This window comes from Lepisosteus oculatus, chromosome 10, assembly GCF_040954835.1.
Source record: "Lepisosteus oculatus isolate fLepOcu1 chromosome 10, fLepOcu1.hap2, whole genome shotgun sequence".
NCBI lineage: Eukaryota > Metazoa > Chordata > Actinopteri > Semionotiformes > Lepisosteidae > Lepisosteus > Lepisosteus oculatus.
The window spans coordinates 7488809-7745628 of record NC_090705.1 but is presented as its reverse complement, the minus strand read 5'-3'; the positions used below and the strand labels follow the sequence as shown (position 1 = coordinate 7745628).

The 256820-nt window shown below is 41.4% G+C and overlaps 10 protein-coding genes and 2 long non-coding RNA genes across 28 annotated transcripts; 7 read left to right on the top strand and 5 right to left on the bottom strand.

Moving 5' to 3' along the window:
- Positions 1–48012: 48012 nt before the first annotated feature.
- Positions 48013–54908, bottom strand: trib1 (tribbles pseudokinase 1). The gene is made up of 3 exons (XM_006635988.3): positions 53943–54908; positions 52679–52971; positions 48013–50054 (listed from the first exon to the last, which is right to left on the bottom strand). Exons 1-3 carry the CDS (start codon positions 54252–54254, stop codon positions 49586–49588), a joined length of 1074 nt encoding a protein of 357 aa, XP_006636051.3. The 5' UTR covers positions 54255–54908; the 3' UTR covers positions 48013–49585.
- On the top strand, positions 54018–58128 carry LOC107078702 (uncharacterized). The gene is made up of 2 exons (XR_001479668.2): positions 54018–54107; positions 56871–58128. It is a non-coding gene; the product is annotated as an uncharacterized lncRNA (long non-coding RNA).
- On the bottom strand, positions 58002–87238 carry nsmce2 (NSE2 (MMS21) homolog, SMC5-SMC6 complex SUMO ligase). Of its 3 annotated transcripts, none has more exons than XM_015358070.2 (7): positions 87098–87147; positions 85393–85527; positions 84252–84358; positions 80248–80404; positions 63987–64063; positions 63422–63528; positions 58002–59639 (listed from the first exon to the last, which is right to left on the bottom strand). In XM_015358070.2, the coding sequence occupies exons 2-7, from the start codon at positions 85505–85507 to the stop codon at positions 59522–59524; spliced, it is 681 nt and encodes a 226-aa protein (XP_015213556.2). In that variant the 5' UTR covers positions 85508–85527; positions 87098–87147; the 3' UTR covers positions 58002–59521. The 3 variants fall into 3 exon arrangements, with proteins under 3 accessions (XP_015213556.2, XP_015213555.2, XP_015213554.2); XM_015358069.2 differs by having other exon boundaries at positions 87040–87106; XM_015358068.2 differs by lacking the exon at positions 87098–87147 and adding an exon at positions 87167–87238 and having other exon boundaries at positions 58003–59639.
- On the top strand, positions 78732–85223 carry LOC107078703 (uncharacterized). The gene is made up of 3 exons (XR_011190615.1): positions 78732–78778; positions 80963–81127; positions 84686–85223. It is a non-coding gene; the product is annotated as an uncharacterized lncRNA (long non-coding RNA).
- A 1998-nt stretch (positions 87239–89236) lies between the features above and the next one.
- washc5 (WASH complex subunit 5) lies at positions 89237–110254 on the bottom strand. Of its 3 annotated transcripts, none has more exons than XM_006635989.3 (29): positions 110159–110254; positions 108722–109024; positions 107863–108008; positions 107408–107492; positions 107125–107225; positions 106576–106768; positions 105614–105766; positions 104480–104593; positions 103745–103916; positions 102761–102888; positions 102203–102332; positions 100977–101089; positions 100305–100471; positions 100015–100090; positions 99369–99479; positions 97893–98033; positions 97511–97591; positions 96666–96767; positions 95708–95887; positions 94942–95066; positions 94002–94164; positions 93303–93405; positions 93129–93208; positions 92494–92597; positions 92063–92192; positions 91310–91406; positions 90870–91023; positions 89801–89888; positions 89237–89579 (listed from the first exon to the last, which is right to left on the bottom strand). In XM_006635989.3, the coding sequence occupies exons 2-29, from the start codon at positions 108905–108907 to the stop codon at positions 89523–89525; spliced, it is 3480 nt and encodes a 1159-aa protein (XP_006636052.1). In that variant the 5' UTR covers positions 108908–109024; positions 110159–110254; the 3' UTR covers positions 89237–89522. The 3 variants fall into 3 exon arrangements, with proteins under 3 accessions (XP_006636052.1, XP_015213685.1, XP_069050920.1); XM_015358199.2 differs by having other exon boundaries at positions 110093–110181; XM_069194819.1 differs by lacking the exon at positions 110159–110254 and adding an exon at positions 109600–109620.
- A 6595-nt stretch (positions 110255–116849) lies between these two features.
- On the bottom strand, positions 116850–136412 carry esrp1 (epithelial splicing regulatory protein 1). Of its 2 annotated transcripts, none has more exons than XM_006635990.3 (16): positions 136052–136412; positions 135564–135692; positions 134412–134522; positions 133067–133181; positions 131941–132039; positions 131766–131820; positions 131461–131571; positions 131217–131349; positions 130839–130881; positions 129496–129797; positions 126715–126936; positions 125380–125578; positions 123130–123304; positions 120898–121048; positions 117645–117767; positions 116850–116938 (listed from the first exon to the last, which is right to left on the bottom strand). In XM_006635990.3, the coding sequence occupies exons 1-15, from the start codon at positions 136181–136183 to the stop codon at positions 117684–117686; spliced, it is 2061 nt and encodes a 686-aa protein (XP_006636053.1). In that variant the 5' UTR covers positions 136184–136412; the 3' UTR covers positions 116850–116938; positions 117645–117683. The 2 variants fall into 2 exon arrangements, with proteins under 2 accessions (XP_006636053.1, XP_006636054.1); XM_006635991.3 differs by having other exon boundaries at positions 125392–125578.
- A 2877-nt stretch (positions 136413–139289) lies between these two features.
- On the top strand, positions 139290–184248 carry virma (vir like m6A methyltransferase associated). 4 transcript variants are annotated; one of them, XM_069194809.1, is made up of 24 exons: positions 139290–139367; positions 147165–147277; positions 150798–150884; positions 154628–154676; positions 158462–158630; positions 158945–159064; positions 159567–159809; positions 160685–161825; positions 162601–163092; positions 163677–163831; positions 164111–164193; positions 165013–165106; positions 165558–166102; positions 166617–166852; positions 169362–169617; positions 172284–172501; positions 174239–174371; positions 175173–175328; positions 176959–177119; positions 177777–177873; positions 179849–180015; positions 180919–181250; positions 181665–181811; positions 183882–184248. In XM_069194809.1, the coding sequence occupies exons 1-24, from the start codon at positions 139305–139307 to the stop codon at positions 184043–184045; spliced, it is 5421 nt and encodes a 1806-aa protein (XP_069050910.1). In that variant the 5' UTR covers positions 139290–139304; the 3' UTR covers positions 184046–184248. The 4 variants fall into 4 exon arrangements, with proteins under 4 accessions (XP_069050910.1, XP_069050908.1, XP_069050909.1 ...); XM_069194807.1 differs by having other exon boundaries at positions 183852–184248; XM_069194808.1 differs by having other exon boundaries at positions 181650–181811.
- A 1268-nt stretch (positions 184249–185516) lies between these two features.
- Positions 185517–197583, bottom strand: rnf41l (ring finger protein 41, like). Of its 8 annotated transcripts, none has more exons than XM_069194811.1 (10): positions 197493–197583; positions 193462–193583; positions 192831–192875; positions 191918–192135; positions 191394–191533; positions 190242–190268; positions 189445–189607; positions 187902–188022; positions 187015–187268; positions 185517–186666 (listed from the first exon to the last, which is right to left on the bottom strand). In XM_069194811.1, exons 4-9 carry the CDS (start codon positions 192121–192123, stop codon positions 187020–187022), a joined length of 906 nt encoding a protein of 301 aa, XP_069050912.1. In that variant the 5' UTR covers positions 192124–192135; positions 192831–192875; positions 193462–193583; positions 197493–197583; the 3' UTR covers positions 185517–186666; positions 187015–187019. The 8 variants fall into 8 exon arrangements, with proteins under 8 accessions (XP_069050912.1, XP_069050914.1, XP_069050913.1 ...); XM_069194813.1 differs by having other exon boundaries at positions 197459–197557; XM_069194812.1 differs by having other exon boundaries at positions 197447–197493.
- Positions 197584–197708: 125 nt separating this feature from the next.
- rad54b (RAD54 homolog B) lies at positions 197709–236886 on the top strand. Of its 2 annotated transcripts, none has more exons than XM_015358220.2 (15): positions 197709–197791; positions 198993–199157; positions 200187–200358; positions 221187–221420; positions 222618–222905; positions 223698–223860; positions 224930–225155; positions 225797–226004; positions 226882–227021; positions 228221–228511; positions 229401–229582; positions 230194–230455; positions 232234–232300; positions 234015–234215; positions 235766–236886. In XM_015358220.2, the coding sequence occupies exons 2-15, from the start codon at positions 199011–199013 to the stop codon at positions 236005–236007; spliced, it is 2823 nt and encodes a 940-aa protein (XP_015213706.2). In that variant the 5' UTR covers positions 197709–197791; positions 198993–199010; the 3' UTR covers positions 236008–236886. The 2 variants fall into 2 exon arrangements, with proteins under 2 accessions (XP_015213706.2, XP_006636185.3); XM_006636122.3 differs by lacking the exon at positions 197709–197791 and adding an exon at positions 197814–198169.
- LOC138241386 (fibrinogen silencer-binding protein-like) lies at positions 202985–205891 on the top strand. The gene is made up of 2 exons (XM_069194810.1): positions 202985–203458; positions 204746–205891. The coding sequence occupies exons 1-2, from the start codon at positions 203082–203084 to the stop codon at positions 205287–205289; spliced, it is 921 nt and encodes a 306-aa protein (XP_069050911.1). The 5' UTR covers positions 202985–203081; the 3' UTR covers positions 205290–205891.
- On the top strand, positions 209511–216941 carry LOC102697565 (fibrinogen silencer-binding protein). The gene is made up of 2 exons (XM_006636121.3): positions 209511–210848; positions 215967–216941. Exons 1-2 carry the CDS (start codon positions 210448–210450, stop codon positions 216490–216492), a joined length of 927 nt encoding a protein of 308 aa, XP_006636184.1. The 5' UTR covers positions 209511–210447; the 3' UTR covers positions 216493–216941.
- Positions 236887–248816: 11930 nt separating the features above from the next.
- On the top strand, positions 248817–252565 carry gem (GTP binding protein overexpressed in skeletal muscle). Its single transcript, XM_006635993.3, has 5 exons — positions 248817–248953; positions 249451–249785; positions 250035–250111; positions 250417–250621; positions 251269–252565. The coding sequence occupies exons 2-5, from the start codon at positions 249455–249457 to the stop codon at positions 251544–251546; spliced, it is 891 nt and encodes a 296-aa protein (XP_006636056.1). The 5' UTR covers positions 248817–248953; positions 249451–249454; the 3' UTR covers positions 251547–252565.
- The last annotated feature ends 4255 nt before the right edge of the window (positions 252566–256820 follow it).

Genomic DNA, 256820 nt, shown 5'->3' with positions numbered 1-256820 from the left:
AAGAAACTGATAAAATGATGAGATGTTTTGAGTATTGTAAAGATCAACGTTCATGGATTCGATCGTTCGTGAGCAGTGCTGACCAGGCTAGGGCTGGGCTGCGATGCGAGAAAGTTGTCATATGAGGAACACGGAATATGTTTATTACATGCTGAAAATGGAAGAAAGGAAACGCAATGTTTCGGCCGTGGAGCCTTCTTCAGGTGTGAAGGAACACGTTTGAGGACTGTGTTAGTGTGGCACGCCTCACAAAGTGTATCCGGCAAGTTGGAGAGCTCTGGCATGCTTAATGGCTGGTCTTGGCCGAGGGGTACCAGTAGACAACTGATAGTATTCATGGAACAATGACTTGCATCGTGTCAAGGCAGTGTTTCCTTTTACAAGGCAGTAGGGTATCATGGTCCTCCTGAGCAAATCTAGCTCTTACTGCTTATGTGTAGCTGTGGCTGAGAAAATTGAACACTGTGCATGTGTTTAATACTTTCAATTTTATTTTTTTCGTTAGAATTTTTCCTAAAGCAAATCTTAAAACATCACTCACGACTTCCTATTCTGCTGGTAGTTAAGCTTATTTTCAAATTACTGCTTATGAAAAGAGTTCTCATGGGAACATTTGATTTTGGAGATATGTACATCATGTAAGTGCTCCCTGTCGCTCTGGGCATCAAGGGTAGAATTGGGAGCCAGTCAGGAGATAGCCCTGTGCAGAATTTCAGTGTCATGTTTCACCCATTTTCCTAGTGTCTTAATTAAAAAGAAAATAATAACTAATAACACCAGATGTATTAGTTATTTTATATATAATAGTTTTTATGTGTTCTTGTTTATTTGTCATTGTTATACTTTAGTGTTTAAAACTCAAGTCTTGTCCTTCTGATTCATTTTCTTTTATTTTTTGGTGAACATCTGGCTCACTCATGTTGTATAATTATTTTTTCAATTCTGGAGTGACATCTTTTATGCTTTTCTGTTTAAAACTTTAATTTTCTTGCCTAATATTCCTTTTATACAGGTATCTCTTGCTGTAGTGCTCTCTAGAGTTTATCGTTACTCGCAATTGACGTCTTTGATCACATTTCCTTTTCCAAAATGCAGCACCCTTGCCCCGGTCACACATGCAGGTTCGTACATTTATGAATTAAATATAATTAATTAGAAATTCAATAAATGAAATTTGTACAGCGTTCTTCATCACAAAAGATCCCACAGCACTTTGCACTTGAAAGGAGAGACCCACTTCACCCAGCACTGAAGTGTCAAGCCCACCTGTGTGGCGTGTGGCGTGTGGCCGCTGCCTGCACCAGCAGCCCCTCCACACTTCAGACGGAGACGCGAAAAATTGTTCCAGCCGTTGAATTAACCATTTGTGAGGCCGGATTGTGAAAGCGAGGTATTCACTTGATCGGCACATCTCCTCTCAGGATGGCAGTTGCTATAGCACAGTGCTACCAGTCAACATATGGGGGTGCTAGTGTATGGAAATTCTGGTTCTGATGGAAGGGCGCCACCTACTGGTCCACCATCACCACCCAATAGCAGCCACCTGCTCTTCCTTGCAGGTCTCCCAACCCCAGGTCCTGAAAAGTTTCCAGAAACCCTAACCTGAGAAAATATTTATAGGTCATGGTATCACTTACATTTTTTTCCCATCCTGGAAGTACTATCCATGCAAATAAAACCACAAATGAGCTCTATGCATCTGTAGCAAAGGATAGGTAAGACAGAAAGTCTCTCTCTGTCATTTATACCATTTCACATTTCACAATCTGCAGTTCTTCAACACTTTTTATAGTGTTAAGTTAATTATTCGGTTAAGGTAATTAGTTAAATTAGGTAGTTAATTGCCTAGGTGAAGGGCAAATGTGGCGGCCTGCGAGGACCAGTCACGTGCCACTGTAAGTGTCCAGGGCAGGGGTATCAAACTCAATTCCCACAACGCTTGCCATCTTTAAGATTTCTCTTTCAGCTCTCAAGTTGGTCTTGTCATTTCATTATCTGTATAGTTGTAATGCTATGAACCAGATTTTTAGGTGTTTTATCAATAACTGTACCTTTAACACAGTGAAAGTTAAGAGTAATCAAGAGTAACAGAATTTGAGGAAAATCCTGTAATTAATCTAACACAACAATGTCAGTTGGCTAACTGACCACTCAGTTTGGAACAAAACCTTTTTTATCAGTCCGGTTTTTAAACCATAACGCATCTTGTTTCTTTCTACATTGTAACTGGTACTGAGGACAAAGTTTTTTTTTAAATATATTTAAGGAAATACTAGTGTTCAGGGTAAATCAGCCGAGATTTTGGTTTAAACTTTGGTTAAACAAAAATGTATACTACTGAAAACCCTACAGCAAGAACAGTAACAAATGAGAGTGCATCTGGCCCATTTGGTAGTTTCAGTAGCTAATTGATCCAAGGATTTTATCCAGCCAATTCGGCTTCGGCAACATGACACACTGGAACTGGCAGCTGCTGAGTGTTTGCTTTTATCTTGTTCTTATCTATAGAGAAAGTGACAGTCGTGTGTCTGGCTGTTGAGAGGGAATTTGGGTGGATATGTTTTGGAAGTAGTACACAGGGCATTCACATATCCAGCTCTTCTGTGAGGTCTTCAGGCTTTCAGAAGCATTACTGTGTGCTTCAGAGTGAAAAAGCAAGAAGGAAGTGCCTTCTGCTGGTAATTTTCATAATTTTTGTGTACAATTAAAATTTCCTGTTGAATGTGGCGAGCATATATCGTCAGTGCTGACTCCAAAGGCCATACGGGATCCTGTGCTGTAAGTTTTGTTTCTAACATTGTAGTGGCAGTTAGATCAGGCCTCCCTGAAGTAGGGTAGTTATCAAATGAGGCTTGTCTCCTGTATTTCAGAAATGTAAGGAACAGAACACACTTGGGGAATGAATTTAAACTATTGTGGTTAATGTGTGCTTGTTCCATCCATCCATTTTCTAAAGCCACTTCATCCAATTCAGAGTCGCAGGAGAGCCGAAGCCTATCCTGGAAAACAACGGGCACAAGGCAGGATTCTCCCTGGATGGGACGCCAGTCAATAGCCAGGCACACACAGATACAAACACACACTCATACCGGCCAATTAACGTACCAGCATGTCTCTGGATCACTGGAGGAAACCCACACAAACACACGAAGAACATACAAACTCAAGCAGAACAAGGGCTCCAGTGCTGTGAGGCAGCAATGCTAACAACTCCGCCATCGTGCCACCTGATGAGTGCTTATTGTCCTGCAATAATTCTGCTTTATAATTGGACTCATGGTGGTGAAATGTTCCTGTCTGCATCTCAACGTCACTGTCTATGTTGTTGCTCTTTCACGTCTGCCTACAGCTGTGTCTACAGCAATTACAGCTGCATTTATGGCACACAGTCCAAAATAAAGTTTGCGTTGCCTTTTTAGTAAGAGGGAGTCTCTCATTGGTCAATGTCCTGTCTGCAATGCGCACCGAAACTAATTTCGAGTGTGCCTGCGTTTCAAAAGCTAGACCACTGCTGTCTTGCGATGAGCCTGTTTTCCTAAGAATGCAAACGCACAAATTCTGTTTTTAATGAGCTTAGAAAATGACTCATCCAGCCCCACTTCACAGAGGGCTCTTGTGTTGTGTGGGACCCAGTTAAAGAGTCTCTTGCAGCTCAGACATCAGGTGGCCACCCAGATGGCAGGAGGGAAGTGCTGGCTGGCAGCTGTCCAAGTGGATCCTCTGTGTAGAAGCTCTAGCTCATAAAATTCAGGTTGTTTAATTGGCCTCATAATGAAGAGCAAGAAAAAAGTAAACAATAATATTGCATCAATGCATTTCACGACTGATTTAAAAGGGCCAGCTGCAAAAAGAAATAACTGCTGGGGAAAAGACCACGTTTCAAATTAGACTCCAGAGACTACACAGAGGTTTTCTAAGTATTATTAGAACTACATGTTGCCTGCAATTAAAAAAAAATGATTAAACAATTTAGTCTTAATTTTTTCTGACGAACAATTAAGTCTCATCACAGTTTATAAAAAATTAAGTCTCATGACAGCTCGCAGATTAACTAACCAGCCAAGAGTCACTGCAAAAAATCTGTAGATAAACAGACCAGTCTTCAAGTGAAAGGACTGCATTTAATATTTAGAGATGTTCATCAGCAGAAGCCTATACAGAAGCACACCTATTTAGTTCAGTGAGAAAAGTGGTTTATTTTTTATTGACTTTTTTCTCTTTTTCATATTTTTAAACAGAGGCTTGAAATGCTCCCCACAGTCATAAACATCTTAAGCACACAGTGCTAATTTAAAATGGAAAACAAGAGATGTCTTTACCCAAAGGGTTGTTGGAGTGTATAACAGTGAAGCCAATATACTGGCTTCTGTCAAGAAATGGCTGGACAAGGTCTTTGGATTACTACCAAATGGAATGAATGGACTGAATGGACTAGTCTTGCATGAAGCCTTTCCTATGTTCCTCTGTTCTTAATTTCTGCAATTACTTTGTGAATTTTCCAGGATATGCAGGTCCTGTCCATATGAGCTCCAAAATAACTTACATAAGAAAAAATGTCTGGTATAAAGATTAATACTTATGGTATAAACATTTATAAATTTGTTTGATTACAAATTTATATAATTGATAACATTTCATGAATGTGTAAAAATGAGCCACCAGATAAAAAGCTGGGATAACTCATTCACCTCCTTAGCCTTCACAGAGAAAAAATATGCCCCCAAACCCTTATTTCTTGGTTATTTTTGTCCTGTTTAGAGAAATAGCAGATGGTAGTCTATTGTCACTCCAGCAGTTCCTAATTTCCCATTCTCGTTTTTTATATTGCTTTATAAAGCTGTGACATTTTGCTTCATCTTCTAGTTGTAGGGTTGTGTTCGGCAGTACAGGGTTAAAAGTGCAGCATACCGTTCATAGCTTAAACGTCAGGAGCTGTTATCTGTATCAGACAATTCAGAACAATGTTTCCCCCGTCCTTCTGTCTCACTGAATGTTTGTTGTGTTATACAGACAATGGATTGGCTTGAATTCCAGAGAAAGTGCAAACATTGTTTGAACTGCTGTAACCACTTGGCCTTGGGAACATTTCTCATTCCAAAGGCAATTCCAGCATGAGGAGGACAGTGCTGGAAGCAAAATAGCTCCAAATCCACTCAACATACAGGAGGCGAAGACTCATCCAGCTGGACCAGTCTTTAAAGCAGAGGCCCTCTATCTGATTTATTCTTCTGTTTTTTTAAAAAACTCTGGATTAGCAGGCAACATGACAAGCAAGTAAAATTAAGAGGTGAAATACATTAAAGGGCAAATTTGATCTGAGTGCTGTTCAGGTTTCGGTCACTTTGTAAGTGGAGATCCGATTGGAGTCCTTACTGTAGCTTTTGCTGGTAAAATATGTCATTTACAAGATACTATGATGTGTTTGCATGGCCATTACTGCATGTTTGCAAAAAAGAGAGAATGTGAAACATTCATTCACAGCAAGAGATTATACAGATAAAACACATCAACTGTCCTGGCAACTGGACCGGGTACCTACAGTCGTATTGAACGGAAATGTCCTTTTTGTTAGATCATTGTTATTTCATTTCGTTCATTTGTGAGCCCAACCACAATTTAAAAACATTATTCAAATTTGCTTCAAATGAAATGCTGATGCTTGGTTCTTGATCAGTGATAATGAAATTATAGAAAAAACAAAGGGAATATAGGACTTTTGTTTGATATGACTGTAGATAGCTGGTCCAGTTGCCAGGGCAGTTGATGTGTTTTATTTGTATAATCTCTGGCTAAATTTTATTAAATAATTCCCAGCGCATATGTTTTTATCCAAAAGGATCTCAAGGTGCTTTACATATAGGAGGGAAGGACTCACTGTGTGTAGCATTGACGCTGACTGCCATTATACTTCATCTGCCCACTATGCAGTGCAGAGGCCAGAGGAGGGAGAAACACCTTATGATCTTCTGAAAGCTGACGAGACCAGGCTAGAAGGTGGTCACGCCTCTGTGTCAAAGCCACCAAACCACCTGATAGCAAGGGCAGGGGGGTCATAGGACACAAAAACACAGTGCAAAAAGGGTGTTTGATCACTGAGGTGCTCCTGTGCAGAAGAAAATGAAAATATCAGAGAAAAATGTGTAAAATCCAGTATTTCACGGAAATTCCTGGTAGCTAAAAGTTGCAAAAAAGCTTACAAACACCAGGGTGGGTTACAATCATACAGACAAGGTTACTACTCTCAGACAAGACTGCTGCTCCGTGAGTGTCAGGGTAAATAGGCTGAGCTTGTTGATAGACAGGCAAGCCTCCATTTAAACCAGAGGTGAGTCAGCGTCTGTAATCTGACGCACAATGGTGGAACAAACAGATCAGGACAAGACTGGATCCACAACATGTAGGCCAGATCCAAAACAACCAGTGCATACTGCATTAATCTTTATTTACAATAAGAAACCCCACACAGAAGTGGGAAGAAAGTGACATTGTTATAGGATAAGGACAACAGGCAAACAAGAGAAGAGGTTTATGATAAACCTCAAGAGAGGTCATGTGATGAGGTAGTGCACTAGTCTTTCATCACACTGCTGTCTGATAAAGAACTGGGTTTGGGAAGGTAAATGCTCAGGAACAAATAAAATACACAGTCACTTTTGGCACCTGAAAACCTACAAAGGCAGCTTCAAACAGCATCACTCCCTGACGTGGTCAAGGACAGATTACAGTTGATGGTCCTTGAGTTATTCCTCCTGAGTGAACCTCTATCCACATGAAGGAGCTTGTCTCTGTCGTTTTGATCTTCTCCAGCCAATTCCAACTTGTAAAATGAACCTGCCATCCTTCCTTTGATAAAATGGCCCTTGATATCGTTGATGTAAACAAGGACACCTGTGAAAGAAGCCAGCTGTCATACTGATGTCTGTGGGGAGAAGCAGTAGTTGAACTACTGACAAATTCTGCTTTTCGACACTAAGAAGCCACTGACACGCTTTCTCAGTTAGGGGCAAACAGTTAAAGACAGGAGTTATGTCAGGCAGCTGTCAACCCAGAAACGTGCCACAGTTTTAAATGTGAGTATAATACAGAGGGAAGCAGAGCAGACCAATTTTGGTTTGTTTCTGACCTACAGTACCACAGGAGCACACATGACATGAATGCAAGACTAATTACTGACTGCAAATTTCTCTTCTTCAGACAGGGAAAAAGGCAGACCAATAAGCTTTCCCTTTCTGATTTCTAATAAATCAGGAGCTCTTTACTGAGCATTTTGTTTTTTAATTGAGGGTATAGATTTATGTGGTTGTTCTGACATATTTGAAGGGAACGTTTTTCCAAGTGGCTAATGAGGTAGACACCTCTTTCTAGTGTGCAGGAGGGTTCCTGTAATTTGTTCATTTCTGACTCAGTCTACGAGTACCACTTACTGCCAGGAGTCACCAGTGGCATTTATAGGATTTAATGAGACAGTAACATTTGGTGGATTCTTGTGCTATTTTGATAGTGCAGTTGAATGTGACTCATTGATTGTGGACATTATCAGTGTGTTTGTATTGTACTGTATATGTTGTCCCTCACATTTTCGAATTTTAGGATTGGGATCCAGTGATGGATTATGTTTGTATGCTCAGATAAATTGCCCCAGCTTGTCTAATTTGAAGATAAAATCTGAAAATTCTGATGAGCTTTTTTACTGTAACATTGAAACAGCTCTAGTTAAGAGCTTTGGGAGGACAAAATCCGGGATATCTCTCCTCTCAAAATATCTAAATTAAGCACTGGAGGGACTGCATGCAAAGCAGTTTTGTTCCATAACTGGCGATTGAGGAGTAGGCCTTCACTCCACCGCCTGAAAATATGTCAAAATATGTCTATCAGCAAAACCGTCTCAGTTCAATACCCTCGCAACAAAAACAAAAACAGGCGTCACCTTGCTACAATCAAATAGTTATGCGACAAAATGTGCTTCTTGAACTAAATACCATCTATTTCATTATTAAATCAAAGGTAGAGTCGGTTATGTTATTAAACATACAAGTGGGTTTCGAGGTGAGAAAAATTGAAAACCACTGTGTTTGGTGATTACCATCACATTAAAAGCACGATCAAAGTTACAAAACAATCTCGGCCCTACGCCAGTGGAAAAAGACACGTGATCGCGCACTTTCGGGGGGAAAACTCCCCAACCGCTTGTGTTTTTCGGGATGAGAGAGAAAGCCAATATTGTCTTGGAGCTGGAAACGTGAAGTGAGGACAAGATGAGGTCGCCGCCGCCATGTTCAATAAGTGAAGCAGCGGTGAAGTTCATTCACGCAGACACGAGAAACCAGACGCATCATCCAAAGCCGCTGATCGTTGCTCTCTGTGCAACAGGAGCCAACCTGCATGATGGTGGCTTCGACACATGACAGCAACAGGCTGCGACAGGGCGTCTGCGGGTTTTGTGAGGCTTTAACAGCGGAAACCCTAAGGTATCACAAGACGGGATGTTTACGCAATTTAAAACCCCGCAACACTAGGAACCCCCGACTGCTAGTCCGGGAGAATTCAATCTCTTATCCTGTTGGCTTGAATCTAGTTTTGTAGCTCCCTCGGAGGTTTTATGTACAGTTTTTACTTATTATTCAGGTCCTAACACCAGTAATTACCTGATGCTTTACAGAAGTCCGGGAGAGAAGGATTCAGATTATCTGTTTTTTTTTTCCCTTCAGGAACGCCATGACAATATACTGTGGAATATGAAATATTTCCCTCTAAGGCACAACAGAAGCCGCACTGATAGTTTAAACCAAGGCAGGGAATTAGCGATCTCTGACGCATTAATTGTGTTCTCATCTTTGGTATTAATAAATAAAGGCCCGTTTATTTAAAATGGACCCACAGCAATTTTCACTTTAGGAAAGTTAAAGCCGGCAGGAATATCTAGTTTAAGGACTATAGGGAGTTATGGTTCTGAAACAACGTTCAGTTCTTTCACATGAAATAATTTTTTTGTGTCTTTCCTTCAACACTTTTGGCTTTCAGTTTTAATGTTCTGCACTTCTCGTAAGATCAGTACAGATCACTTTCTATATTTTGCACTGAGAATGACAGTCCTTTCGTGAAGCAGTATTCTCTGACAGATGAAAATTGAACACGTCAGAGGCATTTATTTTTTATATAAAGGCCTTGTGTTAAAATGTCGCCATCACTAGATTCACCATTCGTTTTAATGCCATAAAGTTATTAAGCTTCTTAATTCATTTGTACTCTGTCCTTGTTTTGCTGTTGCTTGCTGTAATTGTTTTCCTATTGCTACTGCATTATTTGAAAACATCAATACGTGTTAAACGAAAATGCGAATTAATTTAATGTTAAATAACCTGGAGATAATTAAGGAACTCAATTACTGAAGAAAACAAAGACCAATTAAACTCCCGTAATATAGATGTATAATAAAAAAGTATGACAGTCACGTGTTCTTTCAGCAGCAACAGATACAGTAAATGAGAATTAAGATTAATAGATTAACAGTATCCTCCAAAGTTGATTATGCATTAAAATCGAGGTATACATTCAGTATTGTGTGAGAAAAAAAAAACTAAAGCTTTGGATAATGTTCAATGTTGTATGCATTAATAGAACATCTGTGAAAAACAAATATATTTCCAGATACTGAAATGTGCTCTTAACCCAGTAATTACTATTTTGTAATCCCACCTTTGGCTTTGATAACCTCAAGGTGGTGCTTCCTGGAACCTTTTGGTTGTTTCTTACACTATTCTGTGTACAATTCTCTACTGGGCAGAGCAGCAGCTCTGTGGCTAAGGATCTGCGCCTGTGGCTGGAAGGTTGCTGGTTCAAATCCTGCGGCTGGCAGAGGAATCCTACTCCGTTGTGCCCCTGAGCAAGGCCCTCAACCCCAGCTGCTCCAGGAGCGCTGTACAATGGCTGACCCTGCGCTCTGACCCCCAGCTTCTCTCCCTGTCTGTGTGTCTCATGGAGAGCAAGCTGTGGTATGCGAAAAGATGAATTCCTAATGCAAGAAATTGTATAGGGCTAATGAAGTGATCTTATTCATCACAGGATACTTGTCCACTCTTTTTTTAATAAGAAGCTCTGCAGCAACTCAAGTTTCAATTGGCAGTCTTGGAGATGTATCTTAATGCTCTCTAGTTGTGATCTTTTTCGGATCACACTACAGTGTTCTCCTGGAGCAGACCACCCCAACCGTGCTCCTGAAGGGATCTTCGCAGTGTGTCATGTTTGTGATGAGTGATTGGCGATGTCCAAAGAAAATTGAATTGCAACATTTGTTATTTTGCTTTGTTTAGGAATCATTTCCAACACAAAATGTCCCCCTACAAGGTCCAGAGATCCCCCTTGTTGAGCACGATTTGGTTCCTTGATCAATAACATTCAACAAGTGTTCTCAATCTTTAGAAACCGGGAATTTACCAATATACAGTATACCTAAATACTGTCATTTACTCTACAGTAACACTAATACTGTACCACTAAATCAAATTTTATTTATCAAATGCACAACAATATAGCGTGCAGCAGTAGTTGCTGGCAATGAAATGTCTTTTCTGCGAGCTCACAAAAATCGCAAGAATCACAAAAACACAAAAATCACAAAATTGAGGTTATGAAAATAAGGTTACATAATAATAGATGTAATAGAAACGGAATAAAACTCAATATGAGTAGAGCTGTTATGTGTCCATGGTGTATATGCAATATATACATGTAGTGCAGTTATGCTGAATACAGTGAAAACTGTGTGTCCATGTAGCCATTACAGGTGATTTGCTAAAGGAGCTACAGGTTGGCTATTTAGCAGTCTTATTGCCTGGAGGTAGAAGCTGTTCCGTAGTCTGTTGGACTTGGACCAAATGCTTTGGTACCGTTTACCGGACGGTAGGAGGGAAAACAGTTTGTGACTGGGATGACTGGGGTCCTTGAGAATGGACTTCAGACATCTAGCTGAGTAGATCTCCTGGATGCTTGGTAGCTCACAGCTGGTGAGAAGCTGCGCTGACTTCACCACCCTCTGCAATACTTTGCGATCCCGGGCGGAGCAGTTCCCATACCAGGCAGTGATGCAGCCAGTCAGGATGCTCTCAATAGTGCACCTGTAGAAGTTGGCCTGGATATGTGATGGCATGCCAAACCTCTTTAGCCTACGGAGAAAGAATAGGCGCTGCCGTGCTGTTTTGACCACGATGTTGGTGTGGTGGGTCCAGGTTAAGTCCTCTGAGATGTTAACTCCCAGGAGCTTAAAACTGCTGACCCTCTCCACTGCAGTCCCACTGATGTAGATAGGTGTGTGATCTCCTCCCTGGTGTTTTCTATAGTCCACAATCATCTCCTTAATCTTACTGATGTTCAGAGAGAGGTTGTTCTCCTGGCACCATGCTGCCAGGGTTTCAACCTCCTCCCTGTACGCAGACTCTTCACCATCTGTGATCAGGCCGATGACTGCTGTATCGTCTGCACACTTAATGATGGAGTTTGAGTTATGCCTGGCGACACAATCATGAGGAAATAAAACATGCTATTTCTGAGATTTTTTTAGGAGTTTAATATTTGTATTGTTATTCTTTGTGAAGTCCATTTTTAACTATGCATGAGGTTAATGACAGATGCACCAGAGTAACAAATATCCTGAAAAACTGTGTAAGCCTGCTGTTCCTCAGATCTAAGCAGGGTACCAGGACCAGAGGATGTAAACTCTGAAGCAGTACAGACCCATTTCTGGTCTTCAGAACATTCTTTAAAATAAATGCTGTACTTTTCTACATTTCTCCAAGCATGTGTATAAAGATGTAACTAATCACAGAATGCAGCCAGTGTTGCAGAAGACATCTGTTTATCTGTACAGTTCATGTTACGAAAACTGGATTTAATATAGTTTGTTATCCTATATTTAACCAGATTGCTATGAACAATTAGGTCATCACAATGATGACCTAAGCACCTTTGTTTAAAAGAAAACGAAGCAGTAAATGAAAGAAAATCAATTAAGTTTCAATAACATGAAAAAGCAATGTAGTAGTATTTACAAGTGTAAGGGAAAATATTTTTTAAAAATGTCCTCAGCTAGGACATTTCAACATACTCTGCAATATGCCTTGTTGATCTTGTATCTGAAGAGGTATTGGTTGTGTTTGATTAGAGAGAAGACCCTTGGTGAACCTGTAGATCACATCAAGGGAGGATGTCTGCTTCAGCTACATGGCTGGATATCTTGTTCCATACTCGCATCACCCTTTGGGGAGAGACGTGCCTTCTGTGCTCTGTTCTAAATGCACTCTCATGTAGTTGAAGTGCATGTAAACTATATTATTGGTGTTTTAAATATTGAAGACTCCAAATCTTCTAGCAAATACTGCAGCTGCCTGTCTTGAATAATAAAAGATTATCATGCACAATAAGATTGTATCTAATGCAGCAGATTTTCATTTTACCAAACATTCGAGGGTGATCTGTGAGGTGGCCTGTTGACTGCCCCTGTGAGGCTGCCTGCAGGTATTCAGGTAATGACTATACTGCTGGGACGACCACAGTTCCATTTGTTCTCATTAAATCACATAGCGTGTCGCTTTTTTTTTCTGTCTGTGCAGTTTAAATTTTAATTTAGATTAGAAAATGAAACAGAGCTACGAAAAGATTAATTCAGATCAGAAATTAAAACATCAAGTTCAGTTAAAAATACAAAAGAATAGTAAACTAACATTTTCGTTCCTCATATCTGGCTTGGCTTGATTTTATTACAGCTGAGTGTCTAAACCTACTTATTTGAACTGTGATTTTCTCTACATGTACAGTACTGTATGTGGTAGTATTGGTAATGATCTTAAGAGTATGATTTTGGTTCCTTTTCTCTTAATATTTATATATGCTTAAAATATTTTTTTACATGTAACCTTTTATATTACATTCCCTGTGAGATTTGCTATTATTAAAATTATCACACGATACTAAAAACAATAAGAACAAATTAGCACTTTGGGGGGGGAGGCATCGTGTGTGTGTGTATTCAAGAATGTGGGGAATCAATTTGACCTCTAGGGCTTCCTGGTCTTCTGATAGTTACAAACCTATGTCTACACACAATACAGATACAAAAACACACGTTGTTGTTGTCACACAAATCCAAGAAATTAGTTAGGAGTATTAGTTGTGAAATGCTATTCTACAAATTGAGTCACCCGTTGAAAGAAAGATAGGTGAAATATGTTAATGGTGCTGTCATTTCTCATACTCTACACTTCTCCAAAACCAACCCTAACCAAATTGTTTGAATCGTTTTGTGTTGACTGACAGTTTTTAAGCACCGAGTTTAATTTTAACTCGATTCAAGGAGAAAGGCCGTATTAATGTTGTGTTAAGCAGTGTTTTGAAGGCTGTCTGGTTTATGTTTAATCTCTGTACAATCACAGTGCCTTCTTATCTCGCAGGAAGAAATGCAAACAGACAGACATTGATTGAATGAATTGGAGGATGCAGAATGGGAGTGTTCACAGCAGAGCAGGGGTAAAACATCAAACGCTGTTGTTTGCTTAAATTGGACAAATTTAGCAACAACTCTTGCTTTGCTTTTTCAGTTCAATTGGGAGTCCCTTTTATGTTGCAAAAAACAAAGTTTTTGTTCTGTCTGTAACAAACAGGGACTCCCAATAACTTTCTCCAGCAAGGATGAATAGCGTTCTGGCTTATAAAAGTATATTTTGTTCATTCAATCGCCCCCTGCTGAAAATCCCATTATCTGTTCTAAATATTTATTACGGAGGCAGGTGTGCTGAGATGGCAGCTGAATACCTGCTGAGTCAATCAAAGGTATGGCAATTTCTGTCAGGAAGAAAAGCTGGTTGCAGAGATGCTGGGCACAGATTAAAACAGAAGCTAAGAAAAAGCCAATTTACTCCACATGTAGTCACTGCGTATTTTTAACAGGCTCAACGAGATATTTAAAGCAATAATTGAAAGTGGAATATCACCTGAGTTGTTGTATTTATTCCAGTATGAATTTGTTCTGCTAAGATTTTCTCTGAATGGTTCCATGACCTATTAAACCCAATTTCTTCCCGTTTTGAACACATTTCAATATATTATTTCCTGTAGGTTATTACCTGATTGTCTAATTTTTTCAGCATCTTTGAACAAATTTTCCCTCTCTTCTCTCTTAATTTGACTCTTGTCTGGTTGACTAATCTCCCTCACCAGGACAACTCTCATGTGATTAGGAACTTTAGAAAACAGAGCAGGTGTCATATACTTTTATCTTCAGTCTACATTAGGGGTCTCAAACTCAAGACCTGGAGAGCCTAATGTGGCCTGTTTTATTGTTCCTCGTACATTCTGAGTTTCACAGTTGGCCTAATTATTTAATTAGCTGCATAACTGTAATACGTCTAACCTGGCTCTTAGGTGATTTATACAGTAGGTAACTGTGCCATTAATGAAGTGTATGTCTTGTGTGATCAAGTGTAAAAGCCCCTGTGAAAAATCCTGTCTTGGATAATTCTTTCCGCTTCCCCTTAACAGACAGTCGGGAGTGCATCTCAGATGTTAAAAGAAATGTGTATTTATTCTACATGGGAGTGAAGCACACAGAGGTGCTCAATGTATTTTTTCCAAAAAGTAATTAAACTAGAACAGTCCAGTCTGTTTTCTGTCATGCTTTCCTTTGCTGATCAGATTGGCAGCAACCCAAGATCACAATCATCTTCCTCTTCCCTGTTTGCCAAAGATCACTTATTTTAACACAATTGGTTCCTAGTGTTGTAGCACAGCGTTCCTATAGAACACAGTATAGAATTACAGAGTGGCCCTTGTGTCCAGTGTTCTTCTGCCCCAAACAGTTCTGTATGTCCACCTTATAAAATACTGCAGCTACAGCAGAAAAAGTATTTTCAAAGTGCACAGAGACCCTCTCAACTATATCTCATTTGAAAAATAATTTGGTTAATTGTCTATTTGACCTCTCAGCGTAAAGGACAAACCAGCAGGCACAGGGTCTTCCAGAAACTAAGTTTGAGACCCCGAAGTAGGCTCTACCCAACAGTTACTCTTTTTGTCTTCGACAACCACATTGCCATCTTCTTAATCAATTCAGCTGTGTTGCAACAAGTCTCTTGTGCCAAGGCTGAGTTCAAAACCACTAAAGCAGATAAGTACCTCTTGAACATGCCTTTAAACAAATGAACCAATCCTTGAGTCATGTTTTGTAACGTGATATAAACTGCTTTTTCCCAATCCCGGTCCTTGATTACCACTGTGTCTTCAAGTTTTCATTCCAGCTGAGCTTTTCATAAATTAAGTTTGTTTTAACCTTTTAAATGAACCGACTGATTGATTTTGGAACATTTTTGAACATTGAAAAGAGCTTCTTTTCAATGTTAAAGACCAACTGTGGGCAACCTTTTCACTTAATGGTCAGCCTGGAGAGTTTGTGGAGAGTTTTAAATATCTGGGAACACGCATTGATCAGAGGTTGAGTTGCATTGCGAATAGCTGTGCAATTTTTAAGAAAGCAAATCAGAGGTGGTTTTTAATTTTTTTTTTTTACTTTTAACATTAGTCAAAATGATCCAGAGATGGCTTATAAAAGCCTTGTTGGGAGTATCTCGGCACTTAATATGACAGTCTGGAATGGACATCTGGGGGTGGAAGGTCAAATCAAACTGTCCAGGATTGCAAGATTGGCAGGCAAAACATTTGCACAAAGCTGGAAAACAGTGGTCTGTACTGACTTACAATGGGCGTCTCATACTCAATTCCTGGAAATCCTGGTGTCTTCTCTTTTTGTTCCACCAACGTTCTCGGTGACATCCGTCCATTTCCTAACTGCTTTATCTAACACAGGATTGCGGGGGGAACCAGAGCCTATTATGGCTGGAAACGGGCACGAGGCAGGATAAACGCTGGACAGGACGCCAGTCCATCGCAGGCCACATGCACACCAGGGGCCAGTTTTCCCAGAAGCCAGTTCTCCTACCAGTACTGTTATGTCTTTAGACCATAGAAGGAAACGGATGCTTCCAGGAGAATGCCACAGGAATATGAGAAGAACATACAAGCTCCACACAGATAGCACTTCAGGAACTAAACCGGGGATCCCAGTGCTGGGAGGCAGCAATGCTAGCCACTGCAAAACCGTGACATTCGGTATCAGTTACATATTTGGTCTAATTATTTAGTTAGCTGCATAGTTGTGATACTTCTAGCCTAGCTCTAGGGTGATTTATAGGTATCAGTACCATTAATGAAGTGAATATATTTTGTAATAAAATCTTAAGAAAAATCCTACATATGTGTAATTTAGAAAGTAATTTGTTTAATTGACTACTCAGGCTCAAGGTCCTTCAGGAAGGGAGTTTGAGACCCATGATTTATAAGCATAAGGATTATGTAATCCAACAAAACAATAATCTGCTTCAGTTGTGGTGAGCTCAGCTCTATCATAAGAGACTTGCTGCAACACAGCACAGTGTAAATTTCTGATACTGACCAGAAAGAGTTGACTTTTTTTTAAAGACAAAAAGTACCAGGAAAAAACAGCCACAGGCATAAAAGAGCAGTTATTGAGCTATTTGCTCATGCTTTTCTGCCTCTTCCTGTGAATTGATATTTTAGACTATCAGGCTCCTGAAAATAACTCTCTCAGTAATGATACACATATAACTGCTCCCAGATTTTTGTTCAAATGACACGTGAAATGTAGGGAGGTAAACTCTCTTGTCAAAACTAGTCATCTGACAGACAAATTTAGGAAGGTAATTGTTTGAGCCCAAGTTGATAAGAGATCTTTGTTTTGTGGGGAAGAATATACAAGATAAGTAAAAACATTATGCTTTTGTATGAGCCACTAGGACACATTTCTCATTCAACTGAGACTAACAGACATGTTGGATGGTGTCATGCTAGAAGTAAAATGAGCTCTTTAGAGAGACTGTCTAGTGTACATACAAAGAAAGCTAAGCTGTCTGTCAGTATCTGTATATCAATCATTGAAGCAAACTACACTATGGACAGCCCTGGCCTTTTGAAATGACTGACAGTGCAGTGCTGTCCTTGAAATAGTTTTTTTTAAAGAGTACTTTCTAAATTGGTGCACAGTAACACAGTGGTTAGCATTGTTGCCTTGCAGTGCTGGGGCCCTGGGTGCAGTTCTGCACCTGGAGTGTTATCTGTGTGGAGTTTGTGTGTGTTCTCCCTGTATTTGTGTGGTTTCCTCTGGGTGCCCCAGTTTCCTTCTCCCTGCGCTGGAAACTAACACAGACATGCACACACGTACAGTAGGGAGTGAGTCCCATCCAGAGAGTATCCTGCCTTGCTCCTGATAGATGAATGGATGGACTTTCTAAAATTATACAAATTCACTTTAACCCCTGTTAAACAGTTTGCAATTAATTTTATATTGATTAAAATTAGTTATGCAAAACCAAATAGGAATCAAAACATCTCTGATGTACTGGTCCTGTCTTCAACACAGATGATGCATTAGCCCAACTTTTCACTCCTTGAGCATCTAGGCAGGGTGTAGCCAGAGCCCTGATTTGAACTGCTGTTCTGAGTGAAACCACTGGGTGACTGAGCATCAAAGTCTGTCTGGTAGCTCATTACAACTGCATACTAATAAGCGCTCTGGCTGCAGCAACCCCATTTCAAGTCAGGTCATGCCAGGGCATATTATGTAAAAGCACTGATCTTTTAGAAAACATTCAGTTTGAAGACGTTGTGAAAAAGTTATAGCTGTCTCAATCTAGACATAGATTGAAAGTAATAAAAATGGAAAACTGAATGTTAGACTGTATACTTAAAGTGTAAAAATCCATCTGTCTTCTAAACACTTCTTACAGTTCAGAGTCATGGGGGAGCTGGAGCCCATCCCAGTGAGAAACAGGCCCATGGCGGGCTATACTGTGGACAGGAAACCAGTCCATCACAGGGCAGACAAACAAACACAGACGTGTGTGCACTCACACCAGGGCTATTGTTTCTAGAAGCCAGTTCACCTACCCATCTGTTTTTGGACTGTGGGAGAAAACCAGCACATCTGCAGGAAACCCACACAGAGAGCAGCCCACGTCTGGAATTGAACCCAGAGCCCCAGCACTGCAAGGTAGCAAAATTAACCACTCTTCCATCATCCTGCCCAAGTGTCCACTCCTTAGATCAAATTATGTTAAAATTTGAGTGATGCACTACTCAGACATAATTCAAAACACTATGAGCAATTTTGGTCTCCACAATACAAAAACAAATTGGTGCTTTGGAATTTGTCCAGAGAAGAGTGATTCGATGCACTCCCAGGTTCAAAGGAATATGGACTAAAACAAGTTAGTTTTTTGTCTTGTACAGAGAAGATTATGAGTGGACTTGAGTCAAGCTTTCAAAAACCCTTTAAGAGTTTTTCAGAACCAACAGTGGAACCCACAGACCAGAGCACTAGTGGAAGCTGTGTCAAAGTGCATGTAAAAATGTGAACAGGAGGCATTTGTTTACACAAAGGGTTGTGGAAGTCTGGAACAAGCTTCCCAGCCATGTTTTAAAAGCTGATACCCTGGCGTCTTATAAGAAGTGACTATTGGCTATCTGTGATGAGATCATGACACCCAAAGAGGGCTGAATGACTTTCTCTCATCTTCCGTTCTCAGTCCGCTTTGCCACAATACTGGTCTCCTGATGAAAAACAAAATTGTTAATGGCCTAAGCATTTGAACAGTAAACAGCAAGTTTTACACAGAACGTCACTTTTCATAGAAATGTGTGTCCTATGTCAACTGACACAAGGTGAATGGAGATTTGTGTAAACTCAAGTCTGGGGGGTCCCATTCTTTGTGTAGGGGTCTGCAGCAGGGGTGCAACAGCATGCTTGGTACTTCCAGAAACACTTGGGGGGATACTGATACTTTTGTATTCTATATATAAATGTATCCATATGACAGTTAGGGTATCTTATGGTGCCCCGAAAAGATATCTTTCGTTAGATGGAAGTATATCAGCCTGTAACAGTACATTTAAGGGTGGCTCTGTGGCTGTTTTGTTGGCAGTCATGAAAATAACTCAGAAAACTATTAAAGTTTTTAACAAGCTATTATGTCAGTATGAGCAAGCCTAATCTTTACATGATCTCATGTCTACACCACTCTGATACTGCTGGAATGAGGTTGTAATTTTCTTGACTGCTCATCAAGAGCACACTCAACCGAAACCGAGCGCACTTGGCTGCCTCTTGCAATGAGCAACTCCCAAGATGATTTTCTTTCATTAACTGTGAGTTTAGTCTACAGAGAGACTGGCACCACCGAACGACGTGAAATCTGAAATGTTTCATTATTCCCCAGATCCATGACTGACCATCATCCTCGGCCATACATACACTGCTTATAAAAGCTCTCTGCCTTTCCACTTTCAGCAAACTCAGAAATATATTAGCACATGATGCAACTGGGCATTTTTTTACCTTCGGTAGTTTTGCTCTTGTTCCCTCATTAAGTTCAACTCTTACTTCTTCCTCTATTACAAACTAGTCTCCTTCACATTTCTGAATCTCTTACCCCCAATCAGTGTGCCTGATTACCCCCAAATAAACCTTAAACTCAGACACAAAGCAGAGAACTGAACCACAAGATTCTGATCTGAATTCATTCGAAACTGGGACACTCTCAGACTGGTGGCATAAAATTGCTAGAATGTAAAAACAACAGCAGACCATGCAGCCAAAATAAATACCTTGTGCTTATGATAACAATACAGACTTAAGAAGTGTTAAATTAAGGTTAAATTTTAATCTCTTTCCTTCAGGCCAGCTCAGCACAGTATCATTTAAAAATAAACACAGCACTGTATTTTAAAGCATTTTTTCCTCTTTTGACATGGCCAAGTCAAAGAAATGACTGCAGTTTTTTTTCATACTTTTTTCCCCACTTGTGCTTTTGGTTCAGTATCTCCTTGCTCCAGATATGATCTGTTTTTCTTCTACGTGTCTCTGTATGCAAAATATAAACTGTGATTTAATGACATTCTTTTTCTTCTTCCTATAAACATGTTCTGAATCGGCAAAATGGCGCTGAACCGCCACACTGAAATGAAAGAAATGTGGAATCATACTGGAGTGGTCCTCGAAACAGCAGTGTCTTCTTGTCAAAGGCAATAACAGTACTGCTAACGCTAGACTGTTAGACTCTAATTAGAGTGTTGATATTAATTTAGTTGCAGATGCTTTTATGCAGTGACTACAGTGCCTATTTTTGCATATACTGTATATTCTGGGGCTCAGTTATACATGTGGGCTTCTTGAAGCTGGGGGAGAGGACCACACTCATGGGTATAGCAGCAGTGCCCCATTATGTGATGTAAACTCCAAAACCCCTGACTGGGAGTCCAGAGTCACTACTCCATATCATACTACTGGCTGGGGCCAACAAAGAATCTCACTGGCAAGCCCTATAATGCTGCCACTCAGAATCCCAGGTGCCAAGTGGCATAGGTCAGATCGTGCTGAATGAGGTACACTGGGGAAACATTTCAACTATGATCTCTTGTCAATATATGGGCACATCTGGTGTTTTCCAATCCTGACTGTATCAAGAGAGAGCGGGCTCAGTTCACACATACTATACTATAACTTTTTTCTAGGTACAGGAGCTACCCATACTCTCTTCTCCTTTGGTAGGCCTCATGGTTGCCGTAGTTACACAGCTCTTTCTGGGTTACATGACCTTTTCCTTGACAAGATGGCGGACAGCATTGGCTTAAACCTAATGGAAGTCTTTTTAACAATGCAAAGAAAATGGGGGTGGAATCGCGACACAGGAGGAACAAGAAAGAGAAGGGTAGAGATTCTCACAACACTGCAGTCTCTGCAGAGGTTGATTTTTCTGTTCTTGACATTTTAGCTCCAACATAAAAAATACTGTTACCGGGAGTGCCGGGTCATGAACAATGGAGTCGTCTTCTAGAATGATAGCTGGCCTACATGAAGATGGAGGTGAGCTTGGGTGAAATTTACTGCAGGGGTTACCTCAAGAACAGCATGGCAAGGTGGCCTCTGGGGTTATTTACTTTCATTTTTAGAAAAATAGGTGGTGTGTGCCTTTGGTTTCCCATGTTAGGACAAGATGTTGGAGACAAAATCATCAGGACTCCAAAAAATGGGGTAAAATAGTTTCAATTTCTATTTTAAATTATTCTTTTTTAAAGTCTTAGTTTTAAGCCTAGGAAAAAAAAAGGTCTGCACCATGCAGGAGTGAAAACTATGGGAGACAACATAGGTCTGGCTTCAAGTGCTGGGAGTGAACTGCATCACCTCAACTGAGAGCACAAATGGAACTGCTAACTGGCTGACAAATCAGTTAGTTAACTTCCCGAGACAAGTGGCCTTCAAAAGTGAACAACAAAGACATTTTTGAAATTCAATTTCCTTTGATGTATACCCAAGCTGCAGATTTTTCTTAAAACGCACAGGAATACATAAATAGCTGGGCATTTTTGTTTTGAAAAAGATACACTAGGAATTATAGCCATTTATTTAGGACAGTTTATAATCAACCTTATTACTCTGGCTTTTGAAGTTGTTTGGCTTCTGCTTTCTATACATGCTTTCCTTTCATGCTTTAGCATTATTTCCAAGTAACAAGAGGCAACAGCTTTGAGCAGAACTCTAAAGTCCAAATAAAAAAATGGATCTGTTTTACAAACATTTGATATAAAAAAACTGGTCTAGTAACAGTCATACCATAGTAACAGTCATTCTCTCATCCCAAATGAATTATGTAAAATGGCTCCCCTTAATATAAAAACCAGAGGTGAACAGCAGGAAACAAACAGATTAGAATATGGATGGTTCCAGACAACCAAGCAAAAAGCAAGCAGTTACACAAGGAGGTAAAAAAAATTGCAGTACAGTTCATTACAATCCATGCTAGGAGAATAAAAGTTAAGTAAGCTTACATAATCATTTACTCTAGCACAGACATCACTGTGCTGCAAGCCACAAAGAACTAGTTATGCAATAAAAAGATGTGCAACAAGTCTAGCAGCTCATCAGGACAGTGATTATCTCAGGATCCATGGTGTGAGCTGAACCGATAATGTCTACCATCCTCTGAACAGAGAACGATCAAATGCTAGTGAATTGCCTGCTATACTTTACAATGCAGGGGTCCACAATGAATTTGGCTCAGGCAGGAATCGAACCACAGAGCTACCCAGAAATCTCCACGAAAGAGACTTAAACCCAACATCTCCTGCCCCAGAGAAAGAGCACTATACCGACTACCAGAAAAGCAGAAACAATACAAATCATCAGTTCATTTAATCACATTCACGAGCCAGGGTAGTGTGTGTTGGCTGGAATGCAGCTAGGTAACTTTGAGCCGCCCATGTGGATTAAAACAAACAATACATATTTATAGCAATCCAAAAAAAATAATTAAAAAAGGAGGACAATAAGCGTGTTACTGTCAAAAGGATGTTTTTCTACCCACAATGCCACTGTAGCTGCTGTTCACCTCTCTCCTTGAAATTCGACAATGTCTTACTTTCAACCTCTGTGTTGGCACCTTCACTAGGTAATTCGCTCATTAAGTAAATTACTTGGAATATTTAAATATTTAAGATCTTAACAGTAGGCAGTTGTACTCTGTGCACTTTGTGCCTGTTGTGTCAGGCTCATTGCAACCCTCTAAAGATAAGGCAGTTACTGAAAATAGATCAATGCTTTGGCTTTTGAATTGGAATGATATGATATTTGGAGTTTGTAATGAAAATTCGGAAGGGATGACAACAACCAAGCTCCATCGTACTCAGCTGTCAGTAATTAGCTATCGGTCCCGTCATCCTTCCTCCACCAAACGCTATAAATACCAACGTGATTTCCTACTCTCCCTCGCATAGTCTTTTGCATCCCACCTCCACCTCTGCAGCTGCCCCTTGGTTACCCTGCGTGGGGGTCCTGGCCTCCTCGTCCTCTGGCCAGGAGGTCGGCCCTCAGCCAAGCGGGTTAAGCCAAATATCCACTCCATAACAGTTCATCACGCTCTGATCTTTGGTGTTGTCGTTCCTAGTGAAGGTAAGTATATAAAAGTATTGGTATATGTGTACACATGTCAAACTGAGGTTTATGAAGATCGTGCTTTGTGTATGAATTACAGGAATGAATATTCATGACATCTTGTATTTGCAAAGATCTTGCAAAGTTAACAGCCACAGACAGCTGTTTTGCCCATATTGGGCCTCAACAGCGTGACATAGCTCACTTTGAGCAGTGAACCACATCTATATGGATTTTACAACATGCACCTTTCACGTTGTCCTGCCATGCAGTCGCAATGAATTATGGAAATGATTATGAATTAACTTATGTCATTTCCCAACATGAGGGGGCAGAATGTTTCCTACTGTACCTCTGTCAGCATAGCGAAACGGCAAGAGCTGATAAATATTAATTTACTATCTATCCGCACAATATTAATAGGTAGGAGTTGTGTTTAAAAACTGCGAGGCCATTTGTAAACAGCCTAGAGGTTTTCTTTTCTTGTAATTTCTTATGACATGCCCTGCCCTTCTACAAATTACTACTTTATCTCCACAAGCAACAGATAGTAGTAAGGGTATGAATTCAATCTGTGAGCAAATGGCTTTTTAAATTAAAGACCTAGTTTCAAACGACTCTTTCTTTCATCTTAAAAAAACTGCGGGAAAAAATCTTCGACACGTCTTTGAACACATCCTAGTGTTCCTCTCTTCTGAAGTAAGTTTTGGAAGTTTGTGGATGTGTATGTTGCCGTGGTTACGTCTTTTATCCTCTACTGGGAAGCTACAGTTTATCTGAGCTAAAGGAAGGAATGGTACAGACACATGAGCATGACGTCTTGTGTATCTTGTGTAGTGTGTATCTTCTGCCCAGAGTTTCACAGTGATTCTTTCTGTGTCAGACATACAGTATATGCTCAGTTGGCTGACATAAAAAAACAAAACTTTATGCCCTTTCATTCTGGTGCAGTTTACAAGTAGCAGTTATCTATGATCTAGAAGGAATGATAACACACTACACATTCTGATAAGAACTTGACTCTAATGTTTACAATAAAGAAAATGAGTTTTCCTGGCCAAAATAAGCTGCTTTTGATGTGCAATGTGCCAAAGTGAGCTTTCAAGATTTCCACCCCTTATATTAAACATTTTCACTTGACACTTTGTAAATACTGTATACAACAGTGTGAATACCAGCACAGTATCTGAACAAATACTGCATACAACAATGTGAATACCAGGACATTATCTCTGTACTACACAGTAGCCGAATAACTAAAAAGACACTCTAACATTCCTTAGACTTTGGTGGTGTGGGCATCTAGTGACGGATTTATTATGAAATCTAATTGGTCTTCCCAAACATCAGAATGGAGAAACAAAAGCACATTGCTTTATACAGTATCTTATTTCTGCAGATTAAATAGTATTGCCAGGTGGCTCTGGTGTGAAGTTAGCACGGCTGCCTTGAAACTCTTAGTTTCCCGGGCCTCTGGATAGCCATGGCTCATGAATGGAATAAATGCCCTTCCGATAGTGGACAGATGAAAATAATATTAATTCATAAAAATAAAACTCTTTCAGGATCTGATTAACAAAGAAAACCATCATCTATAAGCAACAGTCTTTACAAAACCTCAAAGGCAACCAACGACTACACTTCAAACGTCTTAAAAAGCCTGTTGCATGCAGACAGACCATCCTCCTATCGACCATGAGATGAACAGAATTCTTCTGAAGCATTAAGCATATTAAGCCAGCAGTTCCTGGTGCTCTTTCATTACATTCTCAGTGCGCTTTAGGGTTGCCAAGTTACAGGAGCCATTTGTGTTGAGCTAAAGGTCATGGCACACAGTGCTTTGTCAAACCTTTTGAACCTATAGTATACCAGTTTTGTAAATGTTTCTGATTGTGAATGTCTGTCAAACAGAACTTCTGGAATATATGCACACTTTCAAAATGCTGTTTTGTAGTTGTGAGTCCTTCTGATTTTTTTTTTCTTCCATAACTGGATCTGTAACATAAAAAAGTTAATTAAATGGGTGAGCAAGTTACCAGCTGCGGGAATTCTAAGCGTTGAGCAACACAGAGACATGTTATGGTATGTCAACTAATCACTTTCAGACTAAAACCACTGATATCATTTTAAATTTTAGAATTTATGTGTGTGTTTAGCAAATATCAATAAGCAAATATAGAACCCAGTTACGAAAAATCAAATAAAAGTGAAATAAAATTGGAGGGAAAGTAAGCTAAACCTAACCATAAAAGTGCCCTTTTCCCTTCAGAACATTCACAGACTAAATCACAGTCTCAGAAAATCATCGAGAGAATAGAGATGGAGAGATTGGAGATGGGCAGTTTTGGGAAGACAGAATTTCATCCATGAACTGTCAAATCCTGTCCATTTGCATCTTCTGTAATATGTCTTTCTGAAACGTTGTGGTTAAATCATAAAGTCTGTTCTAGGAGAGCATGTTGGAGAAAATGAGGTGGAGCCGAAGTGTTCAACTTCAGCACACCCAAGATTAAAGGATAAATGAAAACTGCTTTAATTAACAATTACAGTAATTTGATTAACTACATTAGTTATAGTTGGATATAAGTAAATGCTTGCATACTTTTCAACTGCTGTAATTTGCCATTTTGACTGAATTTCTAATCCTTTTTCTTCTATAGCTTTAGCAGCCTACTTGAAAGTTTACTTCAGTTGACTTTCATGTTTGTATTCCTAAAATAATCTGCAACTTCTGTTTAGTCTTTCTGTGCACATGATATGTGTCATTTTTATGGTTCAGTGCAGTATCTGTTACATTAGTCAGGGTCGAAAGGTGGCCCATGATGTACATGAATCATACTTTTTTTTCTGGCTGAACTTCTTGTTCTACTTTGAAAGCACAGAGAGCTGATTTTTTTCATTTATATTTGGTCTGAAATGCAGTCCTGTTTCCTGTAAAGTAACAAAAGAAGACAGAGTGCCTTCTGATCCATCCAAAATCTCTTCCTTATCAGTACCCTGGGCCTCTTCCAGGATATCCTTCAAGTTTCTGATTCCTGCAGTTTGCTTCAGTTTACATTTCTGCCTGCCAATAAATCTTTGATCGCTCTGAAAGAGCTGCTTTCATCCTCACCTCATCATGAGAGCTTCACTCAGCCCACGTTATCAAGATTATCAAGCCATCTTGTTTACCAAGCAGCACAATCGTTGCAGAAGAGATTTTTTCCAGACCCTTTGTCAAAAACTCAGTTTGGTTTGCCTATATTTTGAATGTGGAAGCTGACTCTGAATAATAAAGTCTGCTTATATACTTCTGCAGCACTACCTGGGAAACTTGTATACGTCAATCACTAAAACTCATTTCAAACCTCGTGGCCAGCCAGAGGGATTCATTTACAGGGTAAAAGAGTAAGTTGAGTTAATAAGCCATATCTTGAATTCTGCAATATGTGATGCAATTGCTAGGAATTTCCAGTTACAAAAGAGCTCAGGAAATGTTCATTCGTTTGGTACTGTTGGCTCTCAAAGGTTTCTTCCACACGCTTTTACATTCAACACATTTCTTTCTTTCAGGATATCCACTAAAAGTAGATCATTTAAAATAAAGCTGCAATGTGTAATCACTCGAATTTGAAACGAGATAATAAATGGAAATACAAACCCAGTGACGGTATGTCTTTACTCTCAGAGTGGAGTGTACAAAACACTAGCCATCTAGATGTTAATTCCGGGATACATACTGTATGTTTGTCACTCACTGAACTTTGTGCAAATTATATATACACCAACACTCTAAAAAGGCCCAGACATTTTACTTTTTGTAGCTATATGTATGAAGTTAATAAAATATACAAATCAAGCATTTGCATGTTTCTCCCTGTTTTCCAGGTTTTTGTTGTGATGGAATCAAACCACTGTATCACACAATAAAATGCAAAGGCCAACTGGATGTTTCAACACATTTGCATAGCACTGTAAAGGGGCTGTTAATGTACATGTAAAGGCACAGACAGCAAAACATTCCATTCTAGGTTGAATTATCTAATCTGTCCCTTTTCAGAACCTCTTAGTTCTCTCAGGAACATTTGTATTCACTCTTGATGACTCTCCCTGTCCTGTTGTTTTTCTGTTTTGTTTGGATTATTAATCTGTTATCTAATCATCCCTGTAAAAATGCACTTGACTAGACTCATCAATACTGAATCATTGTGTCGGTTGTTGACAGACTTCAGTTCACAATTCTCACAATACCTGCTATCAGCTTTGCAAACATGCAGCTCTGAATTACTTCCTGTCGACATTTCCTGGCAATCATTCTTGCAATGTCTTTTTCGGATTAAATATACCACATCAAACAGAAAGTCTAAGATGGAACAAGATGCAATTACTCATCCTGCGGGAAATAAAGTAAAAATAAAACAATAGGAAAATGCAGGTCAATAGACAGAAATATAAAAAGTTTCATTTCCTGAAACATGCAAATGCGTTGACTCAAACCTTGAAGTGTTTTCAGAACACTTTATTTTAAATTATTATAACAGTAAACTGTCAAAACTTACCAGAGGAATGTTATGGACACAGCATAAATATATAGTTATTTTATATACATTCCATTTCTTTTTATGAGTGAACATGTCATTGTAAGTCAGTTGTATAAGAGAAACCTTTTACATTTCTTGTTTGTCATATGAATTGAAAATCCAAGTCATGTATTGGCTTTATACCTATCCAGTGACAGCATCTTTAATAAGAGATGCTAGACTGATTTAATCCCCGAGTTTGAGTTCCTTCAATTCATGACTTTACAATTCTGGATGTTTGTTCTACTCCACCTCAGCCCCTGAACCACTGATAATCCTCTCTCCATACACTTGGAGCTGTCTTAGTGATTGCTGTTTGCCTTCAGAGGCTAATTAAGCAACTGCATGGGTGCCATTCATGTCTAAAAGCAAAAGAACCACAGCTTCTGTGAGCTTTACAGCACTGCTGAGACTGAAAACCAGATTCAGATGCAAGAATGCTTTCTTTTATGAGGCCTGTTGTACGCAGAAAAAAGTAACCTAACAAAAGTGTAAATGATTATCTTGCATCTTGGATGTTATTATAAAGATGAAGGAGTAAGAAGCTGTCAACAGTTTGTACAAAGAGTTCCGAAAATGCAGAATTACCTTTTCATTTTTGTAATGATCGAAAGGGCTGTCACAGATTCAGTGGCATTGAGAAATGTGAGTTTCTTCTAATACCTAAAAAGCATGGCTGTGCAAATTGACCAACTGAGTTAGTTTTAGCACCTCCGACTCTTAGAATGAATATTATCTGAAATATAGATGACTGGAGCCCATGTGTTAGACACCTTTCATCAAAATCTTTAAGTATTATTACCAAGAAACAATTTCAAGCATGCAGATTTTACAAGACCTTTTTTTTACAAAAAGATAGCATTCCAAACTGCTGGGTCAAGTGCAAGTGAAATGAGGCTAGCGTATCCACAAACACATTAGCACGTTTGGTATTTTCTGGCATGTTAATGACTTGGGAAGAGGAAGAGGGGAGGGCCCCTTTGTGTTTCACATGGCAGGAATCCAAGATGGCTTTTCGTTGTCGGGCAGACGCCCTGTACTCTGGGAATATATTTTCCTGGGAAATTTCCTTGGAGATAGTGTAGATTTGTCTTTTTCTGGGCTTGTTGTGGTTGGACATGACTAAAAAGGCAAACAAAAATCATTATCGCAATCGTTACCACAGCTTGTTGCATTCACACACAAGTCCTTCTCATTTCCTGTGTGCCTTGCGTACAGTAATGAGTGGAAGCCAGGGTCTCGTTTAATCAGTGCTCTGTGATGAGTAAGTGTGTGTGAGGTAAATTAAAACGCAGAGCCCGGCATTCCAGCATGTAGGCCTCTCTAAATGAATCCCATGATGTTCAGTAAAATTGCAGTTGTCACTTTTTCATTAAAAAGCACTAAACTGAATAAGGGAATAAGGAGATTTCTCCAAACTGAAATTCACAGTTTCACAGCTGAGGAGCCTCCTCAGCAGTGTGAAGATGGATTTTCTTCCTCTTGACTTTTAGCCAGGCCCCCTCTCCATCTTTTATTTTTTATTTTTTGAAAAAAAAAATAGACTTTTGATGATGACTTTTCAGAGTTTGCTCTGTGTTTTCCATTTCCGAAGCTCAGCCTCAATGGGGTTTTCTTATTTAGGTGTATGGTTCCCATAGGCCGAGCAGAAGAAAAAAACAAATGCTTGGAGTCCTCTCGCAAAAATGCAGGACAGTTTTACAGCTAAAACCAGTGGAAGACAAGAAGTGGGAAGGAAAGAGTGGGTTAACAATGGAAAGCCCCTATGCTGATCAATGATTTAGGTTGGAGCAGTCCAGGAGGAACCTGGAGGTCCTGGAGGAACACCGTGTCTGTTGGTTCTCATTCCAGATAAACTCTACATCTCCAGTGCTAATTGTTGACTTCAATAATCTGCTTGCTAATTTAGACTTTTATTTAACTTGCTTCTTTGGTCAGTCTGGAGTGTCTAACGTGCTCTTATTTCGTGGATACTGTTTCCTATATCTTCAGCACACAGACAATTCTCCTCTCCTCAGCATTGCTGGCTGTTATTTCAGACTGAACAGCTCTTACTAGTGATTCATTGCTGAAGAACAGACATGGGAGAGAATGCTACAGAATCAGACGCTCCCAATGAGATTCAGCTGGTTATGATTTCTTTCAGCACACCTGAACGAGGGCAGTTTTGAAACGCAGAAATTGATCCAGGGCTGATATCAAGTACAAATCCCATTTGACCTTTTAAGAGCTGGAAGCAAATTTAAAGATACGCCACAAATAGAAAACTGAAATCAATGAGCCTGTAATTAAGACCTCAACTGGAGCAAAAACCAGACAACATTGTGTTCCTCCAGGACCGGAGCTGGGAATCACTGGATTAGATCAGGACCTGTTCACAATATCTGTTTTAAAACTTAACATTATGATGGATGAATGGTCTGACACCCAACAGTGAGCTGAGGCAACATGAAATTACAGCCAAAGAGCTCAGTCAAGCACGTCCATTAAAGATGTTATTTTTGTATTACTTATTTTAGGTAAAGCTTTCTATCCATTGGAATGATATGTTCTGATGGGTTTTAAACGGATGATAGATGATCCATTTTGATTTGATATTGAACCAGTCAGAAAAATACAGTTATTTTCTTTTTTAATGAAAGTATCCAACAGCATTATTGACCACAAATGGCTTATTATTAGAAAGCAGAAATTATGGTATTGTTCAGGGCAGAACCTCAACAGTAAACATATCATAAAATTGTTCTGGGCTTCAAAGACAAACATCGATTTTACACTTATGTCAAACATTTCATTATAAATCTGGAAAAAGAGATTGCCTATATGCCTCACACACTAAATCCTGGAAACAGACCACAAAGTTGTACTTATGATGTAGTATATGGAGCCACAACAGCAGTAATTCTGACAGGTCAGTATATGTACTGTAATTCTGACCTGAATATCCTCATAACAACCCATTTCATGTCCCTTAACTCAGCATTCCAGCATTCCAGCTTTAATCAACTCGTTTTATAACTTTGTCTTTGTGGGGAGAGAAAAGATGACTGACGAGACTAAACTCACATTAAACTCACTCCTCTGCTGACCTGAACTTTGTCAGCAGTGCGTGAAAACCCCATACAGTGAGGTTTTGTAGTTTTTTTTTTTAATTCCTTTGTTTTACCAGATAATTAAACTCAATTCAACGACCCAGGTCAATTGAGTATAATTCATTGCTAACAATGACGATCTGGAGACCCAGGGAGACAGCAGGAATACAGTAGCGTATTGGAGCAGTGTGGATTGCAGTAGCTCACTCAAACGCGCGACAGTGGCATCTCACCGAGGACAGACGTCCATTCTCGTCCAGAGCCCCAGCAAACTCCTCTAGGCTGCGGCCGTGAGGGCGCAGGAAGGGAAGGCTGCAGTGGGGCCTCAGGTTTCCTATACATGGGAAGAGTTCACATGCAAGCTTTCAACTGTCCCAAACTGAAGAGCAACGTCCAAAGAACTTACATTTGTAATCTTATGACAAAATGGGTTAAAATTTTGTTATCCAAAAAAGCAGCTATTTAACACATTGTGGTGTTTATCTCTCATTTTGGTACGTTATGTAACAGGGGTATAAAGAATAGCCTTGGAATTAGAAGTTTTTTTAACACCACTGTGCACATGTGTTTTAAGCCGACACCCATAAGGCTTGTGGGCTTTTATCATTGTAGGGGTTACAATCTTGTGTTGATCCTTGTCTTTTTTTTAACCTTATAAATGGAAAACCTATTTTTGTGTCAGAATGATGCACAAAGCATTTTTGTCTGCCATACTTGGATATTTTATGTTAAGATGAAAAAAAAACTACAACGAAACAATTGTATTATCGAGCTGCGTTCAAAATACCAAACCCAGGACAAAAATAAGGAAAAAAAAATATATAAAGACAGCAGGAGAGGTGCTGTTAGTGATACAGTCAACACTGAGTGTGTACTCCCTTGTCTGTAAGGGTGTAATCATCTGTAGCCTTTTCTCCTTTTAGCCCAGTATGGAGGAAAGGTCAGGGTTTTGCAGTTGTAACTCGAAGGTTGTGGGTTCAAGGGCTGGATAGAAGTTCTGCTGTTACAGTATATCCTGGAGTAAGGTAGTGGACCTGACTAGATCTAGTAAAATGCCTGGTGTTATTGATATGTATAAATGGAGTTTATCACAAAGGTGTTAGGAGAGAAAGAGCAACCAAGTTAATTTAGCCTCAGCTTTCCTATATTGTAATCATTCCCGATGTTACTTGCTCAATTAAAAAAAAATATTGTAACGCTTACGGCCGACAGGCACTGTGTAAGAGCCGGCTTACCAGAGTGGTGACGTCGCTGCCCTTCCCTGTGATAGCAGGACTACAGCTACTGGGCTGTGGAGGGAGATCTCTCTTTAGCTCACCGGGCTGGGTCCCTGTTGAGTGACGCGAGAGTCCCGGGTTCGAGCCCCCGATGGTGCGGGGCCGACCTGATGCGGCAAGGGCGCCCGCCTGAGCCCGCGTTGCGTTACAATATAAATAGTACACGTAAACCTAATTTCATTTGCATTGTTCTCCTATATCCCCCCACCCCCATCTCCACCTGTGTAACTGTCCCTTCATCACTCCTCACTCTGCATGGGTGTTCTAGCCTTCTTGACCAACCACCTCAGTCAAATTTATGACTACTGAACACTCATTAGCCATTCTTTGGGTGGTTGGCACGACGATGCAGTGCTTTGCTTAGCATTGCTGCCTCAAAGTGCTGGGGCCCTGTGTTCAGTTTCTGGCGTGCTATCTATGTGGAGTTTGTACAATATGTTCTCACCGTGATCTCGTGTGTTTCTTCCAGGTACTCCATTTTTGTCCCACCGTCCAAAGACATACTGTACTGTAGATAAAATGGCTTCTGGGAAAACAGATCCTTGTGGGTGTGTGCGTGTCTGTCTGCTCTACGATGGACTGACGTTCTGTCCAGGGCATACCCTACCTCGCGCCTGTTGCTTGCTGAGATAGGCTCTGGCCCTGAATTGAATGATTTCTAAGTGGTTAGAAAATAGATGGATGGATGAATTTAATTCTGGGGTGTTGTTATTCCTCATGATATGTATGCTGCTTTGTATAAACCAGATTGGTTAATAATCGAACTGGAGGTCTTGAAGTGAAAACCTGGCTTTGAAAACACACACAGGAAAGAGACCTGAAAAAGAAGAAGCCACTTCATTTTGTCTTGTGGTATTTATCCATATCCTCCAACATGCATAACCCCTTTTCATGACAGTCACGGTATTATGCTCAAGATGAACAGTCACATTCAAAGGTTCAAAGCTGTTGTTTGAAAATCCCAGGTTTTAGAGCAGAGCCTCACTCTTTCAAACCTCTGAATCCCCAGATATCTCCCACAGGTAAAACCTCACTGCATCAATAGCCTCATACAGCTCAGGACTGTGAAACTCACAGGAGGAGGGCAGAGATGTGCACCACAGAAACCAGCTGCACGTCTAATGTGTAAGAACACAGAGGCAACTAAGGCAGCCTTAAATTAGATCTGGATTTACATCGATTTTATCTGTACAAACAAATTCATCACATAAAGGGAGAAAAGATATACAGTAGCATGTAGAAAAGATACATGCTATACAGATATGAAAGCTTATATTTTCTCCTAAAATGACAGAAAGAAAGAAAAATGAGTCATTATTATATACATCATATGTGGTTATTTTAACACTATTATGGTGCATTGTACAACTGAAATGTTGTTTTTGGTGTGTGTTTTTCTGTGTACGAGATGTTACACAATGTAACAACCATTTTACATTTCTTTTTCTGTTATTACTTTAGAGGCTAATAAATGTTTTTTTCTTTATCAATACAGTGTATGCTATACCTTCAGAAAGCTTTAAATATGAGTAAAGTTGTGTTAGTGCAGTCTTGGTACTAATCTAACTGGAAATAAAACAGCAATAATTTTAAATTGGCTTTGAGCTTCAATTTAGTGTAATAAACCATAATCCTTAATGTGATACACAATTCTTCTACAGACAAGACTGTACCGACAGTGACATTGAAAGACTTTATGTGACAAGATTTTAATTTGAATCAGGACCCACAGAGATTATAGGAAGGTCTTGTTTAATTCAACACATAGCTAATAATCAGTGCTACATCTTCAGGAATATATCATATGTTCTGTGCAAGCTGAAAGCTGATGAAAGGTGTAAGTCATTACAATGCTGCAGTTTGTTAGTGGGAGAGATTCTCTATAAATTCCAACAGTGTTTTAACAAGCTGATTTAAACTCATTACTTTACTGTCACAAGAACACAAAACACAAATTTTGCTCACCATTTAAAATACCCATTCGAATGGCATATTATAATCTAGCATTAATCTGAATCTACTTGCTATAGCAAGTTAAAAGGATTTGTATGCTCTGTTATGACATATTGGCTGTTCATACTGTAATCCTTTTCTCAATGAGATATACAAACTAAATACACGTGATATACTTTTGTTCTAAGATGCTAAAAATATTATGCTACTAAGTAATATTTATCACAAGTTCTTAAAAATAATTTCATATCCAAGAATTACCATTATGATAATGGGTCATTATTTTTTGTGTGTGCATATTTGTTTCATAAAATATATATTAGTATGATTTGGATCCTGGTTAAGTGGGGCACATAAAAAGTTGAAGATCTTCAATCTTCTTTATATTATTTATTTTTCCCATTGTATTACACTATTTGCAGAAAACTCTAATGAACTACAGCTGACTCGATCTGGTTCTGATATCCTCGTACACAACTGTTCTTGTGTTTTGGGCAACAAGCATTACAAAGCATGGAGATTAGCTGCAGCTAGTCATTTGCATCTTTGTGTGTGCAAAGAGAGTTTACAGAGACTTAATTTTAAATACACATTAAAGCCTGTGTGTTGTGTGAAAGATTATGAATTCAAGCCACAGGGTCCCCACTTGCAAGGAAGCCTGCAGAGACAGGCATAAGGGAATACCACAGCTTGGACGATGAAACGGACTTGATTCATAGAGAATAATTCAACTCCAGTCATTTGGTACTTTCCCAATTAATTTGACTAGTTTTTTTCCATTCCATCCTCATTAGTGATTTTAACATTTAATGATGTCTTGATGGTAGTAAACAAGACAGCAGCATAATTGCACCTTCCTTAAAAAGCATTTAAAAAAAGTCTCTCCAAACCACAACAATTCATCATATTGATTTTATCTGTGATGTTGTCACATCATGTTGCACAATGCTGTTGGTGACTTCAGGTGTTATAAATACTCTCACTAGTAGAAATATTTTATGTAAAGTTTCATTTGCATTACTCACTTTTTTTAATTAGTGATTAGTTATGTATAAATACTTCCTAAAAAACAACATTCTTGTTTCCAAATCCATCTGTCCAATGTCTCTTTCAAGCACTGCATCAGATATGGTTATTTTCTCAGTCATCATATGGATCTGTAATGTTTCAGACTGGTGGATTTGTTTTTTTGTGAACATCTAGTAATTTAGATGGGAGATTTGCTCATGCTGAAAGTGTGATCTACTGACAGCAAAGCAAGACCTAGAGGTGTTAGATAGGTGTGCTGCAGTATGGCAAGAGACATTCACACATCTAGTTTTGAAAAAAGGGCATCCCAGTGATCAGAAAATAATATATCGTACTGCATCTTTGAAGATAACAACTACACTAGAGATTTCACACTATTGCACATGCCTAAAGAAGTGTATTAAGTGCATAATTTCTTGGATTGACATATTGATGTCAATTAATATGAAAATGATGGAATGAGTAGCCACAATCCATGAGGTAACTGAAAAGTTACAGCATGCCTCAATGAGACAAACCAAGCCATAGAGGTCCTGGATGGTCAGATCTGGTCATGCGCAGACTACCAGCTCTTAGTAGACACAATACTACTAACCTACACAGCTGAAATCACATTCTAACCTGGACAGTTGAGTTCACGTGATATCCTGCACAGCTGAATTCACACGCTAACCTGGATAGATGAATTAAGGCTCTGACCTGGACAGCTGAATTGACATACTAACCTGGATAGATGAATTAAGGCTCTAAACCGGATAGATGCATTGACGTGCTAACCTGAACATCTGAATTAACCTGATATCCTGGACAGATGAATTCACATGCAATCCTGTGTAGCTGAATTAACCACTGACACTACTTTGCATTTAAACCCGTGCAGTACATAAGATAATGTCCTTCCTTTTCTCTGATAAAATTCTCTTAGGCCTCAGATTTACATACCCAAGCACTTTAATCAGAAGCCGTGTGGGATGAACAGTAGCCAATACTGTTGCCGAGACAACTGATCCCCGGATTACAGAAGTGTAATTAAAGCAATGTACTAGGAATCTACAGTAATTAGCTAATACCTTTGACTAGTGCTGATTCTAATGTGTCCTTTTGTAAAGGCCCTGCTTTGAGTCATTACAATATTCAGTATATCACTACAAGTCAGTTAGTCTAGTAACAGACCTGGTGATTTACGTTTTTTAACATTTAAACATTTGTTTCTTTTAAGCAATGTTGTGATTCAAGAATGGGACTCACTTTAAAACCTTGTAAACACGATTCCAGAAATACTTGAAAATCTGCTCAATACGTACTATAGTCCACCTCAAAATCCTTTTGTGCTTGAAAAGTTTGCGATCCACATGAAAACAAATAAGTAACAACATCCCATGAATGGCAAAGAAAATCATTTTTAAAATTGGCCTCCATGCCCTGGTCGGGCTTCAGATCCGCCTTTTCCTCTGCAGGTTCCACCTGCTTTTCTGGCTACAGCTGAAGAGAGGTATAACTGCAAAATCTCTTCCAAGCAAACATCCATCCATTCATTATCATCTTACCGCTTCTTTTATTTCATTGTCGCTGGGCACCTGAAGCCTATCTCAGCAAGCAATGTGTTCACAAAAGGTGTAAGGCAGGGTACACATTGGACAGGACGCCGGTCCATCTCAGGGCACACACAGACACACACACACAGTCATGCTCACACTCAAACAAGGACCTATTTTTCCAGAAGCCACTTCAACATGTCTAAGGACTGTGGGAGGAAATCAGAACACCCAGACAAAATCCATGAAAACACAGGGAGAACATACAAACTCCACACAAACAGCACCCCGGGTCCTGAATTGTACCCAGGGTCCCAGCCCTGCGAGGCTGCAATGCTGACCCCTGTGCCACCTGACCACTGTGCCACCCCTCATCATTGACTAGTTTACTTTTTTTTTAATGATGAATATTTTTTTTAAATGACAAATTTGCCAACAAAATGCCCTTGTTTAGAAATAAGGATCTGTCTTAAGAATTAACGTCTGGCAGTGGTATTGGGTGAATGTGGTTAAAATACCAAACTTTATTGCCAGGTACCAGCTGGGCTGGACAGCTAGAGGCTTGTTGTCTCTCAGAAAACAGCAATCTGAACACCTGATCAGGCACCTGGAGTACTTGTTGTGTACATCCATCTGGAATCTGTCACTGTAGAACTACATTTCCTACCAAAGACTAGGTCCTGATATGGTGAAGCTCAAGAATCTGCACATCTATAATAAAGCAATAGAACACTATCAATTAATTATCTGCATGACTCAAAATGCTTTTTATATACATTTATCTAAATTTTATATACATTACTAAACCTAGCATCCAATACACACGCAGATTTACATAATCTCCACAAAAACAATATAGAACAAATACTTTCAGAGTCTCAGCCAGGCTTATTTTGATTCCAAAGCAATACTAGTGTTTTGTCTCAGTCCTTCCATCACATCAGGCCACAGAAAGCCAAATTCATCTTTTGTCTCAGGACTGCCTGAGCAAATTTACTTACTGTCATAATATTGAAATGATTCTGTCAGCCGCAGAATGATAATCTCCTTCATATTTGTCAGCTTGACGTTCTTTAAAACACTGCACGTTTTCTATCCCCTGTGGAAAAGTACTCTCTGCTGCTCTGATGTCTTGTATTTTGTTTAAATACTGTGTGTGGGTCACCATACTCCAGGATGCAATAATCTCAGCTTGTTTTTCTCAGTTCATTGCTGCAGAATTGCTCTGAATGACTGCTTAGTGCAAAATCATGTTACATATATACAGTACTTTCAGCAACTACAAACTCCAAAGTAAAATGTAGAGTGGCATCCACAACACAGGTTGATGATTGTCGCTCATTTATCAGTCCAATTTCAGTCCCACTCTGTTCAGCCGGTTAAAGGGTCAAGTGGATGCTGCCTGCTGGAAAAATAAAGCAGAAAAAATGTAATTCCGCTTTAAATTATACATTCATATTCAGAAGATAACATGTAGTGGAAGTCATTCTAGAGGACTAGAGAGTGTCAGGAATCAGCATGTTCCCACAAGGCTATATTTATCAGGAACCTTTCCACAAAACCCGAAACATTCAGATAATATTAGTTGCATGGAAGGTGCCAGCCACAGTGACCTCTTCTTTGCAGACAAGGTGAGATGAGTCATGGATTTCAGACACCTGCCACATCTGGTCAGGAGTCTCTAGACAGCAAAACAGCCAGAAAGGCTGTTGACATAGAGGCATTTCGGTTATTGAGGGGATTTTTTCTCTTTCTGTTTTTTATCGTAGCGACTGTCTCACAGATAACTCATCCCCACCTTTCGAAACCCTCTGAGGTTACAATAATGCAATATACATATACCATTGAGGGCATCAAGCCGACGCATCTCAGCTGCATAAATGAATTGTGAGCTAAAACATTAAAACTTTCGAAAGTACCAATGCTTTCTTTTTTGTCCATTTTGCTTTCTGATTAACAAAATCTCCACATGTTCCTTTTCTCTATGATATCAGATGTAAAAGGAAAATTGCTATGTGATAACACCCAAAGAAGGCTCCACAGCCAAAACGTTGTGTTTCTTTTCTTCTCTTTTCAGCAGGGAATAAACCTTTACTTGTTCCTTTCCAGCCTACACATGCTGATGCTGCTCCCTACTTGAACTACTTTAATGTGATAACTTCCCTTTTCTTTATTTGTTTGAAAGGAAGTTGCTATGTTTCATAGGACATAGGACAGCAGTTAAAGGTTATAATAACAGCACTATGTTAATTCAGAATTTGCAGAATGCACTACAATCCAATTACTCAGTACTCTCATGAAGAAATCATGTTTCATTTAATTGACAACTAGAATACAGTCCAACCTTTCTCTTTGATGTATATGACTCCGGTGAAAAGCAAATTATTCAGATAATTGCCTTTATTTTAATTTATAGGGAACAAGCAGATTGCCTTCTATATGTCTGGACTTACAATGCTTCATTTTTGCCAGCATTTATTAATGCAGGCCTGTGACATTTTTCTGAGATCCTGCAAATGTTGGATAATGGTGATGACAATGGAGTTAGGAACATTATTTGCTTCAATCTGTCCTGTTCTGCTGAGATTTTGGCATTTTTCAGAGGAACATAAGAACAATTACAATTAAGAGGCTACCATTCGGCTCATTGACCGTAGCTCATCTTTTTAAGTAGTTAATTGACCCAGCCCTTTCTTAACAGAAGTCAGGGAGAAGTTGTAAAAGCATTCAAACTAACAGGCAAACTCTCAGCTGAGCAGTTTTATAGTTTGCATGCAATCCGTGTATGAGTGCTATTTAGCTGTAAAATATTTTACTTCATTTTACATGTGCTGCCTGCAAACTGATTCAATAAAAGTACTTTGTTCAAAACCCATTTTGTACTGTGGGAACATTAGAGGGTGTAACAGTCATACAGAAACAAAATGGATGAGCCTTATGAATACTTAAATGATGTTTCAGAGAATTCGTTTTTCCGTCTTTATAAAGTTATTGAGTCTTGCTGGATATGACTTCTTTTTTATAACAAAATACATGCCTCTGATTCAGCAAATTTATGACACCATTATCACTCTTTCCCTCTGTAACTGACTCCTACTGCTACAGTATTTAAAATATGATTCACAGTTTTTTAAGTATCTCTTTACAGTGGTTTATCTAGTACACATACTTTAAGTTTATTTAGAGCTAGTCATTACCCACGCCAGCAGATTGATGCAGCTCTTACATGAATCCTGCAAATGTGTACCATCTAAAGTAAAGTTAGGAAAGATCATTACTACATCTTAAAACCTCCAAGAATGTCACAGTGCATAATCGCATTTAAACACACAAAACAAAATAGGAATAGCCAATATTTTACTGTCCGGTTTCAAATTAGTTGTGTGCGTTTGCATTGCTAAACTGGCTACTATGTTTATTCCAAGAGGAATTAAAACACTACAAGAATTCAAACTCTCCTGTTGCACTGTAGAGTGACAAATGGGGGATCAACACAAATCGCACAATACCACAGATGTCCAGTTTTTGCCCTGCAAAAAGGGCATCACCCAGGTGACAGTTCTCCACCCAGTTCATTCGATGTACGGCATGGGTCAGAGTGAAATATGCTTTTCCTGGCTCTAGGGAGTGACCATATGTGCCACACTGCAGACTATTTCGAAGGGACCCTGATGCAGGCACAACATATTAACAGCAAAATGTATAAAATGCACCTGAAAGGGCATATACTGGAAGATTCCATTTAGGCTGTGCCCATCAGACCTATCACATGATATAGAGTCGTATTATCTTCACTTCATTGTTTCACTGATTAGGAATTGCTGTACACCAGCAGCCCTCTCTTTAGCCCTGAAAGGAGTGCCTCTCTTTGTCTGTTTGTCTGGACTGCGGCACTTCGGTGAATTGTTGTGAAGTACTTCCTTATTGATCAGATAACAACTTTTCAAACTTTTTATTAATGGGTCCCGGACTGTGAAAAAATTGCAGTTCAAGTTTTTTTGTCTTAGCTTTTTTTCAATCCCCCCCTTCACAAACCCAGAGATTTTCCACAACCCTGGCAAAGCATTGTGAACTCCCAACAAGACAAAAAGAAAAAACTGAAAAACGAAATAAACAGCCATCTGGAATCCTATTAAACAAACTAACATAAGAATATTAAGAGATTAGCTTTACCTAGTTCCATCTCAACACTTGCTTTGTTTGTCCCCATGTCTTACGAACAAAGAATCTTTACAGAGAAACAGCTAGGGCTCAACACGGGACCAGCCTGTACAAACACTGCCTTTGAAACTCTCTGAATTTGTTTCAGAATTTCTGAATCTCCCTCTGAGGTCACGTTCTGATTTCATTTGCTGACGAGAAGAACTGTTTAGCAACATTATTTTGCCTTTTTCTGGGGGGGGGACTCTCAGAGCTTCATAGCACAAAGCAGAAATTTGACCTTGAAGAAGCCAGTCCCTTCTTTCTTGTGTCGAGCTGTGGTAGAAACAGTTTTCTGAGGGTTCCTGAGAGGGGGGACTTTGAAGATCCTGTGCAGGGCCTGAATAACAGTGTTTCCAAGCAGCTGACAAAACCAAAAAGGGACAGAACAAGACAGGCACTCAGCCTCCTTGCATGGTGATCTCTCCTGGCCATCAAGATCAAAATATGCAGTAGTGTCTCCAGTTTATCTCTTGCATTCCATTACTGTGTACATCACAAGTGAGCTGTTCTTTCTCTGAGGAAGGGAGGCGGTAATGCTTTGTACAAAGATAAACCTGCCTGTCCTCCTGTTTTGACCTTACTATGAAGAATATGCACTGCAATACGTTGAAATTGCCTGGCCACAGTATTTAACCCTTGAACGATGTCAGATTTTGGTCAGCTACACACGATGCAAACAGTTTAAGTGACTTACAATCAAAAATTGAAAGCTCACATTAAATACTTTTATGTGTGAAAGATGTATCAGCAAAATCAAAAACTAAAATATGTTAACTGCGTGATGATTCACCCTCCAGAGTCTTGGCAGAAGAAACTTTGTCAGTAATTACAACTGCGGGTTGATCTGCGTAAGTCTCTACCAACTTAACGTATTGGGATGGTGCAATTTGTAGTCATTGTTCATAGCAAAGTTGAACAACGTTTTTCAAGACCTGTACAGAAAAGAAGAGGTGCGACTTTAGTTTAACAATATATTTAACGAAGAAATCCTTTTATCAGCGCGATCACGCTGTCCACAGACTAACTCGATTTTTAGCAGATTTCACCTGACACCATGGTAACTGGTGCAAACATATATGTACATAACGAACGCCCTGTCGTAGCTAACAAAAAGGGCACTCGCAGAAAACACGGAACGCCCAAAAATAAAAATAAAACAGTCTTTTCCTGCCCTTTAGTAACATTGCGTCACTTGTCGGTCTGATCTTGACCTGAAGGACATTGCGGCCGTGGCCGAGTGATTTGAACGATACTCCGTGGGCGGGTGGCGGGTTGTCTGCTGTGCTAGTTCCTGGGCGCTCTCACTGCGCCGCGGTCACGCACAGCGATACTCCTCCTGTCTAGGTTCCTCGGAGATAACGTCAGCATATAAAACGTCCCTCCCACCTTAACATGTATAAACTATTTATAGATCAGGATTTGTCTAGTCAATCTATATTTTTAATTGTATTTAATATTTTAGCATGGGTTTTAACAATGAACACACTAGCGTTGTTTTTTGTTTATTATGTTAGCTTTCGGAGTTTTCAGAAGTGCTAAGTGCTGTGTCAGACTGATCGAGGCTGTAACTCTTGCAAGATTAAATCTTCCAGTTTAGCCAAGGAATTAAATTGGTACATTTGACTGTATTTTAGATCTCCATATGAGTTTAGAGAAACTCTAGCCATGAGCAATGAGCCAAATGCTAGTGTATCTCAGTAGAACTCTCTTTGATCTAATTTTAATTCCTGGTCTTACCTACAAAGACATTATCAACAGAAAAGTGAATAAACTAAAACACAATTCTGTGCATATGGTAAACAGTTATTCAAACAACATCATTCATCTTGCTGAATGCCATAATGTGTATCTAGCATTACTGTCTTCAGGAGAGACTGACAGTTATTAAACTAGACAGCCACAAAAAATTAATCTTCAAATGCCCCCTTGGACAAGCATCTTTGAGACCTCTGAAAATTCTAATTAAACTCTCAGAACATGCATATCTCTCAAACCATATTGTCAAATGCAGTATAGTCTACTCTATAAACTGGTCTGTACCATGGTACCCAAGCAAGGGCTGTGCACTGGTTAGCACTGCTGGGCCTCTGGGGTCAATTCCTGGGCTGCTAGCTGAGTAGTCTGTATGATCTCCCCATGTTCGTGTGGGTTTCCTCCCACATTCCCACAACATACTGGTGGGTTAATTGGCCTGTGGTAAAACTGGGCTTGACGTGTGTGTGTGTGTGTGTGTGTGTGTGTGTGTGTGTGTGTGTGTATCACATGCCAGGACAGGCTCTGGCTTCCCTGTGAATCTGAGTTGGATGAAGTGGTTTGAAAACGGAGGGGTGGATGCCAGCCATTCTCAGATAGAGCTGCTTAGCTAACCAGACTCATCTCACTAGGACAGAACTATGTTCCTAAGCAGAACAATTATTATGGGCAAAGATATTTTGCTTTTCCCCCCCAAAATACACCCCATACTGGAGTGCCCTGCCCCTTACCTTTAAAGCATCTCCAAAAATAGGGATTTCTTAAACCGCCTCGAAAAATACATTTTTGCACATACTCAGTTACATAGCCGTAAGAGATCATGTGTTCCTCCTTGAATGTTGTGTGTTTGTACAGTAGATGTTTTCTTTTCTTCATACTCTTTCTTAATAGTTTTTGATTTAATGTCACCCCCACTTTAAATGTGGATTGCTTGCAGTACAGGACCCTGCTGCAGACTAGCCTTGTGGGATGTCAGGCTAGTGAGTGTTTGCCACTGCTATACATGAATGAACAGTGACTTTGAAACCACTCCTCCTGTATAAATGCCATTAGTATATATTAGTTTTGTAACCCGTTGTACACTGGAAAGTGTTGGGTACAATATTAAGGGGTGTCTCAATGAAGCCAGCTATGGTTTTTATTTTCAAGAACTTCTTGGAAAGCAGAATTTCAGATCCAACAGACATAAAGGGCTGAAGCAGGTGACTCTTGGCCTCTTCTGCGTTTTATACTATCTTCTATGAGTCAACACAGAAATCACTGCTTTCTGTGGAGCAATTGGGGTGATGAATCTTTATTAGAAGAGCACACTCTAGTGACCACTTGTGGTTGTTCTGCACTTTTCCATTCTATTAAGGGGTATAGTGTATAAGCCGTAAAGCCTTCAATTTCTAATTTAACGATGAGTTGATGAGTATGAATAATATGTTTTTTTTATATAGCACTTTAAATGTCATTGTCTCAAGGCACTTTAGAATAAATCAAGACAAAGGCAAAACCCACCGACACACATTTATACAAAAAAATCAATACACTAAATACAAACACCAGTACAAGTAAATGCATTTGAAAAGTGTCCAGCTATCTTGAAAAGTCTGGGTTGGGATATCATTCCATAACTTTGAAGCAACAGCACAGAAATAAATAGTCTTCCAGCAGTTCTGAGCTTCATATTGGAGAGGACCAGACTCCACTCCAAAAATGGCAAGCAACATGCAGACTTCACTGTTTCACTAAAGCGCTCAAGCTCTTAACGTTGAAATTGAACTTTATTCCAAAATCTAGGGGAACCAGTGCAAGGAACTTTGTGTGCATTTTGGTGCTGGTTAAGATCCAAGCAGCTGAGTTCATAACATGCTGGTGAGCAGATACGGGCAATGTTCTGAAGATGACACCTTCACAATACTGCGATTGTGTTACGGATGTCGGAAGAGCAAGCCGTGGAATGGCCAGGAGAGCAGTAGAGACCCTGTGCGTAGCGGAAAAAGGGGACAACACGGAGGATAGCCCAGGCTCAAGGGGTTAAGATGATGTCGGTATAGAAACCTATGCCCTCAGGCCACGGACGTGGGGAGATCTGGTGCTAGGTGGGTCTCAGGACATCCGTACCCTCAGGCTGAGCCAGGAGCAAAGCAGACACAGGAAAGACATGAATAATCCCCAGAGAACTACCTGCCGGATCCCTGAAATGTGATGTACTAATACAGTACCTTTCTAATACTACACACTATTATGGTCAATCACGTCTATGGTCCGTTTGCTATTATACCTATGTATACTTTTTTTCAAGTTTTTTTTTTGGTGGCCTTTGTTTTTGTCTTGCGATGTATGTTGCACTGCTTGCTGCTTAAATTGCCCTCCTGGGATGAATAACGGATTTTGAATTGAATAAAATAATTCTGTCCAAAAGCCTTGCCATATCAATGTTTATTTCATATACAGGAAATTAGACAATCGGAAAACTGTGATTCTTTCAATGTTTATCAAAGCTCCCCTATTGAATTGAATAGGAGCATGTACACAATGATAACAACAACCATAAAGGTCTTGGAAATGTCAAGCCTTTATTTTGGCCTAGGGCGTGGTGAACAAGCTAGTACACCCCTGTCTACTTCACGGTCCAGAACACCCAGTGAGAAATAACCCCCCTGGTTTATCTGATTTTACAAGAACAAACGAGAGGAGACTGTCTGGTCCACCTGGCCAGTTTGGAGGGCAGTAGCTTTTTGATCCAAGGATCTAACTGAGCTGTGTCTCCCGCAAAACTTGGAGTAAAAAGGCTCCTCTTGTTCACTGTTTTCTACTCGAGTCCTTGGGTTCGTGAGTCATTGCTCATTCTGGAGAAGTCTGCTGGGTTTGAGGATTCTGAGCACATGAATCAGGCACCCTTGAAGTCTCCCTCTTCAAGACGGAGAAGATTCAGTTCTTTTAGCCTGGCAGAGTAAAACATTCTTTAAGCCTTGGTATATATTTCTTCTCTGAACTCGTTTCATTTCAGCAATCTCTTTGTATAAGGGGTTGAACAAAACAGTGCACCACATTCTTTTTTTTTTTTGGTCAGTAATGAATATGTATTCATCGTGTATATTTAACAGGAGTGGTTCTAATACGTCACTGTGGTACAAACCAATGACATCACCCTAATATGAACAGTTACCTCTTATCTGTCGTACTATGTGTTTGCTATATATTAAGCAGTTGTCAATTCAGTCACATGCATGATCTTGAATACCTTCTGTGTGCACTCTAGCCCACAGTTCCCAAATTTAAATTCTCCTACGTTATGCCTACATTTCACAGACACATCTAGACCCATCTGATTCAAATGCAACTCCTCCTTCACAGAGCCCAGTTGTTCCAGGGGGACCCCCAATGCCTCCAAACCCCTTCCCTGCTCCTGCCCTTTAGCCATGTCTTGAATCTCCAAATTGACATGTTTTTTTTTAAATACCCTTAAATTTGTAAATATAGCCCTGTTAATTCAGTCCAAGCAAAAAGATAATTGACCGAAATAACGCCTCTTTCTGTCAAGGGGACTGGCTCAGAATATGTGATTGTGTTCACACTTTAAACCTTGAGAAATCTTAGGGTATGACTGAAGTCTGACACCAGACTCCAGACTGTAGGGAGTTTATATTTTAATAGGAATTTAATATCATTACCAAACAGAACTAAAATAACTTTTAGACTTAAGGTCTGGATCTCGAATACAGCATCCAAAGCACTTCAGTGCAGATTACTATTAAAAAGGTATACACACAGTCCTTTCTCCCTGAATGTTATACAAACTCCGTAGACTTCTTACGTGCAAGTGCCCGAAAGCCAGCACCACTGCAATTCCACTAGATGGCGCAAGAAGGAAGCGTATTTAGTTTTCCACAGTTTCTTCACACAATGACACAAAGATTATATCGGATAACGGAGGTCACCTTTCGCCTGTGGTTAAAGAAGATCGCAAGTTATGCATTACTGGTGCTACAGTGAAACATTTTAAATACAATTCGATAAATTGTATATATTTGTGAGATTTATTTTTTAGTTCAGTGAGTTATCCAGCCTATATATTTCTACAAGAAAACAGACATTAAAATATAATCTAAATTAACATAGGGTGTAGTCCTTCCCAGCTTCACAACAAGCCCATTCAGTTGTCAAACAGATGTCTCACGTTTTTTTGCGCTAGAGGAAATTGCAATTGGTTTCTAATGGTTTAAACAGTCACTGGGATGGGCTACTTCAAACGGCTCCAGTTAACTTGAACTGGTAAATATTATATTACCATTAAACCGTCTCTTTAACGTCCACTGGTCTCCCGCATTTTTGAAAGTGGTCACGTCTAGGCACTGGTCTTCCCAACTGGAACCTCTTCTGTCGGGCTGCGCGCATTAACAAAATGTTATATATTAAAATATCCCCAACCTCTCGACTGGTTGGAGTTCCCCTGCGCAGCACTTTACACTTTTCAGCACGATATAACACAGTTAACAGATGGTCATTTTTTTTAAATTCTAGTGCGCTGAGAAAGAAGCTGTCCTTGAGACGCACACTTTCGGTTTGATCAGGGTGTAGCGCAGAAGTAAAACTGCCTCTAAAGAACTCTGAACGCACGTTTGGTTAAAGGTCTTCAGCTTGCTGCTATTTGTGTTTCAAAAGCACTTTCCTGGAGTTAATCAAACCTGTTCATCATCGCAAAGATGACAAAACCCAGCAACAGCTATCTCAGTTACAGTCTTTATTATCAGCATTACACCCAAGGCTAATTCTGACATGTTAGGCAATCGCACTCTGATGGCATGCAACGTTGCTTGGCCACTTACCAGAGGTTATAATGCTTCAGCTACCCTGTTGATACCTAATCCTTCCCTAATCAGCAGTTTACGCAAGAGGTATAAAATCATAGCAGATCCATGGGGATACCTGCAACTGACCGGTTTACTGTAGAGCAGACTGCAACACCATGGGAGAAAGGACGCGAAAAACAAGAAAAGCCAACGCAATTGCAAAGAAAAAAAAATGACACGGATATTCTGTAACTGCGAGACGGATGATGTACAAATTAAGCAGGCATTCACCACATTGATCATGTTTCGATAACTGTAATGACATACAGTAAAAGTGATGACATCAGCAAGGCACGTTTTAAAACAATATAGCCTTTGACTGCAATTACAAAAATCAGTCACCTTTGAATGTGCGTAAATGTACTATATATACACACACACACACTATATTCAAACTAGGATTCTTCTAGATAAAAACTATGCAAAAGACCGGACATCTGCACCGAGGAATTGTAGGATTGCGACTGGGAAACGATCTCCACAGGGTGACTAATTTCCACACACGCACAGTAAGTGCTTTTCGTATGAAACACGGAACGAGGGTGCTGGAACAGTATGTGTACATATCAAACAGCTGTTTGTTTTGGTAAGGGAGTATTTCTTCCTCCGTTCAAATTCTTCATGTACAAAATGTGACTTGCACAGGTGACCTTTTGTTCACGAACACCCGAGAGAACCCTGATCAATCCTGCTCAGTCGAAATAATGCTCTAGTAAACAAACGTGGAAAAAAAAATTCAGTTTTATTAACCTTGTCCATATTTCTTTAATGTACATATTTACATTAGTGTTGTACTATGTAGCTTTTTTGGTAACATTTACACTATCTACAGCTTGACTTAATCAGGCATTAAGATTGTATCACAGATACAAGAGCTCTAGAACAACCACAAAATGCACAGTGCAATTAGAAGTTTGTACACCCCCTTCCTGTCACACACTGTGAGTCTCAATCTCCAACATCAAGTAACTATTGGCTACGACAGTTCACATTTACTCATCCTTGACATAATACTATTTAATGACAACATTGAGAATTATGCCATATGTACAGCAAACTGTGCAGGATGTATGCATTATACATTCCATTTACCTTAAGAACAGATTTATGTAAGATACCCATTGCATTCAAGGTCACAAGGCAAAAGTTCAAGATGTGTTGTAATTGTCTACAGACCAAGGTAAAAACTCTGGGACTTTGCCAACAATGACTTTTATAGTCAAGAAAGGTAATGGACAGGAAGCAAAGGGTTTTTGGGAAAAAAAGCCTTTAAAACAGTGAAAAACAATTCAGTTTCTCCCCAAATAAAGTGAGATAGTCAAATCGGCAATAAATTAAAATGTCCTGAGTATTGTTCCGATATTTGTCGATTCACTCTTTTAATAGTGGTGGTGCAAACCTATTGAAAACACCAGAGCTGTGCATTAAAGAGCACAGAACAATACTGTAAAGCGATATAAACCAGGGACTAGGACAGAGTAATAAATATGAGAAAGAGGAAACTGAGAAAGTGCTTGTAAATCAATTTTCAGAGCAAAGTTGCACTAGAGCATTTGTTAGGCTTTCTAATTTCACATGACTAATTCATCCAACTGCAACTAAACACCTCAGCACTCTGGAGGCTGACTGTATAAAGCATGTTCCCCTCAAAGCTCCGAGACACCCGATAGACCCAGGACTACCGTCTTTGAGTGACCTCTGACACTCACTCCAACTAAGAATTTCCTGCTACTAGAAACAGAAGAATATGCAGGGCCTGAGCAATTCGTCATTTATTCTTCTGCTGAGAGCTAAACAAACAGGAATCCTCAGCATGTAAGCTAATCTCCAGCACTTTTCTATCCTGAGTGAAATTCAGTGCTTTTATATTCAAGTGTACGTGGCTTCAAGTTTTTTTTTTTAACCTTTTCCACAATCTCATTCTTTCGCAAGTTTGTGTCTCCACCGGCTAAGGTTTTGCTGAGGCTATTAAAAAAAAATGTCAAGAGGAAACTGAACCATGGTCAAGTAAATGGACTGGAAGCTTCTTGAGTTCCCTGTAGAGTATTTTAGAATCTGTCTTGGCCTCCATCAGCCCTGGGTTTTGAAGTACATAGATGACCACACATTCGAACTTAAGCAGTCAGCAAAACCTGGCAAACAGGAAGCCTTAGACCTCTGAGATCACCTTAGGAGGGCTGTGGAAATTCTACACCAAACTCAGAGTGAACAGCTGAGAATTACTGCAAACACGGGACAGTTGTGAAGTTGTTAACACACTAAAGTGAGTGCTTCAGTCAGGTTAGGTTAGACATACTCCATCAGCAAAATAAAGCCATGGTCTCGTCTTCATCCAGATGGAAAGTGGGCACAGTTTGGTCTCCAGCCTCCGACTCCTGACCTGGGCTTTCCAGGTCCTGGAAGCTCTGGAACCAGGGATGAATGAGGATCTCGGCAGCTGTGAGTCTCTCCCCTGGCTCCCTCCTCAGCAGGCTGCGGATCAGGCATTTGGCCTTGGGCGAAACGCTCTCCGGAATGCAGTACTGTCCCCGCCGAATCTTGGAAAACAGGGCGCTGGGGTCAGCGTCGTGGAAAGGGTACCGGCCCACCAGCAGGGTGTAGAGCATGACGCCCAAGCTCCACACGTCGGCTTGCTTGCCGGAGTACGTGCTGGTGGCGTTCAGAATCTCGGGGCTGACGTAGGCTGGGCAGCCATGTTTGTGTGACACCGAGTCATCCTCTCCCTCCAGCACATGAGTCTCCTCGAGGCTCTCCAGCTTTAAGTGAGTTCTAAGAACAGAAAAAAAATGACATTCTTAAAAAAACATAGAAATCCCTGGCTCCGATACAGAATATCAATAATGGGTTGAAATGGGAATATTTATTTTGTCATATCTTGAAAAGTGAGTGACATAATCAACAGCTGATAATCAGAGGCCATGTCTCCATAGAGGGGAAACAATACATGAAGAAGCCAAGTTCAAACAAACACTGGAGGAATAAAAAAAAAAAGAAAAAATGTTTATTTTCATTTTTTATCGAGAAGCATTTGTGGTGTTTTAACTTTCAGCAGTGAGGAACTCTTGATGAGAACTGGGCAGACAAAGCTACTGAGACCAAAAAGGCAAGAGATGATGATGAAAAACGTAATTTAATCTTCATTTTTAACCAAAATGTTTTAAAACTATTTTTCCTTTTAACTGAACAAACATTAATGCATTCCAAAACTGGTAAAGCACATTACTTTTGGAAGCATTCAACACAGAGAAAAGAACATCTGCATCTTGCAGGTGAATGCTCCACTTCTTTGCAATAAAAATTGATTAAGTCACATGTTTTCCAAAATCTACTACTGCGCTTGTTTCAGCTTTGTTGCTGCACATAAACAGATTGTCCTACAGTACCTCAGGAATTGTTTAAATCTTTTGCTTTTTCCAATATGCAAATTAACTCATTATTTAGATGGAAAGAATCATCCCATTTCTCTTGTTTTTTTTTTTAATTTATGTTGTCCCTCATGCATTGTGACCCTTGAAACTTTTACGACGTGCAAGAAAACAGAGCTCAGCGATCAGAAAACTGTTCTGTTACTAGGGAATGTGCTAGTTAACTGTGGTAAATAAATAACTACAATTCTGCAGTTACTAGTAAAAATGCTGAAGAATGCAGATATCCCTTTGAAATAAGAAGCAAATGCAAAAATTAAAACTAAGCTGACCGCCATCCCTTGCACACCTTGTGCACTTGATCAATAAAAATGTGCTGATATAAAATGTATTTTAATTCACCTAAGAGAACGTAATATGGATTGCCTTTACTGGGTGGCAAACTTTAAAATTGATTTAAAAAACCTTCAAGCCTCTCATTAAAGCACACAGGGGGGGGTATCAAACCAAAGTAAAATGAGAAAATGTAGGAAGTTAACAGTGATCAGTATGGGCTCGAGGCAGGGACATACCAGAGACTACGGCATTATGCAATTAGTCTTTGATGAAACAAAGGCATGCACTAATCACTCCACATCAGCCAAGTGAGTTTGTCTAAGTTTAGCAACATTTCCAAGACGATAAAAGAAGCCTTTTGTTTGTTTCCTAATATGGGGATCAAGGAGGAAAACCTGTGTGACAAAACACCCACAAATCTCTCCTTCTAAGGGCAGATGACATGGAGTCAGCTCGCACAGGTCACCCACATCAGCAACGCATTATTCCACAATAATATGTAGCAGGTTCTGCTTCATCTTGGCCTGACAGTGAATAGGTGCACAGTGTGAATACATTTCTACAGCATTCCAGGGTATAGCATGTGGAAACTATGACTCAGCTAGCAATGCGGTTCATCTCTTCTTTGCCCCCTATTCTAATGGCCAGCACCTGTGCCTTTGCCTGCCTCTGCTTAATTGCCTAAAACTGCTGTTGCCACATTGGTGACACATGACGTTATTAGCCTTTGCTGCAACACAGATTTCAAAATTAGCAAGGCAGCCTGCAATATTGGGTTTCAGCAACTGCTTAAGCCTATTATAGTATTGTATGTTGCAGTTGCAAAAGTTCCTTAATTTATTTTGGTTGCGGGTATTTTCAATTTAAATACGTTTCTGACGTAAGCATGGTGCTTGAATCAATGCTGTAAAAACTGTAAATGCTGCATCAAGCAGGCAAATGTGGTGTTCCTCCCTTCACATTAAGGAAATAAAAAAACATATGTGCGTACTGAAACCACTTTCGGTTTTATCAAGTATGCCCAGTCTTTTATGTATGTACAGAGTGTCCAGAAGTCCTCAGTTTGTCTGCAGAAGCTAAGACAAGACAAGGCACTGGGGTTTATATCGTACTCCCACCTTTTTATGCACAAAAATGACATTAGACCACAGCTTAATCTCACCTCTTAACAGAATGAGTGTCCAATTTATACAAGACATTTTCTGTCCCCAGATTAATGTGATCCTTAAAGACGCCCCCCCTCCCTTAAAAATGAATCATTCCCAATATATCTTCAATTATCTTCAAAGGCCTCCAAATATATTACATTTTACAAAGAGGTATACTGTGTTTTCTGCAGTCTGTTTCTCTTAGATCCATACCAACACTCATCAGACGTTTGATGCCCTAGAGGTAACAAACTGCTCACAATAAAATGGCTAGTAATATAATAGAAAAATAATCATTTGAAATGAGAAAAGCTCTGGCAGTTCCTCGTGGAACGGCAGTATTGTCTTTCCCCATCTATAGTAAGCTGAAAGCAGTGGACTTCATGTTATAAAACAATTTACCGCACACAAATGTAGTATTCTGATAAATGTATGAGGCGATACAAAAATAAAGAGTTCCACACAATGGTACCAAGTCACATTAGTGCCTTTTGAACGGCCCTGCAGTTCGTGTTTAAATGCTACTAATGTAAATCATCCTCACCTCTTCTCATCCGCGAAGACAAATTTCCTGAGTTTTAGGTCCCCCAGCACGACCCCAGACTGGTGGCAGTGAGAGACAGCTGAAACTATCTGGCGGAACAGCCCGGAGGCCTGCGTTTCGTTCAGCTTCTTACAGCCTTTCACGAACGTATGCATGTCCCCAAAGTCCTTCTCGAAGAACACGTAGGCCTTCTGGTCCCCCAAAACAATGTCCTTAATCTGGGAAATGTTCTTGTGCGCTGGTACGATGGTGTGCGGTCTTATCTTTTCCTGGTAGTGTTTCAAGCTAAACACCTAATAATTGATGGGGAAAAAAAACCAATGTTACTGTCTGTATAGTATCTTTTACAATGCAATGTCAAGGCTGGTACGGTGAATATATCAGGTTATCTCACAGGGAATATATATATATAAATAAAACGCACCCGCAAACACGAAGAAGTTCATCGCATTTAACTACACTTACCTCAGTTTTCTCAAATCAGCAGGAACTCCACTTAACGTAGACGAAAAACCAACATGATCGTTTGCTTACACTGCCAAATCCATTGACAAATACAATTAAAGAGCTATTCGGAAGCAAAATAGTTGAATACCAGATCGTTTTTTTTTGGAATAGAAAGATGCCGGGTTTAAACTGGAGGCCAGTACTAGCAGTCATTTCTCCAGCCGACATACGCGGACGACAAGGTGAGCAGATAGAAAAACGGCGTGTAATCGGGTGACCTGGCATGAGGGCTTGGGTTTCTTTTTTTTTTAATACAGAAAGGGATTTAAGGACACAGGTTGAAAAGCGACAGTAGTGCTGCACAGCGCTGCCATGGTTGTACACAAATGAACAACATTTCTTAACGCAGCGAACACGATCACCTTCCTCGTATAATTTTATGGCGACTGGTGCGTTAATGAGCTTCAAAGTGGTTTTTTTTGTGTGTGCGCTTACATTAGAGGCAGATCAGATACAGACTTCGCCAGACCTTATCCATTTACCAAAATAAGATTTGATCATTTGATCTATGGAAGCAGAATACCATCAGTCTGCAAAAATATGAAAATGCCCCGTGTAAAAGCATTAAAATTGCGAAATTTATTGTGCAATTAATAAAAATTTACGGATGTCACGCGGGATCGTCATGCGCGTATTTGGCAAGAAGCCCGTGTTGTTTTTTTTGCTTTTCGTATCTCATGCATAACTTCCAAACCGGGGGGGAGGAGGGAGGGGGCGATTGTTATCATTAAAATCCCTCATTCTGCCGTTTCCATACCTTGCACACAAACTCCTCTCCCGTGTTTATGTGGAGTGCGCTGTGCACCCCCTCCCTGTCGGAAACGGGCAGCAGCAGGAACTGGCAGATCCGAGAGAGACCCTGGTGGCTTGCAGGGGTGCCGGGCGAGGCTGCGCTGACCGGGGACGCCGGGGAAGTGCTGAGGTAACCGGTGTCGTTCGCGGAGTCGCTCAGCCTCGGGATCTTAGACACCGGCTCTTCGGCGTCTACTCTCTTGGATCTGCACCTCCCATTGCGAAAAAATGGGATCGGACTGGTTCGCTGCGCGTTCCAACTCATGTGGGCCAGCATTCAGACAAACACTTTTAACTCGGATATTAAAGAATTTCCAAGAGCCCCCACATTGACTTAGTCTTCCTTGGGATTCCGCGGATGCCCAGTGCTGTATACAATTACAGGGTTAGGATAATCCCAGTATTTTAGTTTAAGTAAATCCTGCGATTCTTCACAGATAATACAACGATGTAAGGATTTTAAAAGAACAACCTCTGTACAACTCCGAATGAACAATGTCCTTTTGTTTTCTTTCTCCAAGTTGACTTCAATGTATAGGCAGGCGCTGCCTCCCGATTTAACTGTTGATATGTGAGGCGGACCTCACAAAGCACAGAAGAAAAAAAAAGTTGTTCCACTCAAGTCAAATAGAAACGCTCGACAGAAAGCGTGCGCCGTGGGTTTCTCGATGCGAGAATGACCTCGCTGATTCAGTAGGTGCCCAAACTAAGATGCTATTTCTAAACCCTTTCTCTTTAGCAGTGCAACTGGAACTCCGCCCGCACCGGCCCCTTCTATGACACGGTTTCAGGAGAAACCCTCCTCGGCGGTTGTGCAATCACACAACCACACATCACAAAGCATCGCAATGGGCTGCGTGCGTAATCACAAATTGCAGGTGAAACTCGGGCAGCCGGTTATTGCTGTTCATGCCTAAAGCCACACATTTGTAAAGCAAGAGCAGAAGATTAAACAATAATAACACAATAAAAGTGTAATTTATGTGACGTTGCGGGAAAGCCAGTAGAGTACTGGATGAACAGCAGGTGTGTCCAATTAAGTGTTACATTGTTTTCGAATAATTAGCACACTCTCTTTACATTATCACGCTGATCAAAGATAATGGTGGCGCGGTTCCTTTAAACGATATTCATTCGCGTCGCGATCGTAATTGTGTTCCTTCCAACAACAGTAATCCACTTTAAAGCTTCATTTGAGCCCAGGAATTTGCAGCTGGATAGTGACGGGCACAGTGGTATAAAAAAAATGCGGCATCCAAACGATCGGTCCTTTTTTCTCTCAAAAAGGCAGTCGTGCATTCTGGGCTAAAACTTCCAACATGCAGACAGGCACGCAGGAAGGTGCGCGGTTAACAAAATCTGAACTACGAACGCGCAGTTCATTTATAAATAGCGAGTCCACTTTCAAAAATATTTCCCAATTCATGATTTTCGATCATCATAAATATCCGGAATGCACAGCACTGCACGGTATAAATACACACCACGGTACTAAATTACATTCTTTCGCAGCTACTTATTAACAGGAATAAGGTCCAGATTTAGCTCGTTAATTACCTGTCATGAAAAGGATAGCGTTAACTGACCAAACGGATGAATTTTTTGCCAAGTCTCGGAACGCCCTACTTAATTCTGCCATATTGGAATTAAGCCTTTTCTGACAGTTTATCTTGTTGGCCACCAATTGCAGTCAGAATTCAAACAGACAGCGATGTTTTGGGAGAAGTCATAGTTATTTACTACTCATAAATACCGCGAACAGGAACGTCTTCATGACATGATGAGGAAATTAAATGGAAAAAATTCTGAACTCTGTGCCAACGAAATGTACAATGATAAGATACTGGGAAATGGGGGTAACGTGGTCAATTTGAAATGCAATAAAATATGCAGTAATCATGTTTTCTCAACAGTGTGATAATATTCACGATTAGACACTCTGAGGTGTAGAAATCGCCTTAACATTCCCCTTAGGTGATTTCAAAACAAACTAGACCTGATAAATGGACCCTTTTGATTTCAGTTTTCCAAGTATTTCATCTCTCACACCACCAGTGTGTGGCAAATCTTTCACAATTTCTAAAGCATTCATTCTGCAACAGCTCATATTGTCACTTGTGAGTAAATCTGTTGCCAAAGTCCAGCAAGGCTTTCATATAGTTTTATTTTAACAAAGATGTACTTCTTTAAATGATAAGCCTCCTTTTACACAACCGTCTGGACTATCACAATCAGGTTGCACCACAGTGTACCTTACTCCAATTGTCTGACTGCATTGTGTGATAGTACTGTATATGTAAACAACACATCACACAAAAGAATCTTGCTCCTTTAGAGGGCTAGGTATGACAAAAAATGTTATCCCATATCTCTTAAAAAATAAGAATAAAAAATGGCAAAATAACAATTTACCGGCATACAGCCGCAGGAAAGTAACCCCTGCTTCTACAAAACATGCCTCAAAACAACCCATTTTAATACAGTATTTCCACCGTCATCTTGAGCTACGATGAACAGCAAGTCATCTATTGTGATCTAAGAACACACAGTACCAGCAGGTCTGCTGCTCACTGTAACTTACTTCAGAAATGCCAATTCATTACATTAGTGGGAGAACCATGGACCCTGCCTGACGTGATGAACCACAGAAACTAGAGAAACAAAACATAGCACTAATTTCGTGCCTGTGAATACAGCACTCTGTAGCCTTACTTCTGCCCTGCTGTGCAAGATACAGTATGAATGCTCCACTGTTCACAACACCCTTCCAGTAAAGATGTGCCTGCACCAGTGTGAGAGAATGAGGTCTGAAATGCGGGCAGGCATTTGCATTTCAAATGGAAGTTCAAAGCAGAACAATGTAATGATTAATTCCGTATTTCCATAATTCCAGCTTGCTGTTCTGAAATCAGTCCTGGGAAGAGCAGCCAGATGACTCCCGGGACTCGCACTGGTGGGACCCTGACAGACTGAAGGAACTGGACCTTTTTAGTCTTGAACAGAGAAGAGGAGAAGACTACAAGTATTCAAAATCCTCGAGGACACAAATGGAAACGGTGTGGAAGTTCACTTAATATCTGAAAAACAGGAGGCACATCTTTGCCCTGAGGGTTGTGGGAGTGCAGAATAAGCTACACAGCCATGTGGCTGTAGGCGATACTTCTTTGCTCCCTTCAAGAAACAGCTGGATGAGATCTCTGGATCCATTAACTACCAAGTACCAGATGGGCTGGCAGAGCTGACCGGCCCCCTTCCATTCATAACCTTTCGTACGTTCTGGACCTCGGAGGAGTTCTGCTATTGCTCATCCTGTACTGGAGCTCATTTGGATCAAAGGCCATCTCATCAAACAACTGTAGCCAGGAATCTCCAGACCTGGTAGTGCAGTAATGGCTATATACAGTACGACTTTAGCAACAAAAACAATGTCTGCACCCATTCTTTTCGGAAGGGATGACAACAGCCCGGTTTAATCAGACTCAGCTGTCATTAATTTGCACTCACAGCTGTCGTCATTTCCTCTCCAAAAACACTGCAAATACTGTAGGTGATCCCCCTTCTCTCCCTCCCACACGTCTTTTTCAATCCCATCTCCACTTCTACAGCCCTCTCGGCCTTTTGCCCAAGATCGTGTGGGGAGTGTCATGTGTGTCTCCCCCTCTGCAGCTGCCCCCAGGTCACTCCTCACTCTGCAGGGGGTCCCAGCCTCCTCCTCCTTCTCCTCCTCTCCTGGCCAGGAGGTCTGCCCTCAGCCAAGCGGGTTAAGCCAGATTTCGACTGAAACATTCCGTAATCCTTTCAGAACGGTTCATTCTTGGGTGTTGTTATTTCTAGTAAATTGGCCACTGCTTTCACCAGTGTAGCGGGGTAGTCTGCACCCTCTGAACACAACTGGGTAACAGCCCTTCCCCAGTTTAGACCGTCACATTAACCATAAAAGAAGGCATTCAATGGAAAACTGAATGTATCCAATGAATAAAATCACTGGTGGGGACTACATTATTATTATTATTATTTTTTTAATGGGTCAGAAAAATCTAAAACATTCTGAACAGGTGAACGTGCATTTGCGAACATATCAAATCAAACAGAAACAGAACTGAAACAATAAAAAACAAATGCAAAATTAATAAAAAATATTTTTTGTGTCACTATTGCTAATTTCTGAGCACACACAAAATCCACAGTACTAAGCTGACAGCTGGTTATGGAATCAATCAGTATTGAATGGAGTACAAGGCACAGTACACAACAGATTATACATCTAATTTTAGACATCGTGCATTTTTGTCCTTTTTTCACTGTTGACTCACAAACTGAAGCACATCTCTGTCATGCAGCAGAACCACTGTGAAACAGGTCTGTCTTTCCTTTAGATAAGAAGGCAGTGCTACTTTCATTTTCAAAGCTGTTACTTTCAGTCTGTCATCTTTTGTTTAAAAAGCTGCATGGCCAGGGGCCAGAAATAATCAGTGACTTTTTGTTAACTTACTTTAATCAGTTAAAAAAAACACATTTTCATGTTCTGAATCATTCATTAATGCAAATGACATATGGCGTGATGTGGTAAGAAACTTAAAAATAAGGAAACAATTGTTTTCTGTTTTGAAAGAAAAAATCTCACATCTAATGTCAACGGGTCCTCTGAAACTCAGCTCTTCCCTGTTTTTTTAATTATCAGCCAAGGGAGATTTAAACAGAGGAAATATCTGCAAATAGTATTGGGGATGTTAAAAGTCAACTGTTTTCTTATTTCTCTTTTTAAACAATGAAATGCATGGGTAAATTAAATGGAAACAAGTAATGAAGTTTACCGTAGGCTCAACATTACCTTCACACATTACTCATAACTATTAAGTGCAAACTTAGTAACCTGCATTTTTATAAAGGAATTTCTTTGAAACAGGACAATTCTATTAGTCTGACCGGAAAGGGATTGGTCTGCATTAATCAGATGGTGAAGAGTGATCTTTGATAGAATATGCAACACAAGGCTGACACTAACACAGATCTCTGTACAATCACAGCTAATGACTAAGAAGGCTCAGTGGGGTGTCGTTGAAGAAAGTGTCCATTTTTAATACATGAAACTTTTGAACTGCTTATTAACTCATGTCAAAAAGCACTGCAGAGTGCTAAAAACAGAGTCTATACAAATTTGTTTTAAGTCTTGGAATTCCATCTTTTATAAATTCACTCAGACAGCTGGGACGCTGCAAAAAAATAAATTTCGGCAACCAAATGATGATGATAATGTAAGTAACAGGATGGGGTACCACTGTCTTTTCCCGATGTGATTTTTACATGACTGCCAGGCCTCAAATTACACGAATTACACCAAGCATAAAATGCTTAAAGCAGACATTTTTCGTGTCCATCCAATACTGCTTGCCTCCTCTAAGAGTTCCATTATGTGACTGAACTGACAGCTCTTTCCCTCTGTTTCAAACTGTCCGAGACTATTGGTGAAAGGGCACTGGTTCCAGTAGCTTGCTCCTGTTTCAAACAAAGCCTTCTGCACACTCGTTTGTGCAGGTTCCTGCCTCACATTTGTGACTTTGTGCTGAGCTTCTTCTGGCTCTGAATGAGCCTCTTCATTGTAGGATCTGGCACCAGGTCTGACTTTGTTACATCAGTGTTACCACATCCAACAACAGGGCACCTGAAGGGAAAGCAAGAGAATTAGCAGATTATGAAATTAGCCTTATTTACTTTCAACACTTTTTTTTCCCTATGCACAAAAGACCCTAGTAATATGCTGTTTTTTTCTTCTGAAGTCTTTATATTCATCCTAAGCTGTCTGGCTATGCAAAACTTAACCCACCTCAGCAATTCAAAATAGGTTCTTTATCTTTTCAAACCAATAACAGTTGCAATCCATTAACATTTGCAAATGTAATGAGTATGAGTTTTGAATGAAACCTCTCTCCAACCCTGACCTCCTGGAAAGTGCATCTCTCTAGTTGCAATTGAAGTAAAGTAATAGAGAAAGTAAAAGAGCAGATACAGGTATAATTATTTTACAGTTAACACTTTGAAACAAATTGCTCCCCAACCTATGACTACACAATTAGCAGCTGTGAAAATCATTTTCAAAGGTTTTATTTCTGTTTTTTGCAAGCAGCATAGATGAATTTTGAAAGTAAGAAAAACGACATACAGTATATTTTTTTTAACTATATAATGCTTTACTGAAGGCTGTGACCTGAATATCTAACATTAGCATACAGTATGATCTGTGATGCACACTTTGAAATACCACCTCTTTTGGTACAAGCCATTCAGGTACAGAGCTGTTTCGTTTTATGAAAGCACAAGAAGGTTTATGAACAAGAAGCCACTTGGTTCTTTGCTACTTCAATTGCTTGTATTGTTTAGAAAATCTCTGTTGCTTCTTAAAAGATCCCTCTCCTAGATGATATTTTTCTTAAATTCACATTTATTTGCATGAGTGTCAAATATAAACCTGACACTTTTCACCAGTGGCTAGACGCTGTTGTCAATGTTTAATTCCAAACCTGGCCATTTTAAAGGGTATCAACCTGGAGAATTATCATCCCATTTCAAAACTGACCCATTTTCAGGACCCGGGCTTAAAAAAAAAAACAGTTCAATTATAACAAGCCATTATGACTTAAGAGTCAGAACTTTCCCACTACTGCCTTGAATAAGTCAAATTCCACACTTTGTTTTCTAATAACTAGGCTGCATAATTCTCCACACCCAAATGTCAAATGAGTCAAGTGTTTCTCCCCCGTTTACCAGAAGGACAATTAAACTGACACAGTTTAAAATGCTCTGATGAATGTGTCAGGCTTTAGACATCTTACTTTAGATCTTACTATCTAAAAATAAATGATTTCAGAATGCCATCCCCTGAATCCTAACGTTAAAGTGACCTTGAAAAGAAACAGGTAAAACACGACACGTAAAAAAGCAAGAATGTGGAAATGCAGTGATTAAAGATTATCTGTTCATCCTGAGTTGCAGGCTTCAGTCATTCATATTGTTTTCCTGGTATGAAGAAAACACTGTATCTAGTTTATTGTAACTTCTTTCTTGCTCTGGATAAAGGCCTAAGGAAATGTTGTGTAATATTTCTAAGAAGGAAAGGGCAGAGGAGAGAACAGAAAGGATTTCGAAGTAAAAATCACACTTTTAAAAATGGACATCAGAACTGTTTTGCCAGAAGCTGACCTACTTTTATCTAAATGAGCTGCACCTAAATCCAGTCTTCGGGAGAATTGCTCAAACGTTTTGAGAGAGTAGATTAACATAATAAATAATACTCAGGTAAGGTAACCTGTGAAATTAATTCACAGAAGAAATTCACAGAATGTGAAGGTTCCATTTTGCATTCAGTTTAGATATTTTTCATTTGCAATCTTCCCTCACAAGTAAGTTATTAAACCATTCCTCTATCAACATGTAAAATATGTTGAGAGACAAATATTGAGGTTAGTTAATCACAAAACCTACAGCTCTAAAAGCAATCAAATACAGGATAACACCTTTGCAACATAATTCAATATCAAAGAAACAGAAATATTTCTTTACAAGACTGTTAATGGAGGAAATAAGGACTCCTGGTTTTAGAATAAACTTCAACAGTGGAAATGGTAGGGGCCACATTTTAAAGTTACATAAAAAGCCTCCATATGAAAAGTTATTGAGGAAGTCTGCATCACTTCCCTTTGTGATCACTTCTCAAAAGTCAACCAAACTGAAGATTAACAATGCAGTTCTTTTCCTAACTCAAATGGAAAACCGTAGACAACTAGATGTAGTACAATGCTCTCTTTCATCAAGGACAGCTGTTCAGTTGTTTTCAGTAAAACTGATGTTTCAGATGTAAGCCTTCGAAGATTTTTGAAGAAATCGATAAAAACATGCTCCTGGTGAATTTAGTAATACATTCAGTAATTATGGGTGCATAAGAAAGTAATATGTTCTAAAAATATCAAGGCACTGTAAATATGTAAAACACAACAGAGGGAGCTGGTTCGACATGTAACAATTCCTCTTAAAACACAGTAGGAGATACTGCTTGTTCAGGTAATAGGGTAACACTGTTTGGGGTCTTGACTGTCTAACTCGTCCACATTTGAACCAGCTGTTCTGTGGTCATTCTGAAACTGCTGGGCTCCTACTGTCTTGTTTTGCCAGCTGACAGTCCTGAGCTTCTCCCCGTCAGCCTGCAGGAGGTCTGGTAATGAATGATATTGTGATGCGGCCCACTGCCGTAATGCCTACAGTCTTTTCCGAGTGAGACGGGAATGTCAGTGTGGTGTTTGCTTTACACTTACACACCGATTCCCTTGCCTTAAAACAGGAGCATCCACATCGGCTCCTTTCCAGAGGGGGAAAGAAAGCCGGAAACCTCCTGGCCCTCCAGGACTATGGACAGTTGTGTCCCAGAGAGAGCTGATCTGGCTCCAGTTATTCCCTCATAACTCCTCCAGTACTCATTAGTGTCCTGCAAGGACCAGGCAGCTGCACACAGCTTCCAGCACTGCCTGTGCATCCTTCTGACCTTGAAGGCGAGTCCACTTTCCAGGGAACCAAGAACAATATTATTATTGTTCCTCACTCTTAAGTAGCACTTTCGTGGACACTCCACTCAAAGCTCTTTCCAGGTCATGGGGTCTCCCCTCCACCACATCCAGCCAGTACTCTCCCCACACACCAGCTCTCAGTGGGGAGGAGAGCAGAGTGATGAAGCCAGTTCAGAAATTATAAGGAGGCCATGATTAATAAAGGCCAATGGGAAACTTGGAGACACTCCTACTCTCTTGGAGACACGCCCTGGAATTTTTAATGACCACAAAGAATCGGGACCTCGGATTTTACGTCTCATCTGAAGGACGGTGCCTTTTTACAGTATAGTGTCCTCTATACTTAGGACCCACACAAACCGTAAGGTGAGCGCCCCCCCCTACTGGCCCTACTAACACCTCTTCCAGCAGCAACCTTAACTTTATTCCAGGAGACCTCCCATCCAGGTACTGGCCAGGCTCACTCACACCTGCTGAGCTTCAGTGGGCTGCCAGCTGTGAGCTGCAGGGGGATATTACTGCTGGCAAAAACAAAGACTTACAAACGGGAGAAGGCCATATGGCCCATCTAGCCCTCTTGGTAGATAGAACGTATAATTGAACCAAGAACCTCAACCATCCTCGTCTTGCGTAGGTGTGTTGCAAAGAACGAAAGAAAGGCTAAAAATGAGAGGAGGAGGTGTACTTGTATGTGTGTTCAAAGGAGGTAACTTATGAACTGCAAGCACTGGGAGCTGTAGAATACCACGCAGTTTCCCACACTGCTCGGGTGCTGGTGCAGGTGACAGTGGTACACAATCCCATGCTCCCCTGAGGCACAGCTTCCAGACAGTTTGCGCAGTCTGTGCCGTTCAGCTCAGCCGCGGGTACTTGTGAATACATGGCTCACCGCAGTTTCTTCTTCTGATGTTGCTTGCTCCTGATCATGTCAAGCACGGCCCCTTGTTCGTAGTAGTGGTTGCATTTTTTATTCTTTACTGGATTAACCATGTCCACCTGCAACGAACACGAAACAGTGGTACCTATTAAGGGGTGCATTAAATAAACGGCACAAAGTAATACACATGCACACACAAACACACAATTTAAGTGCTTTAATCATCAAATATAATTTTAGACCTGTTCCAAGAAGTACATAGAATTACAAAATAGTTCAATAGCCATAAAGGTTTAGTCTTTTTAGTGTGCAATAGGTATTTCGAGTCTAGCACAGGATTAATATAATGTAGGCAAATTTGTTATGCCCATATATCTGCTAAATGTTTAATGTATTTGTACAGGCAGTGCAGAGACAGTTCTCCCTATTGAGGTTCTCTTGAACTCCGTAAAGTGCCTTCACAGGGGCTGTTTAAATCTTCTCCTTGCATGTTGACAACCCCAGTAAGTGAAACCTTTGCATTTGCTCATTTGCGGTGCCGTGAAGCCAGAACGATGGTGAGGAGTGAAGCCAATACCTGGGTAATGGGGCAGGTGGGATTGACCTGGCTTTGGGTCACAGCAATGTCTTCGTCCAGCTCCTCCTCTGTGGCCTCTGCCAGTGGTCCAAGAGCCCAAAAAAGACAAATCAGAACCACACAGTTGGAGATGTACCAGCTTGATAGATATCACTTCTGGGACCCCTGAGGTTCAAATTATTCTGTGGTTCTAAGAGGATGAGAAGAAAATGAGCCTGCTTGCTTGCTTTCAGTTTATTTGCAGTATGTTGTGTTGTGTACTGTAATATGTATGATTCAGTGTGTGCACAACTCTCAAAAAACCCTAACACTAAACAGATATTTCTTTGTATGTTAATAAATGCAAAGAATAAAACCCTCATATTTCACTTGTAAAATCTTGCGTTAAACACTAAGCACTGGTAACTAAAAACAGCCGCCCTACTGAAACACTGGAAAATAAGGGGGGATTATGATACAGGACCACACGTTCAAGGTCCTGCTGTTTCAGCGTTCATTCAGTATTAATGCACGTCTACAGTATTCACATGGAAGGATGTGGGCGGTAAAAAGACCACCATGCTAGCCAGCTCTGAAGAGCAAACCCAAAACAGCCCTTAATCAAACCCATCAGAAGGTCAGATAATAAGGGACTTCTCCCTTCTCCCTTAACTGAGCCCAAGAAGAAAATAAGTTTACTTGCATAGGTATGTACTTTTGTCTCTTGCCTTTCAACCTGGAAAGTAAGTACGTCACACACTGTCAAAATTGTTATTACAGTCTGGTTACTGTAAAACAAATAGGCAGTAAAGATAAACATATTTACAACTTAAATCTGTTAACAGTCCTCAGACACCTAAACTAACAATTTGAACAACCTTTCCATATTTCCATATATCGTAATCTTGCTAAGCATTTATTTTCTACATGCCTTTGGGATTCATCATGTATATTCACTTGAGTAGAGGACATTAAACTAAAGCAGATATGCAGCTTTTGCAGAGAGCGACTCCCTTAGATCAATGGACCATATTAAACAGAAAAAAACAGGCTACTTCATATTTGTCAGGAACAGTCAAACAGAGGTTCTTAACAGCAGAATGAGACTAATGCAGATATGTTATTCGGTTTGCTTTCAAACACATTTGCCTTCTTTTATATATTGGTAAGATGACAGGTGTTTAATGGGTGTGCTTGCTTTCAATTTACACTTAGGAAACGTTGAAGGACGTACAGTTTTCTAGATATGCCACAGGGGAACCTTATCTATTAAAATGATGAAAAAAGCAGGACCAGCCCAGACTCGCTAACACAGAGACTCTTGAGAAACTCTTTGCGGGCATTCCTAGACCGCACATGGCAGCAGTACCTTGACAAGGAGAGAGCTCACAGTGCTGCTCTCCTTCTGGCATTACATCACTGCTGGCTGTGGGAGGGATGGATCAGCTGTTACCCACACGGCAAGCAAGTAGCAGTAAATGAGTCTGTGCAAATGCCTTCAAAAACTGCCTCAATAGCACGAAGGATCACCGTGCCGAGAACTAGGGGACAGAAGGTGAGGCTGAAGCCATAATACAATCAGGACCATGTCCTTCTATGTTCTGAGAAGTTGAGCAATCATTCTGAATTACCTAGATTATGTAGGCCATTACTCTGTGACACAGCTATGGCATTTATGTTTCTAAAGCAAAAATGCAATGACCTCTGCCTTTTTCCACTTTTACATGATTATATCAGTTGTCACTATCTTGTGTATTTCAGTTGCCGGTAATCTATGTCTACTTCCTTAAAACGGAGTTGACAGATCATTCCATCAGGGAAAAACTCCAAAAGGTTTTTGATCACATGCTGAATCCTTTCTGATGAAAGCTTTAACCATCTTTACAGCACTATCAAAAAGTGAAAAAATACATTTCTTTGAATACGCAGATACTTGCATTTTTACTTGTAATAAGCAGTCTTGTCTGCATAATCTACACAGCTTGTTAACATCTAGGCGCATCAGGGTCATTTTCACTGAAACTTGCTCCTCGTTATGTAAAAGGCAACATTCCAAACCTACAACGAGTGAATTATAAGAATACTTGGATTCTATCTACACTTGTCTAGACAAGAAATTCAAGCTATAAAATATCCTAGGAGATTTTTCTCCTTGTTAAAATTTCCACTATTTAAATAAAAAACAGACCCAAGGGAGCATTAAAGGTGTGTTAACACAAAAGCCAAATGTCTTACATTACGGACATAAATATTTTAGTTACATTCCTGACATTTCACTAATATCAGTAAATATTTATCAGACAAAAATCAGTGAAGTCTGAATGCTGAACAGACAGTAACCTAGATTATACCTCTGCATTGTTTTTTTTTTAGTAAGATTGAAGGCGTCTGCTTGTAAATACACGTACCAAAGTATAGGAACCAAAAAAGCCACACGTTTTGAGTTTCTCTTTTAAAAAGGACCACAGACAGAACTTTCTCCTCTATTGTTCCAGGTGGAACTAAACCGTTTTTCTTGTCCTGTTCTGCTCTTGAAACATTCAGGGCTTTTTTTTCAGTGCAGCAATGCCTCACTTAACACTGAGGATGTGTTCCAGAGGAAATACCAACATGGGATTCAGTGCTAACAGAAGTGTTTATAGCATGGGCTTAACTGGGATGCAACTGGGTGCTCTGTTTCTTACATATAAATGACGTATGTAGGTGTATGTACAAGATCCCTGTGGTAACGCTTCTCACATCTCCTGCTTAAAACCGCAAAAGCCAGAAGAATCTTGGGGTCCTGCTTTCACAGTCTGTATTTGTACTTCAAATGAGAATGACCCCTTCCCGAGGCCAAGTCACTGATGTTATTATATTTGTTGGTAAAAAGACAGAGAGAAGCAAAATGTAACTTGCACAGCCTGCAGGTAACTGTCACATGTCAAAACACCTGTCTTTCAGATTGTGCAATACTTTTCAAAAGAATATTTTGCTGCTATCCACTCCAGACGAAACCAAGGACTCAAATGTTATTTTATGGCCAAATTACCTATCTGGTATGAATGCAATGCACGGATCATAATTACCAAGTTAAAGATTCACAGGCACCATCAGTGCTAGATGCTACATCTTATATTTAAAGCTTTCATCTCAATACTTATGTAATTTCATCCGGCATTACTTAACTTGGGATATAAAATAATCCTTGAATATTTAAGTGAGCCACAGCATGTTTGTACCTGACATCCAAAACAAGTAGAAGTGCTTGTTGACTCATTTAATGTGTGGTCTTTCACAAAAAACTGGAAACATTTTCACAAAGTCATGCAAACTATTTCTCTCCAGCAAGGATTGCATAGGAGCTGTATTCAACCAAAGCGAAAAGCTGCTGTTATGTTATCAATAGTCAATACAAGGCGAGAACAATGTGCTTTTCTTCTGTTCTTCTCTAGCTAAATCAGTCACATTTAACTCCTCACAAATCTACAACCAGGCCACCCACCTCCCAGGTTACACAGATTACAGAAAAGTCAAGAGAAAACACACATAAATCAACTCCAAGCTTTAATTTTAGCTGAAAAAAATGCAGTGCACCCGGTCTAAAACACTTACTTCCTAAAAGCAAGGTGGCAATGACCTCCTTTTTCAGAGGTGAAAACAGCAATGGAGAGACTTCTCAGCTTCCTTCAAAATATTGACACAGGGAGCCATGTGAGCAGAGGGCTTTACAACAAGCAGCACGTTGCACAACGGACACACGCAGTACCGGCTCTGTGTCCCAGCTTATCCAGCATCCCCTGTTTCTAATAACACCCCATGTCATGCTTTGATCGAGTGATAAGAGTTTTGTAACACCGGCTCCTCTGCGTTATCATCCTGCTTGCTCTCCCTGCCATTTGCAGTGTTTGCTTTAGTTGACACACATTTTCCATTCCAGTGAAACTCCGGCTACGGTACTTCTCCGAACTGGACAGGCTTACATCATTTCACCTTTAGCCCCTCCTCTTTCCGATTTCTTGAATGTCAAGCCGAATGGGCTTCGGCCAATGAGAGCTGCCAATCAACGTCAAGCACAAAGCAGTGTGTATTGCCCTGCGTGCGATAGTCTTATAGACACGTTTTAGATCACTTCATCTAGTTCTCAAGCCCCCTTGCTAGCTCAGATATACAGTCTCCTCTGAAACACACCAAGAACACCTCCTGTAGAGCTGAGAGCAGCGAGAGACAAAGTCAAAGCGTAGCTCATTTGGATATTGTTTTCATGCTGGGAGTCCCAAAAGGGACAGCTAACATCAAATACATTTTGTTATTTGTCTGCTCTAATTTAATAATTTCCATATAAAGAATGTGAACTACACACAACCTGGGCAGCCAGTCACTGGTGTCCTTTCATAAGCAAAAGGGGGAATTTGGAGACGAAGTGGATGAATGCCTATTGTACTTTTTCACCACACAGTCATTTTTTACAGGAGGAACTGGGAAGTGTGCATATTGCATTGATAACACTATGCACAAGTCAGTGTGGAGAAAAGATTCAAAGTAATCTGTCTATTCAATTCATAAGTAAAGTAACCAACCTTAGAGGAGGGTGTTGGGCTCATTAACCTCGGTTGCTTATTGATTCTAGGGTCTCCCTCAGCCATTTCTTGAAGGAAGCCTGAGTAACCGCCTCAGCATCATCACTGGTTCCTCAAAACTAAGACACATTTTTAAAAGCACGGAACTGTGCAGCAGTAATTAAGTTAAAAAGTGTAGAGATTTGCTTTACTCTTGTTGCCCTATTCTTCCTTCATCTCACAAAAAACAGAAAAGCTGGGTAAATACTAGTCCTTTTATCTCATATGCACAGATGGAGATGTGAGTAACCTTTATATAGTATGTCAACACCAAAACTAAAGCATAATACTCCCATTTTTACTCTTGAAGTAGAACTCTAATTATTTACAAGGTGTCTAATGTGAAAGCCCTTTAAAGGAACACATTTCAATGAATTCAGTGCCATTTTCTTGAGATGAGAAGAACTAAGCTTGCTCAAACAATAGTTCTCTTTAACCACAGACTGTTGCATGGCAAAAGACCTCACCTACTGAGCCATTGGGCACACTGTGGTTTTGTGGTAACAGAAAGGTTTTCTGTGCTGCAGCCTAGCCTTTCTGGTATAATGATTATTTTTTCTTCTTTGATATTGTTTACTTATTAAAATAGTGTACATAACCCACATAATCTTCAGGTTTCAAAAAGGATAGATGAGGTTTGTGAATCTCCAAGCAAAGAACCTTACACATTCCAGCACTCAATCATAAACAGCTGCTGTAGGCAATGCACATTCCTCAGTCTGGACCTCACAGGCCCTCCTGAAAAGCCTTGTAAGCTTTAATGTACTGTAAGTGAGACAGATATTAAACACTTTATTAACAATGTTACTGTATTAATCAATCGTTTTTTTTAACCTTCATTAAGAATAATTCAGAAAACATCACATTAAGCACCATGAAAAGCCACCAAAACATCCTTTAAAATGACCTGCAGGAAACACAAACTTAAAAGGGAAAAAAAAAATACTTTTTTTCTAGATAAGGTCTTAAACCTAAACGAGGTCATAAAATGAGATCACAGTGCAGTACTTTAGGAAGACTCAAAGGGGTTGGAGAGATTTGTGTTTCTCGAAAAGGAATTATATAATAAATTAACTATATTTTAAATTGGTGACTTAACATTATGTAGTTCATTAAAAGGATACTGAATTCAGAGAAACTGAGTGTGTTCATTTCTGTTTATTGTTCATTCAAGGTAAAAGTGTAAAAACTACAAGCTTTTTCTATTTAGAAATACTTCTGGCATATTTATCCGGAATAAAACATAAAATAACCTTTCTGAAAAAAGTTGTCTTGTGACCCCACTTTCAGAGAAACAGCTATCAGGAACTAAATGCATAACCTTTCTCCTGCCACTCCACTTCCATTCTAAGAAGGCCAATACTCATGTTTGTATATTGCAAGCGTGCCAATTGCACAATTTTGGTGTTGTCCAAACTGTACTCACACAAGCTGTTGTAAATATTGGTACAAAGATGAACAGACAGATTTGGAAAAAAACAGACATCACAGTTTTAAAGCCTGCATACACAAGAACAGCTTTATTCCTGTTCCTAATAAGCTGCCTTAACAAGTTGATTTTAATAAATGTCACAGTACAGTGGCTGCCTTTTAAGTGATTACAAAGGCAGTCTGACAACATGACTTCAGTCGCCTGATAGTTTCAGATTCCCAGGCTGTGCCCAACAGAGTTTCAGTGTTATTCTGCACAAAGAAACCCGAATGCAAAAGTGACTTTTGTGAAATGAAAACCAAAAGGCCAGCAATGAATCTGCCACCCTCGGTTCTCAAAACATCGTCCGAATTCGAAAGATTTCCAGGGAGACTAGGAAAAAAAATTCCTTCTGGGAAATGCTTCTGTAACGTGTCGTTGTAGATCTGCCGGCAGCTTCCACATTTAAAATAAGAAGTTGCAGAGTCTGAAACTGGCTTAATCTTAAGTATCTCCGCAAAAAAACCTGCACCAACACGCGTGAGAGCTGGTCTTAACAGCACCCCCAGGTGTAATGCTTTTGTCAATCGCGTGCAGCAGTCTAAAAACAGGAACTGAGAGAACTATAAATCAAAATACTCTCATTCACCATTACACAGACTACTGGTCCCCAAGCATTTTGCATTGAAAGCCATCTTAGAGTAGGTATTGTGAAACTTTAAACAGTGGCACATTTTGTTTAATGAACTAACCACAGGGGTATTGAGAAAGTCTTGTGCAATCAAACTGCTCAGCTAATTATTATGAGATCAAATAGTAGTATCCATAGTAACTATGCTTTGTTTTTCCAAAACAAATGCTCTATCTCTTTCATGTATCTCCATGACACAATAATTATGAAGGTTTATGACAACGTAACCATAATGGTTTGAAAGCCACGCAGTTATGATTGATCTGAAATTCAGATACAACATTCAAATGAGAATACTGTAATTCCACACCTACATGTAGTATAGGATTTCTCGATTTTGCTTCAACTATTAGCATGAAAGATTAAAAAGACTGCAGCTTTTTTCTTAGAAGGTTTACTCCTTCACTAAGGACAACAGATTTTGACACTCACTTTCTTGGCAACCTTAAGCACAAGATTGATTGACATGACATCGACATGGGATATCACCAACAGTGATATTTAAAATTTAAAATCTATAATGTCAACTGTGATGCCCCAGTGGAATGCAGCTTCTGGAGTTGTGCATGAAAAGACGTCAACCCGACAGGTGTCCTCTCGGGATCAAGATCCGTGGGTGGGAAATTCAAACTACTAGCAATGACACTTCATTGTCCATCGGAGCAGTGGATCTTTGTAAACATGCTCACTTTGCCAGTGAACTGAAGACACTGCTGTTTGTTCATCCTTGCTCCTGTATAGAATATCCTTGAATTTCATCCAAACCCTTTGATGCCTGCGGTAGATCTGAATTCACTGCACTGATCACACTATTCAAGAGGCCCACTCTGTTGGCTTTGTAGAATAACTGCAAAGCCAGTTAACCACAGTTAAACTCAAAAGTCATACATTTAGTTTCTTACAAAACATCCTTCATGAAGAACTGGTTCTGTAGTCCCAGATTGTGGTACATCTGTCCTGAGCTGCTACTCCTTTGCCTTTTCTGCCCTAACCTATTTTTGCTTTGTACTTGGCCTGGGCCCAGATCAATATTCTGGAAGATAAAATTCATAAGCCACAAGCATGACAGCTAGACACTAGACCAAATCCTCCGCCTATCAAACAAACAGGCCTGCTAGCCTTCCAACTATTTTAATCACTTTCAAGCTCAGCAAGCGTGAATGTGCTCTTGCTCCCAGTACTAACAAATGAGCACCCTGGGACGTGCTGGTGCTCTCCCAGTTTCTGCTTGCGGTCCTGTCTGTGTCATTTCTTGCCCAGAGCAAGGATCGGCAGAGATTGATGAGTCGGCCACATGTGATCAGAAATCTGAGTTCCCTTTTATTGTTCAGGATTGCAAAAGAAAAATTAATCAATCTTGTGTCTTGACACTGCTATAAAAACCTTAAATAAAGGACTTCCATTAAAATATCGTAACACATATATTTGTAATATATGTTATGTATATTTAATATACAAATAAAAAATTATCTAAGCAGTATCACATATTTATATCTAATACCTTAGTAGCAATATTTAAAAACTTTGCATTAAATGTATGTACAAGAGAAACAAAAAATGATTCCAAGGACGTATTATAAAATGAATTTAAAACCATTATAATAAATGCTGATACCATGATGCTGGTAAAGAAAGCACAGGTGCTGCATGAAAGCTGAATAAAAATATTTTTGAATTATCGAATATATAATAATTTCAGAAACACCAACAAGAGCCGGTAAAGAGCTGCAAAGGGACTTAAAAATGCAAATTATTCTTATATTAGCTATAATCCCACACATCAGCTGGACATCCAGTATGTGCATGAACTGCACCAAAAACTGTGGAAAGCATTTACAGTATGGCTTTATGAACTACATGTGTGGTCAAAAATAGTTGGCTGTGCTTTGTGTTACATAAACCACATGGGATTTTCCCAATTAATATCCTGTCCTTTGGCAGCAATAAAGCCTCCCTCTGTCATAATACAGCGCTCAAATATAATTAGTCCGCCCCTGGAGACACGTAGTCACAGGTTCAGATTTTTATGAGCTATGAGAAGGGGGAATAATGTTCTTGAAAATCTTGCAATTCACGAAGAGGCAATGTGGAAAGGTACAGCACCTCAGAGCCGATTCTGTTAAGCGGCGAGCTCTGCATACTGGAGCCCCTGCAGCTCAAGTCAATGTACACTGCACTCCTGGGAAGAGCTACAGTGCAGCCCCAAAGCCTTCCTCACGGGTCTGTTCTAACATGCTTTAAGAACACAACAGGGCTCCACTCCGATTCTACTCCAAAAGTGCCCAACGCCTCATATTTCATTTGATAGAAAAAGGAAGACAATCAGGTCACCTGCCTTTGATACACATTTAACTCCGTGCACACTGCTCGTTATTACAGAGTTCTGTACGGTGTCCTGTGGTTTCTGCTGAGACTGGAGTTCTTCATGTGGAGTATTTCAGCACAGCCATCCATTTGCAGAAGCACAGACCGAGTAGCAGGTATGAGAGCAGCACAATACTCTGAAGCACGCAAGCACTGTGTCCTGACTCCCCTCCCTCCACTGCCATCTAAACAATAATTACAAAGACCTTCACTTTCAATCTATTCAAAACTCGGCTGCCCTGTGCAAACACCATTAACATTTCAGGTCCTCAGAAACAAGGCCTGCGTGGCAAGATCTTTCTGAATTCTTGTGACTGTGCAAACGGGGACTGCTTTTGAGTGGTTTCTTTGCAGGCACAAATTTACCAAGTTGATTTTTTTTAGAATGAAAGCACAATTTCCATAGCCTTTTCATAAGATGTGATCAATTGAGGACTAGGTCTTTCCTAGAGCTGATCAGAACCTCGGTGATACTCACATGCAGACAAAGAAATATAATTAGAATTGTTAATATATGAATTACTGTAATATATGAATTTGCTGAGAGCCCAGTGGCTGTTCTCAGTGTCTCTTTATAAGTTAAAGTGAATAAATTCCTGCATATTCAATAGGAGCTCAAACCTTTATGTAATTTATACTGAAACAATTACTTGGAAGGCTGTGAACCGTCTTTTGTATTTTTAATAGAAGAGCATGCTCATTCCTGCATTAATTACTGAATTTAATTAATTTGAAGTTCTGATGTATCAATAATTATAAAAACATTGAGAACATTAGAAACGTTCCAAAAGGGAAGAGACCGTAGGTCTCCAGCTAGCTTGTTGGGATTTCAGTAGAAAGTTGATCCTAAAATCTCTTTTGTTTAATGTTTGAAGAAATCAGAGTATCAGTTTCAACACCATGACTGGACAGTTATAGCCACACTCCTATAACCATCTCTGTAAAGAAGTGCCTCATGTCATCAGTTTTTAAAATATTTTGTGTAGTTCCCACATGTTTCATCTGCTTCAATTTTCATGATGGTTCTGATGAAGTCCATAAGGTTAACTTTACCAGTGCCTTGGAGGACTCCACCTGGATCGGTGTACCAACATATCTGGTATTCTTTTCTGCTCCAGACCAAAAACATCCAATTCTTTCAGCATACCAGACTGGGACACGTCTTAGAGCCTGAGAGCCTGTTTGTTCTCTGGACTGACTCCACGTCACTCTTAACTAGCAGGCCTCCTGTAGTGGTTATCTAACAAATCAGAGCTACACTGAGCACTTCTACCATTCAACACGGAAATGACCATTCAGGTTACTTTTAACGTCTCCTCGCGCGGAATTCTCCTTTTGCAACATAGCCCAGCCTATGCAACTGACAGAAAGCTAAAGACTCCTTTAACTGAAGCTGTTGGACAAGTGAAAGCGTTGCTGCAACAACAGATGGCAGTTCAGTCGGTCGCCTTGATTCGTAATGTGCTCACAAACAAGGAAAACCTCCCAAGAGACGGCTTCACCCAAGATTTAGATAAGCTGTTGAGCAACACTCTCTGCCGTGACCTGCTTTCAGCTGTGGAATGTGACAATCACTGAGCAGCCATCTGCCTCCACCATCACACAAGGGCACACCAGACCACGGTGCAAAACTATCTGGGACTTATCTCCCTCTCTCTCTCTCTCTCTGTTTTTTTTTTCTAAATTGGCTCTGAATATTTCTTCTATGAATATGCCCTGTGGTAACACTGCGTGACGGTGAGGGGTGACAGTCGGAGCACGCTGCACACAGCTTATGGTGGTCAAGAGAGCCTTTGAAAAGCCACAGCCCTCCCGCCCTGGCTCGCGCAGAGGCTGAGATCGGCCAGTCCCCCTCGGGCTTGCGCCCCAGGTTCCAGAAAAAACCCAACTGGAATCATTCGGCGGCGATCGTCTTCCTGCTGCTGGAAAAGATCCCGATGCCAAAACGAGAAACGCGCCCGGCATGTCAGCGGAGCGGTAAAAAGGAGGGGGAAGAGAGGGGCAATGAACAGCGTGGGGGACAACCATTTCTTTACGGGAGGAGCGAGCGAGTGAGCAAGGCACATAAAGAGGGTGTGTGGAAGCAATGAGTCCGGATCTGTGACTGGTGAGAGAGGAACTCACGAGGAACTGGGCGTGATCCGTCAAAAACAAAACAAACCTAAAGAAACGACATCAGCTGTGTGACTCTGATGTCATCGGACACAAGTCTGATGTATTCTATATCTCCTATAGCTGTGCCTTAATGACATCAGCAGAAACACCAAACCCAGTTTTGGCAGGCTTGCCAGCAGGTGGTTTGCAGGGTAGAGCAAAGGCAGCTGATTTACACGCTGAAGCTCAGCAGGTGTGAGCCTGGTCAGTACCTGGATGGGAGACCTCCTGGGAAAGATAAGGTTGCTGCTGGAAGAGGCGTTAGTGGGGCCAGCAGGGGGCGCTAACCCTGCGGCTAATGTGGGTCCTGATGGCCCAGTGTAGTGACGGGGACACTATACTGTAAACAGGCGCCGTCCTTCGGATGAGACCGAGGTCCTGACTCTCTGTGGTCATTAAAAATCCCAGGGTGTTTCTCGAAAAGAGTAGGGGTGTAACCCGGCGTCCTGGCCAAATTTCCCATCGGCCTTTATAATCATGGCCTCCTAACAATCCCCCTCTGTGAATTGGCTTCATTACTCTGCTCTCCTCCCCACTGATAGCTGATGTGTGGTGAGCGTTCTGGCGCACTATGGCTGCCGTCGCATCATCCAGGTGGATGCAGCACATTGGTGGTGGTGGAGGGGAGACCCCACTAGTCCAGAAAAGCGCTATATAAGTGTAAGCAATTATTATTATTATAATTATTATTATTATAGCTGATCAGGGTTCTGGACTTATAACTGGAGGGTTGTGGGTTCAAATTCTAGGTGGGACACTACTGTTGTACCCTTGATTAAGGCAACTCGCCTGAATTGTTACAGTAATATACCCAGCAGTTTAAATGGGTGCAACGTTCAGGTGCTTTGCATAGAAGTGTCAGTAAATTAGGAAGTTCAGAGAAGTAGTGTGGCAGCAGTCTAGATTTTGTATTTACTGGGCCCGGTCATGGGATCACATCCCAGAGGGCAGCACTGCTGTCGTACATTTGAGCAGAATACTTTACACAAAACCAGCACCTTAAAAAAACAGAACTGTGATCTCTGTTGCAGCTGGAGAAAGCTTGCCAGCGCAATGCGTTTTGCGAAATGTGAATTAAAATAATTTTGACTCCAGTTTAACAGTTATGGTTCTTTACAACTTTAGAAGGTATCAAGCATGCAAATGTTTCAGTCCATGAGTTTTCATTGCTGCATTTGTCAATATGAAACCCGCCGTCCGTTCGACTGTGTGTATGTGAGGTTCAGGTCTCTTTTTTTAAACAGGAAAAAAAAACAAAACAGAAAAGTCAAGGTCCCTCAACAAAACAATGTGATTGTTCTTGCACAAGAGAAATCCCAAGAATGAAATGGGATTCAGAGTTCCTAGAAACAAGCAGCTGCATCTGCTAGCTCTTTCAATGTCAAGCTGAAATCTCTTACCAGTACTCGCAGTTAATGACTCACACTCTGAGTCACACTCCAGCTATTTTTGCTTTTTAAAGTGCTGCCAGGCACTTTGTTAATATTCAACGCACTGTAAATTTAGCAGCTCATGAAAACACTGGTTTCCATGGAAGTCCAGATGAGCAGCCCAGATTGTAAAGAAGCCAGATGCCTCTATGGCCAGACTAAAGCAGGAATCTGTTTTCTTTTCCAGTGCACGATGTATAATAAAACACAGAATAACAATCAAATGCAATCAGAGCCTCATGGGTCCTCATTCACAAATCTGTCTTTGTTTAAACGACTAGACAAATGTGCATAAAAGCCGGAATAAATAATTTCTCTGGGTTGCAAAGCACTATATTGGTAAATTGTTGAATTTATCTGAAAAGATAGCATCACAATAGCATCTTTATCCTTATGGGGATACAAAACCTCAAACTGATGCATTTCTTACCCTTGCAGGGCAGTTTAAAGAAGTACCCATCAGATCAATAGTGTTGGACATAAGAGGCTTAAAAGCTGACTCTTGTGATGCGGGCTTCTTATACAGCAGCACTGTTTCAGCCTACTGCCGAGAGAAACGGAGGCTCAAACCTGTCAGAAAAGATACAACCCAGCTCATGATTTCAACTGCTATGCCAGATGAACCTGGAGAATCTAAAGTCCTTTGCTTCACTGCACTGAAGAATGGGAGAGGATGCTGGAAGGCAGATAATGATTTAAAAGTGAAAGACAAAAAAAGAGGACAGTGATCATTTTTTTCCTCTCCCATGTTTTTGTTAGAAATGGGTGTTGAGGCATCCATACAGGGCTGCCCCCCCATGGCAGGCTGTGCGAACTGCAGCCGGAAAGGAAAGCTATTCCTGGGCACAGAGCTTCAGTTTCCAATATTTAAGTGCGGTACTGTAAATCCTTCATCCTTAACCCCAAAAAGGGATTCTTCCCAAATTTTCTTGCTCTATGCTGTGTGAGGGCCTGTAAACTAATAACAACCGTGACTGAAGTCAACCTGAAAATAATTTTGAGTATGTTATTTGTATCCACACCGACCCCACCTCTTGTCATATGAGTAATAAAACAGGATCACAGGGATGGAAAAAAATCTCACTGAACACTTAAGGAGCTTAAAATGTAAAGGGTTGACCTCCAATTCCCGGTTCCTACAAAAAAACTCTTAAGAAGCAATTTCTATGACTATCTTAACCTTTTTTTAACTAGCAAAGCTCAATGCAGCACAAGCAGAGCAAAGTAAAGAAATAAACTAACACGGGCACTCGCGCTTGGCCAACACATGCTTTTCTTTTAGAGGGAGAAGGACAAGGACTCTGTTTAATTCGTGATTGTAACTGCCAATAAAACGCTGACACCACAAATGTCCTTCCCCTGAAAAATTCTTAAAAACAGTCTATGGGATTAAATATGCTCAACTAATCTCAAAACATGGCACTGGATATCGAAAAAAAAGTCTAAGGTAGTAATCACACTACCTTAGCAAGAAATAATAGCTCGGTCTGCAAAGGTGTGAGTCTGGTCAGTACCTGGCTGGGAGACCTCCTGGGAAAAACTAAGGTTGCTGCTGGAAGAGGTGTTAGTGGGGCCAGCAGGGGGCGCTCATCCTGTGGTCTATGTGGGTATAATGGCCCAGTATAGTGACAGGGACACTATACTGTAAACAGGCGCCATCCTTCGGATGAGATGGAAAATCGAGGTCCTGACTCTCTGTGGTCATTAAAAATCCCAGGGCGTGTCTCGAAAAGAGTAGGGGTGTACCCCGGTGTCCTGGCCAAATTTCCCATTGCCCCTTACCAATCATGGCCTCCTAATAATCCCCCTCTATGAATTGGCTACATTACTCTGCTCTCCTCCCCACTGAGAGCTGATGTGTGGTGAGCGTTCTGGCGCACTATGGCTGCCGTCACATCATCCAGGTGGGGCTGCACATTGGTGGTGGTGGAGGGGAGTCCTCATTACCTGTAAAGTGCTTTGAGTGGAGTGTCCAGAAAAAGCGCTATATAAGTGTAAGCAATTATTATTATTATTATCTCACTTTAAAACTCTTTCGCTGCCTTCTACAGTAGGGTCTCAACAGCTGCAAATTTAAACATTCTCTTATCTGTGACAGGGTCTTGCATGGAAGAAGAGCAGAGAGGGCCTGATAAAAGACTCGGATCATGAGACGAATCTAGCTGGTGAGTACCCAGTACCCAGCAGCTGCATCTCCACATCTCTTGTTTGCACATTGTATCGAATGCCCCTGGTTCTGTGTCAGCAGCAGGAAGAGCGAAAAGCTGGTGATAGGTACTGACTCCCTTGTCCTTATCGTGGGGAATGCTAGTCACAGTGCCGGGACATAGCTGAGAACACAGACAGAGGAAGTGCAGGCATCCACTGGACGCAGAGGAGGGATTCATGTAATTTATATTACTGATTACTATAAGTCTGCAATTACTGTTTGTTTGTTGATCAGTGTTATTTTAATTACCTTAAGCCAATGCATGAGTACTTCAATTATCATATAAAGGAGGGTTGCTTATGTGTTTTATCCATACATACCGTACACTGTAGTAGATTATGCAATGGTATAGAGGTGGACTGGACATGGTTCTAAGCGAATCAGGCTGTTTGTGACAGCTCTCTGCACTCAGATCCTATTGTATTTCACAAGTGACAGCAGGAAGGTAAGGGTTTCCCACGGTTGCATACAGGCCAGGCCGGCCACCTGGCCAAACAGATGCATAAATCACAGACAAAATGTACACAGTAATTCATAATGAAATGCCCTTTCATAGCAATACACCACAAGATCAATTGTCAGCCAGGTGCTGCATCGTTACGTAATTCAACAGCTCTCAAGTCTCACGCATTGGGACCGACACTCACGGACTCGCGCCTTGGTCTGAAAGTCTTTCATGGATCTGCATCAGGTCTAGGTTGATGAACCAAACACGAACCAATGAATGTCCGATTTTGAAATTGTTTTAGAGTCTCACAATTCTTTTAATTAACCAATGTCATTCTTGAATAAAAGAGAACATCGAGACAAACAGTATGCAATTATAATTTTCGACGGCAAATGTCACGCATTGGGTTTCTGGACCCTTAAGAGCTACGTTGTCAAGATGCAGAAAAAAGAACGCAGGGTTTCCACGCTGCTTAATCATCAGGTCACAGACAAATACTGCGCCCTCCGTCGCTTGCCACTTAATTTTCACAGTGGAAAAAAAACGTATTGCCTCACTGAGCACAATACAATAAACAGCGCCCCAATAGCTGCAAGAACCCAACAATGGCTTGATGCATACAAAAAATAGCAAATAGCAACTCGTTTCAAGCACATAGCTCTTCCTCTACCAGCATCAAAGATAGCCTACATCTTTGATGAATCCCATATAATCAAACTAGTTTTGTGGTCAAAAAACCTCTTCAGGTTAATATTGTTTAGTTACAGTAATAAGATCACCAGTTAATTGGCAAGCAGTAATCTAGCAGTTAAGGGACAGGGGCCTATCTTAGGGGGTTGAGATTACTATCCGGCTGAAGCTTTTTCCAGAGGGAAACCCTGAAGGGTATAGCCTATTTCTCCGCAGTTACAACAGCTCGCCTTCCCAGGCTGCACCTCCACACACGTCAGGACAGTACTCCCGAGTCGGAACCTTACCTACTGTCACCTTGCTACGTTTCAGAGTCTCTTTCAGCTGGACCACCTTCTTGTGCTTGTGTAGCTGCGAGTCCTTGGCAGCAGCCTGGAGGTCAGTAAACCTTTGATTTACGAGGCCCATCAATTTAGACAAGCCCTCAGGGTCATCCTGCCTCACCTGTGAGATCGAAAAGAGTGGGGGGGAGTCTCAAAAGCTGAAGAAAGCAGTGGCAACGGTCATTCCTATTGGGAAAACCACCTCAGCACTACAGTTATTCCCCGACTAACACAAGTTCTATAAAATTATCTTGAAAGCGGCATTAGTCTTAAGATGATTTATTCTTAAGACATTATGGAAATATGGAGTGGATTCTTTCCACCCACAACTCAGAATCAACAAATTTGGACATTTTACTACTTTATTATGACCAGATTTTGGTTAATGCTTTTAGTTTTTGCCTCTTTTTGTTTGTTATGCTTGAACATCACCTTTTCACTTTTTTCAGCGAAGAAAATAATCACAACTAAAATAACGATGAGAAATGAATGAAGAAATAATGATAATTTCAAGGAGTGTGGACACGAGAGTGGGGAGAGTAAATGGGTTATACAATAGGAGGAAACAATGGCTAACCTCATACGTGTTTTTATGATAACCATTTTAGGTTTTAACCAATTTGAATACTTTCATACATTAGTTTTGTACATTAACTTTGCATTTCTATGAATGTTTCAGATTCACTGCACTCAAGATGGTAGCAAGGACAATATCGAAAAGTCTACTTAAAGTTAACTGAACAGATTTCTTCAGAACAGCGAAACACAACCTAGAGGGCACACATGGAAATTACGTGGACCTGCATTTAAAACGGAGAACATGAGGCCCTTTTTTTCCCCCAAGGTTTGTGTGAGTAAGAAAAAACCTACTTATCCATGAGGTTGAATCCGGTACCTTTGCTTCCGTTAAGAGATGAGATGCTTGGATCTCTTACCTAGTTATTACCACATGGGTTAGTTGGGCTGATTGGCCTTCTCTTGTTTGCTACAATTCTTCTATTCTTCTGATATCACATATTCATTCATTGTTTTCCTACAGCTTGGTCATGTTGATTGGGCTCTAAGCTTATTGCTGTTTTTTTTGTCCTGTTACCATCTCCACTCCTGTTCATTACCCTGCCTTCGTCAATCATTTTGGTTTCATGGCCTCGAAAGCTGTGCAGTCAAGTCACCATGCTTCTTCTACAATGATCGACAAAAATCATGACAAACCTAGTGCGTTAGTAGGACAACAGCACAGCTTCTAACCCGAGTGCCTTAGTTGTTGCTCAGCACCGAGTGTGTTAGTCAGTGTCTACCCCTGCTTCTGAAATTGTGTTAAATCAGGTACATTAGATAGTGCCTTAGAGCCCCTGGCAATTAGCATAAGTAATCATCCGAGCATTACAGGTATTAAGGTTGCCAAAACAGAAACCTGTATGCTATATGCTTATGATGTAGCTAAGGTTCCTAAGACCCTAAGTTAATGTTTAAACTTAACTACTCCGTAATGATCTTAAAGATAAAATAAAATATCAAGAGTTGGAGGACTGTCTTCGAGCACATAAATGTTATAAAGATGATTTTACTGCCCAGATTATATGTGTTCCAGAATTTGCCTCGTGTTCCTTACTGAATTTTTTTTTAAGACTGTAGACTCAATTATTACATCATTGCTCTGGAACTATAAGATGCCACTTATTTCTAAAGATCATTTTAAAAATCTGCCTTTTGACATTATTACTGCACTGCAGGTGCAAGGGTCATGACATATTAGCAAGCTGGCTTTCCCCAAAAGTCTAGTATAGACAGAAATACAGCTGTGTGGTTAGACTTTGAAGAACAAGTCCACACTAAAACCTCTGTCGCTGCTCTGCTTTTTTCTGTAAAATTGAATCAAAATAGCACAAGTGTTATCGTGAGGAACAACATGGGAATACTAGATTGGACTAGAAATTAGATAAACCTTTAGTTTAAGTCACATCCATGCCATAACAAAATGAAGTGTTTACATAATGGAAGGAAAAAGGACTGATTACTTGATAAGATTTGTATATAGATTATAATTTGCATCATTTAGTAAATTATAAGTTTCATCTTATGCAATGGCCTATCAAATGTAGATATTTAATTCACAGTATGTGTTTTTTTTTACAAGCCCACTGAGGTGTCTGTTAATCACCTGAAAGATGAATGGTGCAAGGAACTGAATATTTAAATTTCCACTGTGGTTTGAGAAGAGTCTGAGCAATGCTCTATTAAGGCAAGGTCATACATCGACTTCATTATGCTAAAACTGAACTGAACAAGGCACGTCCTTTATGTGAAAGCTGCAGGTGTTCTGATGGCGCACTAAAACACATCGTCTGGCTGTGTTCCAAGTTGCAGAAATTATGTGTAGAAATACTGCAGATCCTGAATTAACCATTTGGTTGTTCAGAGCCAACATTCAGACGTGTAGAACAATCAGCACTGACGTTCGGAATGATTGGGGCATAAGAAATGTTCTTTAAGAATTTAAATATGGCATTGTACCCTGTTTCAAGAGCGGGCTCAATCAGATGATCTTGAATGAGGTGACTGAGAGGATTTTTGTTCTGCAGAAAAAGCACTCTGGAGTGATTCCTTAGGGCATGGGAGTCCTTTCTTAAATACTTTCAAAAACACTGAGCTTTGTACATATCCTAGCAGGTTTTATACATCCGATTCTTTTGTGATTACTTACATCACAGAGTCTAACTTTATTCTTATCTCAACAAAAAAAAGTTAAAAGGCTTAAGCAAGTTTGTGCTTTTGTTCAGTTCATTGTCTGGCTCTTTTTTTTTGTTTGAATTGTTTCTTAGTTTTTGTTTGTGTTTGATTTGTTAAAATGTTCAGAAACCTTCTTAAATAAAATTCTTTAAAACAGAGGTGCCTTAGTGGGGGAATAGTCCTACTTCCAAAAACCCATTAAACCGAATCTGCTTGTCAAAACTGTGTTAGTTGGGGAATACCTGTAGTTCACTCAACAGGAGAACAGAATGTGCACACACTCTACCTCTAAGGAAAATATATAAAAAAAAAACTTGCCTTGGAATTTGCTTTCCACTTCTATGTTTACAATACCGGCTTTTTTAAATTGTGCCACCGCAACAGCATTCGAACGGACGTAAATGACAGATTTCATATACACGAGCACGAAAAAGTAGGAAATCTGTTTCTTATCAAGATGATCTTTCAGTGTTAGTTTAGAAGGAAAGGGAAAGCATTATGGATTTATACTGAAGGATCTATCACTTTACCACAAACATAAACTGGGATTTTGTGTAGCTGAACTCTAGGCTCCCACAAAGTGACGTCCACTGACCATCCAAAGCGGTTTATCTCCACCCTTCATTCTATCGTGGTTAACGACACTGCCCTGTGCCTGTCCTGTTCTCATAACATCACGGGTATCAGTTCTCTGTTTGTACAGGAACTGTGGGAAACGAGAGCAGCTTGAGAGTGTGTGAGTCACGGATGGAGAATCTGTCTGACTCACACAAACACTGCGCAGATGAGTCATTGCTGGCCATTCAAGTCTTTTTGACAGACAAACTATTACAAACACAAAGCCAACATTCTATACCTTGGGTGCGTATGGCAGTGCTTAATGAAAGCTGTTCGGTCAACATTTTAATGGGTGGCCCATTGAACTTTTTCTTTAGTGAATCCAGATAATAATCTGAGCAAGATAAGGTTTGTTAATCAGTTGTTAAGCTCGGAAAATACAGGTCCAGCAAAGGTCTGTTATGGGAAGGAATCAGGACATGCGGGGCAGGCAATGTGGTTTCAAAGTCTCACTGTCAGTTTTAAGGTGGACTGGGCAGGCGCGGTCTAAAAGGAAATGCAACTTCACAAGCTGGGCAGGCAAAATAACTAGAAACCTTGGTATGCATCTGACGCCCCAAGACAAATGCAGGCAACAAAACTGCTACCAGGAGAGAAAGGTCTTTTCCCTCTTGTCCTACCTGTGAGGTCACTTCTTCCACTGCTGCTACAAAATAGTTGATCTCTCTCTCCATTCTTGCACAGTTCAGCATCATTTGCTCCAGCTTCTTGAAATCTTCCTCGCTGCCTGTAATTTAGAGGAGCTGTGAGCGCCAGCCTTTTTTTCCCCCCCGTTTTGGGAACTGGAGGGTCGGCACTGCAACTACACGTCCACAAAGACAAACCTCATATCAAGCATTCAGAAAGGGTGAAAAAAAACAACAAAAAGACAGGCAAATTTGGAAATGGAGGTTATAAACCTAATCATGACAGAGATAATACAGTACCATCTTAGCTATCGACTACCATCTGCATATATTCATGAATATATACGAATGTATTCATTAATATTAACAAACTGAGTTGCTCAGAGGTTTGAGGATCCCGGGACTTGTTTCCTCTGTCTCTCTCACAGATTTTGAGCAGTCCTCAGGCCCGAGACCTGCTGGAAACCTGTACGACAGGTCTGCCCCGACACACACCGTCACCCTCATCGTGACGTCAGTACTGCAGGCATCATGAAAGGACCAGCGAAGGAACATGAATGAACTGCGGAGCTGTGACATACAGAGGCCCTTCTCAGCCTAAAGGGTGGCTGGGGTGTGGAACAAGTTAACCAGCCATGTGGTTGTGGTTTAAGGTGACACCCTGGCTTCTTTCAAGAAATGGCTGTATGAGATCCTTGGATTAATTAGCTACTGACTACCAAATGGGCCAAATGGCCCTTAATGTTTTTACTCCCACGCCGCTCTCAGAGGTCCAACACGTCATGTGGCAGGGGTTCCCAGCCACATAATGTGCTGCATAGAGAGGATATGTGTACAATGATGTCCACCTATATTTTCAATGAAAATTAAGTATTTAGTCATTCAATATATTTTGGAATCCTCTGTTGAATATATATATATGAAAGACATATTTGTCTTGACAGCGTCAACTATGTTACTAACCTTTCTGCAAAATGAACTGGTGTTTATCCCAACATTTTAACGGCAGTGTGCATGTATGCATAAGCACATACATACATTTGGATGCATATTTACACGAATACATGCAGTCAACCAATTCTAAACTGATTCTGTTTGTCTGCCGCGGCCTGCCAGATCATATAAAAGTATTCACCTCCGTTCTCTTGTAAATCCAGGGCCACATTAGTCACAATGTCCATGCCTATACTGATGTCAGGCTGGCAGGTCTTCAGGGAGGTCAGGTTTGATTTCACCACGTTCAGCGACATTGCTGCACGGCTCTCTGAAACTGCAGCAGGAACCAAAGCAGAAAAATAAAAGCACCTGTCCTTTTAAAGCCTCTTGCACAACTGCTTCGAACAAATTGCGTGACGCACGAAGAAAAAAAGGTATGAATATAAGCATAAAACCTTACCCTCATTATTCTGGGAGAAGAAAAAATGCTCTGGAGCACTTCCACAAATTGTTAATCTATACAGTACAAGTGCCTTGCAAAAGTACTTAGTTCCTTGCACAGTTTTCGGTGCTTTTAAATCTTGTAGTCCTGACACTCTGAAGTAATAATTAATATTTGGCATATTTACATTTTACTACACACATTCAAAGCAAAAAGAGTACACAAATAGTAATTGGAAGCAAAAACTGAAAAGTCACAATTGCATAAGTATTCAAATCTTCTGTTTTTGCAAACTTTAATTGAGGTGCACAGAGTTACCATAAGGAGATCAGTGGAGTGTTCTCTGTCTGTCTGCCATAATAGTTTATTTTCAAGAAAAGACTTGAGAACTGTCTACAAGTGATCCCCAAGCAACAGGACAGAACTTGAGCAAATCCGCTTTTAGAAATGTGCACGAATGGCTGCCCAAGGGGTGTCCACTCAATATTGAGCTCCTGGGTCTGAATACTTGTGCAATCAACACATTTCAGCCTTGTCTCTGGGTGTTGCTAACATTTACTGAAATGTACCAACCCACAGTCTTCAGCGGGAGCATTTTGAACAGGTATGGATCGATATTTTTAAAACAAAACGTGTATGCAAATCTTTGTAAATTCCCAAGACCGGACAGTACAGCCTAAACAAACTATTTCAAACAACAGTAATTTAGCAACTTAGTGCAAGAATTGCAGCTTCACAGATGAGCACCTTGCACGGCTTCTGATGATGACTCTCACGGCTAAACTGACCCCGAGTTGATCAGAACACTGAATTAACACTGGTCACGAGTCTTCAGTAAAATATCAGCGCGCCTGCTACAAACACTTCACTTTATGAATCTGTTGTATATATGACTCATTTTTTATGCATTATAAAGCACAACCTTTAATCTTGGTTTTCATTTTAAGATTACAGTGCCATAGTACATCCTTGAGAAAGCTCAATGTGCATCAACAACGTGACAATGAAATGACAGCTAATTCTACATAATCCGAAAGTTATTGCACTAAATTAGACAAGGTACTAACAACGATACTACAGTGCTTTATGGAAATCTGATTACTAACCCCAAATCCCTTGAATGTGACTATATTATATTAATGTGATTATATATTTTTCACAGAAAGCTTAAGAAATCGCCGCGTAAACCCTGACTCTAAAATCGAATGAAATGGAAGTAAGCCACTACAAACAGTTTTCAGTGGTTTGGGCTTAAATTTATATTTGGCAAGATTTTAATTACGATACTTTCCTAATTATAACTGGCGTGTGAAGATCATTTATTCACTAAGCTTAGATACACCAATGAGACGAGCAATTACCTCGTCAGATGGATTGTTTATATTTTGCGGCTATAATACAAACCTGAGTTGACCGGCAATACTTGCTACCACAAACGAAATAAATGTTATTGTATAATCACCTTCATGCTTAAACACTGTAAGAACTACAGCAGAAACAATGTTTAAGAAAAAAAGACACCTTCACAAACCTGAAACTTTGAAACCAACCCGCAAATCACGCTTCCTGGTGTTGACTTCTGGGACATGTAGTTATTTTCTTGCCTTCTGGACTGGAAGCCACGACGATACAAACTACGTATCCCATGGGGCAACGCTCCTTAGCTCAAAGGAAACACGTAAGAGCTGCGACCTTCGGTAGGGAGAGTTAGGTTTTAGTGCCACCGCCTGTTAAAATAAGGGACCAACAGGCTATATCACAGGCTTATACTAACAGGCTTCGTGTAAACAAACCCTAAATTAACCCAAAGTGTGTTAGATGTGCCTATACATATGTCTTTTTAGGGATTATAATCTATAGACTGTTTAAAATTAATTTTTATACTGTAAAATGAGAGGAATATAAAAAATACCACAAAGATAAAATTATCATGTCAATTATAGTGGTTTATTACAGATGCTGAACATAAAAAAGACCCTTATTAGCTGTTTCCTTTAGGATTACGGAGAGTTACGGGATTCAGTCGGATACACGGTTATTTTCAGTTCTAAATTTCTATACCATTAAATTTCAACATGTCCTTGGTGTCCATGTTTGGTTATTAATAATAATAACGACAATAATAATTATTATTATCATTGCTATTATTAACTTCCTCCATAGTGCGCACAGTACACTCACCACACAAAAGCTATCGGTGGGAACGAGAAAGAGTGATGAAGCCAATTCTTAGATGGAGATTATTAATGTAATGTAATGTTTCTTTATTAGCCCTATACAATTTCTTGCATTAGGAATTCGTCTTTTCGCAGACCCCACCTTTTCTCCATGGAGACACAGACACACAGACAGGGAGAGAGAAGCTAGGGGTCAGAGCGCAGGGTCTGCCATTGTACGGCGCCCCTGGAGCAGTTAGGGTTAAGGGCCTTGCTCAGTGGCCACCGCTCCGCCCTATTAGGAGGACAGACACCAGAGCAACACCCTTGGATTAATGACCACTGGGAGGGAGAACCTCAGTGTTACATCTCACCCGAAGGACAGCACCTTTTTTTGCAGTATAGCGTCCCCGTCGCTATACTGAGGCATTCGGACCCACGCAGACTGCAGGGTGAGCGCCCCCTACTGGCCCCACTAACAGCTCTTCCAGCAGCAACGTTGGCTTTTCCAGGTCTCCCATTCAGCTCACACCTGCTGAGCTTCAGTGGGGCTTCCAGTTGTGAGTTGCAGGGTGATATTGCAGCTGGCTGATGGTTTGGTTGATACTTACCAGAAGTTTTAATTGAATCAAAGCAGAAATGTGCTATGTTTTCTACAGACACGGAATACCACTAATTTACACAGATAAAACTAGAGTTGGATGCAGTATGTAAGATTTTTTGTAATGTTTGTAAATGAGAACTCTTTTTTGGTATGGAATATCAACAGTATACGTGTATAGCCAACACGATTTAAGAACAAATTCAGTGCCTGAAGGATGAGGTTTTGTCGTAAACTTTCCAAAGTATTAAAATAAGTAGTGCTGTGGGTCACTAAAGAAACAGACATAAAGAAGAAGTGTACTGTACTTTAGTTTTTTACTGTAGTACTGTAGTTATTTAATCACTATCACCAGTGACCACTACAATACTCTGTGTGATTTGCCACAGGGCACTGATATCAATCACAATTTTCAGACTCCCCCACATCGAAATACCTCTGTGTTGCCACTGGGTGGAAAATATTTTTTTTTACACCAGACAGTACATAACCAATGAAAATTAAGTAATTTGTTGAAAATGTTATGGTCCAAAACTAAACTTAATCTTAATGTAACTGAAATGCCATGCGTCATATAAAAGTCTTGTATGGTTGGGGAGACCATTCAAATATTAATGATGGAATGGCCTATGAAAAACCATTCATTTTTGCTGCCAAAGAAACATAATAAAAGACCCACTGAATGTTCCACCACCTTATGCTCAATTAAGATCTTATGACACACATGCGGCAGGAACGTTCTGAGAAGTCTACTTCTTCTGATAAAACAAATTCCATTTCCCCGAGTTGAGTAGATCAAGCGAGTACGGTACAGGTTTGGTACCGCTTAAATAACCAAGGCCAAAACAGTGAAGCACCTAATTTATTAATAAGAGATCACATGGCATTTTGTATAAACTGTTAGACAACTTGTTTTTTAGCAAAACTGCACACATTTTATCCAGTTAATAGCTGTATATTAAAGACACGTAGTTAACGACACTAAACATTCAGTCACTGCGTTGGTTAGAAACCTAGAAGCGAAAAAGGCCTATTAGAGCTTGAAGCCCCCGCAGGCTATTGAGATGAAGGGGGTGAGCCGTGTCATACGAAGGCCCAGGCCCCCCGCTGCAGTCTTGTGACCAGCCCCATCACAGAACTGTTCGAAACTCATCGAAGATGAAGCTGGGGACGTGGGCTTCTGCCACCTGCGAAACAAAAAACACGGCACCATGTTGAGATTTCACAGGTAAACAGACAGCAACAAACACTGCCAGATCAAAAGCTTGACATTAAATTAAGCCGACTGCTTAACATTAGGGAACTATTGAAACAGCCCAGGAGGTTCTCAATTTTAAATTCCCCCCCTGCGTGTAAAAGCCACAGGAACTAAGCCTGACGGGGTCAAGAGCTGGTCTTGTCCGCTTACCTTCCGGGGGAGTTTGGTATAGTGCACATAATCCTCCAGGAACATGAGCGCCCCAACCACATCCGACGGCATCTCCGGAATCTTCTGGCTGGGAATACATTAGAAGAAAACGCTGACTCCTAGAATTGCACCCAAGAACATTAAACTAAAAAAAAAAACCTTAGCAACTCTATATTGCTCCTGCTGGATTTCTGTAGGCTTTTTTCAACCCTGCTCCAAACAAAGACAGTTTTTGCGTTTAAAGAAGTGGGCACCATAGGCGTAAATCATAATGTGAAAAAATGTGACCCGAGTGAAAGAGACCACTTTTGTTTTTAAATCAGCAGCACTCGGAATGACGGCTTTTTCAAAATGCCTCAATGCTGGGCTTCTCATCCCAAGTCCTCAGGATCTTCAAACCTGATTGTTTTTGTTCTAGTGAGGAAAGATGGCTTTGAAAAGGGGAACATCACTGGTAGTGAAGACTCAGTTGAGATCTATTCTGGGTGGGATACAGGCAAATACAGGAAACAATACTGTAAGAGGGCAGTAGCTTCAGGGACGATCAGAAGCACATTACCCAGGCTGCAGTTGGGAATGAGCTATTGTCCTCAGTCACCTGACAAATTCTGAGGAGATGATTGGTCAGGTGGTAGTTAAAGATAACCTCACAGTCAGATGGTTCCATTTGCTATAGGGAGGATCTGCCCTCTGTCCCCAGAAAGTACATGAAAGACCATTCCTGGAGGTTTTCCCGCTTCTTGATTTTTACACGATCAGCAAACCAATCATATTTTCTGACGTGGTCAAGTGACTGAAAGCAGCAACTCATTCCGCACAGCTTTCTGGGGAATGCGATTCATTCTCCACTGTGGCTGAACCTACAGCCTTATTAATAGATATGGTTAGATTATGCCACAGAGACCATTTGTTAATGGACAAGCTATGGGTACAATTTAAAAAAAAAGACCAAATCTCTCTCTTAATAGTCTGCTGTATTTTTAGAATTGCTGAGATGACGTGTCAGAAGTGATCATTTCAGGGGTTCTATTTTGTGCATTTCCAAAGAATAATCCCAGTAGTGTGATACCTCGTGCACTGCTCCATTATGGAGCGAACGAACTGGCCAATCAGAGCCAGAAACTGCTCAGTGTATCTGGAATGGAACTGCTTCAGGAGGGTAAGCAGACCCAGCACAAGAGGAGGCCAGTCAACTGGATCAGTCGACTTTCTGCAGGTCATTCCTGAAAGAGCAGAAAGAAACTGGAACAGACTCGCACAGACAGACCAGAAACAGCAGCAGAACTGAAAAAAGGCTAAACCACAGAGGCCTGAAAGTGCAGATTACAAATAAGACGATCCTTAAGTCAAAGAACTGCACTGCACAGAGAATAGAAATATTACCATAAAACTATCCCACTTAAATCTGTCAGTCAGGCTTATACAAAGTCTAAAATTACGCAACACACAAACAACAACGGCCCAAAAAAATGTCAGCCTTGCACTGAGCTATAAAGCTGAATTTCGTACCTTGGTTTTTGTTGTACTGCAGCTTAGGAAGCTGAGCAATGAGAAACAGAAAGTTCACAATGGGGAAATATGGTAACCGCTTGGTGGTTATGTAGATCTAGAGCAAGAAAAAAAAAGTTAATCAGCACAAATATTTCACTGATTGGCACTGGTCGCCCTGAAGAAGCTCTCCAATCCCGTGGTTCTGTTGGAAGTGGAACTGCATCTCCACTACTTTCGACCTTGAGAGAAAAAGGAGAAAATAGACTGTCGCGACCTCTTGCAATCACACACAAGCCTCCACTAATTAGAGAAGGCGTAGACGTCGGAATTAATAATCCAATTACCCCTCCAGATCACTACCACACCTTCCAGCGCCAGACTACTTAACAGCAGCGGTGCTCAGTATTGGGAATCCCTGTTGAGTTTCACGTCTTGCCTTCGCAGCTTCTCTCCTGAGCTCTCTATTGTGTGTTCCTGGTTCCTGGACTTCGATTCCCCTTGACAACGATTCCAGATCGTGATTTACAGCGAAGTGCTCCTGGTTTTCTAGCCCCATGCTCCTGCTATGTTTCTTACTACCACATAGGGTCCATCTGCCATCAACTCTGCCACGCGCTGGCGTAACACAGACCTTGATACGGCAGCAACCGAATCACTTCAAGTCACTCGTGAGACATGCTGTCTCTCAGGGTAAACTACTGCAGTTCATCTCTCGTGGAAGACACTGTTGTCTGAATTGAAAAGACAATAGGAACGTTGAAAGCAGCTCACTTTGTTCAGGGGGTTGTGAATCCCGGCAGCCTCCAAGTACGCCGTGATTTCATACAGGAGGGTGTTATCCTCTTTGGGGTACGGCAGGGAAGGGTCCTGGTAATGAGCCTCAATGTCAGAAAGGAGAGACCTGAGGATAATAAACAGCTCGTCAAATCCTGTAGCAGCAGAAGTGCTGTGATTAATTCCCTTTAATTCCAGCATTTTCAACACAAAGCACTATTTAACCTTCTTATACAGGCTCGAAAATGAGTCAGTTTGACGTATCTCATTGAAAATGATTTATTATCAAGGTGAGATGTAAAGCAATTTGTTTTCAAGGTGCCTTTGACTTGGGGAAAAAAAAAACAATTCAGCCATGAAGGTGAGCTGTTGGGAGTTTTAAAACCGCGAAGCACAAGGCTTTGTGTGTTTGAGCGACACAAACCTACTTGTTCAGATTTTCCAGAGCAGCAGCCAGGTGCTTCGAGTCAAACTTGCAGGAGTAGTTTAACTCATTAGCTATCTGCTGTCTTAGAATCTGCATCTGACCAACCTGTGACATTGAGAAAAATAGATAAGGATCATTGAGTGTTTACACTAGGACAAATATTCCGTCTTGAATGGACAAGAGTACATATTCCAGTATATTTGTGCAGTAAATATCCTGCAAAGTGTTCTCTTGTACCCTCATAAATTTAGGTCACTTTCTGGTACCACCAAATTATTTTCTACATAAACACATTGAGAACTCATTCTAGCCACAAAAAGTACCCAGAGTCCACTACACACCAACAAGCCCGGTAATCTCATTTCCACCTTCCCAAAATTCCTCCTGGAAGCTGAATTGAAAGTCACAACACAACAAAGAAAAGCTTCAACATCAAGTTGTTGCATCAAAATAAGGTAACTTAATTTTACTAAAAATATTCTTAAACGACTTTTTGATGATTTTATACATTCATTTAATACACTCAATGCTACAGTCATGCTACAGTCTCATTTTCTGAGCAAGGCAAAGACCACTTGATAAATCTTCTTCTTTACCTATACTGTATCTTAAGAAAAGAACAGAAAAACATAATACCTTCATAATTGCTTCCAAATACGAGGTCCAGATTTTTTGTGTTTTTGCAACAGCTGCGGAATACACTTTATTTGCATTCCCTGAAAAAAAAATACATCAAAATAAATATGTTTCCTACTTTACTGAAATATATATTGTTATACATAAATTGTGAATTACTTTTTTGGCTCTTACCAACAATTCCTTTAACAGGGTTTACAGAATTCAGCAAAGCTTTGAAAACATCAACCACAGTTCTGTCCCGAAGGATTGTCTTCTGCAACATGTTCAAGAAGTTCTGCAAATGGGAAGAAGCATGTGAACACACAAGGGGAAATGAAAATTCAATTTTCACACCTATCAGTGGCATTTCCACGGCACAGAAGTCTGAATTTTCACTGGAAATGATGACCATTTAACAGACTGGCAGTACTTCTACACATTCATTGAGGTTTAAATAACAAAATAACAAAAGAAGGAAAATGTGAAAATTTTGAAAAACAGTAGATCAGAGCTAAATTTCAACTCCTAGTCATATGGATGGGTCCTCAGTTTAGTCCCCAATAGACAATAGACAATACTTCAAAAACAGTATTGTAATTAGGTGTATAGAACTTATTCAAGAATATTGAATATTCAAGAAGAATTATTCAGGCATTTCTGAAAAACATTTCTAAAGCAAAGGAGGTGTGAGTGTGAGCTTTCCCTCCAATTGCAATTCAATTCAATTTATTTTTATATAGCGCCTTTCACAACAGGGTTTCCCCAGGGTGCTTGATTTCCAATACAGGTGTCCTCATCTGTGCGTTACCCGACATAATACTCCCAGTGTTCTCCAGTTACAAGCGTCACCCATCCAAGAGTAACCCCAGGTGTGCTGGGAACATCAGTTACCTGTAACTCCTTCACAATCATGAAACAGAGAAGTCTGTCAAGGCCATTTAGCCCAAACGTTCCCAGTGTGTCTTGGATCTCTGAAAACAGTCTGTTGTTGGTCACCTCCTGACGCGTCTTCATGTCATACCATGTGTTCATCTGGTCAATATAGCACGTCACTCTGGAAGAGAAAAAAAAATCAACTTTTCTACAGAATTTTATACGCAGCAAGTACCTGCACATAAACATATGAACAGGAAACAGTTCATTCCGTGCTGAAAGGAAAAGAAAAGAGACACAACAATTTGGCTGTGGGCCCAAAAAGACACCTGAAGAAGGCTCCACAGCCAGAACAGTGTCTCTTTTCTTTAATTACCTTTGCAGCCTACGCATGCTGACACAGCCACCTACTTGAACTTCTATGAATACATGAAACGCCACAACCTACTTTTTTGACAAATCATTACCTTCTCACACATCGAAAACCTGTGAACACATGTAAGAACAGTCAGCAAATGCATCCCGTCATGAAAATGCTGTCATGGCACTGTCAGCAAACTGCCTTTTACTATTGACCATAAAACACAAAGAAAAAGCACAGAGCTTGTGAGTGGCGTGTAATCAAATCGGCATGCAATCAAATGATTTGCATATTAAGATCAAAATGACAAAACAAATTACCGAGGCTCCCAGGTGCACTCCGTGCTGCAAAGACATGCTGCCGCAGGACAGAACATCTGGGAAGTTTCAGGATTGCATCAATCCTATACGTGTTGACCATTTTTTTGAATTATCGTGTGGCCATTTTTTTTAAATATCGCGAACACAGATCTGTTTCTTAGTAATTTTTTTTCAGGCGTTTTAAAATGTATACAATTTAGTTTAGCTATACAATAACAAAGAAATATTAATTTTGAATCATATTCCAAGTATTTTTCATTGCTTGTGTGGTGCATACTTTGGGTCTGTGATCCTTAGAATCTCTCGACACAGGCGTCCAATGAAGGTGGCGGACTCGTCCACTGGGGGGAACTTTGGAATGGGGATGTGGGTTGACTGGTACACACTCTGCCAGTCTTGGATCTACGGCGATAGAAAAGTACAACCCTGAGCACATCAGGCACCTTCACGTCTTCAAAAGCAAGCACGGCACAGCGTCAGCAACAATAAAATACGGAGGAATTAAGAACTGCCATCTGGTTTCTAATTATTTGCACATATCCTCTGTGTGTTTTTTAAGTGGTAATCCATTTAAAGTCATACAATTCTGTTATAATTCTGTGTTCTGGTGAGTAAAATGTAAGCTTGTACAATGAAACGCTTTACTTTTCTTCTCGAAAGTTCCCTATACTCGTGTCTCCCCCTCCCATGTCTATACTATCATAATTAGCCACATGACCAGTGGCAGTAAAAACAGCCTCCAAATGGACAATCCTATTCTGGTAGCTAGGAGATGTGTAAATGATGAAATGGGAGCAACATTAACCTGTGAAAAAGAAACGACATGCCCCGTTTCTACAATCTATTTAAATAATAAAGAGGCTTTTTACACAGGTGCTGCTCTGTGATGTACACTTCACACAGCTGTACCTTCTAATAAGTACTCCAGCAGATCAGTTTTAGTATTTCGTATCTGGCTTTCGTGAAAGGCAAGTGAACCGCTGGGTTACAGAGGAATTGAAATTAAAATGTATCAAGCAAGGAACCAGAATAAAAGCTCTCACCTTTGTCCTGAGAAAGCTGTTGCACTCCTGCTCGACGTTGTAGTTTATAATGCGGGACACCTCCTCCTGCCAGATTTTCAGGCCGTAGATACTCACGTAATCCTGGATGTACTCAAAGGACCGATAGAAGCCATCCATAGTGGCAGCCATTTCCTTTAGTTTGGGCATCAGCTCACTGGGCTGCCAGAATGAGGGAGAGAGGGGTTTAAATACAGAGCTGACTCTCTAGCTCTTAGCAGCCTTCAGTACACCTTTCAAGACATTATTCCGAAACTGCAAAACAAGATGGAGAAATGGAGGCTCTTCTCAGATCAATACAACTGAAAAGTATGATATACAGTATATGTACTGTAACTGCATGAAGCAGTGAAAACGTTTAAAAATTAAATATTTTTTTACATATTTAAGTAGGTAGTTTTCTCTTTGATGCTGCAGCAGCGTATTCACAGTCTAATTTCACTGGTAGAGAGAAATATGGGATACAGCTACTGGAGTTATCACCAGAACAAAAAATAACGTAATAAAATGTCAAAAAATACAATTGATAAGTTAGCGAACTGCAATATAAAATACTTTCCAATCTTGTTATTAGAGAGAAATATTTGACTATGAAGATGATCTGTAATTTGTGGTACAGAAAAACATATAAGGAAACATTGGGAAATAAATTCTTCTTTTTAAAATCCCAAGCATTTGATCAGCATGGAATACACATTGATCAAGTTCTAGTTCTTGAACTCTAGTGCTTGAGTTTAATGAAACAACTGACATATTATAAAAATAAACTGACATTTGTAGGAAAGTAAACTTTGATTTATAACCTGGGCATGCAAATGCCCCTTCCATAAATCAAATCATACTATTTTTAAACACAGTGAGATGTCAATACATACCTTCACTCCTGAAGGCTTTCACAGTTTACTTTGATTTGGATCTCAGTCAGTAGATGAATTCTCACCTTAGATTTGGGGTTGAAGATGAGACCCTTATGAAGAGCAAATGCTACTCTTCTCACTAATTCTTTCCTTATGCCATCTTCCAGTAACTGCTTAGGGTCAACCTAAGATAATCACACAGGGGAAAGACCATGAATGTCACCACCACGTCTTGCTGTTTCTCCAAGTTCATAAACCTGTTGCATTTAGGTCATTTCATCCACGATCTTCAGTCATAATTTGGTTAGGTTCTGAGTTCAAACACAATACTGCCCTATCACTACTTCTTCTCCCTCCTGGGAAATCCATCAGTAGCCTAGAGAAATATATAAGTACTTATGAATCCTCAAAATAATATACTGCTATTGACGAGGACTGATCTTATTAACTCAACTACCAAATATGAGCTTCTCTGAGCTAGTAGTCTGAGTCTAGCAAGCTATACCACTTTCATGGTCTGACGTACTGAAACCCCATTTTTCTTTGAATCTAAAGGACTGTATTTTTAACACAAGGTATTTCTTGAGTCACGACAGTGGAAACTGTTCTCAGGCCTGGGTTGATCTGTCCATTTATTAAGGGAAGTTTCTGTGCAGTGTGCAGACATTGACATAAGAAAGCACTTCTGGCAGTGTGCAAATCAGACAGATTTCTTTGCTAACTTTTCACATGCTTGGACCTAAAGCGCAGAACTGCAGAAATACCCTATATTATAACAAGCCTTAGGGTAAAAGAGGGTAAACTTAAAAATACCCTTAAACGTCAACAATGCACCTTATTAGAGTTTGATTTGCAAATAAGATTAGTCAACTTTATTCAAAATAAAGGATTTACAGATCATGTCTAATAATGGCATTACTGCATCTACCTTGATGATGCCAACAAGGGTTGTTTTCATCATAAGGATTCCTTCGGTGAAAATTGAAATGGCATGAGTCAGTTTGGCGACCTAAAAACACGTGAAAGAAAACAGGACAGCAGTAAATTAGTCTACTACGATGCTGTATCAGAAGTGTTTAACAGAGAAGAATGGGAAATGACTTGCTTCTTTTTCCCCCAAGCTGTGAGATCTGACGCTACAAGTAAATACTAGGAGATGGATGGCAGCTATTGACCTTCTGTTGCTTATACTGTGTGTTCATGCTCCCTAACGACGTATTACAGCAATGTAAGGCTGTGAGCATGCTGGCTGTCAGATTGCGGAGGATGAAAATGAGGGCACTCCACTAGCTTGGCTCTTCAGCTCCTACCTCATAGCGGGCATTCAGCTGGGCATAATCCCGCAACTTGTCCTTGTCCAGACGAGTGGGCACTTCCATGATGTCATGGATCTGCAGCTTGATAATTTTGGCCAGGGAAGTAAACATGCTCTCAGGAATGATCTGCAGCACCTGCAGAGGGACCAGAAAGATGCCGTCTAAACAAAGGCAGCTCTATTCTCCAGAATCACTTGCACTACAAATAGGGAAGTTCTGGCCATCTGTATCAAATGATCCACTTGAAAATATCCTTCGTTAGGATCTTTGAAGACACACCAAGATAAGATGTGGAGATTGCAGTTAAGCAACCAACTGAACTAAATGGGCTCGGTTTTCATTTGGATTTTGTGCAGTATTCTTACATTACGGAAATTAGTTAACTAGATTTATCCAATTAATTTCAACATTCCCTTATAAACATTAAAGATGTACTGCTAAACGTAACCATAGGCACAAGTAAAGGTGAAGTACATGTGAAAAGCATGACAGTTTGCTGTTTATACTTCACACCTGAAGTCTTAGCAGTCAGATCACTCCATCTTGTCTTTTCTCTCACTTTCCATGAGGAATTAATCTTTACTGGTTCCTTTACAGCAAACTGATGCACAGAACAATTAGGCTGAAACCAACACTGATTTTGTTTGAATTTGATTTTTAACTAAAGTCATTCAAGACCGTAAACACAGATTTAAACACAATGATACTGACTTATTTAGTGCTTCTCTCAGTTCATGTGAGAATGTCTTATACAGTACACATGTAGAATTGATGTGCAAATGTGAAGCTGAACTGTGATGAAATAAAGTGGTATGTTACTGAACAGTAATGGATGTAAGAACCGGCGTGAACTCAAAATGATACTCTTTAACGTTAATACTCAGATCTCTTGAGAGATCTAAGGCAATAGAACACTGGCAGATATTAATTTCTATTTTAATATTATTAAAAATAAAAACAATTCCATTACGCACATACATCGATAACACTTTATATCCCAAAGCACTTTATAGAAAGAAGGGGACCGAATTCTTTCACCTGGGCGATGTGCTGTAGGCATTCTGTGCCACCTGCCAGATTACACACCAGCAGGAGATGTGAGGAACTGCTTTAATTAACTAAAAGGGAAGTTGTCTTGATTCAGGACACCAGGATCAAAACCCCTACTGTTTCAAAAGGTGCCATAGGATCTTTAATGACCAAGTAATCAGAACTGGCTTGATGTCACATCTAAAGTTATGGCGCCACCTACAGAAAACTGCCCCCGGTCACCATGCTGGAGCCCTGGTCTGGACATGTTGTCCAGGGTGCAGAGCGCCACCTAGCTGCAGCAGCAGCCTGGATGTCCCTGGAGATCCCCCATCACAGGAGAGACCGGGCCCAGTCTTGCTTAGCCTCCAAATTCGCCGACGCTGCGGCAGTCCTGGAATAAGATTCCCTGTAACTGCGCGAGACTGAAGAGTTCCTCACCTTCCTCACATAGGAGACGAGCTCGCCGGAGTAGAACTGAGACACACTGAGCAGGTCAGGGCTGTTGGCCTGGTTAATCCTCAGCAAGGGCAGGTCCAGAGCCGACGCCAGCTTTTATACAGGCAGAACAGACAACAGCACAGACTTCAGAGATACACAAGAAAATAAGCAACAGACAGACTTTCCCATGTTTTAGATAACACGTGTAAATGCGAAGACTATACACAAATAACACACAATTTGCATTTGAATATCACAACAGGGGTGTTTCTTCCAATGTCTTGATAGCAGACTTGATCTATGAATGAAGACTTTATATCTAATGTATCTCAGTCACGTTTTTAGTCTCTGCATAATCTTTCCATTGTTTGTTTCAGATGTGGGATTCCTACGAGCAGGACAGATGGGGTAGACATTTATCATACCTCCCGAACCTTGTACCTGAGCAGCAGTCCAAGAGGAGACTCTCGTCCTGCTGATACCAAGATGTCTAGACCCGTGCCATGATGATACATTTTGTATATTTTTTTAGGAGAATTGTTTTCCCAAATCTTCGGAATGGAATGGGATTGAATTAAGCAATCCACACTAAGAACTATCACGACTACTAGAGCTTCAGGCAGCAGCATTTGCCCTTTTCATGTACCTTCAGGAACGTGGCCCGGAGTTTGGTCACCATTGACGGATTCACTCGAATGCTCTCTTGCATGATACCCGTGAAGCTGCAAACGAAAATAAAAGTCAACCGCCTAGTAATTTCTCTGTTAACTATCATTTGCTACATACTACATTCTAAATGGCGTATATTGACTGGATTTCGAAAAATTCTGTGTCCATGTTTAGGTTTTAAAAAGGCTGCTGACAGCTGATCATCAACACGTGAGGCCGAATACTCAGTGCAGCCCCGCTGGGCACATGCGGCACTATTGACATTACCTGTCGATGAGCTGCCAGGCGTAGGACAGGTCTCCCACGATCTGCATGGTGATCAGGAACTCCTCCTTGATGTTAATGGTACGGATCATCTGGTGAAGGAACTTGCGGGTGTCGGCGAGGAACTGACAGACCTGCAGATTGGACTCCAGCTGGTGGAACTCTTGCACCTGTTCATCAGGCAGGTGGGGACAACTCAGGGCCTCCTCTTTCACCGGTGTGATTCAGTTCCTCAGATAAATTCTAGACAGGTCTACATTTCCAATTCAGTCTTCTGAGGGTTTCTAAACCCGCTGATTATTAAATCTCCTTAACAAAATCCATTCATGGCATAGAAAAATGTATACATTTCAAATTAATGTATACTTGTTCACAATGTAATAGGGCTGCATTACATCACCAGACGTTTTGTGGCCTGGTTTGGAATTGCAGAACAATGGCGCAGAGCATACCTGGAAATTTAATTTATTTTGCAATATAAACTGGAGGTTTTCCACTCATCAATGCCGATTTTTTCTAACCCCGAAAATCCGAAAAGCGCGTTGCGGTTCCCCCTGAATGCAAAGGAAACATTGCTGCGCTGCAGGCGGTCAGGGGAACGGCTGTCCCAAAACAGATTCAGGGGCGTCTGACGCATGCAATACAACTGAGTATCTCTTCCAGTTTCCGACCTACCTCCTCCAGGGCCTGGATCAGCTGCACTGTCTTCCTCCCGGCAGCCGTGGAATCTTCGTAGTTCAGAGACAGGATCTGTTTGGATATCTCCCTGAACCACGCCTGCAGGTTCTCTGGTGGCCAGGAAACAAGGATCAGAAGGGGCACATGGATTACATCCCAACCATTCCCTACTCGTAGAAAGAAACTGCATCCCAAAACAAGTGACTATCTATTCTTTTATTCGCAGAGGAATGATCACACCTCTCTAAGAACAAAATAGCCCTCATTATTAACTCATTAAAGGAATCAGTTTCTCATACTGTAAGGGTTGTGTGGACCTGGAATAAGCTACCTGGTCATGTTTTTGAAGCCGATACTCTGGTTTCTTTCCAGAAACAGATGATTATTATCCCAAACTTGGGAAATTCATCGGATTTGTTTGAAGCTGGATGAAATCCTCGGATCGATTAACTACAAACTACAATAACTGGCCAGATGGGCCGATGTTTGTACCCTTTCTTACGACCTTCTCTTTTTCAACACCTAGATTCACCAATTGCACATTATACCCACCCAACATAGTCAAACATAGCTCTCAGTGCCACAAACCGCATGACACCGCACATGGGAGAATGAGGTCATGTCAGTACAAATCGGACCTGCCCACTTTCGAGCCTCTCGTCTTTTACCACGTTCCCGGGCAGCACAGTCCCATACTGCCTGGAGAAGTACGCCTCTCACTGACAGCACTGCGACAAGTTCAAGTGTCCAGCAGGCCTCAGGGAGAGCCCTGGCCAGCTCACCCCCCCCCTACTCTAGGATCGAACCCGTGGCCAGAGCCCAACCTTTACCAGTTACGCCTTTCAGGAGGCCTCAAGAGGCCTGTTGCGAAACTACTGCAGTCTGACCCTCAAAAACATTGCTTCTCAATCGAATCATTACTCATTTTGTGTTCGGAGCAAAATCAACAGGGACCGAGGCTTTTACGTAAGCACATGACAAGTATGGAACAAAATGTGCCCATTTTCGACGGCTTGCAACACTATGCAATCCAGAATGAGCCAGACCCATAATAAGATGTCTCGTTATTTCAAGTTGAATACATCCTGTGCATTCATTAAAAGGATTACCTGACTATGGGGCTATGTTACAGGTGAAGGCTGAGATTTAGGGTTAATGGTGCAAGATTAAGGGTACGTGCTAGGCCTAGAGTACACATGAGGGTTAGGGAGGTGCCTGGGTACCATTCTTCTCCACCCTTGTCAGGGGTTTGACCCCAGAAAAGACATCAGCCAGCTCAGTCATCCTCTCTGAGCCCTCCTGCTTGTAGCTCTCCCACTTCGCCTGCTTCTCAGACAGCATCTGCTTGAACATCTGGGAGAAAAACACAGGGATTTAGGTAACAGGGAAGCTCACTACTATACGACAAGACATAATAATTAATCATCCCTGGGAGCATAAAAAGTGTTTTTTTCACAGTGCTGTTTCACCAGCTGCTTTGACATTGTGGAAATATTTTTTCTTTAATAAAACATATTCAATTAACTTGTTTGCTCTGTTAAGATGCTGCTAAACATTTACTCAAAGATTTCTATAGTCACTATTTATATTAACTTACTAAAAAATAATGGGGTTCTTCTATTTATTCATAACCCTAAAATTCAAAGATACAGTAGATAACTTTCTTTTTGCATAGTTTAAAGCAAAAATGAATTAATCTGCCCATTATTTTAATAAGAAATTGCACCAGTATGTTCATGTTGAAATTTTAGGTCCTTGCTGGTTTATTAGTTTTGATTTACCTCCTTAAGAAGAAACTCAAACTGAGCCGTGTCCAGCAGTAGTTGGAAGAGGATCTTGGAATTGTATTTGGAGTCATTGATCACTTGATCCTTAATCTGACGCAACCTTTTGTTGTTTAGGTCATAAGCTGGAAAACAAAAATTCATAATAACATTGAGAAAACGAAAGGCAGACAAAGAGACACTCTATCCTTGGAGCTTGCTTGCATGATAGTGTGGCAGTCTGAAAAACTGCTGCCTGATAGTCATACTGCGCTTTTATAAGGTCACCATTCAAAGCACACAAAATGTTCTTTAATCTGTGGACCTGGCCTTTGTTTCCTGCCCAATATTTCCAAATCACATGCATCATGCAAAACAAAAGCATCCTTTTTAAAAATGTAAGCTTTTCTCCAGGGACACGCACCAACAGCTTTGCACAACAAGCTGGCTCGCTTGTGACCACAGCGCAGGCTGGCGGACGCGAACTGCAAGAGGTAACCTGCAGCTAGATCACCCTGCAACTCACAGCTGGCAGCCCACTGAAGCTCAGCAGGCGTGAGCCTGGCCAGTACCTGGATGAGGTGTTAGTGGGGCCAGTAGTTTGCGTGGGTCCTAAGTATAATAGACACTCTACTGTGAAAAGGCACCATCCTTCAGATGAGACGTAAAAATGAGGTCCTGACTCTCTGTGGTCAATAAAAATCCCAGGGTGTTTCTCAGAAGAAGTAGGGGCGTTACCCCGGTGTCCCGGACAATTGTCCCCCATTGGCCTTTACCTATAATACATCTCTGAACTGGCTTCATCACTCTGTTCTCCTCCCCACTGAGAGCTGGTGTGTGGGGAGCGTAATGGTGCACTATGGCTGCCGTCGCATCATCCAGGTGGGGCTGCACACTGGTGGTGGTGGAGGGGAGTCCCCATTACCCGTAAAGTGCTTTGGGTGGAGAGTCCAGAAAAGCGCTATATGAGTGTAAGGAATTATTATGCATTATTATCATGACCTGAATCGGCCGTGTGAAGCATCAGCCACCGGATGGCCACGTTGCAGTCCCGGAGGCAGTTGAGCAGCTTGGGAATGTTGTCCAGCACGATCTCCTCCCTCAGGAAGCCCTCCTTCAGAAACTGCTGCACCTGGGGCCTCAGCGTCTCCACACTGGCAGCGTAGCGACTGGCCTGCAGGGATTGTCACGGCAACGGGCCGAGCTGATTAGCGCCCCTTTCCCATGACGCTTCACTGGGCACCTTCAAGCCCGGAACTACTGCCACACAGCTTTTAGAGACCCAGGAAATACCACTGTAACCCACCTCCAGGATGAATGAAGCACTGAGTCCAACTTTAGGATTGAAAACAGAATACAGTCGGGGATGGATTTTTGTGTTCGTAGGCCCTAGGCACTTTCACTCCGAAATGTGTAAAAAGAGGGGTCAACGCCAATTGAATGACGTCGAGGGACACGATGCGCTTTAAACTGTTCTAACGCTAAACCACGCGATTGATGGAGCAAGTCGAGCGACCATCACTTCCATACTTCTAGTTTCTAGAACGGCCGCTAGATAGCATGTGATTGTTTCAGCTTATTTTCCTTTAGTCATCAGTGTTTCCCTCCTTCGTAGGCCCTTCAAGTTTCATAGGCCCTGAATACGGTCAAAACGTCTCATGTAAAGAACACAGTGAATGATGAAATTATCATTGGATATTCTTAGCCCACCCTCTAAACAGATTTCAGCACCTGTACCTGTTCTTTAATATTAGCTTGATCAAGAGTGTAATTCAAGGCAGTCTTGGCAGCTTTGTAGGGTTCCCAGGCCTCTATAAGATTCACTGTGATCCCCATGTAGATGCTGATAACCTGAAAGGGAACGAGATGGTCATTGCATGAAGCTCGGTCTGTGCTCTTGACTCATGTCAGCCATACATTATGTCGCTAGTTTGCAACCTCCCATTATTTGTTCTCTTAAGAGATGAAAAACTGCATGCTAACACTTCCCAAGGAGTGCCCAGCCAAGCCTTCTGCCTCTTCGGACTTTGTGTGACCCGAGAGGGAACAGCAGGTTGATACTGGCCACGACCTCCCATTCCGTGAGGGAGAGGACTCTGGGGTCCCTCACAGATATCACCAGCTTCAGTGGCTGCCAATCAGAAACAAGGCTCGCTTGCTAAGTGCAAAGCCAACAACATCCTTTTTGGTTCCGACGTTCCGATCCCGCAACTTGGGCCATGCCAAGGATAAGCCACTTGAGTCCAACTTCCCAATCCCAGAAGCTAGGAATGCACGTGACAAGTCTCAAACTCGGATTTCCTGACCACATATGGTGGCATACTCCAGATCCAGTTCAGCAAATTCCAGACTACAGGACCCACTGGGTTCATGTGCTAGCTTTTTACATAAGAAAACATACTATTAGTTACCCCCCCCCACTTCACAGAATACAAAATGTTTTTAGCGATAGCAGTAAATGTCTCGCTAATCTTAAAAGTAAAAAATACCTGTACAAATGTCTGAGGAGGTTCCAGAGCAGGGTTCTCCATTTGTTTGGTTTTTTAATCTGGCACAAGAATATGACACAAATGTGCTTTGCACATTAACTACACAGTAAGAATGGCTCGTTGCTGACTGATGACATTGCTTGTGGTCTGAGCTTGCAATGCATCTCCCGATTCCAGACCTGGGGGTTTGTGCACTCATTCTGGGACTGTTCTGCTTTGCTGCAGTCGCTACATTTTACCATGATGCACTCTTGCTGACGCTTATAAAGAGTTTCCTCATCCTGTACCTAGTTTGTCTAAGCAACCAAACCCACTTTCCGCTGCACTCTGCACATTTCCCAAACAACAAAGCCGAGATAATACTACGTTCCTGCATACTCACCCAATTGTCTGGGAAGTATTTATCCACGATCTCCCTCATCTTGGCTTGCTGTGTGTGGAGGATGGAGGGGTTGAAATACAGGATGACATACAGCAGGGCAGCCTGGTTGGCCAGGGCTGTGCTTCGGTGCTCAGGCAGGGGATAAGCAGAGACCTGAAGAGCACGAACACACACTTACAAACAACCTCTTACACAGCACTTAGGTCTCCCGATGCTACAGACCCGCAGGGTATACTTTAACTAGCAAGCACACAGTGCCCAGTGGACCTTAGGACTTAAACATTTCTGCCAGCAAGCCAGAAAGCTAAAACACATAAATGACTCCAAAGAGATAACCCAACCAAAGAAAACTGGATTGTTATCGTTTCAGAGATTTATGAGATGGAAACATTACCCTATCAATTAAAACTCCAGAAAAAGGCCTTTGAGAGATAATGGGAGAGGTGGATTCTTTTTTGCTACCTAATAATAGTATTGATTTAATGTTTTTGAAGTTTATGTTCTGTTATATTGCTTCCACCCACCTTTCTCCCTAACACCTCACCTACTGTAACTCCCTAATACGCTCTGTCGAACAGAGAAAAAAGGTTAATGAGCACACTGACTCATTTATATTTGTAATACTTGATGTTTTGTAATGACTGGCAACTTTATTTCTAAACATTTTTTATGTTGATAAAAAAATGACCCCAATAGAATACAAGTAATAAAAAAAACACTCTAACCACCTCTCATCTCAACTATAATCCTGCAGACAACAGTCAAACTCCCCAGCGCCACTGTCGGCAAGTGACGTGACCTCACGAGGGGGCGCACCAGACGCATTTCAGATATGGAGATACCTGGCCTTCTCAGCTTTGGCAGAGGCAAGAAGGGGAATGCTCTGCTCATACATAGCGAACACCCCATGCATCTTGGCTTCACTGGTGACATACTGGAGCAGAACAGAGGGGGCGTCTTGCCTGGTTGTAAATGTCGTCCGAGCGCAGGCGGCCTATCACCATGCTGACGAAGGTGGCGCTGATGGGCACTCTCTGGAAGTAGCTCTCTGGGTAATTCGGGGGCCGTTTGGACCCGGGCTGGCACGAGTACCCTGTGCTACGCAGCAGCTTGCAGATGTCATCCAGATTGGAGTCTGCCGACGAGCGGGCAGCACTGGGAAGTGGAAGAAGTCCACAGTTGTATGAAAACGAAACTCCATGAACATGAGAAAGAAAACTTTTATGTTATTCAAATGCTCTTCCTGTATTTCTTCAGCCAAACACCCCCAGAATTTCTCTATCACACCCTCAGTGTTTCCACTGCTGTAAAATATGTAAAAATAATGAAGGTGTTAAAAAACACCACAGCACTTCTGAAGAAAAAAAATATTTTAAAAATAAATTTTAAAATCTGATAAAAAAAACATGTTGGATATTTGACTTCACACTGGTATCTAAGCTATTTTTTTCAAGATAATGATCACACAAAAATGTCCCTTTAATATCCACAAGTCCCATAAATACCCTTACCTGTATCTGTAATAAGACACCAGCATCCTCTCTCTGACCTCACCTTCAATCTTCTGGTCAATGACCAACAGCATGACTCCATACAAATAGAGAGCTTCACACTATATATATATAAAACACAGTCAATAAAGTCAATTGTTAAAAGCAGATGATAAAAGTGAATAAAACAGTGCTGTATTTCTACAATGTTAAAGATTATGTTCAGTTCTCCAGAAACCCAGCTCTCAGAAAGAGCTTAAACGTGCAACTAATTTTGTTGAATAAATGCACGACACAAACATACCACGAGCTGTTTCCCATCTTCATTCAATAGAATGGTTTCCAATGTCTGCTGAATGTAAACACCTTCATTAAGATCATCCAGATACCTACAAAGACACAACGCGATTCATCCGTGTGAGAAACATGCAGGTCTACAGTTCTGCAAAGTACAACGTTCACATCCTGCTTCTAGTAATGCTTTTAGAAGGCATCACATTGATTTTCCACATTATAACACAATGTACTTCTTGGTACTGTGACCCTTTGAAGAAAGACCTGTCAAAGATAAGTTGATGCACTCTGAACCATTGGTATATCCATGCAGCAAAATTGTGCACAAATACCAATCAGTGACATGTCACACCTATAGTTCTCCTGCTATATTAAAGACAGGGACTGAACACCAAGGTCACAATTAAATGCTAAATATGTAAGAGACAACCAGAAAAATAATGAAGTTCAGGAAGATCTAATTACCTGTTTAAATCCACAATGTATTTGTGGACACTTTCAAATGCAAGGTAAAAGCGTGAGAGTATTTCAATGTTATTTTCACGGAATTCTTCGTCTAAATCCTGGAGCTCTGGCTTGGCCTCCAGTTTGCCTTCGTAGTGTTCTGGACCCTTGGAGAAAAAAAGACATAACAGATTCCTTATAAAGCATATTTATACATCATGATAGCTATTGCATCCCTCTCTCTCACTGCCATAAAAGCACATTCATTACACTTCAGATTGTTTGGAGAACAGGAGACTCCTCTTTACTCAGAGGGTTAGGGGGTAGGGAACAAGCTACCTAGCCATGTTGTTGAAGGCAAAATGCTGGCTTCTTTCAAGAAACAGAAGAATGAGATCCTTGGATCAAATAGCTTTTAATTACCAAATGGGTTAGATGGGCCAAACCGCCTTCGCTCATTTCTATCTGTTCTTAAACCAAGCAATAGGCCGAAGTTGAACATTTTCAAGTAAAAACAAGGTGGCAGATGAACATTTAAAGAAATGATTGAGTGGAGTGGTGGCTCTGTGGCTAAGGATCTGCGCCTGTGGCTGGAAGGTTGCCAGTTCAAATCCCACGGCTGGCAGAGGAATCCTACTCCGTTGGGATTCTGAGCAAGGCGCTTAACCCCAGCTGCTCCAGGTGCTGTATAAATGGCTGACCCTGCGCTCTGACCCCAAGCTTTTCGCTCCCCATCTGTGTGTCTCATGGAGAGCTTGTTGGGGTATGTGAGAAAAAAAGTTCCTAATGCAAGAAATTGTATAGGGCCAATAAAGTGATCTTATCTTAACATAAAGGTCAAATGGAACCTGTCAAAGAGACACAGTTGAACGCACTTTACCTTAAAGTAACTGAAATCACAGATAATATCCCCATATTTCTGTTGGTCAGTTTTATCTTTCAGCCTGAAGACACTGGGAATGAAGTCCGAGAGTCGGAGGAGTTCTGCAATGACCGCATTCCCTCGGGAAACAATCCTCAAGATGGCTTGGCCACACAAATTATTCTCCGCTAGAAAGTCTACCATGGCTGACACTCAGATCAAAGCTGCAGAGCCAGAAAGATATCCTAAAGCATTCCTCAGCCTGGCACCGTCAAAGAGTCATACAGTCCGGAGGAAGCTCATCTGGTAGAGGCACGGGACCTAAAACAAAACCAAGCGAACAAAATGTAACCAAAGATCAAAGTTTAATATTGAGGAGCATATAAGCCAGCTATGTCACTTCATGAAAGTCAGGGTAGTTTTTCACATAATTGGGCTGAGCATAAATGTATTAACACTTTGAAAAGATTACTGTAATCTGTACAGACAGCAACAAAGCAATGAGAATCGTTCAGCAAACCTTATAAATGGCAGAATTATCATTTAGAGTAGCTAGAACTACACTTTTTGAGGAATCAGATCAACCACAAATCTTTGCTCTAATATTTTCCTTAATGAATTTAATCTTTTTAAATCGCTGTTGTTATTTTTTTCCACAAAATATATTGATTTGATTTGACTGATATTGAATATATGGGTTGATTTTGACAAACAGGGTACTCATCTATATTACTTGGCACATTGCTGCAAGCAGTGTTATGGGCCCATTCTTACAGAGTCTTACAAACCACAGTACAGTCTCTACAGCGCTACGACCAAGATGACATCCTTTAGAAATATGTCTCATGGACTCCACAGGTACAGTAAGATTAAAAAAATGCTCCATACTCACTTACAATTATGGAGTAAGTCTTTTGCACTAAAACGTTAGGTGCTGATATTCCATTGAGATATTTTTATATCTTGAAACAGATAAGCATGAATATTAATAACATGTCCATAGCCTGGTAGGAAGGAACTGACTACTACTGATCAATTTCATGGTTTTTAACAAAAGCCGGATTGTTCTTTCGTAGACGTAACTCAGTTAACTATAGTTAAGAACTCTGTTACACATTTATTAAATAAAGGCTCCTAAAAGGTTAACAATCTTAAATGATCACGTATATCTTTACGTATCTTTAAATTAACGTAACTGTCTATGTTTGAGTTGCGGCTTCAGATTTGCATCTATCGATTTATTTTCCACGAAGATGGTTGTTCCTACTGTACATTATTTCTCCTTACTTCCTAATTTCCCTGTCAGCCTTGAGTTTTGCAATGAGAGGCAGCTCGAAACAGACGGTCCCTTTCTTAACATCGATAGAGCAACAAGTTTAAATTATCTACCTTATCCTTGCTTGTTTCTTGCAAAAAAAATAAAACCTATATGAAATATTGGAATATGAAACCCACCACAGTCCCCTTCCAGTCTCCCGTTGTACAGAACGATCACATGACACTTGGACTGGAATCATATGACCCGGTAGTAGTGTGTGCAGATTTATTTATCGGTGCTGCTGCACCATCAAGTGAGAGCACACGGTGTTCATTGGTGCGCTTTATAAAACAGCAGTACGATTAATCACCATAGGTGCAAAAAAGGTTTACGGCTTACGCCGTCCCTTGAATTCCTCTTTTCTACTCTCTCTGAAGAGATCTTTTCGCTTCGGAGATGTTTTATTACACCGAATTCCTGAAGGCAGATTCTTCCGGCCTTGTGTCGGGCTGGGAGTTGTGGGATACGTGAAGTTCCGGAGCTCTCTCGCCCAGTTAGTGTAGCTCATCATTTCCTCAGATTAGTCACTGCAGCGTGTACAATAACTTCATTAAGAGCCAGATTTATGTTGTTACGTGAAACAATCCCCCTTCACGATCAACGATCGCTTGCTAACCCGCTGCCTCGAAGTTGTGAAGTTGGCACACTGGTCTGAAAAGAGGCTGCCCGAGTTCTGTGGATGCGAGAAAAAAAAAACTAAACTAACACTTCACTGCAGGTGTCACTAAAGGGCTTTTGAATTTTCAACAGCAATCTCACTATCTCTTCGGTTGTTTTCCCAGCAGACACTCATGAACGACTAGAAATTTTTCATGTTACAATTACGTAAATTGTGTACTTAAATACTTTTTATCTTTTAAAATTGAATTAAAAGTGTGCACTATTTATTACTAAATTGTACCACAATAGTTTCTTTCATAAACGATACACACATATATATCCCTTATATGTAATATGTAATATGTTTTAAGTTTAAATCAGCAGGATAAAGCATAAGAATTTTACTAAATGATTAATTGAGGGGTTTCAAAGCAACGGAAATAGACATGAGAGACTTTTTAATTTTTGTTTTTTTTAGAAAATCAGGGAACTACATCAAAGCACGATATAAACCTAACCGTGGTTTATGCAGAAATTAAGCATGCTTATAATGTAAATAAATAACGTAGAAATCTCAGATTAAAGACAAATTTAAATAAATTAAATGAAAAATAAATGACTCTTTGAACGACTACCTCATGCCCTTGCGTATCAATTAAAAAGAGCAATAAAAATATGCAGACACACCTCACATAACCCAAGAGAAAAGCAAATAAAGAGCTAGGACCAGCAGCTTCTGGCTTGACTGGAGTGAGTCATTTACGAGCCTGCACTCGTACAACAAACGCCACTAAAAAATAAGTCTTCATTCTCTAGAATAACTATAACATGAAGAGCTTGGTTTAAAACACAAATCAGATAAATTTGCCCATCTCGTTCTACAGACATGGATTAAGTCTGTTAGCCTGTTCTCTGACGTTTGCATTTCGCTGCTCTTGTCCTTAGACATCCCTGCCTTGAGAGCTGTTTCATACAAACACAAAAAGATGGTCAGTTTTCTTGGGCAGGCATACTAAATGGCTTTAATCAAGTCCGTAATAATTGTACTGTTGCTCTCGCAGTTGGAAGCGTACAGTAAGTACCTGGTCATCGTGGATTGTGGTGGTGGTGCGCGCTGGGGGATTTGGGGCGGTTAGCACAATGAAAGTGTCTTTGCAGGGGGCTTTTACTGCGAACGAAGAAGCAAACAAACACAACACTAATTGAAGATTTGTATCAAAGTGACATCTGTATTTTGGTTTTCCTTGCTGAGTTATTAGCAGTCATAGCCTTATGTTGGGTACTAATAATGTCCTTATGTGTCATCTTTTCCTGACAGTGTTGTTCATCAACACTAAACCCACTGCAGATATCTTATGCTAGTCTAGAGTGTTTGCTGGAAACAATAGTCTCAATTTGATCCTTGTGTAAAAGAACACTGTTTCTGACACAAGCCCTTTGGCTAAATGCATTCAACCTTTAACATGACCCTCCACCACAACACCTGGCTTGGGGGGTAGTTAGAAAATTAAAACAGACTTTCATGGATCAAAGCTTTTGTTACAAACTGCAGAGCTGGGTGGTGTTTGAAGTTTTTAGACCATTTCTTATTTGTTGAATACTGCACATCCTTGTTGTCTTTGTTGGCCAGATCACATGTTATTTGTCAAATTGTAAAAACTGGAGCAGAAATTATTTATTTTAAGACCTCTAAGTCTGTCAGAGGTAAAAACTGTTTCTCTATGTTGTGCAATACTTCAGTAATTCCTTACTTTTTTCAGGAGCCATTGGAGTAGCTGTTTGTACTGGAACAGTTTATTACCATATCAAAGTATATCAGAACACAAATATTAGAATCTGATATCGATTAAAAAATAACACTTATTTTGTTGTTTGAAAAATCAAAATAAAGGCAAAACTCCACAGAGGTAAAACTAGACAAGAGCTCTAAATGGAACACTTTATGTTATCTATGTTTAGAGGTTCTAAAAATTGGAACGAATAGGGGATGTTTTTGAATTTTAAAACAAAGTTTAAAACAGAAATCAATTAAACCTAAAGACATTTACGAAAAACTGAATTTGGAATTTGAGTCCAGGCCATTCAAGATGTACAGTAGATGGCTCAGCTTCTGCGTTCACAGACACGGCAAGGGTTATGAATTGATGCTGTTGTTTTACAGCAGCGGGAGAGAGAGAGAGTCCAGCCGGGTGATGAGCTCTCGCTGCCCTCCAGGTTTGCAAACCAAATTCAGGGCTGTCAGCACACCGTCCTTGCAGTGCAATGTGGGGCCAGCTCTGTGCTGTCTGCTCCTCTCTCCAGCTCTGGGAGAGGCAGGGCGGCTCCACATTGAAGACGCCCACTCACAAACAGCGGGCTGGGCTTTTCTCTTCCACAGAAATCAAATGGAAAGTGGATTAACTGGGCCGTTCCCATGCCCATTATAATACCAATCTTACTCATCAACAGTTCCAGCTGAGCCCTTAATCTCCCGTGCTAATTGGTGCCTCTGACTGATCTGCTAGCTGGTTTACCTTTTTTTTGCTGCACTCAGTCCTTGATTTCAAAACCACCCCAGTGAGAGGTTCATTATTTCCAACACCTTTAGGACGGGGAACTTTATGCAATCACTCCTCGAGTTGCTAATTAAGAATTCCCTCACCCATTTCCAACTAAAACTGCTCTTAAACATTGGAGATTGTACTTATGAAACAATAGTAAAAAAAAAAGGCAACCTCCTGTATTTAGTAACTGAAACCAGAGTTTAAATTAAATCTATACTTTGGTCTATTAAGGGAAAAAATGAATGATTTGAGAGCTCAGACTGAACAAAAACCAGTAGAAGAACCTGGAACCCCAGTTTGAGGGCCTCACCTGTAGTGAGCTTGCTATTAGTTTGCCAAAGGAACTGGGACAAGTTCAGACTATTTCTTACCATTTTCTCTCTTGAAAAATAGCATTAAAATGAATGCTCTAAAGCTTCTGACATGTATTATGTGGAAATTGCAAGTGCTCAAGGAGCAGTAGTTTAGCCTTCCAAGTGCTCTTCAATCAGCTGAATGTTATCTTGGCATTACCACTGGCAGAGATCAAACATGGGTGTTATCAGAGCACTAATGCATTTCAGGAGAGCAAACATCCACTTGAGGTAGGTGATCCTGCGATTCAACAGTCACAACCAACAGTTTGGTTTAACACACACCTATTTACTATAGTTCCATTAATGAGCAAAAATAGACTTGTAGGCACACATGGAATGTTTTCTGCAACACATTGTATTTTAACCTCAAACGAGAAAATGATAAAACGGACCGTCTTTTTGGTAAAACTTATGCAAATGTATACTGCCTTGTACCCTGATCTCACCTGACAGAAGGCAAATCGAAGGCCCAGTTCTCCTGTCTGTGCTGGGATGGGAGTCCTCTACAGTAAACTCCTTCAGCAAGTTGTATTTGTGGACCAATAGCTGGTACTCTTCATTCTGGACCTCAATTTCCAACTCAGCACTCCCGTCTGATGACCAAGGTCTCGCTGCTGTCCCTGGAGCTGCCAGCTGTCCAATCAGATGCTAAGGTCCGGACTACATGGGCCAATAAAGGTGCCATGACTAAAGAGAGGTGGTTTTAACCCTGGTGTCCTGACTCGATACCACTCTGGGTTTATGCAATCTGGCCTCCCTCCTGACCCCCCCCCCCTCCCTGCTCTACTGTGGAGTGGGGATACTGACCTGCTGCGCCTCACCCAGGTGAGGGATGCCCTTCAGTGGTGGATGAAGTACAGTAGGTCACTTCTATTGTAATGTGAGTATGTAATGTAATGAAGTAATGTGCTTCCAGGGAAATGAGAAACTCAAATACAGTACATCAACATTCTATTCTTAACCCCATAAGGTGCTTTCTTTGCTATGGGCTACCAGGGCAAGTAGCCACTTGCTTGATTATTAAATTCAAAATATAAAGATGGATGTTGGTCTCCCCACGTTCAGAGATCTGAACAGCTGGTATTCAACTGGTTCTTCCAAGACACAGGCCCACCCCCCTCAGGAAAAGGGGTGATCTGTACTTCATGACCTGAATTTAAGAGCGTTTTTATATTAACATTTGCCTCTTTTAAATATATCAATAGCAGAATAAGAAAATGCAGTATACACAACTCTTTTCCACCAAAAAAAACAAGCACAAAGGAGAGGGACATTTCAAGTTCACAAAACAAGATTTTGGTTTTGATGAAGTTCATAATTAATTCCTGTATAATGCAAAGTCTTATTATAATTATAGAGGGAAACGAAATGATCAATTCAGCTGCAAAAAAAATCTGTAAGACTATTGCATGAATGCACAGACTGAGCACTTACAATAGTTTATTCAAGCAATAAATCCAATACACATCTCAAAAATACATTTGTACAAATTTCAGTTAAAGGTTTACTTTATATTGGCTGCTTTTTTTGCTTCTAATCTCTGCAGACTTCTCCCAGTAGGGAGGCTCAAGTTGCATGTGATAAACTTCTATGCATTATTAGTGCTTAAAGATATACATTTCTAGGAGTAACAGTTCTTGCTACTTCAACATGAATGAGCCGCTATCAAATACACTGACTGCAGCATCACTATACATTCCATTAACTGGTGACTTGTGATACATTAAAAAAACATTAACATATATAATAAAAAGCTAGTCATGCACATAGATATGGCTATTTCAATGTACAAAAGAAACTATCTAAAGATACATCTCTTTCCAGCCCTGAATATCTGGATGGCAACAGCCTTTTAACATGCATACAGTATCGCATAGAACAGATGAAGACTGTAATACATGCAACACACTGTGTTGTTTAGAGAGTCAAAAGCTACTCGAGCATTAAGTCCAGATGTCTGGCCCAGAGACCACAGGGTACGATTTCTGAACAATATTGCACCCTATTCCACAGCCTCCATGTCCATTCAAAAGGAATGTGAGGAATAAAAGGATCACTAAAAAATAAATTTGGTCTTTTCACCTCAATTTAAAGATTTAGCACCTCTCTCGTTCGTGTTGCAAAAAGTAGAATCAGTAACATGCTATAAAAATTCAGTGTATTATAAGAGTTTGTAGCCAGTGGAGTTTTTTTCTGGAGGGGGAAGGGAAGCAGGGACTCCGAAGGCTGGACAGTCAATGTAAACATTTTAAAACATTCTAAAACAACAATCCTACGTTTTAACTTCATGCAATACAATTTTTCCCTTATAAAATTGTTCACGAAACAGATCAGATGTGCGTAAAGCACTCGAATACTATAAAATCTTTAGAAAAAGATATCCAGTTAAATTTATACGACAGCCTGCTGAACTATTCAGGAGACACCAATCTATGTGGCATCATTTTCTTTAAAAAAAAAATGTGTGTACTAGTGTGGCACCAATTCCAGTGTGTACCATTTTCAGCAATCAGATTGTCCAATGTATTTGGCTGGCACACAATTGGCTAAAGCACATTTCTGAATAAGGAAAAAGTTAACATTGTAGCGAGTGAGGTCCATGATGATACAAGTATATATACGAAGGGAATTTTTTTTTCCTGAGAGCTAGTTTTTCTGGTCACAACATAATTTTAAGACGTGAAATCACTTCAGAACGGCTTGTTGTGAAGTATAGACTTAACATTAGAAACAGATCAGTGCGTCCGGAGTAGTCAGTTTGTCAGCTTTTGAGTTCTGTAAGCAGTGGCATGCACGATCTCCTCCCTTGGGTGCTCACAGCGTGCGAAAATCTGTCATAACCACATTCCCTGACCATCCTCTCCTGAGCACTTGTGTAAGGTGTGTATAAAACAAAAAAAAAGAGGAACCAAAAGATTTATAATAACAAAAACAAACACATTCCTTGCATTTGCGAAAACAACTAATAGCAGGCCACTTTCTTCTAATGCTTTTTTTAAAATAACACACTGTGCAATTCATAACAAAGCTACTATGAAGCTCATATGGCATAAATCTGTAGAAATTTGAACATATATACAAACATCACAAAGCTGCGAGAATGGGGGATGCCCCAACTTACAGGTAAAATTTTAGGGGTTATTGTGGATGTCCAAGGACAGTCTTCCCTTTTATTCCAGTTGCCTGTCAATTGTGGGAATGGAACTGAATGCCAGCTTATTTAGACAACTGGATTTTCAAATGCTGTCCCATCTTCTCTCTACAGCAGCTGAAGATCCACAAAGTGGCTCCCAAGGTGACAGTGGTTCCTGTCTTGCACAGCTTGCTTGGCTGACTGTAGAGATGGGAATGTCACAAGGGCATCAGTGCTGGGCTGTCCATACAAATTATTCGCGATCATCACAGACTCGGGACGAATCTGCATGGAGAGAGAGAGAGAGGTGAGAGAGGGGAGAGATGCAGCGATCAGGAAGCGGTAGGTTCGAAAGGGTACTTGGGTGAGACTGTATCCCAACACCACAGAAGGAGATTTACAAGTTCTCTACCCATCACCCTGACAGATGACCGCTAAGAGCGCAGCCAGTGACATCACCATCCAGCAACCAGAGTCACTTCTGTTCAAGGGAGCTGTGCCTCTGAAAAATCAGACGCGTCCATTTCTTCGAAGGACAATTGCAGGTGATGTTAAATCAAACCCCACTTTAATCAGTTTAATGGCTGTTCGTTAAAAGGAACGGATTTTCTTCTCGGCTGTGTGTGTGGTCTGTCGAGAAGGACGAACTCCGACTTGCTTCAAGCCATTTAATTTTAAGTTGGCAAAATTAAGAAGCAGAGTACTGATGGAAAGTTCTTCTTGCGCTGGTCTCATATCATGGGTTTTTGATAATAGAAGTGAAGTGATGTTCTTCCTCCCTCTCCCCAACATTAACTACAGCAAACTTGAACAGGAAGTGGTAAGCAAATTGTAGCTGCACATCAACACCATTAGAAAATTCGGAGACTTGCTCTTCTGAGGCACCAGTGGTTTCACCTCAACCACAGTTAACCCACACCACTGGAGTCTGGAGGCGGATGGTGAAACAGATACCCTTCACCCCAGGGACATGACCACAGCAAAACCTTACCTTCCATTTCTTCCAAAGATGTGTATCAGACAGGGTCCCTTAAATACAGACCCACTCTTTCGGATGTGTGAGTAGTGTCCTGGCTTGGTCATGTGAATGTACAAGTCCATCTTCTGAAGCATACTATGGTGTAAGTTTGAACACAAGCATCAGCTTCTGGGCACATGACAGAACTGCACAAATTGCAAGTATCCACAACATCCGATTTACCAAATACAGAGGTCTCATTTCCCAAGCTAGACTGAGAAACAAGACGCTGGAAGAGAGTTTGCCAGGCTAGAATAGACTACCCCTAGGGAATAAGTGCTTCAGGGCAATCTGCTCAATAATTAAAACTACCTTTCTTTTCCCCAGCATTTAAGTTGTGAATCTAAGTATTGAAAATGTTTATTTACGCAAATATTTTTATCTATTTCATTTATCTGATAAATAGATTTGCAAAAAAGTACCATCATAATGTTTCATGGTCTTATAAGCATGTGTTAGTTTAATGCATTCCACATAATTTCATTTGAATTTCAAAATATCAGCTTGTAAGAGGTGCTTTTTTAACTAAAACTGAATTTCAGAAGAGTCACAGCAGTACAAGGTTTCATGCAAAATACAAGCAAGCTCATGTCTATGCAGGAAAGTTTGCAAAATCTGAGCTCCACCCAAGCTAATAGCTGGCAAAGTGGAAAGAAACAAAAATGTAATCAAGGAGATGTTTTTTGGGGTAAACAAAGAAGGGCTGAGTTGATGAAACATCCATTAGCATTAAAATCACTCTTTATATTTCATAATTTGGAAAAGTACAAAGGTAAATGGAAAAGAACAAGGGAACAATTTCCAATGTTCTGTCATGGCCTTGTGCATTTTAATGTACATTTGTTCATCACACACCTAATGGTACATGTTTTCTTTATTTAGCATCTTAAAAAGAACAATTTTTTCATTAACAAAAATGAAAATGAGCACATGTGCCTCAAGAAAAAAATTGACTTTTTCCCCCCCATTTTGAGATCATGATATACCTTTTGGTATATTTGCACAAGAGCACAGCTTGCATGTCAGTTCACTTGGAAAGGAATTATAAGCTATTTTATGGTTACAGTAAATGCATAATTTGCTTTGGCTCCCACCTCCCTCCCCACCTTGAAAATAATGTGAACAGCGCAGGATGCACTAACCAAATAATTGATTAGAATTCAGCACCAGGTAAAGATTTAATGTAAAGTACTATGACAGTGACTATAGTCACTGGTGAACAGCAAAAAATGCACTCTTTCCTGCGTCCTTTCTAGTCGTACATGGAAAACAAACCCAGTCACCTATTATAGCCCCAGTCTACAACTAACTCTTGGGAACGCCACAGTACACAGACCAGGAAACCCCTACCCTGTTTCTGGAGATCTAGCAGGTTTAATACATAACCATTACATTGTTAGTCTTTAAAAGACAAAGGAACATGTACTTTGTGATCTCTGTACAATGCCTGACTCTGCGCTCTGACCCCAGGCTTCTCTCCCTGTCTGTGTGTCTGTGTCTCCATGGAGAAAAGCTGGGGTCTGCGAAAAATTCCTAATCCAAGAAATTGTATAGGGCCGATAAAGTGATCTTACAAGCTAGTAAAGTCAGCAGAGGATGAATTATTTTGTGCCCACCACAGAGCCAGTTCCTTGTGCCACCGAGCCAGCCCAACGGCCCTCACTGGCACGCCCGAGTCGAGCCCCCGCTGCGTGGCTCAGTTCGCACGGGTGATTATATCAAGTAGCACCTAGCTGGTGGTGGCTCAGGGCCGAGTCGGACTGGGGTTAATGAGTTAATCTGTCAAGAGGAGTGCGACAAGAACTTTGAGCTGAAAATACTGTATAATCATCAGCTGAAAAATGTACAGAGCAGACAGGGCCTTCACAGAAACAGAAATAACGTTGAAGCATTTTTATTTTTTTTTACAGTGCTATACACAATCTTTAAAGTCACCCAAGAAAATGCAATGCATCCACAGTAAGTAGGTAAGAATTTATTGTGCACTTGCTCATGATCTGTTGCCCACACAATTGTGATAATGAGAACCAAAACTTGGCTGTTGTTTCAGTCCATAAGTCATGTTGCAATTCAGCATTTTTCCTTTCATTTAACTTTAATGAATTCAGGGCTATGGACAAACCACCACTTGTGACAAGAATGGGACTTCAGTTTTAAGACTGTGCAAGAAGTCAAAAGTCTATACTGCTTGTCAGTGTTAATGTGCAATTATGCACATACTGTATTTTTTTGCCATGTGTTTGAGTGACCAATCTCAGAAAAACTTTGATAATTAAAGAACCTTAGTATATATAAGTTTTGAACACTGCGTTTCTTGCAAGTAAGAGACTTCCTGAAACACAATGTAGAAAACATATGATGTCCTAAAACACAAAAAAAGTAACAAAATATAGGGAAGGTCTATAGATTTGTTCAAATCCAAAAATGAAGTATTATGGTTAGCTTTACTGCAAATCAGCCACTTAATGTAAATAACACTTCAGGCAGACAGAGCTCAATGTGACTTAATATACTAGAATTCAGAGCAATCAACGGGAAGAAAAAACAACTGTATAAATCTACCACTTCCGAGATAATAATTAACAACAAATACCGTATTATAATGCATCAAACCATATTGGAGGCTTGCCAGAACCGAAACATTGTCCAATCTGGTTTACCACACATTACTGAAAACCCCAATTAAATTAGGAGACAGTGTTAGTTAAGGTCATTTTAAAGCCACACTAAGCATGGTCTACATTTCTCTTTTCAGATGCAGTGGTCTGCTGGCTTTTTGTTTGCATTCAGCAATGCCTGCATAAGACATAAAACAGGATCTGGGTGTCCTCTTTCACTCAAAACCAATCCACAGCATGTTTCCGTCTGCCTGCGTCAGCTGACCACACCCACGGGACAGCTGCTTTCGGGTGTGCCACTCAAAACAAAAAGACCACTAATGGAGGACAATGTCCAATAACTCAATGCCCAAGGTCCCATACATTTTCCCTCCAGCCTTGTTGGACTTTTTCAGGAGGGAATATGACACTACGGCATCAACATCTGCATGGCAGGCTGGGACTAAGCTGACTGGAGTATCCCATACAGCCACAGTCAGGCACAACACTGAAAATCCCATCTTTCGGCTCAGACTTTTACTTCCATTTCAGTGGACTGCTTAGGCCATGCATTTCCAACTGGTTTTTCATTCCAACAGCATTGCGTGAAAAACAAAATCGAGACAAACCTGATAACCCTGGAAGAAGTTGAGGATCTCCTTGACACCGGTGTTGTAGGCGAGGCCCTGCATCCTCACCATGGCCCCAGGCTGAGCTGCCACTGCAGGCCCCGCGGCTGGGGGGGGGAAGAAGTTGAGGCTTGTGGGAGACCCAGGGGGGCTGAAACCAAGGGGGCAAGAGAAAGCAACATCACTCGGTAACCTGGGCAACCCGATTTAAAGCCTGTGCTGTCAACTGTCACATTTACAATAGACGGCCTCGTGCAAAGACACACACACAAGCAATTTATTTTTCCCCTCATTTCACCTCCTTGTTCTGGATTTTGTTTCATAAGAACCTACTACACTTACTCTGTGCCAAGCGTCACACAATCAATAAGAAATTTTGCCATTAATTCCAAGAAAATAAAAACGCCTTTTCAAACACAACTCATCTGAACTAATTCAAGTATACAAATCAGATAAAATGTAATCATTAAATAACAATTCACTAGAAAATAACGTCCGATTTACTTTACATTAAAATACATCATGTCAGAGTTCAAACCAAAAAACACTTCTCTATGTAGCTTGAAAGGAGAGTTTAAGTCGTGGTTTAAAACTTTCACTCAATTTATTCACCTCTCACACATTTTGCTATGCTACATTTATCTTTTGAAACCCAAATGAGAATTGCTCATTTACTTCTCAGTCAGCTAGGTCTGCTAGTAGGTGAAGCTGACCTTCACCAAACAAAGCACAAGAAGTCACACAGCCCAGCCTAGACACTGCTGCAGCTCAGTCATTAACTACCCTCTCTCCCAGTGGCCTTTCAAAGCTCCCGAACTTTATTACGCCATGAGTTTTGGACAAAACTGAACCAGATACAACAATAACGTAATTTAACTTTGTTCAAAAGGACAAGCATTTCAACATGTTAATTCCAGTGATAAGCGTCCACCTCTGGAAAAACAACCTCAACTAGAATTACATGTAATTGACTTAAAACGTGTCCCAGTCCAAGTGAAGAGACAAAGAAAAAAAAACTCTTATAATAAAAGATGTCTGCTGTTTTTCCACTAAACATTTTGAGAGGGTGTGCAAGAGAAAACACAGAATATTTAAGGAACAGCTTTTCAGTTTTGACCATGCACAACCATAAACAATCACTTCTGGAAATGTAAAAATGTAATGTAATGTGTTTAAGACTAGAAGCCAGGCTATGAAACTGAATAAATCATTTCCATTTAACAGTCATTACTATGGTGCTCCACCTGTGAGCTTCACACCCAAGACATTTTTTAAATGCAAGCAGTTTTCACTAAAGGTTTTTAAAAGGGATTGTTTCTTCCTCTCAGTGGGGGTGGAGTGATTTCGTAATGCCTAGCTCTCTTCTTTAACTACCTAAACCAACCTGTTGTCTGTTGTTCCTGCAAGATAATATCTTGGGTGTTACCTCTGCGGTTTTACTAGTAACACCTGACAACCCTGAATTACCTCAGAAAGGATAGGAGTTACAGAACAAGTCAAACAAGTTGGACAGTGCAGGCCAGCCTGACACCGGTAAAGAGCTGTATCGTGTTTGTCCATTGTTATGCTTTTTACATGGTACATAAAAGTTATGAAAAAGGAAAAATCCAAAATATTGAGCTTTTATTTCTGAATATAATACAGACTGTATAACCAAATATGGCTCATTAGCCGACTTCTCAATATAAATCTCAGTTGTTAGAAATTAATTGCGTGGGACATATTTGAAATATTTGTGTGATATTTAATGCAGTGTTTGTCGTCTCACAAGATTTTAATCTGAGAGGTTCTCAAATGATTCTGTCAGCAGTCATCTAGGCCAAATCAGACAGGGTCCTTCAACTTCCAGGAACTAGCACCCCCTTTTTCCCCCTCTCCCTTCCCCCCCCAAAGAAGGGGATTTGAAACAAGGCGCCCCTCTACAGGAATTCTTTAGGACGGCACACTCGTCATATAAACGGAGCGAAACGTTTTACAGCTACAACCTTAAACAGAAAGCTGCCCTGTCTGAAGTTGAGTCTCTTCTAAATGTTGCGACATTAGCAGAAGCCTATTCTAATTTCTTCTTTTCATACTTTGTTTTTCAAAGCAGCAAGCGCTGTCATCATCATTCTTAGTGGGGGGGGGGGGGGGTCTTTGTGTGAAGTTTCCCTGGGGTGGGGGAGTTCAATTCAAATTCCAAGGCGTTTGTAGTTTGGCAGACGTGCCCGGGGGCTCTGCTCGGGTACCTACCTGGGGTAGTAGGCGGTGTAGTTCAGGAAGAGCTGAGTGCTGGGGGGGTAGAAAGGAGTGGAGGGCTGCAGGGCTCGGGGACTGAGGACCACCTGCGGCTGATAGAGGGTGGCGGCTTCCGCGGGGATGACTGCCGGGGGCGGGGCAGGAAAAGCGTAGGCAGGAGGAGACAGGCCTGGGGAAGACGAGAGCAGCATCGATGAGGACCGCACGCCTGAGCTAGGAGAACCAACACCGCAGTCCCCGTCCTCTCTTCACACGGCCATCCCGCGCGACCTAACAACGGCAGCACCAAACCCGAAAAACCCCAGCACCGCCCTCACCCCTGCCTGGGCCGCACATGAATCAGACAGGTTCTCCCGCTGAGAGCGCAGCCTGGACGCACACTTTAACTTCAAATTACAAAGGGCACAGGACGCTTAAAATGTCTTGGAGGACAAAAGGCAGCAAACCCTCCAAAAGACCACGACGAAACCTACTCTGCCAACTGAAAGTAATGAATCGCACGGGATTCTGAAAGGGCAGCTTAGAAGTAAAACAAATATAGAAGATACCAGAAGCCGGCGTCGCACTACATGACTCGACACGACTTCTAGTCGGAGAGCACGTCAACTTGACCGACTGCAGTTGTTGAATCTCGCTGCCTTTTCAATCCTAGATGCGTCACATACGACTAGGAATTGCAGGGGGTGACTAATTCCGTGACTCCCTCACGACCTTTCATCACGGTTCCAAATCTCGTATTGCGCCGCGAAAGTACCACGAGGTCGCCTCATTTTGGCAGCCAATCAACGTGGAGCACACCCAGAGTAAGAGGAGGACCACCGCACGAGAGAAAACAAACATCTCGAAATATGTAACACAGGCATGGCTTTCCACAAATAAACATCTTCAAATACTATAATTCTTCTTTATAAATATAAAGAAAATTAAAAAAATAAAACAGTTTAAAATAAATATTGTAAACAAATTTGTGTAACATGATGGGCACATTATCTCACAAGTACACATCTGGCTCACTGCCCCACCCTACGACTTGCGACTCGCTATGAGAAAGTCAAACCCATTCGATTTTGTCGTAGCGAGTTGCAGAGAGACGTAGGGGCCGTTAAGAGCGTTATGACCAAGTCGCTGGGGATGTCCCACTACACAACTGAAGGTAAAGGGCGCACTGCGACTCGCTGCGATTTTCTCACAATTATGTAAATGAAGGCTACCACTGAAAATCCTAGGAAAAAGTCACGTAGTGCGACGCCAGCATAATTTAAGACGCTGCCATGTGAGGTTCCACAAATGTCAAAATGAGTTTTCGTTGCGCAATCTATTTCCAAGATGAAACTAGGCTTTTCCTTCTAATCAGCCATCTCTATATTAGAAACTGTGTCAGAGTCTTCTAGACTCTGCGTGTGAAAGAGGAACCCCAAGAGGAGAGACAGGCACACAAATTCTTCACTCCCCACCCCAGGACTCTGCCGCACAGCCTAACCTTCACCACTGCTGGCCAGTAATCCCCATACGGGCCACAATTTCCAGACCAATGTCACCAGGATTCAGCTACAAAGGACTGGGCACAGGTCTGCACACCTTTTCCAGCTACAGGGGTAACAGAGCAGATCTAGCACTGCAAGTCCAGATTAAATATCACAGGATTTTTTTACTTTTTTTTTTAATGGATATTTTGCCCCAATTCCTGTTGCCTTCTATCCATGCATAAACTCTTCATTTACAATAAAAGGGACTTGTGATTTACAATGGTAATTTAAAAGGTGAGCAGTCCAGTGCCTAATCACTAAAGGAATTGAATGAGAGTACACCTAAAACCAAAAAAGTTACTCAAATCGTGCTTTCAAACGTTCCATTATGAACTACATGAATTATTCTATAGATTTTTTTTAAATAAACACATACATCAGGTACAGGATGTGTAGCGTGCTTTCAAATGTGTAATTCCACACACAAAAAAAAGATTTTTAGAAGTAATGAAACCTGTACCTCTGTATTACTTCTACCATGTTATCATACTGGCACTTATTCTGCGTTAAATGAAAGCAACAACAGAGTAACTTCAGTTTTCCACAACCAAAGGAAACACAAGAAGTGCCCTAGGTAACTACTGATCTTTGATGACAAGATGTTTCATCAGTCAATTCTGAAATCACAAAGAACCCAGAAAAACAAAGGTTTCAAAAAGAGCTCCAGCACCTACCAGCACTTAGCGTAGAGAAGCGCCAAGACCCAAGCAAAACTTACGTCGTAACTTACATGGCGGCGGGGACAGGCCATTCCGATTCAACGTGCCCCCCATTAATACAATATTCATCTCCTCCGCAGAACACTGAAACACTTCCACATAGCGGTCCTTCATGGTTTTCTTATGACACTTCTGTGCTGCCAGGAAAGCCCTCTCCGGCGACTTCATCTGTATGAAGGAGTCTCCAGACGGCCGGCCCTTCGAGAGGACATCAGAAACGCAACTGGGATTAATTCGCTCCTCCCCTCCACCACACGACTCATCATCATTTCAAACATGCTTGGATTTTAATTTCTTAAAAAGTCTTCCAGGTTCAGCTCTGTTTTTAAACAGGAGGACCAGCTGCTGATTGGAAGACCATCTCGTTGCTTTGAACACATGGGCCTTTCACCCGATTTTGGAACAACACCAGTGCCTTTGTATGTGTGCCAATTCAGAATCATACCCTTGAACAGCCTAGCTTTCCTTTTTTCTTTCGGTCCTCTGCAACGCTTACATGACATTTCACTCAGGTAAGCAAATGCAGAAATCTTTCAAGTCTTAATTTGGGCAGTTTCAGTCATTACATAAGCTAAACAACTGTTCTGGAATACAGAAATAATAATACATCAATAATTGAGACTATATTGTGTCATATTACATAAAAAAGTGGTTTTACTTTTACACATTAAAATTAGGAACCTTTAGCTAGACACATATTATAAAGATTATTAACAGTCTTGCCAAGATCATCTCATTTATTCTCTTCAGGGCGAGATTTGTCTTGCCTTTTGGAAATGGTGTTTGAAGAAACCAAGTAAAATATTATGTTAGATTAAGAAAATGTCAACATCTTGCACACTGTACTGCCCACCATCATGAAAACATGTATTTTAAAGGAACCAGTCAATCATTCTAGGTACCACCCTCTTGTAACACTCTAGCTGAGAAATTTCCCTCTCTGCATTAAGCGGACTAACTTGAATAGTGGTAACCTGTTTCACGTAACCTGGAGCAAACTATGTGAAGTATGCATTAACTTTTTGATATTTGCTTTCATCAGCCGTCAAATTCTCAACACCATACTTGATGGAGAAAAGACCTTGCAGTACATTTTGCATTACAGGAGCATTCAAGACCCATTCTCTCCCATTCTTTCAACGCAGTTGACCATGAGGGAAAACCCCGAAATAACCGTCACCTTCTAATGAACTGAACAAGGGATGCTGCACTGGTTGCACATTACAGAGAACCACAGGACACTGGTAATGTGGAATGCACTAAAACTGCAGAGGTTGCAGACCGTCAGAGCCCGAAGTCGAGCGGGCGGTCTGGACGGGGAGGGCTATCCGTACCTGCTGGTTTAAAACCATGTGGATGCCGTGGGGCCTGATGTCGGCGGTGAACTCGCCCAGGAACTCCAGGATGTCTTCGATGCTGGCAATGTAAGGGAGCCCCCTGAGGCGCACGCAGTCCCGCAGGCCAGGGGGCGGGACGAACGGAGGCTGAGGTAGGACTGGAATGATGGGGGCGGGGGCTATGGGAATGAGGGGCGCAGATGTGTACCTGTTCAACACCTGGAAACACAACAACAGATGTGCGTTTTGAAAACCGGCATTGCGAGCCAGCTACTCAGACAGAGAAGCAGGGAAACACTGCTGGCTCCCTAGGAGCCCCTTTCCTTGTATTCTCGTTTCCCCACTTTTGTTATTTTTGTCTTCTGGAAACGGAGTTCCGCATCAAGAGGTCCATTTAACCAAACTGAAAACTCACCGCCTTGGCTCGTTATTCCAATTCACAGCTTTTATTTTGAATAGCAAAACTATCCTACTGTACGCGTATTTTTAAAAAAACGATCTAGATGCTTAATTATTTGTGGCTGAATTGAGTACAGGTTTGTGAAGGAGTTGCATTCTTTATTCCTAACAATGCTCTGCAGTGCACTATGGGGGGGGGACATCATGTTTAACCATCTCAAATCTGTAAAGACGTGCACAGTTCTGCAATTAGATTTTTGGGTGAAAAGACACTATCCAGTACCATGATTAGCACTGTATTCATCTGCAATATACCCAAGTTCTTAAAATGTAGAGATTGTATCACATACCAGTTATAAATCACAACCCTCTGGCAGAAGAACCCACGAGATACCCAAAATAATATGGTTTTCGGGTACATCTTATAAAGCAAAACGAATTAGCAATTGCCACAAATTTCAGATTCAATTCCTTGTGGCAGAAAATGTTTAAAGCCCTACAGAAAAAAGGCAAACACTTCCAGAGACCTTTAACTGAGAAAAATCAATTCCAATAGGATTTCTTAAAATCAAGTTAACAGAATTTGTCACTACCTACAGTTTGGAGTTTTGTCAAAGGCAAACATGAAGTGATACCTTTCCAAAGCTTCCTTAAACCTGGAGATTAGGAAGCAATCGCTATGTAAAATGGGTCGTTCAAGTCAATTTATCACAAGCCTGAAGTGAAGAGTAATCTTTTACTACTGTTGATTGTGGAAATGTTTACACATGTTATCAAGATGGTCAAGTCACTTTATGGCCTGGTCTTTAAAGGAAAAGGTTCAAGTTCAAGTTGAAGTCAAAGCCAGCATTTAGGACCTGCAATATCTCTATGTTGTGGCCACTAAATGCAAGCTGTTGACTATAGGATTTTTTTATTTCATGCCCATGTACACCAACACTGCTTGGGGCGCGTCAAAGAGCCAAAAAGAGGGGAAAAAATAAAATAAAAATAACATTAAACAAACAAAAAAGAGAAAAAGAAAAAGCATGACAAAAAGGAGGAAAGTCAGATGCTAATTAAAAGCCTAACGAAACAGATATGTCCCAAATCTAGATTTAAAAACTGTGAAAGAGTTTGCATTCCCCAGAGTGTTGGGAAGACAGTTCTGGAACTGTGGAAGAAGGATGCTGAAAAGACCCACTAAAAGAGGAGCCTCAGCAGAGCAAAGCCCTGACTGGTACATAGTGGCTAATTAACAATGGGAAGTACTGCAGGGATTAGGAGAGTAGGGCTTTAAAATTTTTAACTGAATGCAGAGGGTAATGGGGAGCTCACAAAGGCATGTCAAAATCGGGGTGGCGTGTTCACGGGTGTGGAAGTCCTGCAGACGGGTTTTGGAGTTTGTTCAGGGAGCAGGCAGGGAGACCACTGCAAAGGCTATCGCAATAATCCCATCAAGATGTGGTGAAGGCAGGAACCAGGGTTTTCTAGAGCAGTATAGTCAAGAAAAGACCGAATGCGGGCAATGTTTCTGAGGGAAAAGTAGGAGACTTTGCAGGCGGTTTCTATTCGTGCATCAAAAGACCTCCAGATTTCTCACAGCAGAGGAAAACCCGAGGGGGCCGTTTCCAAGTTGTAAAGAACTTAATAAGAATTTAACAAGCATCTTCCCTGAGATTTCTGCACATCACTTCAGTTTCTGTCATATTAAACAGAGGAAAATTTGAACTCAACCAAGGCCCAACTTCGCTCACACGGTTTGTCATAATCAAGATGTCACACAAACGATCAGGCGAGATAGAGATATAAAGCTGAATGTCATCAGTACGAAAATTAAAGTGGACACCCTGTTTGCCAATATGACTGCCTAATTGGAATAAACAGATTAAAAACAGAACAGGCTCTAGGATGGGGGACACTTATGGAGAGGGGGACAATTTTGTATATAAAATTAATGGCCCCCACCATTCTGAATTGGAAGAAGTGTTCAGAATTATTAGGGTAGATTAACAGCAATAAATTGCACCTGGTTTGACAAATAAGGTGATTCAAGATGATCTAGTAGGATATGATTGTAATGATATATGATTGCACCAGTTTGAAAGCCATTTACTAAATGTCACTTCGTCTTATTTCTATTAACTCATTTTGTCTCCATTTATCACAAAACAGGCTTGTTAGGTGCACTCCCTGAGCCGAGCTTGATTTCTCAACACCCTTTAACCATTATTTCATTCTTCCACACCTTGTTACATTCCTCACAGAGATGAGCTCCCGGCTTAATGGGTTCAATGGGTGGAAAAAAAGAAGGAAGACCTGGACAGAAATTTCCCAAGACTGAACAATAAACTAATTCTGCTGGGCAACATCAAGAAACAAAAAAATCAGGTGGCTCACCTGCTGCACCTCAGCAGCTGTGCTCTTGAAGAGCTCGATGTAACGTTTCCCCAGAATGTCCTTGTGTTTCCTCAGAGCGTTCAGAGCGTATTCCTCACAGGCAAAAAGCACAAAAGCATCCCCCGTGGGCCGGCCATCAGGGTATTTGACAAAAAGTATCCCTTCTTTCCCCCCGGTGACTGGGCAGTTCGGCCCAAAGAACAGCAGGACGTCCTCGGCTGTGGCGGTGAATGGCAGGCCGCGCATGCGAATGATGATTTGGCTCTCTCTGGACAGAAACTGGGCCACTTCGTTGGAGGTCCCTGACGAAGACAGGAAGAGGTGACTTTGTGGAACCGCAGCAGTGTGAACGCTAGCGCAAGGCAAGTCCTTAAAACTTCCGAGCTCTTAGGAGAAGACGAAATCCGCTCCAACTCACTTACCAACCCCGCCCTTTGCACGGAAATTCTTTAATCAGCGGAAAACAGATTTTGTTTTGAGCATTGAGGGGGGGAAAATATCTACAGCATATCTAAATGTCTTTTAATATTGTTAAACATCATTATATTAAAACATTGTTACATAAAAGGGGAAATGCAATGGTATTTTTAAATTTTGGGGTTAGAAAGAATCGATGAGTGCATTTCAAACCACAGGGAAAGTAAAACGTACACAATAACCTCTAATTAAAAATCCCTGATTTACACAGAATCTAAATTCGCTGGTATGTGCAGAGCCGTACTCTGACAAGGCAACAAAACTGAAGTGGCCCTACGACATTGTAAACAGGCAGGCTTGTGAATACATCGCTTTAAATCAAAATAAATTATTGCTCTCAACTTCAAGACTGTTTTGTCAACAAATACTACTTATTTGTTAAGTCTGCATGCAGATCACGTTGGAGCATTTTTGCTGCACATTACATTAATCATTACAGGGACTAGCGAGCAGGAAGGGCTGCATCATATTGCAATTCGTGCAAACTCTCACTCTTGCCCGTGGCGAGAACAGGGGTGTGCCACAACTTACGGTACCTTCATCCAGTTCACAATCTTTCGAAACCGCCAATGAATTTATTTCGTTACCAAGATTTAGTAACCAGTCTGAGATTAAAGGGGAACTGCAGTCCCAAAATCATCCTGTATAAGCAGCCACGGACAAGGCAGCAGGAGTGCGCAATCAGAGACATGCGGAATCCGTTTTTTTTTCGGTTCTAGATTGTAACTTCCAGAGCTGGTTTAATTAAACTACTCAGTTCACAAACACTGCACCTGCCAACTTCACTTGAGCACTTGTCTTACACAACGCACACTAAAAGTACCCCAATCAAAGGAAAAGTGCAATTTTTTAAAGATTTCTTTTACCTCCAGCGATTTTAAGGAAATCTTCACCTGTTGCTTTATAAACCTGAAAAAATAAAAAGACGCATTTGCTAGAAGGTGCAGCCATGGCCTTGCATTAAAACAGAGTAAAACAAAACATACAAATCCTAAGGACTTTTGTGGTCACTTTCATGTGGGAAAAGTCCACGTTTCCTTAAGAGATTCTGAATCGCGCATCTAGTGACTGTGACCAAAGCTTTACGCAAGATGTTATTGGTACAACCATTCTAAAAATTCCAGCAAAAATGCGAAATTAATTTAATGACGAGAAAGTGCAGGTGAAAATCACGGCAAATCCTGTGAAAATGCCGCAAGCTCCAAACCGCACAGCGACGCCCCAACCGGCACGCGCAGACGGACCTCAATGTATCGGCTCCCCATGTGGTGCTTGTGTCGCTGCAGGGCCAGATCGCGGTGCTCCTCGTTCACGAACCGCACCAGGGCCTCCCCGTTCCTCCTGCCTTGGGCGTTCAGACAGAGCGCGGCTCCCCCCCTGGCAGAGGCAGAGAAAGCACACAACAGCGCTCAGGACCGGGGCCCTTGGTGGGGCCGCAGGGCCCGGGGTGGCGGGATCGCCGCAGGACGGCGTGCCGGCAGGACTGACTTGGCAATGTTGAGGCCCCGGAAGAAGCGGGCGATGTCCTGGTCGGACGACTGCCAGGGCAGACCACGGGCTCGGATCACCGTGTTGTCATCCACCCTCTCCATCTTGCTGCTGCAGGGGTCAAATGTTCAGACCGCACGCTGGTTAACTCCAAAACTGGAGCTCCTACTTAACGAGACACTGTCACTTTGCAGACACTCTCCACTTTGCCCAACAGACATCTGATATTTGTCTTTTTCCCCCCCAGTCCATTACAGCTGTGCAAAGAACAAAAAAAAAAAAAAAAAAAAAGGATTTTTGCTTACCACGTGCCGGTTTCAAATTTCTGATTTACTCTTTCTGGGTCTGAGAATTTGTGATCTGTGGAAGACACGGTGAAGCCATGAAAAAATCCTGCCTTACTTCCATTGAGTAAAACGGATTTCAAGGACCTCGAGGGTATTTCTGCACAACCAAACAACAGTAGAAATAATCACTTACTTTTCGGATCCGATATTAATGCCAGGACAACGTTGGCCATGGTCTGAACTCTGTGAGCTGTGTGGCTGTAAGATGACGAATCGGCTTCTGCATTTAAGTCTGCAAAGTTTCCCGTCAAGGATGGCTGAACAACTTTTCAATATTCCTGGAGAACAACGGAGGGCATCCATACAAGCGGAAGGCATTTTTATGACATGGTTCCGTTACAGCAAAAGAATACAAAATAGCATTCTTACAAATTTAAATTAGTTACTTGTAATGTGTCTTTGGACGCTTAATTAATTCCATTATCTCAAGGTAAGAGAATTGGTGGGGTTTTACAGACAACTTTCTATATACTGTATTATACAGCTACATTAGATATCACACCCGAAAAAGGCTCCACAGCCGAAAAGTTGCATTTTTCTTCTCTTTTCAGCATGGAATACACCTTTACTTGTTCCTTTGCATGTGGATGCAGCTACATTACCTACAGTATATGCATCTACAGAGCTCTCTGGGTCTTACAACATACTACGATTGGGACTGTGTTTTGGTCTATGGTGTGACTCAACTTACAATAACAGTGTGAAGGGTGTGAAGGTGTGTTTTGTTGTCTAAACAGAATGGGCTTTTCTTCATGATATTCAGTGACCCACTAGCATTGTATTTTTAATTTGCATTTCAAAACCCAGGGCTTCAAAAGCCGACTCCCAGGTTACATCCTCCAAACCCACTTCAAACCAGTACTTAAGGGATGACAAATTAGAAAAGGGTCTAAGATCGAAAAAACATCATCCAGTTTATAGAAGGTTTATTGCTGGGGGAAATGAAATCAGGTAATGTATCATACACCATGATGTAAAAAGAATTTGCAGTAGGAGTCTTTATTTACCTCGTAAACGCCAAAGCAAAGCTACGGACTTTTCATCCTTACATTGTATACATATATAAAAAACAAAGTATATCTGCTTTTTTGCTCTACACAAATATAAATAACTGGAACTGACCTACAATTAGTGGTGTACCTTCAATTCATGCACATACAAGCTGCAAAAAGAAGTTATGAAATTAGATGTCTATTGTTTAATTTTCATTTCAAACATTTTGCACCTGGAATTTCAGGTTCAGATGCAAGGAAGGATACAGTCAGCCATAACTTGAATGTTTAAATCCTTCAGATCCGGCGAGGTGGGGAATTTTTTCTTGAATTCTTTCCGAAGGTCAAAAAAGGAATAGAAATATTCAGGCAGCAAAATATTCTGTATAAAAGAGATTTTTTACATTATTTTAGTTAAAAGTACAAATTAAACTTAAATACATTCACTGGGTACATGTACAGGTTTTACTCATGGCTATTTGCACCAAAACAAAAGTTATATTCGCATCTGCAATTTATTTTTTAAAAATCTATCAATAGTCGCATTACATTTATAGATTCTATACATCAGTGTATTAAGGATATTCATTTTTCTAAAGGGTAATGAACGTTTTGTTTTAGATATGTTTGGATGGCTCATTTTACAATTAGAACTGCAAAGCTTGTCTTGTGTTGCTAACTATTATCTTAATAAAACATGCCCTTCAAGAGTAGCTTAAATACACTTTAAGAAGTTTGAGCCAAGTTAACAGGTTGACAGGTGAATTTGAAAGGCTACATTCTGAACCACAGTGTACATGAACTTTCAGAATCTTAAAGATAACCCAGTTTACCGAATTTTAACCCTATTGACTTAAATGGATGAATAATTATGCAAGGTGATTTTTAAATCTGTCCATTACAAGCTCTGAACTTCACAACATCATATTATTTGAGCTGCAGAAGGACTGGGACTGGAAGAGGAGATCCTACAGAATGTTTTTTAAAAAAACATTGTAAAAAAAGAGTAAATTATGAAATTTCTTAACTGCACCATTGCAACTTTCATAGAGATTGAGGTTCATATTAGGCAGACAACCTGTTGGAAGAGCTGCAGTTATTGGTCATTGAAGATTCTTATTCAAAAGAGTAGCTGTTTTGACCCCTATATCCTGATTTAATTCCACTCTGGATCTGCAAAGTCTGATGTTCCCCCTTATTTCAACTTAAGAAGCAATTTTTCAGTTCTTGAAAGCTGAACACTCCCTGGAGTTCTTTAGGACAGGCTCTCCAACGTCCGTTAATAAGGACTGGCTTGGCTGACCTTAACTGGTCTATCTCCAAGTGATTTTTTTCCTGTGGAGACATCTGAAATATCCGGTACTTCAGACTAAATTATTCCACCCACCTCTGAGGATTTCCGGCAAATTCTTTCCATTTCAGTATTTGACTGTAAAACTGAAGCATGTTTCCAGCTTTAGAGATGGAGACATTGAATGCCTTTAGAAATAAAAGGTTATTAAGAATTTTGGGCATCTTTCTAGACTCATGTGCAATGGTCAGATTAATAAAAAAATACCTTTATTACAATGTTCCCAAACCCAGCATTTCTGTGTGCTGGAGAGACCTTTACCTTATTGGATGCTTCTGGGTGGATGACTTGTCTGATGTGAAGTTGGCCATCAGTGCATAAACAGAATGTCTTCACGCCAATATTTACTTCATTACACAGATGCTGATTAACCTGAACAGAAAAGGAACATTCAGTTCCATTAACTGTGGGCATGTAAATATACAGTATGTGCTCTGGTAGGCATAAGTTTCCCAAGGAAAAGCAATAAAAATGTCAATCCATGGTCAAATATTTCAATATCTCTTAATAAGACAGTTCATAAAAAAAGAACTGCTGAAAAATTGCAAGGGTTAACGTTTCCTTAATCCTGTAAATTATATCCGAAGAACCCCAAACTATTTTCTTTAGTACTCTAACATTGCCTGTAAAAAACGTTTATAAGGAAATTGAAGAGCACTGCCGGAGATGACCTCTGTAAAACCAAAATAACACAGAACATGCAATACCGCTTTAGAAATAAGGCTCTGTTTGCTTCTTTCATTAAACTATTAACGAATGTAATACACTGGAAGTAAAAGTATTTTCGCTATTGTTACTTTATGCCACCTAAGCATTCAGTCAGTAACATGTCAATGACTGCAGGCCAAGGTGAGATGACACCGTTTCATCCGAGTTTAATTATCAGCTCAGTTTCAGGCTAAGAATTCCACGTTGTGTCAAAAACTCGACAGACACTACAAGAGTTAAATTCAGAAGTCGATGTATGTTTACTCGGACAAAGACTCGCAGTAAAAAGCACTTTATACTACAGCACATAATGGCCGCCTATTCCCACATTATTCAAATCCAAATATTTGCATTAAGATTATAATCCTGTCCTTCACATGACTGTATGAGCTTTAAAAAATAGCAGATACTAACACTGCTGGTGGAATGCTCCTCTATTACCGACATCTCTTCCGAAAACTATCACATAAGCATTTTCTTAACTAAATTCCAAAAATATTCCAATTCCCAAAACAAATTATCGGCAATACAACACAAATGGGGTTACATAATTTCTAAATTAAGTTTGCAAGAAAGTGATATAGCTTCCCGATTAAAAAAAAAAAGAGACCCGACAAGGCCACCCACTACACCCACAATAGTTTAAAACAATAAACAATTAATTAATTGAATTTCGAGGGGCCTGAAATTCGGGGAACTGCTCACCTGGTTCAAGGCGTGCTCTAAGGGCTGTGCAGTGGAAACCGACTCCTCTCCAATTCCACTCTCTTCTTTACATTCATCGGTCAGTTCCAAATTTTCGGGTTTAACGAGAATTTCGTGAATTTTTCCCGTCTGAAGAAATTTAAAATATGAATGGATACATTAATAATCATATACTATGATGTACAAAACTATATCATCGCGTTTTCACCCCTAGACAAAAATCACGTTACTCAAACAGGACAATTAGGCACTAAAATGGCTTTCATCGTCGCGTTTTATGTTTTCATTTCACTCTGGCAATATAACTGCAAAATGAATGTATATAGTAGATTCCTGGTCTAAAGTTGAGTGGAATTTAAGAAATCACTTTTTACAGGCACCGTCTTCACAGAACGCCCTTGAAAACAGTCGTTCGGGTTCACCTGGATAGTAAAAAGCACACCATCTGAAAAAAAAAGGATGGCAAAAGAGGACAAACTCCTAGATACCTTCTTGTTCGCCAGATCCACAGTTTGCCACACCAAATGAATTAACTCCTTTTCATCAGATCCCAGTTTATCCCCATTGGCACCAGACGTCGTAGTAAAGAAAATCACCAAATAATCAAAAGTTGCCGTCATGTTGTTCACAGGAAAAAATAACAAAAGAAAAAAAGTAAACAAAACGCACCTAAAAGAAAGAAAACCCTACTGAAGAAGAAAAACAACACCCCCAAAACGAACCAGAGGAAACAACCCTACACCTACAGACACCTTATGTGTCCAGAGCTAGGTGTGTTTGACTGGCTTCAGGTATTTAGTGGCTTTGGCGATTGCGTGAGAACCTATGTAAAACAGGCAGCACCCCCCTCATAGCCTCGTAATGGCTGAACGTTCACTATTTTTTGTGCATTTACCTGTCTGAGACCCACGTGACTCAGGTAATGGATACCTGCCTTGTGCTGGGCTCTATTCTATTGGTGCTTTTAAACAGGGACGTGGCTAGCACAGAGAAAGACAAGCATCTTTCGCCTCAGGACTTGGAGCGACAGAAGTTTTGTATACAGAAGAACAGAGAAATAATAGTGTATGTTTTATTATTTTATAAAATTATAATAATAAAATGCATTGTAATATATGATGATAAAATAAATTAACTTCAGTGTATCATTACAAATTATTTCGTACGGGTATCTAACTGCTTTGATATTTAATGACTCTTACCTCGTAACTTATAACCCATTCTGTCCGAATAACAATTTTAAAATGAGTTTTTAATGACCTATTAAGCTCGGTACTTGTTTTTTTTAACGAAACAATCCTAAAAAAGTTACTCTTTCCTTTCATGCTAGGGGATTTCATATTAATTAATACGATTTTAAAGAAGAGAAGCTCAGAATCAAAGGATAGTTTTTGAAGAAATAAGGTCTTACAAAATTAACAGCAGGCAGTTGGTAAAATTCAAATAACGTATGATTTAATAAACAGTATTTATGTCAAATTAATTTACTTTCAAATAAACATGATATACTATACCTAAACAAGATTAGACCTTAAATGCCTTTGAAAGGGAATTACAGTTTAAATCTGACAATGTATCTAGTTATATAAGTACTGCATATGTGTATACAGTATGAATGCTTTGAGGGTTATATGTAAAATACGCAATTACAAAAATAAAAAAAACAACAACTACAAACTCCGGGTACTCGTCAAGGCGTCACAATTATTAATCCAGTATCGGTCTATAAGAATATCAAATGAGAATTTCTCTTAAAGTAAATTCCAGAAATTAAAAGTGTAGCTTTTAGTCCACGTGCAGTGAGATTACGAGGCAGATATATCTGAAGACAGAGATATGGAAATTGAATAACGTTTTGTGTTTACCGGGTGTGTCCTTGCATGACAGAAGCAGCCATCGGTCTACTACATGTTGCAGACCTAATGATAAAAGCTACTACTTGCTACTACTATAAATGTTAATTTACTTAGGTTATGTGACGTATGCATTTCATTCTTATATGTTTTCTAAGAAACGTCTCGATTTTAAACCCTCTTCTAAACTATAGCCCCATGCACAAATAGCTCCGTATCATGAAATACGAAAAAATGCAGAAAACATTATATATTAAAGACATAAGTACACTATACATAAATGACAAACTCTTGAAGCAATACGTTATTGTTTAATTGCTGAAAAAAATCATATAAATTTAGAATTTAGAACTTATTTATTACTTATTTTTTAATGGTATTGCTTAATGCACAGCATCCCTGATTTTATCAGAAAAAATTAAATCATCCATAGTTTGAGGCAAATCACAATATTTTACTCCCACTGAATGTGAGGCAAATATTGCAAGCTGAGCTTGACCTTAGTGTAAAGCATTTATTTCAGTGGTTCATTATTGCTGAAAAATACAGGCACTAAACAGGAGGCAAGTAGTGTCCCTTTTAAATGAAGACAGTAAAACTGACAACATTTTGTGAAAAATTACATTTACTAAAGAGAAGTGAAAGAGTGTCATTTGCTTTACTAAAAATACTATGCAAACAATTTTAGAGCACCTACAATCAGAAAATGACGGTGCTGATCAGACATGCTTGTAAAATTGATCAGCCAAACCAATGTAAATTAACACATGTACCACTTTGTAGATAAATTTACTTCCATTTAAAAAAAAACAGCTTGGTCTGCAGTGTACAGCAAACAAATAGGATCAAACACCCATGTGAGTAAGGTGTCGGGTTTAGGATTAAAGATTGAAGTCAGAATTAAAGCCTTTTGTCATATGACCAAAGTACAGTACATAAATCCTACTGTGAGACAGGACAATCTTCCTTGGAAGAAGTGTGGCATGGCCACCCGCCCACTGACAAACCGACCAGGATTTGACTGGCTCTTCTTAATGGTCTCTTTCTCCATTATCTGCCTTGTATTCAGCTTCTGAGATAGGCTCTGGTAAATTATGACTCTCCAAAAAGAGAAGTGGCTTTTTGACAGTGGATTTACATACACTAAGGGAGGCCAACCTTGTCTTTCTGAACCATGATCTAACAGGTCTTATAGGTCACTCTTAAATCATCAGTTTCTAAAGACCAAAGCCTACATGTGAGTTTTGATCAATTTAGTTAATTAGTTAATTTAAACAAAGAGTGGCCAGCTGTCATCCTTCAGATCCAGGGGGTGTTGGTATTTTCACTTCAAATCACGCGTCTAAGTGGTCAAAAACAAAAATTCAGTTCTTTAGAAATGAGAGGTTTAACTTCTAAGGATTGCAGTTTTCTAGGACCAGTCCTAGTCACTCCATAAAGAACAACTTGCTTTTCCTTCTTCATAATCTACACCAGAATTTGACATTTTTAGATTTGCATTTGCTGTTAAACAGACATTAATATCACTGGCTCTTGTTCTCCTGTGAGAAACTCATCCTATTCATATCCTTTAGAATTCTAAATCAGAATTAAATGAAAGTCACGTTATTTCTCCAGTCAAAACAGCTGTATTTGGACCTTTATTTACTTTTCAGCAGTTTATTTGATTACCTGTGTTGTATTAAAACAATATATTCATGACAGAAAAACATATTAACTGATAAAATTGCTAAATTAGAATGTTATTGAAAACAGTCTTTAGAAAGCTGAGTGAGCACACAGAACTGTAAAAATAACCGATCGCACATACACTATTGACGTCGAGTTTTAACAGCCGGATGTTATTGTTCCTTTTACCCGGAAGTATATCCTGTTGTATTCAGGAAACATGGCTGCGGACTCTTCAATGGAGCTTCTTTTTTTGGATACTTTTAAACATCAGAGTGCAGAGGTAAGATTTTTTATCGTTGATATTGATGTTTGTCTCTTGAAATGTGGGTGTCTCTTCAGGCTGCGTGTCCATTAGTGATAATCGTTTTTAAAACAACGATGAGTAGCACATTGAGCTCTAGTTTCAGCAAGACCGTGTTTGCATCGAGTTCCTTGTTGTTAAAAAAAAAAATGCAAAATATTTGATTGCTTTTGTTCTGCAATATGACACTATAGACATGCCGGGAAAGTAGTTTGCACATAACTTTTGTCACTGCAACACTGTGTTAGTTTTTTAGAAGCCATTGTTGCAAATGATACTGCCTTGACTGACATAGGGTGCTTTTTTATTATATTTCCGTATGGCATGCTACCTAGATTAAAACTGGAAGGTATAGGTTTAGCTTTACCTTCCTCTGAGCTTGGAATGCTTTAGCATGCAAATGTTTGTTTTGCACAGGCTTTATGAATAAATAACAATCCTTAATCGGCAAATAAAATCATGGCGTCTCAAACGAATCATTTAAGGTCAGATTTCTGAAGAACCGAGCGCGTCGGCTTCCCACTGTCAGTGGAACTAACACAGGGACTTTCGTACTCTAGGCAGAAGGCCCCGGACACTTCGAGACGGGTATTGGCTCATGTTTCCTCAAAATTCAAACAAATCGATGTGTTTATTTCCCCTGATCAGATAGTCTCCACCGCCGATCAGCCTTACTGACTTCCTGCAACGAATTTGTGAGAATTGGAAAGATCTATGAATTAAGAGAGGCCAAAACCAAATGAACAAAAAATGGGTAAATACTGATGGAGAGCAATAAACAACGCTGTGCAAAAAAAATCACGATTGTTTATGTACTGTAACAATACTATGGACTTATTGTAATGCTTATTTAAAAATTAATAATTTAGCAGGGTATTCAGTTTAGCAATCCATTACATTTCGACTTGCAGATGGGTTTTAACTCATAAGAATGGTGCAAGTCCCATCCTAGCTGAAAATGTCGTTTAATCAGCCCTGTCATCTGTCCTGCATAACTACAGGGCTTCCTGAGGGCCTTCAATGGAAATAAATGAACAAATTATTACAAAATTATAAGTCCATTACCACCGTGACAGTAACCAGGGTGTTTGTTTTTTTAAATGAAGCTTTAAGCAACATTATAAATATTATAAATGTACTAGCTCCTTAATAGTTGTGATGATACTTCTCTTCTTAAGATCATGTTTGAAACCCTTGAGTATTGAATCTCTCCTAACATTCAGTGGGTAACCCAGGTTTGGTAACCTTAATACATTCAATATGAACACGATTGTGAAGGTAGCCAGCAAAATTTGAGCTCTTCCCGTTAAGATGTGAATTAAGACTAGCTAGGTTCAAGTGAAATAGAACTAAGTTATTTTTTTTATGTTGTGTTATGTCATTTAGCTTCCTGCAAAGCAAATTTCCCATCTGGGACCATAAAGTAAGTAGATAGATACTTTATTGATCCCGTGAGGGAAATTGCAGTGCAACAGCAGCTTAACACAGACAACACAGCAACAGTGTAATGAATGATACAATAATAATAATACAATACGTACAATACAATCAGTACAGTGAGAAGTGCACTAAGAAGAGTTACTCACAGACCAGAACAGAACTACACAAAAAAGTCGTATTGCACAATATAAATATAAATGTATTGCACAGGTCCCTGGCATATATTGCCCAAAAACGGTTATAAATGGGAAAAAGAAAAAGAACACATGTATCAGTTTACTGTTCAGTCCAGACACAGGTCACTGTCAATGTTGCCTCTGCCCAGACACAAGGTGGATGAGTTGTACAGTCTTATGGCAGAAGGCAAGAATGACCTCCTGTAGCGCTCCCTGTTGCACCGTGGATGGATCAGCCTATTGCTGAACGTGCTCTTCATTTCTACAAGCCTGTCATAGAGGGGTTGGGAGACGTTGTCCATGATGGCCTCTAGTTTGGACACCATTCTCCTCTCAGCCACTACCTCCAGTGGGTCCAGGCCAGACCCAATGACTGAGCTTGCTCTTCTGATGAGCTTGTTCAGCCTGTTAGAATCCCCTGCTCTAATCCCAGAGCCCCAGCATACCACCGCGTAGAAAATGGTGCTCGCTACCACCGACTGATAGAACATATGTAGCATCTTACTTCATACTGTACATTGAAGGACCTGAGCCTCCTCAAGAGGTAAAGTCAGCTCTGACCCATCTTGTAGATGGCCTCGTGTTCTTAGACCATTCCAGTCTATCGTCGATGTGCACTCCCAGGTACTTGCATGAGTCCACTATCTCCACGCCTCTCCCATGGATGTAGACAGGAGTAGGTTTGACCCTTTTCCTCCTGAAACCTACCACCAGTTCCTTCGTCTTTGTTACATTCTCCCCACACCACTCCACAGAGCTGCTGACCAGTCTTCTGTACTCTTCCTCCTGTCCACCCTTGATACATCCCACAATTACAGAGTCGTCTGAGGACTTCTGCAGGTGGCATGACTTTGAGTTGTATTTAAAGCCCGAAGTATAGAGGGTGAAGAGGAACAGAAAAAGAACCATCCCCTAAGGAGCTCCTGTGTTACTTACTACCTGTTCAGACACACAGTTCTGCAGTCTCACAGACTGTGGTCTGCCTGTCAGATAGTACTTGAGCGTCTGTAAGGCAAGGACACAGGAAGGGTTATGAATGAGTAGGGGTCATTTGACCCATCTAGTCTGTTTTGACTGGAATGCAGGACTGAAAAATGCCATGTCAATATGCATTCACTGGACTGGAGAATGCTAGTGCATCCATCCTTTCAATAGGAATTACTGATGATGGGTGTGCATCATGCCAGCTGTATTTATTTCTGTTTGTTCTAAATACATTCCAATTACTGTATATAATAAGATTTGCATTAAGGAGTGATGTTTTACAGGTGATCCAGCAGTTTTGTGATTAGACTGCTAGTGCTTCAAGAGCAACATTGGGAAGAATGACTGTTGATTTTTTAACATTCATTAAATTCTATGTATTACAAAGACAGTTTTTATAAGGTTTTTTTAATATATTTTATTGATTAAAAAAAGTCAAGTAGGACCTTAGTGCCTAAATGAAGTGATTTGCTTCAGGGAGTCTTTATTTGCTCTGAGTCTAAAATTGTCTCAGCCAAAGAACATCACTATGATCTATTATTGATCCATATCAATGGAGCATGAGACCTGGGTGTGGAGTGCAATGTTTCTGCACAGTTGTAAGTCTGCAGAGTTTTTAATCAAGCACTTAGTTTTAATTCAATTGATTTTTATAGCTGTTTATCTTCACTCATCTTTAGTCATGCGAAGATTCAGTATGTCCGTCTGTGCAGTTAAGCTGTTGAAATAATTTTCTCATTTAATGTTAATGTATGGATTTAAAGCTGTAAGCATATATGCCTGAGGCATGTTTCCCAAGTTTTGTTTTTTTACACAGAAAAAGGAGATGCAATATATAAGCAGCTTTCATTTCAAAAGTTCTCTAGGTCTTTACAGGCAAGGCCATGCCCATCTGGAATCTTTGAGTTTTAGGGAAACCAATGGCCGGTATGCTCTATAAAGAATGTACAAATTTTAAAGATTTGTTACAGTCATTGAATACCATCAGTTTACCTTAAAATGGAATTGTGTAATGGACCGCAGGAACTTCATCCCTTCTGTGCTTCCTGGGAGCACGAGACTGGAGATGATGTAACACAGGGCTTCAGCTAACTGGAGGACAGCTGTCTGAACTTATTTTCAAACTCTGAATGGAGAGTAGGAGCATCTAAATTTCTGTTAATTGTGGACCAGGATGTGTTTGCATGAGTCAGTGGTTCTAGATTTGATTTTGCAGTTTTGAAATAAATGCAAAAATATCTTGGATCCAGTGCTTCAATTCCTGCTTTAATTAAACATTTGAGAGAACTGCTCCTTTCGAGAACTGTGCACCTTTCGTCTCAATCTTAGATAAGACCGTGATGTTTTTGAATACTGTATAGGCAATTAAATCAGTGTTATCATACTATCATCATATGATCACATTTCTCCTAAAAAGCAGCATAGAAAAGAACCAGCTTGTACTGCCTGGTTTTAGAAACGTGTATATATATATAACTTTGTGGAAATCTGGGAAAAAAAACTGTTTTCGCAGCTAAGAGAATGCTATTTTCCTTCTTAAATCAGATGCAGCTTCAATAAATAGCCATGAACGTACCAGGCAGATTCAAGCATTTGCAGCATGGTGATATGCTGTTTGAGCTATTCTCTAGATTTTGTTCAGTGAAGGTCAGCACTCCGAACTGATGGAGCCTCCATTGCAGTTATTTCTGGTTGAGTGCTTAAGGGAAATCTGAGCAGACCCAAGAAACAATTTAGAACCGGTTATGCCTGATTAACCGAGTTAATATTTGACCGTTAATACAGGTATTTAACTTTCAACCGTGTGCCTCCTATTACAATTCATTTACTATATGTTAAACGGCTGTACTTTATTTTAGTGAATTGCGAACGTTTTATTACTTTGTTTTTGTTACGGTCTTCATTCTGTAGACATTTAAAATGGTATTTTTATTTAGTTTAAACAAAAAAAATTAGCTGGAGAAGTTTGGTCACGTTAGTTGTTTTTTATTTAAGTAGACCCTCATTCGCATTTAGATTTGGGAAAATAAGACTAATTTATTTGTCTCACACCTTTATCCAAAGCAATTTACATTTGCACCTATTTATACAGCTGGGTATTTTACTGGAGTACTTCAGCTGAAGTACCAGGCTGAAGGGTTCAACAGCAGTGTACTCTTCTCCCACTCATCTGGAATCTGAGCTTACAAACTTCCTGCGTGGAGTCCAGAGCCCCAGACACGTCTCTCTGAACAGAACTGTTCCATTTAGCTGGAATGTGGGTGTTTTAACTCAACACAGTTTCTGACTTGTGGGGGAAATATTCATTCAGTGCCCTTGCTTCCTCTTTTACCTAAGAAATTCCACCATTATCTTCGATACTTTTGCATGAATAGGTCGTTGGTAAATTATCTTCTTCCAAGAGAGGTGATCTGATAAGATCTGCTAACAGTCCATCTCCATGCAGGCCATACAAAGAAAAGTGTTCAATAGAAATGAAGTGAAGCAGAGAGCTGGGGCTCCTTATTTCAGATTCATTTTAAAATCTGAATTCAGTTGAAAAATGCGAGAAGTACCCTGGAATCCCTGATGCCCTGGAAAGATGTGTTTCTTCTGCCTTTGATGTTTCAAACACAGGACAGTCACTTACTGCGAGCTTTGATGGAGATCTATTTTGATGCCAGGAATTCAGCTTGTTGGAAAGTACAGGAGCAGATTTACTAAATCTAATGAATGCAATAACATAAGTAAAAGTTCTACAGATATTTAAAAAGCAAAGAAGATTTTGTATTGTAATAAATTAGCTTGACAGAAGAACAACCCATAAAATACATATGTAATATATATTTGTTTTTCTTTCTCAATAGCTGGTACTCATGTCTGCTCAGACATAAACCTTTCTCTCACACCACGTCTTGTGTACTTTGAACTAATAGAAGCAGTTGTCTGTAAATCAGATCTTTTTATATGTTATTCAAGGCTATTTTGTAGCCTAGAACAGGTAAACTGGACAAAACAGGTTTGTAGGAGATTCTTGTGGTTAGTCCGTCCTTTCAAGTTCTTGTGCTAAGTCAACAAACAGGCTTGTTTCTTGGCAAGAAAACCACGTTAGAATCCACACCCCCATTGAACAAGCACGACCCACCACTGCCTGTTTTTCATGCAACAACTGGATGACTTTTGACAGGTGGTATACATGAGTGTGTACCAGTGTGAAAAGGGTTACACTGACAGGCCATATCTGGGGTTATGTATTACTTTAAAGTGGCCTCCAACAATTTCTGATTTGAGTTTTGACTCATGTTTTAACTTTGACTTCAGTTAATCTATATCCTATAAGTTTGAAGAGTACCGATGTAATACAGTCGATTACATGTTGACTAAATTATACCGGGTTATACTGACGGCTTCTCACATAATATTCTATCGGTACAAATTGTTAACTTAAAAGGAAGATAGCACGTCAGTTGCTTAGACAGAAATCTTGATAAAACCTTTATGTAGAAGACTATCAGTGATCATTGACTACTGATAGGTCAAGCATTGATATGAATAGACTGATGCATCACTTCGGTTTTAGCTGTAAATGGTTTGAAGAGAGGTTGGCTTACACCCAAGTGCTTTATGACCAGGCTTACATCCAATTAGCTAATTTTTAATTATCATCCTGAACATTTTCAACTAAGGAAATATAGTAAGTGACATATATATATATATTTGATGCTTCTTGGTAAGGGATTAGCATCATAATACTTTGATTTTAATTAATTTTAAATTTCCTTGTAAATTCAGAGCACTGAAGAGGCAATCATATTTGCGGAGTGCTACAGACAGCTTTTCGTCTCCCCTTTATTTAATAAATATTTCTGCTCATCGTGAGAATTACACCATTTATTTTTCTTGAGGGGCTTGAACCCCAATCATTACAGATGAAAATAGGGATAACTTGTTTACTGGAAGAGATGTGGGTGTATTGAGCAAATTGAAATATGACATAACAGTGCATTGGAGTCCTTCAGAAGTGGGGTTTTGGCATCAGCCAGCCACTTAGCAATCAAACAAACAAGCTGAGGTGAAAGGCCTCCCTCTAAGTTTTGATTATTCTCAGTTTCCGTGCTTGTAAGGTCACAGAGGCAAGAGTGCAGTGTTCGTGTTAGAAGAGTCCAGTATCTAGCTAAGCTAACACAAAAGGCAGGAATTAAATAGGAACTTTGACACCCTGCCAGTCACAAGTGGCAAATGTGTGGCTTGATGCCAGCTCGCTGTTTGCCAAGGCCATCTTACATCTGCCCAAAGCAGACCCACCGTGGGTTTGGAGTGAGTGTTGTGGACGTCAGATGAGACTGGTATATCTCAGCCATCATTTCTTGTATTTAGAGTGACAATGTTTCTTTTTCTCAGGTCAATTCTGAAATTGTCCGCACTTTTGTTTTTGTAATTGCATTGTGTTTTCCTTCATTTAAGTGTCTTTTGTGAAGATCTATTCAAATCCCATACTAGGGAATGGTGTGTGTTTCAGAGGTGTGCTAAATGGTTCTCTGTTGTTTCATGCAAGTGTACCCCCTACTAAGACAACGCTAAAGCATTGAACGGCAGTGTGAATACTATTCCTATATTGCTAATTTATTTGGCTGATGATTTTATGCAAAGCTCTTTCTTTATATTATACAGCTGGGTAATGAAATTGAAATTGAATTGAAATTCTTTGTTCGAGGGTATAACAACAGTGTCTTATCTGGGATTTAAACTGTCAGCCTTCCAGTTACAAGCCCAGGGCCCTGAGCTCTGCGCCACACTGCTCTTTATGTTGTATCGCCTCTCATATTGACTACCCGTATAATATCTGATCTTCGTTAACGTAACATTTGTGAAGTGCCCAAGCTGTACTAGCATTGCTGCAGAAAAACAAATTCAGCTACATCCTGCGGCTGCCATGTGATCCATTTCAGAGTGTTTACTTGCGCAAATTGTGCTGCAGAGGTAGGTCAAACACTATACCGTATTATGTATTTTTGTAACTTCATGTCAGCCTATCTGTTTGTGTATGCAAATGTACTCAAACGAGCTTAAAATATCTTCAACCTGCTTTGGCTTATATACAGTAAGTGCCTGAAGCGGAAAAAAAAGATCATTATGAGTCTGAATTGCATTCTTACTTGGAAACAAATGAGCCTTCTTTTCCCCTGTTTCTCCACAGTTCACGAATGTGGATGTGGTCCGCTTTCCATACGGAGTCCTTATCACAGAAGTGCGTGTGATTCCTCCTGGCATCAAGGCCCACAGCACCTTGCCGGACAGCAGACTGTTTGGGTAAGCCGTCTGTTTCCTCCCTCCTACTGTTATGACTTGCCACTTTGGTATTGTTTGAAATAATTTCATTGTGTTTGAAGTGCTGTTACTGAGATTTTGCCTGGCTAGATTCTCTGTTGATGATGCCAGGATATTTCAGGGCCCGTTCAATCAGCTAAAGCTCACCTAGACCCCATTGGCTCTTGCTGGTTCTCAGTGGCCTCAAGTTTCACCCCTCCCCCAGACGGACTCTTGGGTTTTAAGGCTCCCTAGTGTGTTCATACCTGTGAGTGACAACGCCTGAATTTCGATGTAAACCTGTGATGTCAACATGAAAAGACCACGTGGTCGAGTTATATGACAGGAAGTGGTGCGAGTGAACCAGACAGGTAGATATTTCATTGTTGCTATGTTGGTATCCCCATACATGCACTGCTTTGGTACTTTATTATTTACATTCTCTGACTGTGTCCAGACTGTGGTTTATACTTTCTAATATTAGCTGCTAGTTAATATTAGATAACAAGTATCACTTAGACAAACCAATTCAGATTTTTTGCTTGTTGGGAAGAGCTCGAATGTGCCTAGTTGACACATTCTCTCTCCATAGTGAAGAGTGTTTTCTGGACACTCCACTCAAAGCGCTTTACAGGTAATGGGGACTCCCCTCCACCACCACCACCAGTGTGCAGCCCCACCTTGATGATGTGACGGCAGCCATAGTGCGCCAGAACGCTCCCCACACACCAGCTCTCGGTGGGGAGGAGAAAACAGTGATGAAGCCTGTTTATAGATGGGGATTATATGATTGGTAAAGGCCAGGGAAGAATTTGGCCAGGACGTCCTTGTTACACTCCTGGGATTTTTAATGACAATAGAGAGCCAAGACCTTGCTTTTATGTTTCATCTGAAGGATGGTGTCTTTTTTACAGCACATTGTCCTCATCACTATACAGAGCATTAGGACGCACTCAGACAGCAGGGTGAGCGCCCCCTACTGGCCCCACTAACCTGTTCCGGTAGCAAGCTTAGTAGGTCTCCCATCCAGGTACTGGCCAGGCTCACACCTGCTGAGCTTCAGTGGGCTGCCAGGTGTGAGCTGCAGAGTGAGATAGCTGCTGGCTGAATGGGCAGGATAGGTGATGATAGAACACGTCTGTAACAAAGTTACACCAGTAAAGGTACTGAAAGGTAGGTTGACCTGTCACTGAGGTTTAGGATATGTCAGTTAGCACTGTGGTCTCCTAGCTCCATGATCCTGGGTTGGATTCCCAATTTTTTGGGGAGTTTGCGTGTTTTTGTTCCAGGACTATTTTCTTCCCATCTCCCAAAGACAGGCAGCTTTGATGGCACTGGGGCGAGGAGGGTTAAAAGGATTTCATGCTTGTGGGGCTGTGCTCTCAGCAGAGGCAAATGGGACAGCGGCGCAGTAGAAACAGACTGTGATGGGCTGAATTGTTTTTAGCCATCAGTGATGTCCTTGCTTAAGACATTTTTAAATTAAACACTTTGAGACCATGTCAAATTAGCAATATTCAAACACAAGAATTGAACTTGTCAACTCCAAGCTCTGGAGCTTTTTTTGCATTCCAAGAGCACCAGTTCCACCTTTTCCCATTGTCTGTGGTCCTGCAATTCCCCACCTTGGGCTGCATCAAAAAGGTAGCCTGAAAAAAGTCATATCTCATCAGTAGACAGCATTCACACCTGAGAACAGGTAGTCCTGAGGTAACATGGGGCTGACCTAAAACTCCTGTGTCAATGTAGTCCTGGGCCACAGAACAGCAGCAGCATCACCACCTTGCAGCTTCATTTCCTGGCAGTCCAGAAGCACATCAGGGCTGGGTTAGGAGACATTACCTGTATCTTCTGATTGTTCGCCATGAGCTTCTCAGCGGTTTAAATTATTGAGTCCCTTGTGTTTTGGTATGTTTTCTACACACAGAAATGATCTTTTCCCGTAATTGTCTATGTCAGAATAGATCTCAGCTCTTAATTGACAATCCCTTAATGATATACAAAAACAGGGGCGAATGTCGGTGTGTCACACCGTCCCGTAATAATCTCTCACTGTGATATATAGACTCCACCTGGTGTTTTAAAATAAATCTCTGTGAAGTTTCACAACCCAGTTTCTGGCTCAGGGTTCATGCTAATGTTTAACCCTACCCTACTATTGAGTACCTAAAACAATTAAAAAAAACCCACAAATAGTTCAATTAAATGTTCAGGAAACCTAATTAAGAAAGACGTCCTGGAAGAAAAGCCATAAGAGAGAGGGATCCAAGGTGCTGCTGCAGGTCGTGTTGTCTGACCAGTGGTGAACGCTTCTCTTTCTGGGACTGAATTTCGAAATAACCCCTGAAGTATGGGAACAGGAGGCACTGTGCTGTTCTCATGACAAGATGTTAAACTGAGCTCCTGTGTTCTTGGTCATGAAAGATCCCATGGCATCGAATGTAATAGTGGGAGTGCTAATAATGTTTCAGTTCTCCACCTGGTTGATGATGATGATGATAATGATGATAATAATAATAACATTTACCTCTGCAGATTGCATCAGTACCCCCAAAGGGGCATCTACTTTTTTAAACCAGCTGCAATTCTCTATTCCAGGTGTGATTATCTTATCTCAGTTGTTCTTAAATCCAGGTATTGTGTACAGCACTCATTCCTGCTTCAACCAGGATCTTGATATTTAAGAAAGGCACACATTAAAACACTCCTTATTTTCCTAACCTGTGGTTTACCAATTTGAATGTGTTGATTTTAGAACTGGCTTTCCTTTTTAATACTCTTTAAAGAAAGTAGGCTGCTTTTTCAGAGAGCCACCCCTGCTGAGACTTGTGTTTTTTTACTTTGGCTACAGTGACCTTTGAAACCTTAGCCTTTCACCAAGACTATTGAAACTATCAAGTCTAAACCAGATTTCATATTTAAGATATAAACCTTAGCTATTTACCTATTGCAAATTGGTCTTGCATTATGTTGGACGGAAAAACATTTGTTATTAAAAAAAACTTTTTTGTATTTGACAGTTATTCAAAAATTAGTAATATGAAATGTTTATTGCTGTGGACGTTTGATCAGTTCTGTCCTGAAGAGCCTGTGGCTCTCATACAGACATTTACCTCCCTTTTCTGTGGAGCTTAGATATTTTTCAACTCAATCCTTGGTGCTTGAAATGTTTTAATGAAAAATAATGTATTTAAATGATAACAAAAAATTAGACCAGTGGATTATTGTGATTAGAATAGAATTGAACTGATCTCAAAAAGACTGTTTGCTCTTATGGTACATATCTTCTTTAATTCTGGAAATAAAAAGATGAGAATCTAATGACCCTTCCCAAATTCATTCTAATGCTCACGACATCGTCATTAACTTAAGAGATGATGGCTTGTCAGTGGGATTTTAGTGCGCTCTATTTTTTTTTGCCTCTTGGCTATTTTTTAGTTGTCAGGCTTTTTTTCTAGCTGCGACAGTCAAGGCTTTTTCAGTGTGATCTCTGGGCACCTTTGAACCCTTGCTCTTTCCTCAGGGAGACGTCGCCTCATGCATTTCAGCTGGACCTGTTCTTCAACAATGTGGCCAAGCCCAGCGCTCCAGTGTTTGACAGGCTGGGGAGGTGAGTAGCTTGGCTTCAGCAGGGCGTTTCATACCTGCTGGATTGCATTGATCATGGCCAGGGCTGAAAAACATGTTAGTGTCCATTTTTGTCATCTGGGCATTGTAGGTTCTCTTTCCCATCATAAAGGCTGTTAACTGTTAATTCTGGACTAAAACTTGACCTAAGTCAAGAGGGAAAAATGTACAAAATGTTTTCTGTAAACCTTGAGATATTGTAGAAAATGTCTGTTCGTTTTCTAACCTCTTTATCCAATACAGGGTTGTGGGGAAGCCGTAGCCTATCCCAGCATGCAGCGGGGGTAAGGCAGGATACCCTGGATGGGACACCAGTCTATCACTGGGCATACACAGACACGAGCACAGACGTAGCACACACTCGCACCAGGGCTAATTCTCCCAGACACCAATTCTCCTGCCACTATTTTTTTGGACTGTGGGAGGAAACCAGAGCACCTGGAGGAAACCCACATGATTGTGAGGCGAACGTACACACATACAGCACCAAAAGAACAGAACCCACTGCGTCACCGGGCTGCCCATTAAGAAACATGTGTTTAAAAGTTTTTTTAATTCATTTTAGTGTAATTATGCCTTCATACGATGGATTGGCATCTTATCCAGGCAAGTCCCGTCTTGCATTATGTGCTTCTTGGATAGGATTTGTGTCGCCACAGCCCTTACCAGGAATGACATTGCCTCTCGTGACTGATGATTACACAAACACAGCCATAATAAATAAACTGTGCTGTTTAATTACATGGTAATCACTAAATACAAAACTAAACCCCCGCGCTCTGTGAACTCTCAATCCACTTAATAATAAATAAACTTTGTTTTAGATAGCACCTTTAAAAGTGGCTTTTCAAAGCGCTTTACAGTTAGAAAAAAAACATGCTGGAGGTTTAGGAAATGATCCTATCTTTATACATTAGCCCTGTCGAGCAGTGTCAGCCAATAAAAACGTCCATTTCCTGGTTTGTAACTGTCACCTGACCAATTGTATCCCACCACTTGGTCGGGCAACCGAGAGAGTCAGCTCATTCTGCTCTGCCCTCTGGGGTCTGCGGTGTACTGCCACAGAACTGCCACCTTGTCTCCCCATGCTGCCCTCTTGCGGTACATTTAATACTAATTTAATGTAGTGAGCTGATGGCAGTTCACCACAGTACCAAAACAAGGACCCTAGAGTCGATGTTCAGTGATAGAATTCAAGATATGTGACATGAAAACCCACTGCTTTAGCAAAGGTGCACTAGCTCATGATGTGTACAGTAATTCAACTCGGCTCTGACTCTGAGGCCTTCAGATTTATTTTACTTTTACCCTGAGACTTTCTGACACTGATGGTTATGAGTTCCTAATAAAGGTTAACTCCCTGTAATTATATTTGCATTAACTCAAAGCTGGTAAACACACAGACAATTTCCAACTGTCTTGGCACTTGGCATGCCTCATTTTCTGTTCTGTGGATTGGAAAGGAATATTTACTCCTTGTTTACTTCTGTTTTTTCTGTTAATATCTTCACAATGTCCTACGTTTTCCATGAAGTGATCGAATACTGAAAGGAGAGTAAACGTGTTTCTGTTGTCAGTCCTTCAGGAAGATATTACTTGAAGTTCCTCATAAATGTGAGAGGTTTGTGTCACCCTTCTGTTATCTGGGCCAAATGTAACTCGTAAAGGACAAACTACACACTTGAGGACGGACATTTTTTAAAGTTTAAAACTAGCTGTATGGTAGGAATCAAGTGATCACCTTTTGTAACAGTCTTGGGCAATAAGTGCTGAGTGAGTATGTTTTCCTTGACTGAAGTCGGCTAAGAAGGCTGCCACTCTTTACTGGATGTGCTGGAAGAAAACAGTTTTGGCATAGCTCACACTACGTTTGCATTTCATTTTTATGATGACATTATATAATTGTATTAGGATGGAGTGCCTTGCAAATGTTTTCACCCGCTGCCAATAATGTCACATTGTAAGGAATTCCAAATAAATACACACAAATTCAAAAGTGTCATTATTAAATGGAATAGTATCATATGAGTAGGAGGTAGAATGTCAGCAAACCTGCTTGTTGAAAACTATATCCAAGTTAAATTTACTGATTGTATAAGCCGCTTACGTCCGTAGGTGGTGGAAACACCTTTGGCAGCAGTTGCTTCTTAGGTTTGGACAGGTCTCTACTGAGCTGTGTGCACTGGGATGGTATACATTTAACTTGTGCTTCCTGGCAAAACGTCTCCAGTTCTGACCGATTTGTTGGTGTTCGCTGATGGCCTGCAGTCATCGAGCTTCACCCTACATTTCCTATTGGACTGAGGCCGGGACGTTGACTGGGTCACTCAAGGACATTTCGCTCCTGTCTTGCCAGACCACTAGTCTTGTGCTTCAGATCACTGCTCCATCCACTCACCTCTCAGCCCTGGCAAGCTTCCCAGTCCCTGCTGATGGGCAGCATTCCTACACCATGAGTTTTCAATCACCATGCTTGACAGTTAGGATGGTGTTGACTGATATCATGCTTTGCTTTTAGACCAAAACCTTAAGTTGAACATGTCAGCAGTGTCATATACATGCATTGTCATACAGTCTTTTTCAGTAACAGCTTCTTTCTTGCCACAGACACATCTAGGCCACCATTTGTGTAAGACATTTGGAATATTATCAATGTATGAGCACTGACTTCCATGCCCAATATGGAACTTTGCGAACCTGACCTGGGTGTTATTGTCTTCCCTCTTATTACTTGGTGACTTTCAATTTTCTAATTTTCAAAGACGCATTGTTTTGATTCTACTCTTGTCTAGTCACAGCTCTGCAGCTATAACAGTGTGCTTTTTCATTTCTCTGCTTTACTTTTCAGTGTGGGTTTGATCTCTACCTTAAGTTGAACATGTCAGCAGTGTCATATACATGCATTGTCATACAGTCTTTTTCAGTAACAGCTTCTTTCTTGCCACAGACACATCTAGGCCACCATTTGTGTAAGACATTTGGAATATTATCAATGTATGAGCACTGACTTCCATGCCCAATATGGAACTTTGCGAACCTGACCTGGGTGTTATTGTCTTCCCTCTTATTACTTGGTGACTTTCAATTTTCTTACAACCTTTTCATGATCTGTATTTCTTTACCACAGTGTCCCTGACAAAAGCTCCTTCGTTTTCATGTGTTTCAAGTGTTGTGGCTTAAAGTTTAATATTGATAAAGCTGCATTTACTCTATAGTCAGGATAAACCAATTTCTTTACTCAGGGAGACCATTGCACTAATATAATGACCTTTTAAATTAATCTTTTGCACCTGAATGTGTTTATATAGGAAGGGGCGAGAATAATTAAGTAGTTGATTACCTTCTGTTTTTTTAAAATCTATGTTTTGTACATATTATATTTTGGGAATTTATTGACTGCAAGCTCAGATGGGGAAAAAAAGGTGTGTAAACATTTACAGAGAAGTGAAAAGTTTTGTAAGAGGCTATATAAATAATAGTTTTTAAAAGTTGAAAATGTATATAATTACTTTAACTTTAATTCAAATATTGATTTGTATCAAGTCTGAGGCAATGCATGAGATTTGTGAAATTGTGTATTTTAATCACATTATAGTCAGAACTGTTCAGTTAGACGTAGATTGTGTACAGAGGATAATTGGTTTTTGAAGTTTGAAGTTTTTTTGTGCTAGAATGAGATGTTTTTAATAGTACAATGTATTTCCCCCTTTTTGCTCCCTTCTCCAGCCTTGAGTACGACGAAAATAAGTCCATTGTTTTCAGACCCAGTGGCAAGGTAAGAAAATGACTTGTGTCTATTGCATGAGGACGGTCTGTAATTGATTTTTGAAAGTCTTCTGTCTTCTGTAGACTCCGTCTAGTCCTTCTCCCCTCCATTTTTTTTCTTATGTCAAGAGCTTTTTGCTTTGTATATCTGGTGAAAAGGCACATTCACTTTTCTTCTGATAACCACGTATGAGCTTTTCTGTTTCAGTCCTTTTCTGTATTAAAGCAGTGCTGTCCAACGTTTAGTACAAATGCCCCAGAATCTCGAATCAAATGGGGAGCTGCAGGAGAGTGTGAGATCCAAAGGAATTGGCTCGAGATTAATTTCGCACTGAAATGTAAAAGGAAGACGCAGTGTTTTGATCCTACTCTTGTCTAGTCACAGCTCTGCAGCTATAACAGTGTGCTTTTTCATTTCTCTGCTTTACTTTTCAGTGTGGGTTTGATCTCTACCTCTAATTCTAGGGATGTGTAGCTTTTATAATATGTGTAATGTGTAATGACATTTTCACAAATCAGTGTCCTGAATGAATTGTTTTCACGTGAGGTGGGAAGTTTGTGTATAAGGCTGAAAAACTGAAAGATGCTCAGAGTAAAAGAGGTCAGGTAATGTACTACACTATAATATGCAAATCGTGATACTTTTTGAGATTGTTTTGCAATTTTAGACACTTTACATAGATTTTAATACTGTTTGACCTTGTGTAAACAGTACTCTCCCTGTAGGGAATGAAAGCCTGCTTACGGTGATCCCTAGACTTTTAAGCATTAGATACTCAGTCAGCAGTATTTACTGATATGGAATGAGGAAATCATCTTTTTTGCGCCCAGTACTAAATGCACATTTTCTGCATATCAGGTTAGTTTTGAAACCACTTGACAGTAATTTTTAGGACGGTGAAACACCGGCGTGTTTGTTTGAGTCCATGCAAAAAAGGCTCTGGCAGGGATGACTCATTTACATTCTTCAGCTCTGAGCTGGATGTGCTCTTGTCAGAGCTGCGATCTGTCAGTCTGCAGTCTGTGTCCTGCAAGAGGCTGCTCCCTCTTCGCAGGCTGTCTGCCTGCGGGGCTCTTGGTGGGTGAAGCTAAGGGACTCGGAGGTGCCTGGTGAGCACCACACCCAGTGTGCCTCCAGTAAAATCCACACACATTCCACAGAGGACAATTCTCGTAAAAATCTTTTTATTCAACCACTGTGTTCGCATCAGCGGATGTTAGTTGCGTAATGCTGTTAGAGGTTCATTGGGAAATTAAATTAATCTGTTGTGAAAGAGCTGAATTCAACATTATTTCGGCCTGGAGGTGTTTGTGGATGGTCACTCCGTTCTTCGTAAAAGTAAACATTTAATGTGTTTTATCTGTTGCTCTGATGGATTCGACTGTAGAATAAATGGGCTAATATATGGGTGTTTAATAACAAGTGGGGACCTTGTGGTCTGTCTGTCTTGTTTGGTGCTTAGTATCTAATTGATTAAATTGTATAGTTTTAACATGAACCTGGACTGACTAGCCTGCGTTTACATCATAATAAAAATAACGTTTTAATGCCTTTATGGGCTGGTGGGACTTTGAAGTCTTATACTTCAAGTAATTTGAAGACTGCAGGATCAAGGAGGCCGGTAGTCAGAGACAGACGTGTTCCACTAAATAAAATTAAATCTCAGCCATATTCAAGGTGCACAGTCTGCAGGGCTTTGCTTTGTTTGAATGAAAAAAGAGCTGCTCTTCTGTAGTCAGGAGCCTGTAGTAAAATATTTAGCCTGCTGTTTGCTCTTCTTTGAGTAGTGCACAGAGAAATAGTGTAAAACTGTTGTAGATATGATGAAACAGTTTTTATCTGGTACTTACAAAGATGTCTGTAGCTCTGCATTTGTTTTAAGCTACTCTTGTCAGTATCAAACTTTTATTTAAGAAAGAACTTTGGACATAATGCAATGTAGGGAGCAAACCAGAGTTTATTTTGAGCTCTGTCAAAGCATTTAAATATTTTTTGTGTGATTTGTATTTGTACTTTATAAAGTTTAGTACCTACAGTGTTACAAGGAGTTAAATATCTGTCTTGCTAATGTGACAGAGATGCTGTCACCCCTCCCTGTCATTTCACGTCACCATTCAGTATTGGTTACCTCATGTATATATTTCTAAAAATGAGCATAAGGAAATTTAGGCCAGCTTTTCAGTCACATGTATGAATGGATCAGGTGCTAATATGGTTATGATGTATTATAAAAATAGAAATTCGGTTTACTTTGCTTATATTAGTGGTTCTTGTTTTTTTATTCCACAAACATGCGGTTTCACTTTCACGTTTGCCTAGGGTAAGAGTAATAGGCTTGTTACTCTTATTTTTTGTTCAACCGTATGTAGTTTTAATGGTCTTCCAGCAGTTTGCATTCCATGTTGCTTTTGTCAAATGTGTACATGTATTTACTCACTCAAATAATATGACAACATTAATCTAAATAAATACCTGTACTTAAAGCTTATCTCTTATCACAAGAGTAAGATTATAAAAAAGATTTTCAGCAGTTTGTTTGCACTTAAAGCCAAAGTGTTGTTTCTAGTAGACATTAATGGTATTTAGATACTTCTTTAGATGTTGTGTCATAATAGTTTTGCTTTGAAATAAGTTATTTAAATGTTGAATTTTATTGCTTCCAATTTACACTGTAGAGAAGCTCTGAAATGCATCCTAAACACTTTTTACCTGGGTTTGCAAGCTGAAAAGAAACAGATAAATGTTCAAGACTAAGAACTTGTGGGAACTTGTAAGTAACACAAGATGAGACTTCTTAAAGACTGAATAATCATGGAAGAAAAATCCATTCTGTGTACAATGTTAAATAAGTACTTATTATTGCAAGAGAAAGAGCGGATTAAAGTGTTGATTGATTTACTTTTCTATATCATGATCAATTGTTGATAGAAAGTTCTCAGTACTGGCTGTGTTTGGGTTGTCCTGGGTTCTCCCTTATTCACAGAGCTTGGATCATCACTGCAGGCTTCTGTCTGGCCTGGCTTGATCTATCTGCTCTCTACAGAAGTTAATTAATTGGCTTTGATTATTAACAACTAAACGTTAGATGATTGATAACAGGTTTGCCTAGCTGCATTTGGCTAGAAACCTTTGCAATGTTTTAGTTTTTTCACTATTGTTGCCCTTTTTGAAATGAAGCGCATACAATTTGAACCCATAATAATTGTAGTATGCAATCCTTATTTAAAAAAAAAAACTAAAATTAGTCATTGCTAAAGCTAGTTCTCTGGACATAAATATTATTATTGAGTAGATCATCTAGAAATGTACATTTAAAGTCTATTATAAAAATATCAATGTTAACCAGAACTGTGCGACAGTACATTCAGAAAACAAAAGTGATTAGCTGCTATCATCAGATCAACGGCATTCACTTTTCCATGGAAAGTGTTCCTCTGCTGAATAAGCAGTTTGATTATTTTTTTAAATATATTTTCATACCCAACAACGTTTGCAGCACACAGATTAACATCCTCAGTCCTGGCTTTGTCCTTTACTCACAAAGACAGGTTATCTAGCACCTACGTGATCTTGTATTTTGCCATCTGCATTGCTGTACATGTTTAATAAGGCACTAGCCTGCATTATTAATCCAGATTTCAATCCGGGCATGTTTGTTGTGCAGTGAGCTGGCATGAAGCAGAGAAGCAGGTGCTTTAATCTGCCCAGAGAGTCTCTGTGTAGTTGCAGCGTTTCCAGTGGTGTGGCGTGGCGTCTCTCCGGGCGCTTGCTGACCCGGGCTTTCTGGTTGCCAGGTGAACACGGATGGGCTGGTGCTGAGAGGCTGGTACACCAGCCTGACGCTAGCAGTGTACGGCACCGCAGAGAGAGCCCTGGGTCACGAGCGGGACTCCCCGCCGCCGCCCCCGCCCCCTCCGCCTCCGCCCCAGCAGCAGGCGGGCCTGAAGAGGAGCGCCAAGCATGGTATGTGATGGAGTGCTGCGCAGCTCTTCACTACCGCGAGTTGTGAAATCGCCCATTGTCATATACTGTGCTAAATGACGTTACAAGCCTTCCCATGAGCCCCAGCGCTTCATAGACCCGTGCCACACCAGGTGTTCCTTACAGCAAAGGTCCTAGCGCTGAAGCACGCGGCGACTGCTTCGGCCTCCAGGGAGACCTGGGTTTCTAATATGCAGTGACCAGCAGTGTACGGTTCAGGCGTGACTTTCCCGACACACGAGAGCTACCGAGTGAAGCGTGTGGTTCGAGTGATGCGTGTGGTTCTCGTTGAGCAGACTGGGATAAAGAAGACCAGTACAACGGCAGCCCACCCAGACCCCAGCCCAGAGGGCCCAGGACGCCCCCAGGCCCCCCCCCACCCGATGATGACGAAGAGGAAGCCGTCCCAGAGTCAGGTAGGGCTCCTCGCGCGCGGCGCTCCAGCTGATCCGCACCCATGGCGGTGCAACGATAGAGACGAAGCGCCACACACTAGTCGTGTTTTATACATAATTGATTTCCCAAAGACCAGTTACCAGGGCTTCTGTTTATTTTTTTTTCTTTGCCCGAATCTTTCTTTGAATATATCCTATTTATATTATGAATATATTTCTTATTGAATTATAAATATTTTATGTATATATTTATTAGATATTATTTATCTATGTAATATACAATGTATTATACATATTCATGTTAAATATATATAATATATAATATTATATCTCCATGTGCTATATAAATATATTTTCATTGTAATTATATTTCTTCGAAGTTATATCAAAGATATATGGTGACTGAGGTTGGCATTCAAGTGTGACACTCTGGTGCCGAACCCGTACTTTAGTGACGCCTCAGAACAAAGAGAGGAACCTGTAGAACCAGTTGTTAAGAGACAGTGCCCTCCTGTGGTTTCAGTGGGCGTGGACAAGGACGGGGGTGAGGAGGGCCGCGACGACTACCTGGAGCCTATCTCCCCCGAGCGGGGGTCTCTGCCCCCCGAGGAGCAGTACTCGGACGAGGGTGAGGCCGAGGAGGAGGGTGAGGAGGAGGAGGGGGCCGAGGAAGAGGAGGAAGACGACGACGTGAGGACCGAGGGCAGCGCAGCCGAGGACGAGGAGGAGGAGGAGGAGGAAGAGGAGGAGGAGGACGAAGGAGAAGGTAGGCCAGCCAGTGGCAGACTGCACCTCACTGTTCTCAGGAACCCCTGCAGGAACGTGTTTGAATGACAGCCGAGTCTTAGTATTCGTGAGGGTTCAGTGCCGAGAACTGTCATGATTATTGGCTTTAAGTTAAATAATGTTGATTGACTAAAAAAGAAACAACAGTAATCACAAACTTATTGTAATCGTTTAAAATAAACAGATCAAATTCCTCTGCTACGTCCAGCTTTGACTTTCTCGCTCTGCCTCCTTGGCTGGCATACCCCACTGTCACGAAACAGGCAATAAAACTGATCATCGAGCCCGTAAAGTCCTCTCCAGCCCATCATTCCCCTCACTGCCATATCATGAGCCGAGCGTCATGGTATAAAACAAGCCAACGCTGAGATGCGGATACTGGGGCTCACTCACCAGCTAGATTTGTCATTGCGCCCCTAATTTGAAAGTTGCTCTTAACTTGGTTTCGTTCCTCTCTGCTCTTCTCCCATACAAGACCCCGTTGGCCAGACCGAATCAAGAATCTAAATTTGCAGATGTTGCGAACCAGCTGTATAACCGTAGACATTAAAAAGAACCGACCTTTGCATTTTTATTTCTCCGAATTGGTGCACGACGCAATACATTTAGTAACCTCCAGCGGTAGGTTAACAAGCACTGTGAAATGAGTCAAACAGAAACTCTTACAAAACCGTTTGTAAACTCTTACAAAACCGTCACAAAATCGTATAACTATTTATGTGAAGATTTGATACAGTGAGGACTTTTTTTACATCGGGAGTTTTTTAAGTTTGAAAGTATGCTCCAGTAAAAAGATTGTGTTCTTGAAACCCATTGCTTCTCTCTTCTGTTTTGTCTTGTTTGAACCTTTAATAGGCGATGATGGCTATGAGCAGATTTCTAGTGATGAGGAAGACCTGGAGAATGGGACTTTCAAGCTCCCAAGCTTTGACATCAACTATACAGATGAGGACCTGGCTGCAGTGCCCAGTATGCAGTATGACCTCTATGAGAGGGAGATCCGCCCCCTGCTGTTTTTCAGCCCTCCTTACAGGACTAAGTTTGAGACAGAAGTGAGCAAAATGAAGGACTCTGATTTGCAGGAAGATCTGCTGGTGGCTGCAGAGTCTTCGGCCAAACTCGTTGAGCTTCTGGAAACGTACAGGGAAGACAGAAGTTCCAAGTGGGTTATGGCTTTGGAGGAAGTGCCAGGTCTGTTAGTGAAGGGCCTGAGTTACCTGCATGTGAAAGACTCAGAGCACAACCACCTTAAGCAGCTGGTAGAGTGGACGGGGCACGCCTTGTGTCTGCAGTCCGCTCTTGCGCAGCCGATAGCTTTTAATGTCAGGCAGCTGAAGGCAGGAAGCAAACTGGCCTCTTCTCTTGTGGAATGTGGGACCCAAGCAGTGCTGGCTCTCCTCGAAGGCAAAATCATCAGCAGACTCTTTGAGCTTTTGTTTGCGGAGCACGTGTCCTCCTCCTTGAAGCTCAACACGTTGAAGTCCTTGGACAGCCTCATCAGTGTCTCTGAAGGGATGGAAGCGTTCCTGAGCAGCACGCTGGAAGGCCAGGACAAGAGCGGCTATCCAAAGCTGGTGGAGCTGATCCTGTTAGACCAGACCGTCCGAGTGGTGACAGCTGGCACTGCCATCATCCAGAAGGCCCACTTCTATGAGATTCTGTTGGATCTGCAGAAGACTGCAAGTGCGTGGGCGGAGAAACTTCCCTCTGCACCAGGCCCTAGTGAATGCGAGCCCGACCCGGACTCTGGGCAAGAGAAGTCCACCAAGGAGGAGGAAGGTGAACCCGAGAGCCCCATGGACATGGATCACCTCCTGGCTTCTTCTAACATTACTGAAGGAGACTTGGAAAAGCTCATCAGCATGCTTGATGAGCTGCTGCATCTCTTGGAAACAGCGCCCCACACTATGATCCAGCCCCCTATCAAGTCTTTCCCCACCACAGCACGCATAACAGGGCCTCTTGAGAGAGATGATCCCTATCCTGTTCTCTTTAGGTGAGAGCTTGCATGCATGATTTGTGCTCTTCTTCTTTTCATCAGCAGGATATATATTGAATATATAGATGTCGCCAGCAGCCATATCACCCTACAACTCACAAATAGCAGCTCAGGAGGTGTGAGCCTAGCCAGGACCTAGATAGGAGAGACCTCCTGGGAAAAACTAAGGTTGCTGCTGGAAGAGGTGTTAGTGGGACCAGTAGGGGGTGCTCACCCTGCAGTTTGTGTGGGTCCTAATGCCCCAGGATAGTGATGGGGACACTATACTGTAAAAGGTGCCGTCCTTCGGATGATATGTAAAACTGTAGTCCTGACTCTCTGTGGTGATTAAAAATCCCAGGATGTTGTTCAAAAAGAGTAGGGGTGTTACCCCAGCATCCTGGCCAAATTTCCCACTCATGGCCTTTACCACTCATGGCCTCCTAATTATACTCATCTATGAATTGACTTCATCCTACTCACTGATAGCTGGTGTGTGAGGAGTGTACTGGTGCAATTTGGTTGCTGGCACATCATCCAGGTGGGGCTGCAAAGTGGTGGTGGAGGAGAGTCCCAGTTACCTGTAAGGTGCTTTGAGTGGAGTGTCCAGGCAAGTGGTACATAAGTGTAAGCAATTATTATTATTTTAAATTAGATGTTTTGTGAATCACACTACAAATAATGAAAAGGGGAAAAGGTGTAACACCAGCAGTATTTTAATTTTGAATCTGCTCTTGGCCGAGTGCATGTGCTCTGAATGCAGGGTCTTCACGTGCTCTGATCCCTCCCGCAGGTACATGCACAGCCGACACTTCCTGGAGTCTCTTACAGTGGTCCTGTCCAACCCAGCGGCCAGCGCCCACCCCGGAGTGCTGCAGGCTGTGAAGGACCTGCTGCGCTTCCTGGCACAGACTCAGAGAGGCCTGCTCTTCCTCATGGCCGAACACGATGCCACCAACCTGCTGGCAAGGGTCCTGACTCAGATCCTGGAGCAGGAGCCCGAGGAGGGCGCCCCCGCAGACGGCCCTGCCGAGGACAGCTTCGCTCTCTGGCTGATGCACGCCCTGCACGCTCTGCAGTGCGTGGCGGAGCTGTTCAACCACTTCGCTGGGGAGGGGGGCCTGGAGGAAGGGGACATCCCAGGGGTCCTTGGGACCCTGCACAGCCTCTACCTCATCTCCTTCAGCTCCACGGGCCGCTCCGCTGTGTCCCACATCTTTAGCCTGGACCAGAACTTCTCCTGCCTTGTGACGCTGATGGAACACTATTCCAAAGAAGGCTTAGGGTACAGCTCCTTTGTTTCTATTAGCAGTGAGGAATCAGGTGGCAGTTGGAACACATTCGGTCTTTTCCTTAGCCACACTGCTGATAGGTGGCATCTTCGTGCCTCAGAAAAGCACAAGTACAAAATCTTTGGTTTCTACTCATCTGGGATATTGAATGCGTTCAGGAGAAGAAGGCAAATCCTGTTACAGTGGCACGGAAAAAGCCAGTACCAAGGCACAGTACTGTATTACTAGTAGTCTGTGCTGTTAATCAGCTCACTAAAAGGCAGTGTGCTGTTCTTTCCCTGGAATTGCATTGTCAGTTCTCTTTCTTTGTGCTTAGCAAATGTTCGTGCTTTTTCAGAAGCTTTTTACGGCAAAGTTATTCACATTTTGAGGATCATCGGAGATTACACGCTGGTTTGAGGTTAATTAACCTTCCAGGTGTAGTCTCAGTGAGTGGCAGAGTTTTATTACTTGATAATAGTGCTTCATGGCTCCTGCTCCTCTCATCTTGGTCATCATGATCTTTAAAATCGCCTCAGGGGTTAACAGGAGCTCCTCAATGTGGCATCACCTGTTTTTTTTTCCATTGAAATGTTAGGGATTCGAAAGCAAGGAAGACTGTGACCTACAACTACGCCTGTATGCTGGTTTTGCTGGTCGTGCAGTCGTCCAGTGATGTGCGAATGCTGGAGCACTACGCTGCATCGCTGCTCAAAGTGTGCAAGGCTGACGAGAATAACGCCAAACTGCAGGGTATGGTCCGCAAATGTCTTCTCTCAGGATCGTATGGGATAGATTGGGAAGAGGCAATCATGATGAGCAGGCTGTGAAAATGAAAGTATTGTGATGTCTTAAGTGAACATTTTCAAAACAGAGGTCGAGCTACTTAAAATGTAAAATAAACACCTGTCTAGAACAAAATAAAAAAGATAAAAAGGGAGAAATCTAAATAAGACTTAGATAAATGAGGCACTACTAGGGTAGTGCTGAATTTTATTTCTGAATTTTTTCCGTGGTTATTTTGCTTTTCAGAACTCAGCAAGTGGCTTGAACCTTTGGAGAAACTGCGATTTGAAATAAACTGCATTCCGAGTCTAATTGAATATATTAAACAGGTCAGTGAAAGTTTTTTGATTTTGACCTGTTTCATTGTCTTAATCAGTTCCTTCGATGAAGGAATGACTGTGATAATGGAAATCTTTTCTTAGCTCAGCTCACTCAGAGCATGATGTGTTGGGTCTTTCACTACTACACAGTGTAGTATATCTCTACACTGGTCTGATTGAGGTAAATACACAAAAGAAATATCTCATTGTGCCCTGCAGTCAGCAAGCTAGATGCATGTTGCTGCAGGTAAGAGTGGAAATCCTGGCGCAGGTATCATGATCCAAATTTCATCATTTCACATGAGACAACGGCCTCTGGCAGCAAACCCTCAAGATGTGCATATTTTCACGGACACTAATCATTTTTATGTATTGGATGTAAAATAGTATAGAATACGCCAGCTGCTTTTTTTGAAGGGCTGAATTCTTTATTTTAGTGTTCTCATCTCCGCTGATAAGTTTGATACAAACTCAGTAAATGTTTTAGGCAACACCATATCAGGCTTAGAAACACACGAGCGGGGAATGAACTATGGTTTTGAAATATTTTTCTACAAATTCAGAATTTTGAAGCAAAAGAAAAAAAATATCTTAAGTAAAACATAAAAACATTTTCTCCCCCTCACTGAGACTCTAGTCACGGGAAAACAAAATAAGAGCAGTTTCAACATAAGCACTTTTAATGTGTTTTGTAGAGGAACAGTTATTTATTAGCATTCTTTGCAGCTGAGAGGTTACCTCGATTTGTTCTAACTGTCCTTTTTATCATGCGGAAGAATATCCACAGTCGTACGATGAGAAGTTAAAGTTGATTTTCTTCTCTCCTAGAACCTGGAGAACCTGATAACTCAGGAAGGGGCCGGGGTCATGACAGCTCTCCGCATTCTGTGTCATATTGCCTGCCCTCCCCCTGCCGTTGAAGGTGAGACACCAGAGCTCACGGCTTTGCTTCTTTGCTTGAAATTAAATTCAAGTACAGTGCGCAGTTGTGCACTTGTGAACTTGTCGATACAAATCCCCGTCGCAGTGATACACGCAACGGCACCCCTGCTAACTAACAGTTGAGAAACAAACTGTGGTGGGAGAAAGATGCAGTAGAGATTGTGTATTAAAGTCCTCTTCACGTACGCTTTTGAGAACTTTGTGAATTATGACGAACCTTGTGAAACCCTGTGTATCAGCACTCGAGGTGAAGTCCCGGTCTACACAGTGGTTTTCAAAATTCGACAGAGAGTGTGAAAATGAATTGGCCAACTTAAATTGATATGTATATGTGTTTTTTAAGGGAAATGATGGTAGCATCAAAATGACACCTAACATAAAACAAGGTTTGTCAGTCAGCACCACTTTGCCTCTCTTGTCTGTTTTCGAAGGTCAACAGAAGGACCTGAAGTGGAACCTCGCGGTCATTCAGCTGTTCTCTGCCGAGGGGATGGACACCTTCATCAAGGTCCTGCAGAAGCTGAGCTGCATCCTGCTGCAGCCCTGGCGTCTCCATGGCAACATGGGCACCAGCCTGCAGCGCGTCATGATCGTCTCGGTGGCCTGCAGCACCCTCCGGCTGCTCAAGTGCATGCTGACGGAGCTGCTGCGGGGCGGCTCCTTCGAGTTCAAGGACACGCGCGTGCCCTCCACGCTGGTCGCGCTGCACATGATCCTCTGCTCCGTGCCCGTCTCGGGCCGCCTGGACCCCGAGGAGCAGAAAATACAGAGCGACATCATCGCCATCCTGCTCACCTTCACGCAGGGGGTCAATGAGCAGGCCACGGACACGGAGGAGACGCTGGCCAACAACACCTGGTCGCTGATGCTGAAGGAGGTGCTCTCTTCTGTCCTGAAGGCTCCCGAGGGGTTCTTCTCGGGTCTCGCTCTGCTGTCGGAGCTGCTGCCCCTGCCGCTGCCCATGCAGACCACACAGGTAACGCCCACTCCTCTAGGTCATCCTCGCCTAGGCGCCGCGGACTCGTGTTTTGCGAAAGAAAGAGCAGATCGGGTTTGGCAACATCATAAATACGTGTGGGGTGTTGGAATGTGCAGTCACAACACAAGCAGAGTACGTCCTATAGTCCTCCTTTTGATTTCATGCGCTCAAATATTTCTCTTGCAGGAGCTGTTCTACCTGACCGTCTTCATGCCTGTTTTTTTTAAAACATTTGATTAGAATTTATCTGTGACAGAGAGAGGGCAAAAAATCCAACTTACTTGTGTCATAGAATATACAGGCTGTTGAGGATGATGTTCATTACTTTAGTTAGACAGGCTTCCCGCCCCCCCCCCATACAGTGTCGTTAAAATTACCGGGATGGTGCGGAAACTCGCTATTAAAGGATTTCTGAGAGCTGCGTCCGCAGTGCAGTTTGCGCGGATTGAAGCTCTTGAGGGACTGTCGATGCGGGTCGCCCGGTGACCTCCGCCATTCTTTTGCGGCCCAGGCGATTGCGGCGCAGGACGTCGCCGTGGCGCTCAACACCCGGAAGCTGTGGAGCATGCACCTCCACGTCCACGCCAAGCTCCTGCAGGAGATCGTGCGCTCCGTCAGCGGGACCACCTGCCAGCCCCTGCTGCACATGCTCCGCCGCGTCTGCGTGCAGCTGTGCGACCTGGCTGCCCCCACCGCCCTGCTCATCATGCGCACCGTGCTCGACCTCGTCCTGGAGGAAACTCAAGCGTAAGAGTGCGCCCCTGTGGGGGACTTTGATTTTCCGCCCGTAGAGTGGGTTAACCCGGCATCTGAAAGTAAAACACGACACCTGACTAATGACCACTTACTTAGTTTGCCAGAGGACCTACGAGAGGGGCTTGTCAAACTTCTGGTCTTGTCAAACAACCTAACTGGAGTGAGGAGTATGGAGATAAGGAGGATCTGTGCCTGTGGCTGGAAGGTTGCCGGTTCAAATCCCGCAGCCGGCAGAGGAATCCTACTCTGTTGGGCCCCTGAGCAAGGCTTAACCCCAGCTGCTCCAGGGGCGCTGTACAATGGCTGACCCTGCGCTCTGACCCCCAGCTTCTCTCCCTGTCTGTGTGTCTGTGTCTCATAGAGAGCAAGCCGGGGTATGCGAAAAGATGAATTCCTAATGTAAGAAATTGTATAGGGCTAATAAAGCAACATTATCGTTATCATTAGGCTGTGATCAGAATATGTGATGCTTAGCAGTTTATTTTGCAGCTGTACAGGTAGAGCCCAAAAACCGTGTCTTGCAATTTCAGGAAAGCAGGCTATGAAGGTTTAAGAGAAGCAGAGTAGGGTAAGATCGTTGTGAAATCAGCAGAGAACAGATGACAACAGTTTCATGTTTTTCTTGCTTTCAGCACAGAAGGGATTTATCCCACAAATCAATTTAAAAAAATCAAAGGAGCAGCTCAAGTGGTTTAATAAATCGCTTACAAATATAAGGGAGCTAAGTCATTTTCTAAAAATATTGAATGACAGCAAACTTGTTAAAAAAGTTATTTGTAAGCTCTGGTAAGAAAAGGCTATTCCGAAGGCAGAAATAAAAAAAGAAAAAAGAGTACTGCAGTGAAATCTATAATACATCGTCTTGAGAACTGCAACAGCAAAAGAATAGTGAAGGATGCAGTATTATGTCAAGCGTGACAATGGGAAGCTTTTAGACAATGACTTTGCTGTTATGTTAAATGAATATTTCACTAAGGTTTTTACCAAGGACGAAATTGACAAAATGCCCCTGCCTGAGGAAAGAAAGTTCTACATTGTATACTGTTATCGTAGGAGGCAGAGGTGCTACAAGTATTCTATTAATTGTACGGAAGGAAACAAGATATTATTCTTGGGCTGCTAACAAAACTTTTTCAGCAGGCCCTCAAGACGGTTATAAGAGCCATTGACGAGAATATTGCTACTATAGTATCTGTCCATTAAAAGGACAACAAAAGGCAGCCATGTAGTTATAGACCAATATGTCCTACACTGCTAAAAAATGCACATTTTATTCACAGAAGGCTAGTGGACGTGATTCAGATGCTGAAACATATTTAACTGCCCCAACCACCCCTTTGTATAGCTTAGTTTCACATACTCTGATATTGTATTCATGTGTTCTATTAGAAAACAGAATAGCCAGTTAACTGTGCAACATGTTTGCTAATGTTTGTTCGTTGTGCATTTTAGGAGTTTGTGGTTCAACTGTACAGCCTTGCTTGCAGTTGCACGTCTTCAATCAAAAGTTTGGGCAGAGATTTGGAAGTGTAGGAAGGCTTTTGTGTGTGAGCTACGATCCCATCAATTGACAAACGAGCAGCTGCAGCTATTTTTTTAACATTGTAGTGGATCGAGTAGGTTATATTCGATTCTGGCTTTACATTTGACCCACATGTACAGCATACTGTCAAAACATCTTTTTTTCACCTTAGAAATATCGCAAGACTACGCCCTATGCTATCATTAACTGTGGCTGATAAAGCTGATCAACATATTTGTATTCTCTCGAATTGACTACTGCAATGCTCTACTCCCAGGGGTATCTAAATCTACTCTGAACAAGCTGCAGTATGTCCAAAATTCAGCAGCCAGAATCCTGACCAGGTCTAGTGCAAGTGTTCACATTACTCCTATCCTGGAGTCCTTGCACTGGCTTCCGGTCAAATTCCGCGTAGACTTTAAAATCCTCATGCTCACCTATAAGGCTTTACATGGCTTGGCACCTCAATACCTGTCTGAACTTTTAGCGCCCTACTCCCCACCTCGCAACCTCCTCTCTTCAAATTCTGCTCTCCTTACTGTCCCCCGAGCCCGTCTACATTGTATGGGCGACAGGGCCTTCTCTTGCTATGCCCCCAAGCTCTGGAACTCTCTGGCCAAGGATTTCAGAGAGTCACCTTCTCTAAACTCCTTCAAACCCAGACTCAAAACCTTCTTCTTCAGAAAAGCCTTTACTGAACTGGTTCCATTCTTCACCCCTCTGCTCTTCTTAATACCACCTTCCACGGTCTCCTCTATTGTTATTGTTGTATTGTTGTCATTATAATTGTGTCCTATCTTGTGAAATCTTCTTATTTATTGTTATTGTCATCCTGTAAAGCGCTTTGAGAAGCCACCTTTAAAGGCGCTATATAAAATAAAGTTTTTTATTATTATTATTATTATTATTATTATTATTATTATTATTATTATTATTATTATTTATTCCACACGAGGGATGTTTGTGGTGTTCCTGCAGCCCCCCTGAAGGGAAGGAGAAGCCCTGTACAGCTCAGACCACTCGTCTCTTCGCCTTCCTGGAGTCTTTGGCCTCTCACCGTGCCTGCAAAGTCACCGTTCTTCACCTCCTGAGCGGAGCCAGTAAAGGGGACGAGAAATCTCCCGAGCTGTTCCCCAGCATTCTGGGCCTGCTGCAGCCCACTGGAGACGGCAATATCCACCAGCAGCACTGCGCGGAGCTGATCGCATCTTTCATCCAGTCCCTCTGTGACCAGGTACTCCAGCTTGCAGCCCGACACAGACTGGGTTCTTACCTGCCATTCACTGCACAGCACTGCACGTGTTGGATCTAAGAGTAATGTGCTCTTCAGTAGATAAAAAGAAGAAACACAGTTTGTGAACATCCTCTCACTAAATTTGAAGTCAATTAAAATTGCATTGGAATAAATGAAGAAGCTGCCTTATCTTCCTAGAAGTTTAGACCTTCTGTATTCCGCTCGGAAGATCTTTTTTCCTGATACTGTATGTCGGAACAGAATGAATCGGAACGAATGTAGATCAGTGTGCATGGCGCATGCTAGTTTTCAGTTCGGTGGTTTAAAAGGCACCATGACTGTGCAGCTGGTTCCACTTCGGCTGCCTTCTAAGGAGTTCCTGAAGGAGAATGCATTAATCTGTTTTGAACAGGCTTGCGTTGTGTGCAGGACTTCTTTTCTACCATTGCTTAGTCTAGACAGTCCATTTAAACCCAACAGAAAAGAAAATGTCCAGGTGGAGATTGTTTGGAGAGCCTAGCAGTGAGACATTGCACCTGATGTTTATCCATTTCTTTATTCTTCTGTGTGGCTAATAGTCACATTTCCTTTGTTTCTTTATTTTCTTGGAAATATTTAAAAGACTGATCTGTGTTTTGAGGTACACAGCAGGGATGAACTCTGTGCAAGAGCATTGCCACCAAAGTAAATGGGCACTTTCTGTTCTATTTCTTCATTTTAAAACTACTGTCTTCAAGGTTTATAAAATGTGTTTTGTTTCCAGATTTCTATTATAAAGGGAATTTTATGAACTGTCTTCATGAGCTGTTCCTAAATGAAATCCAGGGATGTGGTTCACTGACGCTCTTGTCTATTGTGGTTAATTCTGACAGGACCAGCCAGTTTTGCATTTCTGAGTAATTTTCCTTGATGATAAAGAGAAATGAAAGGGATTGGGGAGGGCTGAGAAGTTCAAGCCATGCCTCAAGGGTAGCAGTCTTTTTAATATAGTGTTAAATGTCTTATTTTGTCTGAACACTTAAATAACAGTATTAGCTAAAGATAAGTAGGATTTGACAAATGTAATGCCCCTTTCAGACATTTAAATGTATCCGTTGATTAGTTCATTTGACTCCTGAAGCCTTCTGCATTCATTCTTCTGGAGACCTGAGGTGTACAGCTTTATTCTAGGTCTGTCACTCTGCTGTGAATCCCTGTCTTATCTGCTTGCTTGTCTGGACTTGCACCACCGACAGTCCTTTTGTTAAGTAAAAGCTGGGATCAACTAATATTAGAGGAGCTCAGAGTTCAAAACGGGCAGGGGTGGGGGATATTTAGTATGAAGTTTTTTTTTTTGCCAAGCAGTCTCGGGTTACATAATCTCTTCTGGGTTTTGCATTGACAGGGCATTTGCTCATGTCCCTAAGTTACAATACACATAAATATGGCTTCTAGATTTTTTTAAAACATTTTTATATTTCAAGTTCATGTTATAACTAACGGGCGGCATGGTGACGCAGGTGTCAGCATTGTTCCTTCTCCGTGCTGGGGCCCCGAGTTCAGTTCCCGACCTGAGGTGCTGTCTGAGTGGAGAGGAGGATGTCCTCCCTGTGTTTGTGTTGCTTTCCTCCAGGCGCTCTGGTTTCCTCCCACAGTCAAAGAACATACCAGGAAGTTAATTAGCTTCTGGGAAAATTTGCACTGGTGGGGGTGTGAGTGTGTTTGTGTCCCTGTGTGCCCTGCGATGGCCTGGCAGCCCTTTGCTTGTGCCCGTTGCTTGCCAGGATAGGCCCCGGCTCTCCTGCATCCCTCTGCTGGATTGAAGCAGTTAGAAGATGGATGAATGGATGAATGGGAGTTAATGTTAACCTGGGATGCCTAACTTCAGAGAAATTTAAGTAGATGCATTGATAATTTGGTAAAGGGGCTGCAGAATTACAATTTAGAAATGGATGTGCCAGCGGTTCTTACTTTTTATAGCGTTTTGAACAACCTATCTTCTGAAAATTACACTAGGGTTAGGTGAATGGTCAGGGTTAGGGTTTTGTCTCTGGAATGTAGTTAATCTACAGTAGAAATTGGCAATATTAATAATAATTTGTACGCTAATATAGTGCTTTCCTGGAAACTCCACTCAAAGCGCTTTACAGGTAATGGGGATCCCCTCCACCACCACCAGTGTGCAGCCCCCACCTGGATGATGTAATGGCAGCCATAGTGCACCAGTACGCTCCCCAGACACCAGCTATCTGTGTGGAAGGGAGCAGAGTGATGAAGCCAATTCATAGATGGGGATTATTAAGAGGCCGTGATTGGTAAAGGCCAGGGGGAAGTTTGGCCAGGACACTGGGGTAACACGCCTACTCTTTTTGAGAAACACCCTTGGATTTTTAATAACCACGGAGACTCAGGACCTCGGTTTTACATTTTAGCCTAAGAACAGTGCCTTTTTACAGTATACGCATTTAAAACTGAGAAAAGGGGGCACTTTACCCAAAGGGTTGTGGGAGCATGGAACAGGCATCTTAGCTCTGTTGTTGAAGTTGATACCATAGCTTCTTTGATAAAATGGCTGTACGAGATCAATTAGCTACATTCTTCTACAAACAGGCCGGTTGGGCCGAATGGCCTTCTTCCTCTTGTAACCTTTCTGATTTTCCTCTTCCCCTGTTCCTGTTGGGCTTCAGGACATCGCACTGATAGTGAACACCTCTTCAGAAGGCTCTGTCTCTGAAGCAGAGCAGCTGGCCAACGCCCTGCCCTCCAAGGAGCTGCTCTCTGCCATGTGTGACGCGATGCTGGAAGCTCTGGGCAACACGGACAGCAGCTACACTGTGGTCCTCACCTGCATCAGGACCATGATGTTCTTAACAGAGCACGACTACGGCTTCTTCCACTTAAAAAAGTAAGACCGGATTTTCAGTCCGGATGTGATTTTTATTTTTAGCCTTGCACAGAACGTAGTGATTGTAGTATTTTTCCAAACAGGCGGAACTGCTGTCCCATCGCCGTGTTTTATTTTACATTATGGCTGGCAAAACCTTAGGGATCCTTTGCAACGCAAGGTGTTATTTGTAGGAGCAAATATTATTGGCAGGAATGTTTAAAAACGAGTGTATTTTGTTGTTAAATCTCTCATTTGTTGTAGAAGAAGGAATATGTTCCTAATGGCTATTGGATTTTGTTATAGAAGAGGTTTGAGGAAGTACTTGAAGTACTTGAGAAAGTAGGCTACAAAGGAACAGGAAAAGGTTCATTCCTCGCTGAAGGGTAAGGAAAAGAGACGCAACGTTTGGGACTCCTGAAGAAGGCTCCACAGCCGATACATTGCGTCTTTTCCTTTCAGCATGGAATAAACCTTTACCTGTATCTTGAATAGAAGTAATGCTTTTTTTCTTTAATTTTTCTTTAATGTGGATTTATTAAGCATACGATGAATGACAGCATCAGGGAACTCCTTTATTCTTGAAGGCACCTTGACTGAAATTCATGTAAAAGAGCTGGAAATGACAATAGTGTATTTGTATTCTGGTAGGCTGTAACCTCCAATTCTCTGCATAATATTCAACAAAAGTAGCTTTACCTGAAATTCAATGAATTACGGCCTGCAGAGATATTGTTTCAGTGCTATGAAAACATGCAAGCTTCCACTTAACTAAATTGTTCCTGCCCAAAAACATTTTTTAAAGCAAGCTTGTGTTATGTTTTAGAATGCGATATATTTCTATCCCTGTGGATAGAAAAAAACAGTGGAGATAAATATAGTTTTGTGGTCCTTACACAAAGATCCCTTGTATATTAACAGTTGAGACATTTTTGCTTATTAGGAATTCATCAACAAACTCAGTAGTGAGGTTAGTTGTGTAAGATTGTTTGTGCTGTGACTATATAAATTGATATTCAGGAGACTTATAGGTGTGTAAAAGTATTTTCTTCCTACACGTTTGCATGTACTAGCAGTTATTTAGCAGTTTCTGTGCCAATTCTGATGAGGGCTTGTAGCAACGCTGTATTAATATACATGATAATGTGGTTGGAGCTGAATGTTTTGCCTGAATGGTTCTTCTGAAGATTATTTCAGTGATTGGTAACATCAGTAACACCATCACTGTGCACTGGTGATTTAGGGGCAGCACTGGAAGTTGCTCCCCTCCTTTTCACTGCTAAGAAGCTAACATAAGGATGCCAAAAGTTTTAAGATCAGAGTTCAGTAATTTACTGTTTTTGTAATGTCTAATCCTCGCAACTGAGCTTTAGACAAGCTCCCACAGCCTCTGTTTTGCCCCTGGGGTGGTGTGGATGAATGGTATGTGCAGTCAAGATAGACTTGTTTTTAGTAAAAGAGAGTAAATTGCCTGTAATAATTAATATTTCCTCCTCTTTTCAATATTGTCTTCCTTTTCAGTTAATTTTTATTTATATTTTTAATTAAATTTAGTATTTTGTTTCCTGTGGCAAGATTCAGAAACCTTTCATTTGTGTTCCAGACAGTTGATCAAATTAAACAAAACAAAATTCATGGTCTGATTTAAATTATTTTGTATGGGGAGCCCATTTATAAGAGTTTTACCTCAGTTCTGTTTTGATGACACATTGTTTGATGCTGGATTGAGCTGACTCTGCTTTTTCTTCACTGATCCAGCGCTCTTAAGAAACACAGCACTGCCCTGTGCGGACTGATCAAAAGGGTGATCTTCGCCTTCAACAAGGAGTCTGCTGAGCTGGTGTCCGTTCTGCTGGACTTCCTCAGACAGATCTTAAACACTGACTCGCTGGTAATTTACTGTGGAAATAACATTGTTTCAGCGGTGTAGGGTTCTTCTCAAGATTTTCAGACAATTTCGGAAATGTGTATATTTTAGGATCTAGATGGCAAACAAAATTATCTTTCTCAAATCAAAGTGTGATGGATTTGTTTAATTACCCTTATTTTCTGGTCAGTGCCATTTTATAGTTAAGCAGAGGATTAGAAGTCATTATTTTCAGAAAGCGTTGTCGTTGCATGTAGTTTAACAGCAGCTGTTGTGACACTGTGTCTTTGAAGTTTAAATTTGTGTTCTTGGGCGCCTTGTAAAAAAAAAAATGCTTCATTGATTTAGAATAGAAGTAGAGCTCCTGGTGAGGGGTGGAGTTCCAAGTTGTTGAGTGCCAGGCAAGGGGTGGGGCTTCTTGTGAGGGGTGGAGTTCCTAGTGATTTGTTGAGAGCCAGGTAAGGGGTGGAGCTCCTGGTGAGTGATGGAGTTCCTAGTGATTTGTTGAGAGCCAGATAAGGGGTGGAGCTCCTGGTGGGGGGTGGGAAACCAGGCAAGGGGTGGAGCACAAGGAGACGGGTGGAGATTCTGGTGAGGGGTGGAGTTCCTAGTTGCCAGTCAAGGGGTGGGGCTTCTTGTGAGGGGTGGAGTTCCTAGTGATTTGTTGAGAGCCAGGTAAGGGGTGGAGCTCCTGGTGAGTGGTGGAGTTCCTAGTGATTTGTTGAGAGCCAGGTAAGGGGTGGAGCTCCAGCTGGGGGATGAGGCGCCAGGCGAGAGTGGTGGAGCTCCTGGTGTAGTGACTGCTGTGCTGTGCGTATTGTGCAGGGCTGCTGCGGGGATGAAGGCCCAACCCCCATGGATGTTGATGGGAACAGCCCACCCCGCTCGCTGGCTCTCAGTGCTGCTGAGATGAAGCAGCTCCTGCAGTGGAAGGAAGATTCACAGGATCACCTGCTGCATGAGCTGGAGAAAGAAATCACGGTAACCAGAGTCCCTTCAAAGCATTTGTGCCATTGGTTTAGGCCTAATTCATAACACGCATTTGGTAACATCAGCATGATTGTTCATGGTCTTTTCTGCTTGGCAATTTGAAGGAAACGTCAAGGACTGCAAACTAAAAACTAACAACAGATTCTGAACAATCTAGCAGGTAGACAGAATACATTATTCTGTATTTAGTCCTATACTTCAATCCTTGCATGAAGACATTTAAAGACCTTTCTATTTTTTTTTTCTTCTGTAATGGTGGAATTTTTTTTGACAATAGTTATTTTTTATGCTTTTTATTGAAGTTAAGATTAAACGTTTCCTCGTTCAGTTCTGATCACTCAACCACAAAAGTAACAACTGCAGCAAATCCCAATATATAGAGGTGAAACATTATTCAAATATAATTTCCTAAATAAAGGGAAACAGGAAGAAGACTCGGAGACCGCTTCAGAGAACACGTCAGGGCTGTGAAGATTAAAGATCTCTCCAAGCCCATTGTTTCTCATTTCACCTCTGACGGCCACGACCACTATAATCTCTCCGTCTGTGTTCTCAAAGACGGTTTTCCGAACTCATACATCAGAAAGACCACCGAAACTAAAATTATTCTGCAGCTAGGATCACACATTCTCCCTTCCCTTAACGACAGATTACTGTTCTTTTAAATTTTCTCCATTCATTGGAAGTTTCATTTCACACCTCTCTGCACCCATTCTGACTTCACACCTCTTGATTGGCCTCTCTTTCTGTCCCCTGCTCCCGCCTCTCACTCCTCCTCCCTTTCAACCTTTGTTCTCCCGCTACTTTACCTTTGCCTACTGCCCTGTCTCTCTCACACCTGAAGAAGGCTCCACGGCCGAAACGTTGTGTTCTCTTTCTTCTTTTTTTCAGCATGGAATAAACCTATTACTTGTTCCTTTGCATCCTTGATTTTATATGTTCCACATTCATTTCCGTGTTTCAAGTTTTGAAACACTTCCACACTTTTTTAAGTTAAAAATATGTGATCAGTCAAGTAAAATTCAAGTTTATTACAACCTGTTCTGCATTTCTTTTCTGCAATTGCATTTAAAAATAAAGCTGTGCTGTAACATCTGCTTTTAATTTCTTTTGAAGATGTATCAAAACCTGCACTGATTTCAGTCTGTTCTGATTAAAAATTATTCTTCCTTTAAAACTAATATGTGAAAACATGAGCAGTACATAATGACTAGTATGACACTTATTAGAAGACCTTTTTGATTACCTGCTGTCTGTCTACATATGCTTCTGCTGGGTACATTGCAACAGGTGCAAGGCAGGGTACACCCTGGATGGGAAGCCAGTGCATCACAGGGCAGACACGCACACACTCACACCAGGGCCAGTTTTCCTGGAAGCCAATTAACCACACGAACACAGGGAGAACAAAAACTTAACCCAGGGGTCGCATGCTGCCCCTGCTGAGTATGTTTCTTTAAAGTCACTACACACTTTTTTTTACCTCCATTTATCTTCTTGTCACACGCCTTACATTGCTGATGATAATACTTGAAATTCACAGTTTTTGTCGTTTGCATTTTGATCTTAAACTGAGGCTTTCTCCAGTAGTCCTTACGTATATTTTTTTGGTAAAAAACAGGAATATTCTAAAGACGACGACAACCTTGAGACTTTACTGGAGAATGTGGTTGGACTTAGGCAGACACTGGAAAGCGCTGTCGAATCTACCTCTTCAAACGAGCAAGAGACTGAGCCCAACCTGCCTGCTCCAGAGAGCCTGCCCGTTCAGTTCAATAATAGGTAATGACAAAGGGTCTCGCTGCTTTGTTTAGAGGAATATTTCAATAGTATTTCCCTTAAAAAAACTAAAGCGTATCTCAGCAGGAAAAGCACAAACAGCAGTCAAAATGTCATCAGTATCGCCTAATTGTGTAACATGCAATGGTCATCATGCTCCTTAGAAAAATGTTTCAGTCATTCCCTCATTTCCCAATTTTTTTAATAGATTTGCAAAAGCTAAAAGTACATTTTTTATAGTGGGTTGTCCTTAAATTGGTTTAATGATAACATCGACAGGGCCCAAAAAAGCCTTTCTTATTTGAAAGTTTTCTGTAATCCAAGGTAAATAAGAGCTTAAGAAATATACAGCAACAGCATGCTTTTAGTCTGGTATGATATGGTACCTTATCTTTTCATTTTTGGCACATTTATTTGGTGCTTCTATCTCTTTCTCTTATTTTTTTTTAAATTGTGGCTTGTCACACATAATCAGTTTTGTCTTTTGCATTCTGCACGGCTCGTTAGCTAAGAACACCAGAGTGTGGTGGGTTAGTGGAATCTTGGCCTGGTTTCAGTAATCCAGTACACAGTCAGGCATGCATGCTGATGGGATCTGAAGTCAAAGAGAGAGAAAGGGGTAAGTCTGAGGGGTTAAACTGACCTCTGTTTCATTTCTAGGACGGTATATGTCCTGTCTGATGTGTTTGATGATCAGCTGAAGGCACTGTGGTTCTCCCCCTTCCAGACAGAAGATATTGACACTGACCTCGACATGGTAAGTCACAGTCTGCCACTCACAGCCTACTGACGTCCGAACAAACATCAGAATATGTGCATCTCAAAGGAACATATCAGGAGTCTAGGGATGTTGATGGGTCAAAGACTTGAAGCAGTCATTGCATGTGTGGTGTATGTGACCAAATATTAACTTCACGCTAGTTGAATTTACACTGCTTGTGCTCACCTGAAAGTGGAAGATACAACACAACAAAATGACATTATTCTGATGTAGCTAAATATGTGTACAATATAATAGCCCGAAACAAAAGCTGACCTTTTTTAATTCATCCAGTGCAAAAGTGACCAATTTCACTTCACTGTCCCAATACATGTGCTTTTCCCTGTATATTTTATGCCTTTGTTCATCAGTTCACCAGTGCCACAAAGGCCCTGGTTTTGCAATGAAATACCCGGATCCACCCAGAATACAGCCTTAACATTCTAGCCACATAACATCATCATCATCATCATAATAGTTTTCCTGCATGTAGACAGGGTGATGGCGGGTAATGGGGACTCTGCTGCCCCTCACCTGTGTGCAGTATATCTGAGCCTTGCTGGGAGCTGAAGCCGGCGGTGGGCGTGGCTCTCAGTCTCCTGTCCTGCGGGTGTCAGTCACAGGCACCAGCCGCTCAGGAGGAGAAGGATGGCAGATTCTCCTCTTGAATGGCGCAGTATTAAGAAACGGGCATTTTTTTAATCGATCAACACATCCTGAAAAATTAAAGATTCTTTATAAATTGAAACCAGAACCACATTATTTCTGCCATTATGTTAAATTATTACAGTTTACTATTGCTGTCACTACTGTTAGATGCTATTTGTAAGACATCCAAACAGAATTGTTTTCATTATTATTATTTCATTTACAATATTACTGTGTAGTTATATAGTACTTTCACAGTGCGGGGAAGCCATTAGAGAGTTTAATTAGGTGAAAAGGTGGAATTTTAGGCATAAAAATACTGAAAACACCTGAGATTTCTTCTTCAGTTTCGGATTTGCTACACCTCTTTATAAGATTCTGAACGTGAAGAAAAAATCAGTCCCAAGTTAGTTTCAGTTCAGTAACTTTTATTCATTGTGAATGTTTACTGATACACAGAAATGTGTCTTGTTTAATGCAAATCTTCACTTCAGAGCAGGAGGGAGCTGTTCAGCCCATTTAGCAGTCTGACAGTGAGCTAATTTGATCGAAAGACCTCCTCCATTCCGATCTCGGAAGAAGCCAGGAAATTGGCTTCAACAATATGACTGGGTAGCTGGTAGCTGGTAGCTGGGGTGCTTCCTGCAGTGTGCACTGACTGTACATGTTGGCGCCACCTTTGCCCTCTGTGTTGTGTTTCACTGAAGAAGCCCAAAGGGACTGACTTTGCTGCTGCCTTGGAGGATTTTGATTACTTGGTTCAGTATTCAAGTTTGGATTTGAGGGCAAACAAGTGGGAAATGTATTTCATTCTGCAGCTTTGATAATCTACTGTAACAAATGAAATCTAGACCAAGGCTGGTTATGTAAGAGTGAGAGATTTGATTAATTCATCTACTTTTGCTGATCAGAAATATTTAATGATCATACCGATGACTTCTTTAAAAGGCAGATGATAATAATCCCTGGGTACATGCGAAGATGCAGGATTATTGTAGGTGAGAAAACGCGTATAACCCATGGAGAAGAAGCGAAGATCATTCAGGAGGCTCGAGAGATGACCAATCCAAAGCCGAGAGTTTAGCTAGCTGGGGCCCTTTCTCCTTGCATGCAATTCAAGACGCTTGGCTAGCTTGTTCAGTGTCGGTGAGCTCAAGTGTGCCGGGCCGTCCTGGCTGAGCTTGGGTGAGTGAAAGAGGCAGTAGGAACCGGGGCTCCTTCAGCGGTGAGTCTTGGGTGCCTTCGCGTCAGGAGGTGCGGACAGAAGTGAGTCCGCTGCTGCAGGAGGGTCTGCTCCTGACTGCTTGCTCTCGCAATGGCGCAGGTGAAGGTGGATTTGGTGGGCCTTTCCGAAGAGTGCTGCCCCGATTTCGACCTGAAGGCGGAGCTGGAGAAGTCCTTCCTGATGGAGCCCTCCTCCCCCGGGCGGACGAAGCCCCCCAAGGGCTTCAAGCTCGGCAAGCACAAACACGAGACCTTCATCACCTCCAGGTATGACCCCGCGAGAGACGCTGCTAACGGAGTGTCGCTTTCTGCTTTCGAAATTGATATGTGATCTTCCGCAAGACTGTCCAATCTGTAAATCTCTCTGCTTCGTGATGTTTTATGTTCTTACACCGTCAGGATGTGTCCAAATCAATTCCAGAGGGTACTGTATGTGACTAGAAATAGACTTGCAATGTGGACACCCATTGCTTTCAGGGTGTGAAGAAAAGCTAAGACTGGAGCGACATTCCCACTTAATCTGCTTAAAATTGATCATTCATTTGGATTTCATGAAATCCTGTTACAGATAACTGTAACAGGAGATTATTAGTGACTCTTTTAACTGTTCAATTCTTCTTTCATTAATAAAAAGTTAAGCAAGTCCTGTTATTGGTGTGCACTGAATGTTGGCACATTTAGCTCGAAGATATCTTGCTCTGGGGCGGCAAAGGTGTTGCAGTAGTTAGCATTGCTGCCTTGCAGCACTGTGGTCCTGGATTCAATTCCAGACGTGGGATTGTATGTTTGCATGCGTTTCCTCCTGGATCTCTGGTTTCCTCCCACAGTCCAAAGAGATGCTGGTGGGTTAATTGGCTTTTGGGAAAATTGGCCCTGTAGTGTGTGAGTTTGTGTGTGCCCTGCGATGGACTGGCATCCCATCCAGGGTGTACCCTGCCTTGTGCCTTTTGCTTGCTGTGATAGGCTCTGGCTGCCCGGCAACCCTTTATTGGGTAAAAATGTGTTGGTTAGAAGATGCATAGAAGAATATCTTAACACCGATCAGTGGGAGTACGCTTTCAATATCGTGCACTCTCCATGAATATGATTCGTCCCCGCCCCCCTGTAAAAGCCTGATCTTGGGCGAGGCTCTCTTTCCTCACACCTCTCCTCTCTCCCCTCTCCCCCCAGCGGGAAGTCCGAGTACATTGAACCCGCCAAGAGGGCCCACATCATGGCCCTCCCGAGGGGCCGAGGCAGGGGGGTGTTCGGGCAGCTGTGCCGGCCGCACGACATCTTCCGGCAGAGGAAGCAGAACACCAGCCGGCCTCCCTCCATGCACGTGGACGACTTTGTGGCCGCGGAGATCAAGGACATCGGGCCGCTCACGGGCCTGCTGCAGGCCAAGAGGACGCCCAAGGGCTCCCCGAAGGTGCCGGCGCGGGGGCTGTTCGCCGGGAGCAGAGGTGGCCGGGGGGCCTTCCACAGCCAGACCCGCTTCTTCACCCCTCCGGCTCCCAAAGGTGAGTTCCTGCCCCGCCTCTGCGCCGTCGGAACGGGACAGCGTCGAAACAGACGTGCAGAGGAGTGGGGCTAAGACATGTACACATGGCTCTCTCTCTCCCTCTTTTCTCTCTACTAAGCCTGACCCGTTTTTCTCCATTAAATGACTAAAAGGTCTATATGTGTTGCATACTTGTCTGAGAAATGTGGATGGGTAATTCCTAACACATTCCTAATGACTCTAGACCTCCTGACCCAGCTTTGTTTTACATGTCTTTCTTGCCAAAAGTACCCTCTGCCAACTCTGAGAACCGCTGGGCCGGTTCATCTAGTTGCCAGCCACGGCACCTTATCGAGCGCAGTATGTGATTGCTGCTGTGGCAGCTGGTTCTCCTTGGCTGATTGATTTAGCCCTATAGGCCTCTGTGTTCCAGGCAATTATAACCGCAGGGAAGGAGGCCGAGGGTCCAGCTGGAGTGCCCAGGTGGCGCCTGTGACGCACAGAGGGACGTACAGTGAGGCCAGGGGTGGCCAGAGCAACTTCGCTAGAGGACCTCTTCCATCTAGGCAACCCTCAGCAGGTATGCACACTGTCTGTTTCGTCCTTTTCGGAAAGGCTGGGAGTCCTTCTGGTATCTCAGGATCAGTGTTTCGCCTGCTTTAGAGATAGACAGTCTCTGCGCATTTCCAAGCACAACATGGGCATATGAATATCTGAAGAGGTTTTTCTTAACATCTCTGTTAATCTTGATGTAGCTGACTAGGCTGTGCGAGGCTGCTGGCCTTAAAGTAAAGTCTGGGAAATGTGCCTGCAGACTTCTGTGTTGCACCAAAGTATAGGAATATTTTCCTTCTGTGGTCCGATCCCATCTTACAGCTCTGTGATCATCTCCTTGATCCCTGTAACATGCCTTTATAACTGTACATCATTTCATTAGCAGCATTTTAGATTTTTCACGTAAAAGACTGAAAGGTTAAACTGGAATTTGGAAAGGAAACTCCCTTGCAGTTGAAAATATACAGCCACCATGGTCGACAACATTAATAGAAGCTAAGCTTTAAACCAATTCTCTTTGTCCTTCGTGGGAATAATATTTAAATTCGCAGGAGTCTCTCTGCACCCTTTGGGAGCAGAGGTAAATAAATTGTGCACGTTATGTAAAAAGAAGACATTGAATCATTATCTTGGAGAATCTTGTAGGCTTTTTTTCCTCGTGACCTTGATTAAAGTAGCCATGTAGGTTTTCCTGCTTCAGAATATTAGACCTTCAACTGTTCTGACATCTTCAATATAAGTCTTCTTAGAAAAAACAAATTAATTTCTGTCTTTTGAGTAGTGCTTCACGACAGGTGCTCCTTGTTGTGAAGCCACTTCCTGAAGATTTTCAAGTTCACTCTACAGCTTGTCAATAAAGTCGATAAAGCTGTGACCTACTGAACTGCTGCTGGGATAGTTTCTTTTGTCAGAAGTGGTTTGGTTGCCGTTTCCTGACCAACGTTAGCTTAGTCCCGCAGTTCCTTTCGTTTCTTACAATCTTGGAGCGCTCGAGGCCATCAGGTGCACCCTGCACAGCTGAGACCGGAGGAACCGGACTGGGAGGTGTATTCCAGCACTCGGAGGGAGGGGCAGCCTCCCTGCTCCCACAGTGCAAGCAGTGTCCTGGCCCTTCTTATCTGCAAGGCTGGGACAGTGTTTCTGTATTTCCAATTTGAAAAGCTTGCTGGCCCTTGGGAAAAACACCTAGTCCAGCCAATGCAGCAATTTGGTGACACAAATTTATTTTAATTGGACAGAATGACAGCTGAAGTCACAGAAAGCTTGAAATGTTGTATTTGATAGCCAGATGTTGTGGGTTAAAACACTTTTTAAATTATTTTATTTCCTCAAATTTGCACAGATCAAAAGCTCCCAAATGGGTCTTACCCAGGAGTAGCAAGAGAACTCAAAGACTAGATCTCTCTTTTCTATAATATGACACCGTTCAGCAAGAACAGTCTCTTGGATGAAGAGTGACACCCAATGGGCAATGTTGTGCTTAACTTTAGAAATAGTCTCAACATGTATTGAAGGCTTTGCTCTGAATTTTATCGTTTTTCCTAGCTTCGCACATTTTAATATTAATTCCTTACACTTATATATCGCTTCTCTGGACACTCCACTCAAAGCGCTTTACAGTTAACGGGGTCTCCCCTCCACCACCACCACCAGTGTGCAGCCCCCAGCTGGGTGATGCACCAGTACGCTCCCCACACACCAGCTCTCAGTGGGGAGAAGAACAATAGACAAAGCCAGTTCAGAGAGGGGGATTATTAGGAGGCCATGATTGGTAAAGGCCAGTGGGTGAAATTTGGCCAGTACACCGGGGTAACACCCCTACTCTTTTCGAGAAACACCCTGGGATTTTAATGACCACGGATAGTCAGGACCTCTGTGTTAATTCCGAAAGGAATGCGTCTTTTTTACAATATATTGAACCCCATGATTTACTCTTAATTTATTTAAAAAAATGTAAAAGTCGACATTTAAAATTAGAATCCGTAGGTTTTGAAGTGTTGTTCAGTTGTGCACGTGTACTGAAAGAGCTCTAACCATGCTGAGGACTTCTGGCTGTGCCCGGTAGTTCTCAGTGGCTACCCGTGTCGCCCGACAGGTGCCTACCGGCTGGCTCCGCGGGACCGGGCCCCTCGCGGCCGTGGGACAGGCCTGTCGTGGGTGAGCGGCGGCGGAGGGGGGGGCGGCAGCTCCCGGGGGAAGTTCAGCAGCGGGGGCGGCGGGGGCGGCCGCGGGAGGCACGTGCGCTCCTTCACCAGGTAGACTCGGACAAGGGAGGACTGCTCACTGCGGGGAACGGCGAGGCCTCCTGTGGGGACTTGTGCCACTGAAGGACCCAGGCCGATTTCTCTGCGGTGTCCGGAGACATGAAACTCTTACTTGCAGACTTAAATTCCAGTGACGTTTGTGCTTTCCTTTTTTTTTTAAAGATGCGTTGTAATTTCAAATAAAATAATGAAACTAAAGAGTGGTTCTTTCCCCCTCCCCCCCCCCCGTTTTTTTCGGGATGCGGTACATGACCTCACTTTGAGAAAATACGAGTGGTGAGGGATTGGAAGTGAAAGATCAGTGTCCGAGTCAGTCTGGACCAGTGTGCTGAAACCTGTACACTGGCTCCCAACGAGAGAAGCTGGGCTGTCGTTTACAAGTGGTGCAAGCTGCACACTTAACTGAATGCCGCCAGGGTCAACTGGGCTTTCCAGAAAAGCAACATCTGGGGTGCGGCAGTTTTCAGTGTTGTCACTGAGAGGATCGGCTGTCTTAGAGGAAGTTTGCGTCTTCACGTCCTTCCACCAGGTATCGGATTTTGACGTGTTCCCCCAACCAAACAGTTTGAATGTGAAACGATCAAAAGCATCGATGAAAGCTCTTACAATGGCATTAGATTCTAAAGTGCTTGGTTGTAACTTTTTATCCGACCGACTCGGTTTGGGGATACAGTTACCGTGCAGTGCATCGCGCCATCCAGACCCCTGAGTTTCCAACCAAAAAAAATTCAGATAGGAGCAAGAAATCACTCGTCCTAAACCTGAGTTGGGCCCCAAAATCTAGCGCTGAGCATAAAAATTGTCTTAAGTAGTGTGTGAATGCGAACCCTAAGTGACATGGGGTGTCAAGTGAGCATTTCCGTGATCAATATCTCATCCTCTTTGTGCATCGGATTTTGACATGTCCTCCAACCCAAAAGGTATGAGTGTGGAAAAAAATAAAACCATTGATCAAAACTCTTGCAAGTAACTGAGATTCTATTCTAATGTTTGGTTACAACTTTTGATCCGAGTGACTCCGTTTTGGGATACAATTACCTTGCAGTGCGCCATGACATCCAGGTGACATCCACCCAGACAGTTTCTGAAAAAACTAATTCAGATAGGAGCAAGAAATCTCTTGTCCTAAAGATGACTTGGGCCCCAAAATCAAGTGCTGAGCTTAAAAAGTGTCAAGTAGTGTGTGAATGCTAACCCTAACCCTAGCTGGGGTGTCAACTGACCAGTTCCGTAATCAATAGCTAAAGTCCTCTGGGCATCAGATTTCAAAATAATGTATATAGAATTTGAAAATTCTCAACCTCTTGAGTTATCAGATAAACCAATGTACTGTTGTGCTCAATCTTTGAATTGGAAATTATTAAGTGAAATGTGAACGAAACCATTTATAGAAATACAGATTTCATGTCCTGTGTAATTAATTCATGACATTAGATTCAGATAACAGAAGTCTTAGCACAACCACACACTCTGAAAGAAATGTTTATATATGGTACACAAACATTTTCTAATAACAGTAATATCAGTATTAATGAAAACTTCTGGGTTAGAAAAGCTACATTATTTAAGTTTAAAAATGTTTTACATAACATTAAACTTTATAATATTTGAGAGAAAAGTAACCTCAAAAACAGCACCAAATATTCCAGGTGTGTACTCTCACACAGCATCTGGAAAGTTAACAGCAGGTTGGTTTTTTCCAGTCCAAAGGCTTTTGGCATCACCAGACTGAATTCAAAACGTGAGACATATTGGTCGCTTGTGCATTAAATTAATACCCTTTTAAAAGCTAAGTTTTAAGTTTCCTTCTAACATGTTGGAGTGCCAGGATTAAACTGATTCAGCAATGGTTGCAACAACCATAAGACACGAAACACTGTAACAGGAACAGAGATGAAAAGGCTCCAGACTGACATGCTGAATAAAAGTGACTGTGTTTCCTCTTTTTTTATACATAATGTGCTTCAGTGGTAAATTTGCAGCAAATGACAGTTTTCCTTTGCTTTCCATTCTTAATCACCACAGATAAACCTGTGGAACAAATCTCACCTTGTGATTAGAAAAAGAAAATAAGGAAAAAATCAGAACGACATCTAGTAATAACCACACAAACACAAAACTAATAAAAAACAAAATAATAGGCCATATGGTAGCTTATGGAGACAAAAAGCGATATGACTGACATGCATTTGCGGGTATTTTCACACCAGCACAATTTCATTATAAAATGCTAAATATTCATTTTAAAACTACATTTAGTTATATTAACTTCAGAAAAGATATTCTTTCTAAAGGCCTCTGAAATAAAGTATTAGTGGAATGACGCAGGTGGCATCTTTGCATTTGAAATGTTCCTTAGCTGGTTACAGTAAGCGTGGTCATCCATCGTCGATAAGCTTTTTCAAAGCCTTTCTTGGGATTCAAACGGCAGTGATAGCAAGGCTTAAAATACACACGGGTTTCAGAAGTGGAAATGGCAGTTTTAACAGCTGATCGAGGACCTGAGGGCGTAGAGTTGCATAGACGACGCTATCTGAAATGCTGCTCATTATCCCAGCCTCTACTTGTCAAACCCCCAGGTGACCCCAGGCAGTCCTGGTGGAGTCCACTGAAAAACTGTGAAGATGGGGGAAAGAAAGAATGACGGGTACTAATCCAGTTGGTCACGAATTCCTAAATTACTATGAACTATAATCACACCAAGAACAATTTGATCATACAAAATCACAGTCTAAATACTCTCAACCTTCATTTCACTTCATGTACAGCTCTTCTTTTGTGGCAAAAAAGCAGTCAAATGTCATTAACCCTGTAACTGTCTACATTCAGAACCTGATTCATAACCACTCATCCTGGACTATATAATCTTCAGTTATGTAACGCAGATCTAGGACTACTGCCAGTTGGGGACTGATCCTCCAACTGTGGGAATGAAGAAGAGAGGGAAAGATGCTCTGCGGTTACCCAGCTCAGATGACGGTGACCTCCCTGGACTTCCTCTTCACACTGTCGAGGCGTCCAAGTGTGCGGGAGGCAGTGGCTTTCCGGAGGGCCCCCATGGAGCTGGGGCCGCCGGAGGCATGTCCCTCTCGCTGCAGGCTCTTCAGCAGCTCCATCAGCTCCCTCTTCTCCAGCTCAGCCTGCTCCAGCTCCTGTCTGTGCAGACGCTCTGCCCCCATGAGCGTCCGGACATCTGACATCACCCGGGACAGCTGGCTCTGTCGCACAGAGAGGGACACCGTCACCCCTCCCCCCACAGACAGACACACACAGGTCTGACATCACTCAGGACAGCTGACTCTACTGCACACAGACAGACACCCTCACAACCTCACACAGACAGACACACACAGGTCTGACATCACCCACCACAGCTGACTCTACTGCACACAGACAGACACACACTTTCAAACAGCACACATTTCAAACATACACCTCTATGTGCCACATCAGGTCATGTTTATATTCTAATGTAATTATTTAAACATGAGGGAATGACTATAGCCTATTACAATTCCCAACATGGAACAAAACTACTAAGACAAGTATATATCAGTATAGACAAGCACACCATTTATTTGTTTCAAGTAAGTTGTGTAATCCCCCTATTGTCGACAACCTGTAATGGTTACTTATAAAGATCTTGCCCTCTCTATTTCCTAAGGCTGATAATATATTGTGTCCTAAAAGCACCTTTTTGCCATTGCTTTTATCACTTAACTCCAAGCAACAGATGCAAAATGTTCACGTCTCTATACTGTATGTTGCCACCACTCTGACACTGTTTCCAACCAGAAAACTGAAGTGCGGAACACGAAGCCAGGTCTGGCAGCTGTTCCATGTCTGCCTACCTTCAGCTCTTCAATTTCGTTTTTCAGCAGGCTCTCTTTCTGCACCATGTGTCTCCTCTGGGAGTCCAGCCTAGATTCCATCTCATGTCTCACCTCCTCGACTTTACAAATCATCTCAGACCTAGAAGAAACCAGGCAGACTGCCCGATTACCACTCTGCCATGTTTACCTTACGTACTGCGGCAACGATTAACACCATTAACGGATCAAAATGTTTGGTGATGTTCAGTCAGAGCCGTTAGACGTGTTTATTCCAATCCAACGCTGTCTTTCATCTATTAAAACAAACCCTGAAAACACTGTGACAGAACAGAAATCAGGTGTCTGCTAACTAGATATCAGAGCAGCATATTTGACAACGGACTTCGGGGAACAGAGTGATGTGAAAGTGGGGCCCTCATCACAGAAGAGAAGAAACAACAAAACAGAGTGATCAGCAAAAAGATTTACGAATATTAAGAAATTGAAAAAGATTAATTACAAGGCTACATTTACAGAACAAATGGGAAACCTCAACAGTGTACAAAACTATTTAATATCATTGTGTTTTTAAATCTGTCAATTACATTTCACATTAAAAATATTCATTCATATAATAGAACGGTAGGAACACTCACCACCAGAAAGTATAATTCTATGAATAAAGAGAAACTGTTTGCAAAATATAGTTACATTTTAAAAATGTGGTCTGTTCTCTTAAGCTTTCAAGATTGCTATACTTGATCATGTTAGCAATCACAAAACAATGACTTTTTAAATGTCTTTGTCAAAGCTTTAGAGATTGAAGACCAGCTGCATGTAGCTACACGTCTGTACTAAGAAATGTAAGAAAGAACTGAATAAACAGAGGGTACCCTACGCAGACTGGTTTCTGGAGTAGGAGTCCCAACAGGGTGCCCGGTGTATTTGTTAGTGTTCGGTTTCTCTCTATAACCACAGTGCATCTACAGATGTGGTAGCGCTGTGCCTAAACATCTTTTCAACCCTCAAACAAGTCATCTCCAAACTTAACACAAAAATGGTTTGATTTGTAGACTTTGCAGGGCTTGTTTTCAAATATTTTGTTGTTCGTTTCAAGGCATCGGTAAGGTATCTCAGATGACAGCGGCGTGTCTGCGCCTACAAGCTGTTAAGTGTACTACACAGACGGGTTTGCTGATTGTAGTGCACCTGCAGAGCTTCAGTACACTGTCAAACTACTGGTACAGCCTTTAGTAACTGGTACTCAGTAGGAATATATACAGTAGAAGTGGAATGTGACAATTCATTTTTCATTACAATTAACTGTATGCCAACAGAGTTAAAAAAACAAATAGCCGTATAACGGTTGTCTGGTGTATTATTGTAACTGAGTCGTTTGTTCAGTTCCAGCATTATTCAGGCGTGAATAAGAGGAGATGAAGTACTTTACTCCAAAATATTTTGAACACTTTCTCCCATAAGACAGACCGGGGGGGATTCAGATTCGGGTTCGAGCGACACGCGCGGCGGATTCACCCCGCAGCCCGCGCCCGCGCCCGCGCCGCCCCTCGGCGTCCCGCACCTGAGCAGCTCCAGCTCTGTGCGCAGCTCGGCCACGCAGCTGTGCGGCGCGTCGTCGGAAGTGAGGACGGTGTAGCCGCAGCCGTTGGGGCACTCCCTGCTCCGGTACTCGCACACAGACAGGTGGGCCTCCAGGCTCCGCCTCTCCACCTGCATCGGACAACCTGCTCGCAGAGCAGGGGGGGGGAGAGACTGGGACATCCACCACACAAATTCCCCAAATCCGTGCTCGTTCCTCGCCTCGCTTTCACCGCACCGTTTGCATGCTTTATTAGCTGGCTTCTGAGAAAAACAAAGTCAGTAACTCTCCCCAGAAGCTGTGCCTTTTTGTTTTTACTTTTGTCATAACTTGCAACCTGATTTTCCTCAGCTTAAATCTGATATAAAAGAAGAGAAGGAATTTCAGAAGGGGTACTGCAAAGAGCTGTTATACCAGTGAGCTCAGCTCCGGTTTGTTTAAAAAAAAAGAGAAAATGGGACAATTAAAGCAAATATAGTTTCCTTTTGATGGTGTTTGTATTAGCTCTGACTTTTTTCAAAAGCAATGTGCAGGCTGGAACAAAGAAGGGTCATAACTGATACACAGAAGAAGGTACTGCACAAATGCAAGGTACTAATGAGCAAAAACTGATGAACAGCGACCCCTCCTGGAGGCCTTGAACTAGTACCGTTTCATCTCTACAGTGAGACACAAAAACACAAGCACCACACAGCACACTGCATTTCACACATCGCCTCTAATTGGTCCAAATACCAAAGAAATAAGACCTTATCTGCAAATCGCCATTAAATACATACCACATCGGTAACACAAGTACACTCCACCTGGCAAGAACAGTTCACAGAAGACATTAATTGGTTTATATTGTTCACTATATTGTTTTGTTTTCAGAAATAAACAACAAAATAAAACTGGCCAACTAAAAATGCTGAATTAACAACGTCAGGGATACTATTACATTCAAAGGCGTAAAAACATTTTTGCTAGATGCAATTATTCATTTAAGTTGTCCATACTGCTTCCAACAGGCTTTCGAGTGGAAGCAGGGATTTTTCATGGTACCCTGTTTGTAGTCAGTATCCCAGCATTGAGGGATTAGACACAGGAGATCAATGCTCTTGCCTGCAGCTCTTATCATGCTTGCCAGGTGTTCAGCTCTGGGGGAACAAGGGACCAATCATAACCCCCTGGTGCAATTAATTCCCACCAGTGAGGTACAATTCTAAAGCATCTAAAAGCAGGAAATTTAACTAGTCTCTTAAGCTCATTGATTCCGAGTCATCTGAACCTGACCACAATACAGATAAAGTGGAAAGAACAGGATTCAGCAGTTATACTTCACCAGCGGACTAAAATAACATCATCCTGGCTAAATTTAGACTCCATCATTACTGTGTGGATTACTTGGTTTGCTTATACTTTTTGTCTTTTCCCTCGTAGTCTTACTAACATCTGTCAGATGAAAGAAAAAAAACATTCAGTGATAAATAGGCCTGTAGTGATGAGCTAAATACCGTTAAGTGATGATTGCTTTGATTCACACGGAGAAAAGACAAAATGACGTTTTTGTTTTACTCTAGGCTTTATTGAGTCAATTTGATGGCGTTTTTCACACTTTACCTCTGTGTACTGCACACTGCATGCACTTTTTGTACAGTGCTTTGGTCTCCTATTGAATGAGATCTGCCTCTGATCTCCACCGAATGGGTTCTCTAATGTACAGCACAGGATTTATTATTTTGTACAGCATTACACTGAGCATCTTAAATAACTGTTTTTAAAAGCACGTCATAACAATTCCTTCTTTGTTTCCACGTGCATTATGGTTTAGCAGGTAAACAAAACGCAAGTTCCCATGGGATTAACTTAATACCTAAAGCGGGCTCGTCGGTACACTGATTTTGAAGAGTATTAAGGGCGGATGCCGTTTCTGAAAGCACAGCGCTTACCCGTGTTTGTACAGGCAACCTGGCTGTACTCGCACTCTCTCTCGTGCCTGTCGACGGACTCCAGAGAGCACACCATCTCGCAGCCGTGCTCCCTGTTCCGGCAGCGGATCTGCAGCCGGCTCAGGTCGTTGCGCATGTACCTGCGGAGAAGACAGCGCTGGGACAGGAGTCCACTGGTCTCCGCCTCGCCTATTTTTCCCCTTCCTCCCCCTTGTGGTTGTTTTTTTTCTTTTGGAATGCAATCACAACTAAATGCAATGTCAATCCATCTTCTTTATTACTACTGTACTATTATTATTATGGGATACACTGATGCTACTGCTATGACGAATAATACTATACTATTAATATAATAATATCTAGACAGATAAATATAGTATAATATCAAATAAAATAATATCATATCAGATATGATATATGATAATATAATATCAAATAATATCATATCATACCATATCAGATATAATATGATATGTTATGATGATATCATATCATATCCAGATGAATAATGTCTGTGCGGTTACCTGAACAAGGGCCGCAGCAGGGAGGCGTCGAGGGCCTGCCTGTCTTCGGGGCAGGTGTGGTGGTGGACCAGCCAGCCGTGAATGCAGGAGCTGCAGAAGGCGTGCTCGCAGGGCGCCTGCAGGGGGTCCTCCAGCACATCGCGGCACACGCAGCACAGCAGGCCCTCGTTCACGTAGCCCACAAACCGCTCGAGGTCATAACCCATCTGGCACGCCCACTGAGACACGGACACACGGGGAAAGAAATCCCCCTCATCAGGTAGACGATCTTCTTCAAAAAACAAACTCTCATGCGTGTTATTTCTTTTTCATTGACCTCAGGGGTGGCTGGTAGCATTATCGTCAGAAAAACAGGCTCCCTGATGCAGATTAAGCAATTTACTACTGGCAAACAAACCGCAAATTGGAGTCAAAACATAACTATTACCACATCAACGAGGAAACATAAAAGATACCTGGCTGTAGAGTATATAAGGATAATAAGCATGCATCACAGGGAAAACAAGAATGCGAAGTCTCAAGACTCCATGACTTGCACCATCAAACCTGCAGGATTAAAATTGAACTGAGATTGCTTTAAGGCCCATAATTCTCATTTCAAAAAGCCAGTTACAAACATCAGCATTAAGGCTTAAAGAGCAAGAGGTAATAGCTGGCGAGCAGCTACAGACTGCAGTTGTACTGCACGTCGCCTATTGAGTTTCAAGGCACAGCATACATCTTTAATTACATTCTGCTGTGGACACAGACCTCGAGAATCACACTGCAGACATCACGACAACGAACGGCAGGATACAGGAAAGGTGAGCACGCACCGACGTGTGAAGATAAAAGATAGTAACAGAAAAACACCTCTCCCGATGCTCTGTTTGTTCATCTTCAATTGTCTAGTTCACTTCACTCTCCTTCTCACCTTTTAAGGCTCCCTGTAATCCTTCACTCCTGCCCCTGACACTGCCTGTATGGGGGGGAGACAGAAACGTGGTATGAGCTGTTGAGTTTCCTAAGAAACAGATACTTGGAGCCCAAACAGCCAGTTGTTGAACAAAGCAAACAATAACCCCGCGTTCACATGGGCAGAGCTTCAGCCTTTCCCCTAGAGAGCATTCCCACAGAGGTGTAGCATGTCAGCCACCCCCAGCCCTCTGCTGAGATACCGGACACAGTGCCCGCCTTAGCCATCCGAATAAAGAGCCTCCTTCTTCACGGCTTCCAATTTCGCCTGCTAAATTAGTGCAAAAAAAAAAAATACCCAGAATTCAGAATTGTAAACAAAAATATGTAAAAAAAAATAAATTTTTGAATTTCTTATGGTGTATAGCCATATCTTTTTAAATGTGCTCTGATGTCTGATATGAAGAAAAATTAGAAATAAGAGGCAGCCACTGGCCTGTCCTTTAGCTTCTCACTGCTGGGGCACAGTGCAAACCTTCCTAAAGGTGAAAGGACTTCACTGGGTAGTTCACTTCACACTCAAGATGGGGTTTGCCTAATGGATTATTTCACCGTAATTTATGACACATTCTGTCTTGTGCGTTTCTTACTCTGTAGTGGTGATGCTCTGCTGCCGGGTCCGGAAATATTCCTAATTGAAATTCTTCCTCACTGCTCTTCTACCAAGGGGTTAAGAGATAACGTCTGGTTAATTTCACTTTTGGTGACCTTTCTAAAATTTTAAATGACAAAACAGGAGCATCGGTTAGAGAACAAACATATCAGGGTTGAGTAAAAGCTAAAAAAACTATTTATATTAGCTGGGACATACCAATAAAAAGTGATTGTTGGCTTTACCTTTAATGTTGATTAAAAAAAAAACTTTGTGAGAAATGGCTACAGTGTAAATATTAGCCATACATGACATCCCCTTCATGAGATGGGTCATGGTTTCATTTGAAAACTTGCAAGTAGGCCCATCTTCTACTGTAAATATTTCCCTTCAATTCTTGCAATGTAAAATGTAAGGCTGAAAAGCTGGGATTTTCCCATTTCTGACCAGATTTAATTACATAACCTAACATTTCTGTACATGTCTGATAGATTGTACACTACGCCCTTGTTTCATTTTATGCCTGAAATCTGAGTCTGAGGCCCATCACAGAGTTAAATGCAAAGTGTCAGGCAAATTTCAAGGGAAGGGAATTGCCAAGGGAAGGGGATGTGCCCTATTTGAAAAAGTATATTTACTGCTTTGATGTTTAGATGTCAATACCACAAGGTCTGAGCCAATAAGAATATGTTGAAAAGTACAGAAATTATAGACACTTAGGAGTTATACTAGACAATGTTTACAGAAAGGCTAAATGATTGATACATAATTATCAATTATAGTCCCCATAAAGTACTCCAATAAAATGGTTAAAAATGCATTTTAAAAGACAGAAATGAATGATTGTGATAAACCTGCTCTGCTTTTTATTAGTCCAAATCCAAACTGGCAAAAAAATCAATTTTGATAGAAAATCAATAATTGCATTACGAGTATACATTACATTTCCAGACAAACACACCTTAATCTTAAACTTGCTACTGAAAGTCTCTCTCTTGCATATCAAAGCAGAAAAAAGGACATAAGTATCAACCTTGCAAAAATAAAATCAAACATTCTGAGCACTTCATCATCATCATGTAAAAGTTGTGCACACAATTCTCTGACATGATCAATTTACAAGGAAGCAAATGTCCTCTTTTTTGGCTTTGAGGGTCACTCACTTAATTGCAGCAAGTGCAATGAATCCAAGTTAGTTCAGGAGTTTAGTTTTCCTCGGAGTCACTGGTGATAGAAGCCGCCCCTTCTCATTAAACACTCCTTTTGTTGCAGCACTTTCAATAGATGCGTTAGTGCAGCTCCCCTCAAAGGACTGGCTTCCCATCCAGAGGGAGAACAAGCAAATGCGCTCCCAGCCCTGCCTGGTGCCTCTGGCTTGCTCTGACTCCTACCAGGATAAGCAGCTTTATGATACTGGATGGATGTTAGGATTCGCTAGTCTTACACCTCCATTTTACTAAACGTACTGATTGTTCAAATCAATTCTCACTATATTAGGTGCAACAATGGAGGCCCAGCGCTCATGTGACCCTCAGCTGACGTGATATCGTGTCTGGAGTGAAATGGATTCCTTTTCGAATAAGATAACCTCAATCAACCAGCACTTAAGCTACCATGACCTTGAATGCACTTAGAATCTCCCTACAAGTTAATGGTATTAGCTTAATGACATTTCAGCAGTGTAGAACAAAATCCACAATTTCACCTTCCACTGTTAGTAGAGAGGTGTCTTTGTAGTTTATATCAAGCAGTCTAAAAAACAAAGACCAAAATGTATTCTGACTGCAAAGGCGTTCAGTTCAAAACCCCTCCTTCACTGACTGAATTTCTTCTCTTTTTTAGAAACCTTTTTGCATAAGGGACATTTTACAACTGCCTGACATTTGTAACATATGCTCAATCTGTCTACACCAATATCAAGAAAACAAATATTACACACAAATACTGTTATGGAAGGCTGTCACTCTGGAAAAAAAAGATAAATTAGCACCATCACCTAAAGTACCTCAAGGCACATGGTACATAAGTCAGCATTTAAGTAACCGCCATGTCAAAGATTATTCTTACAACTCCGCTGTAGGTGACGATACCCTGAATATAACACACTACTTTATGGTAGAGTCATCCGAAAAACAACAAGCCATTACAAAACACTGTCAACACAGAGGGTGGCATGGCATGGTGGCACAAGGGTTAGCGTTGATGCCTCGCAGTGCTGGGGCCCTTGTTTCCATGCCGGACCTGGGCTGCTGTCTGTGTGGAGTTTGCATGTTCTCCCCATGTTCACATAGGTTTTCTCCTACAATCCCAGGACATATTGGTAGGTTAACTGGCTTCAGGGAAAACTGGCCTTGGTGTGTGTACGACTGTGTGTGCTGGTGCCCCTTTCAGTGTGTACCCCGCCTCGTGCCCCTTGTGCCAGGCTCCTCCTGTGAATGGGATGCATTGGCGTGGTTAGAAAATCGATGGACAGATGTCAACACAGAAATTTATGAGGGAAGGCCAACAGGTAAAGTAGATGTGCGCACTATCCACTAGATGTAGTTCAGGGAAAGACTGGTTTTATTTAGCTCCACCCAGCTCTCTTACACATCCGCACACTTCTGCCACTGCGTCAGAGGGCCTAGGGTGCCCTAAAGGGGCTGATGGGTCCCTGAACCACTGTGACTCAGACCTTCTCCACCGGGTAAAACAGATAGAGACGTGAGAGAGGGACTGGAGGGTGCATCACAGTCCACCACCAGCAAGGGACAGGGCTCGTGGTGTATCCCCACCCACCCTGCCATCCGGATCACACTCCCCTGGACTGGTGCGATACATGGAGCAAGTTTATCCAAGACTCAGAACTGCACAAGCTCATACCTGTGCATTTAGAACCTCCTTTTGGAACTGAATGTACGAAATTATTTAACCCAAATACAAACACAACAAATGTTTTTCTTTTTAATAAAGATAGCAGTCACACAGTGAAATCTGCCAAGCTCTGCGAGGCAGTTTGCAGATGTGCAATCTTTACTACTGCACAAATGCCTTTACCTTTTCCTTTTCATAAGCAGCATTTTCAGTGTTCAGATCAGTGTTTTCCCCCTATCTTCTAATCACAGTTTATGTTTCCACTATCTGCATGTACTGTAACCCCTTACACTGTAAGTTACAGACTGGCACTGCTGCAGTTTGTAAGCCTTGATTCTCCAGCATGCTTCATCAGACACACAACCCTTTTCCCTTGCTCTGTGCTGGTAATCGTAAATTTCTTACAAGCTGTAAGAAATTACAACTGGTAAATTCTACAACTAAGCTTCTGTGTTGTATCGTTTCGAAAGCGCAATGTTAAACTGAGATGCTATACTTACCGAACACTGTTCAGCTTCATGACGTCCACATAGAGAACGTCTATGCCATTTCAGACTACTACTTTAACAACTTCCCCCATGTTAATATCGTATTAGTAACAATGCAAGGTATCTTTACCGGATCAAACAGAAACCCTTGTTATACTGAAGCTCATGGATGCTGAGCTCAAAAGGGAAAATAATAAATATTTATTATCGTTTATTATCTTATCCTCTTACTTCGTGGTTTGTACACCTACAGTACCTAAAGTTATTGATTGTTTTGATAACCGGACAATCTTATGCAATGCTTGTACATCACCACTACACTGCTACTACTGTACGTACGAACTGTTGTTTTAAAGTTTAGTTTTTAAAATATTTACAGTTCTTTACAATTTACAGAAAGCCAGTGCAGGAGAGAAGTTGGCAGAATTCACAATGCACAGCACTATATGCATATGAAAAACATAAATCAACTTACCATTTAATATAGACTTAATTGTTACGTTTCTTATAGTATTTGAAAAGCTTTCTGCACAATGACAGTTAAACCAGTCATTTCAGTATTCAGTATTTTTGCATCAGAATGTCGTATAAAAATATTTTTTGTAATTACATGGAAGGCAAATACGAATAATTAAAACGCACCGCGTATCTTACCCTCGATTCCTCTACTTCAATGTATTTTATTTACCTGCTGTTTTCAGGTGACAAGAACCAACTGTCGCAAACTGTGGCGATATATTGACATTCACTCGGCAAAAAAAACGGCGAGGGGTGATTCGGCAGTGTGGCAGGAGCGGTTTTAAGGATTTTTCTCTTTAATTTCTAAACCCGAGCTTTCAATACGGGTGGTTCTGTATTTTATATAGAAAATGAAAAAGACTAATGATACGTTATGGACCAGATTCCTGCGTCCTATTAAAAATACATTTACATCCGCCATGAGATGGAGTGTAACGGCGACCATAATCGGTGTGGCAAGAAGTGACGGTAAAGCACAAAAAAGGTTTTTTATTTACTGATAAGATGCTTTTTTATCCACGTCTGAACATTAATCTCTTGTGTTCACGTTATTTGAGCTTATAATTATAAGGTTAATAATAGCAAGGCTATTCATTTTGCGAAATGAAGGTGGGAGCACTCGTATCTCCGCCCCATGACCGCGGCCTATCGGAGGGCGGATCCTGGTTACGCGGGAGACTTGAGTCTACGGAGGTGGCCGCCGCCGGGAGGAAATAAGAAGAGGATTTGTAGGGAAAAAAAATAATCTTTATTGTGGTATAGAGGGGTTCTGTCTACCTAGAACATAAAAACATAAGAAAGGGCGTCATTTGGCCCGTCTAGCCCGCTTGGTTGCAAGTTTCTAATGTAAGTAATAATGCGGTGCTGTATATCGTGGATAAGGTTGACTATTTTGTTTTGTTTTTTATGCCACAGTTAATAAAACGGAAGGCTGTTGGATCGTTATTATCGACGGTTCTCATTCCCACAACTACCTAGATCGGACATATAAGCACATCATTTAAAAACGGGTCTAGCTTTCAGGTAATAGACACAACATAAAGGTAATCGGACGGCCGTTTAACTGGCAGTTCTGCTTATGTGCTCTGTTTTAATATAGTAAGTCTATATAAGGTCTTTTTCGGAGATGCTAAAATAATCTTTAAGTTTCGGTACGATATGTAGCTACATATGGAACAGTTTGTGCTGTTATGTCCACTGACGTGTCAGTTTGAAGGCTAACGAGAAACGGCATGATTTTTTAAAAATGAATTTGTAATAAATCTCCCAATGAGATTACCTGTAATCTGTAATTTATTCGGATGATCATTTTTTTAATTGCTGCTTTGTTGTATGTAATCTGCATTTTGAAGTAGAGAAATGTTACTCATCATATTTTGGGAAACATATCCATAGTACTGGGCTGTTTAAATCTTATTTGCCTGAAGGATCCCTTTTCAAGAGATCAACAATACCCTCGATTTCATCCTAAGCGTAATTAGGTTGCTAGATTTAACCCTACTCTCATAAAATTCTCCCCGAGGTTAGTGAGCACCAGCGTGAGGATAGTGTTGTCCAATTACCTGTCCATCGCAATCATGGCCTTTCATTGCTATCGTAAGACCCAGGGGCCAGCAAGCCTGCCCACGCGATGCCTCAATAGAACTATTCTGTTTCTGAACTCCTGCAGGTGGGCTGGTATCTCAGTATGCGCAGGTCAGGGGCTCCAAGTCAGCTGTGTGGCAATGTGGCCAAGAAGCCCAGGTTTGTGCCCCCGGCATCGATGCACATGAGAGCTGCTTCTGTGCCCGACCCGAAACGCCCCAGCCCTCCGCTGTGCAATGCGCTGAACAAGGTAGGTAAGGCGTTCGCTCAGTAGCCCCAGGCTGCTTACAACTTCCATTTTAAACCCCCCTGTACTGTGCAGATGTTGTGAAATGGAATTTGATATTTAGGTTTATGGGCCGTAAATTACTACGCTCTAGATATGTGATTCATAAATCAGACTGACTAACTGACTGACTGAGAAGGTTCAGATTCCTTGAGACTGGGGCTTCTGCAGGATGAAGTGGAGGTAAAAAAAAAGAAAAGCTGACTACGTCATTCCCCAGTTGAGCATGCATTTCATACAGTATGATGAAGAGAAACTGAACTCGCAACATCCAAAGAACCCAAAGTAGCTGCAGCTAAAAGTATCTTAAATAATTAGACTTAGGGTTTTGTGTGGATCGCAGACTTTGTTCTGTTATTGTCCCAAAGGGATCAGCAACCAAACACTGGCTTTTACGCTATCAAGTTTGCTGAAAGTGAAGGTGTCCCAATACCCTAACCCTAACCCAGATTTTATTCTAAAATGATCATATGTATGCATGGGCTTGCCTAAAAATAAAATATACAGCGTCTTATACCAGCTCTTACTTTCCAATAATGTCCCATTTGAGTGAATTACAAATGAAGTATACACATGTTTTTAAAGTGAATATTTTGATCAGAACCTGAACGTTCTGACGTTTTATGTATAGGTTTTACAGGGAGACTGTTTCATCACTAAATAAAAGCTGAAAAAGAACCGGTGCCTTTGCTGACGTGAGCAGTGTCCTGATTTGTTTCTTCCAGATAATGAATGTCCTAGTATGCTGGCAGTGATGTCTCGGTATTTTCAAATGTAACATGTGAGAAGCCTTTTTGCATTTTGCAGTCAAACACACATTTAATCAAACCTCCCTGTCAGGGGAAATGTCCAGCAGTCCAGTGTTTCGTGCACGGTGTGTGCAATAGAACTTTCCATACATTTAAACAGCCAAGGTCTTGTAGAGTGTTTTCTTTGCTGTGGTATCATCTGCATTGTATTGATCCCTGATCTTGTCTTAACTGCTTCTTGCAGGTGACAGCTCCCCAGGAAAATAAATCGGAGGCCCCTGTCTTATCCAAAGCCTTGGCAAGAATCCTTAATGCTGTTCCCCTGGGTGACACCGAGGAGAACAGCTCAAAGCTGCAGGGACTCTCCGATAGTCTTACTGTGAGAGAAGAAGAGTCAGACCACAGGACTCCAGATGGTGAGTTGAGCATCATATCTACTAAAACTCCTCTTGGCTGTGTCTTCATAGGCTTGAGCTTTTTGACAACGTGATGTTTTGAACCTCACACTTGAGATCGAAAATCTGCTATTGTAAAAAAAAGTGGTAGTTGCCTGCTGTACAGGAATTGCAAGTGTCTTTAGTAAAACTTAAACCTTCATCAATTAAAAGTGAAAGCTGAACTTGGTGCATTGCCCTTGAGGAGATGGCTTTGTCAGTATAGAACAATGCAGCATTATGATTTTGGTCCAGTGTGATGCTACATATACAGTATAGAAGGATGGTTTCGTTTTTTCCTGCCTGGTCCAGGAAGGTGATAGATAAGTGACAAACTGTGGTTGAAAGGTGACAAATTCGAGAAAAACAAAATAGACACTTTTAGCTTTTTAGAATCTTGCATACACCTTAGAAGCATTCCTTCTTTCAGGAAGGCACTGGAGATTCTGAGCATTGTTTCAATGGTTTTGACCTTTTTTATCTGATCTTTATCTGTTCTCTGTTAATGTCATGTCTGTCCAGTTATGGTGGTAACGTTCTGTACACCATAGTCTGAATAGCGGTGTGCAGAATTAAACCTTTAAATCTGGTAGTTCATGAACAAGGTGAAAACGGATTTTAGGATATGATTTTGGGCCAGGAACAACTAATTGCTGCAAAGGTAGGAAGTGATTGGTGAATGGAGTAGGATGTAATTTTAGGTTCTTAGATATGAGGCTGCGGAGGCCCTAGTGAATTATTCTGATGTGATCTACAGTATGTTTCTACTGTAATGCTTGCTGACCATTAAGGATATAAAATGAGAGATTTCAGAAGCCCTTTATAACATACGTGTACTATGCCTTGCAACCTAATGAGAAAATGCAAATGTGGCTGTGTTTTCATATTGCATTTCTTAAAAGAATTACATTTGTGACTGTTTTTGCTAAATGCTTTTAAGGGATGATGTCATTGGTAGGTAGTTCCATTTCACTGGTAAAGGTGTGAATTTAAATTTAAGCCTTATAGATGAAGCAGCATACAGTACTTTCATGGGACAGCCTGAACTGCTATCATTAAGCAGAAGATACACTTTGAAAAATGCTTCTAATGTGTTCTTTGCATTTCTTCCGGGGGGGGTCGTTAGATGATCTGTGTTTCTGGGAGAAAGGTAGGCTACGCAAAACAAGCAGGCAGACAGAATAGTGTTATTTGCTCAATATTAAATGTTTTACCACTGTTTGTGAAGTGAGCAGAAGCTTCAGTAAGCTGGTGTACTGGAGGAGCTGCATGTGCTTTGTACAGCAGAGGCCTGGGCAGTGCTGTACTGACACTGCCTTGGCTATTCTGCTTTGATTGGGGTGTACTGAAGAGTTGTCGTGCTCATGCAGAAAATGTCTTTCATGCCAATTCACAATGTTACTCTTTGCTCTTTTTGTTTTATATTCTTGTAATTTATCCTGGAGTCTCCCTTTTGTCCTTGTTTCGGATGTTCCTGTAGAGAGAGAAAACATATACAGTAAGAGCATTTTTTGTGTACCGTGAAATGTCAAAGACCTGCTGAACAGATGTAAAGAATGGTTTTATGACTGAACTAGAAGGAATAATATTCACTATTGTAATTTAAGTGTCGATAGGTCTTTTGATGCTACTTTAATAAGTTCCTTTCTTAATTGTTGGAATACACTAGCAGATGTTTTTTCCATTCTGAGGTGTAGAAATGTGTTTTAGAAAGATTAGGACTGCATCGATTATTTCGTGTAACTTAAAACCAGATGTAATACGTATTAGGTTAAGTAAAGTAAATGGGGAATCTTACTCTGAAGAGTTTTTTTGTTTTAATTTCACATCAAAATTCACAAAGAGGGTAAAAAAAGATTTCTGTAAATAGAACAGACTAGTACTGGGCTGTTCCTAGGTTACATGTCCAAGGCCTGCAGAAGAGGCCAATTTAGTCTGGCAGCAGGAGCTCTTTGTAAATCTTGTGTGTCAGCATTGTGCAATACCAGAGCAGCCTGACATGCTTCTGAAACTCTGACTTAAATTCAACCTAATCTGCGAGCAAGAAGAAATAAGATTGCCTCTAGGGGGCTGGTTTGAAAGTCGGAAAAATATACACACTCACTCATTCTCTCTCTCTCTCTCACACACACATACGGACACACACACTGAGCTTAAGCTGGAAACAAGAGAATGTAAGCAGGAAAGGCTTGTGGTTAGGGTATTGTCAGATCGGAACCGCAGCATATACATCAATGAGCACGTCTCGGGCACAGATTCTATCAGCATCCCTGTCCCCGGAGGCCTGGAGCCTCGAACGAGAGCAGGTCAAGTCTGTGCGTGAGTGAGGCTGGAGAAGGCCGAGCCGGTATGTAGAGTCCTGACTCTCCTCATCAGAGGCTGCTGGTGCTTCCTGCCTGCCTCCCAGCCTGTGCTAGCACAGCAGTCAAAGACATCTGCAGCACCTGCAAGGAGCAGGAGCGCTCCGAAACACGGCTCGGTTCAACTGGGGGGATGGAGGAGGCGGGAACTGGAAACGACTTGCCATACTGAAAGAAACTGGAGTGTGGTTGGCGCACGGCCCACCAAGCAATAAAAACGGGTGTGGGGTATTTTTGGGGGGGGGGGGGGGGCGATCAAATCGGAGTTTCGAGACGGCGCCGACGAGCATGGGCTCTTGAGACGGCGGGCCGTGGGCGCGGGCCGCGGCGGGGGTGTCGGCAGGGATGGTGGGGAAAGCCCGATCCTCCAACTTCACCCAGGCGGAAAAACTGGACCTGCTGCGGCTGCTGCAGCCCCACGTGAAGGTGATCGAGGAGAACAAGCACCGGCACGCCACCATCCTGGAGAAGAACCGGCGCTGGGAGCGCATCGCGGAGAGCTACAACGCCCTGGTGGGCGGCTCCCGGCCGGCCCGCACCGCGCAGGGCCTGCGCACCCTCTACAAGAGGCTGAAGGAGAACGCCAAGCAGGAGCTGGTGCAGCAGCGGCGAGCCCAGCCCGCGTACCGGCGGCGGCTGTCCGAGACCACCGCCTCGCTCCTCCTCCTGGTGCCCAGCTTCTTCCAGGGCTTCCAGGGCGTGGGCACCGCCTGCCTGAACAGGTACGTCCGCCAGCCTCCACGCGGCCGGGACCGGCACAGCGTCTTTACCCAGAATCCCCCTGCGCGTTTCATCGACCGCACTCGCCGCTTACCGCGGAGGCCTCCGAGGATGGCCTCGATTTTGGTGCCTCAATCGGCGGTTTTAGCCTCCACACGGCCGGGACCGGCACAGCGTCTTTACCCAGAATCCCCCTGCGCGTTTCATCGACCGCTTACCGCGGAGGCCTCCGAGGATGGCCTCGATTTTGGCGCTTCAATCGGCGGTTTTAGTTTTCAGTTTAAAGAGCTGCACAAGATAACACCGTACAGACGGGGCAGCGTCGGAGACGGCAAGCTGAACGCGATTTTCTTTAGAGGGGCTCAAGTGTGAGAAATCGTTTAAACTCTCGACTGCTGCTTAGCAGCTGAAACATGTACTGTAAATGCGTCCGTGAGGTCTTCAGTGAACATACAGTCAACATACATTAATATTGAAGAAGGCTAAGATGTGTCCCCAGATCCTCACTGACTTTTATAGATGCACACTGACGGGTTGCATCACAGTGTGGTGTGGCAACTGCAGTGCTGCTGACCGCAAAGCCCTACAGCGGGTGGTGAGAACTGCCCAGTCCGTCACTGGGGTTGCTCTCCCATCCATCCAGGATATTCATGACAGACGATGCTTGAGGAAAGCTCTAAGCATCATCAAAGACCCCACACGCCTCAGCTACAGACTGTTTGACCCTCTACCATCTGGAAAACCGTCCCGGAACATTTGGGCCCGGACTACCAGACCCAGAGACAGTTTTTACCCCCGCACTATCAAACTCTAGAACTAATAAACTCCCAGCCTCTCTCACCTACGATCTGAACCTCACAGTGCCTTCTCTCTAACCAAAACTCAAACGCACATTGAAATCGACCCCTACCACACATGTCAAGAAGCTCACTCCCCATAAATTTCTATCCTTTATTTCATTCTATTGATGTATGATTTTGCACATCTGATGTTGTTTTGCACATTGCCTGTTGTCTCCGTCTTTCTTTTCTTACACAATCGTATTGTTGTTGTTTTGGTTTTTATTTGTACTTCTTACCGTCTGAGAGCTAGCTAAAGAGCATTTCGTTATACCATATACCTGTGTATGAGTATAATGACAATGAACTTGAACTATATGTAGTTATAAATACACCGAATGGCATTCTTTGTGGTATGGCACAGCTTTTTGGGGGTTTTCTCCATGTGATTGTGGAGAAAAGAGTTTCTTTGTATTCAAGTCTTAATCTTCCGTTGTGTTTGCATTCCAGATTTTCAGCAGGACAGTCAGGGGATCCAGAGCGACATGAGATTCCGAGATCCCGAACATGGCCTCACTTCCACACAGCCTCCCTGCTGGGCCCCGGGAGCACAGGCGCACACAGTGAAGAAGGGCCTCGCCCAGCCACGCGAGGCGCCGGCTCCTCGGAAGAGTCGGCCCACGCAGGAGCGGACGCGGTTCGGGAGAGCCCAGCAATGCACTGCCCATCTTCTGCCAGCGTGACGCTGACATCGTCGCCGTCCTCCCCTGCCCTTTCTCCCCCGACGGAGGTCCTGTCGAGCTCGCCCACGGTAGACGGCCCCCTCCAGGGGGTGCCGGGACGGCCCCGCCAGAAGAGCCTGCGGCTGACCAGAGAGGAGCTGGAGGCGAAGCTGGAGAACCAGCGGCGCCTGGGGCTCTACATCCGGCTGAAGAGGGAGGGGCTGAGGAAGAGGCAGCAGCTGGAGGAAGAGCTTCTCTGGGCGCGGATCAAAGTGGAAAAGCTCAGGGCCGCCAGACTCAAGCGCGGCCTGCCGGAGCTGAACTGCTGCTGAGGGGGACGGGAAAACGGAGCCGCTCCCAGTGGGAGGGGGCCCCTTCGGAGTGCCCAGCAGAGAATCTCATCCGATCTCATCCGGCTGTCTCTTGAAAGAAGCCGTGCTTCGTCAGCACGGCTGTGTGGTTTCCTTCCACACTCCCATCACGCTGTCAGTTTAAAAAGTGTCTCCTGCTCTCAGTGTTAAATACAAGTTTAATTAGACGGCTCATTCCTTTAACTGTAGACATGGTAAATGTTTTATTGATCTACAATTACTTGGACTGCTTTGACACAAATTTTATGGATGAGCACTGTGTTTCATGTCTCGTATTTCATGAGGTCCAATTGGAAGAATGCATTGATAGCTCAAAACGGCTGCCTCTTCTGTGCTCATCCTACACTAGTTAATATGAACTTTTTCCTCAGTCTGAGGCAGTGTTGATTTCTGTCTTAGTTGACATCTGAGTGAAATACTGTATTACTGTACTAATTAACATACAGTACCAGCCATTCTGCTATCTTTGTCTAAAAGTCATACATTATTCCGAAGGACGTTTTTCTTTATCCTCTACTGCTTTTTTGTTGTTGCAATACTGAATCTCATTGTTTTAACCTCCATTGGAATGCTCTTGTCCTTATTTTGGCCTTCCTAGATGGCACCAGTAGCTATGTGTACACAGAGCTTGTGTTTCAGAATTTAGCTGTATAAGAGTTGGCCTGATCATCAACGGCAGGTGACTGACTTCTTGAACAGGAACTTGTTGTTTTTTTTTTCATGGTTACTTAAACATTTAAAAAAAAAAAAGATGATTTTGGCCACTGTATGCTTTAGTATCACAGAAAGCTGCATTGTCTTCTTGTAGGCTGTTGTCGTTGGATCTCTGAAGCTAAGCGGAGCTGGGCCTCAGTGAGAGACCTCCAAAACAATTGGGATGCTTCTCGAAGTGGTCTTGCAGTTCCCCAGGGCCCTATTATAGCGACAGGTGACACTGTTCCGTTGGAGGTGCTGTCCTTCAGATGGACACATTAAACTAAGGTCCTGACTTTAAAGATCCTAAAAGGACTGGGGCTGTTAGCCCCCATGTTCTAGCTAAGTTCCATTTTAGATAAGATAAGATCACTTTATTGGCCCTATACAATTTCTTGCATTAGGAATTCGTCTTTTCGCATACCCCAGCTTGCTCTCCATGAGACACACAGACAAGGAGAAAAGCTTGGGGGCAGAGCACGGGGTCAGCCATTGTACAGCGCCCCTGGAGCAGCTGGGGTTAAGGCCTTTGCTCAGGGGCCCAACGGAGCAGGATTTGAACCGGCAACCTTCCAGCCATAGGCACAGATCCTTAGCCACAGACCCAGCGCTCTGCCCCTATGTTTTGGCTTGAACTGTTTGGTCTCCTTGGATTTCCTCTAATTCATTGGTGAAACAATTTCTTGCCTCTCTACCTGGTCTGCTGTGTAGTAGTGCATCGTCTTAAAGGATCACAGAGTGCTTTACTTAAATGGAATGAGACTGTGCAGTTTGTATTGGACAGTGGCTCGCTTGTGTATCTACTGGAAATCTGAGATCCTTAAGTCAGTTCGTAGATCCAAATAACAGGAATTTCCACAATAAATTGGATCTTAACAGATCTTCTCACGTGGAACAGTTAATTGCAGTCCTGTTGTCCGCTGTCTAATCAAATATCATTTGACAGATGGGCATCCTGAAGGACTGATAGAAAGTTGTGAGTTATTGGGGATATCAGGGTAGTATCTGTGGGATTTGGGGGCATACTGGAAGAGGTCTGTTTCAGGAAAGCTACAAAACTCTGGTCTTCTAACTCGTTACATGCATGAAATTATGTGGGACATGCACACTAACCATTAAATAGAATTTAAGAAAATTAAATAGTTACTGTACACAGACTTGGCTGATAGAGCAATAAAAGAAAAGATGCATCTAACTGCTAGAAGAAATAGGAGAAATACACACAAGTACAGTTCATGAAGTGTTAAGAGTGTAGTATTTAAGTCAAGGGAAGTCATGTTAAAATTGGACAATATAGTACATTTATTAGTTATACTTTATGTGGAATATTGGGGTTAGTTTTGGTCAATACCCTACAAGAAAGATTTTACTGCTTTGAAGGTGGTACAGTGGAGAGCAACCAAAACTATTCCTGGTCTGAAGACACACTCAAGGTCTGTCTCAAACTTTGGAGCCTAGAGCTGAGAGGATTACATACTGTAGGAGCTTTATTCAAATACCAGAAATTGACAGGGACAGCTCTTCAAGATCCACAGCAACATGAAACCACAGACAGATAAGTCTAATTTAAATTTAGGGCCTTTTCAGACCAAAACATGAGATTTCCACAGACGGTCTCTGTGGAGTCGTTTAAGAATTAGGTAGAATTCTAAGGTCGTTATTCTACAAATAACCAGATACTGTAAGTAAGAAGGGTAGAATAATGAAAATATTGACATTATTGTCCAGACTGTGATCACTGACTGACAGAAATACCTTAAACTTAAATTATTTCTCTCATGTAGTGAAGAAAGTCTTCAGTAAAATGGATCAATAATCAATTTCCAGGTGCATAAATGTGATTTGTGGTGTGTTCAGGACCTGTATTGTTTTTCCCTCTAAATCAGTGTTGGGGGAAATATGGGTTTCAGATATATCTAGCTCCCGAGGATTTTACCAAAACCGTGCTCATTTTGGGGTTTATCGTTTTAATACTCGAACACGACTGTCCGGCATAAAAGGCACAAAGAGCACGCAGTGTATCACATCCTTAAAGAAAAAAAAGGCGCTTTATTTTTGCTAGGCTGTATTAAATTGTAGACGTGAGATCGGGGAAGCAGACCTTTAGCCTCTATGTCCCGATGGGCCTGGAAGTCAAGGTTGGGATTGAGTGAGTGTGTTGTGGGATCGGGGGGAGTGTGCATACAGTTCAGGCGTTGGAGTTTCTGGGGTCATTCATTAATTGGGTTGGTCAGGAGGAAATAGGATTACAATCGGTCTTCATCCTGGCTTCACTGGAGGGGTGCGGGCAAGGAGTGACAGTGAATCAAACAGTTTAAATATGTGAATAGCTTTGATATTTGTGCTCTCTCTTATTTGGGGGGGTGGAACTGTGATCTTTAGCTGAAATGAGAAAGCGGTAAGTCGCAGTTGTTGCAGTCTGCCGTGCGTTATGTCCTGCAAAAAACAGGAGTGATCGTTTTTATTTTCGACTCTAATTTGAGTTTCAGTGCTGAAAATCTTTTCAAGGTGTTTTGTTCAGTGACGCACAAAGTGTGTTTTGATCCCACCATCTTTTTACAGTTTGCAACAATGCTGTCCATTAAAAAAGAGAGAACCTCTGAATTCATTTAATGGAGACTCAAAACGTCTCCCAAGTCATTTTTATTCTCATCGGTGGCTCTGCTTTTTTATCTCCGATTCAAATGTTTACAAAAGCAACAAAACGTAACACTTGACGGCCGTGTACAAGTTATATCTACAAGGATTTTTTTTTTCACATTTACACGCAAACCCCCCGAAGATACTTCTCTCCTTAAAACCGGCAGCTTTATTTTACGTCGTAAATGTATTATATACAAGAATAAAATGTCGGTCCTATATTAAGTCAGAAGTGATCGAAACCAACTCGAGCCTAAAGAGAAAACCTGTGATATTCACGTTGCTGTTAAACTCTCCGGATTACCAGCTCCTTCAAGAGTTAAACCTTGATGGGTTTTACAGGTAACTCGGAGAGTCGTGTTGGTGAAAGCGTCATCATTGGGGGTTTTTTTCCCCCACAATCAAATAACCTCATGGTAAACAGCGGGATAATAATGACACGTTTTCTTTTTAAGTTTCAGTCTCGTTTAAGGGTCATTATTGGCAAATGGTCTGACATGTAGCCGTCTCAAGGCGAACCCCATTCCGTTTTATTTTGCCCCTAAAAACGAAAAGGGGTCCGTCTTGAGACGGCTACACAAAATGGGGACGGGGCAGCTCCGGTAGACCGAATAACGCGAAAGCAGCGAAAATTCACGACCTTGTGGATACGTCTTGGCTATATTTTAACCGATAGACGTGCCCGGGCCGTAACACTGTGGTAACATTACACAGCATTGCTCCGAGGTGGCGGGGGGGAGAATAAAAACACGTACGTAGAGCAGAGGCCGGCCTTCGGATTCTCTCTCTCTCTTTTTTTTTTCCTTCCACGGGGCTGTGACCAAAAAAAAAAAGAGAGTGAGAAAGAGAGACAAACCTCTATCTACATCAACAGCGCAGTTGTAGATTAACTTTATTCTGAAACTTGAGCTGTGGGTGAAACCTAACCGGCAGCGCGACGCGGCGCCTGATTGACAGCAGGTCCGGCATTATGCAAATGCCGCTGGGGGTGCTGGCGCTGCAGAGGCGCGGGGAAGATTAGGGCTGCGTTCGGGATCAGTGAGCACACACGCTCTGCCTCTCTGCCGCTCGCACTTCAAATTAAAAGCAACTAGTGTTTCGCCTGCCTGCTTGTGCTTTCGCTTTGGTCTAACGAGCCGACGCACGGGTTAATCTTCCCTCGTGGTCCGTTCACATCGGCGTTACCGCTAGTTTGCCATCAGTATGGGTCCGTCAGTTTTATTTTATTTTCTCTCTCTCCCGATTCTGTCTGTTGGGTGCAGTTGAAGCAGCTCCAGACGTTTGACTGCGGGGGGAAATGCCTAAAAAAGATGCACGTCTGTGTTTGAGGCGAGAAGGTGGCTGTTTACATCACACTTAAAGATAAAAGGGAAAAAACCCTTAACCCTTTTTCTAAAAGCACACAGATTTGATACAGCTCTTATTTTCCACATTAACACAAAACCAAATGTGCTTGCTTGGCTTACTATCTAATATAGTCTAGGTCTTTAAGTAGGTCAGGCTGGGTTTAAGCAGCTTTCCTGAATCTGCGTCAGCTTAAGCTGAAAGGAATTTCAATAAAACCCTCCCTGGTAGGCGTGGGCCTAAATGAGGCTGGCCTAGTTAAGCCTGATTTCTTTTTGTGTGTGTGTGTTGTGTGTTACAGAAGGGAGAGGGAGAGTTTGGCGTATGTGTGTGTGTGTATTTTGTGACAAAGGGAGAAGGAAAGAGGGGAAGAAAGGGATACCAAGGCAGACTGGAGCAGAACAGCACAAGTCACACAGACCAACACGCAGCATGAGCAAGAATGGCTGCTGTATTCATGGCAACAAACATGGTGGGAAAAGCCAGGTCCTCCAATTTCACTCTGTCTGAGAAGCTGGATTTGCTGAAGCTGGTGAAGCCCCACATTAGGATTCTGGAGGAGCACACCAACAAGCACGCGGTCATCGTGGACAAAAACAAGTGCTGGGACAGCATCGCCGAGCAGTACAACGCCCTGGGGGGCGACCGGCCGCCCCGCACCGCCCAGGGGCTCCGCACCCTCTACAAGCGGCTGAAGGAGAGTGCCAAGCAGGAGATGGTGCAGCGCAAGCACGCCCAGCCCGAGTACCGCGGCAGCATCTCCGAGCCCACCAAGAGAGTGATGGAGATGATCCCTCACCTCTTCCAGCCCCTCCAGGACAAGGACCCCGGCGGCCTGCAGAGGTGAGTCCGCGCCCCCCCACTCGGACACGGCTGCTCGGGGTCGCCCACTGTGCCCACCCTTTATTCTGCAGCCTCATTGCCAGTGCCGGTGACTGACTGGAATTCCCTGGTGAACTGTAACCTAGCCACACCCCCCCTCCTCCCCTGTCTTGTTTACCCGACTCTCTCTCTCTCTCTTTATTTTGACTGAAAGGTGGGCCGAGCAGCGTCAGGCAAGCAGGCCCAGCTTTGCCTGTAACATTCTTGGTTTCTTGATCTGCTGCTGCTGCCTGAGCAGGAGTGCAGGATACTGTAGTCTCCCCCCCCCCAGGCGGCTGTGCAGTCCAGTGTGGTGTAAGGCGCTAGATTTCGGTGTGGTCGTGTAATCCCGCCCCGTTTCTGGCCGCCACAGCAGCAGATGGAAGAGACGAGCAGAGTACAGTGACTCCATCCTGCAGCTGGTGTAGTCTTCTCCACCCTCCCCCCCCACCTCACCTAGCTGCTCTGCGCCTGAGGGAAGTGGGGCAAACCCTTGTCTCTGCTGTCTGACTGTTGTTACACCCAAGAAACGAGCCAGTGGCAGCTCACCTGGTACTTGAGGGATGTGGAAACCAGTTGGAGTCTCTCTATAGTGGTTCTGGCCTGTTGCTGGGGATTCTTTTGACGTCATTTTCCTGGCAGGTTCTGCCACTGCGCTTTTTTTGTTTTGCTTTTATCACATTGAGCCCTCGATACAATCGCCTCCGTTCAATTGTACGTTTCAAATCTGGGTTAAAAAAAATCTCTTCTCCTAGGCCAGAGAAGAAGGGGTTTGGTTAGCAGGCCTGGGTCAAATTAGTTTGCGCTGTTAGTTAAACGAGACATGAAACCTCCTTTCAAACAGCACCGCCTTTGCGTTTAATTGAATAGCAAAAGTAAACGTCTTAATTGAATATACTGTAGCTGAAAGAGCAGCTTCCTGCTTTTATAAAGGTCTGTTTTTATTACTTTTGTTTTTCAAGCTTGAGAAGCCTTTAAATGCTAAACTCAAAATTTCAAAATGGAGTTAACTCATTTAATTTTTATACCCACCTGATATCTGCATAGCCTTTTCAAATAAAATGAATAAATTAGCCAGTCTGGCAAACCTCCAGAAGGTGGAATTAAAAATGCAATGCACACATGATAGGTAATAAGATGTTAGTATGTGGGAAGTGTTGTCTTTTAGGCCTTCATTCCAGCTGTGCTCTTAAAACTTTTAAACGATTCTAAAAAGTTAATAACTTCTGAAACACTTATAATTTTTTATTTTTATTTTTGATATTCATAAATAAGAACTATTGAAATATAATCAAAAATACGTAAGGCATCCTGAGGTTAACTGAAGGTTTGTGACTTTCTCTACTAGTAATATTCCGTGCTTTACACGAGTGTAGGCCTTATTAATTTCAAAGGTTGTCATAAAGTCTCCAGCATATTGTTGTAAATTGGTAAATGTAGACTTTTTGCATTAACTTTTAAGAGCAGACCTTTGTGGGGGGAAAAGTCTCATGTTCTCTGTGTACAGTGTACTAATTAACACACTACAGTAGGTCGCAACACGGCACAAATTCTGTGGCACGCCACAACCCTCCCCACACAGGACACATCACAGACCCACAATATTCTTAATATCAGATACAAACCTATAGAGAATATTTAACCTGGGTTCAAGATGGAAAAAGAAAATATTGTTTTGTTAGGCAAAATGTTATTCTGTTAAGTACTGTGTGCTATTTAAAGATAGAACAGTGTTCTCTGTTTCGGACGGTGCCTGTTGTCCAAACCATAAGGGTAACTGATGCAGAAAAAAAGTTAGCTTTGATAACTTTTAGTAAAGTAGCAATTATTTCTTTTTTTCCCCCGAGATTCAAAAAAAAAATAGTGCTATCAAAATAACCATACTCCCAAATACCATACATTTAGTTGCTTTAGGAAATTTAACTAACACGGACTGCTCCAGGGATAAACCTCATAGGCTACAATGCTGCCACTGTGCAAAGCTAAATATAGAACACATCAGGAAGTAGTGCATTAATTAGTACATTGAACATTGAGAGAGAGAAGCACTTTTTCCCAAAGGGCTGAGGGAGTCTGAAACAGACCAACCAGCCATGTTGTTGATGCTGACTCTCTGGCTCCTTCCAAGACACAGCAGGGCGAGATCCTTGGATCTATTAACTGTGCCTAGTAGCTCCTCTCGTTTGTATTCTTTGTTCTTTTTAGTAACAGAATGTTTTTTCTTACTTTTTTTTAGTAAAAGAAAGTTTGTGGCACATCACAACACCCCCCCCCCACACACACACACACACACACACACACAGAACACATCATCACAGGCCCACATTACTTTTAATGTGGGAAACAAAACCTCCACAAATATTCAATCTGAGTGTGTCTTGAAGTACACAGTCACCTTATACTGGCAGGAGCGGATGACTGAACCACGGCACTTTCATTCAGCTACTCTCAGGCGTGATTTTTTTTTTTATGTCCATCATGTGGGAACTGCTCCTGGCACAGTCACAGGTACAGTCTCGGAGGTTGGCCTCCGTCCCACGTATTTATACTGAACACGCAACATGACACATGACACTGGTTACACCTCTATATATATAAACAGTATTTAATCATGTCTTTTCTCAGACGTGGCACAACCAAACTCTGTGGCACAACCGTTAAAGCCCTAAGTCACACCAGTGGGAGCCTGCTGATATTTCCTAGCTAGATCTGAAGTGTAATATTCATGGCTTGTCCTAAATTCTGTAATCCAGCTACCCTTTGCATTGGGCAAGCTTCAAACCTTGAACTTTCATTCGACCTTTTGTTGTCAACACAAAACCTAATGCAGCCATCTGGTTAAGCACACAATAATATACCGCAGTAATGCACTATTACTTCAGACTGCACTTTTTCCCATTGTTCCTCTGTAGTTCTGTAGGGGATTTGTTCTGCTTTCACATTGTTCTGTAACAATACGTTGTTGACTGAGAGGAGTTCATCCTGGTGCTGCTGACAGAACTGTGGAATGTTTCCTCAGAACCTCATGGTTGTTGTCTTCTTTCTGAGAAGTGCTTAAGTCTTGACGAATTGCTTCGCGTTACGTGGTTTTGATGGGTGGGACAGGGGATTATTTATGGTTTATTTTGTCCGTAACTTAAACAAAACTGGAGTCGTGTTCATTCCATCGTTTCCAAAAGGTTCATGTGACAAATTGGAAATTCCTTTTGTGTCCCGTGTGCTTTGACTCTGTGTAACTAAGTCCATTGTTTCCACAACCTCGAGAGCAGCGTGCAAGCTTTGCTAGAAACTTGTGAGGATCTGTATGGACTCAATACTGCCTCTAATTCGAACTTTTTTATAGGAGGCACCTTTTTCAGCTTCGTGTTCTCTTGCAGAGTGTTCCTTTGCTAGATCTGACATTGCCTGTTTTCTCTCTCATCCTCAGTGGCACTTGATCCCAAAGCAGGTTGAGTTTCCTTGGCCTCTCAGAGTACTGTAGGTGCCCCATCCCCCAAGCGAAGTTAGCAAGGAGCCAGTCACCTCGCAAAAAGCAGCTTAGCTTGAAAGGCTGCAGGGATTCCCAGTTGGCAAACATTGGATAACTGATTACTAAATCTTATTCTCTGGGCTCACATTGCATTTCTCTTAACATTGGTTTGTCTTCTGAGAGTTTGCGTACCTTCTTGTCTCTTCTCTGATTTGACTTCTGCATCTTTTCTCTTTGGAGAGGTTCTTTACAAGACTCTTCAGGAGTAACGTGGGCATAAGACCAAATGTCTGGTCATAATCTGTCCCAGTCACCACTAGGTTAGACTCCTGGATCCTGGAGTCTGTAAAAACCGCATCTATGGGAGTTACTTGTTATACTCAAGGATAAACTCCACATTTATCTTTCTAGACTAGGAATGTCAAACCTGGTTTCTGCAGGGCCTTGTCTTTTGATTTTGGTTCCACCTTAGTTCACAGATGCATAGAGGGTCTTATTATTTAATTAACTGCATAATTGTCCTACAATTAGCCAGACTCTGGGGCGATTTATAGGGACATCTTGTGTAATCAGTTGTCGCCAGCAGCCATATCAATCTGCCACTCGCAACCCGCAACCCACTGAAGCTAAGCAGGTGTGAGCCTGGTCAGTACCTGGATGGGAGACCTCCTGGGAAAAACTAAGGTTGCTGCTGGAAGAGGTGTTAGTGGGGCCAGTAGGGGGCGCTCACCCTGCAGTCTGTGTGGGTCTTAATGCCTCAGTATAGTGACGGGGGATTATTGACACTGATGTAAAAAGGTGCCTTCCTTCAGATGAGATGTAAAACTGAGGTCCTGACTCTTCGAGGTCATTACAAATCCCAGGGCATTTCTTGAAAAGAATTCAGGTGTTACACCGGTGTCCTGGCCAAATTTCCCCCTGGCCTTTACTTTGGTTATCCTTGCAGCCTGGTGCTGTTTCCTTTCCTGGGTGGTTCTTCGGTGGATGGACAACAGGCTTCCTTGTTCCCTTGTCACACTGCCTGCGTCATTAGATCAGCCTTCAGCCTTTCAACAGCTGACCTGACAGTCCAGTGTGTTGCATGTTTGGGGTGTCGCTCCATGTGGGATTCAATACTCTATCTCAAGATGTCGGCATGTTTCAAACTTTCTTCTTAGACCTTTCATAATTAGAGCTAAAGTTAAATCCAGGATCTTTTGTTGATTTTCTTTAACGAAATAGATCTATTAAACAAGTTTTTGCCATTCTCACCAGTTGTCAGCCGTTACATCGCCTGTTTTAAAGATCAGTTCATTTCTTAGAGATTTTTAAGAGGAACGTAATACACTTTAACAAACAAATCGGCAGCGTTGCTTGAGTTAAGATCAGTTAAAATGGGGCATTTATTTTTATGTTAGCTTTTTTTTGTACTTGCAAGAAGAAAGAGATTTTTGAAGAAATGAATCTAAAAATCAGCCAGATTGCCACCCCTTTAATTTTCTATAAATAGTCATTCCTGAATTTTCATCAGTAGCAGGAGGCCATTGTATCCGATCGTGGAAGTTCTAAGCTAAGAAGACACAGAGGAGTTGACTAGTTACTCGATCTGTTTCTAAACACAATTCTATCTGTTTTTGTTTGCCTCCTATCAGGGCGATGTACAAGCACGGTTCCCCCATTGAGCAGCCGGGCAGCAGCAGCTGTTCCTTGCCAGCTCTCTCCGACTACCAGCCAGCCTCCGTCACAGTGAAGCTGGACCACGAAGTCGACATCAAGCCTCCTCCGGACCTGACCATCCTCTCCACCAGGATCGAGGGCGACCAGGAGGACGAGGACATCGTGTCCGTCCGGGGGTTCGACGGCTCCATTTCCTCTTGCCCTTCTTCCGTTAACCTGCCCATGTCCCCCTCCCCCATCCCCATCCGAAGGGACATCTACTCCAGGCCCGAGAGCCTGAGGCACCTGGCGGGGTACGAGCAGGAGACGCTGCAGCTGTCCAAAGAGGAGCACGAGCTTGTCATGGACAACCAGAGGAAGATGGGCCTGTACATGGAGGAGAAGCGAGAGGGACTGAAGAGGAAACAGCAGCTGGAGGAAGAGCTGCTCCGGGCGAAAATCAAGGTGGAGAAGCTGAAGGCGGCAAGACTGAGGCACGGCCTCCCCATCCCACATGTGTGAGCCTTCCTCGTCTCCGGATCGGCCTCGGGAATTCACCTTTTGTTCGGGAACGCTGTCTGGAAGGAAGACGCCACGTGGCCCGCCGAACCCTTCTAGAAATGATTGTCCAAGGACAGTGGCTTAGAAGACTGTGAAAATGGTTCCATTAGTGTTATAAGTACCGGACAGTCCAAAGATCTGGATTAGCATCTCCGCCATTTTGTGACTGATCGCTGTCTATACATATGGTTACTTTGGCCAAGCTACAGGCATGGTGTAGTTCACAAAGGATTTAGGCCAAAGTGTGTATATATGCAGTATATATGGCTAGTTATAGTTGTTTTGGTTTCATAACTAGGAGACTGAATTAAACTATTAGAAAAAGATTTTGATCTTAAGTTGCATGTGCAATGTGTTCCAGAATAAAAAAGCTTCAGTCATTATTTTCTTAGCCTGGGCTAATAAAAGAACTGGTGGCTCAGTTTTTATTTTGTAGAATGCCTTTTCAAGACAAGCACAATCCCTCACTCACACAAAAACTGCATGGATGAATGCTATGTTATGTTTTGGACAGATAACAGCCTCAGTATTTGGGTTGTTAAATTAGAAATGCTTCCCAGAAAGCCACGTTATCTTTTAAGTTAATTAAGAAACATACTTTGAATTGGAAGACTTAAAAGATCGTCAGTTAAATGATGTGAACCAGAGACTTCCATACGAGAGTACCCATCATCCGTGGGAGAAACAGCAAGACCTTTGTCTGTAGTACATTTTTATAAAACTGTGCAAATACGGTATGCATTTTAAAACTATTACAAAAATAAAGAGGGGATTGAATTTTTTTAGAAATGCATTTTTAAATTGTGGTTTCAGTTCATATTTGGGAAGTGACTCGGACAGCCAGCTTGTTTTTAAATAGAGTAATGACTGCCCTACTCAAATTACATCTTAGGAAGGCCTGTTACATGATGGTTCTGCTGTATTTCCATAGGGATTGCTCTGGGATCACTGTGGATTAAACTTGGCGTTCGGCTTTTCACTGCTGCTGTACTTGGCAGTCCTTGGATTTACCATTGAGCTTTTACATACTAAATAAAAGCTTTGCAATCCTTTTTGGAAGGAAGAAAATATTTCCACCTGTTACAATCATATCAGGCATCAAAAGAAATCCACTGCATTTTTGTTTTTAGAAAACTCGGGTGGATTTTGGATCTTGATTAAATGTTTTTGGTGTTGTTTTGTTTTTTAATTGATCATTCTTTACTGACCCAAATACTTTGACTTTGATTGTTACAGAAGTACTAGTTCACCTAGTTAGTGAGGGTGTTAATTGTGCACAGGTGATGAGGTGATTCGACCTGTAGATTGTCAAGATGGTGCAAATTGAGAAAAAAAAAAGGTATGCTCCTTTTATCAAGAATGCCACACATTGGTGCCATTGTTGCTTTGGAAGTTGGACTAAGACAGCACGTTGTCGATTGCCATCCGGGGTTGTTCAGTCAGCGATTTCTAACCTGGCAAGATGTTGTGGCCAAACAGTTGATTGATGATAGGCCACAGTCTAGGAGATCATCAGTCAACAGCTGGCCGGGATGAATGTTGAGGTCTGGATTGGAGTGACAGGTCTGTACAGAACTGCTCTTGTATTTCTGGTAAATGGACTGATGTGCTCCATTAGTCAAGTACTACATAGTAGGACACTTTCTGCTCTTCCTGAAGTTGACCCCATTGCAGCAGGACAGCACACATCCTTGAGCTGCTCATGCAACTCCTGCGTGATAAGAACGTGAAATTGGAGTCCTAGAGGTCAGAATTGAGCCACTTAATTATTTTCCGAATGAGCTGAGCTGGTGTGTGTCTTGGAGGGCTCCGAGACCAGTGAACATGCTCGTGCCTGCCATGGTTCTACGAGGTGGGGATGAAGCCCAACAAGACGTCGCCTGCTTGTGTCGCTTCCACGCTCACTTCTGCCACACTTTCCACCCTGTTGATTAGTGACCAGCGTTAATCAACTTAATGAGTTTACCTATGTCATGTGTGTTCAATAAAATTGTAACCTTTGTTACAGAAAGATGTACTGGTAGGTCAATTGGCTTCTGGGAAGACTGGCTCTGGTGTGTGTGTTTGTGTCTGTGTGTCTGCCCTGTGATGGGCCTTGTGTTCGTTGCTTTCCTGGACATCGTATTGGATAAAGAGGTTCATACATATATGGACTAATTAGATATTTATATTAATTATAAAAATGTATTTTATATGTACATACCATTGTAGAATTGGCAGTATTTCACTCTTTCAAGCCATTTTAGTATATGCGCGAGTTGTTTTAATAGAGATGGATTTCTTAACTGCAGTGAAGCAATAGATTCGAGTAGATGATCGAAAATTCAGAATGGTTACATTTCACAATAGGAAATCCTGAGCTTTGTTTTCCATGTGGTGTGACTGAACATGTGGTGACAGATAATATTTACAAGGATGTGCATTCTAATCAATGGATAAAACGGCACAAATATGTGGATATATAAGTTTTTGGGTGCGCCGTGGTTTGACTCCCATCAATTCAGTCAATGCTGTGTGCTTTTAGAATCGCAATTAAAGACAGAGCGGGGTAGATTCGTTGATTGATTTAGTAATCGCCAAAAAAGCAGCCTTTGTGACAGCTGTAGAACCTTCCTACCATGATTGCGAATGTCTTCACTCTGCAGATGTCCCAGGATAATGATATCAGGACTGTCATCTGCCTCCTCGGGTATTGGCATAAACGGTTAATAGGTTTATTTGCTTGTGGGAGATGTCAAAAGAGCTTGTTTGGTTAGGCCTTTGACAGTTTTAAACCTGATGTCGACTGAAATAAGGCACAAAGGTTCCCTGTTTCATCTTTAACGTGCTGGAGCAAAAGATGGCAAAATAAAATGCAATTACTGTGCAACTTTTCCCCATTCCCCAGTTTTCAGGAAAATGTCATACCCTACTGTTTTGCAACCTCAGTATGTTGAACAGAATTTAACAGATGAGGATCATTTGTTTCCTCTGATATTAGTTAATGTACTGTATACATTTTCAGCATGCCAACAATTCATTTCTAGTAACTGGGATAAGCCATATACAGTAGTACATTTCTGAAAGTATTAATTTAGCAGTATGGAAATAAGCTATATTCACCAAGTTGCTAAAGAAAAGTATCAGGCTGCAGAAAATTGTTTGCCTAATTTTTTTTATTTCAAACTACCTCTAGTGGCCGATCACTAGAACAGCATCGATACACAAGAGGTGAACCACTATTTTTATTTTTGAAATTACAGGATTCTATGAAAAATGTTATGTACTGTATGAACAGAAAGTGAAAATTGTGTTGCCAACTCAGTCTAATGTCTAGGAATAAGAGAGTAAAGCTTTGATCTTTTTATCTATGTTATGAATTTATCCAAAAGCATTAGGACTGTTTGTAACATCAATTACACCCCTTTTCAGTATACTTTATATGTCTTTTATAAGCATAGGTAGGATTCTGATATGACCATTCTGGTCATTGTTAATGATTTATATTGAAATGTATTTTGTTGTCATTGAAAACAAAAAGAAAAGTGTATTTTTATTAGCAGTCTTTCCTTTCTGCTATCCATCAGTCAGTTCTAATTACAAATGAACATAGTTGATTGATCTTATTTTCAATCTAATACTGTTGTAGGGCTCTGACTAAATGTGAATCGTCTAGGTAAAAGGCTTCATGATATTCACATACTGTAGTACTTTATACACTTGGCGAGTTTAAATAAGGCAATCCCAATGCATTTCCGTGACAACTTGTTTTGGGAACAAAATAGACTCGGATTAAATGTCATCATCAAACCTAGATCATAGATTACTGTACGGATAATGGATTTCTTTTGGATAGGAATTCTTGGTTAGAGGGATGGCTGAGGTTTTGTTTTTAATCAGAGTATTAATGTGCTTTCATTTCTGTGCCACAATCTTCTAAGCACTATAGGCAGCAGATTTAATGAAGAGTGAACCTAAGAAGGTTTATTTTTTAAATTTTATCGGCTTCAACAACATGACTGAGTAGATTGCTCCATAGACCCACAACCCTTCTGATAAGTAATGCTCTGCCCTGACTGGAGGACCTCATCCAGCTGCCTGTTGAAGGTTAATGTTAATGGTTAATGTTTAATGGTTCCACACACCTACAACACTTTGGGTAAAAAGATCCTACACTACACACTCAACAGAAGTACAAAAATCTAGTGGTTTTTAAGCAGAATACTTCAACTCCTCTGGTTTGACTGACCACATCTCCCATGACTGCTGCTGCCTCAAAATGTGGCTCTTGTTCACAGTCACAGGCGGAGTCACCTGGTTTCTATCCTAAAGCTTTCAGGACTTAGTTGGCTTGCGGTTGCACCGATACACTGTCTGAATATTCAGCATACTCAGAGGAATCCATGTTCTAGCAAATGATGATCTTTCAAGTTGTATTAACGTGCTGCCGAGATTTGCCTTTATGTCACTCAGCACTCAAGCCACTTACTTCCTCGACAAGTGACAGCAGACCTAAAGATGGAGTTTTAAAAAGATACATTTTCCCTTATTTCTGTGGTTATGTACCTAGCAGAAACCCCTCAGGACGGTCATTCTCTCACAGGTGACAGGCTGAAGTGTCCCATGCTGAGATGCTTCGAGGAAAAGTGACGGGTTGAGTTCTTTCTGTTTGGCAGATTCCCGGCCCCCCCTGTCGGAGTCGATTCAGCCGACGCCGGCCCCTCGCCGGGGAAAGCCAGACCCGTCCCCGGGAGGGCAGGGCAGCCCGGACAGCGCCGCCAGGTACTTCAGCGTGGTGTGGTGTAAAGCGTCCAAGAAGAAACACAAGAGGTGGGAGGGGGACGCCGTGCTGGTGGCCAGAGGGAGGAGCGTGGTGCTGAAGGACCTGGAAGGCAAAGACATCGGGAGAGGTGAGGGTCAGCCCACCCCCACCGAGCCGCCCTGGCCTGGGGTCTGGAGAGCTGCCGGGTTGCTCACTGGCGCCCCCCGGAGGAAAGCCCTGGCTCTGCACTCGGATTTCACATTCCGGTCAAAAATGTGATGACACATACTCCTGTGCCTCAGTGTACAAACGCCCGGTTTCAGAATGTTTCTCCGTAAGGAAGTGTGCGTTTTCCTACCGGTTTCTCGCAGTTCTGAGAAAGTTTAGCTACAGTGGAGGCTGTACCCTTCATCGACAAAACGAAAATGCCTCGCTGACCTCCCACAGCCCCATTCCTCTGTGCACCTGCCTTCTTAGAACTTGTACAAAATGTTTACATTATCTGTTTATCTTGTTAACTGCTATACTTGGGTAAACAGGGTAATTATCATAAACAAGCAGCAATATTCTTTCTTGGACGACCAGTTTTCAAGAACAGATTGTAAATTGAGGGATGGGTGTATTAATATTTATTTTACTGTCTGATATGTTAAAATAATCCGTGGAATCATGAACAGTTGAGGTGAAAGTGTACCACAAGCTGAAAAGGTTCGGGAAGCCCAGATAAAGCTTCTGTGGGTATTTGCACTTTTTATAGTTTCTTTTTTATTTTAACATGAGTTACTCATGAAAACAGTTGTAGATAAATGTATTTATTATTCTTCCTTTAATCACCTTCATTGCAACTCAGGACATATTGTACACCTGCGTCTGTCTGGAGGGACTGCACAATGAAACAATTTTGCTTACAATACTTCCTGAAAGAATCTTTATTCTATTAGAATGGGAAAGAGGCTAGTACTTTAAAGTGTTTGTTGGACAATGACAACGAGTTTTTTAAGGGACACTGTGACTCGGGAAGTAGGCTTCTTTGTGTATTGAGAGCAGTAGGTTATCCTTTCTGGGCAGCAGTGAGGAGAGCTCTGGAAGTGTAACTGGAAGGTTGTGGGATCATTCCCAGGTGGGACACTGCTGTTGTACCCTTGATCCAGGTCCGCCACCCGAACCGCCCCAGGAAAATCCCCTGCCGTAGAAGTTCTTTTGGATAAAAATGCCAACCCGATAAATTCCTAATAATCTACAGTTCAGGATGCAACACTAGTGCATTAACTGTATAGCGCCAGCTGGCTCTCCCCTGGGATCGGGATCAGTTTGGGAAGGTGTAACGGGCTGCTGTCCTCGGCAGGCACTGGCTACAAGTCCTCCGAACTGGAGAGCCTGGCCGAAGGGCAGTCGCTGATGGTCGGCGGGAAAGAGATCGAAGTGATGGGCGCCGTCTCCGCGGAGGACTTCAGCAGTGGCCGCTGCTTCCACGAGGGCCCTGCGGAAGCCGCCGCCGCGCCCCCTGTCCCTGCGCGCAGGCCGGCCCAGAAGCCCTTCGCCGGGCCCGCGCGGAAGAGCGGCTCGGGGGCGCTCCAGCGAGCCCCGGAGACTGAAGCAGGGTGCAGGCCCCGCCACGACCCTCTCGCCCCAGGTACCCCAAGCCCCTACCGTCATCAGCGCCCAAACACCTCCCAACAGACAATGCCGTCAACGGGATCACTTTTTGCTCCTAAATAAAAAACCTACTCAAATTTCTAGGATGCTGGAAGCAGTACAGACGCCTTCTTACTACATCTTGCTACAGTCTTCATTTTCTCAAATACACCTTCAGGCACCCTGATGTTATTAAGACCCTGCTGCTGCAGTAACTAAATCCCTCCATTTTGTTCCACTGGAATGCAGCATGGATATGTACCTCTGCAATGAAATCTCTTAGCAGATTGTATCAGTGCACACTGGGTTATTCCCGTTTTTTTACACTTGGTATACAGCAAGCAGCTGCCACTTGTCTTGATCTGTATGTAGATGCATACAGTGCCTATAAAAGGTCTACACACCCCTACCAAAGTAACACATTTTGTGGCCTAACAACATGAAATCGAGACACACATGCAGGACTGAGTCAGCATGTGTTTTTTTCGGGGGGCTTTTATGCTTTTGCTACATTTTTGCTTTCCGTCATGGTAATCAGTGCATTGTTTGAGCTCCCAGGAGACTGTACTGGGGTGTGAATGGGAGAGAGGGTGAGGAGGGGAAGGACAGGATCCTTCACCGGTGACAGGCCATGACGAGCAGGTGGAATAGACGAGGGGTGTGTGGAACGACTGTTAAACCACAAACTAGCCGCAGATACTGGTCTGTCCCTGACACGTGTGCCACAGTGCAGAAACGGCCGCTGACTTTCCAGCTTGGACTGCCCAGTGCCCTTTGTGTCCGTGCTCAGGAGCTCTGGTCATGCCTCGGCCCACTCTGAACCACCAGTGGCTGTTCAACAAGGCTGGTCTACAGGTGGTGGACGTTGTTGTGGATCCTTACCTCACTGCCCACCTCAGGCCTCATCAGAGAGAGGGCGTCGTCTTCCTGTACGAGTGTGTCATGGGAATGAGGTATGCACTGCGTCCAAAGAGACAATATACACTGGAGCTGACTGGTTTATGCATATCTGTTACTGGCGCAGCATAGCCCTGGCAGATGTAGATCTCGAACAGGGCAAGTTACCAGAATCCTGTGTTTTGCATTAGCCTGCTGTTGCTGTATGTCTTACTGTCCTTTTCATGAAGTCAACTTTGGTACAAATGTAGGAGTCACAGTCTTGCTGACTGCACTGCTGCTGCAAAAGAAGTAAATGAAATTAAAATACTTTTTAGAGCTGGTAATTAGATAGGTAGATACTTTATTGATCCCGTGAGGGAAATTGCAGTGCAACAGCAGCTTAACACAGACAACACAGCCACAGTGTAACAAATTATATAATAATAGTACAATACATACAATACAATACAAGAGTTACTCACAGTCCGGACACACAAAGAACAGACTAGAACAGAACAGTACACAGAAAAATCGTATCACACATATGAATATAAATATAGATGTCAATATAGATATAGATATAAATATAGATGTAAATGTATTGCACAGGTCCCTGGCATATATTGCACAAAATACGGTTGTAAACGGGAAAAGAAAAAGAAAGAGAACAGATGTAGCAGTAGATGTGTAGATGCGTTCAGTCCAGAAACAGGTCACTGTCAGTGTATTAATGTATTAATGAGTATCTATAACATTACTACTAGATAATATGTTCTAATCATGTACAACCGCGAGTCACTTTTGGTAGCTGCCTTAAGTCATTGTTATTAAAAGAAAATCTACGCTAGAGCTTATGTACCTACAACCACAGGAAAGCCATTGGAACCGTTAATATCATCAAGAGCTTATTTGCCCAATATTCCTTTGGAGAGCCCGTTCTGGTGGTGTTGGGCAGTCAGCCCATCTAGCCTGTTCAGTAGCTAGTTGGTCAAAGAATTTCATCCAGCTGTTTCCTGAGGGTAGCCGGGGTCTCGCCTTCCACCGCATGGCTCAGCCGTTTATTTCACAGCCCTCTGGGTAAAGCAGCGCCGCCTGTTCGCGGTCTTAAACGCACGCCCGCGCTGTTCCCACTGGCGTTTCCAGGGCGGCCGGCCGGCACGGCGCCATCCTGGCCGACGAGATGGGCCTGGGGAAGACCCTGCAGTGCGTCGCCCTGTTGTGGACCCTGCTGCGCCAGGGGCCCTACGGCGGCAGAGCCGTCCTCCGGCGGGCGCTGGTGGTCACTCCCGGCAGCCTGGTGCGCAACTGGGGCGCGGAATTCCAGAAGTGGCTGGGCGGGCAGCGGATCGGCGTGTTCGCCGTGGACCAGGTGGCTGGCGCTCCGACGACGGAGGGGGAAGGGGAGAGGGACAGAAAGGCATCTGTCAGGGTCCGACCAGAAATTGCGGAGTTTGTTCTGTATCCAGAGTACATGTGAGGCGAGAGGCCTGAAAAACTAGATTTTCTTTTTTTTCCCTGTTAAAACTCCTCAGCTTCAGAGCGTTTGCCTAATTTTCCGGTTGATATCCCTGGGAGGGTAAAAGTTAGCCCATTTGTTAGTGTTTTCACGACAGATGAAGATACTGAATTCAAATCCTTATATGTTATTTCATCGATCAGTTCATTAATTTAACTTTGTTTACCTGCAGGACATCCTGATTAATACTTAGACAGTAGGTGCAGTAACTACACTAACTCACAAGGTGTCTTTTTTTTTCTTATTCCTGTCGTGTTAAGGCCTGCATGACTGCCTGGACACCTGCTGTAGCCTCAGTTAAAGTTGTCCAGATATGTAGTAATACAGTCTTGTAGCACAGAGAGCTTAAAAAGTATTTTAATTTTTGTTATACTTGCATAAAACATATAGACGTTCTGCAGTTTTGAGACGGAATGATTAAAGCTGTGGTGTTTTGAAGTGGTACAGTATAGAAATGTGACATTGTTCCATGTGTCTGTGTGTGTCATTAAAAGGATCACAAAGTCGAAGAGTTTGTCAACTCTCAGATCTACGCTGTGCTCATTATCAGCTATGAGATGCTGCTTCGCTCCGTGGAGCAGATTCAGAGGGTGGAGTTCGGCCTCATCATCTGTGATGAGGGGCACCGCCTGAAAAACAGCAGCATCAAGACCTCCTCGGCACTCAGCAGCCTGTCCTGTGAAAGAAGGATCATTCTAACAGGTAAACAGTCTGTCCTTAGAAGAGAGCTGTTGAGAAGGATCTCCTGCAGGGGCTAAAGATTCTTAGACAGCTTGAGCAAATAATGACAGATAAGTAAATCACAGTATTTTACCTTACTTTACTTTTTACTAAGTTGCTCGTAAAATATTCCAGTCATGGTGTATAAAGATATGTTACTCCTGGTCTACAGTACTTTTGGTGTACTGTATCTTGTGCTTATTTGGTGCTGAGGCCCAGCTCCTGACACCTCCTTGTGAATTGAAAAATTAAACACGCGTGTTTGCAATTAAAAAAAAAAATCATTTTAAACGAGGTCACGGTTTTATTCCGTTGGCTACTCAACTTAATGAGATCGGCACAAAACATTTTGTCAGTATGGTTACACTTGGCAGATCAAACAGATTCTGAAACCCTTCCATCAGAAATGTTTAAAAAGATAGAGTAGACCTAATGACATGACATTAAAGTGTATTACTAAAAAATTGTTGTGTAAGTTACCTTATTAGAATGTTATCGACAGTGATGGCATGCTCATGTCTGCTACCTCTGTTGCCCTCCTGTGTCTACTTTCCTGGCCACATGGTTTAAACAGATCTGTCTGTCTATTTTTATGTGTTTTATTAAAAGTAAAATAATGTAGTCGAAACTTTATTTATGCCCTGTCTCAATAACAATATGAAATACATCCCTGAGACAAGACCACCTATTTAGAGGAATCCGTGGTAACAGTGACCTACTATTTAACGTCGTGATGTTCTTTGTTTTCCAAGTTTTGAATTGTCAAGTTGTCTGCTCCTCTGCCGGCTGTGGCAGCTGTGAACCTTTGACCTGAAAAATGAAACCAGTCTGAGAGAAACGTCTCTCCCTCCACCCACAGGCACTCCTGTGCAGAATGACCTCCAGGAATTCCACGCAATCATAGAGTTTGTGAATCCTGGAATCCTGGGCTCTTCCTCCGCATACAGGAAGGTGTACGAGGAGCCCATTGTCAAGTCCCGGCAGCCATCTTCTACAGGGGTATGGGTTTCCTCCTGTTCTTGCTCTTCCAGACCGGAAAAGTGATCTGTCCTAAGATAGATATAGACATTATCTATAATATAAGATATAAGACATTAGATATAGCTAAAAATGTGCATACCATTCTTGGCAATTCTTTTAAACAGCAATTAGAGACATTAACTAGGTGGTTGGAGGTGAAATATCGAAGCAGTGAATGCTACTGTACATTCTGTAAAAACTGTGACGTGCAGCAGGGAATTATGGTTGTGAGGTTTATATGTCAGCGGCTACTGTATATCACTCTGTATATACTACTGTATATCTGAAGCTCAGCCAGTGTGAGCCTGGTTAGTACTTGGATGGGAGACCTCCTGGGAAAGCTAAGTTTGCTGCTGGAAGAGGTGTTGGTGTGGCCAGTAGGGTGTTCTCACCCTGCAGTCCATGTGGATCCTTATTCCCCAATACAGAGATGGGAACACTATACTGTGAGAAAGGTGCCGGCCTTATATATATATCATATAATATATATTATATATCAAATAAGATGTAATACTGGATCCTGACTCTCCATGGTTATTAAAAATTCCAGGGCGTTTCTCAATGTGTAGAGGTGTTACCCCAGTCTCCTGGCCAAATTTCCCCCATGGGCCTTTACCAATCATGCCCTCCTAATAATCCCCATCTATGAACTGGCTTCATCACTGTTGTCCTCCCCACTGAGAGCTGATGTGTGGGGAGCGTTGTTGTGCACTATGGCTGCTGGCACATCATCCAGGTGGGGGCTGCACACTGGTGGTGTTGGAGGGGATCCCCGTTACCTATGAAGCGCTTTGAGTGGAGTGGCCAGAAAAGCACTATACAAGTGTAAGGATTCTTATTATAATCAGGTCCTTTTTCTGTCTACCACATTTTGTTCAATTTTAAATTCTGTTAAAATGACGAGGAATGTCTTCCTGAGGTGTCTTACCCTCACGTTCTCATCCCTCAAACTCACTGCTGTGAGATGTCAGCTGTGAGAAGTGTTTCCAGTTCTTTTTGTCCTGGAGCAGACACGATGCGGATTGCAGCCCATTCAGGAATGTCGGCATACTGTACCACTGCTTACGAGCATGCTCGATAGGACGCACAATAAATCAGGCGTGAAACAGCTTGTCGGGACTCGTGACATGAACCCCCAGGGCCCTGGGCGACTGCATGATGGTGTTTCCAATCGGCAGGAGGAGAAGCGCCTGGGTGCAGAGAGGGCGGCAGAGCTGGCTCGCCTGACTGGGCTTTTCATCCTGCGCAGGACCCAGGAGATCATCAACAGCTACCTGCCCCCCAAACTGGAGTGGATAGTGTTCTGCCAGCCCACACCCCTCCAGCTCGAGGTCTACCGCAACATCCTCAGCTGCCGCCTGGTCAGGTCCTGCCTGCAGGGGGCGCTGGAGAACAGCCCTCACTTGGTCTGCATTGGAGCACTGAAGAAACTCTGCAACCACCCGGGCCTCCTGTACGCCACTATCAGGGTGAGCCAGCCAGAGACGTGGCTGTGCAAAAAAAGCATGTCCCCATGTGTGATTTCCAATTTCTTGGTTCTGTCTTGGTCGCAAAGACATAGGTTTCTTGTTATTTTTTTCATGCGCACATGAAGTAAAGAGATCTTCCATTTACACGCTGACATGATTTCTTGGCATCCTGAAAAGCATATGCATTACTTTATGAGCTTTGTAAATACACGCCCCTTCATCTGGGAGCTGTTTTTGCCAGTCCGTGGGCAAATGCAGATTTTATAGAGGTGGTATTTGTAGACAACAGTTCATGCAAAACAGAAATAATAACATCAAACAATTAATCAGAAATTAAAGAAAATTGTTCATGTAAATCAAACAACACATTATTTACCCTTCTTATAAAGGGAGTACACATGGTTATTCTGTTTTCTGTAACGTTTTGTCACACTCTATTTATCATGTGCAAGAATGCTCATCATTCTGCTTTCGTGAAACACCTTTTAGCAGATGAACTGTCAGCCATGTGCATTTCTTGATCCATAATCTTGTAATGTTGTCATGATTATTATTTTTGGTAGAATTGAGTCATTGTTTTAGAATATGAATTAAGTGATTATGCCTTCTTTTTAATGCCATATTAGGTGCCTTGATCGTATTTCTCCTGTCTCTTTTAACTGAACTCAGAGAAAACAATATCATTTGCTTAATGCAACAAAATACGTTGTATACCTTTAGTACAGGGTAAAAATGCAGGATAATCATTTTGTCCCTTGTTTGCTGCAATTTAATAAAAATGTTTTTTCCTTTGACCTGTAAGCCGAGCTTTAGATGTACAGTACGTTTGTCTTGCGTTGGTCCCCCTTTGTCAGATGGGGTGCTGAATGACGTGGCTGTGTTTTAACAGGAAAGAGAAGACAGGGCCAGGAGTGACTGCGCTGATGCAGCCGAGAGCTCTCTGTACGAAGGCTTGTCTGGGCTCTTCCCTGAGGGGTACTCTTCAGAGGGGCTTGACGCGTCGGATTCAGGAAAGCTGATGGTGCTCACAGACCTGCTTGCAGCGATCCGCCAGCTGAGTCCCGCCGACAGGTGCTTACTGTGACCGAGTCTCTAGCAGTAATTACAGCTCATACTCGTTAGCGCAGGCCGGTGGTCCTTTAAATCATCCTCCGCGAGCCGTCTAGCAGGCTGAACAAGTCTGCGTGGATTACAGAGGAGACAGGCTGGTAGAGAACCATACTCACTGCGTGTGAGTTCATGATAAAGTGAGGAGTTAGATGGAATCGGTTTCATGGACATCAAGGGAATCCAGATAAACAGGCACGCTCTGAGAAACAGAACCCTCGTTCCTCAAAGTGACAGAACTCTTTCAAAACAGTTTCTGTTTTATTCCATTGTTTAGCTTTCAGTCCTCTGCTTAGATTAGCCTGCGACAGAAAATTGATGCTTTGTAAAATGAAAGAAGCAAACACAATTAAAGCAGCCAGCTTAAGTTGCAGAGATTCCGAAGATGTGCTGTACCCTTAGTGTCTGACCTTTGAACGCAGAAATCATCTTCCTTTTAGAAATCGGATTTTCTTTTTATAGGATAGAAACAGGATAGGATTTTATTTGCTTCTCCTTCCACACAAGCAGTCAGATCGGGGTGCGCCGGTCATCTGCAGGTGGAGCTGATCGCTTTTTCTCGCACCTGCTTCCAGAGTTGTGCTCGTGTCCAATTACACCCAGACTCTGGACATGCTGCAGGACCTGTGCCGGCGCTGTGGGTACAGGTCCACGCGGCTGGACGGGCAGACCCCGGTCTCGCAGCGGCAGAAGATCGTGGACGTCTTCAACAGCAGATACTCCTCCGACTTTGTGTTCCTGCTGAGCTCCAAGGCAGGGGGCGTGGGGCTGAACTTAGTGGGAGCCTCGCACCTCGTTCTCTACGACGTTGACTGGAACCCAGCCAACGACATCCAGGTACAGCCACTGCAGGAAGCAAAGGAGCTCATTCAAGATGGCGCCTTGCTAGTGGCAGCCTGTTACAGCAGCTCTGTGTCTTTTTGTTGTCTTTCGTTTTCTGTTCAGTTAGTTAGGGTTAGTGAGTTAAGTGTTTTTCTTCTTGTCTTTGGCGGCGATTAGATTTGCGATCACAACACGGTGGAATACTAGGGAGCTGAGATACTTCTTCTTGCTCTGCAGTTTCCCTCACGGGATCAATAAAGTATATTACTGTGTGTAACTTTAATGTCCATCCAGAAGGGTTAGAAAATGGTCTTGGACATGACCATCATAAAACTCCAAAAGCACACCACATTCAACATAAAATAGATTCAAGTTAAAAACAATAAATAGTCCCAGCTGTGCAACAATACTTATTCACACACCTTGCCCTGACCATATTACAGTATCATTGCACTAATCCGATAGCTTCATATGGGAAACAGTCACTTGGCTGTGTTTAATGCACCAAGTGCACAGGGCACGATTTCTTGTACGCATTGTTCTTGGGCATAAGCATTTTAAACCGCCTCACTAAAGGTAGTAGTTTGTAGAGCATTGTGAGAAACGCTATAGTCAGGAGTGGTTAATAAGGACATTCTTCTTTTCCTCCTGAGTCATGTTAGGTGTTTCTGGGGGGATTCATTCAGTACTGAATTAGGTTTTGTTCTTTCTTGATATCTGGTGCCAGAACGCAGGTGAAAAATATTGATATCCTACATGGCCCGTGTTTAACTGGGAGCTTTTAGCACACATTTTTATTTGAATTACTCCCGTTAGCTGGATTTGAGGGTAGGATGCATACAGTAGGAATGTGTGTTTGGTCATGATTTATACTGTGCAGGACTGAGAGTGATGGTGAGTTAGTTTCTTAGCACCAAGAAACAAATGTTTCCTTGTGAGATCTGCAAGAAGGTGTTACCTTGGCAACAAGGAGATGAGACGGTGCAGCACTTTTGCACAAAGTAAAGCCATAATTAGGGCACGTGGAAAAATGTATTTTTGTAGGTATTCATACCTAGGAAATAACAGTATCTTTTCCCCAGGTTTCTCCAAAGTTCAGGCATGAAAGCTGTATTGAAAAAACTGAACAGCAGGTGGCGGTATTGGGTTGATTTGCTGCAGTGCTGCAGTGTGAGCCAAGCAGGTTCTGCATATTTCGAGTTAAAAATCATCTAGTATCTGCTTGCTTCAAAAATACAAAAAGACTAAGTTCCCCCTGTAGAAGTATTTTGAATGTTCATTTGGTCGTCATCACATTCCTGCTTTTCAGTGTATCTATGTTGTTACTGGAAGAGGTTAATACACAAAGTGAAAACTTATCTTGCATATCATGTGCTACCTTACTCTTCTACAATCCATTCTAAAGGCTAGGAGTCACTGTGAAGTGCTTTAGTTCTTGTGTTTGGACGTACAAATATAAATCATATTTTTTAAGATAGGTAAATGTCTGTAGATGTGAAGTAGAAGTGTGTATTTTCAATAATATGTTTTTTTTTTCCATTTACGAATGAAGGTTCTTACAACTTGGTATGATTAACAGTGGCCTCAAAGGACATTGTGATGTTAGTCGCTGAGTATCTCAGTGAACTACAGTTTGCTGGTCAAACTCTTAAGTGGTAAGCAGCCTTTCAGCCTACGCCCTGACTAGATTATTTTGCTCTCCCATCCTGACACCTCCCTGACACTACAGGTGGGATTCCAGTCACATGCTTCGCTAGGCTGTTGGGTGATATGTGTGTGCTCTGTGTCCCTAGGCCATGGCCAGGGTGTGGAGAGATGGTCAGAAGAGAACTGTTCACATCTACCGTTTCCTCACCACAGGTTAGTCTCACCTGCCCCTTTGCCTGCTGCAAAGCAACACCTTTCACCAGAATGTGTAATGCACGGTCCTGCGTAAGGACTTTCATTGTAAATGAAATGAAAGTTCACAAATGCCAAAATCAAGTAATTGTACATTTTCCATTTTCAGACACAAAGTAAATGAACTGCACTTCAGTATCTGAGTGTTGAGTTGAAAACTACACTTTGAGATTCATACACGGATGTTTAAGGCAGTGTTTCTTACCTTGCAGGATTATATTGATCGCCCTTTGATGTCATTTTCTTAAAGCAGAAGTTCTTGCAACTTCTTTACCTGTTTTGATGCTGGATTGCAACCATTACACTGTTGTGTATTTTCGAGAAAACAGAATCATAATTGGTTCTGCTCCTGGATTATGTACCTCTCTTTTGAAATTATTTCCAGTGATTCATACCATATATTGGAAATTAATCATTTGATTTGGCTTGTAGGAACCATTGAAATATCAGATTCACCAAAAGGAACATTGTTAGTATGATTAAGTATGTTCAGAATAATGGATTAAAAGGAAAAATATTTTCTCCTTTTCAAACCATCTGAACTGATTCGCTGCATTTTATCTGAAAATGTAAATGGTTTAAGATGTCAACAAAGTGTAGTGTATACCATTAAAAAATCCAGTTTCATGATTTATATGAAAGCATAAAAAGTTTTTTTCTTATATGGGAAAAAAAATTGAATGTTTATTGTAGTGCACATTGAGAGCTTACATTTATTTCGGAGGCCCACAAGAAATGGTGACCTTATTTCACTTTCTCCCACTCAAGAATTGACTGAGTCAGCAGTGGGAGTTCAGATGTATACAGTACAATTGCCAAAGCATTCGTTGCCAAAGCATTCATTTCTTGCTGGGAGTTGTTCATACACTTATAGCAGTAAACTGGCTTAATCACCAAAGTGTGTGATCTTGAGTGTACGTGAGTGCGTATCATTAGCAATAAACAAGCTAAATTGTATGTGAATTGTTGCTAAGGAACATAATTAGCAATAATATTCTCTGTGTATTTAAAATAGCTTTAATTTTTCTGCTGCAGCCTTCTGTGAATATTGACATCACCTGTTTTTTGTAATGGATGGCAGGATGTGTCAAGTGGCTTCAGAATGTCACATGTTGCATTAAATCATTGGCATCCTAAAAGAGAATCAGGAGATTTGCGGTGTTCATTCTCTTCCAGACTGCAAAGTGTTGACTGTGTGAAATTTGCTTGTTGGGGCTGATTCCTGTTTATTGCACTTCTCCGTAATTTGAAATTGTTCCAAAGCTTGCTGTTTTCCTATTCACAGTATGACTGTTGGAATCACATTCAGCTTTATTAACTTAGTGCTGCTCTTCAGAACATTTAGTTATGAAAATCTACATATAGGCTGTTTTGGGCAATTTGTACAATTTCCCATATCTGAGTTGAGTTGAAACTAGGCTTTGAGATTAATACACGGATGGTTAAGACAGTGTTTCTCACATTGCAGGATTATATTGATGGACCCTTGAGGTCATTTTATTAAAGCAGAAGTTGTTGCAGCTTCTGTACCTGTGCGGTGAGTTTTAACACTGGATCACAGCCATCTTAGTTGAGATGAAAATAATTTTGGACGTTTGGAGTAGCGCGTATTGAGAGCTTACAGTTCCCAGGCCCACCAGCGGTGACGCCTCTCTCGTTCCTGCTTTGCCGTCAGGCACTATCGAAGAGAAGATCTACCAGAGGCAGATCAGCAAGCAGGGGCTGTCCGGAGCCGTGGTCGACCTGTCCAAGAGGGCCGCTCACATCAGCTTCTCCTCGGAGGAGCTGCGGAACCTCTTCACTCTCCACGAGGACTCGGAGTGCGTCACTCACGACCTGCTCGGCTGCCGCTGCCGATCCGGCGACTCCGCGGGAGGTATCCCCTCACCTTGTACGCTTTCCCGCCCGCGAAAACCGAGCCTTCGAGCTGCCGATCCAGTGGGAGCTTCTCCCGGAGGCTCGTGGCGGGTGACTTGACGCGCCGATGCTCGTAGCCCCGCCGGAGTGAGCCCGCGTCGGCTCCAGATGACTGAAATCACCGCGGTTCAGATGAAGGCGGGAAAGTCTTCATCTGCATCTCAGGTTGTTGCAGATTCTGCTCTGCATCGGCGTCCATCTCACATGGTGCATTTTGTAAAAAAAGTCAGCCCCCCACTTGAAACCAACATGGGCTGAGTATTGTTCCACCATTTCAGTTGGTGGTATAAAGTGGAGAAAATGGTTTGTGGGTACACATTTATCAATTAATATAGGACTTAAAAATGTAAGTAAGCACCCTTGCAGTTTTTCCTTTTAAAAAAACAACTGACATATCTCAGTCTGTCGTCACCTTTCACTGGTATGAATTGTTACATTATCTGTGATACTGTTGTCGATATCATTATTTATAGATGCCATCAAGATATAGATGCAAAATATCATTCTTAAGCTGAGCTGTAACAAGACAGAATCGACTGACACAGGCTATGCATCACACAGTGACTTTGGTGTTGTTGCTGGCAGGCCTCAAATCAAACCCCTGATGGAGTTTCAAAACCTGGGTGTTATTATGACCCTGTGCTGTCATGTGTAGGAACGTTTGGTACGCTGCAAGGCTGTCTTTTTGCAGTCTGCAAGGTTTTAACATGGTTAAAATCCTTGCTTTGTCTATTTGATTCTCAAATAATTGCAGTATATCTTTAATACTCCAATCTTAGAGGAATATAACACTTTACTAATAGGGGCATCTTCAAAAGTGCTAAATAGGCTTCAGTAGGTACAGAATACCTTGTGCCAAATAAAAGTGTTCTCCATTAACACATACTGTATAGTAACATCTGTCTTCCGTAAATATAACTGGCTCACTGTGAAATTTAGAGCGAAATTAAGGTTTCACTGCTCATGAGTATGGAGTTCTTAATGTAGATTCCCGAACAGAACATCTGTCCAACTCCACTGCCCAGATGTGTTAGAGGCTCAGCTGTGAATAATTTAGTTTTAGGTTATACTAGGTCAATTTGCTATTCTTTCTTTTTACTTCCTTGTACTGAAGGCAGAATATTGCCACTTGCATACGAATGTTTTTGGTGCTTTCACAGAGAGTGATTTGGACATAATGTGTCAGAATGTGTCAGTACAAATACCTCAAAAACCTCTGCTTCTTGAACAAAAGGAAGGCATCTTGTGGCACCTGGGACTGCCTTAAGAGGACTTTTTGTGATGGGTAGCGTTGCATCATGAAAATGCTGTGCACCACATGATGGTCATAATAGTTTCTGATCTGGACTTGGATGTGATTTAGCATTTTGCTTTTTGCACGATTTTCCATTTTAAATCTGAACTTTTACAGCTAGCAGCCTTCCAAAAGCTGTGCAGTTTGTCAGCCGCAGACTGAATTTTAATGACCGTCACGATCAGTCAGTGTTTTTCTCGTTTCCCTGTGTCTAGGTCTGGCTGCAGAAGTAAAACCCCTGATGGAGAGAAGTTGTCAGCTGGGTCGAAAAAGTGAGAAGCCCAGCACACAAAAGCATCTGTCAATCTCCGAGCTGATGCAGTGGAAACACTATTCTGGAAGCAACCCTACCTTTTCTGATCCTTTTCTAGACAGAGCCAGAGAACATATTACTTTTGCTTTCCAAAGTACCTCTGAATCTCAGATGTCTCCTATCACCAATTCCCCTTGCGAGTAACATGACAGAAAAAGGCTCCTCCACTGCTGTGTCATGACAGGATTTTGAGACAGCAAAGACTTGTTCCTTCTACATGTTAATCAATCAGCATTGATGCAGTCTGCATGCCACCTGACTGATATAGCGTTGCCAACTGATTGCCAGATTGTTACGTTACTCAGGAATTTCCACATCTCATTGTAAAATCATCCAATGTAAACAACGATAAAGTGCAACAAGTGAAACGTCTTTCATTTTTGTTTTGAGCTGCATAATACCGTTTTCTTTTCATTAAGGACCTTCTTGTATTTGTGAGACACGACACATTCACCACCATTTCTTCCGGTAAAAAAGAAAGGAGATGAATCCAAGTTTAATTTTTTAAGAATTTCAGATTACAATTAATTGAGCAAGAAAGTGAACATTTTTGTGAAGGATTAGTCTCTGAAAATATTAAAACTCTTTAATGTCTTTTAATTATCACAGGAAGTCCAGAGTCAAAATTTTAACTGTTGACTGATACAGTGGAAATACTAACTCCGAGGAAAAATGCGTTTATGCACAAAGGACAGAAGAAATGTTTGGTTTCTAGTGCAGACATCATTACCAACTCCTGCAGTGACTAGTGTCAGAAACAAGGCCTACTGTAGTAAACTGTCATGTTTTCTTGAAATTTTAAGAAAAGAGACAAGTTTGTCCCGTTACTCTAGAATGTTTTTTTTCTGCCACTGTATGACAGTTGTACTACAGCAAAACATTTCATGCAGCTAAAGCATCAGATTCTGTTTTAAGAAAGTTGAATTTGTGATTGTAAGATATTGTTTATCAGTTTCCAACAGAGTGAATTGTCATGTGTTTACGTGTATGTATCTGTTTTTTTATTAACTGGATTGTGTTTAATTAATTAAAAGGAAACTTTTATTTCAAAGGATTTTATTTATTAACTAATTTCAAGGTGGTTCGTTTAGATTAAGGACATAATATATGGGCATATTAGGCCTGTTTTGAGAATAAGGCATATTTAGCTTTGTTGTGATCTTGTTGTGGACAAAAGGTGTTACATTCACCCACCCAGCCTGTACTCTGTTTTAAGTGCTGGGCATGCCCAGGGCTCCAGAGCAGCTTGTGATAGGACAGAGTAATGAGTTAGGGTGCCCAGCTTCTTTTCCTCATTGGGGCCAGGCATCAAACCCAGGGGAGGACAATGTGAAGTAGCCAAACAAATTTGGTCTTTGCGAGGAAGATTGTCAGTTGGAGCAAACCCATACAAATGCGAGGAGAATACTGTATGCAAATTGCCCAGAGACCGCAGTGAGGTGGTTATGCTGGGAACAGCACAGCTGAAAGCACGTTCTCTGGCAACTGTCAAAAATTTCTTTGACAGCTTCTGTACTGTGAGGAATCGGCGTCATTTGAATTTCAGTCCATTGGGTTCCTTACTGAACACCTTTGAAAGGTGTAGCACCCTCTAAAAGTGTTTTCAGCTTGATTCTGTCAGTACATGGAGTCATTTACAGTTCTTTTCCTTTTCCTCTAAGAGTTATTTTTCACTTCTGATTTACCTTTTCATAACTGAAGGTATGATTTGAACAACAAATAATAGATAGTCCAAAAAAAGCGACATGAAGATGATGTTAAAATGTGTTTTTTTCCAGTTCATAAAATACATTTTTCTTTGACTAAAATTTGTGCATTTTTTACATTTTAGCTAATAGTTACAATTATAAATACCTGTATATACTTACTAATCGCAATGCTCCAGTTTATGGATTTCACAGATGAAGACTAGGTTCAAATCTAAGTTTTATCATGATATGCCCTTATTAAGAATACTGTAAGTGAAGTCTCAAAGGAGCCCTGTATAATTTCAGTTAAGCCAAATGCTTGCATGCTAAATATCAAGTCAAAAACTAGACCAGGCATTGATACTGTTCAGCAGTTACGCACTGGAATTCATAGACAACTAATGCAATTCAATTGTGCATTTATTAATTGTGATTTATTAAGGCCACACAAGAGATTTAGTATGAAGCAGTATCTTCGGTATGAAGAAGAGAGGATTCCTTCCAATCCTTCTTGAATGTTGCCGTCCTTATTTTTGGCATTTAGCTAAGGATCTGTATTAGGGTTTTCCATACAGCAGGAACTAGAATCAATCTTTTGAGAAAACAAATATGGTGTATATCTGAACCTAAGGACTTTCATGATAACACCATCATAAAGAGCTTGTGACAAATGACTTATTTTTGAATACTCCCAGTCTTTCATGTATTATCTATTTCTGACAGTACTTGCATTAAAATGTTTAATAATGCCAAGGCCTATAATAATCTTTTTGTTTCCTTTAAGAATAATAAATTTGTACACTTCAGTGAGCTCCAGGCTGTCTCACATGTTGCTAACATATTTGGTATAATTGTTTATGGCAGTAAATTTGTGAAGAGCTCTTTGATTTAAAATCTTTTAACGTTAGTCATAGTTTCCTAAACACTTTGGCTGACCTTTATCTCACACCGTATGAAATGCCTAAATGGTAAGTTATTGGATTGCTGTTAAATATTTTTAACGATTTGCTGAAATATGGCCCAGACAAAATATTCAAGTAAAACCTAGATATTTTAAATATTAAATATTTTCACCTATTCAAGTTTGACTGTTTTCACCATACTTGTCTATTTCTGTCATTTATTGGTATATGATTCCCCAGATGGCCGTAACTTTCTTTACATCCAAGGATGACAATCAATGTCTGGTGATATTCCGGTTAATTCATTATCACAGAACAGACATATCTAAAAAAGGCCTTTCCTGGCCTGACAAGAAGTCCTCTAAAATCTGACAAATTTAATGATTAAATACTTTTATTAACTGGAAATGCGGGGGAATTTTAAAATGTAAAATGAACTAATGTATTGCCATTGCATTTCATTAAGCACCAAAACATATATTTTTTGGCTTTCTATTACCCTTATTTGGAATGAAAGTAATTTGTGATAAATGAATCGCTACTCTGTAAGCTGCGTCCCTTTTTTTAAAAGATTTAAACCAGGTGCAGAGCATTCGTTGCCAGAAGACGCTTGATAGATTTCTAATGATGGGGCGCCATTACAGATGAGAGTGAATACAGTGTTCCTTGGAGCTGGAGTTGATCCAGGGATCAAACGTGTGGAGTAGTGGAAAATGTAGGCATTGAAGAACTGTCGCTGTCTCAGCTCTGATTAGTCTGAACAGAGCTGCAATGCTTTAGCTTTGCTGCTGGGCAGGGAATCTCAAGTTTCTAGATTCTTAGAGTGTAGTGTCCCAAGCCTTTTTCATGTTACAGGTTTTGCATGCTGTTACTTTCTTGTATGAGTATAAGTGTATAAGTGATGGGCCAAGATTTGAAAATACGTCTAGCTCAGTCACTCCAACTTCTTAAGCCAGTCACTCTTTTCCAAATGCCAGTATTTTTTTAAGTCTGCAGCTGATCATTGAGACTAAGATGGGTATGAACTAGGAAAGGGATCTCTCTGCTCAGTAGGTCAGATGTGTCTCTAAATGTGGTAGGTTCTATACTGTATATGGCATCTTTTCATCAAAGGGTTTCTTTAGTGTTGAGATTAAGAAGTGAAGAACGCCAAGAAAAACTGTCTGATGCTGAAGCTTTTTTAGAAAATACTTTGGTCTTTTAAGTGATGCTCTTTCATACGCAGTAGATTGCTTATACGCTGAGAGGCTTTCAAATTACAACAGAAGCTATTGGTTCTAATGCTCATTTGTTGTATTTTTAGCACTTCTCATCACTGGAACATGCCACAAGACACCGGTCTTTTCACAGGCAGACTCCGTGTTACTCATTTTATATTGATAAGAATTATTATTATTATTATTATTATTATTATTATTATTATTATTAGTAGTAGTAGTAGTAGTAGTAGTGTTGTTGTTGTAATATTAATAATACTTTATACTGTATAACACTTTTAATAATATTATTAATAATAATGCTTTAATAATATGAAAATAATAATACTTATATAGCACTTTTCTGGACTCTCCACTTAAAGTGCTGTACAGGTAAAGGGGACTCCCCTCCACATCCACCAATGTGCAGCCCCACCTGCACTATGATGGCAGTCATAGTACAGTCACCACCCATCAGCTGTAAGTGGGGAGGAGAACAGAGTGATGAAGCCAGTTCATAGATGGGGATTATTAGGAGGTCGTGATTGGTAAAAGCCAGCAGGAACTTTGGCCAAGATGCTGGGGTAACACCCCTACTCTTTTCAAGAGACACCCTGGGATTTTTAATGACCACAGAGGACCTCAGTTTTACATTTCATCCAAAGGACAGCTCCGTTTTACAGCATAATGTCCCTGTCGCTATACTGGGGTATTAGGACTCACACAGACTGCATGGAGAGCGCCCCCTACTGGCCCAACTAACACCTCTTGCAGCAACAACCATTTTTTCCCCATGAGGTCCCCTATCCAGGTACTGACCAGTCTCATGGGTGCTGGGCTTCAGTGGGTTGCCAGTTTTGAACTGCAGGGTAATATTGCTGCTGGCTAACAGTTATGTTTTTACTACCTGCTTGCAAGATCCTGCACTGGTCTACATTAAATAATTAATGTAGTTAATGTAATTAAAAACATAATCTGCTAGATTTATGCCATAAATTCATTTTTTTTTAATTTCATCTGCTGCTTCTACAGTGTTATCTAATCCTCCTGATCTGGTATCATTTACAAACTTGACTAGTTTACTACCTGCATTAGAATCTAGATCACTGATATAAATTAAAGAGAGTGGTGGTCCCAGTACTGGTCCCTGTGGTACTCCACTAATTACCTCAACACCTTAAACATTTTCCCTTTATCTGTACTTTCCATTTCCTATTTATTATCCATTTCTCAATCCAAATGCACACATTTCCCTGCATACAAAGTGCCTGCAATTTGAGAATTAATCTGTTATGAAGAACTTTAAGGGTATTAGAAATCATAATTCCCAAAAACGTAAAGGGCTCCACCACACTCTCAGCCACATCACTGGCTGTAACTGGATTACCAGGGAGAGAGATGTTGAAGAATGTTTCCTGAAATTAACCACCATTTCCAAGTTCTAAGCAAACCATGACACCAACATACTCCCCTCCCTGCTGTACATGGTTTCATCGTCATTAGACGATGTCATTCATAAACTTAATTAGTTTACTGAGGCCAGATTGTGAAGACCAAAGGTGGAATTTAGCCTGGGTACCAGGGTTAACACCCCTACTCTTGCAATTGGTGCTAGGGATTTTTAATGACTATCTAAAAACAGTACCTCCTACAGCATAGTGTCCCTTGCAACTATACTGCCCTTTTGTTTGGACATTCTGGTCCTGGAGGACCAGTGCAGAAGCAACCTGGTTTTTCCATCACTCCCAGGACAAAGCTTTCTTAGCTTCTGAGATCTGATTAAATCAGGCTGCAACGTGGTAACAGTGCTGTCATCTCACACAGTTCATGCTGAAAATGTGGCAGCCTTAAATGACACTGACTACATCACTGCTGACTTTCAGAGGATTAGCCACTTGGTTTACATTCTCCAGGTCAAGCTGAGATCCAAGACAATGAGATTGGCTCACCCGATCAAGAGCCAGGAGACACTAAGGCACAGGAACAAGGAAAGGAATGTTAATAGGAAGGAACAAGTGGATTAATTCCATGCTGAAAAGCTGAAAGAGGAAACTCGTTTTGATTGTTGAAGTCTGAAATTCAGAGAGCTATGCTCTTAAAGATTTTGCATACATTGAAAGTTTTTTTTAATGTAATATATATATAAATCATGCGGTGGCTCTGTGGCTAAGGATCTGCACCTGTGGCTGGAAGGTTGCTGGTTCATATCCCGTGAATGGCAGAGGAATCCTACTTCGTTGGGCCCCTGAGCAAGGCCCTTAACCCCAGCTGCTCCAGGGGCACCATATAAATGACTGACCGTGCGCTCTGACCTTAAGCTTCTCTCCCCATCTGTGTGTCTTATGGAGAGTAAGTTGGGGTATGCGAAAAGATAAATTCCTAATACAAGAAACTGTATATGGCCAATAAAGTGATCCTATTCTATATATCATAGTTTTAAGGTAAGGTGTTTTTATGTAACTCAGAGTTGATGGGTTGGGGTAATAACGTACTTTAATCAACTTTGCTTATGGACGTTTAGTAAATGGGGCCACTTGTTCCTGAATTAATTTTCTTGTAAAACTGTTTTTATCATTCCAGAGGAAACTACTGTCTATTCTTGCACTTTTAAGGAAAGGGAACATGAGGCCAACAGTTACAGAATGCATAAGGCATTCTAGTGTTTCATAACAGATGGCATCATTTTCAGGTCTGGTTCACAGAAAGTTTCCTTCAGGCAAAGATGGATCGGTAAGTCTTATTTTAAGGCTTTAAAACGGGATCTGACAGGAACGTTGAAGTTTATTGCACTGCTGCAGACAGGGGAAGAGTGGCACAGCGTGAGTCCAGGGGGTGGTCAGCTCGTAAAGGGCCTGTGGAGAGAGTGTGATATGGAGAACAGTAGGGGGCAGTGCACTGCAAGATCTGGATGGATGCTGCCACCTGTGTGCTGAGTATCACTCTGTATCTCCTTAAAAATATTAATCCTTATACATATTTATCATAAAGCAAATCCGGGTAAACTTATCATCGCATGATAAAGATTTATTTTTGCAGTAGGCTGCCATGGCTTTCTGTGACCCTAATTGCTCAATGTATTATCTGTGTAGGATCATGAAGGCAATCATCACATGGTACCTCATGTTCTGGCAGATTAGATGATAGTCCCAAGGCAGATGATCGTACTGCATTAGCTGCACAGGCCGGGAAGGAGATACTGCAGCATTAAAAAGTGTGAATGGTTTGGTGGTGGCTCTGTAAAGGATTTCCACAGAGAGGATTTGGAGAGCATCCTCTTGGGAGGTGCACTATATTCCCATCTGGCCCCTCAGTAATACTCTGGTAGAAGAAATATTCACTGACAGGCCTTCTAAAGCAGCTCAGAGCTGAGAGAGGAGAGAAAACAAACTTTTAATCCAGCCCAAATTAATGTTTCATCGAGGCAAATGTTATTTTCTTTCTTTCAAATCGTCAAATGCACACATTGTAGGACTTTTGGCAAACCTTAACAAAAAATACCATATGGTCAAGTCAGGGCGAAATGAGTTAAGGAAGGGGTTTAAGGGCTAGCATGGGGGGGACTGTGCCCAATTACATCCTCACTTAAGATAGAGGCGGATCTTTTTTCCTTTAGGACCCGGAACTGAGCTGATCATGCTAAATATGTATCTTATAACCATGGTATATATGGCTGTAGTTCAAGTAACTTATTTCAGTATACATTGGGACCAATATCTGTTATTTTAATTCATTTCAGATGAAAAAAACATTGAACATAAGAAAGCACAGTAAGTGTGCAAATGAGAAGAGGCCAATTCAGCCTCTTTAGTTTGGATACTTAACTAACTAGCTATTAGTCACTTAACTAATAGCTAAGTGATCATAAAGTCCCATCCTGCTACTTAAAAGAAGTCAGGGTATCAGCTTCTATCAACTCCTACCAACCCCTTGCATGAAGAAGTGCCTCCTGCTCACAGTTTTAGATCAGTTCCCCTTCGTTTCCATTTCTGTCCTCTGGTTCATGGTTCTTGCAAAATGTGTAGAGCCTGAAGTAAGTGGCACTTTTCCTTCATTGCTGTTTTCAAAAACGTCTCTCGGGTGGTAAAGTAAAAGCATCCCCAAAGAATAACAAACAAGCCACTACTGAAATTATGAACTCATCCTTTGTGCAGTGTGCAGTTTAGTACATCACACGGCTACAAGGCAAAGTGCAGATTTCAATTGTTTCTCTGGATTCCAGTAAAGTGGCAAAACCTATCCATTACACTGATGGATTTATATAGTTCTTTTGCATTAAGTCAGTATGAACTAAGCTTAAAAAGAATTATTCAGAGCTTTGGATAAAATTATATTTAGATCTCTTTGTCTCTAGCTAAGCCATCTTGAAAGCAAAATAAGGCTTAAAGGCCACACAGAAAACATAAACCAGCCAAATGCATTACTCTATATCTAGAACTACTCTGTGTCTCATGTTCTGCAATACCACTTTAGCAGACTGCTCGGGTCCTCACATAGAAGGGGAAAATTATTTTTGTTTTGTTTTGTTTGTTTTGTTAACTGAAAGCATGTCTGTTTGTCATGTTTGTTGTGTAGTGGGAAAAACACTGTAATGAAGCAAGACTTTATTTCCCATTTGAAGGGAAATAAACTGGTACTATAATAATTGCTCATCCAAATCGTAGAAAAAGCTCTACAGTAATGCTCACAACTGAGACCATTGGTGGAACAAAAGTGTGATTTTTCAATTGAAGTTCTTCTTTCAGACTTTCGCTAGCAACACATTGTGATATTGGTTTTGGTACATAAAAAGAGCTGGCCTGTCTATTAAAATACCACTTCTAAACAAATGTGTCAAATGCTTAACACATTCGTCTAAAAGACTGAGCCTCAGGATGGGTCACCTCTGTGAGTGCCTACTGTATCTCTAACGGGTAAAAAATATGATAGAATATTATCTAATAGAAAGCAGCCATCTGTAATATCTTTCAAATATGGCTCTCCAGAGACTTGTTAAAACCATTTAAATATGTTTTTTCACAGATATTTCAATGGCAAATAAACATTTGGGTTCATTTGTCTTTTTTGTTAAAATACGATGTTACAGGGCTTACACGCTATAACAGTTCAGGTCCCGGTTGTTGTAGTATATAACATGTTTATGCATATAAAATAGTACCGAAGATGCCAAAAGTGATTCTTCAGTTTCAATTTCCACAATTAACAATAACAATCCACTTAACAGTAAGGAAGAAAACCTACACAACCCCCATCCTTAGACCTACTTAAAGACTCATAGATTCCCATCGCGGTCCTACTGACACAATACTATTTAATTGCCAAGGTCTTCAACTTCTCTGACTGCACCTGAATTTACTGTCCATTGTGGAGAATGGTAGCCTAATGGAAACCTTGATATATTTTCTCTGGGGGAGAGACCACTGTAAAAGTGACTGAAATAAGATAACCGCAAATCGATAGTCTGCGGAGTTGAGACATCACCTGTCATTTCACAGATCTCCTTTCACTGTGCTGCAGGAACATACTGTAGTAGTTTTAGGGCTGCAATTTCAAAAACCGATTAAGTACAGGAAAATATTTATTATAAAATCTAGTATCATAACAGCTGGTTGGCAGCAGTTGGTGTAGTGTACAGTATGTATGCAGTACATGGTGTATTTCATTCAGAGACTGTAGTGTTGATTCTGGGGATACGATCCACGCTGGGCAGACACTTGGCTAAGGCTCGCATGCTACACAAAATTCAAATTTAAGGTGGGGAATAACTGAGATGAGCTTGAAATTATGTGAATTTTTTCACTGTCTTGTTCCCCACTAGGAAAAAAAGGTGTTTTTTTATAATTTTGCATTGGTTTTTGTAGTTAAACTAAACCTGTATTTTTTTTTTCTTTTAATGGAAGCACTGGTTACAATTTCCTTTCTGAAGCACAGCACCTTTTCCATACCTCCACCTTGGTGCTACGGTAGCTTATAGGTTTCCTCATATTCGAATTGTCTCTTATTTCAGCTGTGGCCTCCAGCCATGGCCTATTTTAAAAGTCTCCGCCGGTTTAATCTGATTTATCAGTGCCAGGAAATAGGCTGAAGCTTGTGCCACACGAGGTGCTGAATGCATTCTGACAGCATGCATGGATTTTATTTTCTCTTGACAGCGTTTGAAAAATGCATTCGCTTTTTTAACTTGTATCACCTTTCGCTAAGAAGCTTCAAAGAGAGGCAAGTGTTAATTGCAGTTCATTTGTCCACAGCAATCGATGAGCTCTCCCCTGGGTGTGGCTGTTTGTTAGGATACAATAAATGATTCGGCTGGGTATTACTCTCATTTAATCTATGATATCCCATATTCCATTTTCAATAATTCATTGCTGGTCATGTTTTCCAATGAAAAGCCACTTACACTAGCAGCTTAAATGAATGTTAATAAAGCAACGTAAACGATGATCTGTCAGTCTATGTAGTAGCCAGTGGTGAGTTGTTAATTTTACTTTCATTCCTTTCATATTTCCTTTCATATTTGTTTTTATTTTAATGCACATTATTCAGAAAAGTCTTCCATTTCTGGATGACATCTGTATGTTTTGTCACGAGTATAGTTTCAGCCATGCAGACACTTCAGAGTTTATCCTTGTACCTTCAACCCCAAAATGTACAGTGACAGCTGACAAATTCCCAAAAAATAATTTCAAAAACTGCTTTTCAGCAAGATGGAGGTAAAAAACACTAGATCTGTTGTTTCAAAACATACTAGATAATTTAAAAGAGAACTGTCATGAATACTGTTGAAACACAATTCATTGTTCTTAATCTAAACATTTCTCCCCGTTTGACAGCATGCAACTGTTAACAAAATAATGAACTGACCTCCAGGTTAAGATGTTTTTTGGACCAGATTCAGCATAACCCAAAGTGACCTACCCGCTAGTGGAAATAGCTTAATGTATCATCTATTTAGAAAGTCTTTTAATACATGTCTTATTCAACTCAATCTCAAACTAATCACCTTAATTAACATTTAAGGACCTTAATATAACCAGCTTACTCTAGAGTGATCTCTTGATTATGGTTCCAGACAGAAATAGCCAAAGATGACCAACCCCTTTGCAGTGAGGTATTTGTGATTAAGTAATTGGCACACTGGCTAAATGAAAAATCTTAAAACATTATGTCATTATGGGACAACAAAAGTAAAATACATCAAAAGAAATATATTCTAAATCATTTAGTCATTTTTAAAATGTAATTTCAGGCACATTGTGTATTTTTAAAAATGATAAAGACGAAGACATTTTTCTCTTGCCATCCTTGTGTTTGAAAAAAGAGACTCGGGGTAACTGAAGTCACACCTTTACCAAGTTATATTTAAAAAAGGCAAACTAAAAATAAAACCAATATGATAAACATGATCACATTTTACCAAAAAAATGCATTGACAAAACCTTACATACAACTATTATTTGTCTCTACCAACAATACAAGAAATGTTCGTATAAATAGAAATAAAGCCTGATGGACTTCTCTCACAAAATAAATTTGACACAAAATATATTCAGTTCTTTCAGCTTGTGAGTGTAAGATACTGTAGATCTGTACTTCAGACTGATTCCACATAAGCAATGGCTTTTTTAAAACACGGTGGCCAAACTTGTACAAGATCTTCGTACAAGGTCTTGCTAATTGTTCCATTTTAACATGGCATTCCTTGATTGAACTATATACCCTATGTGTCTTCTGTACGTCCTTTGTATTGCTTCCGCACACTGGCTAATGGAAAGCAATGTGTCAACCTAAATGCTTACGTTTACTTTGATAGGTACATTTTTCAACATCCTCCCCAGGAGCTGCAGTCACTGGGTCTGCACCTGCTCGTTCTGTCTGCTCGTTGGACGAAGATAATCACAGGGTATAGTCCCTTGCTCCTTCAGAGTCCCCAGCTCCTGTACATGTAAGGTACGTATCTCTCTTGCAGTGTTTCTGCACTGTAGGAGAATAGAATCTCCCACGACCACCACTGTTTGCCTTGTGCTTTCCCGGATGCTTCTGGGATAGGCGCTGACTCCCCCTACAACCCTGTCTTGGATAAAGCGATCCGAAGTAGGATGGATGGCTGGGTGGTAGTTAAGTTAGTGTAACGCATACGGCCGACATTGCAGGTCGTGCGAGACCGGCTTACCAGCGCGGTGACGTTACCACCCTTCCCTGTGAAAAGCAGGGACCGCAGCTGTCGGGCTGAGGGGAGATTTCCCTTTGCCTCAACTGCCTGGGTCCCTGTTGAGTCATGCCGGCGGCCCGGGTTCGAGTCCCCAGCGGTGGGGGGCTGACCCGAGGCGGCAGCGGCGAGGGCGCATACCCACGTTAACCCCGAGAGTGCTACATTAACATGGCGTGCATAACTTAAGAGAAGTTAAGTCAGTATATAATTAATTTGGTCACACTTTAGTTTAGGGGCTGTGGAATTACACGTTAGAAACGAATAGTCCAGCAGTTAATACATTTTCTAGTGACTCTGGATTGAAGAGGTAGAAACAGATGGATGGATGAATGGTTAGGACCGTATAATTGCCTAAACCTGTCAATAACACATGCGGTTATTTAGTCGTAAATTGCATCTCATACTTTATCCTGGGATCTTTTGCCTTGAACTTCCAAATCCTAACTGCCCTGTTTCCAGGTACTGGAGTTGAGTAAATAAATCTGGTGATGTGATATTATGGCTCAGTGTTAGGAAATATTGTCCTGTTCTTCATCCTGTGACACATATGTGACAAACTCTATAAGATTGTCTTACAGCTTATTAGCACTAAAGCTACTTCTATTTCTGCATGAAAATGAGTGTTTTGTCAGTGGTATTCTAGCTCGGATTTATGTATGGCCTACAGCGACAAGCACTGGGAATGGATATTTATTTGGGCCAATCCGAATGTGAATCTAAAAAAAAATTCCATAGATAATGGAATGTCGTCGTGCTTTCGAGCGATAGACGTTTGTCGTATCGTAGCCACCCTTTCAAGTAACAGCAACAGTATGTTCTAGGCGAAATTCCAAGTTCATCCACAAGACTAGAGGAAACCCTCTCCGTCTTTGTTTCACTGTTGTCTGGCTGGTAAGCGAAGGGAGAATGACGTCACGGAAAAGCCCTCGTCTTTGACCCCTACTACTATATATAAACCCAAAGAGCTGAAAGCACATTAGTGGGAAGCAGAGAATCTACTGGGATTTACAGCCCAGCGCACAGATCACGAAACCCAGGCAGAAACACCGTCGAACAATCAAGTGGTTCTGGAGTTTGCGCTGCTCCTAACTGGATAATGTAAGATATGTTTTTATTTTGGGGGAAAAAAGTAAAGGAAACTACAATGCAATTATTATTCTATTCTGCATGTTTTGTTCCAGTATTTTGTATTGCATCTTCGAGTTAATAACCGGGTTTAGATGCTTAAAGAACTTTGTATTTGGGAAATCTTACAGCTTAGACACAGTTTTAATTATACGTTTTTATTGCAGCGATCATGGTTATTTTTTGTTTTATAGACATTCTTATTGTTATTCTCTAACAGTGAGTAATTTTGATACATTTTTAATTAATAAAAATCAAGGCTTCTGAGGGGTGCGTGCACGTCTCCTTGTTTTTAAGATTTAAAGTTGCAAAGAGATGACATGGCTGTAGAAGGTAAATTCAGTGATCAACAATGTGGAGTGTTATTTTTTCAAAGACATTACATCTTTTTTTTTTACGGGAAAAAATGCATTAAGAAACTCTTTTATTCCATATTTTTGTAATTCCGTTGCTTTCCCCCCGTGCTTCAGAAAGATGACCCTTCACGTAACCATGAGACACAGCAGTGGCTGTCTGCAGCCCCAGCAGCACCGCTGGAGTATCTCCACCGACGGCAAGCATCTCCTCAGCAAGAGCTCGGCGCTTCAATCCGGCGTCTGCCGCTCCAAGTCCTACACCAGCGCCGGCGAGTCGTGCAGGGGCAGCTGGTCGTCGGACTCCTCGGACTCGGTCATCTCCACCGACTCCTGCGCCAGCCTGTTCAGAGTGGTGCTCATCGGCGAGGACGGAGTCGGGAAGTCGGCGCTCGCCGGCATTTTCACGGGCGCCCAGGACAGCATGGACAGCGACTGCGACCTGAGCGGAGGTCATTGTTTTTATCAGCGTTGTTTTCCCGTGCAATGGGGCTTGTATCTTTAAACGGGTGCGGGGTTATTAAATTATTCACGTTCGTTTTAAACAAGCCAGTCGATCTTATATGTGAACAACACCCTATTATTTTATTTTTGACATATTTTTTGTGTGTGAAGGAGATTAAATATTTTACAGCTTTATTCGTATAACTTGAACGCACGGACCCACGTAAACCGTTTTAACGTCTTTTTGTTATTTATAGAAGACACATATGAACAAACGCTGACAGTGGACGGCGAATGTGCGACAATCATTTTATTGGACACCTGGGACACTCAGGTAAGATAATAAAGCATAGCATATAACATAAAATACGATATATCCTACCCATGCTATTTTCACTGTGTGATGTGCAGGTGTTTTTTTTAAGCATTGTTATTTGCATCTTGCCCATTTTATATACCGTCTATTTTATCATGCATAAATGAGTTATTTTCCTTTGTATCGTTTTTACAAGAGTAGTATGCGAAAGCGAAAGCTTCAGTTTTGGCCATTTTAAAACTTTAAAAACAAACCATTAAATCCATGTTTTCTGATCGCTCGGAGTCTTGCTGTTTCTGAACGTCTGTGCTGTGCTTCTGCAGGACAGGGGCAGCTGGAGTCAGGAACAGTGCATGCAGGTGGGAGACGCGTACCTCATCGTGTACTCAATTACCGACCGCTCCAGCTTCGAGAGAGCTTCTGAGCTGCGAATCCAGCTGCGCAGAGCGAGGCAGATGGAAGACATCCCCATCATTTTAGTGGGCAACAAGAGCGACCTTGTGCGGTGCAGAGAGGTCTCAGTGGCAGGTAAGGTCTCTCCCTGTAACATTTTGAAATCCCCTAAAGGGGGTTGATGTTTTTTTAGAAGGAGCGTGTAATCACAGCAAGACCCTGTGAACTTTAATAAATACCTCTGATGCCGTAAGATGATAAAATAACGTCATACGATAAATTTATGGAGCAATATGACAGAACGAGACCCAAACTTAACGCAGAGGTTTTATTTTGTTTTCGACGGTGAGCGCTTGTGGCGGAGAGGAGAAATGAGATTTGCACCCAAACTAGCTTTTGCAAAAAAAAAAACAGATCAATAATAGTCTTTAGGAGTCCCATAAGAGTAAAAACTGAAATCTCTATGTATTCTCTGTATGGAAATGTCACATACTGGTGCCATATGCCTGCATACACATTTTAATAATTAAAATCTGGCTAAATAAGAAGATAACTTTGAAATGTAATTATTCAACAGAACACTAAGCAATAGGTAATTTGGTTCTGTGCTGCAGAGAACTGATAATGAATGATTAAGACAGTATAATTACTGTACCTAAAGCTGTACATAAATCATAACCTGCATCTCATACCTAATAGTTATATCAGGAGTTGAAAGTGTTTGGTTCTGTTTTATTCTTGTTGAAGGTGACACTTACATTTACTTGGATATTTTTTTGCAGAGGGCAGAGCCTGCGCAGTAGTATTCGACTGTAAGTTCATCGAGACTTCGGCGGCAGTGCAGCACAATGTCCGAGAGATGTTCGAAGGGATCGTGCGACAGGTTCGGCTTAGGAGGGACAGTAAGGAGGCCAACGAGAGGCGGATGGCTCGCAATAAGAGGAGGGAGAGTCTTCCCAGGAAAGCCAAGAGATTCCTGGACAGAATGGTGGCTAAGAACAATAAGAACATGGCTTACAGGCTGAAATCCAAGTCTTGCCACGATCTTTCAGTGTTATAAACCCACTGGCGGGCTTTCCATCTCAAGGACTTTATAAGTCACAAGTCAATCTACATTAGATTGCGTTACAAAACTCCAGAACAGAGGGTGTGACAGATCAGCTCTGATCTACCGCTCCTGTTCCTCTGTCTGTAACAGATGGAAGAATTGCTTGGAGATATTCGTTCACGTACAAGAGGGTATTGAGTAACAGGTAATAGAGAGACTGACTCTAGAGGGCTGCAGAGAGTCCTCCTGGTCTGTTTTCTTTATTAAAATTAAAATGAAAATAACTACAGCATTAGAGTAATTAAAAAGTATATGGGATACAAAAATAAAACAGGAAAAAACAGGTGTGTGCAAAATATGCTAATAGTCACTGTAAACCTATGTGCAATATGGACATCTTTTATTGTATTACAGTGACTATTAGCATATTTTGCACACACCAATTTTTTTTCCTGACTCTATTTTATTTTTGTATTCTATATACATTTTAATTACTCTAATGCTGTAGTTATTTTAATTTTCTGTTCTGATGTCTGCCTTGTTTTTTGGGGGGCTGGGCTGCTGTAATGGCTCGATTTCCCTTCGGGATCAATAACGTCTTATCTCATCTCTTCTTTCCCCTCTTCAAAACCCCATGAGGAAATAAGAAACAAAAACTCAGTAAATTGTTTGGAAAAAGTGGATATAATGATTTTACTGCTGTAAATGTCTGACAATATTTCCAACCACTTTCCTGCATTATTGAACTAAGGGCAGTTAGCATGATTGATTCCTGCTTCCAGAAACAGCTTTAGTAAAGACTGTCAATTTTCAATACACAATGAAAACCTTAAAGACCTGTAATAGGTAGATCTCTTATTAAATAGATTTTTTTCTACACATAACAGTAGCCAAAACATAATCTGAGAACCTCAGAGTGTCTTTGATCTTATTTTTCAAGTTTTATAAATTTATATCTTATATTTTTTATAATGTGGTCTTCCAAAAATCTGCTTTGTAAAAAAAATAAATATTTTCATACACCTTAGAAATTCATGGGTTGATGCTTCCATATCAGTCATTGTCTAAAATTACAGATCATACTGTGTGCTCATTTTGCAAAACATTCTGCAGTTCAACTTCAGATAGGACTCTGAAATGTGTGTTTTTCCTGTATTTCATAAATGTGAGACATGCAGCTTTTGTGCAGTTCAGAAGAACACAACCTCCTTCCTGTAAATCATTACAAACTATTAATATTGAATTTAACTTTTGCTAGCTTAAGCAACTCCATATACTGTATATGTGCACTGTGTTGCAAAAGTCTTAAGACATTTTGCTTTGCTGTGCTGTTTTTCCTCAATGTCTTTCCTTGTTGACACAGAATCACAATTCTATAGCAGCTCTCTGGAATAATTTAGCCTTTTATGTTTTAAACTAACGGTTAATCCTAACAGATCAGTACCTTGCAGTATAACATTAGCTTTTCAACATTAAAAGATGTATAGAGAGAATATGAGAATAGTAAAAGTTGGGGATTAGTTGCTACAACAATTCATATTGCCTGCTCATGTATAGATGACCTGAAGTTACTGTGAAGTGGGTTTTGAAGATTTTAAGCAATGAGAATGACAGATTGTACAGTAATAAGCCTAGTTTCTCCTCATTCAGTCTGCGATGTCAATTGGTGATGTTAATAACATCCGTGAATTGGACATAACATATATAAACTATTAATCCGTATTGTCTCTAGGGTTTCTATGACTTTAGCACAGCAATGCATGTGTGATGATAGACAAAAGTTTGTTGCCTTTTTGCAGTCCCTCAGACATCATGCTACATACAGTTTAAAACAGAATTTTTGTTGTTTTGTGTACTGGTTTGCTACAACAATAATAACATAGCCTAGAAAAAATAGAAGGAAAAAAATGAGGCTTAAGGCAATAATGGGTTCTCTAAATTAACTTTAATAAGCTTTCTTGTCCTGCTTAATGTTATTTGAATCTGACCACCAAGTGCTAAAAACTTCAGTTCTTAAACCAGCAGTGATTTGCTGCTGTTTACAAAGCTTAAGAAGATTAAGATTTAAACTTTCAGATGTATATTATCTAAAATATAAGCCTCTACTAGTTTATACATTTCAAAGAGAAACCCATCTTAATTCAGAAGAGAACATTCAGAAAAATGAGGTGTTTGACTTTCTTATTCCTGATGGGGTGCAAAGCCGTTACATTATAAGTCTTGCACAATATGTTCCAGACACATGCAAGAAAATACATTGGAAAAAAGCCCAGATTAAATAGATAAGGAAAAAGTATTATAAATATTCATAAATCATTAAAAAAGAAGGCAATCTTTTTATTTGAAGGCTATTCATTCAAGTCCAAGTTGTTACGTTTTCAAATTTTCTTTGAAATGTTCTTTCTTTATATACTTACTACTGCAAAAGTGTTCCAGCATCGATGTCTATCATGCTGATGTCATGATGTCAATGTGCCAATACACTCCCATCTGAAGAATGGGCTTTCACGAATCTGCAACAAAGCAGTGTGCATCAATACAGGAAATGCACTTTTAAAAATCATATTAAATCTGATTTGTATAGTCTGATTTCTAAAAATAAAAAAGTTTTTTGTGTGCTACCAAATATCCATGAATAAAATCTTCCTTTCATGCATTTTGCAGGATGGGGCACTCATTTCCCCTATTCTGCTGTATAAAACAAGATAAATTATTGCTGAAAGAAATGCCTAAACAGAAATGTCCAGGCTAAACTCCCGGTGAACTCAGGTGATATGAGTTATTTTTTACCTAAAGCTTTTGTCTCACTTCAAAAGATTATTTTCTAGACCAACATGAAATTATATTTCTCAAGATATGTGACTTTTTATGATACAAATGTTTTCAGAGCAATGAAAAATATATTTTTACTTTTGCCTACGCAGTAGCCAAGGACAATAGCTCTGTGAAATTATTTTTCCTGCCAACCCCTTCACCATACTGTGACAATGAATGTTGTGTTTTGTAAAATACAGTACATCATCTATCATCAGAGATTCCCCAATATACGTCTTAGTTCTCTTTCTAGTAAATTAGAATTAGCAAAAAAAACCTTGAAATTCCAAACTATGAAAATAGTTATCATTATAGTATTATATTTATAATGGAGACTTAACTTGGTTTTACTACATTGATTGGCCTGGCAGATCCAGATTAGTTTAGCTAGGATAAGTCTCTAATGAGTTATCCAGGAGTACAATGTTACACATTGTTTTCTGAGGTTATAGCCAGGATTAAATGAACATGTTTATGGCAGTTTAGATCCTAGCCCATTACTGGATATTATACTTAATAAAGGACATACACGTACATTAACAAACAGAACTAAAAATGCATTTTGTGCTCTAAGGACAAAATATTATTATCGTTTTTTAAATTAATTTAATGAGCTGCTTTCTTACCTTCAGTAATTGTTTCCTAGAACATGCTTATACTCCCCAGGAGATGCTAAACATACTGTAACTGACAATTCTCATAGTGGCATAACAAAGAAAAGTAATATTCAATAATAATTAGCTAAGATCTGTTACGCAGTGTCCCAGGCTTCTCTCAAGCATTGGTAAGCCTTATCTTTTATTGGTGGGGGGTAAAAATGAATAGTAATTGATTCTTATTCATCTATAACCAGGGGACAGAACTGGTGGATTTAAAGCTCAAATAAAAACACCCTTCAAAATTCTCTGAGATGCAAAGAGGCCTATCAGCATCGCTTATAATAACTGGGATCAAAAGACGTTTTTGGCAGTAAGCAGTAGAGCTCGAAGTCCAAAGTCTAAAGTCGTAATGAAGCCGTGTGCGTTGCACAAGACAATCTGGTTCTTTTCCAGTCTCTGGCCTCTGACTGTCCTTTTCCTTGTTGTTCAGACATTGTCTGTGATTTGCCTCATGGTCACTGTCACTGACACCTCACTGTCACTGCTTCACACAAACAAGAAGCACCACACAGAGCTCTTAGGGAGTGTTGTGTCTTATACCTTTTAATTCATCGAATGGTGTCTGTGGGTTGGGATTTCTACTGAGATGTTAAACAGAGCACCCCTTTTTCTGCCTTATGGTCTGATTCACAGTCCGGTGACTATAGAGTTCCATAAATGTAGTTTTGATTTAAATAGCATTTAATACACGGTGAAATACATTCTTCAAGTACTGCCTGGTGGGCAAAAACATTAGAACAAAAACAGCTATGCTTAAAAACTCAGCAAATGCTATCAAATCAGAAATCCAGCATGTCAGGAGACATAGACGTACACATAGAAGACATAGACAATAATCAGGATCGAGTACTACATAATCTTTAGTATCAGTCTTTGAAATAATAGGCATATTTGTTGACAATGCCTTCTTCATCTTATAAGAGTTTATTGTTGTTGCCATGCCTTTGAAATGCATAAAAAAGGATGTCTTCATCTTCCTTCACTCTTTAAGGGACTGGATATGGTAGGAGTTGTTGGGGTTTCCTTCCCTAATTACTAGTTAAGTCAAGACTCAACAGAGTCCTTTTACAATATATATACTGCACAGTAGGTAGATGCTGCACATTGGTGGTGGTGGAGGGGAGTCCCCATTACCTGTAAAGCGCTTTGAGTGGAGTGTCCAGAAAAGCGCTATATAAGTGTAAGCAATTATTATATCGAATTTTCTGTTGAACAATTAAGGTGTCTCCATTTTATGAACTGTTTCAGAGGCCTCAGAGCAGACCTGTGTTTGGGAAGGCATGTTGAGAGGATCGAGACAGAATCCCACAAGAGAGAATCTGCAATCTGGTGCTAAGCATCTGTCAGATCAGAGATGTACAGCTTGTTCTATGTCCTATGGTGACCACATGTCTGTAACTTCCATAGCCCACCCTCTGTGGGTGACAAATGTTAATCATCAAAATGAAATTACTGTAGTCATGTCGTGGTTGTCCAATAAAATGCTAAAGTGTTTCTTACTTTCCTATCCACAATTAATTTCCATCCAGTTTCTAATTGTTTCCCCACGTCTTCATTCTGCTACTGAGTGTGAAATACTTCCTTGGTTTGGCATTAGTTTTAACCATTAGGATTCAATTTCCCCTCAACCTCCATCCTTCCACTCTGAAGAGATTCAACTCTTCATGTACTGTATGTCCATATATGACAATCCCCTGACACTAGGAATCATTCTTGCTTCTCTTTTGGGACACTTACTAAAGCAATAATAACCTTTGCTTTGACATGGTGACCTAGAATGAAAGTAAAATTCTAAATGTAAAGCTTTAACATG

What these genes read in the sequence shown, in the direction of transcription:
- esrp1 (XM_006635990.3), bottom strand. Translation starts at nt 136,183, where the DNA reads ATGACGGCAACTTTTGATTATTTGGTGATTTTCTTTACTACGACGTCT. An exon ending in TAGAGCACGCCTTGAACCAG is followed by an intron (nt 134,523 to 135,563) that starts GTGAGCAGTTCC and finishes TTTTCTGTTCAG; the next exon opens with GTTAATCAGCATCTGTGTAA. An exon ending in ATTAATATCGGATCCGAAAA is followed by an intron (nt 131,821 to 131,940) that starts GTAAGTGATTAT and finishes TGTCTTCCACAG; the next exon opens with ATCACAAATTCTCAGACCCA.
- LOC102697565 (XM_006636121.3), top strand. Translation starts at nt 210,448, where the DNA reads ATGGCTGCTGTATTCATGGCAACAAACATGGTGGGAAAAGCCAGGTCC. An exon ending in GACCCCGGCGGCCTGCAGAG is followed by an intron (nt 210,849 to 215,966) that starts GTGAGTCCGCGC and finishes GCCTCCTATCAG; the next exon opens with GGCGATGTACAAGCACGGTT.
- LOC138241386 (XM_069194810.1), top strand. Translation starts at nt 203,082, where the DNA reads ATGGTGGGGAAAGCCCGATCCTCCAACTTCACCCAGGCGGAAAAACTG. An exon ending in GGCACCGCCTGCCTGAACAG is followed by an intron (nt 203,459 to 204,745) that starts GTACGTCCGCCA and finishes TTTGCATTCCAG; the next exon opens with ATTTTCAGCAGGACAGTCAG.
- rnf41l (XM_069194811.1), bottom strand. Translation starts at nt 192,123, where the DNA reads ATGGGTTATGACCTCGAGCGGTTTGTGGGCTACGTGAACGAGGGCCTG. An exon ending in GTACTTGTGTTACCGATGTG is followed by an intron (nt 189,608 to 190,241) that starts GTATGTATTTAA and finishes CTCTGCGAGCAG; the next exon opens with GTTGTCCGATGCAGGTGGAG. An exon ending in ACGAAATTGAAGAGCTGAAG is followed by an intron (nt 187,269 to 187,901) that starts GTAGGCAGACAT and finishes TCTGTGCGACAG; the next exon opens with AGCCAGCTGTCCCGGGTGAT.
- washc5 (XM_006635989.3), bottom strand. Translation starts at nt 108,907, where the DNA reads ATGGTAGACTTTCTAGCGGAGAATAATTTGTGTGGCCAAGCCATCTTG. An exon ending in GTGATTTCAGTTACTTTAAG is followed by an intron (nt 108,009 to 108,721) that starts GTAAAGTGCGTT and finishes TTTTTCTCCAAG; the next exon opens with GGTCCAGAACACTACGAAGG. An exon ending in ATAATGGAGCAGTGCACGAG is followed by an intron (nt 89,889 to 90,869) that starts GTATCACACTAC and finishes ATGTATTCCCAG; the next exon opens with CCAGAAGATTCCGGAGATGC.
- gem (XM_006635993.3), top strand. Translation starts at nt 249,455, where the DNA reads ATGACCCTTCACGTAACCATGAGACACAGCAGTGGCTGTCTGCAGCCC. An exon ending in CGACTGCGACCTGAGCGGAG is followed by an intron (nt 249,786 to 250,034) that starts GTCATTGTTTTT and finishes TGTTATTTATAG; the next exon opens with AAGACACATATGAACAAACG. An exon ending in CAGAGAGGTCTCAGTGGCAG is followed by an intron (nt 250,622 to 251,268) that starts GTAAGGTCTCTC and finishes ATTTTTTTGCAG; the next exon opens with AGGGCAGAGCCTGCGCAGTA.
- nsmce2 (XM_015358068.2), bottom strand. Translation starts at nt 85,507, where the DNA reads ATGTCGCTGAACGTGGTGAAATCAAACCTGACCTCCCTGAAGACCTGC. An exon ending in CCACCTGCCCCATTACCCAG is followed by an intron (nt 63,529 to 63,986) that starts GTATTGGCTTCA and finishes TGTTCGTTGCAG; the next exon opens with GTGGACATGGTTAATCCAGT. An exon ending in CATCAGAAGAAGAAACTGCG is followed by an intron (nt 59,640 to 63,421) that starts GTGAGCCATGTA and finishes CTTTCCCTTCAG; the next exon opens with GTGCCCTGTTGTTGGATGTG.
- trib1 (XM_006635988.3), bottom strand. Translation starts at nt 54,254, where the DNA reads ATGCTGGCCCACATGAGTTGGAACGCGCAGCGAACCAGTCCGATCCCA. An exon ending in GAGAGGAGTTTGTGTGCAAG is followed by an intron (nt 52,972 to 53,942) that starts GTATGGAAACGG and finishes ATCAATTATTAG; the next exon opens with GTGTTTAGCTTGAAACACTA. An exon ending in GTCTTCGCGGATGAGAAGAG is followed by an intron (nt 50,055 to 52,678) that starts GTGAGGATGATT and finishes TTCTGTTCTTAG; the next exon opens with AACTCACTTAAAGCTGGAGA.
- virma (XM_069194806.1), top strand. Translation starts at nt 139,305, where the DNA reads ATGGCTGCGGACTCTTCAATGGAGCTTCTTTTTTTGGATACTTTTAAA. An exon ending in TGCCCATGCAGACCACACAG is followed by an intron (nt 166,103 to 166,616) that starts GTAACGCCCACT and finishes TTTGCGGCCCAG; the next exon opens with GCGATTGCGGCGCAGGACGT. An exon ending in CCCGTTCAGTTCAATAATAG is followed by an intron (nt 177,120 to 177,776) that starts GTAATGACAAAG and finishes TTTCATTTCTAG; the next exon opens with GACGGTATATGTCCTGTCTG.
- rad54b (XM_015358220.2), top strand. Translation starts at nt 199,011, where the DNA reads ATGCGCAGGTCAGGGGCTCCAAGTCAGCTGTGTGGCAATGTGGCCAAG. An exon ending in AGACCACAGGACTCCAGATG is followed by an intron (nt 200,359 to 221,186) that starts GTGAGTTGAGCA and finishes TCTGTTTGGCAG; the next exon opens with ATTCCCGGCCCCCCCTGTCG. An exon ending in ATCCGGCGACTCCGCGGGAG is followed by an intron (nt 234,216 to 235,765) that starts GTATCCCCTCAC and finishes CCCTGTGTCTAG; the next exon opens with GTCTGGCTGCAGAAGTAAAA.